Raw genomic sequence first — 276302 nt, forward strand, 5'->3', positions numbered from 1 at the left:
TTGGCCATAACTGAGGAGAGGAGCTAAGATATTTCAAATATAATATATGGGTATATATGAACTAAAATTTCTCTAAATTATGATCGAAAAAAAAAAAAACAAATTGAAGAAAATCCTACCGTTTGCTTCGAGTATGGAATTATATAAAATAATTGCTTATCAAAAATTAACTCAAAATAATCTCAGTTGTATTTAATTTTCTGTCTATGTGGGCAGATATGAATGCACATAAAATAACAATAAATTATAAACCTACACATTGATTGTGGAATTTCTTGGTTTGTGCGTGCAACTTTGGCTAGAACTAAACAAAATACGAAATGCGAATACAGCAACCATTTTTGACGAATTTATATATGTAGTACCAAATCACAGAAACTAAAATACTTCCTATGAAGTTTTTTATTGCGCCTAGAGTATTATTCCAAATCCTGTCAAGCAATTGATATTTTTAGTCAGGTGACTCTCCCTCTTATTGCTTGATTAAGAGTTTATCATACGATTTCTAATGCAGTGCCTGATCCGTAAATTATTTCAATCAGTCAGTGGAATTTCCAGTACGTAAGTGTCGAACGGATTTCAATAATTCAGTGGCTATAATGTAATATTGCAATGGAAATAGAAATTGAGTTGATTAGAATGAGTAATATGATACACATTGCATTAATATTCTTGGCACGATTGAAGAACATGTGCTTTAATCTGTGATAAGAAATATATATACATACATATGTAAATAGTTATGGGTACTTTGGTAGATATATCGATGATAAGATAAAATATTAAAATAATTCATAAAATAATTTTAATTTAATGAATTATTTTAATGTTTTATCTAGTAATTTGTAAGTTTGGCCATAAAATGGTACTTGGAAATCGATTACTACGACGGATAACTGAATAATATTTTCCTTTTTGAATTGAGTAATTGAATAAATCTGAATTATAAAGTGAAGGACTGACATACAAAGAAATTTTTCTAGTCTGCGTATTTAACAAAAAAAAAAAATGGCCGATGGATTATTAAATTTAAAGTTTACTTTAGTTTGGATAATTAAATTAAAAGTTTACTTAAAATTGACATTTTTTAAGATAATTAATAGAATATATTAATTGTATTAGCTATAAAACATGTTTTAAGAAAGGCTGAAAATCATTAAAATATAATTGAAAAAAACTTGTCTCTATTATTATTATTATTATGATTATTATGTTGCATTAGTATAGATTTAATTGAGGAATGACTTGAAAATGTAGGTCATATTTCTAATAATACTTAATAATAGTACTCGTATTTGATTTATACGATACTTTCCCCTACATGTGTTCTATAAAAACCACCAGGAATTTCTTAGGCCTAAATCTTCATCGAGGATTGCAGATAAATTATAGTACACACTATATATAATAATTTCAGAACTTCTCCACTAAACATATCCACACATATAGAATATTATTCTATACTACTATATACACTTTTACCGCACTATAATCCCCCCGTCCCATTGCTTACAGCAGCCGCGCCACCGCCCCTCCAGGAAGTCATTAAGCTTCTGGAGGTTGGAATAAATAAAGTTTCACTGCCACTTTCGGGGGCTGGCAATGGGGCTGGCTGGAACGAAAGCTATAATGGCCATGGGCATACCATGGCAGATGCAACTTTATTGAACGCGACAAAAACAAAATAAATTTACGCGTAAAAACACTCGAAATACAAAAACATCGAAATTGTCGCGTCGCGACGCTGCAAGCGATCCAGCGATCCAGCGATCCAGCGATCTTATAGATGCAGGCTATCTAGAAGATGCAACGATGCTAAAGATTCCAGGCAGCAATGGAGCCAGCACCAAGTTCGCGGCAGGCGGCGGCTAATGTATCTAATAGATACACGACAGCATGTCAGTCGCTTGCAGTGGAGCGAGTAAAGGGAGACGACACCCGCGAGTGGGAAAAGCAGGGGGGAAACTGGGGTGTGCTGTGGCAGGGGAAGGTATGATACGATTCCGTTCCGGATAGCCCTGTAGATCTGTGGGTGAGGTATGTCTCTCCCATTTAGACTTCTGCGTAGGTACCTTGGAATACTCTCGGGCTCCCATCATCTGTGTATCTGTGTACCTTGGCCTGCTTCTGCTTCTGCTTCCCCTTCCCTACTCCCTACTCCCCTTTGGATGGTCTGCTCCTCGTGAGTCTCTAATTAACATTGGGATTGTAGTACACTTTTAATTTATATCTTATTGATGCCGGCGACATTTGTATTTATTTTTACCCGAAACTTAGTGGGCTTGGGGAGGGGGGAGGCTATGGGGCTGGGCGCTATGTACTATCCATAGATTCAAGATTCACTTCCCCGATCCGTGTGTCTGTCTGTCGGTCTGTCTGTCTGTGTGGAATGTTATTTTTATCGAGAGTGTGGAAGGAAAGCTAAAATTTATATGGAATAGGTGTCGCGTCTTGGTATATTTTTGGGGTATAATTATTGTTAATATTTGTTGCTGTTGATGCTGCCCCATGCTCATGCCCCCGCCATCCACCCACCACCTGCCCCCCTTTTCAGCTGTCTCTTCCGTTTGTTGTTGCTATTTTTTATCTATACTCTAATTAAAATATTCGGTTGTTTTGTGCTTTATATTGCTATACGAGTATTCAGTCGAGTATATAGAGACAAATACTAATGCCACGATCTGCTGTCTGGCTAAATGTCTTCTGTACACATCTCAATACTAGTCGAGAGAAATTGCTATGAAAAAAACAAATAAATAAATGAATAAATGAAATGAAATGAAATGAAATGAGAGCAACAACAATTGCCTTCGTGGGTGGTTCACGTTTATTTTTAATATAAAAAAATAAGTATTTTCAGGTTGATTTTAATGTCGCTTCTCGCTATGACATCTGTGCGTGATTATGACATTATTTTGAGTGGTTCGCGCAGTGTTTGACAATTGTGGAAAATGTATTTTGGCATCTAGGTGAATCTTAGATGTTCGATTTTCAGTGAAGATAAAGATTCCAAGCCCTGTTGCCTATTTATTAAATCGAATCATTTTCATTGTTAAAAAAATAGTTTAATAACCAGAACTTGATTATTCAAGGAAATTCAGACCTTCTCTGTTTTATAAAATTCAAAATTGAAAAAGAACTTGTATGCAGAATCTATCAGATTTCATTTCAGTAATCAGATCTAGCCTATTCGATAACCTGTGCAGACTTTAAAATATGTCAAGGTGTCAAGGTAAAATATGTCAAGGTTTTAAACTGTTAGGAGTACTTTACTGAGAGTTAATAAATATATTCTTATTTAATTAAATATGAAATCGAAGAATTTTCTATGCTATAAAAAGAGTTCTCTAACCAGTACTCGATTCTTCTTTGAACTTCATACTTTCTCTGTTTTATTAAATTGAATTAATCACATTTCAGTGATCAGATCTACCCTCAGATATATAAATATGTAGTAGCTATTATGTAGAGGATACGAGTGTAAGCCCTGCGCATATTTCACGTACCTCAGCTAATTGAGCCCTGCACTCAATAATTAGGCAACATCTCAGCCCAACTCTGTGGCCCAACTTTTCCCCAAATGTTTCGATTTTTCCCATTTTCCAATGGAATTTTCTGTTTGTCTTTAATGGAGTCATCTGCGATGGGTACTCGAGGGCCTAATAGGGGGATATATCAGACAAAGATGCGCACAGATGAAGACACCGATCGGTTGCTGGGCGAGTGGCACACGAGGCAAATGACATTTCATTTATCTTGAGGCTCGTGCAGCAATCGGAGGTGGGTTTTGGGGCAAGGTAGTGGAGCTAGGCAGCCTATTGCGTTGGCGACCAGCATTCGATGTCAGCGATGAGTTATGGACACTAGCATTGGGCCATGTTTGGTGCATTGGGCATACTCGTAAAGCTCTCAGTTCCGGTGATCTCCGTCTGCTGAGTTATCAGTGTGAAAAATAGAAACATGATTATGAAATTATCAAAAGAAAATGTCTGTACAATGTGCACACGTGAGCAGTCTGTGGGGGATGGAAAGCACCTGAAAAGTAGAGAGGCAAACTCAGGCACAAAGAGAGAGAAATACATACATATAACGAAAAAAGAGAGATCTATTTTGATGGGTGGCGCTTTCGTTGGCTTGAAAGTACCCCACGGCCTTAGATTGGATGGAATTTATACAGCCAACGGCAGCGCAATTAAGTTCAACAACAACAACAACAACAAAACTACTACAACAACTAATCTACAGCAACAACAACAACAACAACATTCTGTAATGTATGATCCGTCCGATCCGTCTATCCAACATGAACCTGACTGTGGCCACACACGCAACACACACAGACGAATAATGAATCTCTTCTCTCTCTGTGTCTGTCCATGTCTTTCGCTCCAACGAACGTGTGTGGACAATAGAAACGATCGAGGTACATCTGTACATACATGCAGCAGCGGCCATCAAAATAATACTGAAAATATATATTCGGATGAATTTTTAAAATATAAAATGGCCTGGAACTGCCCTACCAAGAATCCAAGGGCTACCACAAACACACAAACTGTACTAAAATATGTCTGTTCATATATAGAAATTACAATGGAAAACTGCATGGATAAATGTAAGATAAACTGAAAGATAAATGTAAGCTGTAAAGGATACAAAATAATAGATCTAAGTAGTCACAATGCCAGTTACTTTCTTTGCAGAGGATAATAAAGAATGGGTGATAATAACCCAGTGAATTCAAGATGTGAATGTTGAAAAATTAAGTTCAATCCAAAAGTGTAAGAAATGTTGTGAGGAATCTACACAAAGTAGTTCAGGATATGCGCACAAAATATTCCCACAAATTCTGAAGACTATAAGGAGCTTCCAGCAGCACTCCTACACCTATGCCCTCAACTGTACATTTGTATAGCTAGCTGCTGGCATGAACGGCTGTATGTATGAGAATGTGTAGATCAACTCACCTTGCGGCTCACGAACTAGCCGAAAAACGAAAGAGAGAAAGAAAGAAAGATAGAAAGAGAGGAGAGTGTCTTTTTTGGTGAAGATGATACACGAACCATGAATTTAATTATGATAAAGAAACAAACAAAAAAAAAACAATTTTATAGCCAACAAAAGCACGCAAAATAAAGACCCGTAAGCGTATTGGTATAAGTATGTATGTACGAGTGTGTGTAGCTGTGTGCTGCTCTGACCAAGCCAAGTCGTTATTATGTAAAATGAGTTGGAAAGCGACGTTGGAAGAGTTAGATCCAAAGGCAAAGAAACGCCAACAAATGAGTACTCGATTGAGTGTGGATGGGTATGGGTATGGCTATGGGTATGAGTGTAGTTTTGAATGTATATTGTATGTATTTCATGTATCTTGTATGTACTCATTCACGTATCTATGTATCTTTCGTTGTGTGCCTGGTTTCGTAGTCAACGAATTAAGTGCCGCTAGCTCTATTACTCGCCTCTTCACAGCAACCCAAAATGGTGTCGATCACATTCATTGCACAAGACAAGACTCTCTCTCTCTCTCTCTCTCTCTCTCTGTCTATGACGAGGGTACAGTTGCGTCCGAGCCTAGAGAGCATAACTTGGATGTAAATACACACAATACGAGTATTACGCAGTCTCCAGATATTCGTTAGACGAACTTTTTTATTCGAGTTTACTGGCTTCATCGGACCAAAGCCAGATGTAAATGAATTTCCATCCAAATTAACGTTGCTATAAATGGCTTTTGGGTTCGGGGACACACTTTAATGAGCGAGTGTGCTCTCCGAGTAAATCTATGTACATGGTTATGGTGAGTTGATGAGTTTCAACGGTATCAAATATTTTATATATGGCAATCAGATTGAAGAAGAATAAGCTTAAAATGTGCTGGAATAATCTTTGCTTGCGTTGTAATTTGAATCAATCACAATCGATAATTATCGGGCATATAATCGAACACATTGTATTCTAACATAATGGCAAGTTGTCTGCGTTTTTCCATATGAAGTACAAAATCTTATCAAGCTTACATAATATATATTAATCATTCATGGATGTAATATTTTTAGTTGATTAAGAGCTTGTCTCAAAAATTAAGGATCATCGATTCCAATGACCCAACTAATTCTCTCTTCGGCTTATCCACTTGATTATAGATTTAACTACTTAATACTAAACGGATCCAATAACAACTTTACATTTTTGATGCCCAATATTAATGCCAAGCATCAGCTTAAACGTTTCCTTTAAGTCCTTGCTTAGATGTTTATGGGATGAAGGTTTGTGGGGACACCTATCAATTTAAGGGTTAGTTAGCTGGATTTATATATCCGACTATAAGTATTTATTCAGTTAAGAAAGTTGACTCGCAGCACTGAACTTACAATTTTCTCCCTAAAGGCACACAGACAATGAATTTCATACAGCTATGAAGCTATGAAGCTGTGAAGTGAAAATTGGTTTTGGCTAATGCTGCGCTACCGTAACACATTAAAATTATCTAGTAATTCCTGCGTGGCTTCAATTAGTGACCGAATGGAGCTGAATGATCGCAGACTGCTACTAGTAGCCGATTGGAGTCGCGTTCAACGGTTGTACTTCACCCATCAGCGCCAGAGTTGAATGAACCAGAGAGAGCGCCCAGAGACAGAGTCGAGCGCCCGACACCCGAGTCAGGTCTGTTAATTAGGCAGAAACGCAGGCGAAACGGGGACCCAGCTATGCTGCCAGAAGAAATAATAATAATGATGCTGGGAGAGGTTAATCAATCATTTTGCATTTGCCCAAAACAGTTTCAAAAAGTGCAAAAAAAATATACTTACACACACCGCAATTAATATGTAAGGAAAGTCTTTTCAACTCAAGGTATACCTTGTACTCATTCGGTGAATAAATTCAATTGTAGCTGCCACATAACACATGAAACCCTGGTATACCCTTGAACCCTACGCTTAGCGGGTATTAAAATTCCATGCTCAAATCCATAAGTGGACGCTGCGCCAAGAGACAAGAGCTATGGCCCTGAGTGCTGGGCTGAACTAATTTTATAGAAATTTTCAAAGCGATTTTTGGCCACCCAGTGCTGACGTTGCAACGCGCTCAGATACAGATACAGATACATTTTGCCTGTGGCAGCATGAGAACAATAACTTGATGCCGCATTAAAATATCTGCAATCATTAAAATTGCGCACGCTGACATTGTTTTGGAAATTTGGTCGGCATTGTTTAGATGTCCTCTAGGCAAACCCCACCCCACCACCCTTGCGTACTCCTCCTCGTGTGACCCCCATTGGCTGGCTGGCGGGCTGGCTTGGTTCTCTTGCTGCATTTTCGCCGATGACATCGCTTTTCCTTTTGTGATGTTCCAACGTATCCAAACGAATTATGATGAGTCCTGCCCGCCGTCCCGTTGGGGCTCAAGTGCCAGTTCCACTGTTTGGCCATGTGGCCTCAGGCACAGAATTTCAAACAAAAAGGCTCAAACAAAATGCGTCAAGACCCCCCCGCACCGATTGCCCTCCCTTGGCCCTGCCATTCATTCGATGATTCACAGCCGCACAATAAAGCAGCCAAGAAAAGCCCCACGGCACACACACTACATATTAGAGGATAATCTTTGAATATGGTTTTCTGGATAGATTTTTGGGCTCATTACTCACTGGAGATAATCAAAAATTGGGCAAAGTGGAACATTTTTTATAAGATTGAGCTGTGCCAACAAATTACGCAGATTTTTCTGCTTATACGAATTTTACCCTAAAGATTTCTTTATATTATTTATTTTATATTATTTAAAATTATTTATTTTAATTATTATTTAAAATTATTTATTTTAATTATTATTTAAAATTATTTATTTGAATTATTATTTAAAATTATTTATAAATAAAAATACAAAATATTAAAATATCTTAATTATATTAAAATTATTTATTTTAATTATTATTTAAAATTATTTATATTTATATTATTTAAAATTATTTCTTTAAATTATTATTTAAAATTATTTCTTTTAATTATTATTTAAAATTATTTATTTTAATTATTATTTAAAATTAAATTGAAGACTTCACGTGCAATTATTTGTTGTACTCACAAGACTAAAAAACTTTTCCATATATCTACAATAAGAGGAGGAATATGTAGTATAAAATTGTGATATTTATTAATGTATCCAAACTATAGCTAATCTTTTGTTGTTGATTTATTCGGAACTCGTTTGATCACCGATTTATTATTTATTGGCGAATGTATAGTTTGATAAATGATTAAATCGTTACTCCACTTATTCGACAGCCACATAATACATTTTTATAATATTTTAAATGTTAAACTATTTGTATTTGTGCACTCCATTCCGATGCCCTTACAATGTTTATTTACTAATTGCACGTTCGAAATGCCTGTTGCAGCTCGCACACCCCGAAAACTAATTAGCTGCGCGTCTTAATTAGAATTAGCATCAACAGAAACTACTTAAATACTTGCTTTCGAATGTTGTTCATCGTGTGGCCCTGCCCTGCCCTGCCCTGCCAGAGATCTGCTGTGACATCCCACAAGTGTCAGCTGCAGCAGCAGGAAGTCAACGACAACGGCGAGGGCAACAGCAACCCTTGCCACAACAAGAGGAGTGCTCGTAAATTTGTAAGTATGTCCGAGGGAGGTCCTGGCTGCATCCACTCGATGGATGTGCATGCGTGTGTATGTGTGTGTGTGTTTGTGCTGGTGTTTGTGTGCTGAGGGCTGACCCAGAAACCTAATTGGAAAGCTAAAGTCAATAAAGAAGGCTTCGGCAGAGGCGGCACGACCCAAAACTGGAGTTGGAGATGCCCCAGGCCCCAGGCCCACCGCCTCCGAGTGCATTCGACCCCAAAATATCAGCAGCCCCAAGCCCCAAGCCCAAGTCACCATCACCATCACCATCTCCATCCCCCCTCCCTGACTCCCTCTGACTGGCTGCGTGCGCCATCAATGGTCAGAAGTCAACCCACAGCTCGGCACTGATTTGAATAGCTGTTGGGGTGGGTTCGGGGCTACGGGGTTATGGGTTACGGTATGGAGGGAGGTGGGAGTGAGGGGTGGACAAGGTGGATTTGGTAACCAACAGCTGGACTGCGGCGTGGCACGTGCTGGCGCCAATCTGACGCAGAGTCAACACTGCGCAGTGGAAGGCGCCCACATGTGGAACGCATCCGAGCCAAGGGAAAGCTTTGGGATAGGTCGTGCTCGGAGCTTGCGACCTCTGCCAGGGAGGTGCCCCTGCGAGAGGGTGTGTTCGTGGCCTACCCTTACTGGCGTCGAGAGCTTTCCCTACCGCGGGGGTTGCGAACCCTGCTAAACTGGAACTGGAAGGCAGTGGAACGCATGTGGGGGCCAAACAAAACAGCAACAAAATGTACGGCACCTCGAGTGCAGCAGCACCAAACGGCTCGAACTCGGACTAGGACTCGGTGTCACAGTCACAGTCACCCGAAATTAGTTGCCAGCGTTTCGCCATTGCGTTTGTGTCTCTCCATATATCACGCGGGTATACATATATGCCATAGATTGCCAGCCAGGATCGGGAGCTCTACATCTTTTCAGCACCAGCGCTCGAGACGGAGCCCAAACAAAAATTTCGGTTCAGTGCTCGTTAATCAAGGCTAAAGCCAAGTGTCTGTCCATTCGCGGTTCCAGGCAGGTTCCGATCTGAGCCCCCCAATCTGAGGTGTGTGTGTCGTGTGTTGTGTGTGTGTGCGTGTGTGCGAGTGTGTTCTGTGAGCCAAGAAAAAAAATAGAAGAGAAAAGTAAAGTAAAGTAAACGAAAAGAAAAGAAAAAGAAAATGCTGATATGGTGATAAGTGAATGTTAAAGAAAGCTCGGGGGAAATCATTGCCGAGTGCCGCTGCTGCCTCCTTGTCCTTGTCCCAAGCAAATGAGAATCCGGAATCGGCCCTTAAAGCTGCTGTGACTTTAAGCCCAGGGAAGCGCGTGCCAGCGCCAGCGTTTAATTATGTAAAAGCCACCAGGACCAAACGCACAGGACACACACGAAAAGCGTCCACACTGCGTGGAATAGTGTCGGGAATTTAATTATCTGTGGCTATAGTCGCTGGCTGTATCTTTGGCCAAATGGAAATGTCGTGCACAAATCGAAAACTTTCAGTCTTAATACAAATTGATTTTTTCCCATTTACCATTGGCCTCCCGCCATCCACTGTCCGCTGCTTTTGTTTGTTTTTGGCGGCCCACATCCACATCTGGCGGCACACAGTGCGTATGATCGATTTTCGGGGCTTCCCCCGTTTATTTGAGCGAGTGCTGCCCTGAAAAGTGTGGCAATTAAAATTAAATTGTTGTCCCTTCTTTTGGGGGGGAGATGGGCGGCTTTGGGGCAGCCGGCTGAGCCCCCATACCCCCATACCTAGTCCCTTGCCCTCCTTCATTTGCTTTTGAGGCACGCGAGACAAATACACGCACACAAAAAGAAACGTAGACGGGAAAAGAGAAATGGGCACCGTGTGTGCCACCGTGCCACATAGCAGCGTTGGTAACTGTGCCACACACAGCAGCTGGGGCAGCTGTGGTGGGTAAGGGGAACCCCTCCTTCGGGGCGGGAGCGGCATAGGCTGCCCCAAGCAGAGAGACAGCCAGCAGAGCAGAGCTTTATGCACATACATCTGTATGTACATATGTACATATATATATATACATATACATATGTAATGTAGAGGCTATCGTATCCTTTGCATGCACGTGCTTGTCGAGACAAGCTCTTTCGAAAGCGATTTCAGCGCAAAGCAGAACAAACAAAAGACACAGCAGAGAGAGAGAGAGAGAGAGGCAGAGGCAGATTCAGAGCAACAAAGGCATGAGGAAAACACAAGACAAAATGGAAGACGAACTGAATGAAACAGGGAACGACGAACGACGAACGAAATGGGACAGGACAGAACAACGAATGACAGAAATGCTGCAAGAATGGCAGATGAAATGACAGAAATGTTGTAAGATCTGAAGTTGGCCAGAAAGCTGAAAGACAGAGTGCGGCAAGGAAAGGTACAGAAGAAGAAGTAATTAGGACAAGTTAGAAAAAGAATAAGAAGGCAGTAGAAGGGAAAAGAATCGAAGAGGAAGAGGAAGAGTAAGAGATAAGAGAAAAAAAAGAAAGAATAAGCGAATGGATGGCAAATGGAATGACAGATTGAGGAAGAGAATGAAACCGGGTAGAGAAATAAAACAAAATAAGATACACCACACAGAAGATACAGAAAGAAGACAAAAAAAAAACACACACACACACACACACAAAAAGAAGCACGAAGGACAGAGGATGGGACAGAGAAAGGAATAAAACAAACAAAGAGGCGCAAACAAAAAGTATGAAAAAAAAAGACGAAAAGCAACTACCATAAAAAACCATTAAAAAGCAAGAAGAAAAATCAATGATGCTGCCAACTTGCTTTCGCATTCCATTCCAGGCCAAATAATGAAAGAAGAAAAAAGCCTGCCCCCCTAGCTGTTTGCGTTTGCCTCTCTTCTTTCTTACTGTCTCTCTCTCTCTCTCTGTCTGTCTCTGTCTCTAGTGCTCTGTGTGTTTATGTTGCAATTAAAATTTAAATAAATAAGTGTTCATTACCCGTTACCCCGCCACCACAACGGAAAACATCTAGCAACCGCATGCGTTGACATTTTGTAAATAAATGTTGATCCAAAATTGTATGGAAATAAAGTTAGACAAGGGCCAAGGGCAGTCGGGAAAAAATGGTGAATGTTACGCATACGACGTGGTTAACCGCTTCAAAATATATTCTCAATGATTCAATCTGGAATTTAAAGCAGGAAACTTCTCTATGCATATATCGGAAATGAAGATTGTGAACCTGTTGTGCTGTTGTTGTATTTCCGGACTTCGGAACGCAACAGAATTGCAGCCCAAAAAAATGATCGTAACAAATGATCTATGACCAAATAACAATAGGATTAATTTTTGCCACTGAAGCTTTGCTTCCCATTTTTGTAGAGAACTTTATGAAGAGGTATATAAAGTATTAGTTTCCCATAGCTTTGCTTGGATTAACAATATCATTAGCTAAAAAAAACGTATACCTTTTGATTTTGCTGAAGGGGAATCAGAATTATTTTCGGGGTTTAATGTTGAGTATAGAAGAGGAGGATTTGCTTAAATTTGTATGGCTCAGTATGCCAGAATTTTATTTAAAAGAATATACAACAACAATTTTTTCCTCAACAGTAATTTCCCAAATATTAAATATTGGATACTAAATCTCTATAATGTTCATCGCATCAGTTAGCCTCTGCAATTTGTCACTGGTACTTTTTATTCTTTATTTTTCTATTTATTCCATGCTAATGTCAAGGCGCAAATGCTCCAAAATCTCATTCCTAATAGCAATATATAACTTTTGTTGTGGCTATATGGGGCATGAACAAGTAAAAGAGAATACGAAAATATGCAAAAAATTGTTTGCATTACGCAAGAGCCATAATCAAAGATGATTCTCGTGGCGGACTTGTCCACTGCCAAATGGGTCAAGTTTCTGGCATCCCACTAGCCTTGACTCTGCGCCGCTTACGCAGCATCAGTGTGCCAAATATTCGCGGTGGAATATACTCGTGCTCGCACGTATTCGATATGGAATTGATTCCGAAATGAAAAGTTTTTGTACGGCAGGGGCTGGGCCTGGGCCTGGGCCTGGCGCCAGAACCCTGCCCCTTCCCTCCCCGCTTCTTAGCTGGGTTAAATCAGGGCAAAGCAAACCACAATTGCAACAATGGGAGCTCGATGCAGGCAGCGACACCTGGTCCGCCTGGAGGGCAGCACACGGGACATGCACTCGACTAAGGGGACTCGCACCCAGCACCCCGCACCCAGCACCCCGCAGCCGACTGCAAATACGGCACTTTGTTTACCGCACAAATTGCATGCGAGCTGGAGCCAAGGCTCCTGCGGTGACTGGCCTCCTGGACTCGACTCGACTCGACTCCTCCTCGACTAGAGTCCTCCTCGGCCCCGCCATGCGCAACTTTATTAACCCCATTCTGAAGAGGTGGCGAAGCCCATGCATTTATGCCCATTGTTTCAACGGGAGGCTTCACCTGCTCCTCGCCACACCACACCACGCCCAGGAAGCTCCTCGCCACACCACACCACGCCCAGGAAGCTTCTCCCAACAGGAGGCCATGTATTTGTACCCTGTACTAATCGAGTGCTGTGTACCAGTGGCAGATGCACACACATGTGCGAGTATGAAAGTTTTTCTTACATTGTCAACTAGGGATGAAGCGTGGCCAGCTTTAAAATTAAAGTAATCAACCTTTGACCCCATAAACTACGAGCACATAGACTCTGACTGACGAATTGAACCCTTGGACACTTGGATCTTAAACATTTTATAAGCTACTTAAGCCAGTTGCTCTCCAAGTGCCATAAAACTATTCCTCTTTGATGGGTTTAACAGACAGAAAATAAGTGAGAGACAGAGATAGAGAGAGAAGGTGAGGGCGTTGAGTGCACTTGGAGAAATGTTGCCCAAAGAGTACATCTAATTATCGGGTATCCCCTAGTCGGAATAGCGACAATAGAACCTCCTGCATTTCTTTTTTTTTCTGCTCGTACCTGCAATGTCCCGGCTTCGCCATCTCCTTTGCCATTCTCGTGACCGGTCGCTGATGTTTGGTCTGGCACCAAGCCTCGAGAGTGGAGTGCCTTCTTCTCCTTCCTCCTTCCACCTGCCACCTTCCTCCTCCTGCACCCGAACAGGTTGGAGCTAGTGCAAAGCAATTACCTAGTCCCCCCCAACCCAACCCAACCTATTCCCCATCCACTGGCTTTGTGTTTGTTTGTCGTCACCCGCGAGACGCGTTGTCGTCGTCGTCGTCGTCGGCGTCGTCATCGTAGCTGTGGTTCTGGCGCTGACGCTGACGCTGGCGCTGGCACTGGTGAAAAGTTTATAATTTTATTAGGCCCTACAGAAATTGGGTTAGTGTCGCTTTTAGTTGCATTTCCCGACGAGTGACATCTTGGCAGCGTTGCTCGCATAGTTGCCACAGAAGTGCTCGGCTGCTGTGTTGCCAGTCATCTTATTTAGCGCTGGATGGATACACACACACACAGAACACTATGCCGAGGCATCGGATAGGTGGCTGCCGACAACAGCTCAGCTCCTCACGGGGGAACATTTGATGGTGTAATGTCTAAGTTTTTGGAACACAGTGCCAGTTGTTGTCTTCCCTTATGCCATTTCCGCTTGCAGGGCGTTGGGTTTTGTTGTACATTGCCGCGGAAATGCCTGTGTATAATGGTGGTTCCTGAATGGCATGTAGAAATGTTAATTACAATCATGGACTGCTCTTCACAACGCCATTCCATAGACATATGTACGTACATACATTTAGAGACACTTGAAAAACAGCTAGCAGCACCTGCAGGCAGTTGCTGTAAGGTTTCAGCGATCAATAACACTTCGAATCGGAGCCTGAATACGTTCAAGAGGTGCCCAGAGAGGGCTTGTGGCTGAGGGCATTGAAGGAGAAATAGTTGGAAATTTAATTAAGACAAATTATAAATCAGTTCAGCGAATGTTCAACAAGGCTGACATAATCAGCTACAAAATCAACTACAGCTTGTTGTAATTAAAAATTGATATTTGTTTTAAACCCTGAACTCATTTGCTTGGACTAGGTGTCTTGGTGTCTCTTCCAGCAGCAAAAAGGAAGTCTCTTCCGCCAATAATTTCGGTCTGCAAAGTGCAATAATATCTGTGTAATGATCGGCCAAAATTGTTGTAAAAGTTACGCGTTGAACCCGACGCCCCCCCAGTGAGTGTGCATTACGTCAGTCTGCCAGAGGGAGAGAGCGAAAACCAAAAGAGGACCAGCAGGTAAGAACGAACTCCCCCATCCACACCACAATCAGTTCACTCTGATTAGTCCATTGAATTTTTTGGGATATTTTATTTGTATGTTTTGCCGCAACGAAGATTTCTATGTAAATATCGATGCCGATCGGATCGATCGATCGATCCGTTTGTATTGTTTTGTAGTTGGTCTTTGGCTTTGTCGGGCTTGGTTTTGGCAATAAATTTCATGAAAGTACGAATTTTAAATAAAAACTTTGCCTATACTTATAGATCGGTATCGGTGGTTACAGTTTGTAACGAAACTGTAAGACTGTTGTAAGCGTACTCCAAAGTAAGTTCCTTTTTTTTAGCTTTATTCCAGCTGTGGATTATTATTATTATTATTTGTTGGAGAGTTTATCTCTTGCGATGAGTGTTTTAATTAAATTAAATGATTCTAAATGCTCATAAATTACAGCCCTGTACCGCACTGTACACACAGTCGACTCCCCTCTATGTATCTCTGCCAGCAGCAACCACAAAATTTATGCATATGAAATCGTATTTTCGCCTCGATTGGTGCTGTGTTTTGGTGTGGCTTTGTTGCCCTGGCTTAATGAAGATGGGACAATAATAATTTTTAATAGGTTTTACTATTTTGGCTTAGATCAGCTCACTCGAAGAGCAGCCAAAGGAGGGGCTAGAGAGACAGCGGCGGCAGACACAGTTCGTGTGCGAACGCGGATGGGGCAGGCAGGCAGGCAGGCAATATTCAAATTGAATCGCTTTTATCTGTGTTTTGTCACTAAATTGGCAACTGAAATCGAACACTAAACCGAAATACAAACTGTAGCTACTTACGGCCATTTGTGTGTGCCGTCGCGTCGATACTATGAATTTGGTAGTGGCAACGGAATCGGAATTGGTAGTGGTATTGGTAGTGGTTTACTGGGCACTGGCTATGCGCAAGTAACTGCCAATGAGATCATGATCTATATATGGTTAGTTGGCTCTCCAAAACTGAACGCCAAATCAACGCCAAGCAGTTTCTGCTGTGGCAGATTTGATTAGCATTTGCTCCGCTTTGCCGACTGTAATTGTTGTTACTCGTCCAGAAGTTGGCTTTGATATACATACCACAGAATGTGGTTAAAGCTGAGAGCTGAACATGCCGAAAGTTGATTGTTATATGTCAAGATATCACAGCATTTGATGGACTCTCCAAGTATTTTGTTTATGTGTATTTTTATGGATCAGTCAGAAGCTTCTATTTGTTTTTAATTTAGCTTAAAAAGCAATATACTCACATTTCGGTGGCTTTACTTAAAAATTCCATGCCACCGAGTATACATTTATGTATTTTATAAATAAATCCGAACTATAAAAGAGAGTTCATTAGCAGAAAAACTTAAAAACGATTCTGTAACAGACTCTTATTAAAAATTTAAAAGCAGCTTCCACATCGATAAATTTCTCTCGATTGCTTCAAATATTAAACATTAAATATTAGAATATTTTAGCGCAAAAGAAAAATTTCGTTTTACATATAAAAATCAGTATAAATAAACAATATTAAGGTATATTAATTACTCCTATTTCTATGTTAATTCCTCTCATATGGCTGTGAATTTTTAGTAATATTCCACAATGTCTGAATATTGAAACCCCTAAAGTAGCCCCTAAGGGCAGCAGCCAACTAGGAAATGCCTGCAAAACAATTGAACTAAATGAATCTGCTCTGCCCCCCTTGGCCCGAAATTGAGTACATAAGTATACCATGCCCCACACAGAGTCGACTGCTGGCTAATGACGTTGACGAAGTGACGATGGCTAAGTGGTCGGATCGAGAACTGGTTCCGCACAAATGACCGATCAACAATTGGCTCGGGGCGGGGCCAGGTGGACACCAGCCTCAGTCCCAGCCCCAGCCTCAGCCTCAACCTCAGCCCCATGCGCGCATCCATATGGGTATAAACACTTCCGCAAATACGCAAAAAACCAGTACACAGACGAGAGACAATCATCTTTCGGGGGGCATTACTTAACAGAGCTCGAGGTGCGAACATCATCTCAGCGATGTGGGCTAAACCAGTTCTCGCAGCTGTCTCTGTGTGCGCAAATGTTATTTAACAATAAATTAAAGATTGACTAAATTTACTCAATTAGATGAGGATTACTTGACTCTATGGGAGAGCGCAGAGCAGGCCAGAGCAGGCGCACATTCCCTATAAATCATGTCAGAGGAGTCAGAGTTCAAAGAACGATCCAATGCACCCTCACGAAGCGATGCTATGGGCCAGATAATAGAAATTTAATACATCTACAAAGGGTGGACCAATGCCGCAGCCAGGCCTCTGAGCCCGTCTGTGTGTGTGTCGCTGCCAATTAAAGTAGAGCCATGAAGCATTGTCACATGGCCGCAGGTACAGGTACAGGTACAGGTGTCTAAGCTACAGATACAGGCACACACACACGCATTGTATCTGTATCTGTATCTGTATCTTTGGGCTAAGACATTGAGTAATCGAATTAATAATAGCCTCAAAAAATTAAATTTCAACTGAATAAATTATCAATTATACTTTTGTATGGCGTTGGAGGGGGCAAATATTTAACCAGCTCAGAGCTCAGCTGTTGCATGGAATTATGCTTTGGTTGGGGTGGGCTGCCATTAGAGCTACTTTCCTAGAAAAGCAAATTGCAATTGCTACCTGAATGGGAATGGGAACTGCCAGAATAAATGAGTTTACAAATGGATTCGTTGAACTGAAGTTTGCCTTCATGACTTCCGTTCGAGTCATGAAAATTGCACATGAGATTTTTAGGTGACCATGAAAATGGTTCAAAATATATATGCGTAGAGCTAGAGCTGGGCTTTGTTCGGCTCGGCTCTCTGCCTGCATTAAAATGTTGGCAATTGAGTGGATCCGTTAATTATAGAGCACGATCAATTATTCATTTGCCGGATTACCTGGGAAGAGCCACACAGCAACGTTGGCAACAAAAAAAAAAAAATGAACTTCATTTAAAATGATTCTGCGAAATTCGTTTTTATTTCGCCGCCTCACTGACGCTGCTTGGCCCGGGTGCCCCTGCTCTGTGAATCTCTGACTCCAGTGCCTGTCTGCAAGTCGCTTCATTTCAATATTTTTATTGTCTGATTGAAGTGTGACGTTTCGTTCTGTGCAGCTGTGTGGATGGATCGGATATCCATGAGGCTGCGGCTGAGCGGGGGATCTCTAGTGCCGCCCTGGGGCCAGTGGCTGTGCAGCTCAGGTCAAGCTCATGGTCGGCTTTTTGTAAAGAGATTAATTGAGGATAGCAGATTTGGAGGATCCCCAAAACGGGAATTGTATGCGCAGCAATTCTCAGCTTAATTGTTTGGTTGCATGGCAAATTACCGAAAGATATATGCATCTCATCTTAACTGCATTTCTTGTGAGGTTTCATCAATCTTGTAACGCGTCTTAGCAAGATAAATCGATAGCAAAGCCAGTCGAAGGACTTCCTTGCAGCCTTTTTTGCACACGCACAGCTCTGCAGGCAGGATGCAAAATTCCTTCCTGCCAAGCTAAGAAATTAAATCACAAAACCAAGAGTTGACTTTGAACATTAAACACTGCAAATTTATTTAATAAAAGAAACAAGAAAAAACTTTGTGACCTAAAAGATTAAGTATTTTGCTAGGAATTTAATTAAAATACAAAAGAGTCCCACAAAAGAACGACTAAAAACATAATCTCCAAGCTGACAAAGTTATTTAAATATTATATAACTTTTCCCAAGCCAAGTTAAAATATGAGCAACATTTTCGCTCTTCTGAAAATGTTTCCTACCAAATTGTCTGCTTACGCCCGCTGTCCGCCCATCTATTAACACTTGCTGGACTTGGGAAAATTGAATTTTCAGTGAAAATTAATTGAGCAGAAATGCAGCAAGACGATGCGACGATGCGAGTACTAGCTAATTGGGCTTCTTACCCCCCCCCAGATAAATGGCCTCAAATTGGACGCTCCGCTGGATGAGTACATTGTCTGTCCTCAAGTGGAACACTAGACCCGACGATAGACGAAACATTCGGACGGAACACGAAGGCCTGGCCTGGTGACGCTTTTCACCTGTTCGCGCGACTTTCAGGTGACCGAATTCGGTGATGACGTTGACGTTGACCACCGGGGCAGGTGGAAATTGAGTGGGCCCCCGTCCACGACCCTCACTCCTCTCAGTCCAGTTTGGTGCCTCCTCCTCTCTAGGGTCCGGGGTGCGTGTGAATGGGACAGTTGTGTTGTCATTTTCGTTGTCCTGGCATTCGCTTTTCCATTGCCCCTTCGTTCGTGTTCGTTTTGTATTCTGTAAATAATTTTTTGTTCAAATTTCAATCGGGAATGGTGTTGGCAGTCACTGACGGTACGGCTGCGAACAGGTAGATAGACCGCAAATGAAATCATCGAGCGGCAGAGTCAGGCCCGTTGAATGTGGTCACGGTCGGGCGGCATAGGCGGGCCGGGCCGGGCCGTACTCTCTCGAGGATAGTCTCCATTGAGCTCAATCGATTTCCCCTTCGTCCTCAGCATCGATAGCCATGTGCGGAAAGGTCAAAGCGTTGTGTGGACAGACAGAACAGAAATTCGATATAGCAACCGAGATCTGACTTATTCGCTGTACCAAAAGACTTGGGCAAACATCCTCCCACTGTCCGTTGACAAGGACGCGACAGGACCTCAGTCAAGGCAGCCAGAGGCCGGTCAACAAATGCCTTCATTCCGCTGTGCCACAGACACTTGCAACGGATGCAAATGTGGACTGAATGGTGGGAGGGAGGGAGGATTGTGATGTGCTGTGGCGGCGCTTCTCCTCTGTGTGTGGGAATTGTAATTAGTGGCACTTTCCCAGTTTTCCTTTGTTTGCACACACTTGACAGCGATGCTGCCTCGGCCGAGGTCCTGTCTACATACATGTCCTGTCCTGCCTGCCTGCCTGCCTGCCTGCCGTATTCTCTTACGACCCCAAGCCCATCTCTGATCTGCAGCCTTGCACATACACATACATGTATATCCACGTCAAATATGCACTGCAAATATGCCAAGGGAAACATTATATTTCACGAAAGCCAGCGTGGAAATCAGTTTCCGCAGTCCATTCTCCATTTCTGCACAGGAGTGGAGTCAGGAGCATCAGGAACATCAGGCGGTGCTCTGGGATCCACTTGCATAAATGTATTCATGCCAAAACACATATGTACATATGTGCATACATCTGCGTGTACATAAGTGCACAAATATGTTAGGCAACCTGTTCAAGCATCTGCTCGAGCATAGAGTGTACATTTGTAGGTAAATATCTGGCATAGAGAATATTGCATGCTCTTATATTAACATAAGCGGAACGCTCTGCAAATTAATTTTACATGAGCTACAATTCCAGGACAATTTTCACAAATTTAGTAAGCGGAAACTCAATGTTTAATGCTTATTTCATAAACATTTATTAGTGTTCAGCTACAGCCTAAAAGATATTGCACAGAATCTCTGAAACTATCAAATTTCCACTTGTTCTATAATAATTTAAAAAATAATATTAGTTGTAGGCCTCGTAGCTATAACTAAATTTAGTTAGATATATTTTTACATTGCAACCGAATCGAATATAAATCAATAAATAAATATACTCTTGACTAAGGTTACTACTCTTCAGAAATGTTACCAGCACAGGCCTTTTGTGGTTGGCTAGAATTGTTCAAACATCCTTGGTTAGTGCCCATCTTCACACATACATACGTATGTATGTTGTATATCTATGAAGAAAAATGTTCAGCTGCTGCTGCTAGGTTTGAAGCTTGAAGGAACGAATATTTTATGTCCCAAAAATGTGTTACTATATTCCGGATAGCGAACATTGGAAGCAAACAAAGTTACACCAAGTAAAAGAATATCATGGGCATGGAAATATGCTAATTTTATATTGATCAATGGGTAGTGTGCAGGGGTCAGTGGCAGATAGTTTCCCACCGATTAAATACAGCAACGCCCTCGTGCGTGTTTTATTTTAATATAATATATTTCCTTAATATTTACTTTCAAAAACTTCAGTTCAGCAGCACTTGGCATTTATCAAAATCATTTCAGAAATATGCAAATTACTGAGCCAGCACTCGGCTCGAAACTCGAACACACTTTCCCCAAAAAGGGAAGAAAACCAAGCGCCTCAATTGACCCTAAATCATCGCTGGACTGCCGGTGGACTGCCGCTGGACTCTGGCCATCTCCGGCTGGGCAGAAAGTCTTTTGGCCGGATAGAGGCAACGCAACACATTTTGTTAAAATTATTTGCCATTGTCTGCTTTGCCTTTCGGCTCTGGCCGCAATTGTTGTCATTGTTTGTTTGCTGTTTCCACCATAATTCTTCTAATTATATGATCTATTACATTAGATCCGAGCATATGCATGGCCAGACAGTCGGACACACTTGTAACACACATTTTAGCATATTTTATTCATTTAAATAATTCACTTGGGTCACTCCGACCGATGCTAGACCAGCGATAAGCCCAGATATAGCAATGGAGATGGGTGCTGTGGTGCCAAGGGGCTGGGGTTGGGGTTGGGGTTGGGAGTTTGTGCAACGATCAGTGACGAACTGCTGTCCCGGGAAGCAACTTTCATCCATGTACAATGCACATACATACATATATATGTATGATATATGTATACCCAAGATGATGGTAAAGTTGAAGAGTTGAGTGAAGTGAAAGAAAACCCAGCGAAGCGTCCAAGCGACCGCATCCACCTCCGTTAATTTGTCGAGGCCGCTAATTAAATTCAGTGGAAAACTGCCGCATTTACAGTCCGATGTGGTCCGGTACGGGAAAGACTCCACCGAATATTCCGAATCCATTTTAAATGAATTATTTTACATTTGGCTACATAACCGTAATTCGTTTATTATTTAACCTGCCCCCGAGGCCGCCTTCGCATCTGCTCGAGTCTTCGTTCAGTTTTGCTCGGTTGAGGGTTGAGCTCTGCTGCTGATGGATTTGTCGGCGCTCTGTCCGCGACGGCACTTGAGTAATGGGTGTATAAGCGACGTCTACGCCCAACGACATTCAAATTCCGGCAACCAGAGTGGTAGAAAGAGTATCAACTTGGTGCACCCAAAAGGGAAGTTCTCTAGCCATATAGCGCTGAAGTTGATTAATGGGATCTTCAATTAGGAGGATCATCTCTGCTAGATTTTCTATAAAAAATATCTCACATATGGGCTAGTATATCGATTAAGTTTTACACCTTAAATAAGCAAAATTAATTTTCAAGCAATGCGGTAAAAAGACAGCGACATTTGATGGGAGTTTAACAGAACAATGTTAAAATATTCTCACACACAGTTTAGGTTATAGCATTCAACTTTCGAAATCGGTGGATTTTTTTATTAAATAAATATTAAATTATATTTTACAAACTTCTATTAAATATCTTCAACTCTGTTTCATTCTGTAGTTTAATTGCTAAAATATGTATTTATGACATATAAATTATAATATCAAGCCAGAGAATATCCACTTTAAAATCGTCCCCACAAATCTTTCATATTTTATTAGCACTTCTTGTGATAAATTCAAATTAAAAACATTTTGGCAATAATGATTATGAGCTTCTTCATCTGCCCCATGTTAGCTATAACATGGAATTTCCCTTCCGCTCTCATTTACTCATCAGTGTCGACTGTCGACTGTCGTCTCATGTCTCATTGTTCCATTTCTCCCGGGAGTGGAGTCGGCAAAGTGCACTGCACACACATAACGCCGGGGACGGACCCACGGGTATTCGGGTGCATTTCTATCAGCGCTTTGTTACGGGTGTCAAAAGTCAACAGCTGCCGTATCGTGGCCTGCATCATAGCCGTAACCGTAACCGTTACCGTTTATCGTAGTATGTTTGCTCACGGCACACAGTGGGAGCAAAAGGAGGGGACTCCCGGAAAAAGATCAATCCGTGTCAGAAGCCATCTCATCATTAGCGCTTATTAAATGGAGCTAATCCTTTGCCGCTGCAGCCGACCCGTGCGTGTCAAGTGGCAGGGCAGAGATTGAAGCTGGGATTGGGTCAGAGATCTCTGAATTATTTGAATAATGGTCCGAGGGCTACCCTACCTTAGATGAATGGGAACGGAACCCAAACCCAAAAGCAAACAATACAACAAGTGGCACGCTGGTACGCTCCACTCCACTCCACTCCCCTAGCCGACTGTGATCCTCACGCGCCATCCGTCACTTGACAGCCATCACCGACAGACAGACAGAGCAGAACAGAACAGAACAGACCAGACCAGACGTCAGGTTGATGTTTTGACATCACAACATCATTATCTACTCGTCTAACTCGTCGTCAGTGGTGCCCTGCCCCCTATTCATCCCCTTCCATGTTCTAGTGGTATTTGCCTCATCATCATCATCAGCCGCATCAGCATTCAGAAGAGGTCGTAGTTGGATCGAGATCCCTTGTAATTTTGGGTCTAACAAAGTGCTCGTCGTCCAGTTTGTTTTTGATTTGCCTAACCACATTGAATTGGGCCAATTAAGCTGCCAGAATGGATACCAGCTTGGTGGGGGTGGAGTCTGGGATGGTTTAGGGCAGACCCACGGTCCATAAAACCAATTAAATGTCACTAGAGTAAAGAGCAGTAAAGATTTAATCATGGCTCGAACTCTCTGCTGTTGATCAAACAAACACTCAGCCAGAGACAGAGAGAGAGAGAGTGAGGGGGCTCGTAAAGCAGAGGACCTCTGCCTCCACCTCCATGCCGACCATCGTGTTTTACAGCCAAAAAGAAAGTGTGAATCAATTAGCCTCGGAGCCCTGGCGCTCTCAATCTCAATTGTTTGCTTTGGCGAAAAAACAATTAGAGAATTTTATAGCCTTCGATTTTACTACGCCCGGACCCGGACCCATCGGCGGACCCATCCCGAGCACAATTGTCTTGTGATGTTGTCTCTGTTTAGACTTGTTTGTTGCCGTTGTTGTCAATGTCGTAAAAAGTGTTTGCAGCTCATTCCGGACCCGGTCGCTGGGTTGCTGGGTCGCTGGGTCGCCGGGTGAAAGGCCAAGCGATAAAACCGTAAGTGCAGACACTTACACTTCAGCGGGCTCGTTGCGGGCGTGGCATGCGATGACGATGACCGACGACCGATGCGATAAGCGTGCCCCAGGCTCGTGCCTCATAGTTGTTCCATTAGTTACATGCTGTACTCCAGTGATGCAAATGTTTGGAAAACTATAGGAATTGAACTATCCAAAATAGGCCCAAAAAGTGACACATTTCTGCACGGAAATATGACACTAAACTCCGGGGACACATGTAGTGAGGCTCTGCGCGGCGATACATCGTTGCCCCGACTTGTTAGACATACCTGAAAAATCACTCAAATCACTCAATTTCAAGTCATTCAAAACGATATTTTGTAACTACACCAACATCGTACTATGTCTATCCAGAACTTAAATACTCGAGACCCCTTTGCGGATGCCAGCAATGGCAGTAAGGATTACAGTCAACACTGGCCCGTACACATAAGAGTTCAGCATAGGAACGGTTTCAGGATAATCACCACTGTCCAAGGCCTGTCCCTGGAGTACGACTTGAAGAAAATAGTCCGTTGCTGTAAAAAGGAATTTGCCTGCAATGGAGCTGTGGTCGAGTATGGCAAAGTTATCCAGCTGCAGGGCGATCAGCGTGAGAATATCTGTCGATGGTTGACTAAGATGGGATTGGCCAAGTTGGATCAGCTGAGGATTCACAGCTTTTAAGCAGATACCAAGGACTAAGTTTTTAATCTAAAACTTAATAAGTTCAACTCACAAAAGAATATAGAAAAATATTATAAAATATGAGTTTTTAAATATTTATTTAATTTTCTTAAATAGAGTTGTGTGTTAGAACTTTCGGTAGTAAATCAAAACAATTAAATGGTCATGGTCACGGTTCCCCTGTCGATAGTTTGACATCTCTAGTGCAGGGGCATAAATTTGTCATAGGAAGTCATGGGCAGCAGGGCAACCGTCAAACAGTGTTGCCTCGTCAAGTGCCTCGTCATCGCCATCGCCATCGCGTAGCCGTCATCGGCGTCATGGTTCGTTCTATGCTGAAAGGGAAACGTGGAACGGAGACGGAGACAGACCACTGCTGAGTGTTTGGCACGCGCTCTCTCGCCGATCTGCCCCATCTGAATGAAAATGATTAGTTTGTGTTGTCTGATTTTGACAAGTGTTGTCATTAAGCCTGTCCAAACATTTTCGCTTGTGGAATTGACAAATTCCCAAATTTGCTTGATGATGTTCAATTTGTACGAAATAAATAACAAAATTGAAATTTCCATTGCACAGGATCATAAATTGATTTGCATAGGTGGCGATTGCAAGAAGTTTTTTTGTGAAAATGGGGAATCGAATTAAGAATCATTTTGTTAGATACAATATTCGGAATTGAATTCATTTTTGAAAATCAGTTATTTTCTAGTCAAACTCCCTTGATATGACTGATAATTTTGATATACCTTAGGTTTTGATTGATGGCCTAAATCAATGCCTCTGAATGTAGCAATCGCAGAAATGTCCAGAACAATCAACATTTCAAGAATAGAAAAGTTAAACAGAACCCAGAACCCAGCTCGATCTCCGCCTGGGGGCAATTAAATTTCTTTTATTCCGAACATTGATTTGTACATTGCCGGGGCCAACAATAACTGAACTTTGATCATAACTGAAGCCATAATTATGGGCGAACCCAATTTGGGAGTCTAGGCTTAGGAGCTCCAAGGGGTGCGGTACACATTTTATGTGTGTGCCTGCAATAAAAATGCTTTATAAGAATATACATATATACTTTTCCCATAGCATAGCTGACCGAGAGATGCACGGAACGAATCTTTATTTATGGCATAATGATCGCCGTCGACCGAGTCGTCCGAGTCGTCTAAGTCAGAGCATGCAGTAGGGAAGGAAAACTGTGTGTTTTTGGGTTCTGTTCCCAATACTTCGTATCCGTCTCATCGCTTTACGATCAATGTTCAATTCGGTTCTTCTGTGTGTTTGTATGTGTGTGCGTACTATGGAGTGGGACAACATCATCTGGCTCTGGCTCGGGCTCTGACTGGGGCTCTGGCCCTGGCCCTGGTCGAGCTCTCGATAATTCTTTATTATTTCTCTAAAACTTCACCTTTAATTAAACACGAAACGAAATTATAAAATTGTACCTGCTTTAGCAGCCGCCGTCCCTATCCAAGTCCAAGTCACAGTCAAAGTCGAAGTCAAAGAGTCGCTCGCTCGCGGTCGCGTCGCTTGTATTTTTTCTATTCCCTGTAGTCGTGATGGAGATGGGTATATACTATATTGGTAGATGTATGTAACAGGCCAGATGGCCGATGGATTTGGTGACCTACATATGTATAGATAACTCTATAATTACTTCATATCAAGTACAGTGTACAAGTATTTGTATCCACCTACCAGAATTCATTCCGATGGGATAATTCTCTATGGTTATATTCCTTTTATTTTTGGTTTTCCTACTCGATCAATAGGGTAATTCCATAGTCGTTGCATTAACTTGATCATTCTTACTTGTTCTCAACTGTTTTCTGTTTCCACAACTGGGGGAATTTCTACCTGGACAGTACACTGCGGCGGCGCATCGCGCAGCGTCTCTTCTGCCGGTGTCTGTTTCCCCCCACTCCTGCCCGCTGCTGCTCATCTGCCTGCCCCGCTTTTGTCTTGTGTGTGTCCCCAAATTCGATCAATTTAGATACAAACACCCATTTATGCATCAGTACCTTTTATTAAACTACTCTCTCTCCCTCTCTCACGCACTCTCTCAATATCTGCCTCTCTGTCGCAGTCGCAGTCGCTGTCTCTGTCTGTCTGTCTTCCTGGGTGCACGCGTATTGGTGTTTGTGTGGGTCGTCCGCAGTCCGATGGCAGCAATACGTGCTGCCTTAATAAGCCCGTTAATGGAATATTAGGCAAAGAGTTTCATTTGTGCGCTCCCTGCGGTGGGGGGTGAGAAGCGAAGATGTCCATACGCATACGCACATGGCGACAGAGACACACTGAGCGCAGAGACAAACACTCCGATTGAGTGGGACAGAAACGCTGAGAGAGAATCGAAGAGTGGGAGTGCAGGAGTGAGGGAGTGAGGGAGAGACAAGATAACAGTCAAAGCTGGAATTATCGGCGGCTGCTGCGCTGCTTTATTTACCTGGCATTCGATGAGTTCCAAGGGTATATGCATTGGTTACATATTAATGTCACATAAGGAACGCTTTCATGCGGATGCAAGTTCCTATTGGAAAATGCTTGTCGACTCTCTGTCGACTCTTAAACGTAGATCACCTTTATATACTAGTAGATATGTTAACCCTGTAATCATATAGAACTTTAGAACCTGTAGTGTTACCCTACCAGGTATCACATTGTCGAGGCGATCCTTCTTTATACTTATTGTAGCTGCTGCTGTGCTGCTTCTTGCTCATCTTCTTATTCCTGTTGCTGTTGTTGTTGTGCTGTGTCGCTCTTTGCACACTTTCCAGTGAGCGAGAGAGATAGACGCTGCTGTCTGAGAGCACACGCACACACACACACACACACAGACACAGCAGCAACGATCGAACGATTTTAGTGCTGGAATGCAATAAAATTTTATTTTTGTTTTGTCCGATTTGATTCAAGTTTTATAGTTTGTCCGCTTATTGTGTGTAGTGTAGGAGACACGATATACCCACATGGGACTAGCAGCGCGTACACGCACACAAGCCATACACGACAACAACAACAAAAAAGCAAGTTGGATACATCCCCATAATACAATGCAATGACAGAAATTCCTAAACTGGTACAGGTATCAATATCAATACCTGAATCCGATTTACAAAACTTGCGCACTGATGGAATTACAAAAATTATCATCTGGAATCCATTGGAAATACTTAAGGGTGTATAGTAGAAATGTTCTATACTAGTTGTGGAAGTGCCAACTATGATATGGAACTAAGAGCGGAAAATCAAAATTTGTAGTACAGTTGCTCTATAAGCTAAGGATCGGTAGCACCTATTCAAAATGCAAGATATCATAAATCTATTAAATGTAAATCTATAATATCTATAATATAAACAATAAATAATATAAAATAATAATAAAATAAAATAATATAAAAAAATATAAAATATAAATAATTAAAAATCTTAATTATAAACTTAATTTTCTCCTTAAAGTTATGGAAAATAGAAATATAAAATCATAGGAATATAGAAGAATAGTCTTTTATTTCACATTAGTTTCAACATTCAATTTAGAGTATAGGTTTCATTTATTCCCTTACGACCTAAAACTCTCTACTAACTATAACCGCCTATGCAGCATCTGATCAGCATATCTAAGAACAAGTTATACCATTTGTATTTACCAGCATTACCATTGGAAGTGACTCTTCATGACTTTCTGTGTCAGTGTGAGTTACCTTTTGTCGTTATTCCGATACTCGCACTAAATTCCAAATTAACATAATTTGATCGAGCGGTACACCAAGGGCGATGCATTTTTTATGATCCCAGTCCCCCCACCCCATCCCATCGCATACCTTTACTGGCTGGGCTGGGAAATTATTACGAGGAAAACGATACCTTTTCCCCCAGATTTCCACAGCGCCCGCTCTTTCAGTTTCTTGGCCACAAATAATGAACAAGATGCTTTCTTTTCCATCTTTACATTTATCTGCAAGGAGGATCTGGCAAGACCATAGCAATGAACCGTCTGTTTCTATACAGGCAGCGACAAGGTGTGGGGACGGACAGACCATCCAACTAGACAAATGTTATTACCAAAAACGAAGACAACGACCGACCCCAAAGATCTGTGACTAAATTTATTCAAAAGAGATTCGAAAAACGTCGCATTTGCTTCATTCTCTCCCCTTTCTTTGTTAATTTGAAACAGTTTGATACTTATACACAGACTCCGGGACATGGGGCATGGGGCATGGGCATCCACAAAAGATATGGATACCTAGGCACCCATACTGGCACTCAGACTAAAGGTAATTCTAATGCGTGTGACTGCCATTAGAGGAAAGTACTTTGGAGAGTCTTCGGATGCCGCCGCCGCCGCCATCGTTTGGTAAGGGACCCAGCCCAGCCCCTGCTCCAGTGTCAGAGTGGCAGCATCCAGCAGCCAGCATCCAGCTAGAGCTCTTGCATTTCACCAATGCCACGTCTTTCTCCCTCTCTTCTTTTCTCTGTGCTGGCTTTCTTTCACCTACAAGATTTATGGCACTGTATTTGTATTATTTTTAGTTGTTTTATGTCAGCCACAGATACAGATACACGCCTGTTCCCAGTCCTCGGGCACCCCTTGACTTTGCCCCGCCGCCTGCACACAATCGTACCTGAACGGCATTCTTGGTTAGCTTTTGATTCAGGAGCTCTTTGGATGACTAACTACAGTATGTAGTAGTGGCAGGGGGCTGTATGCAGGAACAATCGTATGACTCGATGCAAGTCACAAGTCGTTGAGTCATCGTTCGACAGCAGCAACGTAACCACATTTGCAATTACGCTTTTACGAATACTCGCAGTTGCATTTAGTTATTAAGTTAATTGCTAGTGGGCTGCAGCCTTAACACTTGTCTAATCACATTTTGAACTAATAAATTTAATAATTAACCCATTTGTATACACCGATTTGCAATTAAATCCGCACATTATTCATACAAAATCTAATTTGAGAATTACTAACACTAAAAGATGTTTAAGTTCTTCTCTGATTTAATCAATTAAAGCCCATGGCCTACATATCCAACTTACTTAGACCAACACAAAAATATTCAGTCAATTGTAAAATAGCATTGATGGAGAGTTTTCAATTTTTATTTTTATTGACATATTTTGATGGCAAAGGGATACATCAATTTGATATAATTAAATGCTTACTTAGCTGCTCTTCTAAAAAGAACGTATAAATATGTAAATGGAAATTAGCTGAAGGCTATAGCAGCAATTGCTAGTTTATCATCACTTACTATAAGGTTTAAAACTTATAGTAAGTTATTAAATTAAAAAAAAAAAAAATAAATAAATAAATAATAAATGGAAATTAGAATTTGATGATGGAATCACAATGTTTTCATTCAAATAAATTTCCAATTTTCCTATATGTATTCTCAAAGATCTATTTAATTCCCTTTAATTTTTAATCATTATTATATCATTAATAATTAATATTTCCCATATGTATTCTCAAAGATCTATTTCCCTTTAAATATTAATCATTTTGGGTGCAACTGTACTTTAACGGATAGGTTTTCGCTTATTGGGAAAAACTGTACTTTAATTACTAATCAAAAAGTTGTTTTTAGGAACATGTCTGATCATTTCTGGTCATGTCTGAAGCAACCAACAGCTTGCTGACGCTCGTAGGGTTTCGATATTAAAACTTAACTTAATAAATAGTTCTAGTACCATAAACCAAACACCATAAAATATCTCAAAAGCGGTAAAAAAAAAGAGACCAAGTTTTCAAAGGTCGTTAAACTTGAACAGTTCTGGAGTGGAGGCGGCACGAAATCTTTCCAATAAACTTGATGTATGAGCCAGCCACGATTACCAAAAGACTAAATTCAGTCTTTTCTTTCCATTCAGCTGGAAACAAGTGAAGCATACAATAGATCAAAGAACAAAAGGCACAGCTCTACAGTTGGCAATTATTATTAGCAGCCCATGGCACATCCTCGGCCTCTGCTCAACTGCCATTTGTGGCATGCCACGTGAAACAACGAGACGTATAAATAATGTCTTGTCGCTAATTTCATAGAAGTTATTAATTAATGGTATGGTATGGGTACGCAGCAGATTCTATTCTGTCTCTAGTTGGACCCAAAAGCTCTTTTGGCTAGTTTCCTCTGCCTAATCTTCTAAGTATTTGTGGCTGCGGTCATTCCCATTCCATTTGTATTCCAATTCCAATCCCACTTGATGTTATGCTAATCGCAGATGGTCGTCGGACTTGGGCGGTGCGGAGTGACCAGGTCGGAGAGGCTGGGACTGGGACTGGGACTGGGACTGGAGAGGCTTTACGATGGCCGTAGAGACATGTTCTCTGTATAAAATTAAACAACGTTTGATTGCTTTTGTGTGGAGGGATCGCAAAGCATTTTTCTATCTTATTTCCAGTTTTCTTATTTCGCTTATTATTCCTTTTGGAGTCACACACACACATACCCAACTAAATTTAAATAAAAGTTGAAATTTCTTCTTAGTTTCGAAAGTTCATTGCACTGAACAAAGTTTTGGAGTAGAGCGAGCGGGTTTCTATGTAGATGTCGTTACACCGGCCACGATCAATGATCAACGATCAGCGATCAGCGATCAACGATCAACGATCGATGAAGATCTTCCGCTCTCAGCTTGGGCCGGGGAATTCCCAGAAGAAGGATTTACTCAACACGATCTTGATCCTTCTAATGCTGAATCTAATCAGCAGGTGTCGCTTGATCGTCCAGTCCAATTATTGCTAAACATTTCGAAGTACACGAATCCCATTCCCCGTACGTGATTTCGCACTCAAGATAGTTGCATCCCAGGACACGGTCGCTCCTCTCCTCTCCTACCCGTCCTCGTTCTATTCTGAGAACTGCAATTGTTCTCATCCTCCTTTGTTCGCCACGTAGTTTTGCTCGGACGTGCGTCCTGCCCGTCCCTCATAAGTATAAAAAATGTTTCCAAAGATAGCTGAAATTGCCAAATTGTCCTACATATGAGCCACATTCTAATTATGTGTGTGCCACAATTGCTACAGGGAATAACAAAAGAAAAGAGCATCATGCATTTATTTTCGCTGGATTTTCCCTTTTTTTGCATTTGATGAGAGATACGGCCCTGCCCATTCAGCCATTCAGGCACATGTGATGCAAGGATAACAAACAGTTGGTAAAAGGGGTAAAAACGATTGTGTAAAACTGAAAAGTCATACAATAGAAATGAAACCAACAATTGCGATTTCTTGAGAATTATATTGCTTGCAGAAGAAATGCATTTTTTGTATATGTGTAATTTTCGTATAATTTTTTGTGCAACTATTTATATTTACTACAGTGGTGTGTGTGTTAGTGAAATTATTCTACATGCATAATTACTAGAAAAATGCTTGGAAGAAGGATCTACATGCCCGTACCATTTATTTTATTTTTCTAAATACTTCGAATTCTCCTCGTGAATTATTTCTAAAGCCGGAAAGGACAGAGGTGTAATAATAACACCTAAAAGACTGAAGAGAAGCCTAATAACTATGAATTGAATTATGCTAATTATAATTTAGTGCTGCTTGACTCTCAACTTCTCCAAAGATATTTTCTTTTACACCCGACAAATTTTTTGTGAAACTTTTTTTTCATTAGTTTTGAAAAGATATAAAATTTGTCATGCAAATTCCCATTTAATATTATCATTCATTCATTACACGGCAACGTCGCGACGTTCGCCTCTTGCTTTTGCATACTTTCCCATTCTGGAGCCAACAATTTCTCAGCCCATAACTTTTAGTTATTCACTTAATTTTTCCAGTGAAACTGGTGAATAATGCGAAGGGGGAGTTGTCTGATCATTAATGAGAAAACTCGCAGATGCAATCGCAATTTGTTTTGGGCCCCAGCTACTGCAAAAAAGATGGCCAAGAGCAAAGGATGGGACGGATGGCATCCTGCCACTGAATCGGAATTGGCAGGGACGGGAGCGAAAGTCCGGACTGCGGAAAGGCGATGAACATTCAATGGCGGTGAGTCAGCCCCGAGGAGCAGCGTCGGTAAACAGGAAACAGCAGCGACAAGGAGGAGAAAAGTAAAGCAGCAGCAGCCAGAACCCGAGCCAGAGCCAGCCATGCAGCCTGCAGCGCGAAATGTTGCACCATGCAGCAGAGCAGTCGCCTGAGAAAACACACACACACTGAGAGATACTTTTTCGGATTCTGCTGGGAGGCTGCAGATCTCAGGCAATCGTAAAAAATGATTTTTTATTTGTTGCACGGCCCCAGAAGGAGTAAATGTCTGAACAAATTTGGACTGCAATGAGCACACGGCAATGGCATGGGGCCCGAAGATGGTTATACGACCAAGATTACTTGGCACCAGATTACATTAGCTCGGAGACTTGGCTAGTCGTTAGACCCCCATGAGATATGGGCAGCACATTGAGCAAATTCAGCAGAAGAAGAAATCAGCACAGACAGACGGAGAGACGGACAGGCAGATCGACCTTGAAAATGGCAAACTATGCCGGCAGCAGCAGGCGCTACACACACACACACACACACACACACACATGGAGAGCAGGGAGAGCTTTCAGAGAGCAGCCAAGTCCTATCAGCAGTGGCCCAGGGCCCCAGATCTCAGAAAACGAGTTTAGCTACCAGACCGCCAGGGCATCTGTGTGCGAACAAAGTGTATCTAACAGATACGCGGACACACACCAATCCAGATACGAGATACAGATACATGTGTGTTGGTGTGTGGCATGGGAAAAGTCAAAGACGAAGAGGAGGAATCGCAAAGGCGAAACTCGGTCTTTGTGCCAATAGAACTTAGAATGCGGTAGGACGACGCCGCCGCCGATGCCGATGCTGACAGGCAGAGAGTCCCAGAAAGTTGTTGTGTGCAGATACCCTACTGCAGAGGGTAGTACGGATTTGAAGAGAACTAATCCTGAATACATTTTCACAACCTTTTACTCTTCAATCAGGTGATATGGGTGATTTTAAAACCATTCGGATCACTCGATCATGGGAAGGAACACAACTGCAAGGGTACCCAACAATTCGACTACTGCCTGCCGCATTGCTTTCTTGTTGTTGATGATGATTTCGCCTTTGTGGGGCACTGCAGGAAACGATATTGTTGCCAGACCTAAGCCCCCAGCCACCAGCCCCCTAACCCCAGGCCCCCGACATCGCATACCCATTACTGCAACAATTGTGGGAAATGGGAGCAAGTTGCTTCTAAACCCGTTCGCATATGTTTTTTTTTCCTTCTTTATTCTGACTGGGGGGCAGGCAGGGTCTCAGCATTCAGCAACCAGCTCTGTGGTGTGTGAGGGCGGCGGCGATATGCAAGATTTGATTTCAACTTCATCTGCACATGGGATTTGATTTGGTTGTTTGTGTGCCACATTCAGAATTTAATTAACTTCATTTATTTTGCCGCAATTTTGACACATTTGACACAGAGCGACTTCACGTCGTCCCCTTTTGACTGTTGTCCTTCAAGTCACAACAACGAACATGAAAGCGAAGAACAAGCGAACAAAAAAATAACAAAAATTGCAAAAATTAAAATATAATTTGATTTATAGGTGGGGGCCCGACTAATGACATCCTTTTCCGAAAAACAGTGCGTTTCAAAAGTGCGAGACAGTTGAAATTTTAAATCTGTGGGGCATATATTCAAGCCTGTGCGGTACTCCCAGGCTACTCAAAACTGGTTCGAAGTGGACTCTGCGGCATATCTCAGACAGTATAATAGCAAGTCAGCTACTTATCTGTTAATCTCAATTCCCTGGAACAGAACTACACCCGGCTAAGCATTATTGCCTCTGGCGAATCAGGGCTAGGACAGCCCTAAAGTCAACACGTGAAATGGCGATGGCGGTGGCGGTGGCTTGTGGCTTGTGGGGGAATGACAATATGGGGCTTCATAAAGATGAGCGTTTTATGCATCCTTAACTTACACTCTATTTTAATTGCCAAGAGATCCTGAGCGGAGAGGCGCAGTCGCCACACTTGGTCCCAGTACCGGTCCCGATCCCGATCCCGGTCCCACACTCTCTCTCTTGCCACCGATCTCATGTGCAATTAAACAGTCCGGCGCATCCAGTGCCGGGCAGGGCAGGGCAGTGCAGGGCGAGTGCAGAGTGCAGGCAAAAGCAAATTTACGTCCGCTGTCAAAAGGCAGCGACGTAGCGTATTTAATATTTTTCAGCGTGTTTTACCTTTTCATGTTGTGTCATCATCAGCATCCAGGCCTCAGTCTCTCAGTCCTCAGTATCTCAGTCCTCAGTCTCTCAGCCTCTCAGTCTCTCACTCCTCAGCCTCTGAGTGAGCGTCAGCTCGCGTTTTGCACTGAAAAAGATACAGATACAGGCACCAATACAGTCAGTCGCATGGGATACACTTACGATCCTGTTCCTGCCTCACCACCTGAGTGTGCGGCGAGATGAGGTGGATAGAGGTGGATCGGGCACAAATTTGTACGCTCAACTACAAACTAAAAAGTCTTCAAGTCTTAAAAGCATTTGCAGAAAAAGGCGAAGGCACAAAAGTAAACACAATAAAGGCATAAAAATTGCGAGTGAACAAAACAAATAAAAATCGAGAGAAATAACAAGTAGAGGAATGCTGCCTGCAGTCTCCATGTTGCGACTATAAAATGCCCATTAAAACAAGTTTCCAATAGTAATGCTGAGTAGTTAGTAGTCTTTTTTCCATTCTTGTTAGCATTTATATCGAACAATCGAACTAAAATTAAAATTCTACATATTACAGGATGCCATTCAGATTTCTATATATTGGTCAATATTTGTGGATATCACAGGGTTGCCTTTATTATTTATTCAAAATGAATTTAGGTTGGTCAGTTTATAAGTTCCAATATCTATCGGAGTCCAATATCTTAATAATTATGGATATTGCTAAGATTTCTTGAGCGTCCATAAATGTAGGACCAAATCATTACTCTTTATTATTCGAACAGTAACTAGTATGTTATTATAATATTATTATATATTTATCTAATAGTGCCAATAGCTGTAAGGTTATCGGAAATTCGCACACTGATGCTATTCAAGTGTCAGTGCTTAGAGGGCAGAGGTTAAGTGTTCCATCATACCCATCGCACCCTCCCAGTACGGGGTACAAAAAGGAGTCGCGAAACAAAATGCTGAACGCTCGGACTGAGGGGGGTTGATCTTCAGGGGGAAGCGCGGTCTGGCTGGAGTATGTTGTTTTGTATCTGTGCTGCTCATTTGCACTTGGAATACAAAAGATACATTTTCGTAAGACCATTTTGACATGACAAGATAACGACAAGCAATCCGACCGAGCGGACTCACCCAAAGCCCCGAGAGGTACGAAGAGTGGACGTGGACCCAACTGTTGACAGTGGGGGAGGGGTAAGAGTATGTAGAGGGGCATACCCTGTACCCGCTCATTGGCTCCTGGCTCCTCTCCTCTTCTGTCCGCTCCTGTCCTGTCCTCTCCTGTCCTGTTCCACGACCTTTGCCTGAGTGTTTCGTATTTTAATTTTCATTACGGCCACCTTACGGCCGTCCCTGCCCTGCCTCTCCACGCAGCTTCTCTCTGGTCGGTCGGTCCCCCCTCCCTCTGGCGTTCCATTAAAGGTTCTTGAGAAGCTGCGCCAGCGACGACGACGACGTCAACGCAGGCAGCGCAAAAGTGAGTATTTCCAAGAAATTGCAAATTATTTTTGAGCCGAGCGCCTGCGCCTGCTTCTCAGCCACAACCTCAGCCCGGAGCCCGAAGCCGAAGCTGAAGCTGAAGCTCAATCTCAAGCGAACCTGGACTGGACTCTCTCTGCCCGTGCTGCCTCCCCAGTGCTCATCACATGACTATCCTATCCCGACGCAGGAGACGCAGCACAAGCAAAAGCAAAAGCAGAAGCAGTCGATGCCGCAGCCGCCGCCAAAATGAGTTAGCATCCCAATCCCCCGACTGGCTTCGTTGTCTGCCTCGGAGTGCTACCTCGCAATAGTATAGAAGAGGTGTATATTGGGTTCGTGTAGAGTATGCCACAGGCAGCATAAAGTAGATCAGGCATCGGGAATCTATTTGTGGGTTAGAAACCACTTCGAGCACTATGAGAATTAAATGCAGAAGAACTATCATTTATTGAGAAAAATATGTGGTACACATTACCAAGGATATTAAGCTCTTATTCGGTAGAGTCATTTATGCAGCTATTATCTACAAGTATACCCAGAATCAGCAAGATCTGATAAACACCTTTAGTCGAATTAATATACATAAATATCTACCAAAAACGGAACCTGTCATCGAATTTTTACAGGCAAATTTTCATTTATTTCTCTTATTCCCAGAATTACCAATTAAAAAATACATTAGATCACTGGGTATCCCCACTGGGTATCCCAAAAATATCTATAGAGATCACAGTGCCTGTATCTGTACCTCTCTCTGTAGATGTGTGTGTGTGTATGTACTCCGACCGAAACAAATGCCCAGATACTTTTGCCCATTGACACTCTCTGAGCTCCTCTGGCCTCTTTATGCTGCTGTTGCTGCTGCTGCTGCTGCTGCTGCTCTTCAGAGCGTCTGTCTGTCCAGCGTCGCCGGCCATCGGCCATCAAGTGCCCCAACATTGGTACCGGCCCGGGACCACTGCCCGCGTCGCTCCTTCCATAAAGTCGTGTTTATGCCTTCTCATAAACATTTTTATTTTAATGATTTTTATTATTGCGCACATTCGTTACTTTTTATACAGCCACGGCGAAGAGAGGATCACTTCGTAGCACCGCGTATCGAATTTGATTCTGCCGCCGTGTCCCCACAATTGTGTCCTGATCTTTGCCGGTTGCCCCGTGTTGAAGTGCCACTTCTACATAAATATACATATGTATCCTCTACCTGTTGCCGGTTTCTGTATAAAGGTATATACTATATAAATTTATATGTTTACTTATCCCTGAGCACTATATCCCTACAAGTAATGCATGGGAATAATATTTCAAGGATTTCAAAAAAGAAATCTGCCCAAGTATCTTTTAAACAGATAATTCCCAGACATAACTGATATTAAATATTATATTTGATTATATATTGGATTATATGATCCTTGAAGATCTTAGCTTAATACCATGGGTTATTAAAATCAAAGAAAAACTTCCAAGATTTGAGTTCTCGAATTACGAGGTGGTCCATTTCTATCATTATTATCGTAGGTATACATATGTACGTGGGATATTCCAACAAACGAATGAATCAAATATCTCTTTGTACATATGTACCTTAGCTTTATTTACTCGAACCTAATTTGAGATTCGCCAACTCCGAAACTCAATTACAAACCCATGTACAGACATCGCGCTTGGCTTACCTTACCCTTCCTTGCTTCTTGTGGCGACTCAGAATGTGGATAAGGCAGTCGGTTGCCGGCAAAATTTGCAACCAATAAAAATTAATTTACGTTCGATTGCAAAGTTTTCGCCTCGGTCCGAGCGCCGCCACCGACGCGCTGTCGTTGATGACACATAAAATGCCACATTTACGGCCCCTTAAGATCCAACTCTTGTATTTGTTTCTTTGCCTTCACCCCACCCCCCGCCCGCTTCAGTTTCTCAGTCGGTACGAAAATGTTCACTTCGAAAAATGGCCGTCTGCCCGGAGATGGGGGCCAAGCCAGTCACAAACTCTCAAAGTTTGTGCTCATTCTGATCAGTTTGTGTACTTTTTTTTTTTCCTAACCCTAAGACTAACACTAACACTGACAGCCATTGCAGAAATGGCCCTGGAGCACAGTTGGCCAGTTGGCTTAATGCCGCTTATATGTATGCCCCACCGCTTCACCTGGCCACATTCGTTGGCGACTCGTGAAACCTTTCCAGGAATCGGGACCGGCACTGGGACGGGGGACCGCAACACCGCCTGCCGGCTGGCCTGGCGTGGCGTGGCGGCTGATATTGCCTCCAGTCATGCCTGCAGTTCGGCAATTCCACCTTGAACCTCATTGCTTTGAAGTTTTGGTAGTTTGCCTGCCAGAAATTAATATCTCATTTGATACTGATATTCTTGACCGAACCCCAAAAAAGTACTTTAAAAGATAAGCAAAGGTTTTTGAAAGATTGCCTTAACTTTTAGCTAGATTTTAATCTTAAAAATAGTCTCTGAATTACTATATAACTAATAAATAGCCCGATATTCATCTTTCCAAACGAAATAGGTTTAATTTTCTTAATATTTTAATTAATTAAAAAATATGCGAATACGGTTACTCAAGGAAATTACAAGGAAAAGTCCCATAGGCCAAAGCATTCTTAATGAACAATTTAAATTTATAAGATGCCAATATTTCCGTAGGTTAATGCTTTCTAGGCCTTAAAACACTAACCACAACACTTAAATTCTGTATTTGGGAGTGCCCACAATTAATTCTCGAAGTATTCTGTGCTAAGTTTCGAATGTTCCCACCATCCTAACAGGTCATGCCAAATTCGTATCCACAGAAGACCTACATCAACTTCAAAACTCGAAACGGGGCTTTTCGCTTGGGCAAAACGATCTGGAAACATTTTGAAAGGCACCGAAAGGCAAGCTTTCAGCGATACCCAGCCGCAGTCACACAGAAACAAGATTAATATGGGAAAATATAAATTAATTTTGATCGGAATCAGAGTAGCAGGAATACATGCTGAATATGAAGCTCGTTTGGTGCATTATTTGTAGCCTTGATTGGAGAGAAACAGGATTATTCAGACGTAAATTCAATATATTTCCTTATTTTATTGGTGTTTAACATTATTGAAACACTTAATTATTCTAAAGCGTATTTGGTTAGGCTCTAATATCCCCTCCAAACGGGTAGTCAGCGTTGATTCGATGAACTAGCGTCGCGGTGTCTCGTCCAGCAGACCGACAGTGCGACGCAGCTGGTTAACTTCGGCCTGCAGACGGCCAACACTGTTATCGGACGCTTGATGGCTGGCGGCTGCTGCTGCTGCTGGGGCAGGTGCTGTGGGTACTGTTGGTGCGGCGGGCCTGGCTACGGCTCCGGTTCCGGCAAAGGGCACAGCACCCTCAACGCTGGCAATCGAGAAGTCTGGATGAATCTGTGGCGTGGTCACGTGCAGACCTGAGGTGGCTGTCTGAGGGGATTTGCCCGCCATTGTGCCACGGTGGCTGGCAATCATTTTCTTTAGCTTGCTAATAGCCGACTCGCGTTGGGAGTCTATCACCATACGCATGGCTTCCTGGTCGCCCGACATGGCCTTCTCCAGCGAATCGGAGCCCTCGTCGATGAGCACAAAGTTTATCACGTGGGCATGGGTGCCGGGCTTGATGCGATAGATGGGCTTGCCGCCATCGCCGCCACTCGCGTTCGAAATCGATGGAATGTCAACCATTTTGGCCATCTCCCCACCAACCTGAAAGATCGATGTGTGGCCATTGACGAGCACCGGCTTGGGCATCACATACGGCGCCGACACGAATTGCGAGCACTTGCGCTTGGTCTTCTCCACAATGGTGGACACTGTGCATCCCGGTGTATTGCAGCCGCGCGACGCCAAGTCGCCGCCAGAAACGTTCGCCGTGGAGGCTGCACTGTTGCCTGGGGTTCCAGGCAGATTGTTGCTGCTACTTTGCTGCTGCATCTAGGTAAACAAAGGAAATCAATCAGCTATACAGCAGGGCAGCCTTAAACCAGCAACAAACCTTTTTAATTTTATTTTTTTCCAATTTAATTGATTTGCAAAAATTTTAGCGTCGTCCGATATCGATAAAATATACCGAAAATACTCGAAATGGTCTAACGCGTAATGTCAAAACCCCAAAGCGCGTTGTAAAAAATACCAAAAATACTGGCAGCGCAGTGCGCATGTCGATAGACCGATAGGTGACGTTGGCGCGCAAATTGAAAATAGAATTAAAAAATGCAGCCATAGGAAAAAAATAGCAAAACAATACGACTAGTTATAAAATAGTACACGCAAGAAAGGAAATGCTACATTTGTATTCAAGCTCGTAAAAATGTTTTGCCGTGCGTGGGTGCAATGACCACTGATGTGACCTCGAACTGGACGCGTTGAGGCTGAGGAGGCAGCGACACCCGCTTCATTTACATTCCAAGTACTTTAAAAATGGACAGACAACGCGAGTCGTTAAAAGATGCGCTCGCATCCCCAGCGCTCCGACCGCTAAAATGCTGTTTTAGTGCAGCGATTGCGAGTGGAACTGTCCAGCCGCCAGCTTCTTTAATTTCCACTCGTCAATCATCCATCCCAGTCGCTCAAAGCGAAGCTTGGCCCAGCCAGAGCCCCAGCCACAGCCACAGCCAGAGGAGCATCTCGGCCACAATAACCACATCAGAGTTGCAGCCTCATTGTTGGCTCAAATGAAATAATTACTTTAGCATACGGCATACGACTGGCTGGCCGACTGTTTTGCTGTCTGTCTGGATGTCTGGCTGTCTGGCTCTCGACTCTTGACTCTCGCTCTCCGTGTATCTGCGTGCATATGCATCCTTAGTCATGGCCAATATATCGACTCGCATTAACAACGACAACAACAGCATCAGCAGCCGAAGCCGAAGCCGAAGCAGCAGCAGCAGCAGCAGCGGCAGAGGGTAGTGCAATAAAAATCCACCAACACGAGTCCGGGAATAATAAGAAATGAAATGCCATTTATTAAGCATTAATAAGTGCAAGCTTCCACCGGTCCATCCATCCTCCAGATCCTGCATGCACTTGGGACCCATAAGCCCAGGCCCAAGCCCAAGCCCAGGCCCGAGCACACACCCAGCACTCGCATCTGACTCAGCATGCGATGCCCAACGATGCCTGTGGGCCATCCACTCTCCTGCAGCTTCTGCTCCTTCCTGCTCTCTGGCCAGGCCCCTCCTTCAGGCATCCGTCTGCCATCATTTTGGCTATAAACTCTCGTGGGGCAGCAACACACTCGTATGAGGGGAAACAACTTGCATCTGGGGGTGTCAAGATGTTAAAGTAAACTCGCTCCGCTTGATAACATATTCAATTTGTTTGTTCTATCCTGCAGGCCTCGTATGAAGACCTTTTCAAAGGAGGTTTCTTCATTATGGAAGTGCAGCAGCACATCAGATTTTATATAAATATTTCATAATCGTATTCCAGTGCTAGTTTTTCGTATGGCAATCACATCGGAAGTTTGCGTACTTATACTCCGAAATTCTTGATTCCCTTTGATGCCTGTGACTAATCAGAATTCACGACGAGTACCTGAGGCATTCAACAGAAATAAAAAACAATAAAAAGTAGTGAAATTTAAAAGCCGATGGCTTACATACCCTTGCAGATTATTCAAGTTTAAGTAGCTTATGGATTATTTATCTATTCCTTGTGGTTGTCCACTATTCCACAGAAATAAATTTTCAGCGACGGCGTTAAAGTTAAATGACTTTAAATACTTCGCATCTGATGCTCTGCGGGATGCTCTGTTCAAAATGTTATAGTACCCTCTTTAAGGGTATTTAAAAACTGCAAGCGAAAGCAGAGCATCAGCAGCACATGCAGGAGTAAACTTAATTCAGAAATTCGCGCAACATGATGCAATTATGAATTATAAAATTAATATAAAGCTCACTTAACATGCAGGAACGTTGACGGACAGCGGAAATATTTCAGACCCAGACCTGACCACAATATTCTTTTCAATCCCTGCAAATGCCAGCGCTCTTAAGGGCGGTACGGAGTGTGAGTGTGGGCTCAAAATATAATTACAGGGAACGCAACGCAACGCAACGCATGAAGTGCGAGTACGGCGGAGATTGGATTGGAGTGTGTGCAAGAGGCAAATGAATGGCTGCAAAAAGCTCTCAAATCAGCAAAGGGTTTATGTGCATTTCGTGTATTGTTTATTTCAAGGCTGTGCGAGTAGGTTGCTCTTTTCGTATTCAATGCGAGAGAGGTGTAAGTTTTTGATGAACAGTTTTTATTGAATAAACTTTTTATGAGTGCACACAGCACAGCATTATGCATATATCCTGCATAAAACTGTTTGTCATTGAATGACTTATGGCTAAACCTAAAAGACTTATTTATTGATGAAGGAATTTTATGGATTTGAACTACAAGTGGTTAAAAATTAAACTGCTCCATTACCATAGCCTGAAGTATACAATAAAAATGCTGCAACCCAAGATGGGTTGTAGAGTAATTCAATTTCCATTTCCATGCAGTTTATTCTATGTTTGTTTGCTCAATCGTTTGCTCTTGTTCAAAGTGGAATTATAATATAATTAATTAATGTTTTCCACACATTTGTGTGTGCCAGCGGGCGCTGGTAATGATTTCTGTTGTACCTTCACTCGTTTGTACCTGCACTTGGACCTCCTCGACCCTTGTCAATGCTGATCGATTCGGACAGTTGGCAAAGCTCTCTGAGGTTTTGTTTTTGGGCAAGTCATGGACTTTTTACATGGAATTTCGGCGTAATGAGAAAGTATTAGTGGTTGTGCGGGTGGGGCGTGGCCAGTTCAATGAACTTTCGCTTGCCAGACAGCCATGGAGAGTGTGGCACTCTCTCACCTGCAGTTGGCAACCCTTTTTTGCAATTGCGACTACCCTGAGGGGCAGTATGTGGCTCCAATGGGGATGCATCTGCCCATGTCTGGTGCCTGTCTACAACCATAAACGAGTTGTGTCCTCTTACTTTACTTCACTTTATTTTATTTTATTTTTTGTGCTTATTTTGGCAAAAAAAAAATTAAATTCCTCGTCTGCGGCTGCAGCCAACACATGACATTCATTTGGGCAGTAACAGTAGCCCCAGCCACAGGAACAACAACAACAAGCACCAGCAGCAGCAGCAGCAGCAAGATGTGCTTATAATAAAAATGATAAATAAATAAATATGGGACGAAGTTGTAATGCTCTACTGTAACATTAAATGTTTATCATATCAAAATTAAATGCAAAACTAAAGAATTCTATTGTGAAAATTGTATTATACAATTTTGATTAATTTTTGGATAAGGAAAATATTTCTTACAGACATACGATGTGAATCAAACAAACTTTCCTCACTAGAACCTTTTCTTCGACCAATGTACTTGGTGATAGATCTTCCAAAGCTAAGCAAACCCAAGCTAGAGGGCCCATATATAGATTAAGAGTTTGTTGGGCTTAATTGGTGGGCTCCAGGGAGATTTTATCTCCCCCTGAATGCTCAGCATACTCCAGAGCTGGGTAATAGAAATCTCCCAAAACTAAAGTACCCTCTGCAAGGGTATTAAAAGCCTGCAGGCCGGCCCCCCTCGCTGTACTTCAGCTTGATCAAGTGAACAGCAAGGCGAAGACTCCGTTGCGACGGACAGGATAGGACATGCGCGACGTTGTTGTTGTCTGGCAGGTCTGGACGAACACGAACCAAAAGCACAGCGACAACTGCGGCTCCTGCAGCGATGCGCGCATGCGTAGCTGTTAGACACCGACACACACAGCACACACACACACACAAAAGCACTTGCAGAGGGCAGTGGGAACGAAGCGAAAGCGAATGGGCAGCACAAAACGGAGACAAAAGCAGAGAAAAGAGCAAACAAATGTTTCATTTAACCTTGACTTTGAAATTCTCATTGCAAAACTCAAGAATGTACACACTCACACATGCAGTCATACATGTACATATATGTATATATGTACATATTTATGTATATATGTATACTTGTTTTTATTTGCTGCCTTTCCACTTCGCGCCTGACAATTCGTGCTTTTATTTTCGATTTCCTGTTGGAGCTGCAATTTCGGAATTTGGTTACTTATCTCTCTTTCATTTCTCTGCGCCATTCCAGATGAGAGCTAGCCAGGGCACAGCAACAGGTCTTCAAACTGATCTCACAACTTAGAGGAGCGCGCGGCATCACAAGGACCAGGGACAACCACAAGCATCGGGGGTATTGCTCACAGGCCCAGGCAGCTAACTGCAGCACCTCTGTACGCCGTGAGAATTGCGGAACCAACAGGTACGGTGCTACATATTTCAAATAATATTAGTGTGAAAGATTTTCCATATCCAAATAATCTTTACGGGGTTTAAGTTTCTGCCAAAATAAAAAATATTATTATTCAAATATTTAGAAAATCTTTGCTTGGCTTCAGGACATTTTTAACTGAAAGTGCATCGATATATGACTCCTTAATTTATTTCCTAGATAATTGTGTATATTTTATATATTTTGGGCATATATTTCAAAGCATTTGCAATGCAATTCACATCCTTTACAATTAATTCAAAACATATCCAAATCCATTCCACCATCCCACATCTTTTGGTAAGCTTTAACGTGGAATCACTTCAGACATTTAACAAATTTATGCGCTTGTTTATTCAGTAAAGAAGAGCGACTTCTGGTATAAATTTACTGGCTACAATTTCCTGAATTTCCTAGTTGCAAAACGCGAGATTAGTGGCCATGACATCATCATCCATCCTTTAAGCTCAAATGCACTCCTCTATTGTAGCAATGACCCACAAGCAGCGTAGTCCGAGCTCAACTCGCTTTGGCACACCAAAGGCCAGCGCCAAGCCAACCCAACAGCTTCCGTTGCCAGAGCATCCGCTAAATCATTGGCCCCATTAGCAGAGCGCCGGGATACGAGTATACTAAAACGAATCTGGTTCCCCTTTACTCTCCCTGCCATTCCATCCCGTCAGTTCCTCCTACACTAGTTCCTACGCCGGGCCACTCGCGTTGAATGGAATTTGAAAATCGATAAATGGCAATAGCGACGGAAATTGCCGTTGCATGGCAGTTGACACCGTGTTAATGGGCCACTTATAACGGCATTGTTAGCGCTGCTTGCATATGGGTCTCCCTAGTCCCGTCCCCTCCCGTCACTGCTGCTCCCTGCTGCAGCGGTGGAGCAGCAGGAGCAGAAGCAGAAGCAGCTGCCATTCAGGCCAAACGACACGTGCCATGTTCCAAAGGCATGAATTATAAGCTGCTGCTGGCCCCGTTGGATCCCTTCGCAGCCTTAAACGACGCGGCGGTGTTCGTTCGGCTGAGCTGTTGCTAATTAAATTTAATTTAAAACAAAGCTCGGCATTTCGTCAACGCTTTGGCAGTGGGCAACGAACGGCAACCCTAACTCATAATTGACGACTCCTGGTGGCAAGGGAACAATGTCTTAAATTACCACAGAGACTGACCAGCCAAGGGCTCCTCCTGGGCCGCCGCTTAAATTAGATGCAATAAAAAATGTTAGACTGAGCAGAGCAGAGCGGATCGCATCGCAGAGGTGTGGATCGCTGAGATGTGGGCAAGCAAGGATGTGGACGATGCTAAGGATATGTGGACGGTGCCCATGGGGCCAGGAGAGTCAAGAGCGGATACGGCGCCGTAGCGCTAAGTACCGAGACATGTTCTTGGCTTGTATTTTGTTTGCCTTTGGTGTTTTTTTCTGTTTGTGTATCTGTTCGGGCTCCTCCTACTCGGCCACAGGAGCAGGACCCGAGCAAAGAGCAGCTGGGTCTAAGCGCAGGCAGGTGGCTCGAGCCAATTCCGATTAAAAGCCAATGCCAATGCCTAAAAAACAAAGGCAGAGTAAACATTGAGAGCTGTGGAAGGAAGGAGAAGTCAGAGAAGATATTTGAATCTAAGTGGGGAAGATCTCAAGTTCCTTTTTATTCGACTCTGCTAAAGCTTACATTCTGTTTAGTATTGAAAGGGGAATATTCTATCCCTGGCAGAGCTAAACTTCCTGCACAGAAGACATCCTTGAATACCAATTATCCCTGTCCGTTGGAGCCAATATATTATCCATTGATCTCCCCGAGTCGAGTGCATCTTCAATTGGAGTTCCAGTTAAGATGTATATCTTGGGGCCATGTCTGTCTGGCACACAAGGCCCAAGTATTTGTTTACCGTTAGATGTTGTTGGAGCAATCAAAACGGCTCTCTCCCTGACTCTCTCTCTCGCGCGCTGTTCTCTGCTCACTTGTGTGCCCCACTTTGAAGGCCAGCGGCAGGCAGCGGCACCAAACCCTATGATTAAAATTTAGGTCTGATACTGCGCCGTGGCTCCAAAAACAGGGGCAGGCGGACCGGATCATCATGTGCATGCGCGTAATTGCCCATCCCATCCCAATACAGCGATCCTTCTCAAATTAAAGTTTACTCCGCTGCCCAGGGGGGATGAATATAAAAATACCTGCGAGCTGACACACAACTTAGATTCAAAACAATATCAAGTTGATGGAAGGGGGAGACTTTAACGGTTTATATTCATCAATATATACATATATATACAAATTGTTTACTAATGCTTCAATTACGTGCACACAAATATTTTTTAGTGCACTTTGATCTGCAGTTTCTTTCGCTGCTAGTAGTAGTAGATGCTTTAGTAGATGCTTTAAATGGGAGATGATTGATAACCTCTCTATAAAATCATACAGCAAGTGAAATCTATCATTGGCACTTATCAAGTACCATTAATAATTCATTAACTGATTCCCAAGTACAACAAATGTAGGATTAACAAGTGCAAACATTTATAGAGAGTTAAATCCCATCACTCATCAAATATATTAGATTGTCAGAGGTTTAATGCAATCCAGCGTGTGGCGAAAATTCTGGCATTAATAAACATTATTTGTTGAACTTTCACTGATTCCCAGAAATGTGAGTTGCTTGATTGCTATGCCAACCATTGAAATCGAAACCCACTCTGTCTATAGTTCCTTTGTACCATTTCATATTTTCAGTTTGTTCCAGGAAAACTGTAATTGTTGTATTTGCATAGGAGCCATAGGACCCATTTGGAGCACAAAACCATTTGATTGGGATTGGGATTGGAGTTCAATTTATGCACTGCATAACACAATTTACGATTGCCTCAGCGCAGGCTCAATTAGAATTTCCATAATAACTGGAGGCAGGTCAAATCTAAGTTATGACATAGACTCGCAATAAATTCACCAAATATATTCATATTTTGGGGCGCAGCTAAGAATTGCAGTTAACGGAAACCTGCTTAGACGAAGGAACAGGATTTTCGGTCATGTTCCACGGTGGGATTATATATACACATACATATATTTGATGATATACAGAAACTACAAACATATGTACAACATAAACTCTTTTCAACATTTTGGTAGCTTCTTGATCATCGCAATTTAATTTGAATAAATTATTTTGCCGCCTTAGCATATTCTAGTATTTGTTATCTAGTATTTGGAGAGTACGGTAAATACTAAATGTTGCAACGAGCAAATAAATGTTGCGAATTTCGTAAATTCGAAGATGTTGCGCAGCACATTCTTCCTTTGATGTGCGCTAGAGGGCGCGTTGGTGATCGGTTACAAACAAATGTCATCGAACTATCGAATTTTGAATTTAAAATTGCTCCTTTATCTGTATAGAAAACTGAAATTCGTTTTTTCAATATGGAAAACAATAAAAAATTTTGTGCGGATATATATACATATATTCTGTCGAAAGTATTTTTGGGCTAGAGCGGAAATTGCAAAAAAAGGTCACTGAAGACTTAAGAAATAATGGATTAAAAATCAAAATCTCAACAAAAATGTGTATGAATTGTAGGTTACTGACCAATTAACACTTTTCCAATCACCTTCACACAGCAATAAAAAGATTGGCTGGCAACTGTCTAGAATTGAAGTCAACCTCTTCCCCAGTCCCCCCCAAGCCCCAAAATTCCAGCACCATTAAGCACCCACGATCGGACTTTGCTTTGCAGTTTTCTGCGATGCATTTGCAAACTGCTAAAGTGATAAATTGCAGGAAAACTGCAGACTTTCAGTTTGCCCGAAGAACCCAAACCCTATAAAGCGCAGCCCTTGGGCAAAGCCAAGTATCAGTTGAGAGACCAGACCCAATGTACACCATGAAGACCGTCGCTTTCCTCGTTGTCGTGTTCGCGGCCTTCGCCTGCGCCTCCTGCTCGAGCTCCTATGCAGCTCCGGCCGCATCCTCGGTGCCAGCGCCACCGTGCCCCAAGAACTACCTGTTCAGCTGCCAGCCCAACCTGGTGCCCGCACCTTGTGCCCAGCCGGCGGCCGCCTACGGATCGACAGGTGCCTACACGGAGCAGGTGCCCTCCTACATTGGATTCGCGCCCTACCAGCAGATGCAGCAGTACCATCAGCGCATCGGCAATGCGGCGCTGATCGATGAGCTGCGCAGCCTGGGACAGGGCATCCAGGGCCAGCAGTACTAAACGGAGGCGAGGCCCAGACCATTCCTGAAATACGAGTAGCTTACTTTACTAGCTTAGAAAATGCTTACATTAGATCTTCAACAATATACAATATACAATCTCCTGCATCGATAAAAACATTTCCCTTGCATTGATTCTCCCTACACATTCTCAATTGGTTCTCTCTGATCCGATCCCCGATTTGGTGCTGGCTGGGGGGGTGCTCGGGGGCTCGGGCTCTCTCGCATTGGTTTGTTTTGTCAATGGATGCGGTGCGGGTGCCAAAAAATATTGTCAGTCGAAATTGTTGTCTTCTCTGTGGTCGGTCTCGGTCGCTTCGGGTCCGCTCTAAACTGGTCTATATATCCAAGTGGATCCTATACATATATATATGTTCATATAGATCCGCATTCATTACGACTCGCATTTTGTGCATATTTCCAGTATTTGTTGCCATTGCTCGGATGGTGTGTGGCAAGTGCTTCTCAATCGTTGCCATGTGTCCGGCTCTGTCTCTGGCTCCCGGCCCAGCATGACCCAATTCTTGTCGCGTGTGTGTGAGTGTGAGTGTCTTGGGCATTTAACGATTGCCATTAAGGCACTTGGCCATAGCGCCTGAGTGTTTGTTTATATTGCCTCGCGACCGCAGAGCGATTCCAAAAATGATTGCATAATTTATTTGGGGACAATTCGCAATTGGCGCGCGGTACAAGTGAAAAGTGACCCACTCCACTCGGTGGCGTTCTGATTCTGATTGTTATTCGATAGTGATTTTGTGTGAGTGATTCGAGGCAGCCATGAAGAAACTGCACCTGGGGGCCAAACACAAGGCCAAGTCCTACAAGCCTTTTCGGAATAACAAAAATCGTCGGGTAAGAAAATTGCATTGAAACTGATCGTTTGTTGTTGGAAAACCTATTAACTTTTTGGATCCCCATTTATCCATCCCCAACACCACAACACACACACACACCCGTATCTGTGCATGTCAATGAGTCGGCCCTGCCCCCGGGCCCGGGCGGAATTTGTATATTTTTATCCACTCGATCGCTCGCCCAGCTATTCGCTGTTCATGGCGATTCATGCACATGTGTATAAATACAGCGTGCATACAGTGCGTTTCATGACTGGGCAGCCCATAGAAGTCTGAATTTGAAGTATCGAAATATGCAAATATTTTTAAATTGCGATTTTATTGAATTAAAATTTATTTTGCTTTGAATTATTTGTCACATTTGTGTGAAAAAACTCGCTGGGGCGAAGCATTGCTGAAATATTTGTGTCAGGGCTAGTACGCCCTATAGATATTTTTTTTCCACCCAAAGGAATTGTTCAATGTTAGCTATAGTCTTCAGCGATAAGTTCAGTGAGCTAAAGTGCCAGAGATTTTTGAAATTAAGTAGTTTCGTTACTGTATTATGCTTATGACTCGCACTGTATAAATACGTATACGTATGTTCGGACGTCTGCTTTCTTCAGTTCCCATGCCTCACACAGATCATTTAGAGAGGCGATCTCATCTCTCACCTCTTACTCATCGTCGGGGCGGAATCCTCCTGCCCGGCATTGTCGCGATTGTCCGTAATGTTGATACTTTTCTGGCACTTGTAAACAATTCTGCGGAGCTTTTGGTTTTCCCTTGATTTTATTTGTTATTTTTATGCGCTCTCTCGAGATATACAAGAAATATTTTATATTTAATAGCACGCTAATGGGAGGATTAAGATGGCAATCCATCGAAATTAATTTGATTTAAGAGTACTGGCAAAGAATGTCTACTATATTAACTTGGAATATATTATCTACTATATTACCAATGGGTATTAGAGCGAAGAAACTCTTCTCCAAGCACCTGAATTATGTTCATAATGCAAATCCAAATCCAAAGCCCTGAACCACCTTGAAACGCTGTCGTTAAGTGGCGGCAGGTGCGGGCTAATTCGCTGACATCCGCGGTCAACGACAGTAAATTTGCTGACCATGAATATATGTATATGTATATTTCCTGGGGCCGAGCAATAAAATAATTGCACTGGAAGCGCAGCACGGAACGTTGACCCCCACCCGCAACACGAACAACAAGAGAAGGCCCCAAAGAGGCGAAGGAATGTCAAAGAGGGGGTAGGGGGTAGGGTATCGATGGCAACCAAAGTTCATTAGTAATTTTTGGGCACTGTTTCAAACTCTGTGTCGTTCGATGGGACTTTTGGGCAATCAGTAAAAGGTAAACAAAGAATCGACCCAAACACTCCCATCTCCCATCTCACCCAAAAATTCCATGGGGAACTACGAGTGCGGATGGGGGCGGGGGTTCAGAGCATGCCTATGTTTTTGCCTTTGAAAAAGTGTAAAGCAAAATTCACATGCGACCCCCGACCTTCTCTACAATCCTGATGCTTGGCCGAAAGGGAAGAGAATCAGCGAAAGAGTACTCAGATAACAGTAAAAGTCCACGCATGTCATTTCTACTGCGCATGCGCTCTCTCTTCCTCATTAATGTCAAACTCTCTCTCACGCTCTCCGCTCGTCTGGAAATAATTTTATGCTCTCAATTCGTGGAGAGTTTTCAAAATTTGCTCTCTTTTCAGTGGAGAAGAGAGTGTTTTTGTGGAGACTTTCCCCTCATTTTCGTGGTGTGAGCAACATGTTGCTGAAAATTTTTCCCATACAAATCAAATGTATCTTACGGGAACGCGTATGGAATGAAGATTCATTGTTGCGTCTACTGCGCATGCGCTCTCTCTCCCTCATTAACATGTCAAACTCTCTCGCTCTCCGCTCGTCTGGAAATAATTTTATGCTCTCTCCCTCTCTCTTCCTGTCATTTGGCGTGTGGTAATTGGAAAGCGGAATGTTTACGTTATAGTATGGGCACAGTGGGACGGCAATAGTAGTAATTTCGCAGTAATGAGCAATAACTAGAATATTAATTTATCTTAATCTAAATTTTAAATTTAAGTACAAGTCTGAATTGCGTCGGTACAACGTATTCTTAACATTCCCGAAAACAGTTTATGTAGAGCAATGTAAAATTCGATTTTGATGGCTAGAATAATTCAAGAATAATCAGTATTTTAAATTTTTTTAAATTTTGCTAATATTGTTAAGCTTAAAATTGCGAATCTTTCTACGTTGTTCAAAATTATTTTCAAAGTCTGTTCTAAAACTTAACATTAAAATCCGTAGCTTTCCTTACCAGTCTTTCGTTCATTAAAATCCCGTGCATACGTAATAGTATGTGTACCATTTATTCGCGTACAAAGATGTAAATACATACAACTGTACATATGTATGTATGTGTGTAACTGTGTCCAACAGCTGTAACCCTTTTGGGGGTTTGTTGCCCGCGGCTGAATGGCGGCGGGGCGGCTGGCTGCCAACAGGTGGACGACTCCCCCTTGTCAGACTTGCCCCTGCCCCTGGCCCGGACTGTCAGTGCGGGCGCTATTGATTTTCTCGACATGACACGACACTGACCAGCGATGACAGCGCGCGCTCATTTTGTTACAGTTTTGTTGCTGGAATAAGCAGCATAACCCAACACAAATAACTCCATGCGCACAGTGGCACCAAATCGCGGAGAGTGCTCTTGAAAACGAATTTGTTTACATGGCCGTGTGGCAGCGTGGAAGAGGCAGATTTACGCACTGGAAGAGAGCGAGAAAAACTCTACACAAAATTCATTTCCCGTGGCGGAAAAACCATTTTCCACATACAGAAACGTTTCAGTTTGGGGCGAATTTCGAATCGAGATAAATGGATGTGAATGGAGTGGAATTTGATTAAAAAGGAGTGACGAAATCGGCAAAAGGGAACAAGTGAAATAGATCCGAAAGTGTATAGAACCGGGAACCGTTGAGAATCGAAGTTATAAAGAAGAAAAACACGGCCACGCTTAACTGAAATCGTTTTTCGCGACCTCTCCCACCAGTAACCTCTGCCACCCCGACCGACCGCCTAACCAACCGCCCGCCCGTCAGCGTTTTCCAGTCCGTTTTGTGCATATACTAGAAAAAGTGATGTGAGCAGAGAGTCGCGACTCGACTGACATAAATTCCTATTTTTAAACTGGCAGAGAAAAGCGAAAAGCGTCGATACGGAATCAATTTGCCCAGACGCTCCAAAATTGCCCCCAAACAATAAAACCAAACAAAGGGAAAAGCACAAGCAGCAGCAGCAGCCAAAAGGAATTCCTTTCCAGTAAAGATTCAGCATTTACAGTTGGTGTACCCCGTTTACACTCGCCTCCCTCGCTTCCTTCCTCACTATCTTACGCACGCACTCACAGTCGCTGTCAGTGTGTGTGTGTGTGTGTGTGTGTCGGTGTCGGTATCCGTGTCGGTAACGGTGACGTTGTCGGTGTTTTTGTACAAGTGTCAGTGTCAGATTGGGCCGGAGGATCTGATGAATAATATTGTTAATCCATCATTGCCAATGTTAATGCAACAAACCCAAAACCAAACTGTGAAACAATAAGTGGAATTAAAACCTTTTTGCTAGAATACATACATATATGTATATTTACAACCCGAAACTCTGACAATTGCCAGTCGGAGTTTGATTCGGAGTGTGTCGCCTTGGAAACATTTGCCTAATCGTGCTGCCATCCATCATCGTCATCATCATCATTATCATCGGAACATCTGCGGTAAATTGCCAGCTGTGGCATTCGCTGGGGAACGCTGTCGTTTCCGCACCCTGTCGTCGCAAATATCATCAAGATATCTTCGTTCGAAGAAGACTACAGGGCTGACAGGCCCATGGTGCAGCGTGCATCATCCTCGGATGCTCCCTCCGTTCAGGGTGGCCAACATCGAGAATCTCGATTTGGCCTTGGATACACGTCTTACCAAAGTGGATACAACAAACTATTCACACAGGTGACAAAAATACCTTTAATTATATTTTATTGCAAGCATTTTCCATGCTCTTACAAATGTATGTAGATGGAAGTTGTACTGTAAGTAATGCCAGTCAAAGTTCTTGCTTGAATTCGAAGAATAATCATTGACTATTCTATCTAAAATGAAGAATTTAACACACATCAATTCTTTTTAATCGAAACTTATGAGTATGAGGCTTAAAAGAGGGATCCAATGAGTTTTCTGAGAGCCAGTAGAGTGGAACACTAAATTTTAAAAGTTAAAAAAAGTATGGGCTAATCAGTCATAAGCTGGGGAAGAGCATACGCCTTACAATATTATGAATATATGAACAAGAGTTCAGGAAGTAAAGAACATTCCAAAAGTACAGGGATTGTAGAAAGTTTCTCCATAAGTTCAATGATCCATATTTACATCTGTATTTACCGATCCTATATGTAAATTTCATATTGGGAAAGTTTCTCTGAAAGTTTTCAACCGACAAAAAACTAGTTCATGCCAAATGTAATATGACCAATCCAATTATAATTATGCTATTTAATTTATTCAATCGAAATTTGACTCATCTTAAATTCAATTGTTGTTTTTCCATTCAATACAGACATACCAGCAATATCTATGCAGTACGTACACAAACTGTTGATTGTTTTTACAAAGAAAAGACATAAAAACAGCCATTGTTGTTTGCATTCCTTTAGCCCCCTTTTTGCATGAGCTGCTGGCATGGGGCCAATTGAATTTGTTTGGGTTTTCAGATGGCTGAGCAAATGAATCTTCCATCAGTTTTTTCTCCATATGACCCGACTAATTTCTATGCTGACCTGGTTTACTTTTGATTTTTTACAGGGTTCTGCCGACTCGAACTACTCACAACCGTCATCCGATCTGTCGCTAGACGAGGAAAAGGAATCGCTTCGGCGAGAAAAGGAACGTCAGGCCTTAAGCCAGTTGGATAAAGCGAGGGTGAGCAATCGAACCGGTACTCCAAAGAAACATAATGATGCCATAAATTAATTGAACAGAGCAAACCAGTGGCGTTCGCTGTGCGAACCAACGTAGCATACGATGGCGCTATCGACGACGATTCGCCCGTACAGGGTGGCGCCGTTTCATTCGAGATCAGGGAGTTCCTGCACATCAAAGAGAAGTATGACAATAACTGGTGGATCGGACGGCTGGTCCGAGAAGGCAGTGATGTGGGCTTCATACCCAGCCCCGCTAAGCTAGACAACATTCGTATGCAGGTTGGTTTTGGTCACTCCCCACTCCCCCTCCACTGAATCCTGATGGAAAGCTAACCCTTTGAATCTCTTGCAGAACCAAACCAGACCCTCAAGACTGTATGGCACAAAGGGCTCGTCGAGCGGCAATTTGGGTGCGGGAGGCCAAGCAGGTGCGGAGCCATCACGAGGTAGCACACCCCCCACACCTGGTATGACACACATTTCATTCTCCTGATTTCTTTTTTGGCGAGGTTTAATTTCGTATCTCTTTGTCGAATCGAATTAATTTCAATCTAATTTATTTTCGCTGTCTTCTATGTAATGTTTACTTTTGTATATCGTCGTCGTCGTCTTCGTCGTCTTTCCCCAATAACGATATTTCCATACAGAAAAGGTCTCTCTCTCTCTCTCTCACTCTCTGCCGAACTTCTCCTACCAGCTCTCTCTCTCTCTCTCTATCTATCTATGTATCTAAATACGAACTGCATCTGAATAGGTAACCGCAGACGGATGCAGAGCCCCCCCAAGCAACTCGCTCTGACTCAGATTCAGACTCTAAGATGATGACAATGTCCATTGTGATTGGAAAAAACCTTTTTATAATTTTCATTTTGAAGCAAACCAAATCTGAGATCTGAAAACAAAAAATGGGCCATTCAAAATTCCCGTAATTTTCGTACATTTTGTGTTTCATCCGTTATATATCATGCGACATTCATAAAGTGCAATTGCAATCTGTATGCTTATTGAGTTCACCGGCAATCCGCTGCTAAATCGACCCACCCCAACAACCCCCCCCACCCAAAGTAATGCAAATGGTCTGTCCTAGAACCCGCATGCAAAAAAAACCGAAACCTTCTACGGATCGGTCTAGACCGCCACACACACACACTCCAAAGTCCGAACACAATAATTATTGAGCTTTCAATCCGTAGAGACCACCAAAATACGTTCCCCCCCACCCAGTTTGTTGACCCCTTTTTTTTATTAAATGCTCCTTTGTTTCATGGACTTGCTTGTGTATTAGCTATAGCCATAGCCATAGCCAAACAGAACACTATTAAATGCACTTAACTCTCTCTTGTCTAACACAAATTTGAAAAAAATATATAAAAAAAACCAATTAACAACCAAATAACAACCACGTTAACCGTTGACACCAACCCAACAACAACGCGACCAAAGATCCCTACAGTACAACACCGCGAAAGAAAAAAACAGGTTTGTCCTTTGTCTCTCATCAGATATTCAGCAAATCAATCATTTCAAACGCAGAATCTCTTGCTAGACAGCTACCTATTTGTGTACAGTGTGGTTCAGGACTATAAAACAGTGGCAGGAACAAAACTACATAAATTAAGGAGAATGTAGGAAATACTACACAAGAAATATGTTGACAAAAAATTCCGTTTTAATTATAAAAAAACTCTACGATATTTTATAACTGAAATCTGTTGATTACTTTACCAGTTCCATAAGGTTTACCCCGCCAACAACTGGCATTAATTGAAAAACTAATAGTTTCAATAGGAGAATTTAGAGAACAATAACTTTGAAACTCTCATTCAGTAAATATCGCAGCTGGCATGAGTTTTATCATTCACTTTTCACAGATGACTAGCTAATTTTCTGAATCCACCACAAATTTAATTCTTCGCCTGTACTAAATGCAGAAGCACTTTAGCCCATTGTAACCAGAATTTTATAATATTCCACCATATATAGCCCCCCTTAGTTAATTAAAATGTATTGTAACCATTTGTAACAAAGTTAAACCAAATACTTTAATGTTTGATTAGGAACGAAGTGTCTGATTAACACGTCTTATATCACTGAAACACACTGTAGCTCTTCTTGTATCAGTATCAGTCCCACGCTTAATGTAATCTGATTAAACATTAACAACAACAAAAACCAAAATAAATAAAACAAAAATGTATCAAATAGAACCTGTATCTAGAAACTGAATCCAAATTAGATATAGAGTTATAGAAAGATATACAGCACTTCATACTCGTCGTATAGCCTTAAGATATACATGCATATATTTTAGGAAGATATCTCACCCTCGAGTTGACATTACAACAGCATTCAACGGTGCGTAGAACGGTTCCAAAAAAAACAATTCAAATTCAAGTTTCAAAATTCAAATTCCAAAACCCAATCAAATCTGCAATAGTCTGACACAATGCCCTGGCACACAAATCCACCCACCCACAAAACCACAGGACACAAAACCACAAAACTGATCAATCACAAGTCACACACAGAGGAAATTACTCTGATAACAAAACTGAAGCACACGAAAAAGAAAAATGTAAATACTAACCACACCAAACACCAAAAACCAAACACGTGTCTCAAGTACCTACTTGTATTTATGATGATACTATTAATTGGCCTAGCAATTCGTACTGATCGATCGTACTGGCTCATACAAATCACAAGCTCGCTCATTCGTTGCCATTATCTCTTCTCGTCCGACCCCCCTGTTTGCCATGATACTAACGATCAGGTGACGAATCAGATTCTGCGGGACAGGGACGTCACGGGAAGACACCACTGGCAACGCCGCCCAACAAGGAGAAGCGCAAGCCGTTCTTCAAGAAGCAGGAAACCGCCAGCCCGTACGATGTGGTGCCATCGATGCGTCCCGTCGTCCTAGTGGGTCCAAGCCTTAAGGGTTACGAAGTAACCGACATGATGCAGAAGGCGCTCTTCGACTTCCTTAAGCACCGTTTCGAGGGTCGCATCATCATTACGCGCGTGATGGCCGACATTTCACTGGCGAAGCGCTCCATCTTGAACAATCCATCAAAGCGGGCCATTATGGAGCGATCGAGCAGTCGCTCCGATAATCTTGGCAAGGTGCAGGAGGAGATCGAGCGCATCTTCGAGCTGGCCCGCTCGCTCCAGTTAGTCGTACTCGATTGTGATACAATCAATCATCCGTCACAATTAGCAAAAACTTCATTAGCGCCAACAGTAGTGTACTTAAAGATTAGTAGTAGTAAGGTGAGTGCTTGCACATAATAAAATTTAAACCATAATCGATAACTAATCGATAACTCTGTATATTGATAGGTTTTACAGCGTTTGATCAAATCACGCGGCAAATCGCAGGCGAAAAACCTCTCCGTTCAAATGGTTGCCGCCGAAAAGTTATCCCAATGTCCACCGGAAATGTTCGATGTAATTCTAGACGAGAACCAACTGGAAGATGCCTGTGAGCACATAGCCGAGTACTTGGAGGTGACTCTACCCATTCGATATTTATCGAAATTATATATAATTAATCGATTTTTGATCGAATGCAGACCTACTGGAAGGCCACACATCCCGACATACGTGCTGTGGCGCCGATAGCCAGACCACTGCCGCAGGAGGCTTCCCCATCGGCGGATGCGGCACGCCTCGGACCAACACCACCAGGTAAAGCCAGCCACAGCCAGCCTGCAGCTCGGGCTCATTCTACGGTCGCATTGCCATACTCATACGCGTATCCCCTAAAAAAAACAAAAAAACAAAAAAACAAAAAAAACTCCCCCTGCCAACACCAGCCAACACCCAAGCCTGTGAAAGCTGTGAAAATTTTAAAGAAAAATCGTTTCGAAAATCAGAATCAAAGATCACACACATTGTCTCACATTGATGCCGCCCCCCCCCCCCTCGATCACCGTTCGTTCGACAATTCAAACAATGAAGATCGGGCCCATTGCACACACATCCATATATACATACATATATTATGCATATGTATATACATATGTATATCCGTATCCGATTCAGATCAGCAGTAAATACAATTTTCATTTGCTTTTCAAACATACTCAACAACACAAAAATATACAAAAATACAATTCTAAAATTTGTCTTTCTCAAATTCAAATTCCCATGACTGTACCGATAACCAATCGATTCTCATTCTGGCTCTCCCTCTCGCTCTGCGCGGCTGCGAGCAGTAGATGGCGAGGAGTTCATCGATGAGCAGGATCCCCGCGGCATGTCGGGGATGACGAGTGGGGAACGCGAGGGTAGCCGGGAGCGTGATCGGGAACGGGATCATGACAGCAGGGAGAGGGAACGCGATCGGGAGCGGGAACGTGACTACTGGGACAGGGAGTTCAACAGAGATCGCAGCTCAAAGGACAGGGAGAGAGATCTGGAGTGGGAGCGGGAGCGGGCGCGCGAGTGGGAGAGAGAGCGAGAAAGAGATTGGGATAGAGAGTTCGATTGGGACCAAGGTAAATTTCCGTTTATACTGTTTTCCCTTATCATTTTACGTTACGTTACGTTTAAACCAGTAAATAAGTATTATCGTATAGCCCACAACAAGAGCCACTCACTGAGATCTCTCAGTTGATCTCTCCAATAGACACCCGTAAATTGTACCCCCAACTCATAGACTTTGTCCCGATTTAAAGGCGTTTTCTGTAGACAGACAACCCCACCATCACTCAGGTTAATGTAGCTTCGGTTGCCCCCCCTGGGTACGCCCCACACCATACATAATCGTTTCACCCCTTCGATTGTATTGTAGTTACAGATCATGGCATACATATATAGTATTTACTGACCCTTTATATATAGTACACACATGCTACAATACATCATACATCTAAGACTACTACTGAATCCTCAACTTTTTGTTTATTTTCATTCTTTTGTGGCAAAACACTTTACAGCCTTCACAGCACGTGACATACCCGGTCCCTTTACAACAATGCTATAAGTCAAAACAAAATCGAAAACAAAAATATGAATTTTAATCGAAATCGAAACTGAAATCAAACAATTACCAAGACCAACACAATTGCAACATCAACAGTACAAATTAAAAGACAAATCAAAATCGAAAACCAATTCAAATGGAAAATGCACCCCAACGACCGAACATCTCCGACGATCTCTACAAGTACAACTATCTCTCTCTCTCTGAACTTCCAATACTACATACTTACCAGAGGTTCCACTCTACTCAGACTCTTCTGCAACTGAGAGGTGTGCACGCACCCAAAAGAAAAACCAAACCCATTTCGAACCACCCAGATTGCCACTAACCTTAGCCCCTTAAGACTTGTCTTTCTCTTTGCTGTTTTGAGTTCTACTATTAACCACAAGACTAACCCTAACCCACAAGACGCACGCAATACTCGTAGTTCTAGTTCTTAACTCCCATCGAAGAACCTTTCAGCGCTTCTCTAAAGCATCTGACATCAAAGTATCGATATCGATCCACTCGAAAAAACACACCCATAAAATTCTTAATTGTGATTTGTACTCGTTTTTTAGTTACTCCGGGCACTGTGCGCCTCTAAACTGCCACCACTGTCCTTCTACTCGATCCCCACACTCTGTCTGGGTGTACTCTTAGATCAGCTCAACGCAACCAAGCTCAGTTATATTACGTATCTATGTGTACTCCCTTGATATATGTCCTATATCCCAATGTTTTTCGGTTCGTGGCTCACCCATGCAAGTTACAAGAAAAAAACCAAACCAAATCATCCTCCAAGTTGCAATCGTTGTTTAGATCTGGTTTAGTGAGTACCACTGACCCCGAGATGTTTTCTTTTGTTCATTTGGTTTTAGTTGAATGTTACTTCCCCAGCCCCACCCCCAACCTAGTCACCCACTCCGATCCGTTTACCAATCCAGTACTGATGCCAGGGATTAAATTTCCCAAGTTGATTTAGATTCCTTTCATGTACATTGATACATGTACTCGTATACTCATGGAATTCCTATGCCATGTCAGAATTTTAATGCATTCCCTAACCAAATGTTTTGTTTATATTTATCATTAACATGTTGCGCTTAAATTTGTTAAGCTCTTAAACTAACTTTAGAACACCCATAACTGCAGACTGTATAGCTGTAACTGTATTCTATTTGTCAGAAATAATATGGTTTGATTAGACTCACATATTTTACGTCTTAAATCGAAAAAGATCTTTTTTTTTTGTGATTAGTTAAGAGTAGTCTTCGTTTCAAAATTAAACCATGAATATAAAAATAGAGAAACAATCTTTCATGGATCAGTAAATCAATCATAAATCATGTATAATTAGAAGTCGAATATTTCAAGTACTTATTTTCATTTATAGCCAGGCCATAACTAAGTGAAATCTGATCGATATATATCCGAAATTCAACAATGTACAAAAGAATATGCAGAACAGTTACTATAATGAATATCCATAGCTTAGTTCAGTAAAACCCTCAAGTCAAATATAAAATTCCTTTTTTAGTTTTAATTTTGATGCCTTTCTCAACTATCCGAATAGTATAGTAACCCCCATTAGCAAAAATGTTGGCTAAGAAAATTCGCACCCTATTGAGGCCAAAAAGCTGGCACGGAGACTTTGCTAACGGTCTCGGCCACCTGCCCCTCCGCCTATTGAAACGTTTGAATGCTTTAGTTTTGGTTATGTTTTTTTTGGTTTTTCGTTACACTGAAACCTGCAGCCTGCCAAGGAACCTTCTAATCGTATTCTGTGTTGACCATTTTGCAGGAGGAAGCAGCTCGTATCACCACACAAGCCGACGGCAGACCACGGCGGGACGCCACCAGGAGCGGGGCGGTGGCGTCGGAGCCGGCGGCTATGAGCGGGACCGCGAACGGGAGCGCTACGAGCGGCGAGAGCGAGACCTCATGCACTACGATCTGAACAGTGACGAGCTGCTGGACGAGCGAAACTTTGAGTATCCGGCGATGCGCAGTGGGCCGAGCGGCGCCTCACACCACGGCCACCTGTCGCGGGGCGGGCGGCTAATGGACGACCAGGAGTTCGAGCGGGAGGAGCCACAGATCAGGATGACCAGCTCACGCTATGGCCCATCGACGAGGATCGACGATCCGCGCGATCTGCCGCGCGATTTGCCACGCGATCTGCCGCGCGATCTGCCGCGCGATCTGCCGCGCGGGGCCGCCGTTGTCGATCGCGATGAATACAGTCCGCACAGAGGTGGTGGGAGTAGTAGGAGAATGCTGAATGCCATGTAGGAATCGTGGATATAGGGGTGGGATCAGATCGATTCGAGAGCGCCAGGTTTAAAGGAAGCACGCGACAATAGTTTTGATCTTGACATGATACACAAACCACAGCCACAACCACCACAACAACTGCCCCAGCCCCAGCCCAGACCCAAGCCCAGGCCACTGCCCCTGTCACAGGTACCCATGAGACCGTTCATTCCGCCTCTGACCCACACCTCCTCCCATCCCGTGCACCCACAGCCGCACGCCAGCGGCCATAGCGGCCATAGCGGCCAGTGGCTGTCCTCCTCATCCTCCTCCCTCGCCCAGACCTCGTTCAGTCAGCCGAGGTCGCGACGCGAACTCTATCCGCTGCGCCACCAGCCCCAGTCCTATCCCCAGGCCCGGCCCCACAGCCTCAGCCACACCCATTCCTATGGGGGCCATCATGCGCCATCCCAATACCGTTACCCAGTCCAGGAGACCTCCTTCGCCCATCCGCCGAGAGCGGCGTCGGCGGCGGGTGCGAGGGGCGATCCTCCATTCAGCAACCCATCCCTGAGCAATGTCGAGGCTGTCACGCATGCCATCCGCAACAAGATCATCTTGGAAGAGGACGAGGAGGATATCCTGAGCACGGATCGGTTCTATTGAAGAGATTTCAGCGCGCTTGAGTCGTCACCCCTTTTGAGCTTTTTTTGGTTCCTACACTTGGAGAGCTGCACAGATCCGAGGAAGAGCAGTGCCAAATCCAATCAAATCCAATCACACTTGTAAATGTTCCATTCGAAGATCAATTTGTTGACACGGAAACAAACACACACACACACACACGAGGGATACATTTAGACGATTTAAAAAGTGAAGTTTAATGATAGAGTGCAGGTTAAAGTGCAAGTAAAAGTAAAGTTTAAAGTTAAAAGTAAAAAGAGTAAAAGTAAAACGAGCAGCCCAATGCCAAGTGGGGCCTTAATGTGTCTTAAATGCTATAGCTAAGTGTAATCAGATTTTATTTAAATATAATATGAATTTAAATTTAAAAAAAATGATCTTAGGTCTAAGCCTAAGATTTAAGCCAGTGACAGCAGCCCGTTCAAACCAGTAGGTGGAGGAGGAAGGAGCATGGAGCATGGGAGCATGGAGCATCCTGCAAGCATTTGTTGATCCAATGGGGAAGGGGTTCGCGTCTCGTATTCGTTATGCAATCGATTGACTAAGTACATGAATAAGTGTCAGCTTTAATAATTTAGTGAACGTGTATTAAGTCTAAGTCAAGCCACACACACCAAAGACACACACCAAACACACACACTGACTCTCAGTTTGACTTTAAACCGATTGAAATCTCTTTAATAGTATCAAATCGATGTCTTATCCCCCAAATCCTCTATCCAAAAATTTGGTATTTCTTCCTCTACTTCTTCCGCTACCTTGGTAATGCTACAATACTAGCCTTTAACTGTCAGTTAGGTGTACTTCCTTCCTTCCTAAATGGGCTTCTCGAAAGTACTTACGAGTACAGTGCGTTGCAAAAGCTAGCAGACAGATGCAACTCTTCAAAAGTATGGAATGCAAAATGTGCTTAATATCCCAAGACATTTCCTGGGGCATTACAACAGGTAACAGGCTTTCTCTTTCCCCTTTCTAGACATAGGTATGCTGACAACTTCAGCTTTGATGAGCTTTAAAATAAACTTAGAAATTCACTTTTGCAACTGTCTTATAGCTTGGAGGCGCACTGTACTCTCAGCTAGATTTTGATTACCCCTAAGCTATAGCAATATTTTCTTCGAACTAGATACCTTGCCACACACCATATCATGCCACACACACACACACACACCTGCCAATCAATGTACGCACAGTTCGCACCGATTTGCAATCCCAATGTGGATCGCTAGCGAACGAACCTTAGCTGGCCACCATTCAGAATCGATTACAGGGAAGGTGGAGAAGGCGATTCTGGATGATGCAGCCATGGGTATAGCGATTTAAACTACCAGTGCCTTAAAAAAAACCATCAAAACGAGTAACACAAGAGCATTCACCAACACCAACACCAGCACCACCACGTCGATGTTCAATGCAGACTTACTTTCATTCACTCACAGATATCCTTATACCATACACATCCGCATCCCCCCATCAGCCACACATACACACACACATACTCAGTCACGCCGCCTCCCACGCTAAAGTCGTATGCGTCAAAATTATTGTTCAAGTATTGTAAGTTACACGTAAAAATGTTGAAGTAAAATCGCTGATCTGGCCCATTCCGAACGAGCACTCCTTTTACAATTCCAACCACCAAAGACAAAATTTTGTGAACCTAGCGCCAAGCAATGATGAAACGCACTGCATTCAAATCGATCGCCACTTGGATAACTAACTAAGCACACCCACAGAACCCAACCCAAAGTCCCGTGACTAAGCTGAATCCTCACTGGGAACTGAGCTGAACGAGAAAAATGGGACACGCATCAGTGGGGTGTGAGGTGTGGGGAGTACTGGAGGGATAGTGGGTGCACTCCTATATGTAGAAGACAGGCCCATGGCCCAGGGCAGAACAAAGCAAAAATCTAGTACTTTTTTATGTAAGAGACTACACACAAAGGTGATATAAGTAAATTTTTGGAGAGTACATTTGAACAGCTACTAAAAATGGAAATTGTTTGAAGGGGAAATGCAAAAAAAAAAAAAAAACAAAGGGAACAAGACTCCAAGATCAGAGTCCTTATGTGCGAATGTATTTCCTTGAGAGCAGTGCCCGCCAGTCCAAAGTTTGGGATCATATGGGTTTGGTTGGGGGGGAGAATTGGTTGGTCCAGGCACTGGGCAGTCGCATTGAATAGAACAGAAATGAGAGGAAAAAAAAAGGAAAACCGAGATTAAACTACGATACGCAAGCACTTCTTGTATAAAGTGGCAAACAAAATTGATCTATGTATTAGCTAAACTTAAATCAATGAAATATTACTTTTTAATATTAGTATAAAGTTGAGGACAAAACCTAGATACGATACGATATCCTCCTCCTCCTCGGCCAGGGAGGAGCGAAATGGAATACTTAAGATTAAAGATCGACTCCATGGCAGACAGTTGATTGCGAGTGTGTACTTAAGAATATTGCACATAATTCACAGAACTGGTATTTCAATATAAATATATACATACATACATATATATATATATATATATAGTATATATATAAAGAAAGATACACGCCCCTATACATAAAGATGAATATACTGATTGATATACATATACATACATAGCGGTGTATGTATGTATGTTCTTACTATAATTAACAAAATTTAAACGGATACAGATAGAGAAATCAGCCGGCATTTTGTAAGCGAAGCAAACCAAATAAAAAAACTAAAAAATTAATGATTAAAAATAAAAAACATAAAACTATAACAAATTGTACCAGATAATGTTCAGTGACATCTGCGAAGCGAACTTTGATGCTGAAACTTTGTCTGATCTCATGGGAAGTTGACTCCTTAACACAAAAAATCTTCTGAAATATATGTAGCCTATTGGATAATGGATTGAGCTAAGAAATTTCCCACAGATATTCCATTAATATTGTAAATTCTTTTGTCTGATCGATCGGCAAAACAAAGTTCCAAAGATCGCTGCGTTATGAAATTTTTGCAAAAGAAAAAACAAAAAAAACAAACAGGTTTGCTTATTAATAAAGAGCAATTTTTTTTGTAATAATCAAATCTTATTTCCAGTTAATATAACGAAAACAAAAACCAAAACCAAAATTAAATTTGTTGACACTCTCAAACACGAAAAAAAACACACACACTCACACACACACACACTGACACACTCAAACGCAAAATTTTATAGCGAAAATACTGAACTATAAAGAGAAAAATACGCCTATATAATTCTATTTAGCAGTAATAACTTCTCTACTTTTTAAACTCACTTTAATAAAAGAAGCAAAAACAATATAATTTTTTTTTTGTAGCTTAAAAAGAAAATTTAAACTGGAAAAAAGTCATGGAAGATTTAAAGCGGGAAAGGAGAGAAAAGTTTGACTAGAGCACCCCTGAGATTTTCCTATTCAATAATTCTTAGACAAACAAACAAAAATATTATGATTAACCAAGCGAAAAACCCCACTCCAAACACGAACACATAGACACACACACACACACACAAACACACACAGAACACAAACTAATTGTGCAAATATCAATCCAAAAATCGAATCCAAATTTATATAAAATATTTTATACATACAAAAACTATACATATTGTAAAAACAAAACAAAAACAAAAAGAAAAAACAGTAACTAAAACAAATCAACAATTTCCAAAACGTTGTATGTAAATAGTTTATGATATTTAAAAATTTGTTATGAAATTATTTAGTTTATTTATTGTACCACCCTATGGAATATCCTCTAAGTTTCCAGCACGCAAGTGCGCGCCTCAGTTTTGTTGGTTCTGTTTTCATTTACCTCATTCAATTGTTGTTCGGAATATGTTTTTGGAAAATACGTAGTTAAATGAAAGCTAAATTGCAAATAAAAGCAAATACAATAAAAATATTGAAACCATGTGCGGATTGTCTAATCAATGGGTAGGGGAATAAACAATGGATATATTGCCAAAATTAATTGGGATATGTACATATTGGGAGGAAAAGTTCTGGACATGTGATGGAGCACCAAAGGCACCACCGAATAATGTTTCCAAAATGTTTTTTAATATTGGGACTATTATTGATAATCTGAAATCCAGTAGTCTACGAAAAACTGTTCAGAGTTTTAATTAAGTGAAGTTAAGAGACTTGCAGTTATATCTTGATTAAAAATCCGTTTATTTTTCATATAAACTTCCAAGTAGATCTTACGAATTATCAGAATATATGTACATAAGTACATATCTATTCTAAAATGCATATTCAGAATACTAGGAATTTTGTGTTTTTGTCTGGTACGAAAAACTGCTCGTAGTCGTACCTGCCATGATGGTGTCTCCAATGGGTTAATCGATGTTTTGCACGCCAAAACGAATTCCCGGTTCGAAGTACCACACACTCACATTCAGTCATATGGGGAAGCGCACCCATGAGTGTGGGCGTGCAAAAAGAGAGCTCCATCAAAGAGCGTCAATTGGCGCTCGCCAGCGCTCTCTTCTCACCGATCCGTTCCAGTCAGAGTGAGTCCCTAAACGGTTATCAACGACATCGACCGCAGTGCATTCCGAGCGCACAGAGTCAGGTTCGATGGCCGTTGGCTCTCGCTCTGGCAGTCATTTAAAAACCGTTTGTCCTCTCGAGCAGATCGCGTGTTGCGGAAGGTTTACTATATCTCTCATTCTAATACAACAATAGACCGGTTGATCCGATATTCCAGCACTTGTTTAGGAAAGTTTAATATGCCGCTAAAAATTAAAAATGTTTTGGTCTGCGATGCAGTGGACAAGTCGTGTGTGGAGCTGCTCCAAGAGCATGGAATTAATGTAAGTTTTCCATGGAATGCAAAAGCAAAAGCAAACAGTAATATGTAAATGTATTCGCATGCATGTACATATGTATGCATGTGTGCACGAGCAGAGACAATCAGCAAGAAATTGCACTTGATTGATTGCACAATTTAATCAAAGTTGTTTACGCATTTCTTTTCGACAAGGTCACATACAAGCTGAAACTCCCAGTGGATGAGCTGTGCAAGGAAGTTAAGGTGAGTTGTTGCCAAGGGATTTTAATACACACTCTTAATCAGATATTCCATGCATACATTGTATGCATTACATATGTATGTAGTTATACAGTATGTGTAAAAAGTGTTTATACATGGGAGCATTCAAAATGTAAATTGTTGCTACCATGCAAATTGTTAGTTAAGCACAAAAAAAGTGACTGAGACAAAGCTTGAAGTTCGCAGTGAAATCCAAATACTCTTTAATAATCCATTTTTTCGAATATTAAATTCTAATTAGAAATATAAAAATGATCAGCTCTAAGCAGCGCAATTATAGATTTTTAGTTATGGACAGTTTTTGTTAGTATCTTGGATCTTTCTCCATAAGTAAAAAATACCTCACATCTTGTCCATAAATTCAGTTAGTTAATTAGTGTTATAAAAAATGTGTCAAAAAATGTAATACTCCTTGAGAGGGTGTACAAATTTATACAAATTTGTAAAAACACTTTCTTGACCCATTGTACAATGTACATGCGGTTGAGATAAATCTATGTAAGTGAAAGCCTCTTAAAAGATTTGACTGCGGGTTAGAGACATAAACGGTTATGCATTACTTCGAAGTAACATAATACATCTGTATGTATTTATTTCGGTAACATAAAGCTCAGTCAAGAAATGCCTGTTACATAAAATCATGCAAGAATGCCGAGCATTTAAGGCAGCTGGTAAATATACCCTTGCAAGGGGAGATCAGATGGTAATCAGATGGCACTCAACCACAACAACTTGTGTTGCCATGGAAGCTATACTACTCATATACTATTACAGCCATCTGATAATAGTGATGCCGACTCGTAAACAATATTTTGCAGTTATGTATATACTTTGCAATACCCCCTGCAAGGGTATTGTAATGTCAAGAACAACAAATTACAATTCATACATACAACCATGTACTAGCACGAGCTTAAGTTTTACTTGTTATCAGCTATTGGCAGAGCGATTATCTGCTCACTCTCTGAACAAACATTTGCACAGACAAAAGTTTTGCAGCTGCAAATTCATTGAAATCTCATGATACTCGAATATATTGTAGTGCCCTCCAAATAATTGGATTTAGGATCCAGCAGTTTAGTTTAAAACATTTTTTTTATTTTTTTATTAAAAAAGTTATTTAATAAAATAACGTCTGCCAATAGCCGAATTATAGTCACATAAAATTCTACTGGAAAGCTGAATGAGCTTAATCTACTTAATTTTTTCTCATTCCAAAAATATAAATTTTCTCGCACCAAATGAGGCCATTAGCCGATGTTTCTTTCAGAAATCAAGAACTGCATTTTAAATTATCATTCAACTGATTTTTTAATCAAAGGATTAATAAAGGTTTTAAGTGTTTTTTACCCAGCTTTTAATAAAAAACAAAAAAAAAAAATAATTTTCCATATATTTTTTAGCGTTGCTCTTTTTCCGCAAACACAATAAATTCAGTCAAGCGTGAAAGTTTAACACGATTTGCATTTACACAAAAATGAATATGTTTGAGTGCATGTTTATGTATGAGTATGTATGTCACACAATTGATCCAATTTAATGCAGGAATCATGCTGGGAAAAATCATCAATTTGCTTGCGCATTTTTTCAGAATTGCGAAATTAATTAGAGAATTTAATCACTAAAATTTCCAAAGTAGTTACTTTTTTAAAGAGAACGAAGAGAAGAGAGATTTTTTTATATATGTACATGTTGTGCAGTATTAAGGTGTTTGCTCTGGCTGAACTCTATCAATATTTTGATAATGAATATGGCACCTATGACACATACAACTTCGAGCAACGAACCCGCCAATTCACAACATAAGATCACAGCGCTAGACATTATTATCGCCACTTTTGTCGGCCCAATCAAATGGTTCTTATCAAGCAAACTACCGATCAGACGATGTTGCCTTAACACATAACAGCATTATCTCAGAGTCGATGCACACAAACATTTGCAGAGCAAGATAAAACACTCCAAGTGCTGCCAGTTGATACGTACACTTGAAACCACAAAGGGCAATCGGAAAAAAACCGATTGCACTATTACTTGGCTACTATTACATGGCTAACATAAATATTGATGTCGACTTTAATTCTTATAATTCTCACATTACCCGCAGAAATATGATGCAGCCATTGTTCGCTCGGATACGAAAATAACCGCGGAAGTTCTAGCCGCTGGTGCTGGCAGCCTGAAAGTTGTGGGCCGTGCCGGAGCCGGCGTTGACAACATCGATGTGCCTGCAGCGACAGCGCATAATGTCGTTGTCCTTAAGTAAGTGCTCCTTAAGCCGTTAGTGCAAGCCCTTGGAGGGATGGTGGTATGCAGGATGTAGAATGGAGGATGGAGCATGGAGTTTGTCGATAGCCCAAAATTATGCGCATTTTCAATCGGCGGATTGGCTCGCTGTCGCTATTCTATTGCAGCCTCCAGACCGGCACTTGGGTGGGTCAATTGACGCCGTTTGACACGCATAATTAAGGGACCCCGAGTGTCGCGAGAAGTGGGAGTCGATGTCACAAGCCACAGCCACATTGCCAAGGATACGGAGCAAAGCGCGAAAATTTGCCATATTTTTTTTCTCCCTTGATTCTTTTATTTGGAAGAACATTTGCATAATGCTGTCTAGTCACAACAAACGCCACCCTGAACCTCCCACCTCCACCTCCAACTCTGACTCCCCCGTACTCCCGTACTCCGCCACTGTCTGTCAGGGCATTTAGGGAATGTTTAACTAAACTCTGACGCTTTCAGCACTCCGGGTGGCAATTCTATTTCTGCCTGTGAGCTGACGTGCATCCTAATTGGTGCCCTGGCTAGACCCGTCGTCCCCGCTGGCCAAAGCATGAAGGAGGGCCGTTGGGATAGGAAGCTCTACAGCGGCACGGAACTCTATGGCAAGACTTTGGCCGTTCTCGGTCTGGGACGCATCGGACGCGAGGTTGCCATCCGCATGAAGACATGGGGCATGAAGGTGGGATTGAGCAGATTTTTATTACCTTAGATACAGTATTAATTGAACGTGGAATGTTTTTGTAGATAATTGGCTATGATCCCATTACCACGGAGGCCGAGGCCAAGGCTGTGGGTATTCAAAAGCTCACCCTGGAGGAGATCTGGCCACTAGCCGATTACATAACTGTGCACACGCCTCTGATTCCAGCCACCAGAAGTGAGTAATCTTTTGCGCTGTGATATTTGATGTAAGGTGCCATATTCATCGATTTCCCCAGATCTCATCTCAACGGAGACTTTGGCCAAGTGCAAGAAGGGTGTCAAGGTCGTAAACGTGGCTCGTGGCGGCATCATAGATGAACAGGCCATCATCGACGCCCTTGAGAGTGGCCAAGTGGCTGGTGCCGCCTTCGACGTATATCCCGAGGAGCCGCCAAAGTCTGCGGTCACCAAGGCCCTCATCAGTCACCCGAAGGTGGTGGCCACGCCCCATCTGGGTGCCAGCACCGCGGAGGCGCAAGTGCGTGTGGCCGTCGAGGTGGCAGAGCAGTTCATCGCCCTAAATGGCAGCTCCCCGAAGTACACAAGCACCGCGGGCGTTATCAACAAGGAGGCCCTCGCCCATTATCAGTAGAGCGTAGGCACTCAAGAAGAAATTCGAATTAATTCACTCTCACAACTTTCAACATTCTCTGGAGATCCTAGAGGTCCCAGTTTTACGAATAGGATTTTTGTAGCACTCATTGTAAATACAAAACAGAAAAATATGTATGAATAAACATAACTGAACTTTTATTTTACCGCAAAAGAAGACTGTACTTTGAGCGAACAAGTAAAGCGAAAGTTGGAGAGCAAGCGCCTAACACTCTCTCTCTGGCACTCTATGGGTTCTTTCTTGCAAACAGCAAAAAAGCTCAAACTCTCTCTCTCTCTGGATTCTTGGAGAAAGCTAAGCAAGAATGAGAGCCTCTCTGTTATTTGTGCTCAAAATATCTCTCTTTCAACTCAAGCTTCTTGAAGTCTCGAATCGAACTCGTGCATATACTCTTTTAAAACTGTACCTCAGCTTTAAAGCTACTTAGCTAAATGTCAACAATTTTCTGTTGAATTTTGTTTCTGCATAGATCAAAAGCGAGGTGTGTTCAAGTGTATCAAAACCTTCGGGCCCGGAAGATAATTTTCCATTTAATTGTTGTTATTCATGGCTTGTCCACCCAACGAGCTTGTCCTTAATATATCTGAATGTCTGCCTGTTTGCAGATTACATACTGCAGGCAATAAAAAAAAGAGGGTGAGAGTAAAGTTTTCGGGCCCTGTGCATGGGATGTGTGCCTATGCCTTGGGCAAGTGTGAAACCCTCCAACTGTACCCAACATTGACCGGCTTACATACATATCTACATATACTTCTCTCAATCGTAAATGCTCTTTAATGCTGTTTGTCGATTAAAGTTAAAACAGATAATAAATGCGGCATTAAATAGTGACTGTAAATATGTATAAAATGATTGAAAATATATTTTTTTAAACATAAATTAATTTTATTTACAGCTAAAAGCAAAAAGTGGCATTGCCATTTAATTAGTGTATTAGGATTTATGTATAATGCATTGAAATGATGAAAGCTTCTTTAATTTATTTCCGATCTCTCCATTGCACAAGCTGTAAAGGCTCTATAAAAGTTGTTTATAGTTGTGTACATAGTTTGTATGTGTGTACATATGTATGTATGAACATATTTACGTATTTATTTACGTAACCAACTATTGATGAATTTTTCTTTTAAATCTATAATTTATCTACTTTTAAATACTTTATATGGGGGTTAAATATTCTTCGCTCTGCCCAATTTAATGTACCTTCTTAATAAGGGTATAGAAAGTGTCACTACTATGACACAGTGGGACTAGATAAAACACGGTCAAAAGTCAATTAGCGGGTAGTGGTCTCGCGTGGACATCTGTGCTAATCGAAAAAGTTTTTATTTACTACCTCGAACATCTCTCCTCGGAAGGGAACTCCTATTGCCAGACAAATGCAATATCACAACAACAATTAACTTATGTAGCATTGTGTTTCTTATGTGGTACTCGTTGTAGTGTACCTTACAGTACAGTAAAGTAAGTCAAACCCTTGAAATGATTTTAATATTTCTTTCTGACTTTTATAGTCAATGGTGGCCAACGACTGCCAAGAACTTCCCACTTGGATAAAGAAAGCAGTCCCCTGCAAATACTAACGAATACCAATTCATATGTAAAGTGTGGTACTACCCGAATATATTCCCAAGAAACCAAAACAATCTCTCCACAATAGCAATCAAAAATATTTAGGCTAAGCAAAACTCATATGTAGATGTGCGCTCATGGAAATTTTAGCGACAGCCTAACTCAATTCCTGAGTTTGTGACGCTCATATAAAAGTACACAAACTTAAATTAATAACTAAACTAAAACTTTTACTGGTGCATACAATATGGAATATTAATATGCAACGGCAGGAAACGTTTCTGCATGTCCTGTCAAATGAAATCTGCTCCTGTTAAATACATAATTTACAGTTCAGGAAGCTTAAGCGAATGGGCTGTTGGATGTGCACAAATACAAAAACACCTCAATCGGTTATGTGAATGTTTGCTGGGGACATGACTTCATGGCCAACAAAACAAAGTCGCCCAGTTGTCAGGAGTTAAAATTAAAATTTCATTTCAATCAGCTTATGTTGCAGCTCAAATGGAATCAAATTTTAAGTCAGAATTTAAATTGAACTAGGACGTGCACATAAAACGCTCTCAGACATTAGAAAAATGCCTACAGTGCGTTTCAGAACAGTCAGCTTAGGAGAAGTTTAACTGTTGAGTCGCTAAATGGATTACTATTAACCAAAACTTGAATGAGCTTAGATAGAGCTCCACTAAAACCGAATCAACAAATCCTGGAACGATTTTAAACTTGTGCGCCTTAATGAACTCCAAGAAAAACCCATTATGCTCGTATTATGGTTGGAATCTGATGGATTATTATTAGTTACTTGTAGTAAGGAAGGCCTTCCGGTCTGCCTTACACCGCTGGGTAACACTGTACTGCGCTTAGACCGAGTGTGACTCGGAGTATACTCCAAGTATGGAGTATTCAGTTACAAATTAACATTATCGATGAACAATTGCGGCTCTCGCGAGTTAATTTGAAATACAAACCTGAGACAGGCACAAAAGAATTTGAATGTGAAGCGTAATAAGACTTGTGATGCCAATTCAATTAGTTGTCATCTTCCACGTACTTGAGGATATATTTGAACAAATTTAATTAAAAACATTACGCGGCGCGTGAGAGTACTGATGACAATGGGATGGATGTCTGCGCTCTGAATATGTAAATTGTGCCCCAGGAAATCCTATTAACCCACTCATTGCAGCAGAATGTCCAGATTCCCATACCAAGCTTTTGGGTGGAAAGAATGACCATGACCATGGCCCTGAACCCGAACTTTAATTCGGAAAACCCAGCTAACCCACTCATTGCGGCAGAAAGCTCTTACGTAGGAGAAAAGACTGACCATGACAATGATAATGAGCCCACACAATGCAAATGGGCAATGGGGTCACTGCTGAAAAGGGTTCCGTTAATTCCTGCTCCATTTAAATGCAACACATTTTTCCTGTCACGGAAACCATTGATTTATCTCAGCTTCACTAGGATACTGCGCCTTAACTAGATATCCAAAGAGGAGTAGATAAGAATGAGGAGATGAGGATAAGACCCATAGAAACGTAAAAATATTTACAAATTTCTTGCTCCCAACATAAAGCAGGAGCATATGAGGATGAGGAGAGGAGGGTAGCCCGCATAGAATCATAATAATATTTACAAATTTCTTGCTCCAAAGTTAAAGCGCAATTTAGGCTACATTTGTGCCATAACTATGTATCTAAAGAAGATTGGATGAGGATGAGGACCGAGAATCGTAATAATATTTACAAATTTCTTGCCTCAATGTTAGAGCATAATTGAGGCTAAATTTCTTAGAAATATCAAATAAAATCATAACAAAATTTAAACTATTTTTCCATAGCAAATGTCGTATTAAACGCACCAATAAAATGCAAGGCTGCTGAGCAACTCTGAACCTGTTGACCTGCTTGAAAATAAAAGCATAAATAATTGGGTCTTACTTCCTTGCAAAAAAGCGCAACGGAAAATACAAAACAAGTTGCTTTTTCTTTCGCTGCAATGTTGATAATTAAGAGGATGTACAATGTTAAAAACAAATTACTTACGAATAAAATTACGTAAAGAAAAGGATGCCAAATACTTATTCTTCGAGGGTACATAAATGCGTTGCTAGAAAATAAAAGATAAGTAATTTGTATACGGACTGTCGCTGTTTTTATTGTCGAATAAGTCCCCCCACAAATCTATTTTCTCCACACAGCAAGAATGTTGTCAGATTATCTCCATAATTGACGACTAGACTGACTGAAGATGCCATTTGATTGCAGGTGGAAATGTGATTTGCAATTTGCACACAACATGATTTGGATAAACATCAGGAAGGAAATAGGTAATGTGCTCAACAGGACAGAAGCTATTCGACCTGAAGTGACATGAATCCTACGCCTACGCCAACGGCCAGCGGCCAGCGGTGCCGTACACAAATCAGCACTTTGGTCGGTATAAATTCAAAAACGGAAGATTTCGATTCATGTGGGAAGCAAACAAACAAAGTCCTTCACATGCTGACCACTGACTGACCCACCCAACACAACGAGAGAGTCAGTGACAGGGAACCCAAATACACGGCCATGCCACTTCCCTTGATCCCAGGACTCTATGGTTTTTGTCATTCATAGACCACTTAATTTTGGCGCGACCCCTCCGAGCCCTGTCATGCTGCTCGTCCTGCTCGTCCAACCCAAAGCCGGAACCGATACGAATCCGACAAAAGACACGAAGGCTCGTAGGCTATAAAAGGCCAGCCGAATCGGAACGAGCAGCCACAGTCTCCGCCAGACTACGGCCGTGATGAAGTGCCGTGCCGTACATAAACGTAACGGATAGCAGCGCCAGAGACCACCAGCAACTGCAGCCATCACCTGTTGGGATTAGGCATAAGAATAATAAATATATGTGTGGACTCTGGTCGGTTACTTACGGCTGTAGATGGCTTCTCGAGCGCTAGTGCAAGCCATGTGATATGCCTTGGTGACGTAGTGCGTCGCTGTTTACCCGTCCTTGTGCGTGACGATATCAGTTTCGTGAAAAATAAAACTTTATTGCGTCCGTTAAGAATGCCTGCCACTGCCACTGCCTCATCCGCATTCTGTTGCAATCTCGCGTTGCCTGCTGCCATTCTGGTGCTGTTGCTTCTGGGCACTGCAGCAGCAGCAGCCTCGACACGCCGTCTCTCTGACACGATAAATATTGGATTCCTAGCGGAATATTCCCAGATGAGAGTAAGTAAACTGAAGCTCCGCCTAACCCCATTTACGGAGATTTGTTTGCATTGAAAAATCTGAAATAAAATATCACCGAAATTATTAAAATCCCGACGCACATTATTTTAAATTGTATGCCCCACTAATTGTGTATGTGCATGCATAATATATGAACTGATAACATTTACAATTCAAATTCCAATCCATCCGAACGATGGCTCGCTCACAAGTCAACGCATGTCCGCAAAATATCATCAAATTTGTAGCTTCGATATTCGGCGACGACAAAATGACTCAAACACATCATCGCGGTTGTCCCTAGAGACGTTTGACGGGCACAGCCTGCTGCCAATAATTCTTCACTTAAATTTTGACTACATACAGTGCGTTGCATACGCATAAGACAGCTTAAAATGGCAACAGATAACTGGATTTAATTTCGAAATTATAGTAGAACAATTCCGCTTCACGTTCGGCAAATTATTCAGTCGACAAGCAAAAGTGGATCCCCATATCCACGAAAATATTTTTGTAATATTTGTGGAATGATGAACTTTGAAGTTTTTGGAGTTAGCTAAATTGATTGCTTTTCAGATGAATTTCAAATCAAATAAATAATTAAATCCAACATTAAATAGAATGTATAAAATGTCCCTCAGATTTTTGGCAACACTTTGAACATAGTCGCATAGTTCTGAAACGCAGTGTAATACCCAACCAACCCGACAGTTATTAAAATGAAATTTTGCACAAATTATATTTAAACAGTATCGTAGCCTTAGGCAATATTGACAATCGGCGAACGGGCCCCCCCTTTCAGGGTATGTGGGCTTCGATGTAATAAAGTTACACCTTTCCAAAGGATTCCTGTTTTGTTTTGCTTTCAATCTACTACCAGGTGAGGGAGCAAAACAAACGAGTAGCGTAAGAGAGATAAATGAGGATTATGCAGTTCCTATCGATTGGCAGGTAATCCCCATCAGGACACTAAGGCTTTCGGCAGATTGGAATGTGATTTAATTGGAGCCAGCAGATGCTGAACTCCTGTCCATACATATATCTACTATATATGTAAATAGTAAGCCCGAATTCCGAGTATCAATGCCTCTTACCGGACTATAACTGGCCAAGCAAATAAAAGGCACAGGAGCAAATCCATCAAGTGTCAGTTCTGCTTCATAAATTGGCCAAAGCCAGTAGCTTGGACATTCGGCAGCTGGCCCCTTTTTGCAGTTTGGCTTAATATAAATGGGGAATAAATGTTTTATACATCAGGGTGATATGGTCAGAGTTAAGCTGTCCCAAGATGGGAGATTGTGTGTGGTACAAAAATAGAGTGATGATGGGCATGACAAAAGAATCTCATCATTTTGGATAATCTTAAGGATTTGTGACTGTTTGTAGAGATTTTTTAAAACACTACTTTGTGACGCATTGACCTTTTCATATCTATTTTTATCATAACGTATGGGAAGGGAAGAATTTGATTATAATAATAATAATAATCTCCCTGGGGAAAACCTTTTGTATAAATCATATTGATTGACAGATAGTTGCCAGGTTACACGCAGGTAATTAAAGTAAATATTCACTCATCGCATATTTTCTATGCTTCTCCATCCAGTTTTATGATTCCCCATTGTACCATCTCACGATTGTTTTTATTGGCCTTTTGGGCATTCACGCCAGACCGACAAAAACAAAAGAAAGGACTATTATTAATTCATGAAGAACGATACTGACCAGTTTGAATAATTGGTTGGCCCTGAGGGTTTTTCATGCTCTGTGAAAGTTCAGAGAATTGAAAACTAGCCAATATATATTTCATTTAATTTTATTTTCGAGGTGAAAGTCTCCCAATTACTCTGGGACATACATTTTACTTCTGCAGTCCATTCGGGAAAACAGATATAAAGCGGGAAATGGCGCATAAAAACCACACCAACGCTTTTCCTCAGCTCATTAAAGGGACAGGAGCAAGCAAAAGAAAATGAAAGGATACAGTCTCTTCTTTTTTTTTTAATTTAATCACTCGCATTCACTCTTGCCATACATCATGTTGTATCAACAATATCAGTACAAATATAATACATATTTAATTTTAATAAACATCAAGAAGGAATGAAAAGTCCGGTTCTCTGGTCTGAGGCGGCATGGATGTCTTTTTAAAATAGCTTTTAGTATTCTTGGAATTGTTTACCTATGAAATTGAAAACCATTTATATTTTTGCCAGTTAACTTTCACTTTCTCAAAAATATTTTAATCTGAGCGCCTAAGCTGTTTGACACCAGCTCCCCCTGCCCGAAAGCGGTTAGCCCAGCGCGGTTAACGACACCAAAAAGTGTAAACAAAAGCAAATTTATGGAGCATGTTTAATGTTGAGGATATTTCGAAAAGTGTGTAGGTGTTTTGCCATCAGCTGTTATTGTTCTAAATTATTCAAGTCACTCCCCCAGCTGACAGACACATAATAGAATTGATTGAAATTAATGAAAGCCGAATGTATTTGAAACGAACTCTTAATCGGTTTTTGGAAATAGTGTCTTGTTGCCCAGAATATGTAAGGTGTTTATTCCAGTGGTACAAAAATCTTTGGAGCTGATTGACGAAAGCATGGAGCAGGGGGACATTGTCAGCGGACACCGCAGGAACTATAGCGACAAATTCCTTTCGTTTTGGCCCTGCCATTTCTGCGAATTCCTGAGCCGTTGGGAGGGCTTAACGGAATTTGATATTGTAATTTTCTTGTGTGCATTAAGCTGCTTCAAATTGTTTTAAGTCCAAGAAAGGGCATCGCTATTATGGTAACTGCCGTTAAGGGCCTCTCATGTAAGTTTTATTTTTGATATTTTAATGATACTTTTCAAGGGATAAGCCATTGACATATGAAACAGTGGAGTGAAACTTTATTTTTTTGAAAACAATACAGAGCATTATCTATCGAACCATTATTTTTTTAAGCCCCAAGAACATCCATTTGATTTTACATAAACTGTCATAAAATTTACCAATATTCTGCATTGGTTTTCCAACTTTTCTTTTAGCAAACAAGCTCCGTCTACTAGTCCCACTGTGCTAGGTAACTATGGAATTATAGCACATACTGTACGCACATAAGTGGCCTTTCTTTTCCTACCTTTCCGCTGCATATTGCTCATTTCTCTCATTTCCATAAAAGGTTGGGGCACTCTTGGGCGTGCACTTTTATTTGCTTTGCATTTTCTCCCCCCTTCTTACACATCGAGGACTTAAGAAAAGTCAAATGCAGCAATTCTTCATTTTTATGAGAATATGATTAATTAATTACATTCTTTTGAAATGGCAAGAGAGCAAAACTAAATTAAAGCAAAGGAATTACAAGAATTCCGTTCTCTGGGCAGACAAAACTTCTCTAAGTGAAGTATTTTAGTTGCAGGAATGTTGCCTAGTAGGTGTTGGCAATTAAGTTCATCTCACTGTCTGCACTCATTTTAAGGTAATTTAAGTCCTTGTGTCGCTCTGGCAACATAAATTATAATTACACATAATTAAATATTTTCTTTAATTTCTTATAGGGGTCTTCACTTATGATTTAAAAATGTTTAAAGAAATAAATATACAAATTTAAGTAAATACATTAAAGTAAAAGCTCTCGTGAACCAACCAGAGCTTGTTTAACTGCCAAAGACTTTCATCTATCTGCTGTACAGAAAGAATAAAGAGCATATATTACAAATAAATAGTTTTTCCAAGCAACTGTCAGCCCAAAACAATCTCTCACTTTATTCAAATCCAAGTGTTTTAGCTGGAACACTTTCTAAGCCTTTTTTTTTGGTTTCCCCATACTGTTGGCAAGTTGCCATTGTTGCTTTCGTTTCTGGGCAACGGGAAGAACGAGAACGCAACAGACTGAATTGTATCTCTTCATTAGCTTGTTGCTCTCAAATGCCCAAATGATTGCATTCGCGATGGTCAATCTCGGTCTAAAGGCCGTCAGCAACGACATTTTGCCCTGGGAAATTAAGGGTTCTGTGCAGAGACCAGAACCCACGTACATACTGGGTACAATGTGTGCATTTCTGCTGCTATGGCGATTCGCATAATTGCTTCCTCGAACGTGATGGAAATCCTTTTGAAAAAGTCAATACAACTTGCCGATTTATGGGACATTTTCTCTCTTTAAAGCCCTAAAATAGGTCTATTGCCATTGCCAAATATTTCTTCTATAAGTTGGCAAACCAAATTTGGCAAAATTTTGATTGGGAATTACATTTTTAATCACTTAATTAATATTGTTCCGGGGCATACTCACAAATGTATATACTTCCACAAACCAGAATATGCAACAGAATTTCCATAATTGTTGACCAAGTCACCACATCTCACACAGCTCTCATCCCATGCCAAGTGCACAAGGGACGATTCCCAGCAACACGACAGACCACAGCTTGCCATCGACACCGACTGCTTATTTAAAGCTCCTGTATAATTGGATTAAAATGTGAATTAAAACCAGTATGAACAGCCGCATATTCCGTATAACGACTGACCGTTACCCACTACCCAAAGAGCTAAAAACAATATTGGAAAATGGAACTTTGCTTGGCTTTTTGGTACAGGGTAGCTGCAAATATTTAACTATTTGAGCTGAAAATTATACCCAATGCTTCTCATCTAAATCTACCATACATCCATAGTTGACTGCTACAAATCTACGGCTTAGGTATCAGGTACACGGTATGTATGGTATGTTAGAGTATGTTTTTTTTTTGCCTTTTTCGTAGTCCTTTTTTTATCTTGTTATTTCAATAATTTTAATTTGAAAAGGGATTCTGCCTCTCAACACTTAAACCTTGCCGAATATTTTTAATTACGAGTACATACTTCTGAATGGGGCCGTTTATGAGAGATTTTCATCGTTGCCCTCAGTTCAAGCTGTTACTGAAGTTGCGGCCTATCTGGAGGTTTGACGCTCTTCTCGCGCCATTGCACACAACTCAAGGACAACAAGTTAGGGCCGGTCTGGTCAAGAGCCTTCTCCAGTATCAAGTATACTTCTGAAATATGTACAAGCACTTGAGTGCGGTCTTCAGGTCTTAAAGGACTGGAATCATTGTTCAAATCGCTGATGACTACCAAAAAAATCGTAAACAGCCTTGTCGCTCGTAGTTGTTAAAGAGAGAATTTTACTAGCAATCTTCCACTCATGAGACGAATGTCCTGCTACACCTGACCATGACCATGGTCACCAGTTCCATGCATGACAGGGTTAGGCTTAGGCGAGCGGGCTTTCTGAGATTTCAAAGGACACTGAGGCACCAATGCTCTACTTGGGGTCTCCACCAGTACCTTGGTCCAGCTTGGGAGAGCTTTGTCAGTCAAGAACGAAAGCACATCCTGTTTTTTTGTTGCCCCTTTGAAGTGCTAGTATCCCTACCTAATGGATATTAACGGCGTGACAGACAGCCTCTCATCGCTGTAGCCGGATACCGACTAGACGGCGCCTAACTCAGCTACAGAACCACTTCACAATATTTAGACACAATTTTGTGTGTGGTTAAATGCCATCATTTATATTTATATTTATATTTGTATATCGAATATTTGGCCATGGTTGGTTTGTATGTCAATATGCAACAGTGCCTAATTAAATGCATGGTTGGTTAGGTGCAGCCCACCATTTAGTTGTCAACAAATGTTGCACGACTTCCGGAGGCGTTTACAATATTTGATAAAATTTCAATGTACATTGCCCAGCAAAACAAATGCAGATCATAATTTTTCGCGTTTACTTTTTGTTTAATATGTATTTAAATGAGATTTATTTTGACTTATGTTAGTTCAGAGGAAATGCAGCTGCCTAATTATTTTGTTTATAATTTTATAATATAAAATTGGGTTAGTAGCAACAAATAATAGTATTACTGCCACTAATTAAATATTAATTTAAATAAGCTGTATCCATTGCGGGATTTATTGAATCGTGTTGGTGTTACATGTGTTGCACACATCTATGTATAAGACGGAAGTCGAGGACTCCTTATAGTATTTATTTGAAAAAAATTCATAGCTACATACGTGCAAATCGGCATCCGTCCATTCAGCAGTTTATCTCTTTTTCAGTCAAACCGTGTCATCATCTATGGATTTCAGATGCTAGAATAATTAAACAAGTCAAGTCAAGAAATGTTTTATAGTACGAATTAGCACAGAAAGATATAAGCCAGGGGAGAGAACGAGATGGGAAGTTGCGCTGCGCTCTACTGGAGTCCATGAAAACTCACCCTTAACTGCTAAGCCACACTGGAAGTGTGAGAGCGCACAGGAAACTAATTATCTTTATTTGGGAATAAAATATACCCATGTAGTCTATGAGTATCGGTTCTATCGGTTCTGATCAGTGAGCAATTTTTTCGTTCAATCAATCAATCAATTTTTTTCGTTCTGTCAGTTTGTTACAACTTACATTTTTGTATTTTCACAGCTTGATTCCAAATTGTGTGTTTATACTTTTAAAACAATATGGTTAACTTATTGAAGAAGCTGTGCGACAATTGGCGAAACCGGACATTTGTATTCATAATGCTCCAGGTGACGGCTATCATATCGATGATGGATGTAGAATTGAGCGCGCTTGTGATTGAGCGGAAGACTCGCAGTGTCTTTATCCAGAGACCTGAAGCCATATTGATCTTGAATTTTGATACACACGAACTGCTGCTGAGTCCAGTGTATTCTCTCTGCGCACTGAGCTTAATTTACTACGGATATGGTGCGGTATATCTGCGTACAAGAGCCCCTTTCAACGGCTTTCGCCAACGTCTATGCCAAGCCAGTATGCTCCTGTGGCGCAGGTTAAGTCACATAATGATCCTCCCTTGGTTAATGCTGGTGCTTCAAGGCATTCTACCGTATCCCGAACGTATATGGAACTGCCTTTTCACGGAAAACGAACGAGAGATCAGTCACTTTTATGCTATGGCCTCTTTCGCCTGTTTCTTTTGGATCATGTCAATTCTGGTGATAATTTGGACTTTGCTTATGGTCATGAGGTCAAACCGAAAACTGATACAATCCACACAAATCCAAGCGAATGAATTTTCCGAGATACGTGCCTATGCACATGCAATAAACGAATCGCTCGGCTTTCACTTGGTTGATATCAATGCGCTTTAGGCAAAGCGCATGAAAAATATATCATTAAAGATCGGCTAGATTTAATATTAATAATTTATTGGTATTTGGGCGTTCTATCATCTATCATCTATGCGAGGACAAGCTTGTCTTTTATATTGCACGTTCATAAATCAAAATCTAGCAAGTACTTATGCTAATCCAATGTCAGTCAGAGTTTGATTGGATGGTCCGCTGGACTCCGGAAAGGCATTCAGTACAATAATCTCAAAAAGTTTCTTACGAGCGATGGTTCAACGATCAGCAGCAATATCATATGGTGATCCTATACAGTGAAATGTGGAATATATGGGCTTAGCTACTCCACATAAATAAAAATCAAAAATAAAATAAAAGCCATACAAAAACGAGAAGGAACGTGTGAGTCGCTTCTAAAGACGCGACTCTACTTATACCCGTACTCAGTTGGTATATACATTTTTGAGCTGATTTGATGATTTTTTTGAATTTTAGAATAAAAAAAAGAATTTTACATTTTAAATTTTTTTGCTACATCTGCTATCTACATCTACAATGTATATTATACATCTAACATGTAGATTGTACATGTTCCATTTAGATTCTACATCTCCTCCGCTAGGGGTTGCTCGTGCACTGAACGCGGCAGAGTGTGCGAGCGAGATGGAAAATGAGTTGTGTTGTCGTTGGCAGGAGGAGGCAGGGGAAGCAACTGAAAATTAATTTCGTCATTCTAGCTATAATTATGATCCGATCTAATTCAGATTCGGCAGTCTGGTAGATATGGGTTTTCTCTACGATACTGCATTTTTAGTTTTATCGTATCTTTAAAATTGTGCCTGCCACAGATTTTCGTCTTTTGTGGGGGCGGAAGGGGGCGGGGCGAAATTTTGAAATATACTTGTAGCAGTGTGATATCACATGAGTCTGGAAACCAAATTGAGATCTGAGATCTAGGCGCTCATCGAGACAGACAGACAGACAGACAGACAGACGGACAGACAGACATGGCTATATCGACTCGGCTATTGATGCTGATCAAGAATATATATACTTTATGGGGTCGGAAACGTTTCCTTCTCTGCGTTACACACACCCACTTTTACCACAAATCTATTATACCCCTTAACTCTTTTTGAGTACGGGTATAATTATCTTCAGCTTCTTTTGGGGAAGAATCTGTTCACGAAAGCCTCTGAGAGTTCATCCGAAATTCCGAGACCAAGCTCAAATCAGTTTAAATTGTTTCAGATGTTTCCCCATTTCCATTAAGATATAAAATATTAATGGCGTGACTTTGGGCAGATTAAATCCAATGGCTTTAAGCGTCTCTTGCAAGCGCTGATGAAGTCGAGTCACGTGGAATACTTTGGTCGGGTTGTTTGAGTTTCCCACTGCCCTACTAAGCGGCAATTTATGAATAAATTAAGTGTCAAACACACACACACACACAACCACAAACCCTTCCCTATCGCTGCTGCCAGCGGAGTGGAGCGGCTGGTTGGTTTTGATTCGTCTGGCTTTAATGTGATTCAATTTCCCTCAGGTGACACTTGGCGGACTGCCACTTGCTGTGGAAGACGTTAACAAGAACCCACATCTCTTGCCGGGCAAAAAGTTGGCCTTCAAGCCCGTAGACATTGGCAAGCAGAGTACATATCGGATCAAGTCCTTGAGGCAAGTCTTGTCCAGCCACGTGGCCCATTGACATTGACCCTTTCTGATTAACGTTTCCAGGGCAATGACCCAAATGCGAGAGAATGGCATCACCGCCTTCATCGGACCCGACGAGAGCTGTACGACCGAGGCTCTGCTGGCTGCCGCCTGGAATACCCCAATGCTATCGTTTGTGAGTAAGCCGATTACAAAACAAAAAAAACTTTAAAGGGATTCCAGCTATTCCAGCTCGACTTTGTATGGGCTTGATCTGAGTTTTCCATTAAGAGTAGATACATATTTCATTATAGTATTTTCTGTACACCATTTGCCTTCTATCCTATGTAGAAATGCTCTGACTCAATTGTCTCCAACAAAAGCACATTTCCCACCTTTGCACGCACTCTGGCACCAGCCTCAAAGGTAATGCCCCCACCCCCTCACTAAACTAAGAACTTGCTCAAATAAATCTTAAACATTCCCCCGTTAAGGTGTCCAAAAGTGTTATAAGTCTGCTGAGCGCTTTCCACTGGCAAAAGTTTGCCATCGTAGTGAGCTCCAAGCCAATTTGGGGCTCAGATGTAGCACGGGCCATACAGGTGAGTATTCTATATCTATTTTATGGCCGTATGCCCCACTGACTTGAGGCTTGCTTTGTGGATCAGGAACTGGCAGAGGCGAGGAACTTTACCATCTGCCACTTTAAGTATATATCGGATTATATACCAATCACGAAAACACTTTCGCAGATTGATAAAATCATAGAGGAGACCTACACAACGACACGCAGTAAGTAACGAAAGCAAAGAAGTAACCACAAAACTTTTGGGGGAAAACGTTGGGGGAATGGCAGCCAAGACCTTCAACATAATGAGCGTAATGTATCGAATATTCCTGCAGTTTACGTATTTATCGGTGAGCATATAGCAATGGTTGACTTTGTGCGTGGACTGCAGAATCGACGGCTGCTCGAGAGCGGCGACTACATTGTGGTGTCCGTGGATGATGAGATCTACGACTCGAATCGACGGGTGAACATAATGGAACGTAGTAAGTGCGATATATGATTTAGATGGTCCCGGCTAGAGTTCTAATGCATGCACCATCTATTCCAGATTATTTAGATCCTTATATTAGAAAAGAAAAGAGCAAATCACTGGACAAAATCTCATTTCGTTCAGTTATAAAAATAAGCATGACATATCCACAAAACCCCCATATTCGGTAATTTATCTGAATCTTAGTCAAACTAACTGTGCGTATTTTTGTTGCCTCTTTCTAACAATCATTAAGCGATCTTAATCTCAATAGATTTTTAATAGATCGATTTGAGTTTTGCCTAATAACAAAAAAAAAAAAAGTAGTTTGAGTTCTTTTGAGCATGTTTTAACTAAAATTATTAAGATTTTTTTGATATATTTAAACAATTTGAAATATATAAATTAAATTAAAATTAAAATGAAATTTCCCATGGCAATTATTTATTTAAAAACAAAAATCTAAAAAAATTTCGACTTTAATTCCAAGCTAGTTCACCATTTTAATACATATATTTCAAGTTATTCATTTGCATGGATTTTTCAATATATTATGCAAAATTATGTACCCAATTTTGTCCGTCTATTTTTTTTTTGTGTGTTCCATTGTGTTTGCAGCGACATTTGTTCAAAAATCAAGGAATATGCGCGCAAGACTCCATTCCTGGTGCCATACCATCAGCGTGTATTCGACAACATATCGGTGGGTAGAATATTGAATATGACATCATATCAGTTCACATCTGTTTGATCTAGGTACCCATTTACGGACTGCATCTTTATGACAGTGTGATGATATATGTGCGCGCCATATCGGAGGTTCTTAAGCTCGGCGGCGATATATACGACGGAAGTCTAGTAATGAGTCACATTTTCAATAGATCTTATCACTCAATACAAGGATTCGATGTGAGTGCGAATTACTAGAGAGTTATGGGGATACAAAATGTTGTGGTAATTTAGTTAATTTTAATTTAATTGAATTTTTGATCATAAGAAATCACTCATACATTTGCGACGTGATTTTTGTTGTTTGCGATTGGACTAGCAAAGAGGCGAACATTCAGCAAACCTCGTACAATTAAATAAATACACATCACAGCATATGAGTGAATAATTGCATTTTAAATACGAATAAATACGCAGCAAGCCACAGTTCAGTTGCAAATGACCTACTTAATCGGCTCGGCTGGACTGTCAGCCAGTTCACAGTTCACAGTTCATTTGTCAAATGTTCGCACGTGCTAATGGGCTTTCAGATTTCAGCTTTCTGCCGCTCCTCTGAAATGTAGTTATTACAGGACTTACGCTGGGGTCATAAATCTCACACTTCAGGTTCAAGCCCAATGCTGATGATGTGGAGGAAGAACACGACAGACAGACAAGACAGAATGTTCGATTGACGTGTCAGCAATTGAGTCAAAGGGGATATTAAACCAAATCAAGTGCTTAGTTTCATATGACTATCCGCTGATCGAGCTATATACGATATTATAGAATGTACCCACAGCAATTAAATCCCCATATTTATTACCAACAAACCTCCACTTCCCCTCATAGGTTTACATAGATTCCAATGGCGATGCGGAGGGCAATTACACGGTAATCACATTGCAGAACGATTTAAGCAGTGGCTCCGCGGGCGGATCTCTGGCCAAGATGTCTATGCAGCCAGTGGGTTTCTTTGCCTACAACAAGCATTCGCTGATACCAGTGAGAAAAAACTGCTTCGAACACCACGAATCTACTTAATAATTCGAAACATTCCTAGGAGTTTCGATACATAAAGAATGACAGACCCATTCAATGGCTCAACGGTCGCCCACCTTTGGCAGAGCCCCTCTGCGGCTTCCATGGAGAGCTGTGTCCGCGCAAGAAACTGGACTGGCGGTACCTGGCCACAGGTCCATTGTGCGCCCTAGTCGTTGTGGTGGCCATCGCTCTGCTAATCAAGCAAGTTGCCACATTGCCATTAGTTATTCTTTTTCCTAATTATTATGTTTATACTTTAATTCTTTTGCAGGCATTATCGCTATGAGCAGACACTGGCTGGTCTATTGTGGAAGGTGGACATGAAGGAGGTGACGGTCATCAATCTGGGTGAATATAACAATCCCAGCAACAAGAACATAGTGGGTGAAACTTTTCGATATATTTATATGTACTTAATAGTCTGAGCTTTTTATATAATTAATACCCTTATTTATATATATTTTATATATCAACATCTGCTTGCCTCTGACCCTCTTACAGTTTCAAATCTGTCGTCAAAGTATCCTTGTGGTTGGCGAGCCCAACAAGCGGTCCTTTACAAATATTGGTACGTTGCTTTCCATATTAAGCATCATATTCCATGGTCTTATTTGATGCAGCTCTTTTTCGGGGTAACATTGTGGCCATGAAGAAGATTCACAAGAAGAACGTGGACATCACTCGATCGATACGCAAGGAATTGAAAATAATGCGTGAAGTGAGTGCGAAATGAGAATCAGAGAATCCGTCTGTCCAAGACGGAAGTGTCAGAATTTAATCCACACAATCCCAATCCCAATCCCAATTCAAGGTACGTCACGAGAACATCATTAATTTCATTGGCGCCTCCACGGACCATGGATCCGTAATACTGTTTGCCACTTACTGTGCCCGTGGCAGTCTGGAGGATGTGCTGGCCAACGAGGACCTGCATCTGGATCACATGTTCGTGTCGTCGCTGGTCTCGGACATACTGAAGGGCATGATTTACCTGCACGACTCGGAGATCATATCGCATGGCAACCTGCGCTCCAGCAACTGCCTCATCGACTCCCGCTGGGTGTGCCAGATCTCGGACTTTGGCCTGCACGAGCTTAAGGCGGGTCAGGAGGAGCCCAACAAGTAAGGGCTTACTGGTTTCACTTTTTACCGGGAAATCTTTCCACTCCAACTTTGTGGTCTTTGGTGACGTTCTCAGAACTGAGCTGGAATTGAAACGTGCCCTGTGCATGGCGCCGGAGCTTTTGAGGGATGCCTATCGACCGGGTCGTGGCTCACAGAAGGGGGACGTCTACTCCTTCGGCATACTTCTTTACGAAATGATTGGCCGCAAGGGGCCCTGGGGCGACACCGCCTACACGAAGGAGGGTGAGGCCTGCTGAATCCCTGAATCCCTAATTCAAAAAAATAGCCAATAAAATAATTACTTTACTTATGCATATTATTTTTTTGTTCAAAGAGATAATTCAGTTTGTCAAGTGCCCGGAACTGCTGCAGCACGGCGTATTCCGTCCGGCTCTGACGCACACCCACTTGGACATACCGGACTATATACGGCAGTGTCTCTGCCAGTGCTGGGACGAGGATCCAGAAGTCCGGCCCGACATTCGACTTGTGCGCATGCATCTAAAGGAGTTGCAGGCTGGCTTGTATGTACCAAGATTTTGATTACAATGGGAAATTCCAAAAAAAAAAAACTTATAAAAGAGAGTGTAAAGTGAAGAAAGCTTTTTTGGGGAATATCAAAGGGCGTTGACAGTGACGCAGCGCGGTAACAGGCTGTTGCCTGCTTTGAACATGGGATAAAGGGCAGCTGTAATTAGTTTAAAATTATCCAAAACAAAATGCCTCTCTTTAGTAACTCTGAGCTGCATTCACTTCCAGAAAACCCAACATATTCGATAACATGCTCTCGATAATGGAGAAATATGCCTACAATCTGGAGGGCCTCGTGCAGGAACGCACCAATTTGCTCTACGAAGAGAAAAAGAAAACGGACATGCTACTCTACCAGATGCTGCCCAGGTATAGTACATATGTATATACAGATTGATTGACTTTCCGATTGGCTTAAATGAAATCTCTTTTGTTCTTGGCAGAACTGTGGCCGAGTTACTGAAGCGCGGCGAACCCGTGGAGGCGGAGTGTTTCGATTGTGTCACCATACTATTCAGTGACATTGTGGGATTCACGGAACTCTGCACCACCAGCACACCCTTTGAGGTGGTGGAGATGTTGAATGATTTGTACACCTGCTGCGATTCCATCATATCCAACTATGATGTCTACAAGGTGGGTTAATGGTCATGGCTAAGCTTAAAGAAACATTCAAAAATATTGCTCCCATCCAGGTGGAGACGATTGGGGATGCCTATATGGTGGTGTCCGGACTGCCGCTACAGAATGGCAACAGACACGCTGGGGAGATAGCCTCCTTGGCCCTGCACTTGCTGGAGACGGTGGGAAATCTCAAGATACGCCACAAGCCCACGGAAACCGTTCAGTTTCGCATCGGCGTACACTCGGGTCCGTGTGCGGCAGGTGTCGTGGGCCAGAAGGTACGTGAATACCAAGTGGGATTTATGGGTTTTATGTTAATATGTTTCGCGCCATATTAGATGCCCAGATACTGCCTCTTTGGGGACACTGTGAATACAGCGTCGCGCATGGAGAGCACCGGCGAGTCCATGAAGATCCACATCTCAGAGCTGACGTACCAGCTGCTGCAGTCAATTGGCAGCTATGTCTGCATCGAACGGGGTCTGACCAGCATTAAGGTAAGTATTTAATTATGAGTAATATTTTTGTGGATTCTACAAACCAACTAAAATCGCAGGGCAAGGGCGACATGCGAACCTATTGGCTCACGAATCGCCTACAGCCCGAACTGACGCCGGATCTGATCAGCACCGTGGACACTGTGGATGCCTACTGCTCCATGAGCCGCATCAGCATGGATCACCCACTGCTGCAGTACCGCAGCGCCGTGCCCGGTAACATTAGAACGGGTGCCTGCAACTGTGCCACAAAATGCTTATACAGTCGTCGCTCCGATGACAACGTGACCAACTCCCACGAGACGCCAGAGTTCCCAAAGATGAGCGAACCGACGCAGATCCACTGCAATCATTTGTGCGTCTGTCGCTTGAACAGCAGCCAACTGCTCAACAATCGCAGTCCGCGATCGGCGCCGAGCATTACCTTTCGACTATAGGATGCCCATATCTTTGACGGTGGAGCCTACGATGGGATCGGATCTATATCGAGCTATATGTTGAAATATTTCTTGACGTCCATCAATGTTTATGTTTTTGTGAATTAATTATATACGTATACGTAATTACATATTAGTATTTATATATTTTGCGTTTACTTTGGACTATTTCTGAGCTTCGCCAATTTTGAAATTATCCTTCAGGGACTGCCAGCATTCGTAGTAGGCAGCATCCAGTTTCTGGCAGGTTTCCTCGCCCCATTTGGTAACGGCCAGACTCAGCGAGGACTCAAACATAAAGGCCTTTAAGGGAATCAGCTAATGTTGATATCAAATATCTTATGTTAAAACCCGCAACAAACCTGAGTTCCCTCAGCGATGCGTTCCGGCACAAGCTTGGCCTTCGAGGCACCCTCAAAGCACTTGACATCCGGACCATGTGGTGTCATAATCGAGTGTAGCGTGGCTCCACCCGCGGCAAAGCCATCCTCCTTGGCCTCATACCTACCCAAAATCAAGCCCATGAATTCGCTCATGCAGTTTCCTATGCAAACAGAAAAGTACACCATTAATTAAGCTATATATAGATTTGTTGTTGTTGGTAAATCTGTACATACTGTGATAGTAGGGCGGGCGGAATGTGTGCTCCTGAACGGACCACCTTGGTGGAAAGATGACAAAATCGGCAATGGCGGTGCCAGCTCTCAGACTTGGACACGTCAGAACTGTGAAGATGCTGGGATCGCAGTGATCGAAGCTCACCGAATTGATGACCATAAACTTGGATAGATCGTATTTGTAGGGCACATAGTTGCCATGCCAGGCAACCACATCGAAGACGCTGTGACTCTGCTGGGCAACAAAGAGACTGCCCTGGAATTTGGATATAACCAGAAAGTCTAAAGATTTTTATTAGTTTTACCAGCTTCAAGTTGATGGGAAATCTATTCACCTGCGATGTGTTGATCGTTGAACCAAGCGACTGGCGTTTCAAAGTCTCTGGGATTGGCCAGGCCATTGGCACCGATGGGTCCGAGGTCGGGCAACACGAAATGACCATCGTACACCTCCAGAATATAGCCCCTGAAAATGGTTTACCAATTAAAAAATAAAATAAACCTATACTGAGATATTTCCCTACCTGGAGGCACCATTCACACTGACCGCAAATCGAATGCCCTGAGGAATTACGCAAATCTCGTTGGGTGCCACCTTCATGCGACCCATCTCGGTGGTTATATCCAGAACTCCCTGCTGAGGCACTTGAGTGCAGAGTTGGGTATGATCAGATTAAAGTATTCCCCTGAACGGAACCCCCCCCTCTTACCGATCAGGAAATCTCCATCGCTGTTGTAGAAAGCCGAGCTGTCCATGGACCCGTTGCATGAGTAAATGTGGATGGCTAGACCATGGCGAGCTCTGGCATCGCCAGCACCACAGACCGTATGCAAACCATCGACAAAGGTAATCTTTCTGCCCTGCTGAGGCGGCAAATCGAAAGGTTTCCAGCGAAGCTAAACAACGATAGGGACTTAGGTGCAATTTCCATGTGCAATTTCCACCCATAAATAAATATTCACCTGATTTGGGTTTGGTGGCTGCTCATCCCAGTTTTGCTTGAAGTAGGTCGCTCCTTTGAATGGCTGGAAGGGCTGATGCACTGCCGAGGGCAGTCTCCTGTAGAGCCAGGTTCTTGCGTTCTCGGCTCTAGGCGCTGTGAAAGCGCTGCCTGAGAGTTGTTCGGCATAAAGTTTGTAGGGACAGACCTGAGGCGAGTTCTGACCGACCGGCAGCGCGTTGGGATACCGCTCATCCTCGGAGGAAAAGTGCGAGCCAAAGCCCGACAGGTACTAAAATTTACAAGAAACAAATATAATGACTCTGTATAAATTATTTTTATTTGATTTTTTCTTTAAAATGAAACCGGGCACAAGCTGATCAACAAATCTAGTTTCAAACTTGTTTTTTTAGCAGAAACCGAAGAGCAATAGTATGGGGTGTGTCCCCAATAGAAGACGCGAACTATATTCAGATATAGCAACTATAGTTCGACAACACTGTAAGAGGTACTCATTCACTAAAGGTACTCAGTTTACTCATTTTACTCTCACAATCAACTAAACGTTTAATCGAACCACTCCGCTTTATATTTCAGGTACAGTTTTATAGAACGGTAAGACCAACTTCTAAGATTATGTATTATATTCTTAGAGAGAGAGCGAGAGAATTTTTGTGCACCATAGTTGTTGATCAAGAACATCCTCTTAGATTCTCTTCACTTGCAAGCAGCACACAGGTTTTATTTTAGAACAAACTCCACCGTATATCACCGTAATATTCACAAGTCACGAAAATTTGGAGCAAAGTTCACCTTATATTGCGACATAGTATCCTCAAGCGTTCAAGAGTATCAACTGAACTTCGTCGCTCACCAGAGACCTGTATTTATATGCGATCGGATGGGTCTAGGGGCAGGCCACTTGTTTACCAGTTACTAGGTGGCTAGGTGTTTTAAATACCTGCCGGAGAAACTAGTCGCCGGGAAAAAGGCCAGTCCCCTCCTAGAATCTACCGAACGATGGCAGATGCAAGCACCAACCAACACATACGAGCCCCCCCCTGGGTTGTTTAGCAAGCAAGTTTGTTTTGATTTTGCTAATATCTAAATCGAAGCACTGAACCACTGGGGAGGCATATCATGGGCTGACTTAGCATAGCGGATATTCTGGTTATCATACCCCCCAAATACTAGAGCAGAGGTATACCAAATCGGAGACCGGTGGGTGGGCTTGAGAGGTGACCAGCAGCGGAATGCTACAGAATGGCTGTAGTATGCACCGTTCAATAAGTTTGCCGAATGCCACTCCAACTTAAGTAACTAGTAAACCATTTAAGTAGTAAATTAACCAGTAAACTAAGTAACTAGTCGTGTAATTTATTGCGGCAAAGATTCAAAGTTATAGTTATGCGGTAGGCAGATACAATACAGTTTGATGTGTCTTTCAAGTCCGTCCGTCCGTTCTGTTCGGTTCGCTTCGGATCGTTTGTGTGTCGGCTGGTTCTGTATGTGTCTGTATATATTTAAAATACTTAAAGTACTTTTATGCAGTAATTAAGACTAAATTAGTACGAGTACATTAAATTAAACGTTTAAGGACATGCAGCGCTCGTGAGTAAAAGCGGGAGATTCACTCGCAGAACTGGCGAAATCTGCAATATACGACGATGGATGCCGACAAATATGCACGGCATATCTGGGAATGGTATTGGGTATGGGATGAATCGTGGCAGAATCTTTATGAAATCATATTTTTGATTGGGTCATATAATAGGGATATAATAAGGATATACGAATATAAGGAGAGCTTATCTGAGTTTCATATGCTTCGTCTATGAACTTTACACCTAAAAAGAAATGCACTTAATCGAGGTTACAACTTAAGCGAAATATTGTTGAAAAAAACCAATAAATAGAATTAGGATTTAAGGATTTATCCCCCGGAAAGATACTGTGGATGGGACGATTAAAATGACCGACACTGGTACGCTTATGAGTGCTACGTTACGATACGTATGAGGATAGATACTGCTGGGGGAAATACTGCGTCTGCTGCTGCTGCTGCTGCTGCTACTGTTGGCAAGGATCCTAATCGTGCGACAGGTTCAGGATGTCATCGCTCATGCTGCTCTTGGACATCTTGGCTGGCGGCGGTGCGGCCAGATCGGCCACCGAACCAAACTCCATGCGTTTCTTGGGCACCCCGCTGCCGAGGAGTGCGCCCGGTGGCGCCAGCTCGCCGTACAGTCGGCTCAGGTCCGGCGATGGCCGTCGGTGCGAGGAGCCACTGCTGCCATCGGACGGTGCCGGCGACGGTGTGTTCGAGGGCACGCTCGATATGGCCAGATCCACGGCACTAAAGTTGTATTTGCTACCAGAGTTCGAGTTGCTGCTGCCGCCGCCACCGCCACCGCTGCTAGCCGACTTGGTTGGGGTCAGTCGCTCCAGGGCCGGCGAGGCCGAAGACTCTCGTGTGCGCGCCGACGATGGTGTCGTCGATTTCGGTGGCTTCATCATCATGGCCGACAGCGACTCCTGCTGGATCTTGAACAGTGCCGACGGCGACATGAACATATTGTTGGCGGCCAGGGTCGTCTTCGAGAGCGGATCTGGTATGCCATATTTGCCATGCTGCTGCTGGAAGAAGGCCGCATAGTCCTGCATCTTCTCCTGGGCCAATGCATTGTAGTAGGCAGCCGGACTCGATAGAGACGAGGGCGAGGGCACGCCCGTTCCGCCAGCACCGCCCGACGAGCCAGATGACTTCATTGAGTTTGACGAGGAGCCGCCGGCCCCCACCACAGCTCCCGATGGTGCGGCAAACAAAGCATCCAAGTCGGCGGCAGCCTTATTCTGACGATACAACAGCGCCTTGATCTCCGAGTCCTGCTTCTCCAGCTGCAGCAGCTGGTTCAGCATGTCGTTGCCCATGTCCTTCTGCTTTTGCTTGGAGCTGCTGCCGCCGCCGCCGCCACCCCCACTGACGCCTGCTCCAGCGTTGAGCAGCGCAGAGAGTTCGTTGTGGGCCCCGGCCATGTGCTTGTTGGAGGCCATTGCCGCCGCAAACTGATTGTTGGGATCGAACAGCTTGGTGTAGGTCTGCAGCAGCGCCGTGTAGTCAGCCTGGGCCGACTGCTGCTGGAGCTGATGTTGCTGCTGCTGTTGTAGTTGTTGCTGCTGCTGCTGCTGCTGGTGTTGCTGCTGCTGCTGTTGCTGCTTCTTGGAGCTGCTGCTGCTGCTGCTGGCGACTGGAGGCGGAGGAATGGCAGCGGCGGCCAGACCAGCCATCTGTTGCTGCAGGAACGCATTGAGGTCGTTGCTCTGCTTACTCTGCTGCATGTAGGAGTCGTAGCCGAGCAACTTCGAGGCCTGTATCAAGTTATTGTAGTCCGCATTAAGGGCAGCCGCAGCTGCTGCTGCCGAAGCGGAGGCGGACGTCGATGGGGACGACTTCGATGACTTGCCAGACGATGAGTTCGAGGGCTGACTGGCCGAGAGCGCACTGGCCGTGGGCACACCGAGTCCCGCTCCCGTCAGATAGCTGTAGTCGGAGCCAAAACCCAGGGTGCCCAGTGTGGTGGCTCCCAGCGCCTCTGCCTGCTGCAGAAGGAGCGCTGCATACTCCGGGGAGCGGATGAGTTCGCTCATCTTCAGCGGATCGTTCTTCAGCTCGTCCAGCTCCTTCATCAGCTTCGTTTTGTACGAGTTGGAGGTGGAGCTCGAGTTCGAGGAGGACGACGACGATGAGGACTTCGAGGACCTCTCAGACTTGGATTTGCTGTTGCTGTGGCTGTTGTGGTTGTTGCTGCCGCCGCCACCGCTCCCCGAGCCCGTGGGTAGCGGCATATTGAAGCTGTTCGAGTAGGCGGCCACCGCTGCAGCCACATTGGGATCATTGAGACCACCCAGAGCAGCCGCCGCTGCTGCCGCTGCTGATGCGGAAGCAGCATTCGCCACATTGCTGTTGCTCTGCTTGGAGCCTCCAACCTTTGCTGCAGCTGCTGCCAACTGATTGAGCGACGAGTTGCCGTAATCCTTGCGCTGCTGCTGGAAGAGGGCTGCCAGATCCGCCTGCAGGAAGTTTGGCGGAAGCTGGCCGGCCAGCTGGGCCAGACTGGCGGCCATCAGATCGTTGGCCGTGGGCAGACAGGCAGCTGCTGGTGGCACCAGGGCCGCCGCTGCCGCTGCTGCCTCGTACTTGTTGGGCGTAATGCTGGGGCTGTTGCGGGCAATATCGCTGACACTGAACTTGCCCGGACTGGGCGCTGGCGAGTTTCGAGTGCGGGACGTGGACGTGTGGGACGAGGCGTCCGATTTGGCCGGCGATGGGGAGGCACGCACGGGCACCTCGAACTTGGCCGGACTGGCAGAGTTCGATATGGTTATGGGGCTATCGCGCGGCGAGGCGGTCAGCGCAGAAGTCAGGGCTGATGTGGTGACGGCTGAGGGGGCGATTGCAGCAGCACCCACTGCGCCACCGGGCGTCTGTGGGGGCAGCAGCTGGCTGGTGGCCGCCGACGGTGGCATTGCTGGTGCCGCAAGATTTGGCAGAACTGCGGGTAAGCTGCTCGTGGGATTGGGTGTCGCTAGAGGCGACAGCATGCGCACTGGATTCATGTTCAGGCCGGATGGCATACAGAGCTGCTCTTGCAGCGACATCACCTTGAGGTCCCTCGCCTTCTGCTCGGCCTGGGCAGATGATTCCTCCTCCGCTTTGCGGGCACTCTCCTCAATGGCTGTCACACCCTCGACGAGAGGCTCTTCCTTGGCCGATGACAGCTTCACATCGCTAGGGGACTCATTCGCAGCAGTCGCAGCACTTGGCTGTGTCTCCATCTTCACATCCAACTCATCGTTGTCGATAATCTTAATGGTTTTCGGTGGTATAAAATCATCCTCTTGCTCACAGTCCAGCACAGCGCATATCCAGTTCCAGAGCGCCTTGTCGCTCTGCTTCGATGGGAATTTCGGGTACAAGGTGTTCTTCAGCTTCTCGTTGTAGGTCACATCGTTGTTGAAGATGTTGCGGAACTTGACCACTTCGCCGCGATACTGTGAGTAGTAATCGACGCACAGCTGTATCTCTGTGCGCACCTCCTCGGGTATTTCCTTGTCCGGCAGCACCGAGTACTGCATGAGCATGGGACGTCCGTACTCCATGGCCTGCTTGTTCTCGTTGGGCGGCACGATCCAAATGCATTTGACCACCGACTCCAAAGTGGGATTCTCATCATAATAGGGTGCTGCAAGAAAAGATTCAAGAATTAGGCATAAACTCAATGGCTTGGGCGCTTATTTATCCTACAAAGAATGAGGGATACACAGGGCGTGTAGGTAAGATCGCTGGCCCCACGCATTCGTATCTGATAGTCCAGCTGCGAGTCACAGTCACGCAGTGTGGGCTCCGCCTGGAACTTGGGATGCGAGTGATACCATCCAACCAGCAACAGCTGATCCTGGATCATCATTTTCTGTACATCGCGTTCCACTTCGCCGGCTCGCTGTCGATCGAAACGCGTATTGCGGCAAGGATATGTCTTTGTAATCGATAGAGCTGCAAAACGGAGTAAGATTTCAGACGAGGTTAGAGCTAGACTTTAGACTGTGGAGATGTGGAAGCGCGAGCCGGACTCACTGTGTGTGTTCATGTCCCAGGTGCCGCCCAAATAGCCGCAGACCTCGCGCACCGTCAAATGGCTGTGGAAGTCGGCCAGCAGCAAGGCCGACGAATTGATGGTGATCAGAAAGGGCTGCAGTTTACCCACAGATGTGAACGGCACGGACTCAATGAGCATGTTGGCATCGCTGTGAGTGAAATCTCCATAAGAATTACAGACTTTCCAAAGGTTATGGAAAATACTCACTGAACCATATTCCGATTCGATATGCTGTTGTGTGCGAAAACGGTTCTCTTCACGATTATCTCCGGGGAGTCTGTCTTTCGCTCGGCATCTACAACGAAATAATGTATCATAATAGTTAACCATCAGGTAGCAGTCTGCTAAACTTTACCTGGATCACCGTCATCAGGTGTGGACTCCTTTTGCAGGGCACACTTCCGCAGATAGGTGTTCTTGTACGAGTCCAATTTCTTGTTCTTGTACTTGACGGATGCCCAGCCGCAGCCGCTCTTCTTTTCGGGATTGATGATGCGCTTGCAGTGCATGGCCCAGGCACTGGGCGTCAGAAATATCGTTTCAGTCTCTTGCGATTTGATTTTGCCATCGGAGAGCAGGTCGCCGACAAACTTCTGGCCAAGGTACTCGATGGTCATCAGACCCTTGCCGGGCTGCAGCACATTGGCGGCCATCAGCGTTTGCAGCGTTACGTTGCGTCCGACGGTGCCATTGAAGCCCTCGTAGTTCTCCTTGGCCTACAATTGATAGAGTAGATGTATCTACTGTGAGCAGACACGAACAGGTATGCTTTTGTGTGTGTGGGCGTGCTCACCTCATCGTCGTTGTCGTCGTCCGGCGCATCACTGTCCACATCCTTTTCACAGAGACTGTCGTCTAATATGGTCGCGGGTGCTGCTGCAATATCCACAGTCGTTGCTGGCTCTGGATCCGGGTCTGCTTCGGCGGCATTCGACACCGACAATTCACGTTCCCCAACCCCCTCGCAATTATTTGTTGTTTGCGGCAGCGGCAGCGGCGGCGGCTGCTGAACCTCCCCCTCCCCATCACCCTCACCATCAGAGCTGCTTACCACCTGGTTCTCGCCAGACTCGTCTACTTGGTCCCCATCGACCAGTGAGCCATTTTCCACGCCGTTCTCCATGCGTCTTCGTCTCGAATTTGATCAACAAAGCCTTAAAATTAATGCAATTCTCTCAACGCCGCAGAATTTGTGTATGTGGTAGCAATAGAGGTGTCAAACCATCGAGGGCACTATCGATAGTATCGATATTTTACTGCTAGCCTCTACTATCGACAGTTTTGCGACTATCATGATAGTATCGAGCTATAGTCGTTGCGCTTTTGATATGTTTGGATTGGCTGCTATAAAATACGAAGACACATTTGTAAGCAAATCGACAGGTGGCATCTAATTTTTACAATGGACAAGTTCCTAAAAGGTTTCAATGGGTTTTGAATAATTATTTGAGCCCGATACTATTACGATAGTATCGATTGTTTTTTCAAAACATTCAAAACTATCGATGGCTCAACTATCAATCGTTTGACAGCTCAGACCGTCAGACCCTCAGAAATATACCGAAATATACGGTCTTATTTTCAAAATATCGCGGAAATATATCGAGGAAAATCATATTCATCAATTTTGATATTCGATTTAATATTATTATATATATTAGTATACATATATTATTATTATATATACTAGTACATATATTAGTAGTGTTGATTTATTATAGAGCTGCAGAAACATCGATAGCATCAGTGTTACACTCGATGCTTATCGAATTCTGCAAAAAAGCGCGCTTGTCAATAGTCAACAAAACAAATATCAGATTTTGCTATATATTTCGCATGCTTAAATAAAATGGCGCTTTGGGTGGACAAATACCGGCCGCGGGAACTAGCAAAGTTAGATTTTCACAAGGTAAAAAACGCCGCCAACATTCAAATGCATTTAAAAACAATGCATTTTCCTCTACTTTTTTTTTGCCAGGAACAAGCCGAAAACCTGCGTAATCTATGCAAGCAGAGCGATTTCCCTCACCTTATGTTCTACGGGCCATCTGGCGCCGGTAAGAAGACGCGCATCATGTGCCTGCTCCGGGAAATGTATGGAGCCGGCGTGGAGCGACTGAGGAGCGAAACAATGACCTTTACAACGCCATCCAATCGCAAGGTCGAGGTAATGACTGTCAGCAGCAACTACCACTTGGAGGTGAACCCGTCGGATGCGGGCATGTACGACCGGACGGTGGTCATCGATCTGATCAAACAGGTGGCCCAGACCCACCAAATCGAAATCAATGGCCAGCGGGAGTTCAAGGTGATTGTCATCTCGGAGGCCGACGAGCTGACCAAGGATGCGCAGCACGCTCTGCGTCGCACCATGGAAAAGTACGTGGCCACGTGCCGCATCATAATGTCGGTCAATTCGACTTCTCGCATCATTCCAGCCATACGATCGCGTTGCCTGGGCATTCGCGTGGCCGCGCCCTCTGAGGCGGAGATGACAGCCGTTCTGCAGAGCACCTGCAAGCGCGAGGGCCTGGCCCTGCCCGTCGAGCTGGCCAAACGGGTGGTGGACAAATCTGAGCGCAATTTAAGGCGCGCTCTGCTGATGCTCGAGGCCGCCAAGGTGGCCAAGTCACCGTTTACGGCGCAGCAGGAAATCCCCGATCTGGACTGGCAGGTCTTTCTGCGTGAAACTGCCGCACAGATCATCAGCGAGCAGACGCCAGCCAAACTGGAGAAGATTCGCGATCGCCTGTACGAACTGCTGACGCAGGGCGTGCCACCCAATCTGATATTTCGTGGTCTTGTCGAACATCTCGTGAGCAACTGTGATATGTCCATCAAGGCAAGAACTCTGGAGCTGGCCACCGAATACGAGCATCGAATGCAGAACGGCGCCAAGCACATCTTCCACCTGGAGGCCTTTGTGGCCCAATTTATGCACATCTACAAAAAGTTCATGTCCGAGTTGCTGATGACGGATGACTTTTAAGCACATTTAATTCGAAATAAACTTTATAATCTTTTTTAAACTGAATTACTGGCGTATTGTCTGCAGCTGGAGCTCTTCGCGATTCCGTAAAATGGCCATTTTCATTTTATCCGATGTGGTGCGGCTGACTGTCTCAATGTATCTGGCCACATCCTCCTCCAGCTGTACGCAGGCCACTTCATACTCGGAGTGCTCCTTGCCATTCACCTTCAGGGCGTGCAGCAGCAGATCCATTGTGTTAATGGGGAATGCTAGCTGCGGCGTTGTCACATTGATCGACTGCTGGAAATCAAAGTATTCGCTGCCAGCGCCAAGCATGGCACAGATCATCTCGCTGGCCATATCGGCGGCCTCCAGCAAACGATTGTGCCGGACATACAGATGCAACAGCTCGCGGCAATTGTTCAGCTTGTAGGAGTCGTACAGCCACTTGGGCACAAATGCATTCATTGTGAGCAATCGGTTAACGACGCTCTTGCGTATGAGCGTCGAGTCCTTGCGCTCGTTGTCGAGTATCAGCTTCTGCAGCAGGGACCATGCCATATCAGCGGCATTATTACGATGTGGCAGATCTGGAAAGAGCAGAGCAATCAGAGATTAAATCGATTGAATTTTAATGGCTTTGCCAGATTTATGCACCTGCCAGATCGTTGTTCTGCAGCCAGGCCCAGGCATCGGTGTCCTTCTCTTCGGTGGCGCTCACACAGGCTGCGGCCAGACTCTCAAATGTCGGCAGCACAGAGAACGTATGCCCGCGGGACAGTTTCAGGGCAGCCGTATACAGGCCATAGCTGCTCAGCAGATAGGACAGTTCTTCAGCTCCTGCCACCTCATAGGCGGCTATGTCCTTGCGGTAGTGGGAGAGCTCCTTTAGCGCCTCAACGTACACAAGTTCGCGCCGTATGTCGGCCAGCTCCAGGACCAGCACTTCATCGTCGTTTGGCGGCACCTCATCTTCATTATCCACATCCATGGCCAACACTCGCTCGTCGCCAATGATTGGCTTGGCTATCCATCTGTACCGATTGTCGACCAGATTCAGGCAATTCACACAGATCAGCAGCGAGGAGCAACGCTTGTCCAGTGCCTTGGGGGCATTGCTGCTCACCTGCAGCCGCATGGCCTGCTCGTACATGACGGTGGCCGCCTTGCGCATGTTTCCCTTGCTCGTGTGGAAGGCATACAAAAAGTTATAGACTTCATTCTGATCGATGCTCATCGACCGGGCACGCGACTCTACAATATTCTCGAACTCGTTCTGCAGGCCATTGTACGGCAGCTTCATGAGCAGGTCCAGGCTCTTGCATTGGAACAGCGTCACCACCAACTGACGCAGGCAATCCTTGCGCCTAGATATGTCGGCATTGTAAATTAATGCGTGATACGCCTCCTCGTAGTGGCCCAGATGCATATGATTGTTGAAAACGATCGATTGGAACATGGGCAGCTGTGGATCGCGTTCGCCCAGCTTGCTTATGGCCGTAAGGGCCAGCTGTATGATGTAGTCCACGGCCGAATACTGCTCAAAGAGCTGTATGACCTTTAGATAATAATGAACCACCGCCTGTTTCTTGTCCTCCAACGATGGTCCATCATCATTGCCCAGTTCGAGGCTCTCTTTCAGCTGGCCGTGGAGCGGTGTATTCTTCAGCACGTGCTCGATGAGGAATGCATCATCGAGCACCTTTTCAGCGGTATCCTGAAAGAGCAGCACAGCCTTTTGTGTCTCGCCACAATCCAGCAGCGAAACAGCCAGCATAAATGTGCCTGCAATGAAGAGAGAAAATCTCATTAAAGGGAAAATGACAGTCTGCGACGTACTACTCACGACAATGGGCCTTCTTTTCGCACCAGACGGCTAGCAGGCGCACATAGTCCTGCACAATTATCTGGTGGCATGTGCCAAAGAGCCATTCTGGGAATACATAGCTAGGAGATTCGGGCCAACTGAAAGGCAACCAGACATACAATACACATAAATATAGTAAACAAAATTTGGCTGCTGCTAGAGCTTCGCGTCACTTACAGCATCTCATTGGTGTAGGTGACCAGCTGCAGCAGCGTTTGTCGCAACGTCGCTGGCTCCGTCTCCAGTTGCATGCCCGCCTTGGACAGCAGCTTGGCCAGAGCACTGAACAGGCCCTTGGAACGCAGGAATAAACAGAGCAGCGTGGTCTGATCATTGCCATAGCCACGCACATGACTCGAGTACGGTCGGGAATAGCCATCAAAGAGTTGTGCGCGATTCAAGCGCTGTATGGAAGCCTCACTGTAATATACACAAAAACGTTTAGAAATTATTTAATGGTTCAGTTTTTAGGGGGGCGATTTGGCTTACAATCCAGCTGGTGTATTCGAGGAAATGGGCGTCACGGCCATCCAAACGAGCGTATAGTACGATCGCATATAGTTATCAGCCGTCACCAGGCCATTACTGTCTGTTCCATCCTGCTCCTCCATAATGCACAGCAGAATCAGCAGATCGCGGCAGACAGAAAAGCTGCCAAGGGAATGCAATAATTAGATGCGAGGGTAAATGGAGAAGGTATCCCCCTACTCACCGTATCAAAGCCATTTGTTTGAACGTCTCGGCTAGAATGGATATGCCATACTCGCTGCCAAACAACGCGCCAGTTGGCAGCAGGAAACGCGTGGATCTGGCATAGTCTGTACACAAGGAAAACGAAGGATGAAACAATATGCCTCAATCGATCTAAGCTATAAATCTCTACCTTGTGGCGGCGGGGCATCCGGTTCGATCACACACAGAATATTCAGCAGCATATCGACGGCATCCTGCAGATTTGTGACATTCTGCAGCTGTTTCTTCAGCTCCTGAACAGTGTGCATGGGCAGGGTGGGACTAATATCATCATCATCGATGCTGCTGCCCACAAGCTTGGTCACCAGATCAATGGGCGCCTCGCGCTGATAGAGTTTCTTATCCAACTCCATTTTGACATCCTCTGGCAGCGACTTTTCCACCTGAGTGATGATCCTCATTAGCTCAGCGACTGCCTGCGACAATGTGTGATCGTTGCGAAAGCATGGAGCCAGTATTGAGGCCACATCCCTGGTCTGCTCTCCAATGAGCAGTACATGCTCCAGCAGCTCGCACGGCCGTAGCAGGGCAAAGGACTGCCGCCTAATGAGGCATGCCGCATCCATGGGACCCAAAATGGACAAACCAATGGGCTCCGAGTACTTGATGTGGTATTGCTCGCAGCATGAATAGAAACGATCCCACAGCCGTGTGGCAGCTTCCAGATACTCCTCGTCACTGACCACAAACTCTTTGAACTCGTTCTGGATCTCATCCTCGACGGCCTGGCACACCTGCTCCTTGAGCACGGTCATCGACAGCTGCCTAACATCGAACTGCAGGTTGACGCGTCGGAACATCTTTTTTTTGGAGGGGGGAAAAAACAATCAAGATTAACGTGCATTTCAGGCTACAGCTGGGGATACTCACATATAAGGCCTTGGTAATCACCGTACGATCAAATCGACCCGGATGGAAGATGTACGAGCAGTAGGCCTCGCGCGGATCAATACCCTGCTCCATGGTGAGACAATAACGATCTGGTGGCGGCTCCAGTACCGAGGAAACCCATTCGATAGCCTGATCAGAGCCCACATATATCGTCGAGACATTGAAATCCCCCTCGGCATTGCTCCAGAGAGCCCAGATGTGTGTGAGGGTGACATCGAAATCGGCCAGATCCATTTGGGGCGCCACAACCGTGTGCTTCACAATAAACTCGAGGTCTCTGGCACTTCCATCTGGCATCGTAGTCCCATCGAGATGCACGCAAACAAACTCGGCCCCATCGTCGTGTGAGAGGAATACGCAAAAGTTTTGATCGTCTATTTTTCGTATCTGATTGGTTTGCGCTGCGAAAAAATAAACCCAAGATTCAATTACCAGCTGGAAGAGTAGGAGGTTTGCAATTATAATGCTTACGTCCTTGTGCTGACGGTGCACCTTGAGCGCCGCCAGAGCAGTTAATGGTGGAAACTGTCTGCATCGTGTCCACTGCCCAAAGGCGCAGCTCGTTGCTCCTATAGACCACCAGAAGATACGTCTTGCCATCGATTTCACTGAACTCCATCGAATTGGGCGCATCCACAGATTCCGCTCGCCTACTAAAAGATCAGAAGCAAAAGACAACATTAAATCGGGGCGTTGGCATGAGCCAAAATCTGTAACACTCACATTAGAGCGCCCGTGAGGCTGGAGAGAAAGCGAGGCATCAGATGCGGTTCCTTGACCTCGTGCGTCACCGTGGAGCCAGTGACACAGTTCATGACGTGCAGCACCAGCTTGCTCTGGTAGGCCACCGCAAAGTAGGCCACTTGGGCGTGCTCCGACATAAATGAAGCAGCCACAGTGGGCATCGTGCCCAGTCCATCCGTAACATAGAAGGCGCTCGGATCGTCGATCTTTTCGTTCACATCGTAAAAGATTGATTGCGACTGCAGATCGTCTTGTCCGGCGGCGGCAGTGCCCGCGTTTTCACCAACCACCTTAAGTGGGAACACGTAGCGATGGACACTGCTCACGGTGACGACCAGCAGTGTGATGGCTTTGTGGTGCTCCGTAAGGGATACATTGAGCACAGCCGAGTCGGTGAAGCGCAGACGCAAATGGTTTCTCACAAGCGATATATCCAGGCTAATTTCAGCTAGCTCCAGCACCTCCTTGTTCGTCCGCCTTCAAGCAAACATTATTAGTTGCATTTCAAGAGCTGCTCATCGGAAAACTTACCAATATATGAATCGATTCCTGTACTGCACATTATTATTTTTGTAGCAATGTCCGCCAGATATCTCAAATGTTTTGGTATCCTGCAGTGTGTTTAGTGTTTCTGCTGGCAGACCAGACAGAAGTAATGAATGGAAAAGGGTCTGGCAATCTTTATCTGTGTGACCACCCACCTGTATTTATATTAACTTCGGTCCAGTCCGCTGGTTTCAGGTTTTTGGTGGTAACCTCGCGATAGCTCATGTTGACATACATGTTGAAATTCGGAGTTAAATTATAATTAAAACCGGAAAAACAGAAAATATTGGCGGCACAACCGGCAACATAAACACATTCAACAAATTGTGTGTTGGGCAACGAGGAAAAACAAGAAGAATAATTGCTGCAAGCAACAACAGCACGTGTAATCGATACTATCGGTATTCCCTGCACACACATGTGTTCGTTCTGCGGCTTTATTTATATTATTTTGACAACAAATTGCGGCTTGTATTAGAAAAATGAGTTCAGAAGGAGATGAAAATACAATTGTGTGCTTGCCAGGAGAACGCTTGTGCCGCGTTGAAGACAGTGTGGTTTTGGGCATAGGCACGTACGAACAGAACGGCTACGTCTACGCCTCCAAATCGGGGGTCGTGAATATTGAAGAATCTGGAGAGAACGTAAGTTTGCCGGTGGCACCGCTGCCAACAAATTGAAGCAACCGATTTATTTGTCTTTTTTTGCAGTGCCAGGTTGTGAGTGTTCACAAGCCGGGCTTCCACCTGACCATACCGGCTACTGGAGACGTCGTCACTGCCCGCGTGCTGGTCACAACACCAAAGTTCGCCAAATGTGCCATATTCTGTGTGCGAAACGTTTTGCTGGAGAGCAGCTATCGAGGGCTGCTGCGGAAGGAGGATGTGCGGGAAACGGAAAAGGATCGTGTCGACATATACAAGTCGTTCAAGCCCGGCGATGTGATCCTGGCGCGTGTCATCAATCAAATGGAACAATCATTTCTTCTAACCACTGCCGAAACGGAGCTCGGTGTGGTGGTTGCCTATGCCAGCGATGCCCGTAAAACCCGAGTTCCTATGGTCCCGGTGGGCTGGAGCGAGATGCAGTGTCCACTGACTACCATTAAGGAGCCCCGCAAAGTGGCTAAAGTTCTGCCTGAAAGTTCAATAAATGCCAAATAATTCTCAGTAATTTTTGTAAAAGATCTGAAAGAAATATTAATCATTGTCGGTTAGTCGGTAATTAATTCTGTAACGTTGCTTTATATTGGGGCTATACTTTCATTATATTTCCATAGTTACTTGTAATAATTATTGTTTATAGGAACATATTACAATTTGATATATAAGCAGGCGGCAGAAGCATACAAATTGATCAAATCCATTGTATGCGTTTGTTCAATGCGTATTCTGATCTCTTAAGATTAATTCTGCTCCTTGCCATTTCATTATAAAAAGCCATCAAAATTTACCCCTTGGAAAGAAGTGAATGAACTTTAAGTTACCATAGCTACCTCGTTAGTTCTCATAACTAATCTTGGTTGGTTTCCACGGTTCTCATGCCAATTGAAATGTATTATTTGTAGTAAATATTTATTTGATTGGGAAACTAGGGTATTGGGCAGACAATTAGGTGTATCAAGCGAACTCATGATTTGGAATATATTCAACAGGGATGCATTTTGAGATCTATTTTTGCCTCTTTTAAGCTTGAAGCAACTCTTACAGAAATGAAACAATGTTTGTTGGATTGATGGCTTCGTATTGTCCTTTATATTAAGATGATGTCCTGGCAATTTGAGGTTTTTTCTTGCCATCTGCGATTTTCTCTAGCTTGCAGAATCGGTTGGAAACGCTGCCTGAATTTCTTCAGAGGGTATCTTCAGTTTACAATGTCCTGTCAGAAAAGTGAAGTACGTACAAGTATGATACTGGAAACGTAGAATATTATCAGGGATGCCATAAAGAAGAAATGTTGAATATAAATCTGTTGCTCTGCCTGATACTATAGCCTATATGAATACTGCGTTATATTATATTCTTCATAGGGCTCTGTTGATCCACATTCATCACCTGCACATAGACATGTATGCATTGAAAATGCAATCTATCATTGCATTCATCAGCTATAAAACTCTGTTGAAAGGGCGCGCCAACTAAACAAATCAAAACAAAACAAAACATTTGTCGTTCCTTTAATAGCTTCTAATTTACACAGCACAATATCGAGGAAGGAATCAAATAAGTCAAATAAATGGTAATATATGTACGCGTCATAGCATGGGCTCCATAAAACACTAGCCCGTTTGCCAATCAATGTCGAGGGAAACTGTTATTGAGTGGCATGTGCTATGCAAATAGGAATTCGCTTCGCGTGCTGGAGCTGCGACTAATTCAATCAGAGGAGTAGGAGCATAGCAGGCATAGCTGCTCCTAGCTGGCTCCTGGGCCTGGACTGGGCCACGTTATCTTGTCTTGCCAAAAAATGCAAATGCATAAAATGTTACAGGTGTGTGTCTGGCAGTGAAGGCGTAAAGTCCCGGTAGAGTCCCAATCAGGGGGATGGATGTGCATGGCCAATCGTTGTTTGGTCGATAGGCAGGGCGGCCGGCTTGGCTATTCGAAGACTGGTTAATATTCAAATTAAAGTAAATCGAACCAATGTGAACTCCAAAGTGAACAGTTGTGCGGGTAGTATGCCATTGTAGTGTTGGCCCTGTCGCAGTTGTCAGCCTGAACGAACTCTCACAAATTCTGGGCAGCCTATAACATAAGTTTGAGCACCGGGCGATTGCTCAGTCGGAAATAACCTGCGAGGACGACAGCATACCGGCAACGGAAGCGAAGCTCATCATGGTGCAGATATCGCAGACCGAGGAGGACATCAAAATTTCAATTGAACTGAATCGTCTGGTGACACGGAAGCCGGACGTTGTCCTGCTGCCCCAGTACTTGAAGTTCAACAATCCACCCATATTCTTTGAGCGTCATCTGGCCCAAGAGATCGACGAGATGGCCAGGTGAATTTCCATATACATAGTTTCCATTGATTCCTCCGATAATAATTCCTCTGATCTGTTCAGCTTCTGTCGCATCTTCAAGAACGAGGCACGCATCGTGCTGGTTAAGAAGGAGAAGGGCGTTTGGCCAGAGATGTTTCAGAAGCTGGACAAGGAGGCACTCTTGAAGAAGCGCCTGGAAATCGCCGATCTGATTGTGGAGCGCAACAAGCAGCGCGATCAGCAGGCCATGGAACGGTACGAGAACAAGCGTCGCGCCGAAATCTCAAAGGAAATTAAGCGCGAGACAGAAATGAAGGATCGCGTCAAGCAGTTCCAAGATAATGCACGTCGTGAGGCGCTCGTCGTGGATGTGCGAAAGGAGACATCCATGAAATCTGTCAGTCCTTCATTAAACGCCCCCTCCCACCAACAACAACAACCACCCGCAGTGACAGCTGCTTCTCGCCTGTCCACGCCACTCATGCGTCCACCAATGTCCGGCGTCCGTGGCAGTGGACGCATCAGTGTAAGCTTCACCAATGAACACAAGCGGGTCACTCCGAAGCGCGAGTCCCAGACAAACATACAGATGGCCTTTGCCGCGGCTGGCAAGCCCACTGACCCATCCATGAAGTCTCCCATGGATACTCTCGATGAATGAGTATCATTCCACATCATACTATCAGATAGCCCCCCCTTGTGCATGCGTGTGTGTGTTGGCTTGTGCAAAAATACTGTTTCCTATTTTCGTAACTCTACAAATGTATGCTTTAATTAAACTTAAATACAAGTTGGTTGCATTTAATCAGCTTTCAATGTCTAGGAATGTCTTTTGTGGCACTTTGGGATGACGTTTTCTAATTCCTTTATTACCTCCTTAATTTAATTCTTACTTATTACTTACTACTGAATAACATGCTTACTTATTTATTACTTAATCAATTAATTCTTACTTTTACTTTTATCTACACGGCCTAACGGTGTATTCAACGACATAGCGGACGGTGTCGCTAAAATTCTCGAAAAGTTAAAAATGTATAGTGCATCATCACGTGAGAACGGCAGGGCAGATTTGTTTTAAATTTTTATTCAGTTGTTCGTATTTGCCAGAAGAATGTTTTTACGAAAGGAAATTTTGGAAAAACCAATCTTCGATCGCGAAAAAAGAAGATTTTGTATTTGTTATACCCGTACACAAAAAGAGTTAAGGGGTATATTAGATTTGTGGTTAAATGTGGATGTGTGTAACCCCGATAAGGAAACGTTTCCGACCTCATAAAGTATATATATATATTCTTGATCAGCATCGATATAGCATTGTCTATCTGTCCGTCCTGATGAGCGCCTAGATCTCACAGACTATAAGAGCTGGAGAAACCAAATTTTGTTTCCAGACTCATGTCATATCACACTGTTACAAGTGTAGCAGTCCGCCCGCAGACACAATTTAAAAGATATGGTAAAACTAAAAACGAGGATTACTATCTATCATATCTATCAGAGTGCCGAATCTGATTAAGATTTTATAGCCAGAATGAAGAAATTAATTTTCAGTTTCACCTCCTCCAGCAAGAGACCCGCTACTCATTCTCTTTCTCGCTCGCACACTCTGCCTTGTTCAGTGCAGAGTAGATGCAGATGTAGATAACAGATGTAACAAAAAAGTAAAATGTAAAATTTTTTAATAAGCTCAAAAATGTATATACTGACTAAGTACGGTTTCATCCACTTTAGTGTTGGCGAACGAAATTAACCAGCTGATGCAATATATCGATATGTATATATCGATAGGACCAGCTGACAATACAGTTTTCTTGGCTCGACGACGTTGCTTCTTTTTTTCACATTTTGTTTTTGCCGCTATGAAACTTCTGTAAAGAATCGTACTTAATTTGTAAGAAAACACACATACGGAGACTGAAAGCACCAGGCTAAACCCATGAGTACGAGAGACGAAACAACCGAAGGCGCTGCCGGCGACATCGATTCAAACCAAAGGCTCTCCAAAAACGGGGCGACGGCCGGCAACCTGGACGATCTGGTGCAATATGTGACCCTACACGTGCGCATTCCAACGCCACTGAGCGGCGTGGTATTGCCCTTTGTCCCGCTATACCTGACCGCCCTATACCTATGCATCTACGTGTACGGCGGCGGGGATGTGGATGTGGCTACCAGTCAAGAGTTGATCTCGCCGGAAAACCTGACACGAACGGACTCGACCATTGCCTGGAATGACATTGGCTTTATAGCCGTTCTGGCCATAGCATTTCTTCACATTCTCACATTACTCTTCTGCTACTGGAGCGTTCACGTCTTGGCCTTTCTCACCTGCCGCAAAACGAAGCTGCCGGCCCTCAATGTCCTCGCTAAGGTGGTGCCCACAGCGAACAATGGCAACTCAAAGATAGTTCCGATCCGCACCGCCAAGCTGGAGGATGGCTCAACGCAGTATTTTCTGGTCTTTCAGAAGACAAAATATGTGTGGAACGAGGATAGGAAAACGTTCCGAGCCGTTGAATTCCCCGTGAACGGACTGCTCAGAAACTATGCCGCCTCCCGAGGACTGGAGTTGGAGGATTCCGTGAAGCGAGCCACTTCCACGTATGGCAATAACGAGATGGATATGGTGGTGCCAGAGTTTCATGAACTCTTTCTCGAGCGCGCCACGGCCCCGTTCTTTGTGTTCCAAGTGTTCTCCGTGGGACTGTGGTGCATGGACGACTACTGGTACTACTCCCTGTTCACGCTCTTCATGCTGATTGCCTTCGAGTGCACTATTGTGAAGCAGCAGCTGCGGAACATGTCCGAGATTCGTAAAATGGGCAACAAACCGTACCTGATCTATGCCTTCCGTCAGAACAAATGGCGCCACATTGGCTCGGACGAGCTGCTGCCTGGAGATCTGGTGTCCGTGACCCGCTCCCAGAACGATAATATTGTGCCCTGTGACCTGGTTATCCTGCGCGGCACCTGCATTGTGGATGAATCCATGCTGACGGGCGAATCGGTGCCGCTGATGAAGGAATCGTTGGAGTCGCTGGATAACCTGGACACCGAACTGGATGTGGACGGTGATGGCAAGCTGTTTGTGCTCTTTGGTGGCACCAAAGTGGTCCAGCATACGGCACCCACGAAGGAATCGCTGCGTGCACCGGATGGTGGCTGCATTGGCTATGTGATCCGCACGGGATTCAACACATCGCAGGGCAAACTCTTGCGCACGATTCTGTTCGGTGCCAATCGGGCGACGGAGAACAACAAGGAGACCTTTGCGTTCATTGCCTTCCTCATGGTATTCGCGGTGGCCGCCGCCTCCTATGTGTGGGTCAAGGGCAGCGAGGATCCGGAGCGAAATCGCTACAAGCTCTTCCTGGAGTGCACACTAATTCTGACGGCCATCATACCGCCCGATCTGCCCATTGAGCTCACCCTGGCCGTCAATACGTCGCTGATTCAGTTGACCAAATTGTTTGTGTTCTGTACGGAACCCTTCCGCATTCCGTTTGCGGGCAAGGTTCAGATCTGCTGCTTCGACAAGACGGGTACGCTGACCACGGACAACCTCATGGTGGAGGGCATTGCGGGGCTGACACCGAATGGCAGTTGTGTGCCCATTGAGCAGGCAGAGCCGAACACTGTACAGGTGCTGGCCTGCTGCCACTCGCTGGCCTTGCTGGACGATGGACTGGTGGGCGATCCGCTCGAGAAGGCCACCTTGGCAGCCGTTGATTGGAACCTCACAAAGATGGACAGTGTCATACCGAAGCGGGCGCAGCTAAAGCCTTTGAAGATCATCCAACGCTATCACTTCTCGTCGTCCCTGAAGCGCATGTCCGTCCTCGCTGGCTACCTGATGCCCTACTCCAACGAAGTGAGGCATATTGGCGCCGTCAAGGGAGCGCCCGAAATCATTCAGAAAATGTTGCGTGAAGTGCCATCGGACTATGAGAAGGTGAGTGCACATTAAGAGTGAGTCAATTAGAGTAACCAAATTGAATATTTCTCTGCAGACTTATCTCGAGTATGCTCGTCGTGGAGCCCGCGTCCTGGCACTAGGAATCAAGGAGTTCGGCAGCCTGGGAGCTCAGAGAATACGCGAACTGAAGCGCGATGAAGTGGAATGCGATCTCACCTTTGCCGGCTTTGTGATCATCTCGTGCCCCATGAAACCCGACTCCAAGTCTGTGATCAAAGAACTCATTCAATCCTCGCACAAGGTGGTAATGATTACGGGCGACAGCCCCCTGACTGCCTGCCATGTGGCCAAGGAGCTGCGATTCACACGCAAGAAGCTTCTCATTCTGACGCCGCCCGAGCCAGCAAAGCAAAGAGACACCTGGAACTGGATATCCGTCGATGGGGAGCAGTCGTATATGCTGGACGAGCGCAGCCGCAGCAAGAGTATCTCTCTCATGCTGGCCACACACGATCTGTGCATCACCGGCGAGGGACTGCTGCATCTGCAGCATAACCAGCCCCAGTACATGCGTCAGCTGCTGCCCCAGGTGACGGTATGTGCCCGCTTTGCGCCCAAGCAGAAGGAGTTTGTGATCACCACGCTGAAACAGTTGGGCTTCTGCACGCTCATGTGTGGCGACGGCACCAACGATGTGGGCGCCTTGAAGCACGCCAATGTGGGCGTCTCACTGCTCACCAGTGCGCCAGCAAAGCGCAAGCGCACCGAGGAGGAACAGCAGCTGGCCAATGCAGCAGCGGCTGCAGCCACGGCCGCCGCCGCCGCCGCTGCCAACAATGTCAACCAACAGTTGAGTCCTCGAGAGCGTGCCCTGCGCCGGCGGCAGGAGCATCTCAATAATACGCAGGCTCGCCTGCAGAACGCTCTTCGCGACATGGAAGAGCAGTCGATGGTTAAGCTGGGAGATGCCTCCATTGCAGCGCCGTTTACCAGCAAATCGTCATCGATCATGTGCGGTGGGTAACGCTTGAGGGTTTCTCCCATCTTTTAGGGACATTTCTGATAATTATTTATTATTTTTATTGTTTTTTTCGTACCAGTCAATCACATAATCAAGCAGGGACGCTGCACTCTGGTCACCACACTGCAGATGTTCAAGATTCTCGCATTGAATGCCCTCATTCAGGCCTACTGCCAATCCGTGCTGTACATTGATGGCATCAAATTCAGCGACACTCAGGCCACCATGCAGGGCATCTTTATAGCGGCCTGTTTTCTGTTCATCACTCGATCCAAGGTACATAAATTTACATGAAATCCTCCGTTCACTGTACTACAAATTTAATTTTGCAGCCACTGAAAACTCTGTCCAAGGTGGCACCACTGCCAAACATCTTTAATTTCTACACGATTTCCACGATCCTCTCGCAATTTGCTGTGCATTTCGGCACGCTCTATTATTTGACTAGTGAAGCCACCAAATTGGCACCACCAAGGTGCGTGGAAATCAAATAATTCTCTTTCCCATTCCAAGTATTAACTGCTCCCTCTTCTTCTTACAGAGTGGGCAAGGTGAAGCTGTATATTGATATGGATGCCGAGGAGAAGACCAAATACGATCCAAACATTGTGAGCAGCACGGTCTACATTATTTGCATATCACTGCAGGTGGCCACCATTGCAGTCAACTATAAGGTGGGAACTGCAAGGATGCCTGTCCCAAAGGAGCTACATTTATAATATATAATTATTTACTTAACAGGGACATCCATTCATGGAGAGTCTGCGCTCTAATCGCATGCTGGTGTATGCCATTGGCGCCTCAGCCGCATTGGTGCTGCTTTTGTCCACGGGCCTGGTGCCCGATCTGACGGAATTTTTCGAAATTATTGATTTCCCCACAGATGTACGTATTGTGCCGCATTTTTTCCGAGTTTCTCAGCTTATTTTTTTGTACAATTACCTTTATAGTTCCGTCGCGTATTGCTCGCTGTCCTGATGATTGACATCATTGGTGCCTTTCTGTTGGATCGCATTTGCTCATTCCTGTTCGGGGAGACGCGTCGCAAGTCCAAAGTGTTGAACTGTTAGGACCATTTAGATTTTAAGTACTAGACAAAAGGGGGCAGGCAAAAACCTCACAAAAATCTTACGTTCCACAAATCAATAAATAATTTTTCGTTTCATTATAATACTACCCTTAAGGCAAGGCGTCGGTTTCCCAAACTCTAAAAAAAAAAAATCATTTCAATTGTATTAGCGGCCATGTCTTGGTGCATTTTTATTCTTGAGAAAAGAAACTTCTAATTTTATTTAAATTTTTGTATTTCTTTGATTTTCTTTACTTTGCAATTAGTAAAATTGTCGTAAGATATGTATAGAAAGTACATTTGAGAGTGACAAAATATAATTTATATTCAAGTCTGTGGCTGTTCCTGTACGGTGTCCTCCACTTTGGAGTCCTCCAGCTGTTTGAATTGTATCAAAATTACCAAATAAGTGGTCACAGCTGAAAATATCTAAAGTTTTCCAGCGTTTAAACATTTATTCACACACTTATTTATGTACTGAGTAATAATCACCTTGAAGAGCGTGGAATTGTCGATGGCAAAGAAACCATAGGCCGTGAATTGTACTTCCTGTTTGATGCTTTTGGTTAGAAATTTATCAATCTACAAGAGGGAGAGGCAATATAAAATAGTAAGCTGAGTAGGGCCCATAAATTTCTACGGTATACGATTTTTATAGGCTGACTTTGGAGCTCTGTCTACAGGCTCTCTTAAAATGTTCTCGAAAAGCCCGAAGAGGGCGCTCAATAGCCAGCTCGAGTTCGGCCGCTCTCTTCGAATTTCCATAGTTATTTTTTTCTTTTTATAAACTCACAATATTCTGATACTCCTTGCTCTTGGCATAGACTCTAGCCAGTATTTGGGATGTGGCATTGGCCTGCAAATAAACACACCCACCAGACATGATTAGTGTATATGTAGCTTAACCCTGATTGAGATTGGCGCCCCACCTCTCTGGTGGTTAGACCACAACTGCGCGACAACAGGGCCAGCAGGGAGACATGCATGCACAGCCAGGCGAAACACCATTGTAGAATATTCGATGAGACCATTCCCTTGGCGGTGATCTGTACGAAGAGATTGTAGCAGTTCGTGGTGACCGTGTAGAAGGAGTAGCCCAGAAAGGAGACCAGTATCAGGTTGCAGCAATCGTTGATGCCCTTGTAGATGCGCAGCAATTTGTTGTGCATGCGATAGATGAACAGCGAGTCCTCGGGAAAGTGCTCCATGAGCGATGGCCCTGCCGCCTGTCGTCGATTGCCGCCCTTCCGCCGCTGCTGCTGGACATACGTGTACCCATTGAGTAGCTTATTGATGAAGTGGAAACGAATATACACGATGCGCAGCAGAGCGGAGGCAAACACAATGTACGTGGCTGTCAGACCATTCTGCACGGCATAGAAGGCCAGCAGTACGTAGGATGTGGGCGTGATCACGCCCTGCACCGCGTAGATCTTCAGCACAATGATGTATGTCTGACAGGCGGTAATACCCACCAGATATTTAACCGAAAAGCCAAAGTTCTGGCTCAAATTGGCCCCAAACTGACGGCGCACTTCCTCGTCCAGCTGCAGGATCTCGTTCATGATCCGTAGGACGTTCTTGGTGTTGCGCGCACACACGAAAACGGTCAGCGTGTAGGTGAGGATGCAGAGCAGCAGCTCGATCCACTGATTTACATTATCCGTCTCGCGGTACGAGTAGAAAAGCTGCGCCGAGCTGGGCGTGAACAGGCTGTAAATGTTGAAGACGGTCAGGGCGTGGACCACGCCTCGCACAAAGAACGAGTAGAACTCGTTGGTCTTGGTGGGTGGCCCCACCTCGTAGCTGGAGACCTGCTCGTAGATGGGCATTAGCCCGCTGGCCTTCAGCACGGACAGTATCGTTCGAATGTCCTCAAACACAGGATGCACCAGAGTCTTTGGAGGTGGCGACGGTGCTGGTGGTGGCGCCTCATGGCTGAAGGCATTCCGATTCACTGATGGTGTCCGGTACGGGGATACCCGACGCGGATACGGATGCAAGCGCGCTTTCTGTGTCGGCATTTCAATTACCCAAGTGTTCGGTGACATTGCCAACAAGGCACTGACACGACCTGGCCGGAGGATATGGCTAACTGGATTCCACATGCCACATGCCCCCAGTCGGGGTCACACACTTATCTGATTCTGCCAATGACCCGTGCTCAGGGACCTAGTTATCATCGGCGGCCATTAGAGTAATTGCTTTCCATTGTGCAATATATTGAATATTGCCGACAAAATCAATTAATCCATCAGCGAATAATAGATAATGCTTTTGCATTATTGATTGTTCATCGGGTATTCCCCAGCAAATTATGTTGTGAAATCAAATAGGGGGATTTTCAGAATATCTGGGTACGCCCTGTATTCTAAAGCAATAAAGATTTATGTATAAGATTAAATATAAGAATAATGTTTCATTTCAGCATATTGCAGGACATACTCGTATATTTTTTGAATGAAAGGATTTTAATTACTTTTAAAGTATTGCCCGGCGCCCCCCGCCCAAAAAAAACCCCCCCCCCCCCCCGCCCCCCCCCCGGGCCCCGCCCGGCGGCGCGGCGCGCGCGCGGGGGGCCCCCCCGGCAGCCCTCCGGCCTGGTAAACGCGGCCGCCCCCCCGGGGGCGGGGGGCGGGGCACCGGCGTGGGACACGGCGAACCAGGCCCCGCTGCCGCCCCCCCCCCCGCCGCCGGGCGGAACCCCACCCCCCACCCACAACCCCAACTCTTTTTTGAGTACGGGTATAAAAATTGCAGAAAGCGTGAAGTGTTTTTTTAGAAAATGTTCGAAGATGGTTCAGAACTCAATGTTAAAATTAAATTAAAAATGAAAATAGATGCAAGTTTTAATGAAAACCTAATGGAATATCTTATAGTTACAAGAAAATGTGATTGCGATTCGAAATATTATTAAATTAAAATTATTACTTAATTAATTATTATTAGTATTAAAATTACCTACCATCCATTTGTATTATATTCTTCTTAAGTCGTTGTAATTTTCATAAATGACCTAAATATTGAATAAAATTGTGTACTCTAAAATATATAAAATGAAATTAATTTAAGCTCTCCCAAAATTCGACTTAAATACTAATCCCGTTCAAAACCAGACATTCGATTTATGCGGTTGTTTATTTTTGTTGTTTTCTTCCTTAGATCCTTAAAAATTTAAGATAACACCCCCAATTAATTTTCGTTACCAAATCACCCTGATACTCTTATTGTATTTACTTTAATTCCTTTTAATCCCACAAACAAAATCCCATAAATCGGACATTCATTCGTTTGGGGGGGAAACCAACATTTAACATACTCGCACCAGCCGGGGACCAGTTCTACCCTCGGATGTGCTATGTGTTATGAGAATGTTATTGCTATATTATCGCTCAGATGCGTGAAATATTATCTTTGTCACACCTTTCAACTCCCCCAACACAGGCACGCGATGCGGACTCACCACACACACCCAAAGCATATGTACATACATATATATAGCCATACCGACAACCGGCCTCTCACATTTTTCCACCCCTAATGAGGGTTTGCAATTCAGTGGGTCCCCCACTCTCCAGGTTTTTGTGCGACTACTTTTTGCATACTCTAGCAAAAGGTAATACCATATTTTGATGAGGAATTTTACACACATTTATTTGTAAGTCCAATCGAATACAAAAGATACCACTATATCTATAGTTTCCATAGAAATGATCATCAATATGCAATTTGAATTGGAGTTTCCTATGTGTGCTTTTATTCCATTCCTATTCCCATTCAAGAGTATTTTTGTCATCAGACTTAAAGATATTCCTTTTTAAGTTTAAATTTAAGTAAGACTTTATCATAGAGCTGCCGTGGCAAATATGGTTCTGAAACTCTTTCCCTAACACTCATTGAACTCAGATCTGTCATAAAAACGATGCACCTGTAAGTGTATCAACAGCTTCGGCTCACGGTGAAAGCCTCCCCTGCATGTTTTTGTCATTTCGTTTGCCTCACCGTTTGGGGGAGACATCAGGCAGACAAAGGAGAGACATACTTATAGACACAGAGGCATAGAGAGAGAGCGAGAGTGGATAAACTGGCACGCTGTTGCTCCACAGCAGCAGCAGCAGCAGCCTCCTGTGACGTCACGACACGGTGAGGGCTCTAAGCCCTGCCCTGCCTTGCCCTGTGCACGGCCCGACCGATGGTTGAAGGCGGGCAACAGATACAGACACACGACACATCGTGCGAGGGGCGGGCTCTTATCAGCATTCGGCATCGGACAAATCGAAGACAACAAACAAAAGCGGAATTCATCTCGGCGAGAAAGGTCCGCTAATCATTCGAAATGTTGCCATCGCCGATGCTCCTCCTGGTGCTGCTTTACGTGTCCGGACGCTACGTCCACGCCCACTATACCAGCGGTGATGTGGTCTATCATCCGCTGTCGCACTTCTGGACGGGCGTGGGCTTCTGTCCGGCCGGTGACATAGATCATGAGGGGATTAGCGCCGCCCTGGCCGCCCCCGAGCTGCAAATGAATCTCCGGCAGATAGCCGCCCTGCCGGTGGGCGCTGTGACCCACATACGCATCCATTGGCTGCTGGAGCTGGTGCAGTTCCTGCAGTACGACATGAGCGGTGTGCCCATTTACGACTTTGGTAAGTTTGACAATTTCATTGACTTTCTGCACGAGGAATTGCGCCTCTCCCCGGTGCTGGAGTTTATGGGCAATCCGGGGCAGGTCTTTACGGAGAATCCACAGCAGATCTCCTTCTTCTGGGACCACTTTGTGAAGACTACCCTCAATCATCAGATAGGTGAGTGTGTGTGTGGGTCTGGGAAACGCTGAAACCAAAGCCAATTTAATCCTATTCCCCTTTCCTGCTGCAGTGCGACATGGCTCTGCGCGCATGGCCAACTGGCGCTACGAGACCTGGAACGAGCCGGATCTGCATGGCTACAACACGCTCAATCTCACAGTGGACTACTACCTGGACTATGTCCAGGCTGTGCGTCGGGGTCTCAGCAAGGCGGGTGCAGCCCATGCCCATTCGAGCACGAATCTGCCCACGTACCGGGCTCTGCGTGGCCCGGCAGGCCTTTTCAAGTCCCTCGAGAGTCATCCGCGTTGCTGGAAGCTGCTGCAGCTGTGCAATCAGCGTATGGTTCACTGTCCCATCGATGTGCTCAGCTTTCATCGCAAGGGACTCAATGGCAGTGCCGTGGAGATTGTGAATGCTTCGCTCTCTTTGCTGGCAAAGATCTACGAAGAGTATCCGAATCTCAAGCAACTGCCAGTGGCCAATGAGTAAGTAGATCCAGAGAGAGAGAGAGAGAGCAGGAAAACAGCAACCATGATCCATCGTTTTCTTCCCCCAGTGAAGCTGATCCTGTGGCTGGTTGGAGCACGCCTCGCGAATTCCAGGCGGATGTGCGCTATGGCGTCACTTTGATGTCAACAGTGATGCAGCATTGGCATGCCAAGCTATCCGGCGGTCCGCTGAGTCGCCTGGAGTCCATTAGCCATGACAATGCATTCCTCAGCTATCATCCGCACGAGTTCACACAGCGCACCCTGCTGGCCCATTTCCGCATGAATGAAACGCAACCGCCGCACTCGCAGTTCGTACAGAAACCCGTGTACGCGGCCCTGGGCATGCTGGCTAAGTTGGGCAGCCGCGCCGCCGACATGGAGCTGGTCAATATGGACACCAAGCACAGTGTGCAGGTCTGGCGCAGCGTTTCCGGCGGCATGGGCGGGCCAGGGCAGTATATGGCCACCATTTTCCTCAGTCCCGAGGAGGCAGTACCCAAGATTACGCCCTTCCATCACAAGTACACGCTGAACATGTCCATAGCCAATGAGTCGGCCTTCATTACAGAGCTCCTGGTGCCACACAACACAGATCCATATTATCTGTGGACCCAGGCGGGCAGTCCAGCGTATCCCAATGCCACACTGCGCGAGGACATGCGCCGGGCGCAGACACCACGCCTCTACGAAACGGGTCCCATTTGGCAGTACAACAGCGAGCTGGTCATCAATTCGGCCAGCATACCGCTGCCCTGGGCGATGCTGTTGCGCGTGTGCTCTGCCACGTGGCCGAAACTGAAGCGACCGCAGCAGCTGTCCATTGTGGAGGTCACACACCGCGAAGTGTTCATCAGCTGGCGCGAGCATCCCAAGTCCATGCAGTGTCTGAAGAGCTACGAGGTGTGGTTCAAGCAGCGTGGCGGCCAGGGCTTTGCTGCCGACTGGCTGCTGATCTCCCAAGACTGGCACCTGCCCTATCCATCGTTTCAGTATGCATCGAACGGGCCGTTGGGCACAGTGAATGGTGAGTGAGGAGCTCACAAGGGAGGTGGAGATGTAGAGCTGTTTAATCCCTTGTCTTCTTGCAGGTTTCTATAAAGTGCGCGGTGTGGATGTGTTCAATGAGACCAGCCCGTTCTCACAAATAGTCGAATATCTGGAGTTGTAATTTAACAGAAACAAAAACGGTTTATCAGGCACACAATATTTAGACAAAAAGTAAATGGAAACAAAACATAATCAGGCTACGGCCAGGCGCTATCCCTCTGTCTATCTCTTGGAATGGAACTGGAACTGACTTCATTTGGGCACAAATCTTCTGGACATGCGCCTCAGCCTTACAGCCAACCATATATTATATATATATATATCATATACAATATTTAGTATATAGTACATAATCTGTGTTGTGTTCGTAATGCATAAAATGCCTTTATCCGGTGCAGGGAATTGGCCAAAAAGCGTAACCATAAAGCATTCTCTGCCTGGGCGGGGGTATTTACAGAGAGAGAGAGAGAGAGGACCCCCTGGTTTTCCTTTAAACAATATACTTTTTTGTTTGCTTAAAGCAATGAACTAAATAAAGTCTCCAACTGCAGTTCAGCCCTCGGCATCTAGCACCAGCCACTTCTCGTTGATGTGTTCGATTTGCTTCGTCAGTATGGGATTGCGTACACGCACTTTGATCTCCAGTTTGCCGCCCACCTGCTTGCGGCCATCCATTAGCTGTGGGAAACAAAAGAGAATCAGAGTTAGCAGAACTTCGGATGCCGACACATTGTTTTTGGTTTACTCACATCGTACGTATCGTGTATATCACACTTGGTCTCCAGCGGCTGCAGCTTGACATTGACGGTGCCGATCAGTGTGTCGGAACGCAGGAATCCTCTGAAACAACATAGGGGCAGTTTACGACTTAGTCCACAACAATCTATGCTGCAGCTATTATTTGTTGCGATTTATTTACGAGTAACGCGTGTGGCATTGGATGAGTTTATTTTATAGTGGGTGTTGGTGTTGTTGTTGTTGGGAATTGAGGCGTAAACAATTTGGAGAATATTTTATTAAAACCATTCCACATGGGAAATCAAATGAATTCAATGGATATACTTTATAGGAATATAATCATGTACGGTGAGATATACGAGCATGTACATATGTGTGCTGAAGCCGTGACCCAAATGCAGTGATCTACAGAATTTCTACTGAATACGGGGTGGGAATCAAATTATATTGCAAGTAGGCAAAAATATTGTTAAGCAAAATAGGGAATATAAACAAAACAAAAAAGAAAATACCGATTTCAAAAGTCTATGAATGGTTCAATCTTGTGCTATATATCAGAAGTCAGCACGTCCTTGCAAACCTGCCACCGCGATTTATTCTTCGACAGTCAGACGCACAGAATCCAAAAGCAAAATACATGTCCTGTGCATGACGAGGAACATTGATGTTCGACTCGAGTCTGCCCGTTAAAGGATGTTCTATGAAATTCAAAAACCTTGCCCACCGCTCTAGCTTTATTGGGATTTATGCATGAGGAATAAAGATAACTTTACACAGCAATAACTTTAAATTGAAATCCAATGATTCGTTCTATAGACATGGGATGATTGACCATCAGTCAAATCTACTTTCAAAGTAGTGAATAAACTAGCATTAATAGCTAAATGCATAAAGATCTAGCCTTCCAATGCTATACATTAAATTACTAATTACTTAAACCGATATACCACCTCTGTTAGTCGTGATTAAAATGCATGAAAAGCGCCTTAGTACGGATTAAATTATATACATTTACAGCAGGCCAATGGCACACCACACTCACCCTCTGGAATAGATCTCTAACTTGACACCGTGTCGCTTGAAGATGCGCTGAAACTGACGATTGCTGCGCTGAATGTCCACCTTGAAGCGCTCATCATAGTCTGGGCTGTTTGTGTCTTTGATCACATTGGTTTTTGTCTTGAAAGATTCATCCTAAAAGTATAAACAATTTCGTTAGCGAAAGGGATTTCAATTATACTCGTATTTGCTTACATTGAGAAGTGGAAACTCAACGCGCACATAGGTGTCCACCTCCTTGGGATTGGGCACATTGTAGTTGATGCCCCGTGCCACAACGATTTCCAGCTCGTTGTCCGTCAGATCCGTGTTGCAGTGGACAATGTTGAAGTTGCGCTTTTCGTAGTGGAACTTGGGCAGGGGCTGGTTCTTGCGCTTGGAGTAGCGCACCAAATCCAGATCCTTTTGGACAGTTAGGGCCAGATTCTCGAACCGATTCATGCCGGCCACATCGCCCATGGCCTTGTGATGGTCTCGTGTATTCTTGCACATCATCAGCTGCTTGGCCAGCTGCTCTTCCATGCGTACACCAATCTCGCAGATGTCATCGCTGGGATCGCATTCCTCGGCCGAAACAATGGCAAAGGAGGCCTCTAAATTATCACGCTGTGAGGGCGGCACGGGTAGCTGGAAAGGATTGAACATATCAGTGATAACTTAATGACATAAATTCTCGGAAACCAACCGTGCTGAGATCCACGGGCAGACCGCTGCTGGCTGCATTCAGCAGCGAATCGAATCCCTTGTAGATCTTGAGATACTCCTTGGCCTGATCAATTTCACCCGCCTTCTTGGCTTCGATGGCGGCCACCTTGAACTCCTTTTGACGCTCCAGCAGCAGCTTCATTTGCTGCTCGGCCAGGTTGCTCTTCTGGTGATTGCCTGTGACGCGTGTCGTCAGCTCTGTTGGCTGTGGCGGTGATGGTGCCGCCTTTCGTGGGACCGTTGGCGTGGCCGCGCTGCTGTCGGAGGGAGTTCCACCCGCCGAAGTGCTTGCAGTGGCTGGCGGAGATGTGGGTGAAGTGGGCAGTGATGGAGTGGCTGCTGGAGCAGACTCTGACGTGGGCAGGGGCCCGAAACCTGGCGGCACAGGCAGCTCATCGTAGGGCACTGTCCGGCCAGCCTTATACTGTTTGATGGCATCCTCGTACTGCTTGACAATCCGTCCAAAGCGTCGCGCCTTGCCAGTGTTGTCCTCGGCCTTGGCCGCCGCCTCCACAGACTGATACTTTTCCAAGCGCTGCTGCAGTGCCTCTAGCATGGTTGAGGCAGCAGCTGGCGCAGGGGCCGGTGCTGGAGCGGGTGTCGGCTCAGGAGCTGGTGCCGCTTCTGGCGCTGCTCCGTCTTTCATCTTGGCTAGGAACTCCAGAAATTCGGCGGGCGGAGGCGGCATATCGCTGAGATCCACTTCCTGCCCATCCTCACACATCTTGACGACCACATCGAACTGCTTGACCACCTTGAGGAACTGCAGGGCATTGGCTGTGTCGCCGCTGCGCTTGTATTGCAGAGCCGCAGCTTTGTATTCCATCTGACGGCTGCGCATCTGGGCCACAAGGGGATTTGGTGGCGTGGCAGGCGTAGCAGCGGGCGGAGATGGAGTTGTAGGAGTGGGCGGGGCAGGGGCCACACGTGTAGGCTGGGCCACTGGAGTGGATGGAGCCGGAGATTCATCTGCAGCTGGCGAAGGATCAGCAGCAGCTCCTCCAGCTGGCTTCACACTCACTTCCGGAGGAATATCGTCCACATTGATGGTCTTTCCGGCTGCCGCCTGCTTGTGCAGATCTTGTAAGGTCTTAAGACCCCGACCGAAGCGTCGCGCCTTGCCAGAATCCCCGGTCGCCTTGGCATTCGCCTCCGCCTGCTTGTACATCTCCAATCTCTGCTTGATTATGCCCAGCGTGTCCACTGTGGTGGTAGGCAGGAATGTCTGCACAGGCTCCTCCTCGTTAGCAGCCGCCGGTACAGCTGCTGCTTCTTCCGTCTCCGGTTCCTCCTCCGGTTGCTCCATGCCTCCTATGCCACTCAGTTCGCCCAACAGGTCGGCATCATTTTCCAGATTTTCATCATCATCATCGTCGCTGACATCACGCAAGCTGTCGGCAATCATTTTGTCCAAATCACTGGGAGGCATTAGTTTTGGCTTCGGCTTCGCCTTGGGCCTCTGGCCGCCGCCGCTGGCAATGGCGGCCAGCTCTGCCTCCAGGTCACTATCGCCGTCATCGTCATCCCCATAGCCAGAGCTGGGATCAAAGTCATCTGGTATTTCCGTCAGGCCAAACTGTCGCGTGAGCGTGTGGGGGAATGCAAAGAAGCGATGAGTCATAATTAATAAATAAACGCGAATCTAGTTGTTTGCTTAAAACATTTACCTGCGCCAAATTATGCTGTCTGCGCTTGGCAGGCTCTGGCTTCTTCTTGGCAAACATCTTTGACTAGTTAAAAAGCTACAAAATTGTTACAAAGACACTTTTAATGGTTTCAAATCCTTTTTAATTGCGTTGCAGCGCGCTCTCAGACAACAATAACAGAATATCTATGAGGCAAGCAGTGAAGGTGACGCAAGGAAGAAAACAGGAGAGACGTCACTAGGTTGGTGTTACTGGCAGCTATATTGAATTATTCTGCATTAATAATTTAATTTTGAATGAGTACTGTTTACTGACACTTTCTTGTATATTTAATTTGGAAATTTCTGGAAGTGCAGTAATGCAATCTGACAAAGAGCGGTTTTTGCCTTGCGCCACCTTCTCACTTCCTTTATTCCTCGGTACGTTTACGGTATATTTTGAAAATGAGAAGGTATATTTCAATATATTTCTGAGGGTCAGGCGGGTATATTTTATCACAAAAAATCCGCGGTCACACTGGCGCACACACAGTGCGAAACAGTTTGCGAAAAAATTTGACCAAAAAGTTATATTGATTGGAAAATTGGGCAGCTTAAGCTAGCTGGAGTTGAACCTTAGCAAGTGCCAAGGCATGCTTTAATCGCCGCCAGCTCAAACCCGGCTGTGGTGGCTCTGTGAAGCTAGCAAAACCATCGCAATAGGAGCTGTCGTGGTCTTATTTGCCTTCTTTTTTTTTGCCCACCTCCTCCCAAGTCCGTCGCTGTGTGGGCCATCAGCAGTAGCAGCAGCAGCAGCAGCAACAGCAACAGCAGCAGCATCGTGTGAGTGAAGAGACGTTGCGACGAAGGGGGACACGGTGCCGCAGAACATCGACAGTCTGTTTGGTTTAGGAGTGAAAATAAACAAATAGATCAAAGGCACAGTACCCCCCCAGGAACGGAACGGGGCGTGGCTAGCTTAACACTCGGCTTGGCAACAACAGCAACAAGTAGGCGGCATGGACGTAACGCTCACCGAGCCCGAGACACGTTTCTACAGTGAACTCTTTCAATGCTGTGATGTGGAAAAGACGGGCAAGGTGCCAATGCTCAAGGCAACGGAGCTCTTTCGTTCGGCGGACATTGCCAACGAGGCGGTGATTGAGGTAGGTCCAATTCGCGCCCCTTTGCGATCGTGATCCAACTAATTACTTAATCTCTATCTATCGCAGATCACCGGTCTGGCTGGTATACCCTCGACAGCGTTGCACATTTCACGTGCCCAGTTCTATTCATGCCTCAAGCTGATTGCCGCCCATCAGGCAGCAATGCCGCTGCGTCAGGAGCTGATAGCCGCCACGGTGCCATTGCCATTGCCACATTTCAGCTGGAAGGATGCTGCAACAGCGCCAGTGGCCACGGAGAATGGTTTGGGGGCACTGCCACCGCCACCGCCGACAGATCGGCGGAACTCGTTGCGTCGCAATTCGCAGCAGGAGCAGCTGCAGGACACCTCGGATGTGCCCAGCACCGACTCTGAGGTGGAGCAGAACGAATCGATTGACGAGGCGGCGGGACAGCGCACAGATGGCAGTGGCGTTGTCAGCAGCAGCAGTCGAGAGAATGTCGTGGTGCGTATCTTATCATGGCATATTCGTATATGCAAATAGGCTTAGCATTGACCCCTCTCCCTTATCTATGCGCAGCGTCGACGTGGCGGCTCTCCAGAGGCCTGGAGCACAAACAGCGATAGCCCCACGCCCACCAATAGCGTGGCGGAGCGTCCCTGGGCACAGGATCCCCTGTGGCAGGGCCTGCTGGGCGACGAGCACCGCCAGCTGCTGGGCACAGAGGAGGAATCCTCCGATCGCCACAGCAGCGATGACGATGACAACGAGAACGAGCTGGTGGCCGTCTATCAGATCACGCCAGAGCAGCGGGAATACTACAATAAGCAGTTCAAAACAGTCCAACGTGATCCACATGGCTTGCTCTCCGGCCAGGCAGCGCGGTGAGTCTTCAGCTTTGCCCTTTCTGGCTAGAGTTCACACATAATTGATTCTTCCTTAGGGTTTTCTTTGAGAAGAGTCGCATACCGGTGGAGGAGCTGCGTCACATTTGGCAACTGTGCGACGTGACACGCGATGGAGCGCTGAGTCTGTCCGAATTCACGGCTGCCATGCATCTGGTGGTGCTGCGACGCAACAATATACCGCTGCCCACCAGTCTGCCCCACTGTCTGCATCCGAATGTGCTGCAGACTGCGGCGGCTGGGGGTAGCGGTGGTGTGACCTCCTCCTCGTCGTCCTCGCTACCTCAAGAGCCGCCCGAGGCTGATCTCCTGCATTTGAATGACGACGATGAGGACGAGCAGACGGACAATACAATCATTGCTGGCAATCTCAGCGGTGGCAGCAGCTCGACGGCGAGCACCAGCAAGCCACGTCCCACTGTGCCGCCGAACGACAAGAATATCATGAATCTGAGCAGCATCTCGACGTCGTCGCAGGCCAGCAACAGTTCGAGACGCGAGGCGACACCACCCAACACGTCGCTGAGTAAGAATCGCAGCATTTCGAATTCCCCCAATAACGAAAGGGCCGTGGGCGGTGCCGTCTCGTCCACGGCAAATGCGCCCGATTCGAGCAACGCCTCCAGTCAGTGGACAAAGTTCAGTGAATCTCCCACAACGAGTGCGGCGCCAGCTCAATCAACTACGGGCGGAGCTGCTGCATCGACATCAGCCGCTGCTGCTGGTGGTGCGGCTGCTGCAGCTGCTGTTCCAGCGGTCTCTAGTCCCGGCCTGAAGCCAGCTTTGTTTGACATGAAGCGCACCGCCCAGGATGTGGGCTCCAATCCGCAAATATTGCATCCCGTGCCGTTGCGTGTAACGCCCATAGGTTCGAGCATGTGGAAACATACAAAAGGCAGAGCTCTAATGACCAAAATCTCTCTCCCTTTAGGCACTGCCATAGCCTCTTCCTCCGGTGAGCAGTCGTCCGACATGGATGGTGTCGTTGTTTTACGCGAGGAGAGTCCCAAGACCATCACATCCAGCACCACCACAGTCAACAATCAATCAACAGCAGCAGCAGCAGCTGGAGCAGCCCCAGCCGGAGCACCAACAACAGCAGCAGCGACAGTAGCCACTGCCACACATCGTGAGAGCAGTGATCTGCGTGCCATTCAGCGACCCCAGGCCAAGAAGCTGCCAGCCAAGAACAGTGTGCTGCCACCGCCACCACAACGCGAGCCAAGCATTGGCTCCACTGGCCCCAGTGAGACCTCCGATTCGCTGCCAACGACAGTCTTTGCCACAACAGTGGCCGTGTCCAAGAAGGAGCCGCCGCCATTGCCGCCACCAAGGCCACATCGTCATACGCGTAGCAGCAGTCTGGACTTGAACAAGTTCAAAATGGGCACAACGGGGGGTGCACAGCAGGCGGAGGTGAGTGAAAAGTGGAATTGTGTCCCTTAGTTCTTGGTGTTCTTTAATCTGTGCTATGTGTGATTACCTAAAGCCGCTGCTTCGGATAACCGATGATTTTCGTCTGTACCTGTTCCTGTCCTGTCCAAACTTTCTAATCCAACGGATAGTCCTTTCATACCCTTGCAATATACAGCCGGTACGATGCCAGTCCGTTTCTCTGGCTTCCATCCAACTAGTCTGTACCTTTTGCTTTTGTTAGACTAAAGTTTCGAGAATTTAGTTATGTATTTCTGTCTGTCCAAGACAATGTACGAGTCAGTGCAAGACTATGTCAGTTTGAAGCCTACCAACCAGCCCACGGGTCTGGAATGTGCAGTATGCAGACTATGCCTGTGGGATTTTCATGCGAGTATTAATAGAGAATTACTTTAGGCTGCTCAATTACTATTAATATTAGATTTAATAGCCAATATAGGGTAAGTTGTTATCAAGTTATCAAATGACTTACCATAAATATTTGCAAGGGTATTCGAGGCCTCGGTTTGCCGGGGGGATAACCAGCTGTTGTTCTATTTTTGCTAACTTTATTCCTCAACGCTATTACTACCTTTAATATGTTTTGTGTATATAAATATGAACCAAACCCAATCCCCCCCTACTCTTTGTTAAGATTACTGCGCAAGCCAGCTTCGATATGCAAACCTCAGCGGGTTTTGCCGATTTCACGCACTTTGCCGACGAAGGTGGCGCCGCGAATGTTGTAAGTCCATAAAACAAAGTCAATAATTAAATGTTTGAAAATCGCAAAAGCATTCCACACCAATTGGCTGTAGCTTCCACTAGTGTCATGTGTCCAAATTCAGTAGCTTCTAAAAACATTCGAAAAAATACCAATCAAAAACCATTGCCTCCTATTTGAATCGTACTAATCTTTGGCCAACTTCTAGCTGGAGAGTGGATCTGTGGCCGAGCAGCAGCTGCACTCGCTGCCACCGGCCCCGCCACCGCCAGGCGGTGTGCCCCCCACGAGGATTACGCTGCAGCAGACCCAAACACAGCAGCGAGTCTCAGCCTTTGAGGTCTATCGCAAGCCGCAGACGCCACGGAACTCACAATCGCCGCCACAACAGCCGCCGCCGCCGGCACCGGCCCTGGTCTCTCAACTGCCAAGCGCCGAAAACTTTGAGAAGCGAGTGACGGCCATCAGTGACTCGCTGCGTCATGTGTCCTTCAAGCAGAACCAGACGAGCACCACCGAGCTGCTGCAGCGATTGCGCGAACAGAACAGCTCCCTGCTGCACCTGTGCAATGATCTCAGCGACGAGCTGCTGAGCGTCCAGACGCGCAAGGAGGAGATGCGTCTCAGGCTGGAGAGCATGAACGGCGGCACCGAGGGTGGTGCCACTGGGCGCACAAGCTCGTCGATATCATCGGCTCCAGTGACGGCGAATGTGACCGGTGGCTCCTCTGGCTCAGCCGGTTACACAAATGTCTAAACAGCGTGGGATATAATCATTATTTCATCATCATTTGTCCTTAAACTTTTACGTGTTGTTTCTGCACAATTTATTTAACGCGCGTTACGCCCACTGAAACAGAACGAAGCTAACATTCAAAAGGTTCTCTTTTCGCTTGTGCAATATCTAAAAAGATTTGCAGACAGACGTGGCATGAATGCTGGATTGCTTTCACTGTTAGTTGACGTTGCCAGCGGGATGTATCGATGGAAGAGAAGGATGTACTCCAAATAGTACTCCCAAGTTTGTGTTTTGCCACATAAAAGTCGCTAATTTAATTTGTAGGCTAGTTAAATCTCCACAAATCATGCGAAAAACAAACAAAAACAATAATGCCGCCTCTATAGATATTTATGCAGATCGATTTATATATACATATATATATATATATTGATACATACGAGTATGTTCTCCTAATTGTTACAAGTAAAATGATGACACACACCCACACACACACAGATCCTTCGACCGAACCTGTATCTCACCCCCCCTCTTAGTGTATAATGAAACTGCCACAAAGTGGTGCAACGCCCCAGCTGTAATATTTCGCTGCTATAAAACAATTTGCATTTTTATTTTGCCAATTTGCTATTTATTAACGCCTCAAAATTCCAATGCCTCGATCCCTACCTACATTTCTTATTCATTCCGGCAATGAAAACTAACAAAAACAAGAAACCGAAACAAAACAAAACAAAAAAAAACGAACCTAAATTTAATCTTAAAAATCCTATCTATCAAAAAAGAAAGGAAAAGGAAAGCCAGGCTTAATGTTTAAGTATTAGAAAAGTGAAACAGAAACCGAAACTGAAACAATTTGTCATTTCCTTTGAAAGCGTAGCTCCCCCCCACACACAAGAAGTATATACGTATTATATATATTTTCTATATGTATAGTGTACACCACAAAAACAAAACAAAATCTTGATATTATGTACATTTAAACAAATTTCTTTATACGATAAATGGGGAAACCGCGAAGAGAGATTTAATTTAAACCGGACCACTAAATATGTCGAATTTATCAGATATATAACAGCATACATATATCATTTCGTTTGCATACTTAAACCACTAGATGTATGAGTTTTCTTCAACCCCCTCCCACACACACACACACACACAAAACATAAAACATTAAGAATGAAAAAAGTATAATGAAGAGGTAAAAAAAGTGATATTGAAACACTATGAAAACATATTATTACGTTTCAGCGCGTGATCAATGTGTATTGTTTTGATGGATATACATCTGTATGAGTAAAGATAAATGTATTAAGTTGATGTTAAAAAAAAGCTACAAAAAATGCAATAAAAGCAAAAGTGCGAGAAGAGCAAACAAACTTCTTTAAGTTTTCATTTGAAATTCGATATTTCATCGCTCGCAGTCCTGGCCGCCCCTCTTTGTAGGGCTTTTAGGTTTAACCTATATATCAAAATCAATATATTGCTAACATATAAAAAATCCTATTATAGTTTTCGCAGAATCTATTAAATTTTAATGTTACGGGTAAAATAAAAATTCTAGGGTATAGAAACTTCCATACGCAGGTTTTTTTGTTTAAATTTTCGCTCTCGCAAGTATGTAGTTGATATGTAGAAAATGTGTACTCAGGATGTAGTTACGGCGTAAGAAATTAGGGCTCTTTTATTTAAACTTTTTTTAAAATATTTGACGTCGCATAGCATAGCAGAAACTTGTTTGACCAGCAACAATGACGTCACATTCCGTGCCGTTTTGGTTTGAACCTTATTATGTAAATAATCCAATGAAAAGGAGTACTGAAACCTAGCAAATCTATTGAGCCCAGGAATATCAACGCATCTTGTCGTGTCGGTCAGTTTATTTACGGTATATTTTGAAAATGAGATGGTATATTAGGTCTATTTCTGGGGGATCGCACGGGTATTTTTTATTGGTAAATCGGTCACACTGCTTGCGGCATTTTATGCAAAAAATAAAGTTACCGAAATTTGTTTTGTTGTCCAAATGGTTTAGTTAAAACGAGGCTGCAAGCAAAAACGAATTAGCTCCACTTCAGGTTTCCGCACAACTTACACGCTGGGGGGGCTTTGAATGCCCAGTGGCTCAAGAGTGCATTTGGATATAGAGCAGGTTAGTGTGAAAAAAGTATAATGCTCTACCTGCTCCGCATATACACATGTACATTTTGATTTTCCCCTCCTTCGAAATTTTTGCAGTAAGTTAATGTGTCAATGTTAGTCGCGCTTTTTGCGCTCGCACAGTTGCCAATATTTCGTAAGCCGCCGCCACCTCCATCTTCATCGTCGTCGCGTCCCCAATTGTCAAGGTGTGGCAAAGCAACAAAAGCAAACGCAACCGCATCTCCATCTGCCTATTTAACATCATCCCCAACGATCTGCACAATATCCAAGATGAGCATCAACGCTGACCAGGAGCAGGGCCATGCCATAGCCGCCAATGGGAATGCAGCAGATGCCAATGATATTGAAATTATGTTCGTATTATAATTGTATAGTATATGAATCATCATCAACTCTACTAACTAATGCTGAATGGACACTTTTTTCAGCCACTTTAATCCGCACGAGAAGCAAATCTGTCGCATCATCAAAACGAATCATACGAAAATATTGGCATCCGCCTCTGTGCATACGCGTGGTTCGTCCAAGGTCAAGCTAAAGAACATTGTCGACTACAAATGGGAGCGCAAATACTATTATCCTGGCCATTTGGTGGCCGTGCATCGCGATGGCAAACATCTGGCCTATGCCATAAATGGTATGAGATTATTTCCAATTGAATTCCCATTTTGATTTAAGAGAACTTCCTCTTCTTGCAGTCAACAATAAAGCCACTGGTATGGAGGGCATGGTGCGTGTCTGCAATATCAGCACCAGCATGCGTGCCCTTATCAAGGGCATGAGCGGCGAGGTCTTGGATCTGCAGTTCGCCCACACAGATCGGGAACGCATACTGGCTGTGATCGACATGAGCTCCCTTTTCGTATACAAAATCGATCTAATCGAAAGCAATCTGTTGTGCAATCTGGTGCTGAAAGTCGAGGATCCCATTGCCAACTATCAGCCCGAGTACGATATGGTATCCTGGTGTCCATATGTCTGCAATAGCTCGAATGCCGGTGCACCCAGCGAGGATGATGATGAGAATCAGCTATTGATTTGGTCGCGCAGTCGACAGTTTCAGGTTTTTCATGTCAAAATGATCATCAATGAGCATGGGGTGAGTGTGGTGGTGGTGTATGGTGGTGCCCTTAAACCATTGCTCGATATTTATAAATGTTTGTTCATAGCGTGGCAAAATCAATCCGGATGTTCTGGATGCTGGTTATCTGAAGATTGAGGAGGATTCGTTGATCACCTGCGCCGCTCTGTCGCCCGATGGCACCACAGTGGCCGCTGCCTGTGCCGATGGCTTGGTGCGTTTCTATCAAATTTACTTCTTTGATGTACGCAATCCACGCTGCCTGCACGAATGGAAGCCGCACGATGGCAAGAAGGTCAATTCGTTGTTTTTCCTGGACAACATTAACAAGCCAGTGGAGGAGTAAGTCGTTGATTGCTTACGTTTAAATGACTCACTTACTGATACTCTCACTGATTCTACTGCAGATCCTATTGGCAGCATGTGATCACCACCAGCGACAACAACACGGAAATCAAACTGTGGAACTGCTCGCTGTGGGAGTGCCTGCAGACCATCAATATAGTGGCCGCACTGGCCATCCAGCCGGCACAATTCATTGCGGGCATTGATCGCAGTGCCAACTATTTGGTGGTGTCCTGCCTGGAGAGCCTGGCTGTGTACGTCATGCAGATTGGCAGCATCAGTGGCAGTGAGGCAAGCGATGCTGGCTCAGATATCAGTGATGGCGAGGGCAACGATCAGCGAATCCAGAACGTGGCCGAGTTCAAGCTGAGCTCGGGCATACTCTCCTTTTCGATTGTGAACGCGGCCATGCGACGCCTGAAGAGCTCTGTGGAGAGCTACTATCCCGTGGAGGAGCCGGATGACTTTGATGACGAAAACAATTCCACATACGCGCTGGTGGTGCACATGTTTGTGGTGCAGGCCAAGAGCCTGCAGGAGTGCCACATCATCTACCAGCCGTGCGTGCCCGAGAAGACTGAACGCAAGAGTCTGATCAGCAGCAGCAGCATTCCGAGCAAGCAGCAACGTTCCGTGACCCCAGAGGATAATCTGTTGATCCTCAAACAGGATACGACTGTCGTCTCGCCAAACAGTGTGGCAGGAGCAGGTGTCGGTTCAGGCAGTGTTCCCCTCGACGCGCTGTTTGCCAAATCCGCCAAGAGAGCAGCGCCTACGGTCGGCAGTAGCTCTTCCGCTGTCGTGGCCATGGCTGTGGCCGCTGCCGCAGCTCCTTCGGCCATTCTACAGCAGGCCATTGAGGCAGCAACGACCATCAAATCGAGTTCCGCTTCGCCACAGTTTGGCAGCGCCTATCCGCCGGTGAATCTCATGACACCAGATGCTTTTAGTGCGAGTGGAACACAGTCGAGCAGCACAGCGACCACCGCTGTGGTGGTGGCCACCAGCACCGCAACCAGCACAGGAACGGATGCTGCGGCCGTCGCTGCCGGCACTGCTGTGACTGCGGCTACCGATGCCATCGATTCTCAGGTCTTGAATACTCTACGCATGCTGGCCACCGTGACGGCGGGCAAAGCCGGCGAAAATTCCAATGCGAATATCCTCAATTTGATGAACAATACTTTGATCGAAGACCGGGAACAGCAGAAGATCAAGGACAAGTTTGAGGCGCGCAAAAAGTTCATAGCCATCGATCGGAATCCCGAGCGAAATCTAGCCGAGAATTTGGCCAGCGGCGGCTCGAGCCCAAGTCGTGAGGTGCAGGAGATTATGTCCACACAGGATAATGCCGATGATGCCTACGAGGCGGAGCTGGAGAACCTAGACGACGACGATGATGACGATGACGAGGAGGAGGAGCTGGCCAACTCATCGCCCCTGCTGGATGCCGTGGATGCCAAATGGCTGGCCGAGGCGGCCAAGGTGAAGCCCGTCAAGAAATCCGCAGAGCTGCAGAATGCAGCACAGATCATGTCGCAGGCGGTCCAGCACAAGAACAATGGCAATGTGCCGCCCACACTCGGGGGCGGTGGCAACATCAATAGCACCAGCGTGGGCAGCAACAGCAACAACAATACTGGCACCACTTTGAATACGAGCAACAGCAGCAGCCACAATGCCGGCGAGGGAGACAGCACGGCCGGCGGAAATGCTGAGCTAAATGATAAAATTGATCTATTGTTGGGTGAGTACTGTGGGGGTTTCTATACTGAAAGGAGATGCCGCAGAGTTGCAACAATCCATAATCTAGCACTTATGCTCAAGAACTGCGTCCGCAATCTTTGGAGCTATTCAACAAAGTCGATCACTAAAGCCATTCTTTATTTGCCTTTTAGATTTGGTCAAGGCCCAATCCAAGCAGCTGAACAAACTGGAGAACGAAGTGTCCAAGCTACAGCAGCAACAGCAACAGACAGCAGCGGTGGCAGCAGCGGCGGTACAGCCTGTCAAAAGCGATGCCTCCCTGGAGCCCAAGAATGTCAATCAATTGGCCTACAAAATCGAAATGCAGCTGTCCAAACTAATGGAACAGTATCTGAAGCGATACGAGAACGAGCACTCAAAGAAGTTATCCGAATTTCTGCTGGCGCGGTGAGTATTCAAACGGAAATTAAATCTTAAATGTGGTGCATAATTTTGATATTTTTTTTTCGCAATAGCGAGAACCAGAATCGTGAGCTACGGGAATCTGTGGTGGCCGTACTCAATCAGTATGTGCTCACTCACTTTACGGACATTATTGGCAACGTACTGAACATGGAACTGCAACGTCAATTGGTGCCCAGGGTGAATGCCAAAATGGATCAACTGACGGCACAGATTCAAGTGGAGTTGGTTCAAAAGTTGGGCGTCTTTGAGAAGGCTGTCAAGGAAAATATTGCACAAGTATGCAAGAGCAAGGTATACCCGCGGCTTTCGCACTTTTGTCTCTCCATGTTAAACGTAATTTCTTTATCCGCTGTTAGCAATTTATGGATTCCTTTGGCAAGTCTGTGCTGATAGGTGTGCAGACTAGCCTGCAGACAGCATTCATAGATTCAATGGGCAACACTTTGATACCAGCGTATGAGAAGTCCTCGCAGAATATGTTCCAGCAGCTGCACGATGCCTTCACTGTGGGAATCAAGGATTGTAAGAGCTAGATTACTTTGGATGAAATGGTCTTCTAATTGCGTGTCTCTCTTCCTTTGCAGTCATGGTCCAATTCAATGCCTACCTGCAGCAGATGCCGCAGCAACAAGCCGCTAGTGCTGGCAATTCCGAAGAGCTCAACAATAAGCTCGGCCTCTTGAAGCAATTGGTCGAAAGTAATCTGCTCAAGCATCGCACCGAGCTCACGGACGCCATGCTGGAGACACAGCGTGAGGTGAAGAGCCTGGAGATTCTATTGGCCCGCCAGGTGCAGGAGACCATACGAGCGGAGCTGCGTAAGTTTCTGGAGACCCAGAACCTGGCCATACGCTCGCAGGCGGCTACTCCAGCGCAACCGTACGATTTGAGGGACAACATTAAGCAGCTGCTGCATGCGGGGCAGATAAACAAGGCCTTCCACCAGGCGCTGCTGGCCAACGATTTGAATCTGGTGGAATACACACTAAGGCACACGGACAGCAATCTGGCCTTTGCCCCAGAGGGATGCAGGCTAGAGCAGAAGGTTCTGCTGTCGCTCATACAGCAAATCTCCGCTGATATGACCAATCACAATGAGCTTAAACAGAGGTATGAAATTGTATTTCTTATCTATCTGAAGGCGTACTTATACGTTCCATTTCCATTTACAGATACCTCAATGAGGCGCTGCTGGCCATCAATATGGTGGATCCCATAACCCGTGAGCATGCCCCCAAGGTGCTCTCCGAACTGTACCGCAATTGTCAGCTGTTCATCAAGAATTGTCCCAAGAGCACGCAGTGCAGCAATGTGCGACTGCTCATGAAGGCCATCATGACGTATCGGGATCAGCTGAAATGATATCACGAGAATTACAACATGGCCAGTGGCTGGTATTGATAGTGTGCCCCCCGTTTCCCCCCACTCCATCACCCCGATCCCTCTTTCAATATACACACACACACACAAACACACTCGCTTGTAGGAAGGAGGAGTTCCAAAAACAACTACAGCTAAAAATGTTGAAATTTCCATCGGGCTTTAAATTTAATTTGTTTATTTTCTTTTGTCTTTGTGCGCGTGTCCTTTTCGTTTTTTAGTTTAAGGGATTTATATAAGTTTTTTGTTCTCTCGTTTAGGATCCCTGCAATAATTTTCTCTTCTTTAGAATTTACTTATCTTTTGTGCACGCGAGCTGCGAGCAGTTCCCGATGCGTGTTTTAATTTTATATTTTCGTTCCTTGAGGTTTTTTCTATTTTAATTTTTATGACGCTTATAAAAGAAGGGAGAACAAACAAAAAATAACAAGAGCTGTAGAAATTAATTTTAAAAATTATTTCCAACACAAAAAAAAAAGCAAAAATTACTTTCAATATACACACACACACACACAAACAAAATTATAATTGCAAATGCAAAAAAACTACAAGTAAAGTCGTAAATCATAAGCTAAAAGTAAAAAAAAGAACAAGAAAAGATAAACTAAAAATTATAATTATAAAAGTAAAGAATAAATGTATGAATGTATGTACTTGAAAGACACGTGAAATATTTTTAATTTTTTATAAAATTTAATGCCAAATTATTGTTTGAGCATCTTCACGTCTCATGGCGACACTTTGGTCAGCTTCCAAGCAGCTCCGTTTTAGGATCAACAATCATCCTGCTCATATGGGGATAGGTATATTATATATATTTCTCAAATAGTACAAAACATCTTTTCGCTTAGAGCCTGCAAAAAAAACGCCAATCTATGGGGCTAGGAATTTTAAAGCTTTGTTGTCAGTTTCAAGATCAGCTGAGCAGTGCCAGCAGCTCGGAGGTGCGCTCCAAACAGCTGCATCCACAGGTGGCACAGACAGTGTGTTTCTGAAAAAATAAATAAATATTAAAGCCTCAGTAAATAGAATAGACTATAAAATATCAAGATATTGCACTAGGAACCAGAAACCATTTAAATTTAAGGTTTTTGCCTCACGCTATGGTCGCGAAGAGGTACCGTTACTTCAATTCGAGGCCAATTCCTTTTTGTCACGCACAAGCAATGTAAATTGTTTTGGGTTTCTGTGTATTTTTTTGTTATTGTATTCAGGGGGCCGACTCAGCTGCCCAAGGCATTCTCGTGCCTCCATATCTTTGCTAGAACTCACCTCAAACCACTGCATCATGTGATCCATGTGTCCGCCATGGCCACAGGCCAGACAGGCATTTGCTGCTCCCCTGACAGGCAGACGACAGAGCACACAGTAGAGCGCCGGCCGCATGCAGTACGCACATTTTGAAGTCCGCTTCGGCATGCTGCACGTACCACACTCGGTGACAAACTCGACGCCTTGAATGGGAGGCGGTGTGTTCTGTGTGTGCTTGAGGATGAGGGCCCGCTTGGAGAGGAGCTGCCAGCCAAAGAGAATCTCGGCATAGGCACGCTTGAACTGATCGAACAGAGGCATTTTGGTGCGTCTGATCAGGGAACAGGAATAGGCATCGGCCTGGAACTGTTTGACGTCCAGCCAGTCCAGGGAATCCGACCAGGAATTGCTGCGCATCTGCTTCATCTGCTGCCAATGGCTGGAAGAGCTGGACTTTACGTCCAACGGGAGCACCGTGTGGTAGGGCGATAGCTGAGAGTTCAGTTGCGGTGGAAAGCGACTGGGCACGGCCACATCCATAATGCCACCCGTGGGACACTTGTCGAACAGGCAGGCCAACAGCACGGCCGTCTGTATATCCCCCGAGCTGGCATAGTGCATGATCAGGGATTCCAGCAGGGATTTCTTGAACGGGTCCTTGTAGAACAGCAGCTCATTCATCGACTCGTGCGGCACATGCGGAGTGGCTATCAATTCGGCCAGCAGCCAGACGGGCAACAGGTCCATGCGTCCATGCTTGCGACATATCTCGCCATTGCGCCGACACGTCTCCGCTATGTTGTGCTTGTCCAGAGAGAATTCCTTGGCCATGTTGCGGCTGACATGAAGCAGACTGCTGGCATCGTACACATGCACCACCGGACTGCCATTCATCTGTCGAATGGCCCGCTGTTTGCCAGCCTGTTTGCCTGCAATCATCCGCTCCTGCAGATAAAATGAGGCGTTCGCATCCCTTTGGGTTGTGCCCATTACATTACCCAGCAGCCCGCTGCCGTTGATGGCCGACAGAGTCCGTGGTGTCATCGACTGATGCTGTCGCAGGGTCAGCCGCTTGTTGTTCACCGGCTGGGCAAATGTGGTCAGCATGCCAATGGCATTGAAATGGACGCCCGAAGTGCGTGGAAAGGGAATGCAAGCATCGTGCAGGGCACTCGACAGTGCGCCCTCCAATCTTGGGCTCTGCAGCAGCAGTTGACTTCGATCCTCGCCCACGCCGCCGACAGCAGCCACCTTCTTTTTCATGGCCGCCACCAGGGCACGCAGACATTGCTCCAGGCAAGTGCGCGATTTCTTCACTCTCTGCAGGGCATTGCAGCGCAGAATTTTGAGGAGTATCGCACTAACCTCGCTGGACAGCGTGGTGCCCTGGCACAGCTGAAACACTGGCGGCACACTGGGACTGGGATAGGATGTGGCGAAGGTCACCTGCAGGATGACCGTGTGCCCACCCGCACAGATCTTGAAGCAAGCGTACCGCTTGATGGCATCCAACATATCCACCTCCACATGCGGCATGTTCGTGTTCAGCAGCGAGAACTCATGATGCAGCGAGCAAGTGGGTTGATCTGTCAGCGATCGGGCTATATGCGGCTCCTCACGGCGACAGTAGCCACCCCCAAAGCTGGGCGAGCGTGCCATGGGCAGCGTATTGCATGCCCCATCGCCCGTTGAAATGGGCAGCGAGCCGGCGGCCATCACCGAACGTGGATGCAAAAACTCTGGCGGTGTGGGCACCCGCAGTTCACTCAGATCGGGCTCATAGCGTGGCTCCTCTTCGTCGGCGGATGGCTCGCAGAGCTTCAACATATTGTCATCGATTTTCCACACTCTCAATGTGCGATCTCTGGACCAGGTAACCAGCTCCTAAAAAGGGTAGAGGAGTTTTAAGCCAGAGAAAACCTCAGCAGGTGAGGAGCATGCTCACAATTTCGGTGAAATTCTCGCGATTGGGACGCCAGGCAAAGTCCAGAATGACATCCGTGTGACCCACAAACGAGCAAATGGGATCCGTTTGCTTGCTGTTGCTCCACAGCAATAGGCTGTTCTCACCGCGACCCAAATGTGGCACCACAATGCTAACCAGACCATTGCCAATGGGCTGCAGATAGAGAGAGTTTTAGAATGGATTTTAGAGCAATAAGGCAGGGGGCTGGCTCTACCGTATAGCGTGCTCTCCACACCGGCGACATGGTGGTAATGATCTTCTCGGCTCTGCGGGGATTGCAGACATCAAAATACTTGACTGTGCCGTCCTGGCTGGCAGTGGCCAAGCACGTCTCTCGGCGATGACTCCAGTTGATGCCGTGCACACGATTCAAATGCGCTGTAATGTAATGCGTGGGACAGCTACCCTTGCGTATGTCCCAAATCCGTAGATCTCCATCGTGGGCGGCAGCCAGCAGATTGCCCGACACACGATTGAAGCCCACCTGGGTGGCACCAGCTAAAAAAGAGAGAGCACAAATGAGTGGGGGAAGCCATGCGGATACGGTGACCATTTAGTTACACATGCAGACGGCATTCAGGGACAGTGCGGGCTTCCGGCTCTCACGCAGATCCCAAATGTGTGAGAAGGTGTCAATGGAGCAGCTGACCAGCAAATTGGGATCCTTGCCATGCCAATCAATGTCGGTCACCGTGCGTGTGTGTCCACGCAGCGAACTCTCATAGTAGGGCTCCGCAGGACCCCAGCGCACAATGTCAATATGTTGGCTCGTCTGCAATCAAAAAAGAAAATTTATGAAAAATCGCAGCCTGCTGCAGGATAAACACAATCTCTTACGGCTATTGCGCAGTACTCTTTACGGCTGGGGCATATGGCAAACTCCGCCACAGATACCTCGTACTTGGACTGACGCTCGTGACGTCGCAGGGTGCCATCGTCTTGGCCGAGGCGCTGCAAGGCCAGATGGCCACGCCCCGCCAGCAGCACCCACTGGCCGGAATAGTCCACGGACATGGCCGTGGCTTGAGAATCGCGATGCTCATAGTATTTGTTGCTCTGCTTTATGATGTATGTCTGTTCGGAGGCGGCACTGCCTGCGCCACCAATTCCTGTGCCTCCACCACCAGCACCAGCACCGCCTGCACGCTCGCCCGAGCGCAAAGTCTCCGTTGGTGGCATCTTTACCGTGGGATGTAGGTGGGGATGTGTAACCAAGAACAGGATTGACAAAAATTAGTCCATTTGAGCAACAAACAAATAAAAATAAAACGAAACGGAACTGATAAGGTTTATCGATAAACTATACCACCATTAACCCACTTAACCCCCCTCTATTTAACCAGGGCAGTACCTTGCGTTAAAATTCTTCAAGTCCTATCATTTTAATTTTCAAAGAGGAAAGTTACGTGCTTCTGTATTCTCAAAATTCGAAATTTTTCGATAGCATGAGAGACAAAATGCAAAATTAGTGTTCGTAGCCAACTGGACGCATACAGTTCTCTCGCTCTGACTGCTGGCATTACCCATAAAGCCATCTCTTTTCCAGCCTGTCAGTTAGCAAAGTCTAGTGTCTTAGCATCATAAGTGCGTTAGAGGACGGACGCTTGGCAACACTGCACAACCAGCTTTTATATTTAAAAAGCAATTTTCAATTTAAATAAACTGATATTCACCGATGCGATAGCAAAGAAAATGAAATTTCCATTTCCATTCGAGACAATCTGCTCTGCACACCCAAAACTGGACAAGTATCTCGGAAAACTGGGAACCTACAAGGTAGAACAGGTCCAGCCATCGTCTGCCCAGCCTCCGCTTCCAACAAAAAGTTCTGGTTGTACTTAATCTTCACATATTTCATAATATTGTTTATCGGGAGTAGTAGGTGGTTTTATTGGTAGTACGTTCTTAAAGTTAAGATTAAATCTTATGCGTATACATATGTATATAAAAGAAATCTTTGTTGGGGAAAATTCCCCAAATGGGAACATCTAATGCATATTCCCGAGTGTATCGGCACCGCAAGCCTGCATTTATGTATGTTTTTACATTTTATATGGATGAGAATTTTGTTCAATTAAAGAGCCACTCTTTGAATGATCGCTTTATAAAAGAAATAATTAGAACGCCAACCGTCTTCCTCGCTGTATTCATCGCTGTCTGCCTCGCTTTCGCTCTCGGTTAGATCCACCGAATAGGTGACAAGCAAATATGTTTTTTCGATGGCAGTCATCTGAAAGATCAGAAAGTTCGAAAGCACAAATTGAGACCTTGCTGATGTCTATTCTTTCGTTTCGTTTCGCTTACCTTGTCCCTCGCTAACCTGTGGGAATCCGCCTCCAACGGAACTTGGTGGGGTCTTCTGTTTCAGTATGTCAGTGACAGTCTCCCAGGTGGTCATTTTAGTCGAACCATAGCTTCAGTTTTCCACATCCTCGGAAGATGTTAAAGAGATGTTGAAAAATATCTTCATATAAATGTCGCGAAGTGATTTCCAGAATCTCGAGTTTTTTCATGTTAGCCAAGAGGGAAACGCTTTTTTCGTATATGAAGCCATACGTTAGGCGATATCTCGCCGAACATTTCATCCGCCATTAGGTGGACCTTTTCGAGTTCGGTTAGTTGAGACAGAAGCTGAATGTCCAGAGGATCAGCGAACTTACATTTCACATCTTGTAAAGATTTTATGCGGGCCAGTTCCCATGCCTCCACGCGATTGAGGTTTGAGTCCAAATCCAATTCAGTTAATGTCTGCGACTCCCTCGAAGCTAGAGCAGCCAGGAGGCCTTGGAGGGATCCTTTAGATGATGGCACAGCTGTAATAGTCAAATTTTCGAGGACGGGTAGCTGCGCTAAAAGCTCAGCGTTTTTTGTTTCGGCAATTCCACACATCAATGCCTTGAGGGATGAGATTTCTGATACTGCTGCGATTTCCTCTGCCTTTACAATTTCCAACATCAAGAAATCCAAAGTGGGTGCGTTCCTGAGTCCATTGAGAATCGTCTTAGGTGATCACCCTTGGAACGATTTGGTATTGTCTGGAGCCACGGTATTGCGCATTGGCGAATACCGGAGCGCCTGATAACGAAAAGGAAGCGTTTCGGTTGAAAACGTAAAACGAAACAGTAAGTGGAACGGACACCCCAAATAAGAGGGAACGATTAACAAAAAAAAAAACTTTCGAAACACATTACGTTACCGTTACATTTTATGCTGCTTGCTCACACTGAAATGCAGAGTTGCCCACTAATCTTTAAGAAAAGATATTTAAAATTAAAATTGCTGCAAGTAAAATTTTCTTTTATTCATATATATATATGTACATATATATTTCACAACATCTTCTGACACAAAACTGTTCACATGCACACCACACACATTAAGGGGTGAATCCAGCTGTAAGTTTGCTATCCATTCTGCTACAATTCTCATTGATTATTTATACAAAAATAAATGGGGGAGGGAACAAATTGTTCAATGTTACGATTAAATAGTTATTGTATTGTATTGTCCGCTAGATTAAGGAAAACTAAACCATTTCTACAACACCTACACCTACCACACAACTACAAATGCATATTATATGCACACGATAATGGAAACTCTTTCCTTACAATTAAAAGAGCTTTGAAAGTGGATTACGCAATAATATCTATTTCATAGAAATAAACTTAGTTTGGTATGGCTAAGGCTACGTATTGGGTGCTCAAGTCTTTGACAAATTACCCCTCTCTAAGCCCACCCCTGCTCCACCTTATCTATGGCAGTAGCAAAACATTTTGAGTGCCGGATCGTTCATGCAGTAGCTCTGACTGCCATACAGATTGATGCGACTTATGGTGCCGGTCAGGACACTCGTATATCCCGACATTCTCACTGTCGCCTCGAAGACAGCCATGCCGGGCTTTGTCTGCATACGCAACGTAATATCCACGGCATAGTCCGTGGATATATTCTTTACGATCTTGTGATGCGGTGCCGCAATGAACGCCTGCAGTATCGAGTTCAGATAGAGTGTGCGGCACTGCGAATTGTTCTTCAGTCGATCGTTGATGAGACGCACCACATAGCGAGCGGCACGCTGTACCCTGCCATCGTTCGTCTGAATCTCCTGGCGCTGGTGGCACGTGCACCAATGTGAGGCAATGCCAGCCTGCTCGCAGGTCCTGCCCGCCGGTATGGGCAGAAACAGGCTGATGCCACGCGGCAGTACGCTATCGGTCTCATCGAACTCTTCCGCCTTCTTCTGCACTTTGTCCGCCTCCAGGTTGCCCATATCCAGCAGATGCAGCATTGTGGCATGCACATCGAAGGGCGTGGCCAAGCGTCGCGAGTTCGTGCGCAGATTGGCAATGGCCTCCGGGTAGCGTTCGTTCATCCACGGCGGATAGAGCATGGTCATCAGTGGCTGTCGCTCCTCCATCATGCCCTGGTAGGTGCGTCGAAACGAGCCCCAGCGCAGCCCATGATCGGACAGCAGCATCACAACAGTCCGATTGAGCACACCCGAGTCCTGTAGCTGTCTGAGCCGCGTCACCATCGCCTCATCCAAGAGTGCCGGAAAATTGAAGTAGTCGTGTGTGAGGGTCACAGTCCACAGGAACGAGAAGAACAGATCTTTGCCCATTTTCGGCACCATTTTCGTTAGATATTCCAGCAGCACATCCGGCGTGCGCCTGCCGCCCATGCAGAGGTTCACATTGACATCCTTTTTGTAGGCCATGGTACGCTCCATTTCCAAAAGGATGGGCCGCAAATAGTAGTCTGTGGGTTGCCTATGGAAGCCATTCTGATTGAAGTTGAACGCCGATATACGTGCCACATCCTCGGCAAATAATGTCTTGTAGCCCGCATGCTGGTAACGCTTCCAAATGAACGAGCAGCCATCGTATGTGTGCTTGGCCTTGGGTGCACAGGCCATGTTCAGCTCCTGATCATCCAGACCACTCAGCATGGGCACTATATTCGGAAAGGTGTTGTCGCCCACCTTGTTGTAGCCCCACAAATCGACATGCGACAGATTCTTCTTGATGTAAGCGGCCGTCTTGCGCATTTGCCGCAAAAAGTTCAAGTGCGAAAGGCTGTCAATGCCCAGTATCATCACGGACAGACGCTCCTGGGCGGCCTCCTTGCTCTGATTGAAGCTAACCCTCTCCACACCCAATCTGGCAGTGATCTTCTGCGCTGGCTTGTCCACCGCAAAGAAGTGGCAGTCCTTGTAGATGCAACGGTCGGACGCGTCGTAGCACCAGAGGCAAACGAATTCCATTTCCGGCGGCAGTTGCATGACCTGCTGCAGCTTGAAGCTGACACCCGGCGAATATGTGTTGTTCCAGTCATTCTTACGCTTCACCTCCGTATAGTTGCAGCTTATGGCGGACAGATTGCTGATGTTATAGAGCAACAGCAGCTCGTTGGGACTCAAGTTCAGCTGCAGTTCGCCGGGCACACTGTCACTCGTACGCGTCAGCGGTTTGTTGCACTTGTAGGCACTGGGCTTGAAAATAAATTGCGCAATATTGTCATCGACCACCTCAAAGTGGGGCATGCGGCAGCCAGTGGTTTCCACAAAGTACGCACGATTCAGTTTGCCACCATACGCATCCTCGATCCTGGCCACAAAGTCAAAGCCATCGCGAAAGCGCAGCAACTTTGTCCTCAGATTATAGTCCACGCACAGATACGAGAAGACGCACAGGCAGAAGATGACAATCACAATCTTCTTGAACTGGCCGCGATTCTTGTTCATGTTGTAGTAGCGATAGTAATGCTGCAGATCCCTCTTTGTCATAAACTTTGGATCCAGCAGGTATTTGCTTCTGCAGGAGACATATACATAGAGAGAGAGATTCAATTAGTGGGTATCATTTTCTAGGTGTTGGGGTTAAAAGTAATGCCAGCCCGTTGGAAAAGAATATTTTAAATACGCGTAAACAATTGCAATATTTGCCAGCTTGCGAGCTTCAACTGGCGAGCTGTGGCACCTACGATAGAAACCATTATCGGGGGTGCCACAGATTTCCATTACAACGCAGCTGGTATTCGGTCTGTGGCAGCCCGCAATACACTATTTTTTTTTTAAATTTTTTGTTGTGGGTTTTATATTACCTTGCGCTGCCCTTAGGAAGAATCCGACTTTATTTGTACGGCAAAGGTATGTGAGAATATTATCAGTGCTGTCTGACATAAAAATAAAACGTATATTGATGTCGAATAAACGACTTACAAAACGAAACTTTTAAAATCCCAGGAACTGCCTCACAATCTGTCAATTTGTTCATTTGGCTCTATTATGTCCAGATACATATATGTCTGTACATATTTACATTTTAATGTACAAAAACTTTTTATTACCTCTTGCAAAAATGTAATGGCAGTAAAGTAAAATTGCAGAAAAAATCTGCTAAACAACGCAAAAATCGGACCATTTTTATAGCCGGTTTGTAGGGGCAGAAGCCTGCCTGGTTGTATCCTTTTGGTAGATGGTTTGTGGTTTGTGGGGGTTGTGTAGCGTCGCGTCGGCGTAGGAGCAACACAATCGGATCACTTGAAATCAATTTTATTACTACTTATTACAGCTTACGGCTTGCGCACTACTCGTACTCGTACAGCTGCAGTGAAATGGAGCCGAACACTCGGAGTGTGTTGAGTTGTTGGCGGATTGAGTGAAATGAAGTGTGGGGTGGGTGGCAGCATAAGAGAGGAGCCGGGCCCTGGCCCTTATGAGCGGAAAATAAAAAAAAGCTTAAAAGTATTGTAGTTTTTTTTTTTTTTTACCAGAAATTCATTTGCTAAACAAACTTTTCATGCTGTTTTTTTTTAGCTGAAGAATAGCCCATTTTAGGCCGGAGAATAACCCATTTTAGGCCGGAGCATCTTAAGCTGCAGAATACCTCCATCTTAAGCTTCTTTTTGGTTCATTGGCTTTATAATTCACTTAAGCGCCTTTCAGCCTACACTGACCCTTCCATGGGCACTGCCACCGCCTCCTTTTGGGTTCATTGTCTTCGTTAGCATTTTTTTTTTGTAAGCTGACAAACCATTAATTGAGGCAAGAAAACAATATAATGAATGGCCACAGCAAGAGAGAGAAGCAACACGAGTGGCCACTCAGCCGAAAGCCCTTAATCCGCTGCCCACCCAACTCCATTTCCCCCGCTCTGCTCTGCTCTGCTCTTCCTTGAAGCTGAGAATTATTTAAGCTCGCACTAAACTCATAAATATTCAGACGTGGAATGAAATGCCCAAGGAAGTAGGCAACTCTGGCGGCACTCTACAGTTGCAGTGTTCGACGAGATTTACCGTTAACCCACTTCGAGCAGGTGCAATCCATTCAACATAAATTTCTTTACCCATCCATCCGATTTTGTACAAAAACAAATTCTCAATTGACACTTTGGATTGCTTTTTACTCGAGCAAACACACAGACACACACACGCAAAAATAGGAAAGAACGCTAGCCTGCTGTAGTCGAAGCAAGAGATACCCTATATGAGTCATGGCTGCTGACAAAGTGTCTGATTTGGATCTAATTTGTCTTTTGATTTGTATGTCAGTTCTGAACTACATGTAGTATGTATGTGAAACAGACTGACGGACATGGTCTTAGCGATTAAGATGTACCTTTCCTTCCTTGCGTTACAAACATCTCATGAGAATCAAAATACCCTGCTCAAGCCTAAATTAACACAGAAATAGAATGGGCTGAAAAGAAGGGAGAACGAGTGCGATAGTGACGTAGGAGAGAAGTACGTATGCATTGAACATTGAAATGGCATTCGATGCTGGGTGCTTAAAGCAAACCAGCGATGACATACAATGACACACCTGTCTCTCCTCTCTCCTCTCTCACAGCTATGCGTCTCCTTCTCTCTTTTGGTAGCTTAAATGTCCCCTCCTTTACACTCTCTCTCCCCATCCCTCCCGCACGGTACTTACTCATAGCTCAAATCGCCGTATTTTCGCATATCCTTTGCACTGTAGTAGGTACGCATCTTTCCAAACAAATCCTGACGCGCTCTAAGTTCTGCTTTGCTCTTCTAACCCCGCTCTCTGCTTCACACACTCAAGTCCTTGACATGTTGTTTGCTTTCTGTTTAGCTGCTTTTGTCTCTGTCTCTTGTTTTGGCTCTTCGCGGGTGCCGTTATGCTCACTTTGCTTGGGCACCACTAATTGTTTGTGTGGCACATTTTATGCACTTTCAATACAAAAATTTTCACACGACTGCACTCGCTGCTGCTGCTTCCCCTTCTTTCGCTGCTGCTACCGCTGCTTGCTTGCTGCTACCGTTCCAAATGTGTAAATTTTGTTGTTGCTGCTTTCGTTTTTGATTGCTTCTGCGGGAGAAATTACTGCAGTTTATTTCCGTTGATGCCTGCTCATCAATGAAAGGCTAAATTGAGCATTGCCAAAGTTTGGAAGCTGTGCCAGGTCCAGGCTCCAGGCTGGCTGGATTACTGCCTCTCTCTTACTTGCCGTTTGCGTGAGTTGTGCGCATCCGCGTGAATTTAACAGCTGTTCCCAGGGATGCTGCGGCACAGAAATTACACGGCGGGAAATATTTGTAGCTGTTGTGGGGGGATATTTTGTTGGGTTTCTTGTATTGGGGAATTGATTGACTTTGATTTTAAATTTAAGTGAATCAATATCGAAACAATTATTTTAATGCACACACTCAAAATTAGTTTTAATTCTTCAAAAATAATGTAGTAGTTAGGGAATTGATTGACTTTGATTTTAAATTTAAGTAAAATGTTACCAATAGTTTTTGGTATCATTTCAGAAAAATATTAGTCTTTAAATGGCTACAAGGCGATGTGTATTGGAAGGTATCGAAACAATTATTTTTATGCACACACTCAAAATGAATTTTAATTCTTCAAAAATAATGTAGTAATTATATTGAGGAAACTCGGAAACTCCTAAAGAATGAACTTCATGTTTTACCAAGGCTACGATTTGTCCCAGTAGCATCTGACTTAGTTTATAAGCCGTAAAAAGATTTGTACATGTTTATTCTGTGCTAATAATATGCATATGAGTGTGCAAATGTTCATACATATGTACATATAAGAAATACTTTTTGTGAACTTGTTTTCCAAATGTTTATGGCATAATTCGGAGCATTGATTGCGATTTACATGTCGCAAATATCGCACACTGGGTAATTAACCGTAGGATTCTTTTTGACAGCCAATGTTTTATGGCCACTGCCCTTTGGTTTGCAGAGCTCCCGCTGTTCTTCGAGAAAAACTTCATCTCGATTAGATTACCCAATTTTGTGTGCGAGTGGGAGGTAAACGCGCAACTACACAAAATTTTCATAAATTTGATTAAAAACTAATGGAATGGAGGGATTAACTTTTTGTTAGTATAAATACTCTGTAAAAGATCTAAGTATTTGTGTTTAATTTTAATAAATTAATGATTATGGCTTGAATAAAATTCAGTTTAGACTCTGAGACTGACCTTAACCTTTGCGAGAGGGCCACAGAAGCAGCTGCTAACCAAATTTGGAGGATTTACAAAAAGACTTTCCCTGGGTAGGGATTAAACAGCTCCAAGAATGATAAAGTTGTGCATTAAAAATCGTTGACATTCAGCACGCGCCACAGATTATTGTATGTTGCATTGAAATAAATATTCAAAAAATATTGCAAAAATTAATGAGCCTTAATCCCAGCACCTATTCAGCCTTCGAGTGCTCTTTGTGCACTGCAATTTCGGAATTTCTTACATGCAAAATACTTAAGTATCCATACACACAGAGAGTGAGAGAGAGAGAGGGAGAGAGAATGTATGGCAAAAGGACACATGCAGCGAGGAGTCAACAGAGTTCGTCCATGCCACAACCTTTCTACCATTCCTCCAACTCAGGGCTGAGGCAGGCAACAAGTGGGCAGAGCCAAGGCAGCGAAATCCTGCAAAAGGACTTTCGCATATCGCTCATTAAACGGACCCACCAAAAAAGCGCAACAGGCTGCAACAAGCCAACACAAACACACATGTGCACTGACCAAAAGTGGAATAATTTATGACCAAACAATTCATTTAATTTAAAATTTTCTTTTAAAGATTGTGAATACAATGGAAACTATTATTAATATCAATTAAATAACCAAACATCAATACTTTTTTTATTTACGAATTTATTAACAAATATTGTATTGAAAATTACCAAAACTACCATTCGCCAAGGCCATGTAAGAAATATAATATTTTCCACTAAAAATCTCCATTTGAATAACCAAATATAGGTAAAGAACTATGAAAAAACTTAAGGGGTATCCCAGTTTAAAATCGATGGAATTGTATGGAACAATTAACTATCGATGCAACTAGACATTTTAGCTGGCTGTATTCATTGATTGTACCAAATATATAAATTTTCTTTGCATTTTAAGTGGGTTCTTGAGACAGTTACCCCCGCGAGTGATATACAGCGTCTATATTTGTTTTTTTTTTCTGTGTACACCCAGTACGTGTACGTACATACATGTGTATATCACCCACATAGAGTCGTATGTGTGAGTTAATAACTTGGCTGCAGGCAGGACATGGATTTTGATGTTCAATAATTACAGCAACAACAGCCACAAGGAGCCACAGCGAGAGGGTGGGCGAAGAAGCAGCGTAAATCAAAGTATGAAAAAAGCATTTCACTGTTGATCAGGCGCCCGCCCCCCATCTTTGAAGCTGTTCCTTGGCGATTAACAAGCATTTATAATGTTTCATTATTGTAAAAAAGGACGAGGGAAAAAAAGAGCCAACTTCGGTTGGGGACTCTGAGGCTGCTATAAAAGCGTCAGACGCATAAAGCCAACGCTTCAGTTGAAATTTCAAAAGTGTCGAACGCAGAATTCCGAGCATACGAACAGCATCATCCCAGTGGAAGGCAGGATTGACATTAATTAGTTTCCTGCAGCTAAAACGCAATGCAGCAACAACGTTGGCAGAGTCCACTGCATACTTCGAGGCGCAGGTGGAACAGGACCAGATGCAGTGGCAGGAGTGGCGTGAGCGGAAACGAGGGCGGCGGTGGTGGCAGGAGCCTCAGCAGCAGAACCTATCACCTGCCAGCCTTGTTGATTATCCTGCTCGTCCTCATCCAGAACTTTGAGCTTCACATGTGCCGGCAATTGATGAGGCAGCCAAATGACAAACGCTCCAAGGACAAGCTCTCCTTCCTGGGCAGCGCTGCAGCCTCTGCACAGGAGGCCCTGCCCGAGGCTGTGGCAGCAGATGATAAGCGAACTGCAGGAAGGTCATCTCCCAGCCAGCCCGAGGAGATATTCAGTGCCCCAACCGACGATAGCTACGACGAGTACCCGGTAAGTGGACCTCACACAGGACACGCAGGACACCCACGAAAAATTGCGAACCGATATGCTGCGTGGGCCGTGTCGGGGTCACCTTTTTTTTGCTCACTTACATTTTTGGTTTTTTTTTTTTGGAAACCTATCATATTACACACAATTTGTAATCGTATATTTTTCATTTGATTGCTTTCGCTTTGACCCAAAGGTAAATTTCTGCCAAAAGAATCTGACGTCATGTCGCTTTGATTATGGAAGGTTCTAGCACAAGTATTAGGTGAAGATTATGCTGGTGCGCATAATGAGGGTTGGGTTTGGTCTAGGGGCATTTTTGATACAACACTTTAGAGAATTTAAGGTGCCAATGTTGGTGCGTGGGAAGTTAATTAGATGTGCAAATCATAGAGCATATTAGAATACGTAAAGGTATTTTACAAAATAGCTGGGGTATCCGAAATATATGCAATTTATTCAATTTTGAGTACTAAATGTTCCATGAACATATAGATGGTAGCTCTAAGATACAATGGTTGGACTTTAAATTTACAAGATAATTTACAAGAAAAGAATATTCTTGTGGGGAAGACTACGGGGATACCCAAGTTCCACTAGAGCCCATTTAAATTCGAATTTTCGAATGACGTTGCTTCGCTGTTGATTTAATTAACAAATCCGAATGAACCGATTCCATTGCTCCCTCCACAGATGGTTGTCCCAAAGCGAGCTGCTCTGCTCCTGGATCGTCTGATGGTCGCACTGCACCATGCCCTCGAACAAGAACGCGTTGGACATCGCATCGGCGACTTTTATGCGGACAAGAACAATCTGAATGCCAAGTTGAGTGAATACAAAAATGGATTTGAGGAGCACCAGCCAGGCGATGATGGTGAGTACTGCAATAAAGTGCCACCACTTAAACTGACAATGGAGTTTTGTTACAGGGATCAATCTGCATATGTATAGCGATGATGATCCGGGCGTAATGTTGGATTATGATTTCAAAGATTTGAATCAAATCAATCGCGCCACCGGCGAAACAGTAAGTTGGAACATAAAACCTAAATTGCAATATAAGACATAAAATTAGCAGCGCGATGTGTAAGAAAATTTCAGTTAATGGCAAAGAGCTTTCAGAGAAGAGCCGGTGCGGAGTCGGAGCGAACTGGATCGCCCGCCGCTGCTGGTTCCGCCCCCACTGGTTCCCGTCGCATCCATCCATCCAACACCCATGGCTCTGGCGGTGGTCGCATGTACTGGCGTTGCTATTTCAATGCCGTCAGCTGCTTCTAAAATACCCAAACCAACCCAGTCCATGCCTATCTGGAGTGTAACGAACGCTACGATCCATCCCAATTGATCTCCAGAGATGTGTTGTGTTTTAGAGACAGTTTCCGTTTCCCGGTTTGGTGGCTGCTGTGAGAGTTTTTCGCGCAATTAACTGAAAGAAAAAACAAAAAAAAAAAAAACAAAATACATCCCAACACTCAATCCAAGTTCTGTAATTTGTATCTAGTGGTATCTGTATCTTGTATCTGTATCTGTAACTGTATATCGGTGTATCTGTAGCTCTGTCTATCAATGGAACTCACTGTGAAACTGCGTTATAAATAAACCACAAATGATAAATCCAATCGCATTCATAAATAAATTAATTTATATTCTCTTTTCCATGCACCCGTACACCCAATATACCCCCCTAAATTCCCATAAATAGTTGTATATCTTTTTGGGGAAAATTACGGCACAGACAGGACAGTATCGTAATCCCAGCCATGCTTAATGCTGATTGACATGACCATAAAACTTCATTCCCAACCAAATCCATCGCATGCCCTCAACTCGTGTCTCCCATTGCGTTTTATTCTCGGGTGCAAAGAGGGGGCCACATGTACTAGCAGGCGGAAGTGCTACTTACCCATATCGGTTAGTATCTGGATATATATATCATTATCGTAGCTGCACTGCTGTTGTCGGAGTTATAGGGGCTATAAGGCATAATTCAAACTTTGACTTAAGTGTTAGGTGGCTGTCGGCGCCATAGACAACTGAAATAGGTATAAATTGTATAGTATATTTAAACAATAAATTGGAAAGCAAAGGATTGAAATTAGAATCTAAATAAAGCTTGATTTTTTTAGGTTTTATTTTCCTAAAAATGATTTTTAGGTCCAAAACTATTAAAAACTCAGCTTTATTTTAATTTTGAGCTTGAAACTAATTTCAAATTAGATTAATTACCTTCTCTTGTAATTGTTTTTCTATAATTTTTTTGTCTCCATTACCATATCGGCCCTCAACTCCCATCTCGAATTTTAATGAATTTGACTCCCCTCGAGCTCCTAGCACTCCATCTGCCCTGCGCTCCCATCTCTAGCATCCCACCTTCAATCAGATACAATTTCAGTCACCTCCCCTTTACACCACACCCTTTTCCATCAATATTGTGCATCTCCTTTGCTGCCCTTTTTAATGCAAATTAGCCACTTAAACTTCTGGCAAACTATCCAGCGCACTTTACCCACTCAATGCATAGCATTACCTCCCATAGGACATCCTTGCCTCTCTTTTCAGACCAACTGAACGATCGGTTTAAGTGTGCGATGCACGTTTCATTCCTTTGCTTTATTTTTGCATTTGAAAGTTTTTTTCTTGTGGTGGGTGGCCAATGGCGAAGTTTTATTGGCCAATAGAGCGCATTAATGAGCGTGTTGGAATGGACATTAATGGACTTTTATGTGCATCTAATTGCCTACGTTAATTGATGGTTGCCAGCTACCAGCAGCAAAGAAATCCGCCTCACAACAGACCACAACTACTATGTGAGAGTGTCCATTCCATTCCACTGCATAATCTCTTCCTGCCACATGTCCCGATTTCCTTATCAATGGGCCGTAAATCAATGGCAAAGCCGGAGCCACAATTGTCTGTGTGCATTTTGGACTCTTTTTTTGTATGTAACCTCTACGTCATAGATCCCGGCGTCGAAACGTATGCAACAAGTATTGCCCCGCCGCGGCCAAATCGTCAACAGGTGCCGCTTTCCTCTGTCCTGTGATACTCACCACGCTGTGCGGATTGAGTGGTGGAGCGTGGCTGGCTGGCGAGGGTGGGTTGGTGGTGGCTGTTCGTGTGGTGAATTAATAAGTCGCACATTGTTCATACGCACCATTGTACGAGCGTGAACAAGAGCAGCTAGCCGGCTAGGTTGGCGCCTATAGGATACCCTACATGTTGGCAAGGTGTCAAAATTTGTCACCTTTGGCGTGGTATAGCGCTAAGAATAATTTGGGTTGATTAGGCATATGATTTCAATAATTAAATCTGGCTTAAAATATAAATTTCAAATGTATGATGACATAAATGAAAGGGAAAATGTACAGATATTAAGATCAATCCGATCGAATTGGTTGGGGATTTATTTATACGTAATATAAAATGATGGACGTTAGTATATATATATTTATAACATATATATATAATATATGTTTAGTATGCAAACAATTTCAGTGAAAATAAAATCTGTTTTGCTCACATTTTCGGTTTTGGATGTAGTGGGACTCCAATTGCAGATCTTGGTTAAAAATACCCAAGTTAAAAAAGGAAAGGGCGTTCAAAGGAGAGTTCCCTACATTATAATTAGCTTTAAATCATATCACAGATTAATAATATAATTTTAAAAGCTTCCAATCCACTTGCAGAATATTTGCATAATCACACAATTTCTTTTGACATTTAAAACCTCTATTACCGTTCGTGCAGTATCTCTTTGCTCCATGTACCCTATTCCATAGACAAAATATAACAACAAGTGTTACTTGTTGCAGTATCGCTTGACATGAGGCACAAAGCTTTGTATAAGCAGACGCACCCCCCACCTAGCATCTAGTCCCTGCCTTCCTTCCTTCCTTCTTTCCTTTCTTCCTTCCCCAATTGCTCGTGCTTCCTGCTGTTGCTGCTGCTGGCTCTGTTGCTGCTGCTGCTGCTGCTGCTGCTTCTGCTGCTGCTGATGGCTTCGTCGTTTGCGTTGTCGTTGCTGGCTGGCGTCGTCAGCCAACGGCAGCAGAATGTTGGCTATTTTGTATATAAAGCCCTGTGTCAGACATGGCCAACATCGAGTTAACCATTTCCCTTCTTGGCGTTCACATCGAGAGTGACAGCAGCAACAAGTAAAACCAAAGTCCAAGGATCACAACAGAGTTCGGTTTTTGGCCAAATACCAAGAGCAAATAGTTCCACACAATTAACAGCAGAAATCGTCTACAGTTCGACGCATTTCTGTTCAACGCCTGGCGCCAGATTTGTCTAATTTCCCGACGCCATTTAAATTGCCGGCCATTTCCAGCCCATCCTCAACGCAAAGAATCGGTGAGTACCGGTGTTGTTTGAGCCATTCAAATTATGTGCTTACCTTCGGGCCCCTTTGGGGGACCACTAAAGCGGCCGGCCGGCCGGCGATTAATTGAAATGGGCATTTGTGTGTCAACGCAAATGAATTTGTGGGCGCGGAAATTGTGCGACAAGTGAATTATCTGCGGGAGAGTGAGTTATGGCCAGTGATATCATATCATATGGGCAGATATCCACAGGGATTATTGAGTGTGCAGACTATTTTCATACGGGTAGTGCAGTGAGCTGTTATGGATGATAGGGAAATGGAATAGATCACATGAAAATATCGAAAATCAATGGAATGTTAAGAATGATTTGTGTAAAGTTGCTTTCAGATCGAAATATCTATGATAATTATTATAAATGAGTAAAAAACAATATACAGTTTGCAATTTTCCAATAAAACTTGGAAATTCAAAAATTAATTGTAATTTTTCTCCCAAATTAGATATTTATTAAGAGCCTTCATTTCCTTTTACTACTTTCTATATTTCTTCTCAGAAAAATGTAGGAAACATTTAGTTGTTTTTGTAAATGAATCTTATCTTCTCATGACATTTTCTACTTCTGTTACATGCAGTTTTTCATTTCTATAACTTTTTACCAAAGTAGAAATACGAGTTAAAGGGAGAGAGAGAGACGTAAATGTGATTTTAATAACACTTGATTTAATTAGTTTTTTTTTTCAAACTAAATTTATGGTGAAAATAAATGAAAAGGATTGTCGTGAGTAATAGGTTTCTCGGAAAAAAGGAAGCAATAAGCTGCGTCAAAGGAAAAAACGGAAAATTCTGAGAACTGCATAAAGAATATTACAAATAAAATGGTTATGATAATGAGCATGAGCATGAACATGGCAGGACAATTATAATTATAGCATTCAAGGCTAGATTTCAAACTAAAAAAGTTCTGGAATCAAATTAATTATTTCCTGTTTTAAAAGATTAAATTCATGAACCAACGAACTACCTTTATATATGTTCATATTTTTTTGGTATTCTTTTATGAAATATTTACGTTAATTCCTCCAGTATAGCACATGAGAATCATGTTGTTATTTAATTTAAAAATAGCCTGAAAATATGGTCTTTCAGCATTTCCCACAATTTTTTGTAAGCTTGCCTTTCTGTTAGCAAAATGACGTACATATGTATGTACTAAAATTATTATGCATATATGTATGGATTCTAAAACTGAATGAAACACCTTAACAATGCAAAAAATATTTATAAATGTTTTTAAAATATTTTTTCTACTTAAAAAATAATGGCAGTTCATTTCTGTTTTTCTCCTTTAAAGTGACTCAGAAATGTTCACCCAAAGTAGAGCTTTGAGCAGAGTTCCAGCAAATTGATTGACATTTTACAACAATGACGGTGTGCTAAAGGTGCCGGGTCTTTGTTGTAACCCAGAAACTCCCACAGGTTGACAAATATAGGCCATTCGCCGTCAATACATCATCTGCATTTAGCCCTTGCCCCCATGATGTATTCAAATGTAATTTTTGTTTTGAATTTATGAATGTACATGCGTCACTTTGGGGACCATGGCTGGAGACCCCCGTAATGACAGACAACATTTGAGTGGAAGAGGAAACCTCCTCCTACGCTGCTGGCTCAGTGAAAATGTTTTGAATTATTTATGAAGTGTAAAAAAATCTGGCCAATTCAAAGTTAGCTCTGTTCTTTGCTTGATTTGAACTTCAATCCCCATTCAAGACCCTGATGATAAATAACTCGACTTCACTTGGCTCTGGACTGGGTTCGACTCTCGACCGATTCGTACTGAAACCGCAATCAAATTGCATTTAATATTTATTAGAATTTCCCTTTCCCTTTCGTGGCTCTTTTTTTTTTTGACTGTGGTTTCAGGGCATCAATGAGGCAGATAATTTTAGCCAGAATGTATGGGTGGAAAAACGGCAAAGGCTGTACGTTCTTTGGCTGTGAAAGTGGGCTTGTAAAATCATGTTGGGGGTAAAACAAAAATAGCACTCGTTTAAATATTTAAATTAAATATGAAGTTGGTCATTCGGCATAATTTATTCAACTTTGATGAATCTGTTGGGCTGAGAGGAAGAGAGAATTGTTTTCGACAATTAATTTATATTTGCCAGTATTTTGTACACATCAAAAGATCTTAAAAAGGGTACAGCTTTTTTTGGTAAAATTTAAGATTTCAATTTGGATTTGATTTCTGTAAAAATTCATTCAATCTTCACATATCCAAACTTCCCAGAAATTGTCACAAGAATTTCCTGTGCAATATTATTTTTAGCACATTTATTCCTAACAAATATTTATTTTCTAGATTTATTTTCATTTCCCCAGCTTCCGTCTACCGTTGAGTGGCAACAATATTGACAAATCTTCCATTTCCCCAACACATTTTACCCGGAAACCGTAATTTTCCACCTCCAACTGGCAATTGATCTGTCTCCCATCCTCGAGGCAGTAGCTCCAAAAAGAGCGCTGCAATAATTGAGCAAAGAATTTTCAGCTTGTCAAAGTTTTAAAATCTAATGGCGGCGACAACTCTTTCGCTTAGAATGTTTGCTTTGAGCCGAAGTTGCCACAAATCAAAGCGAAACCGCAGGCGCCGCGCGTTCCCCGACGAAACTCGATACAACTTCAAGTGCCCCTCCACAAAGCGCTCCTGGCCCAAGCAGGAAAATGGAAAGCAATTTTTTTTCTGCTTCCAGTGTTTATTTGAAGATGTCTGATGTTTCCAAGTTTTGGGTGACGTGACTGACGTAATTTTAATTTGCTACAAGTGGAAATGGTCCCTTAAAAATATCATATGACCAGATAAATCACATGGCCAAGGACATGGCGCTGGCAGGTTCTGCCAGACACACGCACACACATTAATGATGCCCACGGCAGGTTCTTGACGCAAATATTTGGCCAACGATATTTGGACTTTAGCTAATTATACTCTGTAATTGTGGATTGGAAGGGCATGCTGTATATGTGGAGTTGTGCAGTCATGGATTTCTATCGGAAATGGAGAAAAAATTTTTCTTACAGCAATAATAATATTTTTAGAATATTTGCATTTTTCGAGTAATTCCCATGCTTTTGGACTCATTCTAACCATACTAGAGGGTATTCTATAGTCCCCTATACAAGTAGTGGCACTCTCCTGTTTGAAAGTTCCATTTAGCCCGCAGCCAAAAAACAACGGAAACAAAATCAACGAAATCTCAAACTGAAAACGGAACTAAGCTGCTTGTGGCACAGACACAGCTCCGGCATCCTGGTCCATGGATTAGCCGTTAGTGGGGGGGGACACCAATGTGAAAATTGCATTTTTCTTTTCCTCCTTTTCACTCCTTTTGTTTCCGTTTTGCTCTTGCATTGTCGCGGTGGCGGTGGTTTGCTCGACTCTGATATTAAATTTCCAATTAACATTGGAGCATTATTTATCGGTGGCAATAAAAGTGTCCTGATTATGTTTGGCTCCGGGACCGGCTTTAGGGTCTGGTGCGGGGGTTCGGATTGGGCCTTTTAATATTCCATTTGATCTGGCTAAAGTTCGCCAGAGAGCCAGAACGAGGGAGCGGCAATTGGCCATCCATCCATCCCACAGCCTTGTTATTAGTTTTTATTTATCACTCACTCACTAGCTGCTTAATCTATCAAATATTTTATGAGCTAAAAGCCTTTTGCAGGCACGGAAAATAGTGCTGCTGGTAGGCACTATAATTATCTCTGTTTGGTTGTAATACATTTGTAAAGTGTTTTAGAGGTTGCCCAGCAGCATGGAAAATATATCCATATGCAGAATGGGTTGTTGCCATTACAAAGGCTTTTATGACAGGGCTTAGAGCCATTAATAGATAAAAATTGTAGTAGAAATCGTTGGGTAGGGAAAATGAAAGATTCAAAATGGTTTTTTGATATTTTGTTTGCTTGATTAAGTTTATAAAGTATAAAATTTAATTGTTAATATTATAATATAATATATAATATTATAATATAATAATTTAAATTTAACGGATTATCAAAAGTAATATTATTTTCTTTAAAATTAGAAAACTAAAATCAACGATTGTTCTTTAAATCTTTAAATTCCCTACGAATTTCCTTAGCCAGAAGCAAAATCAGGAAAATGCAAAAATGACAAGCCATAAAACACTATAAAAAATTCTAGGCAGCTGCTTAAGGCTTCTCCATTTTCCTCCAAGAACAGCAACATTTTATGAGCTGCAGCAGCCAGATGAGACAAGTCATTAACATTTACGGCCGACATCATTGAGAAGATCCTTCATGGATGTAAGTAAGGGCCTCGTCTCGGGTTCGTTTTTTATGTGCGGCGCTTACCTGTTGCATGCTGATGACACTGAAAGTCATTTGATGACCTCATTCCGCAAGGCTAAGCGAGTGTACACCAGGGATTTATCTACCCTGATTTGCCTTGTAGCTTTGGCTGCTTACATATTCATGCTTTGTGTATGGGGGTTTGCTTTTGATTTTCCGCCCACTTTATTGCCAGCAAATTAGTAATTAGGTGTGGACTGTAACTGTCTGAAGGACTGCTGCATGTGTAAGAGGAATTACTCTTGCCTTTACATGTGGGCAAACAATTTGTGGATTGACTTGGTCTGCATACTGTATATGTTTAATTTATGAGACAGTTCCATGCATATAAAAATGGCCTTTTCCTGTGATGCTAAGCATAGTTTGACCATCATTGAAGCATCGACACCATTAAGGGGAAGAGTGAAATTATCCCAAACGTTGTAATTGGGAATAAAGCAATTAATATGTTAATACGAATTTTACCTACGGAAATGTAAGCTGTTACATGTTTTATTTATTTGTCAGAAAGAGAGTCTTCCAAATGGATGATAGAGAGATGATCAAGCAGATAGAGAATATCCCTCTAATTATAATTATTATTATAATTACTTAAATAAATAGCCTAATCTTCCAGCTTTATTTTCACCTATGCAAACGTATTATATATGATATATTTGCATACAAATTACATAATCTAGTTCAAGGTTCAGTTATGCAATCGTTGGTAATCCTACGAACTTAACCTGAAATCTCATGGCAAACTGTCAAAGACTATTCTGATTGATTCCCCAGTCTCAGCCGCTCTTACATAAGCCCTCAGTCGCATGGGGGAAGGGCTTTCTCTATAAATTCACACATCTGTGGATTGCGGATGTTGATGTGGATGTGGATGTGGATGCAGAGAACCCATATCAACTCGAATCACGTTTCGGCTCAGCCTCGGTGCAAAATCAATTAAAGTTTGCTGCCCACTCTGGCCTGACCGTTTGAAGGCCAATGTCCAGGATTTATTGTGTGGCTGCCACACGTTGCACAATTGCCATTGTACTTGCATATTATGGATGCAGTGCGCGTGGGTGCCCGGCAGTTGCAATGTTTCGGTTGCAAGTTCATATCCGCATTTAATTGCGGAAATGCACTTAAGCCGGAGTAAGGTGAAAAGCAGGAGAAGGCGCCACTCGACCTGTCCGTCCCGTCCCACACTTTTACTCCCAACTTTCTGCCCCACCGACTCAAAGGCTATGCGGGTCACGTTTGTGGAAACAAGTGTTCTGGGTTCACTCCAATCTGCTTTGTTATGAGCTCTTGTTGAGCGCGATACTCGTACAGCAGGGCCATAAAGAGAAAAAACTGCAACTGGAATCTGTGACCTTTAATTAAAAATATTGCCAGCAACCTTTTTTACAGACTGCGTTGCATGCAACAGCTTTGAGCTTCAAAGGATTAGCCCGGTAACAAAATGGTGCCATGGTGGCTCAAATTCTGTGATGCTGGCAATGCCTTTTCCATGCAGATCCGCGTTGTGCAATATTAGTTACAGATTAAATGGCGCTTCAAGCTTCTAGGAAAATAAACAAAACAAAATAAAACAAAGCAATGGACGGAAACGGTTTGGGGCACAAGATTCTCAATAATTACAGCTAAGCTACACTGTGAGAGTGGAGAGTACCTATAACTATAACTAAAAATTCCCTATTTATTCTGCACCACTTTCAGCACCAAACCGCCTAAAAATGATGAAATTCGTACAGATTCTGTTGTGCTATGGCCTGCTCCTGGCTCTGCTCTTCGCCGTCAGCGAGGCCCGACCATCCACAGCCGAAACAGGACCCGTAAGTACAACCCGTGGGTGAACACTGTGCTTGACCTTAGCTCTAATGAACTCTATGATTTATTTTGGATGTGGATGTAGGATGCCGATGGACTGGAGGGACAGGAGGGTGAGGATGCTCGTGGCGCCTATGGTGGAGGCTATGACATGCCAGCCCAGGCCATCTATCCCAACATACCCATGGACCGCCTGCAGATGCTCTTCGCCCAGTACAGACCCACGTAAGAGGATGGGGAGGGGAGTGGGGAGTGGCTCTGAGCTCTGTGCATAATTAATCTATATCCCAGTTACAGCGCCTACTTGAGGACCCCCTCCTATGGCAATATGAATGAGCTCTATAGGCTGCCCGAGAGCAAGCGTCAAGTGAGGTATCGGCAGTGCTACTTCAATCCCATCTCCTGCTTTAGGAAGTAAATTCCTAACGCAACCGGAACTGTATCCGTGTACCCGAAAGCCCTTGGATAACACATTAACATTTCAAGCATTTCAAATGAAACAAAAAACAACCAAAAACCAAATCAAACCCAAGCATGGAATTTAGCATAAAACCTCAGACAAAATATAACGCAAATATTTAGTGCAATTAAACTAAAGCTAAGACTCAAACTTATAACCCCCCACCCCCTTATATATGTATATCGCAAATATAAATGTCTAAACAAATTACTACAAAAAATGCTTCATTGTAGTTACCAAAAAAAAATAAGAAACAAAACAAAGAAATCGAACTTATAAATTAAATATTTATTGAAATATATTTGCAAGACAAATGAAAATTTCTAATCCCCTTTTGGTTGTTCTCACAATTATTTATTTACGCTTGGCATATGGTGTGGTAAAATAATATAAAATTACAAATATATAAATATATATATGTATGAAAATACAATTGAATTAATTTTGAATTGCAATTCAAATTTGCTTTTGTACATTTAAATGTTTCTTTTAAAGCTCTCTTGTATAATACGAACTCAACAATTTATGAAATGACAAAATTCCGAATGCAGAAATTAGAGCCAAATATAAATATCAATATACAAATCCATACATGTAATATACATATATACAACAATATATTAAATAAAGTTATACTGTGTATGCATACGAGTACGTACAAGATAGATGCGAATGTTGAAGTTTTATTTATTACTAGCAGACCCGCGCGCTTCGCTGCCTACTAAATGCATTTAATGTTTAGGAAGCAAACAATTTTTAATACAAAAAGGTATAAAAACAAAATCTATCATAAAATCTTCTGTTCTACAGAATGACAAAACATGAAATGAAATAGGCGTTCAAACTCACATATTTAGACCTAATTTGAGATTTTTTGTTGATTAATTTTTAATTTTCGAGGAGTCTATTTATAGAAAAGTAAAAAGTAAAAACAATGCCACATACTCTGGCTATTATTTAAAAAATGATATGCATGCAATTTGGTGCACGCGTTGCGGAGATAGACAGATTTTTTTCTGTAAATTTATAGTATAGTATTTATAGATAGCGCCTTGATCACAAATGTCTGATGTGTTTAAATACTTTCTTCATGATAAATATGTAGATAATTCAAATCCAAATCGGTAAATCATTTCCTGTATCTAACAAACAAACTGTACAAAATTAGTTTGTTTCTGTTGATCTTCCAACCGAAACACAACAATTGCATTATATATGTACTCGTATCATGAGTACATATTGCCATAATTGAAACGCAAATTCGTTTCTTTATTTTTGGTTTCAAATATTTAATTTTATTTCGTTTTCTATGTTTATAAACATTATTTTAAATTATTTTGAGATATTTTGTTTTTGGAATTCATAGTTTTACATGAATAAAATGAAATGATATTTTTGTTGTATATTTATAATGTTTATATTAACATTTTTTAAGATTTGCAAGAAATTATTTAGAGTATCTCAGTTTTTAATTCTTATATCTAATATTTTTGTAGAAATCACTTTCTGTGCGATTTGCTTAAGGATTTGGTTTGCCTCTTAGGCCGTATAACCTTTAGTTTTCCGCTGAACTTCGATAGATCTTGAAGAACTCTCCTCATTTATCACTCCATTGGATCGAATATAATTGATTATAATTATAATTAATGATCCGCTTTCGGATCTCCACATCCTTATCACATTTATCTGTCTCGTATATTGTCAGATATTCAGGCGTCTCGACTCCAAGTTCTTGGACTGATACTTTCCAATGGATTGTCGCTGCTGCATCTGGAGAACGAGTCGATCCGGGGTGGAGATCTTGAAGCCGGTGCCTCTGCGGTGGCGCTCTTCGATCTTCAGCGAGGTGGCCATCATGAAGATGGAGAAGACGAGGGCAATTAGATAGCGAACGATTAGCATATTGTGACAAACGCTGTCCGAAACCAAGACTGGACAGTCCAGCGTTACCAGTTCGCTCTTTTATAGCCCAAGTGCACAGAACTATGTATATCCGTTACCTGTCCCAGGCGCGATCCCTTCCCTCTGCCATTTGTAAGCCCGGGGGATTAGCGATTGGCTAGAGTTTTTATAGCCACTACTCCTCAATAAACAATTTTTGCGTTAATCCATTTGGCAATTTCCACTTCCTCTGCAAGAAATCTGCACTCTCTTGAGATCCCCAGCTGAACCTCAGACCAGATGCAAAAGGGAAAACTAATTGCCATGCCCTGATGAGTGGAAGTTCCAAGAAGGAGAGACAATATCGACCTACCTGATGCTGCTGCACCCTGGACCCTGTTTTGTGATCTTCGCTGCTATACTCTGCTCTCTCTCTCTTTCTGTTTCTTTTTGCCATTAGACATTTTAATTGTTAATTTTTGCAAAAGCGATGCTGGCCAGCAAGGAGGCAGCAGCAGGAAAATTTAAATAATGGCCAAGCTGCAGGCAGAATCCGAGAGAGGAATCCAATGGCTACCTGCATTTATTATCTGTTGCTGCTGCTGCTGCTCCTCCTGCTGCTGCTGCCACAGAATGCTCCTCTTCTGCCGCCGCTGATCTACTCGACTCGAGTGCCATCAACGTGAAAACAAGTGGCAACAATTTTCTATAAATTGCATTTGTGCAAAATTAAGTTCAATCTTGGCCAAGTCGCGAACCAGTAGCTGTATCTCTTCGGCTTGCATCCGCTCGTCTGGGTCTGCGCCCAGTCCCCCTGCTCCACCCTCTCCCTCTCTCTCTCTCTCTGTCTCCGTCTCCATCTCTCTCACTCTGATCTTTCACTGCTGGAGTAGCCAAACTCCATTAACTTTGCAATTGGCCACCATAACTCGTCCGTCGGTCGCCCGTTGCCGCCGTCACCTCGTCGCCCATTTGGCCGCCGCATCCACATCCACCTCTACATCTCTACATCCACATCCCACAGAGCACCAGGCCGGTGCCGGTGCCGGTGCCGGTGCCGGGGCCAGGTCCAGGTCCAGTCCAGGCGAGGCCTGGCCCCATCGCTTGTTAGTTTTTGCGCCAGATCGTTTATAATAATTCGTATGCGAGTCATGTCATGGCCCCTAAAGTGTATCTGCAGCCGCGCAGTCGCAGCCGCAGTCGTCGCGGTCGTTGCGCATATCTGTATCTAGTCAAAGCGCAACTGCAGATGGTCTCGTGACACGATCCACGGAATTGCTTGTGGGCTAGAAAGTATGTCTAAGTAAGCTCAAAAGGAATAACACTGAGCTGAAGACAAAACTATTATGTGTGCTCGGATTAATTGCAGATGAATATTAATTTAATTTATTTTATGAAAATCACATAGAGGAAATCTTAGGAATCAGTCTGTGCTTCCGCACACATGGTCCTACATATGGTAGTTAAGTCAATACTGGGAGTGCGGAAATGCGGAAAAATGTATCAAGTTCCATTTAACAATTTGTAATATCCTATATTTTAGGAGAACTTTTAGGAGGTATTATTTTAAGACCCTAAAACTACATCTTTATAAGACCTTTCTTACTCTACATACGAGTAAAATATGATACTTTAAAGATCAAGCAAGCCTTGCAGCGAATCATTTAGGAATGTTTTTATCACAATGTATTTTTTTAAGAAATTTGTGGAGCTTTGATATCTCCCATTTAAAATGGGATATATACTTCCATTAAATTCATTAGACTTCAATTATTAATCTTATAAGAAGGTGGTGTAAAATTAAACATCCCATAGCTAAAATAAACATCAGAAACCTTTCCTTTCCATAACTCTCTAATCAACGAATAGCTCTCACGACTCACGGCCATCTCTGTGTAATGGAGTGGCAAGTCTTGGGATCGCCTGCTCTCGCTTGGCCTGATCTGGTCAACTATGCAACCGGCAGCAGTCGGAGTCGCCACAGCCCCAGCTCCAGCTTCAGCCCCCAGTCGGGTGACTCGAACTTGACTTCACTTGGCTTGATCTTGCGCCCGTTTTCTTCTGCGCATAGCTTTGGGTCGCCACTGGCTGCATCTTTCTCCGCATCTCACGGCCAACTCCTTTCCCCCCCTGGCACCCAGCCAGCCCGCCTGCCTGCCTGCCTGCCTGGCCCCGTGGGCCGTTGTCATACCACTTTATCCGCGGCGCTTTGTGCTGGTTTTGTTCTATTGGTAAAAGGAAGTTAGAAAAATGCTCTGAATTCAGGCGGCCACTGTTGGGGCCAACCAAGGCGGTGGCCTTAAGTGAATTGTGCCCGAGACAAGCTTCCAGCTGGGCCTCGGCCCTCGGATCAGGCAAAGCAAAGGGAATTTCTATTGCAGGAATCTGTTTGGGTTGAATGGCTTCGAAGTTCGAACTAAATGTGCCACCAGCCAGAAGTTGAAGAGTTGAGATTAATGGATTGAGTTGAAAGTTTCAGCATAGGCAGAAAGAATTTAGTTGTATAAAATTTGACTTTCGCATAGAGATCAATCGATTAAAGTAAACCCAATTCGCATTGCCCTTTTGTATCGAATATTCTATGCATTGATTTAATTTGAGTTTTGTGTCATTATTGGGCTGCACTCGCATGCCCCCATCCCATGCTGCACCTTCAGCTGCCGCAAAAGGGCAAAGACAAGAGAAGAAATATGAAATTCCAAACAACTGCGGGGCACTTAAGTCGCGGCTGCTGGTCAAGTCGGATCTCGAACCGAACTCGAACTCCCCAACGTAACCGGTAGTCAGTGTCGGTGTGGTGGCTATTGGCTCTTGGCTCTCCGCATTCACTGGCCACAGAAACAAGACCATAGCCGTGGCCATAGCTTGGACCATCGTCGTCGTCGTCGTCGCCGTCACCATGTCGTCGCGACTCCTTGGACAATGTTGCAATGTTGCTCTTATTTCAGAACATGACCATCGTCCAATGGGAGGCCAGGGAGGAATGCCTTAATTCAGGAATTTAATGAAAAATGCTCTATGAAGCGCTGCAGCAGCAAATTAAAACAAAAAGTAAGAAATACAACAACAAAAATCAAGCGAGGAAAAGTCTTGAGCGCACAGAAGCCATCGGTGGAAGGAGTGGAGGGAACAGAACGGAACGGAGTTGAGAACAAAAAGGTTAAAATTAAAATCTTCGCTGGCTCTTGTTCTCCTTAGTTGAGCGGTTTGTTTTTCAATATACCACATACCCTATAGAAATCTAATAAAAAATGGGGTATATACTATCAGATTGAGTACAGGATTGAGTACAAAACTGTACCACCAATCAGGCAAAAAAAAGGTTTCTGGTAATACTTAACACTTTGATTTAAATCCAATTAATATGAAAATTCTTTTAAAACAAATCTTGAGCTGCAGGCTGACAGGCAAAAGTTGAATTTCGAACTTTATTCTTGTGTCGGCTAAACAATTTTATGAGCACACTATTTTCGCTTTAATCAAAAGTGTTCCAAAGTATCCACACCACAGTAACTCTTCACTGTTAACCAGTTTTAATTAGAATCCGTTTAATGTTTCCTTAGTCTTCCAAATATATATTACCGCCATGATCTGTACTCCAAGGAAAATCTTTGATACTTTTCGCACTTACATTTCCTTGAAAATATCTGGTTCCCTTTATGTTTTCAATGCAATTATTGAATTATGGTGGCTTAGTGCTTATATTTGAGTCCTTCTAGTAGTTCCACTTGAAAAATATTATCATTATTGTAGTTTTCTAAAACTATGTATATGGTTCAACTTTAGTTATAAAATGCATACCTAAAGTATCTGCTTATTAAAAAGATTTCGCTGATCTCTGCATGTCCATTTAAATATTCAATATTTTAATCTACTAAAAAGACTTTGCCTTAAATTTCTTACATTAAATTTAAATTATTTCAATAATAATATAGGAGGGATAATGTATGGGGGAACCACACTCTAACTCCCTTCAATGATTTAATTCCATATAAACTCCCTTTCGTTCCCTTTAGTTTCCTCACCTAATGAGCTTTTCCAGAGGGTATACCCAAATCGATCACCTAAATCCTGACTGCTACTGCTCTTTATTTTGTTGTTGTTGTTGTTGTTGTTGTTGCTGCTTTTCAATCCAAGCGAACTGCAAACTGCGCGCTTCAAGCAGTGTGTGAGATCGGTGGCAGGTGATGCCGTTCAACTTTGAGGTTGAGTAGCTTGATGCGACCGACCAAAGTTGACCAGTTCCCCCTCCTCAAGCCACACTCCACTCCACTCCACTCCACACCTCCTACTCCTCCTTCCTCTCTCTCTCCCTGTCCCTCTCTGGTTGTGAGTGCGTCTGCAGCTCCTGTTGCTCTGCGTTGAGCGTTGTAAATTACATTTTCCAAATGCTTTTGCCATGTCGAACCAAAAAGCCATGTACATATGTGGCATAAAGGAGCTGCTTCTGCTGCTGCTGCTAGCTGTTGGCCATGGCCAGTAGCTGGGCAGCAAACTTGTGGCAACATCTCTCGCTCTCTCTCTCTCTCTTTCGCTCTGTCTCTGTGGCCTCTGGTCGTGGATGCCGCCTTTGCTTCCGTTTTGATTTGGAACACTTGTTGCAGTGTGGCAGCGGCAGTGGCAGCCCCATCCTCTCTCTGCTGGCTGCCTCTCTGCCTTATAGATTTGTCCTCCAACAACAAGAAACATTCATTCCTTGGGGGATATGTACATACACCCATATATATACACCATATATACGCGTACGTTGTTCCTACATGGATTCCAACATGGCATTTGGGATGCTCCTTCTTTCAATGCTCTGTTCGGGTTTTTTATTCTCCTCTCCCTTTCTGCGTATTTAAGCATTTTGTTGTTGCTTTCGGTTTTGGGCGATTGTGGGATCTCCTGTTGATTATGTTGTTGTAGTTTGTTCAGATCGTTGTTGATTGTTGTTGAGTGTTGATTGTTGCAAGCGGCCGGCAGGTAGCTGCCTGCTCTTGGGCCCTTCGAGCTGTTCGCTTTGATTAACAGAGTGAGAGATTTTTGCCAGAGATCGCCATTGGCTGAGAGATTACTGGGGCTTTCAGGGGGATAATGTAGGTAGTTGGGTTATTGTATTCGATTTTGAAACCTTATTTCCCCCATAAAGCCAAGTGATAGCTGATCCGCGAAACCTCTGGCGCGCGAAAGTATATTGCAAACGCATCCATTCGAAATTTTATTTCATTTAACATAACTTAAAGTGTCTTAAAAAGTACTAGGGGGAATGGGTGTAACCATAATCTAACTTCTAAATTTTATTATAATTTCTTTTCTTTCCTTTCCTTTCTGTCTTTGTCTCCGTCATTTTTCGTCATCTTTATGTAATGATTTTATCTGCATCATCTTTACCTTCTTCATTCGTATTTTGTGCTTTGCCAGGACAAAAATGAAGGCGAAGAGGATAAAGATGAGGAAAATGAACGCACTGAAGAGGATGCCGATAGATCGGACGGAGGTAAATACTTTAATTAAACTTGTGGCTCAACCAACAGTTGATCATTAGTTAATGCTCCATTTCTCGTCGGATATTTCTTGAATACTTAGTTGTTCCATTCCGGGTATATCATCCCATAGATTGGCATGGCCTTGGGGTGGATCACAATCCAAATTGCTGCCCTCGTCGCCAGCATACCAGCTGCAGTCTGTTGGTGGGTGGGTTGGAGCTGAATATAGACTGCTTATGGGCTTTCGATCGCGATATACTTACCCGATACACAATCATAAAATATTTCTTCGGGCTCCCCCAAAGTGATGTTGTAACTGGGCTCTGTCACTGCCGGAATGTGCTTGCCCGGCTTCAGTTGAATGTCCAAATCTCCGCAAATAAAATCGCTGAAGATGTAGCACCAACGGATGACCATGTTCCTGGTGCAATACTTGGTCGAGTCGATTTCCTCATGGTAGTCACACGCAATGCCAGCGGTGTAGTCAAAATAGTCGCCTTGAAAACTTGTGCTGGTCACCTGCAAGGTGATGTCATCGCTCGGCCTTCCCGTGATGCTCAAGGCAGCCTTTTTCAATGCGTAAAATAGGTACTGAATGTCGTAGACCAGTAGCTGACGATTTAATTTGTTTAGGGATTCATTTTCATCGGCCTCACAGGCCAAATAGGCGTAGCAAGCCTTTACCATTGATATTTGCTCGGTGGCTGTGTAGACAATAATCGGATCATCTCCTTGGCATCCCTCGGATAAATCATCAATGAATTTCTTATATAGTTTTTCCATTGTTCTGCCGAAGGCCATCGGGGGCAAGGGCAACCTGTGGGTGGTACGCGAATGTTCGGTTGCCTCTTCCGTCTGCCCAAAGATGAGATGCTTCGGACCAATAAGCGTACTGTACACGCCGCCGATGCCTTCCTTCAGCGAGTAACGGCAAGTGGCGTACTCCGCGGGCACGTACACATTTCCCTTCTTGGCGAAGTAGTTGAACGCAACAATATTGTACCCGGCCCCCCCCCCCCGGCCCCGGGCACGCGGGCGGCATAGGCCCGCTGCCCCCCCCCCGGCCGCCCCCGGCTTTGCGGGGGGCCAACACAAGAATTTATTTTACCTTTAAGCAGACTGAAGACTGCAAATAGAACGGGGAACACAAAGACGAAGCTCTCAATCACAAAATTAGAGACACAAAATAGCAATCGATTCGGTATAAACTTAGCCAAATAAATTTTAGTTGAGAGATTAAGCAAAATTGGCGAAACTTTTGTCAAGCCAGCTGACACCAGGTTGCAATAAATACTTATATCGATAGTTTTGTTCACTGCATCGATGTTCGAAATGTAAACTTGGTAAAAAGTTAGTGTCTATATTCCATTTATAAAATGTGGTTATAAACGAACTGAACGTGCAGTTATTGCAACTCAATAACACAACTTTGTGCCAGTGTAAACACCAGTTCTGAGGCATGTACCAACTATCGATAGGCGACAGTGTAAAGAGCTTAGTGCTTAGTTAGTGCTAAAAGTGATAAATATATTTTAAGCCGGCATTGCTTGAGGGTTTTACAATTTCTACGCTTTCTCTAGTGGTAAGTGAAGCTTAATTTGGTGAGGAATATTGGCATAATGCAGTAGCCGATTAAAATGGCAAACTCTCGCGCCAGCACACCGCCACATTGCCACATTGCACGTGGGTGATGGAGGAATTTTCGAAAAGAAGCCGTTCCAACTCTCCGGCGTATTGTAGATCTCGGGCAGGCAACATCGGCCAAGCTCTGGCTGAAGATCAAAAGCTAGGCGAAAATGCTGGCTGAGTGGCCGGGTACACGTTCCTTCTCGTTTCTTTTTGCATTCGTGGGACCGAGCCCAGGTCGATGCAGTAGCCAAGGCTGTAAAGATTTCTCCATAGACAACGGTATCTTCATTTTAAAATCAATTTATTAAATATGGCAAATTTTAAATTCTTTTGTTGCAAATTTCAATACAATATTGTATTACAAGATTTGTTTGTATTTCTTTAAAAGAAAGAAATATCCTATCACTATTTGAATTGCATTAAATTAAATTTACTTCACACAAAATTCCAAAAAAATATCTTTAAGCTTATATATTAAATCCTTGAGGGAGCTTCCTCTAGAACATGGATTCTGGTTCCATGATCTCGTAGGTGGACAGCGGCACCACCTCGTTACCAAAGTAGTTGGCACCGCCGGGAGCAATGTCCGGCTCTGGCACATCGTAGAAACTCTGGAGGAAGGGACTGCGCGAGAGCATCATCTTGGGATTGATGTAGGAGTGCCGCTTCATGTAGAAGTCCTTTTTGGCCTGTCGCCGCCATGGGCTGATCTGTTCCTCCAGCAGCTCGTTGCTCAGTCTATCGCGCTCCACCGGCAGGGAAGTGACCTCGTTATAGATCGGAGATCGTGACCTGGGCCGAGCTGCGACCAGCAGAAGCAGCGTGACCACGATGAGAATGAGGAATACAAGTTTAACGTTGGACATCTTGACTGCTTGGCAGCTGGGATTGGAATGTGCTGGATGAGACATGGCCGCGGGGCATTTAAAGGATGTTTAGGTAGTTGGCAACCGATTTACCGTAAGTGTTTTCTAATGATGCAAGAGGCAAGGTTGGCCGGCTACCTGCAAGCTACCTGACGATTACCTCTGTAGTTTATGACCAGTGATTGCATTCTCCTTTGGTTATCCCACTCGGGGCGCACTCACTACTTTGCCCATCCACCACCACATCAATCTGGGTCTGGGCAGGCATCCTGCGGCAATCGGGAGAGTCACTTAAAGTCGGCGACTCCACTCAAGGCATCAAGATCGCTGCGACTGGGGGACGGGACGGGACAGGACTGACTGACTGCGATGCCATTTCATGTTAATCAAACAACGAAATCCATCAACAGGTGACACACCGCAGTGCGGGGCAGCAGCCGGCCAAGTGGGCGGCGCAACTGTGGGGCAGAGGCAGGGAGTGTGGGGATCATGGCTATAGGGGGGAGCCACGACATCTACCAGACATGTCAGTGCGATAATGGTGCTCTTTCTGCCTCTGTATCTGCGAGTGTGTGCGAGTGTGTGCAGTGTGTGAGAGTATCTAAAACAACTTCATTCACAAAAATCAGACCAACCAACCAACAAACAAACAAAAAAAGGAGAAGCTAAAAAGCCAAAGAACGATGCCAAAGCATCTGTAAAAAGGAAGCTGGGCCATTAAAAATATCTTGTGTATGCCAAAAGCGAGGCAGATAGCAGCAGCAGCGGCAGCCACAAGACACATCCCAACCCGAGTTGAGGCAGGCACACAGGCAGGGGCAGTGGCTGCATCAGGCACAGAGGCTACTTGGTAGCATCATCATCAGAAGCTGCTGCACTTGCGGGGGCGCTGATCGGAGGGGGCGGGACTGGGACCGGGACCGGGACAGGGACAGGTCGCCGGCTAGTGGGCAGCCAGGGGGCAGCAGGCAGCACAGAAATAGCCAAGAAACATACGCCTAATGCCACAGTCATCGACATCCGCCATTTAGCTTGTTAACCCATTCTTTGCCCAGGGGTTTGCTAGGAGATAGATTATAGATAAAGGTTCTGGGATTAAACTATGCTTATATTTTCAGGTATAACGTATATACATATATGTATTATATCATTAAGACCCTTTTTTTGTTAGTAAAAATGTTGTAAAAAAATTAAGTTCTATAGATTTTCTTTTAAGCATGGTAAATCATCCTATTCCTGATTTTAGTATGCGTTAAAGTACATACATACATATATGTATGCATGTAAATATTTTGTATATCCCTAGAATATATCTTACAATTTTGAAATTCTTCTGAATTACGAGTATTGTGCCGCCGAGTCGTTTGTGAATTGTAAAAAATATGTATGCATAAATTAAACAGTAGTTTGTATTTCCCAAGAAAGAGCTATAGAGAATCTATATCAATTAAAATCTATATTACATACTGGTGCAAATGGGCGTATGGAGGGGGTTTTAGCCCTCGTTGAAACAGAGTTGGTTCGAAGAATCCAGACAGCCAATCGCTCAGCAACAGCTGTGTTTTGACAACAGTTAAGTGTCAAGGGATTAAATCGTTATTAAATACATGCAAAACTTGGTTAACATATGCTAGCAGTGGATTTTTAAACGGAATGCAACTTAATATAGGAGGCTTGATTTTAAGCAAATTAAAGCGAAGAACGTTCTCCATTTATTTCTGCAATCAGGTAATCGTTACATTCACCTTTAGTGGGTTAATCCATCTCCTAGTAGTAAGCTCTCCTTGTGCTCCTCCTGTACCCTCTCTCTCTCTCTTTCCTTTGGCTTCTGATGCTGCTGCTGGTTGCTGCGCAGTCGCAACTGTCTACATTTGTCGGCCTGCCTACAGCCGCCGTCGCTCTTCACTGTTCTTCTCCACTCCTGTGTCTTTTGCTGCCTTGTCTGTCCAGCCGTCCTGCCGTCTCCGGCTACCATCTCCATCTTCCGTCTCCCATCTGTGTCTTGTTCTTCTTCAGTCGATTGGATGTCCAGCTTTCAATTTGCAACATAAAGCATCTTCATCGTGGGCCGCATGAATGGGCAAATGACTGGGAGAGTGAGTGAGAGAGTGGAGGAGGGGGTAGGTATGCTTGGGTGTGGGCTGGGAGCTGGTGGCTGGTTGCTGTCTCCTCCTGCTCCACCTCCTCTTCATCCTACCATTTTCCCTGTTCCACTGGCATTGACGGTAGGCACTCAGGCGTGCCTTGGCGGTAGTCGCTGACCTTTATTGATTGCTGTTTGACCTCGCCTCGCTATTGTTGTTGCAGTTGTTGCAGTTGCATCTCCTAACCATTTGTACTTAGCCGATCGCTGGCATAGATTGCACCCAGTAAAGGTGTGTGGTGCGGGCAGGGCGGGAGGGCGGGGGCCATGCGGTATACGCCCACTAAGCATCGCTGCTCTTGCGTTGTGTTTTGTCGTTTTGCTTTCTGCCTTTTTGTGCAGCCTTCATTGTTACCTTCGCCTCTCTGGCGCGAGCTCTCTCTTCGTCTCACACTCTCTCACACCCTGCTGCTGCTGCTCTGCTTCTTCTTCTTCTGCTGCTGCTGCTGCTGCTGTTGTTGTGGTTGTGTTGCTCCATTACTCCGTTTCATGGCAGTTAATTTATATTCGATGGATGCCACTCTCGCCCTCTTTGTCCTGCTCTTTTGTTAGTGCTGTCTATACCCTTTCAGAAGGTATCAATATTCGTATATATAATCGTACAGCCAAGCATCTCCGAATCCATGGAGCAATTGTCTCTTAAGGTAATCCAATCAAATAATCCTAGTTCTGCAAGGGTATTAAACGCTTCGCCTACCAAAATTCCCTTCAATCTCTTTGTTTTGCGTGTTTTGTTTTTGCTTCTTACTTCCTTTTTGATGTGTCCCTGTTTTTGTTGCTTTTGTTGTCGGGGGCTGGCTGGCTGTCGTTGTCTATGTTCGAGGGTAAGGTCGCGTCGCCCGTCGGTCGGCTTCGTCGGTCGTCATTGACGCCTTTCCTTGTACTTAGTCTTCCATTTGCTATGCAAAAACAAAAGACTGAAGAAACGACCAGCAAGAAGGCCATCGAAGGGGCTTAGACTAAAGAATACCCACTAATACATCACTAATGTGATGTATCTTTTAAATCATTTATCCACGTACCAAGCAGTGGCATCTTCCACCTTAAATTGTTTCTTTAGTTTCTGAAATTTTGTAGATTATACGCACAGATTTGGTTATATCGACACTGGCTTGAATGCTCAGATTCAGTCTGAAGAGCTTCCTTCTCGCTGTGTCATACACCCACACGATAACAAATATACCCTTTGCACCCTAAAAGGTAGCAACAAGACAAGACCAGGCAGGCCTCAGCACACTTTGGGAGCCTTCGTTTTGTTTGGCTTCTATCTTGTAGTTTGTTTTGTTTGACAGTTTCTATCTGGAGGGCTATCAGAGTCGTATTCGTAGTGGGAATCGGAACCGGAGTCGGGTTGGGGCTGGCACAGGGAGTCCGTTGCAGCCTCAAAGACGAGACGGCTGGGCTGTCGTTTTGTTTGCTTAATTGTTTGGTTTCTGCTATTGAACGACGGTGCAGCACCATCCACATCCACATCCCCATTCCCCACACCCACCAGAGGCAGGGAAAACTGTTCGGTTTTCGTATAGGTGGGGGCGATATTTTCCATGGAAATAAATTAGCTGATTGAGGATAACCGTAGTTAGTGGGATGGCGAATGCAAATGTGAGAGGGTGCTGTACAAGTGAATTATCACCTCGTTTTTGCAGGCGGCCCTGTCCTGTCCTGTCCTGTCCCGGTGATATCTCCATCTTGTTTTGCGGCTAATGGGTATCTGTGGATAATGATCCTACCTACTACCATATTGATTTGGTTTTAATCATGCACTATATTATTATTTTTAGCTTCTTTTAAGCTTCTCACGAATCTCGTACCATCTATAATTATTGACCGGGACCGTGCTTTAATATCGCCAGCAAATCAGATCACTTCATAATGATAATAATCACTCAACCTGCTTACACGTTAAAGAGCATCAGCTCCACAGATCAAAGAGCAGAGAATAATCTCTCTTAGCTTGTGGCGCTCTCTTAAAGCAGAGCGTGCCAAAGCAAATTCATTCATACCGCCACACTCAAAGGTGTATTTAATCAAAGGTAAGGTCTTCCCGCTCTTCGTGTCACATGGCCAGTTGATCTCTCGCTCTCGCAAAGAGGCGACTCTCGTGGCGCCGATCTCTCAACCTCACCCTTTCTTCTATACACTCTGATCGCACTCACCCGACCAGTTGTTGTTGTTGGGGGCTAAAAGAATCGCCACTTGTCGTTCGGCTGCCACTGCACTATGAGGGAGAGCGCAAGCAAGAGAGCATGAGATGGGGAAGAGAAAGAGAGCACGAGCCCGTACGATGGGCTCCATCGGCGCGGACGATTGATCAGTTTTCTGCTGCATTATTCAGCTTTCAGCCGGTTAGGTTAGTGATTTTTGCAACGCTCCTGAGTGCGGTTCGGTGTAACGGAAACGAAAGAAGCCTTTTGTGGAGCCCGTGTGCAGCTTTTTTCGTCCGATGCGAGCGAATACGAAGACGAAGACAAACAAATAAACAATAATCGTAATAATAAACGTAATTCAAACAATTAATCAAAACGCGGCGATCAATGAAACATACATACATACACACACACACACAACGAAGAAATGTTTATTTAATTGTTATACGGCTATAAAAAAAAACTTACAACAACCAAACAACATAGAAAAAAGTGCCAGTGAATGAGATTGTACTTAATTTATACGTACAAAATAGCTGTAAATGTATGGCATGCCTGCGAGTGTGTGTGTAACAGTGCCAGTGAGTGTGTGCGTGCCTGTGCGTGTGTTATATGTGTGTGGCGGCTTTATCAATTGCTCCACATAAAAGTTTTCATTGAAGTGTTTGACGACAACCCCAAATAGCCAGCGAGCGAGCGAGCAAGCGAGAGAGAGAGTACGCGAAGGAGGAGAATCAGCTTAAAACGGTAATTAAGACAAACAACATACTACTGCCCGTTCGTACTCTTCTTGATTTGGCCATAAACAAATGATTCAGCAAATTGTTCGGTGAACAACTGTAAATTTTGATTGAACTACAACTACAATTACAATTAGTAAAACTAAAACTACAACTACAACTACACTCGTACAACTTGCGGGTGACGAAAGCTGCGTCAACGCATGCTTGCAATTAGTGTAACTGTTTATGGGGTGGCTGTTTGCCGTTTGCCTGTTTGCTGTCGCTGTCGACGTTAACGTTGACGCCGACGCATTCCGTCCGCCTGCCAAAGTAGCACGCGCAGGAGGGGACGGACGCTTCTCTTTCTACCTCTCTTTGAGTACAGTGAAAGCCAGCTTGAAGGTTAAGCCAAGTAAATCTAAAAATGATAGCTACCAGATCGGATCATCGTGGATATCTTAATAGATATCTTTCCTTCCCCTTGAACATTTCTCAAAGTAAGTTTGTGCATACAGGGAGGCCCCACTGTAGTTTGACAAAGTATTATTTGCCATTTTGTCGCTTTCATTAATTGGCTACCTGTCTGCCTGCTATGCTCTCTGTTGTTTTTGCTGCTTTTGTTGGCTCTCTTTAAAACGGTAAGTGCAAATCGGACACTCTCTTTGCGCTTACACCTTCCTTTCTCGCTCACTCAGTCTTTGCAGATAGCCCTGTCTCTGTTTGTCACACACACACACAAACACACTTGTTGCCTGCTCATTGTTTTTACAGTTTTTAAGTGGCGCTCATATCCGGCGTTTGCTTTTGCTTTTGGGCCTGATAAGCGCACTTACCTTCGCCGCACACACTCTGCAGCTCACCCGCGCTCACTCCTCTTCACATCTTCTCGCTCCACTCTTTGTTGTTGCGGTTACGTCTCCTCTTGCCGTTATTGTTACAGTTGCTGCATGGGTGCGACAGAGTGAGTGACATGTGTGTGTGTGTGTGTGTGCACTCTACCTGCATTTTATTTGCATTTCGCATTTTTGATTGAAACCTTGTTTTATTTTGTTTGTGACTTTTTTCCCCTCTATATCCCTCTTCCTCTTCTCATCATTCTTGCTGGCCTTGCCATTTTCTTTGTCGTGCCTTCTAAACGTACATTTTGTGATTCAGGGTTCTATAATGTCCAACTGTTTTCGGATCATGGCTCATTGCGTTATTTGGGGATTTGGCCTAATTGGAAAAGTAAACTTTCTTGCACCCCTTTTACGGGCAATTTTTGGGAAGTTTTTCCTTTAATTGGAAAAGGGGGATACATCTCTGGTTGGGTGTTGACGGTTTTCCATGGGTGTAATACAAATTAAAACAAAATTTTAAGATTTTAGAAATAGGTTTTGTGGTGAAGGAGACTGGGATTCCTATGAAGTGTACTTTAAATCGGAATAGTCCTAATCAAAATTTCGAACGTGGAAAAGAACCCAAATTGCCGTAATCACGCTTCAAATAAATCCACGTGTTGGTGATGGATTTTCATAGTAAATTGTAGTAGATTTAATATATGTAAATAAGTAAAATATAGTAACGAATTACGAAGAAAATTGTTCCAGTAAATTAATTGAGGCTTAACCAGAAAAATGGGATTTTATTATCAGTCGAAAACTTTGTACTATTTTCCCACACCTTTCATGCTAAATAACCCCACTAAATATTAAAAAAGCACAACACAAAATTTGTTATACAATTCCTCACTGATCTCAGTCAATATTCGAAGGTTCTCACTCGTTATGCGATTGGATGTTAGCTCATAGAACCCATATATAGTACAGGGGCCAGAGCGTACCGGAGCCATTTGTTAATCAGCGAATCTCAGTGCATCAGACATCACAGACATAGTTGCAATGCATTTTTCCCCCTTCTGCTGTTGTTGCCTGCTGCCAGTTGCCAGTTGCATTGTGATGTATCAAAGTTCAGAATGTGAGCAAAAAACACATTTCGGTTTTGCGTTTAATTAAAGTTCAGCACCTCGCCGCCTCAACTCAACCCACTCTCAACTAAAATCACGACATTTGCGATCATTAACACACAAACACACACACACACACACACATGCGAGAGATCAACTGTGTGGGCGCCCAGATCGGCACTCAATCATCTATGGGGGGGAGCGAAGAGCTGCTGTGGCTGTGGCAGACAAAGTGGATGCTACGAGTACGAATATACTCGTATGATTTCACGAGGCGGCTCAAATCAAACAGAAACGGTTCGAGGCTGCGGTCAGTGATTAACCTTAAGGTTCAGTCGATCTTTGATCTGTCAAAAGATCAAATTATAAGCAAAAAAAAGAAATACACAAAAAAATCAGACACAGACAGAGAGAGAGAGAGAGACCATAACAAAATGCGATCGATCGTTTCAATTATGATCCAGTGAACAGTGAGATCTCCCATGACAAAAAAAAACAAAACAAAAAACGCTGACAAAATATGAGGGCAGGCACAGCGAGTACATAAAATAAACTTCTTTGCCTTTTTTGAGGATCCACTGGGATCGGTTCAGTCGGCGCAAGTTCATGTGACAAAAATGTGTCACAGTCAGCAAACAAAAAGCCCCAAGAAAAGCAGAAGAAACGGGGGATAAAACAGAGTCGGCGGCGATCGGTTTACTCAATTCTCAAACTCATCTCCAAAAAGGGGAAACGTCAGTGGAGTGATCTTTAGAACAGGGAATGAAAAGCAGCAGCCAGTCTCGAATATTCAATACTCTTTGCAGTGAAATATAAGAAATGAAAAAATATATTTTGAAAAAGTTCGTAGTCTTTTCCTGTCTCGATTGAGAAGAAGTCATCTCATAAAATCATTTTTAAGTCGTACATTTAACCTCTTTCTTTGATAATAACACTTCTATAGACCGAAGAACGCCCTCAAAGTGATCGTCACTTGATTTTTATTATTATTATTATTATTTTTCTTCTCCTCTTTGGCTGTTGGGGAAGAACGGGTTATGGATGGAGTTACTGTGGAGCTCTGTGGGTTCGTTTGTCTTCGTCAAATATTTACTTTAGAGTCCGCTAATGACATGAAACGGGCAGGGCACAAGAAGGAACGGCATGGCGCGAGACATACACCAGAATTATGATGTGAGTTGCAGGAAATTGTTGAATTTGTTATTATTAGCATTTATATTCTTTATTTTTTTTTTTTCTTATTTTGTACGATGCTCGTCGTACGATGGTGCTCTATCAAGTGACAAGAGAGCGTCCGTCCGTTTGTGAGGTAAGCATTTATATGCCGCCTGATTATATGATGATATCGGATAGCTGCAGACCAGCCATGGCTGGCTCCCCTGTCATCTGCTTGTTTGCGAAATTTTTCAATGAACTTGCAAATTCCATTCACAAAAAAAAAGCCGTTGGAAGTTTGGCCCAAAACGGAAGTCGAAACTGGGACTGGGACTGGCCGAAAGGTCAGAAAGATGTAACAGAAATTCTGATTTTATACTACAATAAATATAACATAGAATATATCGTGGAATATTGTCTGTAAATTCAACGAATGACCCTTTGATGTACCCTAAACGAACGGCTTTCAGTAGTTTCAAAATCACTTAAGAGATGGATATAGTCTGGAATATTCTGTTCTCTCTCTCTTTCTCTTTCCCACAATCTGGTTCAACTTTGACGTCTTTCTGGGGTGTCTACTCGCATAAATTAACTGGCGATTAGTCGTTTAGATATGCCCTAGAATTAAGAACCGTACTAGATTTAATGCTTATCATATTTTTTTTTATAAATATTTTGGTTTTCGCTTTTGTTGTTTATATATAGTTTGAATCGTTTAATGGTTTATAGCCAAAACGTGTTAATTCCTGCATACATATTGTTTTTTAAATTTTGTTTTCGTTTCAGTTTCAGTGTGTTTGTTTCTTTTGTTAATACAAATATTTATATGCAATGAATGGATCAAGCTTTAGGCTTAATGGGTTACAGACCAGGTTTCTTGTTGTGACTTTAATCCACTTTTGGGTTTCGTTTTAAAATTTATGCTAAAGCGTGCGGTCGTATAGGTGGGTCAAGAGGTTGAAGATCAATAAAGATAACGAGGCGGAGGGACTTTTAAAATATACAGACATCTTCGAGCGTAGTTTGAAAAGGTTAAAAGATCATTAGGGAATTTTTGTAGAAACTGGAAAAACATACATTTAACGTATACTTTATGTGAATATTATCTCAAGAGTATGATAGAAGATGATGATTAAATTAAGTATTTATTAAGTACTTAGTTTCTTATTTGCTTATCTTAAAGATCTTTTTTGAATAAAATAAATAGATAAACCATAGAAGTTCTCTGTTCAATATAAGTTTCAATATACTCTTATTCTATTGAATGAGGATCGAAGGTGTGAAATATAGATACAGAGATACATATCTTCTAACTTAATAATTGATCAAACTGTGGATAACGATTAATAGGAACCAGTTTGCTGTTTGGTCTATGAATTACTTATACAAAGATGTTAATGTTGTTGCGATTTTCTAGAAAACTGAATTAACTCTTAACCGTAGATCCAAAAGATCCCCCAGTACGAGGAACAAGGAATAAGTTTAAGTGAAATTTCTTTAATAAATGTAGAGTCGAATAAGCCCTTTTGTTAAGCATCTTTTTATTGATTTTTAATGAATGAAAACGAAATAAATTAAGTCATTTATGAGCATAAAATGTTGCCCACGAAGTTCGCTTTAAATAATAGAGTGCCTATAAAACAGTTTGAATTCAGAAGCAATTCTGACGTCTTTTCTAGCCTAGTAAAATTTACAAGAATATACATATTCAGATCTTCAGATTATCTTAAACTTTACATCTATGCATAAAATCCAACTTTTACTCATCTGCTGCCCACAATTATTTTGAGAGTATTTCCTTTACATTTGAAAGCTGATTATTGCGTACAAGGATATTCAAAATACTTGTTCTGCCCTCTTCACTCTGCAACACGCAAAGCTGTCAGTCATGACCATAACCACTCTAGTCATCTGCTTCCGCCTCGTTCGCTTTTGACCTGCATTTGCAGGTGTCACTTTTCGAGTACAGTTGCCACACGACCTGACCCCTCAAGCCGGCCCCAAAACGATCTTTGTCGTCTTGTCGGCCAGCACTTCTTGGCTTAAAGTATTTTTTGTTTTTTTCTGTCGTTATCCCCAGCGACAGGCTTCACTGAAACTGGTGCAAAACGAGAAGAAAACATAAAAAAGACTGAACTCAACACGCGCGTTGGCTATTGGGACTGAGGCTGAGGCTGAGACTGCTGCTGAAGCTGGGGGCTGCCCACACGCCTCGACATCGACTTGACTCCAGCTTTGGGTCGGGTCTCAGCCTCAGTCCGGGTCCCTGTTCTCCCTCTATCCAAAAAGAGTCTGCAGTCAGTCTGTCGTCTGACAGAGAGTTGAGTTGTAGTTTGGTTAAAAAAAAAGTAAGCAAAAAAAAAAAAGATAAATACATATTTGCAGGCCTATGGTCTTACAGTGCGTCGCACAGCTATAAATCAGAAAATTGATTCAAAGCAAATTTTGTAACTCTGAAAATATAGTTGTTATATTTAGAATTTATTTCAAAAGTTGAAAATAAGTTTTATAATAATAGTTCGGTTATTTTTTACAATTAAAAAAATTTTTTTTTCAATTCTGATTTTATTTATTTTTTATCTCTGATAAGAACGAAACTTCCTCGTCTCGAATGTTTTCACCCCTCATATCATTTGAAATTAAAATTAAAGCTTTAAGCTTTGTCATTTGCATGAACAGATAAACTTCAATAGCTGTCCAGCCTTACAGCTGCGAAACGCGCTGCCTGTGTGTACGAATATGTCCTAGCAATTGGCAGACTCCTAAGCAAAGACTCGTGTGAGCAGCGTGTGCCGTCGCCGTCCATCTACTAGGTATATAGAGTACGAGTATCTATATCCACATACTTGTATATTCACATGAGAGATACCCCCACACACACAGAGACAGTGCCTACTAAAAGTATATTCAGATCAGTTCAAACTCTCGACTGAAGTGAACTCTCGAGGCGCACAATATGTCGCTGTCATTTTGGGGACATGTTTGCATGTGGATGTGGATGTGGATGTATCTTTGTATCTGTGTCTGTGTATCTGGGGGAAGTGCGAGTACGGGTATCTGTGTGAGGGCAAACGGGCGTTCTGTTTTTGAGGTCTGGGCATCGGTCGATGTCGGTGTCGATCGGTCGCTTGGTCGCTTGGTCGTACGGGCGCTTGGCATTAGCATTTTCAGTGTTGTTTTATTTTTAGATGCGCGCGCGCAAAAAAAAAACCAAATCCAACAAATATCCAACAAAAGCAACAAAAAAATTGCAAGTGTATTTGAATGTGTCTGCGTTGATGTTGCTGTTGGAGGTGACTGACGAACAGAGACAGACAGACAGACTAACGGACAGACGATCTGACGTTATTTTTGACAGTGTGACAAACGGCTCTGAGAGAGTGCCCCAACGACAGTTTGCAGCACATTTATTATGTGGAATATTGGAGGGATAGAAAAGAAATGGAGATAGCCACAGGGAATGTGGCACTGCAGATCACTGGAAATTCTAATTATAGATAATAAGAGGGAGCTTGAAAAATCACAACCATCCTTGTGATAAGATACAACCCTTGAGCTGACAAAAGTTTAACTCGTTTAATTTTGAGAATTTGAATCACATGGAAAAAGATTTAATGGAAGATCATTTTGATATTCAACTCAAGAGTAAAAGAAATTTAAAAGTTGTAAGAATTTGGTATACCTTAAAGCAAAAAATTAATTTAATGAATAAAAAATGATTAGGAAGTTCTTTTAATCAAATATAAATCTGTATGTTTATTTATAGAAATTTATGAAGATGCAGCTATGGTTTCCCGGATTCTTGACAAAATTATACTGAAATATGAACAATAATCTCAGCAACCTTAGTGATAACTGAAGATTATACATATGTATATCAGCTTTTCTTTTTTTTTCTGCTTAGCAAATCCTCTGATCTCCATTTCCCCTAAGTAGAAGATAAGATTAGAGAAGTCTTCCTAGAACCCATTAACATTACCCCCACATTATGGATCAATTTGTCAGCGATGTCAAAAGCCAAAAAAAAAAACCATAAGAACATTTAAGTACAAATCTTTTCATCGGAATAAGGCCATATAAATTTAGTTTAAAAAATATATTTTCTAAAGGACTTGAACCCAGACATTTGCGAAAATTAAAAAATACTTTTATTAAGCATTTGCCAAACTCCACACACAGATCATATAATAATCTCCTTCTACCTCTTTGGTTGTGTCCTTCAAGTTGAACAACTCGTTAATTAACACCTTAATCAAATGAATGCAACAAAGCATAAATGCTAAGCCACACTGTGAAAGGTTTAGAGCGTGTTATCCGCTGATATGCAGTGCAAGTCTTGTTTGCGGGATGTTGAATCTTTTGGATCTTTTGGATTGTTGGATCGTTGTTGTTGACGCGTGTTTGGCAAACGATTCAATTGGTATGAACTGTCGAACTGTCTTTCGTTTTGCAGGCGGCACAAAAGCGGCATCTCTTGCCATCTCTTTCAAGCCTTTTCTTCGGTTTTCTTGCGATTTTGCAAACATTGAGGATCGACCCACACACAGACCCAAACACTGGAGGAGACATGGGCCCATACTTCAACACACCTTGACTTGCCCCTCCGTCAGCCAGCCTGGCGGCATTCTGTGGCATATACTCCGCATACGTAGTATCTCGTTGTCAACTTTTGTCGTTGTTGGTTTTGTTTTTTGCTTTTTCTTGTGGCATATACTGCTGCGCCTCTCACCTCTCACCTTGCCACGGGGTCTGTGCTCCTCAACGATCTGTCGCCTGCTCTTGGGTTATTTTTTTGTTTGATTCATTGATGTACTGCGTGGATGTCGTACGTTTTAGGTAAAGATATTCATGCATATATGTATGGTATGGGATCTGAGAATATATAGCCTACACCCCTGACAAAATATTCATTTCAAGTGGAGATGAATTGCGGTTGAATATCTTGTGTGTGGGGTTCCAAAAAAAAAGAAATAAAATATACATAATATGAAATTAATTTAATGCGATTTAATGCAATGGGAAACCCTTAAATTGGTGTTTTATTAATGGTTATTAATGCTTAAAATCAATAAGGATAAAAGGCAAAGATTTTCAGTGTACTATGTTTTCCCACAAACGGAATAGCATTTCTCTGCGTGTAGTATCTGTTGGATAACTAGATACATATCTCTTCAGTTTTTACCTATTTATCTAACCAAAAGATTGCTGTCATTTGACTTTTTGCCCGGCCAACAGACACACACACACACACACACTGACTCACATATAGATATTCTTATAGATATATCTATATATGAACAGCAAAAATGTATCTCACAGATACCCCACACACACACACACACACACTCGTACGCTTGCCAGGCTGCCTTTTGTTCTTCTCTGCAGTTCGGAGAATTGTTTTTGTTTTTTTTTTTTTTTTGCAAAAGATCACAGACCTTCTGACCTCTCTCTCTCTCGCTGAGCGCCCTGCAACAACAACAAAACGGCAGACAGACCTGAGGTTGGGGCTCTGCCTGAGATACAGATACCGAAGTACTACAATATATGCATGTCCCCTTTGCCCCTGGCATCCCTCCCCGCCCCGGTCCATCCTGCCGGCATCGGTCGCAAGAGTTCTAAAAATATTTCGCCGCCAACCCAGGTCGCCGTCGACGTTGCCGTCGCATCGGTCGTCGGTCGTCGTCGTCGTCGCCGCCGATCCCGTCATGGCCCGGTCGCCTCTGTTTCGCCTTTTTGGTCTCGTTTTGGGTTAAGTGTGCGGATCTCTCATCTGTGGCTGTAGCCTGTAGACTCTATATATATGTATACTGTATATTGCATATAAAACAAGTAAGAGCGATTAAATCTGGGGCATTACGACTTGGGGTGTACTTGATAATCGGATTTATCTATGGGAGATTTAGAAAGTGATCTTCGTATATTAATTCCAAAGTAAGAAATATTTAAAAATCCATCTGATAATATTTTTCGATATATTTGCAAAGTTTTCCTTATTCTGATTGTAAATTTTTAACCCATTTTAATGATTTAGTATTTACTATTATCCACCTAGTAAAAAATATTCCAGCTGTTTCCATGCTGCACCGTCTGGTATATGACTCTATTGTCTTTGATGCAATCCATAAAATGTACATACATGTAAGTATGTATATATGGCAATCTTTGTGCTGTGCACCTTTTACATAACTCTTCCAGTGTCTAATATACCCATTATATTCCACGATTAAGGGGTATCCAATATATATACACATTTATTTTTCTTATATTTTTTATTTGACGTCTGCTGTCTGTGGCCCGTTGCTGTTTTCTGAGTTCTGTTGATCTTAAGGTTGTTCAGGTCGTCCACATCCACTTGGAGCCACACATCGATTTCGATTTTCACTGTAAATACATACATATGTACATACATATGTCATGCGATAGGGACAATGGACAGATTTCTTCATTGGAATATAATGGTATTATATGGGGTAATGAATATGCATATGGTTTACTCTACCCGATCTATCGATGGGGGGGTTCGGTTCTATCGAATAACAACTGGACAAACACCTAGAAAAATATGGGGGAAAGTGCAATGCAACACTGGACAAATAACGGAACACAACTGCAAAACTGCAATATGTCTGCTGCTGGCACCGCTGCTGCCACTCTGCCACTGGTTCTGCCACTGTGCCACTGGCTCCTTCCTCCTACCCCGCTCCCAGCTCCTCTACTCAGTTGTTTCTGTTGATTGACGAGTGACGAGGCCAAAGTATCAAATGGCCAGGCGACGGACGCAGCGACGGCACAGATATGCGTCTGTCTGCGTCTCTCTCTCCCCACAAATACAAATACAGTTACAGTTACGCCTACACTTTGTTATCCGTCAGACGGCGGCCTCTCCTCACCTCACCCGAACTAACCCCCTCTACCCCACTCCACTCATATTCTAATACTCTACCTCTATCTGTCCTCCTCTCTATTTGCTCCTCTTTCTAAAGTTGTAAAGCTGTTGCTGTTGCTGTTATTGCTGCTGCTGCTGCTGCTGCTGTTACCGTTTTTATCGCCGCTGCGTTTCTCTCTCTCATTCTCGTCACATTCCGTCATGGCCGCTCATTCTCATTGCCACTTGAACTCTGACCAGCTGACCTTCAGTGAACCCTTTTTTTGCGCTGAGCATATGGAGTGCAGTTCACATAAAGCAAAGAGAGAAATGAAATGCAGCAAAAGAATTAAAAAAGAGATTGCAGTACAGTGGTCAATCTGTGGAGGGAGATTTATAATTGGAAATCCACCTGTCTCACTTGTCAGCTTTTACTGTACTGATAAAACACTGATTGCTCTCTTGCGTACGCTCTCTTAAGCTTTTCTGCAAAACTTCCGCTGTTGCCGTACTGATAACTGCGACTCTCTTAAGTTCAGAACATTCATTCAAAAACATTGTTCACGTGAGAGCATTTACTGTACTGATAAAGTGCCGCTGGTTCTCTCTTAAGCGCTGCCAAAAAGCTACGATCTTTTAAGACCAATTCTGAAGCTCCAAAGTCAGTGGATAACTGAAGTAATTAAAATCCGAAATTAAATGAAGAAAAAAGCTAACAAAAATATAAGCCACCTGTCTCTTATGTGAGCATTTACTGATCACCTAAACGCGCTCTTAAGCTTTGCTCTCTTTCACATCAAACACAGCTGACTGGCTCTCTGTCTTACTTGCTCTCTTTGGCCTGCACGTGTGTGCTGCTGCTCCTCTTCCTCTTGCTCGTTTTGTTGTTTTCCTATTGGACGAGGGCTCGTTCTTATTGGGACTCCGCTCGTTCAGTACGGTTTTGTTCGTGCTCGCGTCGTCGTGTGCTTTGTGGAAAGTGTGGAAGGTGTGCGAAAAAAGAACAGCCCGCTTTATCAGTGATCGATTCGCGCGCGCGTAAATACAGCCAGAATATAAAAAATAAATATAAATAAAATTGCGTGGGAGTTTTGTACGGAATTATAAGCTTAAAAGTGATAACAAAAAAAAATAAAACAGGAAAACGCGAGAGCGCATCCGTCACATAACCGTAACTGTAACAGCCTCTAGTGCAGAGGGGGAGCACAACTAATCCCCAAACTAAAAATAAATCGCAAAGAGATAAAACAAAAAGTTCATTCTAAAGCTGTTTTTTTTCGTATCTGTCTACTGGCGGATATTTTTACACACAGAAATCTCACGTGTCCCCAACCGACGACGGATACAAATCGGTTTACGCGGGTAGGAGAATAGCTCAGTGCACGTGACCAACAATTAATGAATGAGACACACCGAAAGAAAGCAAAGAGAAAAAGGGTGCAATAGTCTAAAGAGATAGCGAGATAGTGCGTTTGAGAGAGAGAGTGAGAGGGGGCAATAAGTGATAATTTTGTGAGAAAAGAAAGAAATCCCGAACATATGCAAATTTGAGAGCACCAAAAAAGTGAAACGCAAAATAATCAAGTTTAAAAGCCAAAAGTCATACGACAAAAGTAAAAAAGAAAAAACGAAGATACATATTCCAAAACCGGGACCCAAAAAACAATATTTTGAAAGTTCAAAGCTACAAAACACACACAAATGTTGATTGTCCGAATAGTATATGATTCTTATTAGATCCATAAAAAGTCAAACAGCAAACTAATTAAAAGAAATCAATTTTAATAATAAATAAAACCGCAACAAAAAAATTGCAGAGTGGAAAAATTTAATTATATTTAAATTGGTATTAAAGTGCAATCAGTCGGGAATATAAAGGGGAGTACAAAAGGTAATACCATACAATAATATTAATTATTTAATATATAACAAAAAAGAAACAACGTGAACTCATTTTTGAAAAAAAAGAGCCCAAAAACTTGTATAAACTAAAAAATATAATTATCCCAATATTTTTAAATAGATAAAACAATAGTTTAAACTAAATAAAATAGAATTTTGTCTAAAAATAAACACAGCAAAATGTAAAATATTTGCCATAACAATAAGATACATATGTACAAGTGAAATAATTTAGATACATTAGATATTGAAACTACTACGGCCGATACTATGTCTAGCCTAAATGACATCTTGACAGCAGTTCAATCAGTCAATCTGTCAATCAGTCTGGCAGTGTAGCAGCCACTGCTATTAGTTAGCAATAAAAACAAATACAACAGAATATGCAACAATAGACACTTGTTGAGGGCAATCAACGTTTAAACAATCAAAAAGGTAAATTCAAATTTCAATTTGAGTTGGAAAAATACAAACCGAAACAAAGCAAAACAGAGACAGAGACAGAAGCTGCCAATCGAGAGAGCGAGAGAGAGAGAGAGAGACGGATAGAGAGAGAGGAGAGCAACAAATGCATAATATAAATGCAAAAAGCTGTTTAAATATTTGATAGCCGCCAACGCGACCTTAAACTTTTTCCTTTGTTTCATCGACTAAAACAGAAAAGGTTAAAGTTCCGAACCAATTTCAACGATGTTTCAAGACATGTTTTAATGTCATATTTGATTCGGGGCTGTAGCTCTATATTTAAGGTATTTGCATAGTGGATGGTGAATCATTTTTAAAATCAGAAAGCTCTTGATTAAGTTTTGAACTTCCAAATGTAGTTTTAGTCGTGAATTAGAGTAAATAAAACATAATATTAAAAATACAATATTACTATGGAGTGAAAATATATTCAGGATATATGTGTTGTTTATTGCTAGTTAAGATCTGCGTAGATGCAAACAAGTTTAGGTAGAGCAAACAGTTATAGGTTCCCCTTGTCGCTAATTTGTACAATAAATATTAATGAAACTCTATCCATAATCAAATAATAACCAAAATGCATACATTAACCCAAGAAATGCATTAATTCTGACAGCATTTAATAGCATTTAATTACCCAAAAACCAAGCGTAAAGAGAATAACAATCGTAGATACATTTGACAGGCGGTAAATTAATTAAACAAACACCTGACGACTAGACAAAACTGCACACTTGCAGACACAAAGATACGCGTACACACACAGATACTTACAACCAGTATTATATGATGATGATGATGATGATGACTACTGAACCATCGCGAGGGACAGGCGGACAAACGGACGGACGGATAAAACGAACAAAGATAAATTAGCAACATAAATGGCCAAAAACACAACTGAAAATTGCTAACAAAAGCTGTGGCTCTGGCAACTTAATTGAAGAAGTGGTCGAGCGTAAAAGTGTTAAAATAACTTTATAAGACTCATGATTTGTCCATGCTCTCCTCACTAATTCCTACTACTACTTATTTCCTGCCTTCACTTCTCTCACTTACAGAGGCCACTTGCAACCCACGAAAGAGACACAACCGCCTGGAAAGTGCAAAAGAGATAGAAAGCTTGAAAAGTGCGACAGAGAGATAGAGAGAGAGAAGAGCAGCGGTGGCGGCAGCAGCAGCAGCAGCAGCAGCGGTGGTTTGACAATATGTTGAGCCCCCATAATGAAGGAAATTGATACGGAGACAACAGTAGTATGGCCAGCCTGGTGTTATTCCGGTAAGTAATGCTTTGTGCCCCCTAGCCACTTTTTGTTTTTTCCAACTCCCCCCAAACTTCACTACACTTTCAATAGATGCCCCGGGGAGGCGAATGAAAAAGGTGTTGAAAGTTCAACTATCGCTTTACGCTCTTGTTTTTGAGTCGTCTTTGTATCGTCTTGTACCCTGTACCCCAAGGAGTGTGTGAGGAGTTGATTGGGACTCAAGGGAACTTGGGTACCTGAACTGAAAAGCTAGTAGCATATCTGTAAGATATTAACAAATTTAATGGCAAATATAATACAGAAAAAAATCAGGATTTTGTAATGATTTTGTAGTTATGGTGGAGCTATGGAATCAAATACTTTCAGTGATGTTTTTAATGATGTATTTTATATCATTTGTAAGAAGTATTCTTATTATTTTAGTCTTTTACCTTTAACAACTCCTGATATTAGACGTGCTCCTATAATTAACATACAAATACACAGCTAAGCATAAAGTTTTAAACGTTTGTAAATTGCTCAACAAAGCTGTTTCTTAATGACTGTTCTTTTGAGTACCCTAATGAATCATAATAATAATACCCAAGATGAATCATTCCATTCTCTTGAGCTTGCAATACATTGATCATTTTCTCTAAAGGGTGTCTCCATAGTCCAAACATTAACTGAATTTCTATTTGTTTTCCTTTTGCTTTATTTGTTATTGTATTCTTTATGTTTTTCGATTCGTTTCGGGGTTTATATTTCTTGCGGATCGATGGTCAAAAGGCCGTCAACGGCTGGCCTGGCCTGGCCCCCTCGTTGCAGTTTATGATCATTGTTTTTGTTTCTGTTTTTGTTTGTTTTCTTGTTGCTTTTTTTTTATTACGATTTTTTTCCGTTTGTTGCTGCCGTAAATTTGTCTCACCTTTGGCTCTCTCACCGGGAGGGGAGGAGGGGTTGATCTGTGGGTTCTGTTTTCACATTTTATTTATGGGCGTGTGACATTTTTTTTTATTTTGTTGTTTGTATTTTTGTTGTTGTGGATAGTTTAATTAGATTGAATGGTGCTCTGAGTTTTTGTAGCTTTTTATTTTCTGTTGAGAGATCTTTCAACGTTTCACTTGCTGCCACTGGAGGGAGTCAAGTACAAGTCTCTCCTACAGAGCCATGATGTCATGGGGCCTCACCTTTGACTTTTGCTTTGGCTTTGGCTTCAACTTGTGCTTTTGCTTTTGCTTTGGTCACTCCGAGACAACAGCAGTCAGCAGCCAGCAGTCAGCATGCAAAAACGAGAATTTCTGTTCGACATGCACATTGTGAAACACACACAAAAAGTTATAAGCCAAACACAAAATAAATACATATACAATACATATGTACATATATAAATCGGTTAATCAGTACAGGCAAAAAAAAAGTAAAAGGCAGATCGGAGATCACAAACAAAAAACGATCGAACCGAGTCACCGAACTACAGAGAATTGGGGTTTTTATATGACGTCAAGAAAGGTGGCTGCCATAGCTATAATGATTCCAACTGTCCGATTAGGGCTTAAATATTGATAGATTACTTTTTTTTTGTACTGACTGAAACTATCATATTATATCAAATTCCTTATCGCACGTGCTTACTCGAGAGCTTGCCCGTCTTGCGCTTATTCTTTCGCTCTCTCTCTTTTTCAGTGGAGCTCAGCAGTTCTTTTTAACATAATAATGGTAATAAATAAGTAAAACGGCACGTTTGCCAAATTAGCAATATAATAATTATATTAATGAAATTAATTGATGAATGAAATGAAGGTACATACACATATCGCAAAAATTTAAACTTCGAAGAAAATAAATGCCTCCTGCTAAACAAAATTTCGCTATTTTTAACTAAAAGATTAAAGTTTATTTGATGTAAACTTAGAAATTTAATGCATTTTTTAACATTATCGGAAAAGATATGTTATCAATGATTTATGTCTTCCATTCAAGATATTTAGATAGGGCAGAAAGTTTAATGTAATACGGAAAATAAGAAATATAAATAAATAAATAAATAGAAAATATAATACCAATAAATGTTAAAATTCCCTTTGTCAGATATAAAAGATTAAATTCCCTAAAGCTGCCCACCTAAGAGAAAGGACATAAGTTGTATGCTAAGAATAGGATACAAGTCAGCAGCCGTCTCAGCTCTGTAATTTCTGGGGCCTACTAGGTTTCAAAATCAAAATGGCAAATGGTTGAAGAAAAACTATTCTGAGTATGATATCCCTATGTAGCTATCGATTGTATTTGCATCCAGGACAAACATACGCACGTAAAGCTTCAAAAGCTCACGTACCTAGCTTTCATTTCACTTTGTATGCTTTTGTAAACTGTACCTGGAAACTTGTACAGTATTCGCACGCCCTGCCCTGCCTGTTGTGACAACCTTTTGACCATACAAAAAATATTTCTGCTGCCCAAAACCGCTCCCCGGAATCCGTAAGTTTACTTCGAGAGCATTGCTGGGGCATTGCGGCAAAAATTAAGCATTCAACATGCAAATTTTTCATTAAATAAAAGTTAAAAAAAATATAAGGAACGAACGCAATTTCGATGCCTCTCGCGATTTGACTTGACTTTGACCGGGGCTCCAGCCCGAGCTTCGGGTCCCCAAAAAAAAAAATAAAGAGGTACAGAGGAAGCGGGGTTAGAGGGAGACACAAATGAACGCCCAAATGGCCGACAAGTGGCGATAAAAAACAAAAGTAACAAAAAATATCGGACTGCAAGGAGCTTTAAAATGAAAATAATCAAAAATAAAAATAAACAAGCCAAGCCAAACGACGACGCGACGATGCGACGACGACGACGACGATGATGATAATGATGAAAAAGATCGCTCGTCGTTGGGTAAAAATTAAAATGCAAAACGAGTCGGATCCAGCGATGAAGTCAACCGACAAGGAAGTGCGGAAAGGGCAAGATTCCTCCAATACAGAAGCGACCCGTTCAGATCTTGCGTGGAGGCCCAGACCAAGACACGAAGACCAGAGCAGGCTAATATAAAAGCCAAGAAGAAGGTTAAATGAGGCTTCAGGCAAAGTTTAAGATACCCTTGTGGGTGGATAATCTAATTGATTGGGATAATTAAGAAACATTGGCTGTATTTATAGCACAAGAGGTCAAGAGTTTCCTTCGAAAAATATTCTTCGAACCAATTTTTGTCCAAATTTTAACTGACTTGAATAAATATTTCCTGACTATTTTATGGACTTGTTAATATTAAGTTTTCTATGTTTTACTCTGCAAGGTTTTGTTCTACGACCGATCGTTCCCATGCCAGTTACAAATATGTATGATAAGTAATATATTCTGGCGAAAATTGCTGCTGTTAAAAATTAGTTGTTCTTTCACCCCCTAAAAGTGCTTCCTGTATCGCGTTACACACCTCTCAATAATGTTCGTAATGCCCTCCTTTTAGAGAGTATGACGACAAATACTTGTACAATATCAATATGAAAAGGGGGGGATCGCTGCAGCATCGTCAGCTTTAGCGTCAGCGTCAGGCAAAGGTTATAATGCATCCCGGCTGCTGCTGCTGCTGCTGATGCTTCTCCGCTTTTGTTCTTGTGTTTGCCTTTTGTGCTTTTCACTCTCATCTTCTCTTTCCTTCTCTGCACTCTTCTCCCAGCCATTCCTCTGCTCACTGATTTTGTTGTTTTTTTTTTTTTTGCTTGACTTGACTTGACTCCGAAACCTTTGACGCGAACTTATGCCCTGCGAGTGGCCATGGAATGTTGGCTTCTTGCTGTCTGTCTGTATGTCTTTCGGGTCTCGGGTCTTTGCCGGGACTGGAACTCTGTTGGATCTGTTCGGCCTGGCGGGACTGGTGCTCAAGAATGGAATATAACGCAGAGAGGCAAATATTGTATGTGAAGAATAAGAAGCGCGGGTAATAGGATGTTTTTACTTGAATGATGCCAAAAAAAGAAAGAATTTATAATGCTCTTTTAAGGCCTCTTTTTTGTGGGTTATCGTGATTAATCTGTGATGTTGCTGCCATATAGCCATTATCTATTAAACATCTATTAAAAAAAACCAATTTGTTTTTCTAAATATTTAAGATGTTTTCCTGCCATTACACGTGGATCTCCCATTTCATTCCTGAGAGAACCAATATAATATGCTCAATAACTGTTTTCATGTGCGAAAATCTTTCGCCTAAGAGCATTATAGTGTTCCCATATGAGATATACCCCCTCGCATAGGCAGAGTGCACATTTTTCATGAAATATTTTAAAATATATTCGTTTGTGTGTGCCATTAAATTCCATTCCTGGAAAGGGCATCTGTCATTTTGTATAGGGAAAAGCTTTTAAGCTCTGCTCTGCTCTCCTCTCTGCACTCTCTGCGCATGCTTTATATGCCGATGGCGTGCAGCAGTCAGTCGCGTCGCCAATGACTTTGGAAGCCAGGCGACTGCGCAGCAGCTTCTCTCTCTCTCTCCCTCTCTTCTTCCTCCCTCTATCTCTCAGTCATTTGCAGTCGGTTTTTTATGTCTGGCTCTCAACTTTGCACTCGTAGCGCTCGGCAGTGGAAACGACTTGGGACACGCACACTTGTTGCTCTTTGGCATGGGGGGGCATGGCATGGCCTTACGTGGTGGTGGTGCCCCCACGTTGCACGTTGCGCGCGCGCGCACTGCAGTTGCAGTTGCAGTTCTCTTCTGTGCGCTGCACTTATTTATTGTTTGTTGTTGCTGCAGTTATGATTTGCGATTTTTCTTACTCCCGTGTATATCGATGGCCACTTGGGTGCTGCTGCTGCTGCTGTTGCTGCTGGTGCCAGCCTCTTCCCTCCTCTCTGGTATACCATCCCTCTTGTGGCACGGTAGCCGCCGCAGGGCGCAATTATGCCACTTGTCGGAATTTCACTCAGTCTGAAGAGGGCATGGAGAAGGAAGAGGGAAAGAGTAACGTAACCCTCTTGCCGAAGTTGCGCAGCCGCCGAAGCTCTCACTCTCTCTCTCTCTCCCTCTCTCTTTGTCTCTTTGGCTGGGTATCGAGTACGGATTTTAATTCATTTCTTCGTTGTTGTTGTTGTTTCTGTTTCGAGCCTAGAATCGCAAATGAGCAAAACGTGTAAATTATACGCGTCGCGGTCACAGCCAAAAGCAAATAACGAAAAAAGAATAAAAAAAAAAAAAAAAAAAAAAAACAGTACATAACGAAAAATTCCGCCTGGGCCGAAGGCGACCCAACATCGGGCTAAGGACCGAGGGTTGACACTCGTATTGTACAATTTTGTTCATAATTATAGCACTGCGAATTGGTTTTTTCCACACATTAATAATAAAAAAAAAAATACAATTTACACGTGCAAATTTCTACAATTAAAATTTATACTGGAATTTTTTGTGGGTGGATTAAATTGCCTAAATTAATGGTAACGGTACAGGCTTATGGGTTTCAGCTGATTTTTGGGCAAAGTCTTCAGTACTATTCTTTTTACCACAGCTGTACGTACACACAGATTTGTATACAGAATATACATATGTATGTATGTATGTGTGTATATCTGTACATAAGTATGCACATACTCGTACAGTGATTATTGGCTGCCACTCAAGTTGGAGCTCTCAGTTCAGAGCTCGGTTATTGTCACCCAATGTGTCGTTGTCGTGTGTTGTCGACACACCCGCGCACCAACCTTCGCGGTGACGTCTGTTCATCAAATGGAATGCTAGAGATGGTACATACCGTGATGCAGATAGCATCCCACAACGATGAAAAGAACGTTTATCGCAAGTAATCGGTGCAGAAATCGATCCTTTTATTCAAATGATGTCATCCTTCATGGAAAAGTGGGGAGGATCCCCAAGAGTTCCTTCAATTCCTATGCCTACCCATTTTGACCTCTCATCCCACTCGCAGACTTCACATCTCTATCTAAGCCATGCCGATCCCCACATCAATAATGAGTCTTGACTTGACTTTTGCACCGTCTCTTGAGTTATGCTTATTGTTTGGCTTGGAATTCTTTGGCGGAGCAAACCACTGTATTTGCTTTTTGTGGCCAATGGTACTCTGTAATCTATGGGCATTACAGAACGGCTTTGAATAGTTGGCTTCAAGTCTTTTCCCAGCGTCAGCCTGCTGTCATTAGGGTCAGGCTTTCAATTGCCAATGAATCTTGGCTCTCTAGGTGTACAAAATGACAACAAAAATGTTGGTTTGGAAAGTGAAGTTGAGCCTTGGGCCAGCGGATTTCCTAGCTTCTACTTTAAGCTTGCTCTTAAGTTGAATTTAAATACGGGGGAAATTTATGCACTGGCTATAAAGCTGATATTGATATTTTTACATGAGGGAAAGGAAATGTAACTCAATTTTAATGGATTTCTGATAATTTATTACATGCGACTGTGAGGTGAGGCAAGGCCGTGTAAACGTGCTAACGTGGGAGGTCCCACGATGATAGACAGTTTTTAAAATATTAAATATTACTCTTACTCTTTGATTTGCCTACAAGAGTTTTCTTTACATAAAAAATGTATACGTTCCAACGGCTCCGCCCAAACAATGTTCTCTCTCCCGACATTTCGCCAAAGATTTCTCCCCATTATTCGCTGATCTCTGAGCGCGCCTCACCTTTTATGGGCAGAGAGAGCGAGAGAGAGCGGGAGAGAAAGCCAAAAGTTCATTAATTCCCAGTGACCTTTTATACCAGCGGCTCCGCTTAGCTTAGCAATCACTAATTGAATAGTAATTGATATTAATTAAGCGCTTTCGGTCAGCCAGCAATACATAAGTAACTGCAAAAGGTCTCTCTATGAGATCCATAGATCGTGGGATGGTGCCAGCAGCAGCAGCAGCAGCACCTGCCCTCTGGGCCACATTCTGGTCAAGCGAAAATTGCAAATAATTAAAAATGAATACAACAGAAAAACAGATAAGAAGGAGAAACATTTAAGGTCTTGTTGTTGCAGCATTTTTACATTAACAATTGAACTTGAACTGTGTGGCTGCCGTATGAGCAAAAACGGCAACAACAACAACAAAAAAAAAAAAATAAACATCGTTAAAAAAAAACGTTAGGCGCCCATAAATTTCACGAGTGTACGAGTAGCTCTTCATTTGAGTGTGTGTATGTGTAGGTATCTGTTGGTGGATTTGTATCTGTGCGTGTGTGTGTGTGTGTATCTGTGTTAACCATGACTGTAACAAATTTAACGAACGTCATTGAAATGCCATGAAAAAAAGTCCATGTAATTGTCAAGTCCAAGAGCGCGAGCGAATAAAAAAATAAAACTTCAACACAACAAAAAAAAAATACCAACAATTACTGGAAGCAGAACAACCACCACAACAACAACAACAAAAAATGCTCAATAAAATCATCAACAAACAAAAGCAACAACAACAACAACAACAATCAATGCAAAGTTGCGTCTTGTCCATTAAAAAAGCTTCGAGAGCTCCAAAAGACTCAAAGTTGTATCCAAAGTTAAAAAAAAAGAAGCAAACACAGGCCAACACAGAAGCAAGTCACATTCCAAAATGCATGGAATTTCGGTTTTATTTTGCAACGAATTTGGTATACTCTTTGGGATTGGAGAGCCTCAGTATTCCATACCATTTACGGAAAGTCCATTAATTAATTAATTGATTAAAAGAAGCTACTCATCACAATATTAAGTTTATGTCAATTTTATTTCCTCAAATTTCGCAATCTTTTATTATACTAAATTCCAGGAATTTAGTACTTTTTCACACTCATAAAATCGTGGCCAAAATTGCCTTGATTGACTGATATTTCCATCTAAAAAAAAATACATTTTTACACAAAAATTCATTCAGAAAGATTTCAAATTTAATTAGATGTCAAACAGACCCATAACAGCCATGGCTTCCGCCTTTGTGTTACAAACCGACGAATATAATCGAAATATCCGCTCTCCCAGGGCATAACAAGGTTGATTCTCTCTTCATATGTACAAACATACATACATACATATGTACATTTGTATATGAACTCACACAGACACATACAAACAGATGCCAAAGCGTAGCTCCCCCCAGAACTGAAAACGCTTTTAGAATTCAATTAAAAAATCATTGAAACGACTCTCGCGCGCCCTGCCTGCTCCCAAAGCGTAATGAAGGAACGTGGCGAAGGAGAAGGAGAAGGAGGAGAAACAACAGTAGCACAAGAACGAGAAGGTGGAAGAGGGCTGGATATAGCGGGGGTGTATGGAGAAAAAGAGAGAGGTACTGCTACAGGCTGTGAAGGGAGGAGGGGGGGGCAGGGGTCCAGACCAAACGGCGACGATCATTGGCGCAGATATTGACAAAATGTCGCAACGTGAGCAAAATATTGATGAAATGGCAAAAAAACAAAACACAAAATAAAGATAAAGTAAGGGAGAAGAAGAGGTAAGACAAGAAGAGGGAGAGAGAGAGAGAAATCGGTAGAATCTATATACATATTGGAATGGGCTGGAATGGGTATGGGTTGGGTTCGGAGATGGCATGGGATGTACTGAGTTTGCTGTGTGTGTATCCCAAAATGTCAGAGTTTATTAACATTTTTAACCAATTTAATGCTTGGTCGGCAAAGGGAAGCGTGGAGCGAGTGTCAGGGTCGTAAATGATCTACAAAAAGGAAATCTTTTAACAGAAGCTTCTTGGAAGCTTCTTGGATACAGTACTCTGTTATCTGAAAGTCTCTTAGGGGGTACACTTTTAAAAGTAAACCCTTTAAATAGAGAAGTTTCCTTGGAAAATATTCAGTTATCTACTCTCAACTAATTTTGAGATTATCATCCAATCAACTGAGGTGTAATTTTGTGGATCATCTACATACAACAAATTCGATTCGATTCCATAGATACATCTCTGCATTCCACTCAACTTCTGCCCCCATAGAACAGTTACGCTCCCCCACATGGGAATGAGATTGACGCCCCAAGAGAAGAAAAAAAAAGCACAGTAAAGATCTTGTCAAAGTCTTAACAGCTTTTTTGGGAATGCTTTGGTTGGGTGTTGGTGTTGTTTTCTTTTTCATTTCTGTTTCGGTTTCTGTTTGCCTCTCTGCCTCCTTCACGATGCGCGTGACCCCAAGACATCAGCGAACGGCGAACGACACTCGGGCAAACAGTCTTGGCCAGGTTTTTACGCTCGGCCTCGACTTGGCTTTATGACACCCAACAGACACACACACGGACACACACACACATACACACACACACACACACACACACGGACATACGTCTCGACGCGTCTGTTTGATTATTCAATTTGAAAGTTATTCATTATGCGATCACGTACCAACCAAATTGTGAGTACAGCAACAGCATATCCCCCCCACCACCCCTCGGGACCGACTGTGCCTGTTCCATCTGGAGGAGAGAGGTCAATGTTCGGAGTCAGAGTTGTCAATCAGTCAGTCAGTCCACTCTCTTGGCCAACCAAAAAACAAAAAAACAAAAAAACTTTTAAACAAATTGAATTTCTAGCACTTTATTTATTTATTATTTTGTTTTTATGTTGCTTCTAATGAAGTTTTCACTTTGCCTTCTTTTATTTTTTTACGACTGTTTTGTTGCGTCTGTAACTCCAAATTAGTGGTGGCCAGAGTTGCCGCAGCATCGTTAAAAACGACTTCCTGTTTTGTCCTTGCAGAAACCAACCGCAGAAATGACACAAAATTTAAGATCTGCAATCATTTTTAGCTTTGACTTTTGCCTAGAGAGTACGCAGTACGAGTGCGAGTACGAGTTTACCTTTGCCTTTACCTTCTCATCTAATCTTCATTATCGCAGCAGCGGGACAGCGTGGCAGGGGCTGCTGGGTTGCACTCGAAGCTGGTAGATAGAAGGCTGTAAAATTGCCATTAAATTGTTGCCCGGTTCTGTTGATTTTTACGTGAGGGCTTTAGGTTCGTTTCGTTTCGTTCCTTCTGCAACTTCAACTTCCTCTGGCGCTTTATGCGCTATTTACACTTTTGCCCCATGATGCAGCTTCAGTTAAAGTTGTTAGGTATTTTTGTATACCCTACGAAAGGGCAAAGCCACTGAAACAAAGGAACGAAAATTAAATCAATTAGTGATGTCTTGTCTATGTTTCTGTTTGGATTTATTTCCTGTGTTTAATCTCAATCAAAGTTGGATGTTTTCTATTAAATATGATCAAAACAAGGTGGCCATAAATCGGTTATAGCCATGATCATGAACCTTTTTCCAGAGCCCGATCTATAGACTCCCATCTGTTATAATCTCTACGTTTCTGCTGGTAAAAGAGTATATAAAATTCCTTAAAAACAAACAACGATTTCTTAGACTTTTTTTTAATGTTTACTTAGCCTCCTTCTTGCATCAGCTCCTCCCTTCACTCCCGGGCACCTCTTGCGCCCACTGTCTGATGATGTCTCAATTAGCTGGTCTCTTGTGGATTTTTGTGTGGCTGCATTCAAAGATTGCCTCAAGAGAGAAAGAGAGAGAGAAAGAGGGAAAAACTATTAAAAAAAATTTGCCATTTCACGGGGATCGTTATCTGCTAGCCCCGGATATTGCCGGGGAATAGTGATTTACTCGCATCTCACAGATAATAATGATGCCAGTACGAGTCTCTGTGTATCTTCTTGGCGCTCTCCCTTTCTCTCTCTCTATCTCTCTCTCTTTCTATCTCGCTGTTGTGTTTCACCTTTTAAAGTTCAGGTTTCAGGGCCCTTATCTGGCTGATTGTCAAAAGCATGTAAATGATCTTTGGGTTCTCTTATCTAAGAAATTCACTAGAGAGCGAGAGATAAATAGATGTTTCTGGGTTAGTTTTTCATTTACTTTGGTGGTTTTGATGGAATGCATGGATGATATATTTATAGTGTAAATATTGGCCAGAGATTACTAAAGATCCGCTGTTTATCCTTGGTTTTCTTTATCAGTTTATTCTTAATTAGATCATAGGATGATGACTCAATCATTTTTGCTATTTTTGCTATTTTTACTATTTTTGAATTGCATTTGTTTCCGATTTATTTAGAGGGGAGATCATCCTGAGAGGACCTCGTAACGTTTAAAGGTTATTCCATTCAATAAATTTATGCCAAAGTTCAGTTGCAACCAAGGGATCATACCATAAATTCTACTTTCTCATGGCATCAACTTGCATTCCGTTTCCGTATGCCCCAACTTCCATTTAAAGAACCGCCTCAACTCTCCGCCACTCCTTTTGGGGGGCTAATAGTTCACACAACACGCAGAAAAAGCTGTCACCCCGGGGATCCACTCCACTCCAAATTCATTGGGGAGTGGGTGGGGTGAGGGAATTATGCAAAACTCTGGTAACAGTACAATATGCATATGAGGTGCAAGGCACAGTACCTGAGCGAGCGTTTATTATCCTCCAGTGAGTCGCTGTGAGCCACCAATCCTATTTAGGCCTTCAGCATAATAGTTCAATCACTTGTCGCCTCAAAAGAGCATTCATCTCTGTGCCTCTGCGTCGCGTCGCGTTGCTTCTTTGGATAGATACTTGGATACTTGGATACTCCTTTCTCTATTTGTCACAAACACCAATTTCGTGTGACAAATTTGTATGTGTGGCTCTGTGGCCCAAACGACGATCTTTTTCGTCGTTTTCGTTTCTTGTTTTGTTTTTGTTTTGTTTTGGGTCGGGTCTCTTCAATGCCAAATATGGTGACTCCTTCTACGAATATAGACAGAGAGAGAGAGAGACTTGCAATGGGGAGTACTTTATGCCTAGATATGTGACTTGAGGAGTTGAGTATTCAAATGGGTAGCCATAGCCCCCACCAGATATAGAGATGCATGTCCCCCTCCCCACCCCAACCCATGCCCAAGACGTGCCGAGTATCTGGTGGTGCCCCTTTTGTTGCCTGTGTCTTGTGGCAGTTTGTCGCGCATTTAAAATGCAAATTATCATCATTATGATGGCCCATCATCATCCCCATCATCATCATCATCATCATGAGGAGGCAGGCAGCCTCCTGCTGCTGCTGCTGCTGCAGTCAGTCAGTCCCCCAGAAATGGTTTTGTTGGCAAATTATTACCTTGGCCAAAGTCATAAACATTTGGCATGTCTTCACGTGCCACAATCATCATGATCATTATGATGATCATCATCCATTGGACTCCTCTCTCTCTCTGTCTCTCTCTCTCTCTCTATAGGGAAGAAGACAAAGTCAGTCATAAATTTGTCACAAAAATATATATACTTACATAAAGTCTTCTCAGTCTTTGGTGCCTCTCCTCTCTGTGCTCTACGTTTCTGTTTGTTTGTTTGTGTGTTGTCTTGGGGTTTGGATTTGTGTGATTTGTCAATCCGTCATTGAAGCGCCGTTGTTTAGTCTCGTAATTTATGAGGAGTCTTCCTCTATATGTCTTTCTCTCTCTTGGGGATATCTCTGAGGATAATTCGTTGGCAATGAGTATACCCTTTGGTTCAGAGGATCTATATATAATGAAGAGATATAAGGAGTAAGGAATGATCTGCGAACTTTGATTTGCCATATTGGTAGAGGAATAATCGCAAATCCTTTACGATTTTTCAATTAAATTAAAATAATTTCTGCGATAGATTTTCCTATTTAATAGTAAATATTTTTCAATAATCTCTCACTTTTTCCTTGCAATATCTATCATGTAACATTCGAGCAGAGTATCCCTGCTTCGTTACAATCATTCTCCTCAGCTCCAACTCCTCTTGATGCACCTTCATCTCCCAGCAATCGACTTACGTCAATTGCATATTTTTTGTGATATTCTTTTCCCTTTTCTTCGCATTGTGAGTGGGGCCCTACATTCCCCATTATGCTTGATCTTTTGTCTGAACCCTCTGACTGTACCACACCACCCTCCACCACCGCTGCCTGAATGACTCTTCCCGCGCCTGTTGTTGGTGTCACGCGCTGCTATTATGCAAATATTGAGCTGTTAAATTGTATGGTGCACGCGTTATTTATTCTTTAGGTCTTTATTCTCTTCGATCGTCAAGAAAGGGGAAGGGAGCAAGAAACGAATGAACCAACGAACGAACGAATAAAAATTAAAGCCACAAAACAAATCGTTGACTGCTTATGTGGTTGGATTGGGTGGGGGGTGTCATTACTGGCCATTTATGTTGCATAAATTACGGCGATTAAACTCTTTGTCATTTGCAGAAATTGCAAATCAATTGATGGTTGATTTTTATACGTATAAGGAATAGGGGAAGTTATCATAATGATGGAGCAATAAGACCATAACTTTGAAAACTATTTTCAAGCACTTAAAAACTTTAAAAACGTACCATTAACCCAGTACTTATGTACATACATGAAGTATGGAATATAATGAATATTCTTGTATCATACAAATTTCAAGTGTTCCAAAATTTCATTTTATTTACCCAAAATGAATGAATTATACGAAAAGTTTCCTATTATAAAACCCTGAGTCATATCCCCTTCTCCGAGCTGACGATCTTCTATAAACTCTTATCTGACTCAGAGCTGATATCGCACCAACACCACCCACACACTGCCCCTTGCCCTCCCCTCACCGCAGCCACCTTTTCCACCCAGTGTGTTGACCTATTTTGTGGTTAACCCTAAATTGTCAACGATTCCTGCACCTCAGTGTCGCTCTCCCCTGTGCCTGTCCCTGTGCCTGTCCCTGTCACTGCAATGGCCAGCTCATGTCGCATTGCAGCACGTAGATCGAATAAATCTCCTCTCTTCTCTCTCTCACCCATTCTTGCACCCACACATACGCTCACGCACTCACACACTGAGAGTGAACTCTGGTGAACTGGCGACTGAAGGCAAAAATGAAATGGCGACAAAGGCAAATGGCAATATCAATCAATTCGAGTCGGCGCATATGTATGCCAGGAGACAGACAGACAGACAGTGGGAGAGATAGACATGGTATACAGGGAGAGAGAGAGAGAGAGAGAGAGTAATCGCCAAAAGAGAGCAGCAAGCAAGCAAGCAACCGTTTGACTCGCGCAGTCAACGGTCGTCGTGTCGCGGACATTCATTGCTTGCTGTTGTTGTTGCTGTTGCTGTTGCTGCTGCTGCTTCTGCGCGTCGCTCGTCTATATTTACACTTGTGGCCTCTTATCAAATGGCAGCGGCGCAGTTGACTTTTTTGACGTTTGTGTGTGCTCTTGTGCTGCTGCTGCTGCTGCTCTGCTGCTGCCTGCCTGCTGGCTGATCTGGTGTGCTCTACAGTAGGTGGAAAAAGTCTACATGCGACACTCCTATTTACATTTTAAAGCTACTATTCAATGTATCAGTTCCTGTATCTGTATGCAATTCCATCTACATTATTGACGGCAATCAATTGCTGTACGTAAACCTAATTGATAGACTGTGTGTATTTATGCGACATATTCCTCCTGTTCTTACGCTGCTGCTGTTGTTGTTGTTGCTGTTTTTTTTTCTGTTGAATTTTGAACGCGTCGACCGCTGGCTTTTTGCTGCTTTGACTTTTTGCTCGGTCGGTCGGTCGGTCGCTGTTTTAAATATAATATATACAGTGCGCGTGAGTGCGAACAACAACAACTCGGGGGCAAAACGGGAACAGAACAGTCAATGGGCGACAACGCAAAAACCCAGCAAGAACAAGAACAAGAACCAAATGAAACATACACGAAACAAACACGAAAAGAATATTTAAAAGTTCGAGGGACATGTAATTTTTATGGGGCAAAAGGTAGTGTTGGGCGGGGGAAACTACTAAAGATTCAAGATTCAAGAAAAGCTTGTGGAATGATTAATGATAAAATTCTTTTCTATTTACATCCATTACAAAAAGAGATCTACTAAAAATTATTGAAAAATTGTTAAATAAAATTGTTGCATTTATAATTGTTAAATTTCGGTATAAAATATAACCCTCAATCCTTAAACATTTCCATTTTGTTTGTCTATCAACATTTCAGTGCTTTTGTTTTTTGTTCCACCCCAACCAGACAGACAGACAGGCAGAGGAGAGAGAGGGAGAGACAGCCAGAGAGGTAGCGGGACAGTGGAATAAACTCAGTCAGAGGAATAGAGAGAGAGAGAGAGAGAGAGAGTCAGAGAGTCGCTCTGCCTTTTGCGATAAGTTCGCGTGCAAAGGTTTTGAACTACTTGAACTTGTTGGTACACCCAACACACTCGCTGGCTGCCAGCTAAACGGCAGCGACAGCGACAGCGACAGAGCCCCCGAAGCGAACGTGTCTGTTTCTATATATAAAAAAAATATATAACCCATATGCAAGTACATACATACATACACTGGTTCGTACATAGAGCAGGAAATTATATTATTGACTGCCTTCTGGGTGATCGTGTTTAAGATTTATAATTGCATATTAAGTATACGACAAGGTACACAGATATATGGCAGTGGGTGGGTGGGTGGATATTCCAAATGCCTTCTGGGAATGAGGTGAGGGAGGTAAAGGTTGATTGATAAAGGCAATACCAAATGCTTATAAAACTAAGTCAAAACACTCCACGAAAGACCTCAACAATTGATACATTACGTATACGCAACGTTATCTGGGCTGGGGGTTTTAATAACGAAAAAACCAAAGCCATCTGGAGTCGCATTCTTATCAAAGACATTTAGTGGCAGGCACTAAAGCAGGAAGAACGTCACCCATAACGAATGTGGGGATCGATTTCCGGATTTCCTATTGGAACTATTACAGTTGCGTTGTATTGCAAAACCTTTGGGTTTTATGTGCGCCACAACCTTGCACCATCAATCTCTGGCCATAACTGGCTTTCGACGAGCGGCCTCCAAGATGCGGCCCCCAAAATGCACATTAAACAAGATGCGGCTGCTGATGTTGATGCTGCTGCTGCTGCAACACTCACAACTTGTTAACAGGACAGAGCACAAGGCAAACACGCCCCACAAAACCATCAACATCCACACGAATGGCAGAGCGACCCACAGACAAAACCAAAACCAAAGCTATAGCCACAGCCACAGCCACAGCCAAGATCAAGTCCAAGTCCATGTCCACAAAATCCCAGTCGTCTCCTCATTCGCTCTGGCCATAAATTTGTGGCGAACTGAGGCTTGAACTCGTATGAAATTTATGTGCAACATGCACCGATTTTGCCAGCTATACATTACAACTGCTACACATGTTATATGGAGATAGAGAGAAACACACACACACATAGAGAAGAGAGAGAGAGAGAGAGACTCCTCGGAGTCTGTTGTCGGCTCTTTGGCTATTTCTTTATCGCCAAATATCAATCAAGTCCATAGAAATTCGTTGCACATTTGAGGTTGAGTTGAGGCTTCTCTATAAAGTCCAGTCCATAAAGTTCAGGAGTTTGTGGCTTTTATCGACTCAAAAATCCATAGAAGAGCGCACAAGAAATGCACACGGGTCGATTCATTTTTTGTGTCTCTTTGACGGAAGTCAAAGTATATATAGACATGTCTTGTGTGCTCAATATACGTACTTTACCCTTTAAAAGGCTTTTATTTCTGTTTGTTTTTGAGCTGGTAATTTTTCTCTTATTAACAGTAGGGAATATGTGTAGAGAATATTTTATGAGCCTTTTCTTTTAACCAAAATTGAAACAAAAAAGAAGTACAATTCTTTTTAAAGGTCTTTCGCATGTCTTAAATGATCGTAGGTTGAACTTTTGTACTATTTAATGGGAACATATGTAGAACAAATCTCTCAAAGTCATTTCTTTTGATCAAAATAACATTTGACAGAATTCAAATTCAATTTAGGGATGCAATAAATGAATGATTAAACTTAAAGTCAGTACATGACCCTCTGCGATACTTCCTTACAGTGTCGAAATCTATGTGCAGTGTAGAATTAATCTATCTACCTCTTTGATGCTATTTACCCAAGGATTTCCTGAAAAAGACCCCGACTTTTTCCTCAAATATTTCCCAGTGCTGCTCTGTACAGTTGGGTTGCTGTAAAAAGGTGATGCTGCTGCTGCTGATGCTCAGCCATTCACAGGTACAGGCGAGTGGCTCGTTTAATTGCTGACAAATTTATAGAGCGATGCACATTAATTTGCTGCGCCTAAAATCACAGAAATGCATTAGCCAAAGACGGGACGGAACGGGGTCCTCCGGTCGGTCGGTCTTTCGGTCGGTCGTCGTCATCACCCGTCGCGAGAAGAGACAGAGACAGAGAGAGAGAGAGAGAGACTCCAACCTCAATCCTAAATGTGCAGCCAATGTGCAAATGTTTCTTTTTTTTTTATGATTATACCGCTGCCTCTGCCACTACTGCTGCTGCTGCGACTGCTGTGGCTATGCCCCGTGTATCTGTGGCTGCTTTCATCTAAAACCAACAGCAAAACTTCGAAGCTAGAGGCAGACACGATCTGCCAGAGCTCCCAGAGAGCTTCAGGTCCGTTCATTTAATTATCGAATTTAATTAATCTGCACTTGATTTCCTCGCCTTAGCCCCTAGTCGCAGTCGCAGTCTCTGTCTCAGTTGCTGCCCCTGCCCCTGCCACCGATCCGGGCATGTCTGGTCGTGGCAGGTGCCTTTGAGGCATGCGCGCACATCTGGTTTTCCCTCCCTCTCTCTCTCTCTCTCTCTTCATCTCATACAAATGCCGTCTCTTTGGTTTTCAGTTACCCCACTCTAACTGTCATATCAGCATCAATTGGTAAATTGTTTTTTGTTTTTGTTTTAAATTTACTTAGACCTTAAAAAAGTCTATGAAGTTTTTTTTGTATATTTTTTTTTTCCTTATTTGTCTTCATTCAGGAAGTATTTTAATTTATGGTTTTACATTTTATTGGCATTAAAAAAAGAGTGCAAAATACAATTTGCATAATTTTATGAGTGTATTTGATTGAAAAAAAGTACTTTGATGTCTTCAATTATAATGGAATATTATTGAGAATCAATTTGTAAATGATTTACAGGAAGCGGTGCTATATACTTTAAAGGCTTCAAATATTGAAAAATTCTTGAAAGTTCTGGCCATAGAAAAGGCATCAAGGAGCATGTGGAGCTTCAGCTTGTGCTATGATTTAATTTGCTTAGCTCTGGGAAAAGAATATTGGAAAGAATTTCTCATAAGAACCTGTCAAGTAATTATATAGCAACCCGACAAATACCTTTTGACTAAAACGCATTTCCAAACACATAAAAATCATATGTTGACGTGATTAAAAAACTAGAGCACCCCACAGGCACAGCCACTGCCCATTAAGTGCAGAACGGAGCATTCATAATCCGAAAGGTAAAGCCATGCCAGGGGGAAAACAATTATGTGCCAAGGGAGGAGAGGGCGGAGGAGATGATCGAATGAGGAAGGAGAATGGGGCTGGCTGGCTGGCTCAGTAGGGTAGCATGTAGCACCACCGACACCACCCAACAGATGCAACAGGGAGGAGCACTGAAACTGCAACTGCAGCTACAACATTGTAGAGGCTGTAGAGTGTGAGAGGCGGTGGCGGTGGCGGCCCACAGAGGCATAGCGCACACGCGAATATGCAGCGAAGCATCAACATTAAACATGCAACAGAGAGAGGCAAGAAATCGGGCGAACATCTAGTAAATTTATGAACCTGAACCTGGGCCACAAGATGCACAGAGACAGCCTTCGGAGTGGCGGAGTGGACTGGTGGAGTGTCGGAGTGTGGCGGCGGGGGAAATCAAGTAAAAATCAAATTAAAACCAGAGCAGGCAAGCACGAAATTTCTAAGGAAATTTCACCCCGTATGTGGCATGCAACAAGATGTGTATGTGTATTTCTTTTTTCCTTCGTTTTTTGTTTTGTTTTTTGTTTTTGGTTTTGCGGTGCGCCTGTTGCGCCTGTTGAATGACCAAAACCGAAGCCACAGCCACACAAAAGCGCACCAAGGCGAGGCGAAGCAGAAGCAGAGCCAGTGCCAGTGCCAGTGCCCCCAAAGCCCCCACCGAAGAGCCAGATACCGAATGAGCTGAAGCTGAAGCTCAGGCTAAAGAAGAAGTAAAAAAAAAAAAACCTGTGCTAATTATTATTTAGAGCTGGCCTGCCAGCAATCTGCACCAATTTAACCAAATAAGGCGCTTTTAGCGGCCAAATGCATTGCACTGCACTGCCATCGGTTGCATGCAACCATGTGGATGGGATGGGGATGGAGATGGGGATGGGATCGTATGGTGTGTGCATATGGGTATGGGGTATGGCAGCAGAGGTGGAGAAATCTCTAGCTACAAGTTGAAAGGCCTGGCCCCACTGTGTAGTCATGTGTGTGCCTGCTCCTCTGTGCTGTGCTCTGCTCTGCTGTGCTGTGGTGTGGTGTGGTGCACCTGTTTTACAGGAATCCAGAACCAGCGTCGTTGTCGATAATAAACTTTAATGCTAATAGTAGTTGTACATCATCTGCAATGGACCAAAAAACGACAAGGTGGAGTCCACAGATGACACCGTGACACGATGTGGGTACGAGTGTGGATGTGTGGATTAACTAGAGAGCAAGGAACTATGCAAGAATTATTAGTTGGAATTGTGGAGAGATTTGGATGGGGTGTGTGTGGTAATTGATGGAAGGGAAGAGCTGGTTTCAGCAAGTAAATGGAATACTTTAGGATAGCCATCGATTCATGGGATGTTAAAGAAATATTATTTCATTAGAAGATAAACGAAGGGGAAGAACAAGAACTATTACAATGCAAGATATTCATTAGTTCACATTTACATTTAAAAATGAGCTCAAAATAATTCATGGAATATACAAAACAGTCTCAGCCTTCAATTGCTTTGCCAATGGATAACCTTTGAGGAACTCCTTCTTCTTTTATATAGACACATATATGTAATTCGTGACTCACGCAGTCATCTCTTTCTGTCTAGCTTGAGCCTTTCCACCTTCTCTGCCGCTCTGTCTGACACTTTGTCTCTGGTCTCTCTAGTCGCTGGCCGTTGAGCGTGTTGAGAGGTTGGGTAAAAATCAAATTCCATTAAAGCAATTATGCAGTACGAAGACATGGGCCAGGCGATCCGACAGCCCGAACGACAGCACCTCAGCTTACCTCAATGAGAAGCGCAAAGAGAGGCGCGACGACACACACACACAGATGCACAGCCATAGCCACAGATACAGATACAGATAGACTCGCGGAACGGTTTCCAGTTTGTCCAGTTCAAATGGCAGAGGTGTTAATAATTTATGAAATTTTTCCTTCGGTTCTTGGCCATTTTTTTTGTTTTTTTTTCACTACGATTTTTGCCGCAGCCGTTATATAGAGTTGCAGAATGTTGAACGAAAAAAAAAAAAGAAAAGAAAAGAAAAAACTATTGCCATTTCCGTCTTGTGGCGCGCTCTGATTTGATTTGAAATTTCAATTTACTGCTGGACCTCTGTGGGGAGCAGCGCAGTGTCATGAACCGTTAGTGCAACGCTTTTTGCGGTTGTCCAATGGAGGCTTCACTTTGAGGCGGCAGCAGCAATGGAGGCTGTGCCACTTTTCAGATCTTACTCTGGTTTAGCTTTTCCTTGCGGAATTCCCATTTCCCATCGCTTGACGGCAATTTGGTGTTGGCTTTTTAATCAAATAATTGTGGTATGGTTTTTGCAGCAATCGAACTTCAGCTTAGATTATGGGTTTGGGAAAATTAATTAAGAAGAAAACGATTGAGGGAACAAAATCTTCAAAAATGTTTTTTTATCTCTTAATCAATATTCCATAAGTACAATTTAAATATTCTATTAACAAACAAAAAATCATTAACCTCTTCCACATGCTATTGAACTTCTGTGGATTACAAATTCCCCTGAGATTTCTGTTTTGTTTTCGGGTAATTTCCACATTGCGTTGTTGAACCAAATGTCATGCCCCCTGGGCATTGCTATGCCATAAAGATAAGGCGGGGCCACTTCCCACAGAAATATATGATACTCAAATACGATTATATGGCAGCCAAAAACTCTGTGTAAATTGTGTGGCCAAGTCGCGAGGTAAATGAAAAGTCAACAGTTAGACGCGAGAGATCTCTAATGAACTTTGAATTACTTTCCACACACACAACAATTGAACTGGAGCTCTCCAGTTCCAGCTACAGCTACAGCTACGGCTGCGGCTACGGCTAAGGCAACGCACACACAAAAGGCCAGGCAGGGCCAAAATATTATCAGTGAAACGGGGCACAATCTTTAACACCTTTTGATGATCTAATAAATGCGACATGATTTTCGAAAACCCCAAAAAGAATTGAGAGCAACGAAAAAGAGTGGAACACAAAGGGGGGAAAAGACAACCACACACACACACACACACAAACAGAAAAAAACATGATGAACCATGAGAAGGCCATATATGAGAGTGTACTAAGCCCCCTCACAATATGGCAATATACACATCATCATCATCATCATAATACACACATACATACGAGTAGAGTATATAGTTCAACTGGCACTTGGACAAACAAGGCAGAGTGCGATAAGAGCCAACGGCCAGAGAGCACAACACTTGAGATACAAGAAATCACGTAAAAAAGGAAACTGAAACCCAACTCGAACTCGAACTCAAAACTGAGGAACGATGCAGATAGATAGATAGATAGATACTGATAGATAGACCTCTATAAATGTTTATCTATTAGAATGCGACAACAGGGAGTAAAGGAGAGTCAAGGGAAAAACCAGAACAAGAAACCACTGCAGTATTCAGTGGGAAAATATCGCGAAGCTCAACGTCCAAGAGGCCAAAATCGGCGAATCCCCACCATTCTCCCCCTGTTATGAATGCTGGCCAGCGAGACCAGGCCGCCCCTATTTACGAGTATCAGCTCTGCTCAATATTACCTTCTCTATATACGAGAATATACATACATATGTTTGTTATGGAACGAGTTGAACCCTGTGTCCACCCCGTTCCGTTACAGGGGCGATAACAAAGGCAGAGTTTGCATAAAGGGTAAGGGGGATTTGCTCTTGGCTGCGTATTGCTGGGGCTATTTGGTTTTTAAATGAGGTCAACAAAACAACAAATAAAACAAAAACAAAAACAAAACAAAAAAGAAAAGAAAGAGAATCAGCTGATAAGCCTGGAACTGAACTCTCCATTGGACTCGCCATCGTTGGACTCTCTCCACTGATTCATGCAAGTCAAATAGGGCGACCGACGACGACTGCCGGCCGACTCTGGGTTCAGACGGGAGGCCACGGGGCCACCGAGAGAGCAAATAGTAGCAAACAACTATCGATGATTGGCTGCTCAAGGGTTTTTCCACAAGGTCTTTCGTCGTGTCTAGACTTGGGAGTGTGTGACCCATCAAAGACAGCTGCTGCCTGCCGCTCGATGCCAATCCATCTATCTATCAAAATTCGTACAAAATTACACGTTATTATTATTATTATTATTATTGTGAGTGCAGATATATATTTTCAATGTGCTTTCTTTCGACGGCATGAAAAATGGTCACATGACAGGTCGATCCGACCCGGACAGCTGTGTTTGCCATCTCGAGCCAAATGGCAATGAACTTTACCGTTTTTAGAACTCAATGCGCTTCTACCTTATGTCTCTCTCTCTCCCGTGTTCTCTCACTCTCTTTCTCTATGTGTGAACGTGCTCGGTCCTAAGTTTCGATGGCGGCGTCGTCTATTAGTACTATTGACACTTGTCGACCCAGCGTCGCGTCGCGATCGAAATGCGGCCTGTCACTGTGCGGATCATTCACAGATACGCACACACACACACACACACACACACAATCCCACGCTCAGGTATGGGCACGACAAGAACAACAACAAATAAAAAACAAGAAGAATTTATCTTGAGACTAGAGGATACCCTGCCATGAGGATTGCAACAATCCGAAACGTGTCAAAGTAAATTTAAATTTAAATTAATTTAAATGGGAATAAATCATTCAAAGCAAAATTTAGTTGCACTTTTAGCAAACAAATTTATTTATTTCTTTATTTTTGCTGCTTGTATTTACTGATTGTAATGATTTTTAGTATTTCGGTAGTTAAAAGCTTAATATATAAGTGTATAAATAATTATCCCTGTATCCCTAAAATTGTGGTAACCACAGACGGATATCGAAAATCTATAGAAAATATATTCCTGATCGTGTCGAAAACTCTTTCATCCAGCTTTTACCTTGCATGGAGTACCCTCTTGAATAATCCAACATACCCCTTGTGATCCACGTGTGACGACGGGTATAAACATAACACACACAACTTGGAAAAAGTCAACAGTGTCGCGCATGGCACATGTTGGGTCTCGGTCGCAGCCCCCTGGCTGTCTCTGCATCCCTCTTTCGCGCTCTCACTGTATAGCTCCGTGCCCTCACCTTCCTCATCGTTCTGGGGTCCGTTGCGGTCGCTGTTGGCCCTCCCTCCACATCATCATCATCATCGGCTTTCGACATTCGGCATTCGGCACTTAGCACCATTGGCACCAAGCGATGCCAATCAGCCACAGCCAGGCTGGCCCCGGCCATTGATGGGGTCTATGGGGAGTGCTGGGTGAGCGAGCGATCTACGACAAAAATATCCAATCCCAAATGCCAGAGCACCGTGGAGCAAGAGTATGCGAATGAGAGAGAATGCTTTTTGCAGAAAGTTTTAAGTGGAAATTTAGTGTTAAAAAAGAAAATATATTTGCAGAGTGAAATCAGAATTAATCTCATAACAAATCTGCAATAAACTTTGCCAAAAAGGGATAACAATTTACAGAATTGAAGGATATACCTACCATTCGGGGAATATTTTGAATTGCAAAGGATAAATAATAGCACTTTGATTTTGGACTTGTTTGGTAATTAGTTTGAATATACCATTGACTGCTAAGCTACTCTGTGAACAAGTGGAAGAAAAAGAGAGAGAGTGCGTGGGGCATGAAGTTTTAAATTTTTTTATTTTTCTTGTAAAAATATATTTGAAATAGAATGAAAATAAAATTTAAATATATTTGCGAACAAATTTTGATAATTAAATAATTACCATTGGCCCATTCCATTTAAAAAACTTTACATTCTTCCTCATGAGAATAGTTATTATGAAACATGTCATTTCTTAGAGTTTCAACTAATTTTCAGTAATATTCTTTCATTACCTTTCCACTGTTCAACCACCTTGGTGCGGTCTTTTTTTTGGTTTTGTTTTTCCCCTTTCTCTCTTCGTTGTTTTTGTTTGTATGGCCCCACAGCTTAATTTCTATGCTAACCAATGATAAACTTAATTTTATGATAACGCACGACCAACTTATTAAACAGCATACTATATATACGCACACGCATATTCCAGTCGCCAATCGAATCGGATCTAAATCCGAGAATAGTGAAATTTGATATGAAACCCATCCGCAGGGGATCTGCTGTGCAACTGCCGAACTTTTGATTCTGTTTCTGTTGTCTGGCTTTGATTGTTCTGTTCGATACCGATTGGGGATCGTAACGAGCTTAAAACTACAAATTGTTGCTAATTTCGCTTGTAAATATTTCATTTAATTATTTATGCTGTGTGCTTTGGTTGCTGAACATGCGAGAGAAGCGGAAAAAAAGGAAGGTCTGGAGCTTTGGGGAGCTCCAGGTTTGTGTTTGGATTTGGGTCTCTACCCGGTGTGGCTTGCATTAATTTACACCTGCTGGGTATTGGGATTTCTCTCTCTCTCTTCCTTATTCCCGCTGCCTGCCACTGAGCCACTGCCAGCGGACAGCGGACAGCTAAAGGTCAATGCTTGTGTGCACGCATCGATACATGTATTTGCTTTTTAATTTTTGCCATTTAAATTACAATTAAATTATTTATATGCTGCTACCAAAAGTAAATAACTGAAATGTAAAGAGACACAAAAAAACGCATGTATACACACAATAAATAAACAATTTATGCGCCCTGCCAGTGCGCCACTCCCCGGGCCAGGGGCTGGCTGTCTGCGACGGAAGTTTCAACCGCACCATAAAAGATCAATGTATGCGAATGTGACATTGTTTCTACGAGTATATAATATATGGTTACATGTACATATGTACATATATCTGTAGTGGTGTTTGCGTTTGTACTCTTTTTCTTATTGAGCATAGGGATTATTGGTAGCAGCTTAAACATACATTGATTGGAATTATGTTTAAAACGCTTTCTTATTTAAATATAATTTATGTGGCCAGGCAGAAGAAAATCCCATTTGGTAGCATTACTTAAATAAATAAATAAATATATATTCACAAACGTGTACTAGAATACCCCTAATAAATAATTAAGTAAGGGTCAAAATTACGAACCCTTCTGAAATGTGCTTAAAGCTCTTACAACATCTCTTATCAGCATTTTTTATGTTTATTTTGCGCCTCTTCTATTGCTGCTCCACTGGCAATATTCCCCCCCATAGAATACCCTACCGCGCTGTACGATTACTGCATATACTGTTGTGTTCTCTACTGTATGTACTACGAGTAGTGTGCGGATATGATGTGTGCACTTTCGCACTCTCACTCTCACTTGGCAGCAGCAGAACCAGTGGCACCCAGTCACCCCGATAATTAGCTTAGGGGTTCAACATTGCAGGTCAATGGTTTTGTTAACATATTATAAGTTATTTTAACCTTTGGCCGATTTGCATGTGACTCGACTCGACTCGACACTTCCCCGAGCAGAAACGTTTTTCGTTTTGTTTTGTTTGGTTTGTCAGTAAGCTTTCGCTGGGGTAGAAGCACGCACTGGTGGCTGGTGTGCCTCTGCCTCTGGGGTATGAGAATAAGAAGCAGTTGAAGCAGTTGAATGTGTGTGTGAACAGAGTCTAAGAGTCTCTTTTTGGTATCGTTACAGGTAACGCACCCACCGACATACTGCAGCAGAAGCCAGCCAAGGCCACAACAGCGATTGTGGGTGGTCGCAGTGCAACGCAACCGGCGACCCACGACGAGCATCATTTTGGCTCCTCGGCGGCGGCCACCACCAGCGCCACCACCTCCACCTCCAGCTCCAGCACCAGCTGCAACAAGCGGAAACATCTGGAGCGTCTGGCCAGCGATTTGCGCTCCCAGCTACTCTCCGAACCGTTCTCCTCCATCCCCTCAGCAGCGAAAATGCTCAGCGAACGATCGCTGCTATTGAGCGGTTATGGGGCGGCCATCGAGAGCACCGCCAAGAAGCTGAGCGAAGCAGCCACCGGGGGTGGCAACACGGTTGGTGGTGGCAGCTCCAATCAGGCCCAAACACCCAGCCACAGCACTGCCACAGCCACCTCCTCAGCATCGTCGACGTCCTCCAGTCCGGCGGCGACCACAGCAGCAGCAGCTGCGGCGGCCTATGCCGCCCTCTATCTGGAGAAGGTCAAGAACGAGAAGCTGTCGCCCCTGTCGCATATGGATGGCCACAAGGATGGTGGCATCCACATGGATGCCACGCCCATGGTAACCATTCACAATAACAACAACAACAACACCATCAACAACAACAACAGTAGCAACAGCATGAACTGTGGCAGCATCAGCGGAACCGGAAGCGGAAGCGGAAGCAGCAGCCTGGGCAACCATCAATCGAGTCAGCAGCAGAATCAGCAGCAGCAGCACCTGAGCCACGGCGTGAAGAGAGAGCGCCTCAGTCCCGGCAGCAATAGCAGCCACAATGGCGACATAACCGTCGGAGCATTTGCCAGGTGAGTGGAGGGAAGAGATTTCCTTCTCTTTCTCCATAAAATATCGCCAGAAAGGAGAGACTAAGCTACGCTGTGAGAGAGAAAGAGAGTGCGCGAAATTTGTTGCTTCGCTTTTGATATAAAAACCAGAGAAACAAATCGCAGTGTACCTCTCCCTTTGGCGGAACTTTATTGGGTAGAGATTCTAATAGGTTCTAATGTGTTTCTAATAGCAGCTTTTATTGTGGGTTAACGAAGCCATGAGCCAGGATATGCTCTCTTAATCATCAGTACTGTCGCTCGCTGTCACTATTTGGACTTATCCTTCTCCTCTGGCTTTTCCTTCTTCTTCTCAACATCCCCCTCATTCTCGTTGTCATTCTCGATTTCGGCGGCTAGTTCTGGACTCAGACACTGCGACCCACGAACAATGCTGCCATTGTCGTAGTACATTCGATTGTAATGATCGCGACGCAACTCGTCGAATCGCCTCCTGCGCTGCCGCAGTTGCTTGATCGATTCGGTGTCCGAGGGCCGCTCCTCGATGTCGATCTCGATGCCGTCAGTGTGCACATCTATGGATATCGATGCACCTGGATGCTGGTGTCCTATCTCCGGATTGATGGCTGTGCGCAGGATGGTGCGTTCGGGAACGGATGTGCTGGGTTCGGGCGTGTGCACCGGCGTATGAGGAGACTCCTCGTCCTGTGGCTTATTCTCCTTCCCCTTGCCAGCCATATTTTCCGCTGAGATGTTTATTGTATTTTTATTCCAAATCACATAAATTTCATAGATAGTTTTTGTTTGGAGAGGGAAAGAATAGTCGCTCCGAACCCGAGACTATTTATCAAGTAATTTGTGGCCGTCTCGACGGCTGTCAGCGCCTGACAAATTAATTAACATTTTCATAAATTAATACCTCGAAAAAGAAACCAAATCGATGCTGTGTTGCTTCTGTTCGCAGCCCGAAAGTAAATTAATCAAAGCAACCAACAAAAAAAAAACACACACACAAAAACAAAAAGCAAACACAAGACAGAGCACGCTTATGCTGTCAAAAACAGAAAGGCAAAAAGCAAACAGGCAACGACAGAAGGCACAATCCAAAAGGCACCAACAAAGAATCCACCACAATCGAAGAAGCAAAGAAAACGAAAGAAAAACGTCTTGTAAAACTTGAAATGTAAATGCAAATACAAAACAAAAGCAAAAAGCAAAACATAGATCGGTCTGCACAGATCAGCAGCAATTAATACGCACAACTAAATTAATGGCGTCAAAGATTATATTTTAACTAATATAAATAAAAGCAATTTATCACCACACACAAGAGACACACAGAGAAACTATGGCAACAACGAAGTTTTGATACCCTTTGATACCCTCTAAACTTTAGAATCTAAAGAGAGCTAGTTAACACGAATTATCAAGTCTGAAACTCTGCTTTTTCTGCTAAACTACTATGTTCAAGATTAGACTTCATGTTTGCCAGTTCAGTATTCCATATTCCAGATCATGGTTGAATTTTCTAAGTGATGCTGCGGCTTTATTAAAAAGGAATCGCTGCAAAATCCCCATTTCCGGGGATATTTTCTATGTACTAAGTCTAAATTTCTTTATTATTACGCGCCTACAGCTGTAAAAGTTATAGTTTAGGCTTAACCGCTTATTTTGGACCATATTTTTATCCTATAATCGATGCTGTATTAATGCATTCAAAAATATAAATATTGCAACTTTTGCAAATATCCTGATGGATCCTTGTATTCCTATCTATGGCTTAAAAATGAAACCTTCTGCACCAAATGGTAATACCCGGCCAAAGATAATGTATACCAAAAAAAAACAAAAAAAACAGAAACATAAACAAGCCTTTGGCCACGGCATAGATGGAAACAGACGAAGTAACGACACAAAAGATACATAGATACTTCTTTGGCGATACATTTTGGGCAGGTCGCCGTTCGTCGCCGGCTGGGCCTTATTAATATTAATGGGACATGCTAGTCTATCGCCACCTGAGGTGTGGACTTGAGTGGCTCAAGCAGGCACAAAGAGTCACGATAGCCTGTCATTTAGATTTAGCATTCGATTCGATACGATACGATTAGGTATCTTGCATCTGGCATCTGGTATCTGGCAGCTGTGGAGCACCCCAGCTGTGGCGCTGCTGTTATCGCTCAGGGTGGTCGCTCATTGGGATAATTCGAATAATATTCATAATTTATAATTGTTTATCCACAAATTAGTGAGGCCTATTAGGGCAACTAGCCGATGATGGTTTTCGTATGATAAATGAAGGTTTTTTGAGGGGCGTATGATATCTGGAATTGATTTCGTATAATATTTGGGAATCTCTTTATATATATTTTTTTTTTGTGAAATAAATGCAAATTTTACTTTGACGCAAGAATATGTATTTCTGCTTAATATTTATAGTTCAGGTTCATTCACAAAATTCAGTCTCCAAACAGCTTTTGGGTCTCCATTCATTTTTTATACGATCTTTAACCTTTTGAGGATTGAGATTGAGTTTGAGATCGTATCATCTGTTTTGACCTGCCTAATGTTGTTGATCTTTATTCAGTTTAAAATTTGGAAAAATGTTTCATTGTATTTTTATTTTATTTTTCTTGGTTTTTATAAGGAAAAATCGATCGAATGCCTTATTTATGGTCTAAGCTCATTCATAATATTTACCTGTGCTCTAAATATTCTATTGAACCATTGAAATATTTTGGAAAAAAGTTGTCTAGACTACAAGTCATTAAATTGCAAATTATTCGCAAAATGTTAAACACATTTGAATATTGAATTCTTCGGCTGCTTCTACCCTTAAGTTGGACTGCTCTTCTGTCCAGTTGCCTTTCCCTTTTAGATCAGTTCAAACAGCAGCTTGAATATCTATCAAGTACTCCTCTATATCAGATGACAGCAAGGGCATTCGAGGCATCGGATCACCAAATCCACAAGCCTTCCATTCTTTGTGTCTGCTTTGGTGAGCTAGTTTCTGACAACTGATTCTGACACAGGCATTCTTTTTTGGTATCGTAAACACACGAGTATACATACATGTGATACTTCTTAAATATATTTAAATATATACATATTTGCGGGCAGTGTGACTCAAAACTATAAGGCAGTTGCAACCAATATCTTACGAGTATGTTATGCAATAATTACAGTAGTGAATAAAAGGTAATACGAAAACCTGCCTAGAGTAAAGACTTATAAAATTTCAATGTTACAGTTCGTTGGATAAATCGATAAGCCAAAATATTACACGATTACAGTTTCGATTCGATAAGTAAACGAAAATTTATAAATGATCACCACACATTCCATATGTTAAATATCAGTATCGTATCTCCCCGTAGTTCGTTGGCATGGAATTTTGTTGTACCTAATTTCATCCTGTTGTGCCGCTCTACACTTTTGAAACGCACTGTACTCCCTGACATTTGTCTGTATATTTATTTGATTTTATTAGGGACTTATCGGTCAGGGCAGGGGCAGCGCCCTGTGTAGGCGTAACAATAGACACCATTTGCATACCGAGACAAGGCACATGTTGCCTGCCGCTCGTAAAAACCAATTAGGCATGCCACCGATCTGTAGATCTATCTGTGCGACAGCATACAAAACCGTTACCCTACCCACCTGTGATGGCGGTGGGGGCTGTTGGAGTTGGTTGGTAGCATTAAGCAGTAGCCAACATAATCGCCACCATAAAGCATTTTTTTTTTGTTGTTCCTATGGATTTTCCTCTGTTTTCCGCCCCCCGTGTGCTGCTGCTGCTGCTGCTGTTGCTGTTCAAACAATTGCCAAGAACAGGCTGGAAAACACAACTAAGTAGCTGCTACCAATCGCCAAAGCAATTTGCAATAATCAACATTTTTAACGAAAACGAAAAAAAATTACTAAAAAAAAATAAAAACAGAAAAAAAAAGGAGAACAAACAAAAACAAAGTTGTAAGCAGCAGCAGCGGAGGGGCAAGCAGCGAATGATCGAAAAAAAAAACAACAACGAGAATACAAGTAAGAAAAAAAATCGACAACCAACAGATCACGATAAATCAATGGCAACAACAACAACAACAGCAGAAACAGCATGAGGAACAAGAGAGCAACTAGATGAGGGGTGGCGGCCAGGCAGAACGGTGCAGATGAGGTGGGGCAGCAGTGGCAGGTGGGTCTGTGGCAAGGGGCAGTGGCAGTGGCAGCACCACCACCAATAGCTGCTATATATAAATTTGTGCTGCAGCCTCCGTAAGCGACACGACATGACCAACGACCAACCGACGACGACGACGACGACGACGTGCAGCACGAGTTACTCTTTTTTTTTTCTGTGGCATGCAACCGAACCCATAGAGAGTGCTGCAACTCTAAGCCAGGCACTTGCCACAGCTGCCACCGGCACCGCGCTCAGTTTAGGAGGTGACCGGCGGCGGCCCGCTGCCGATCTAGGCAGAAATCTATGCTGATTATTTTTGGTTTCTTTTTGTTGTTGTTGTTGTTGTTTTTCGGGGAGGCTGTGGCTCGTGTTGGAAAGCCACAGGTCCAGGCTGCAGCTCTAGGAATGGATAATGGGTGGGTAGAGCAGAGTAGAGTAGAGTAGAGTAGAGACCATGCACCATGCAGCATGCACCATGTTGGTGGCATGTTGGTCTCTCTGGCCTAACCTGGCGGTTAGTTGCATATGAGTTATGGCCATGCTTGGCAGATTGTTTGCCACAAATGCTCGACATTGGTTAACATGGATTTGGCTTTGATTCTGATTCTGATTCTTCGTTCTCCGAGAGCATCCAAAATGAAATTGTTTTTCGGGACAAATGTTCCATGTTCGAGGCACAAAAACAAGATTGAAAAATTCAAACTATTTAAAGATGTTCTTCAAACAGAAACACAAAACAACAGAAACTATTACATATATTTAGCTTTAAAAGTTTAAAGGAGATATGTCCATAGAGTAGGGGTTTTCTGTTCAAGAGATGTGCGAAATATTTATCAAAATGCAACCCTGCACTAAAATAAAATAATTATTATTATTTTTTTGGATTAAATTTTACTAAGTACAGAAAGTAATAAAAATAATTCCTTTGTTCTGTTAGAGTTCGAATTTTGAGAATTAAATTGATTTTCTGTACAAACTTCCCATAAGTGAACGGACACATTCGCTTCAAATGACATCACAAGAGATTAATAAAGATAAATACATAATATGTGCATCGGAATATTTTACTGATTAAAAACGATTTGTTTTCTTTTTAAAACTGAACGGAAAATTTTATTGTTTTCCAAATGGAACTGTGGTATAATTCCAATGAACCGATTGGTTCATTAACTAGTTCATTTTGCGCATGAAACTGGTTCCACGGAGCCATTCAACGGCAGCAGCAAACAGCTGTTTTGATTCTCAAGCACTAAAAGTGAATTAAACTGTAATTAAACTTATTTCAAGAGCGACTTAAACCGGACAGAACTCCCATCGTGTAAACTCTCCCAGCCTTTGCTTTCCTTAGCAGCTGCCAACCAGCAGCACTCCTTTTCCTCGTGGGACTCCTCGTTCCCATGTCAACTGGACGGCCCGGCACATAATCGCATTATGGCCAATGCCGCATGGAAATGGAAATTAACTAAATATCAAACGTCAACAAGACTTAGATCGTAGTTCGCAGACACCTGTGCCAAGGGGTTCGCTTGGGTTCGGTTCTTACTGGAGTGCTTCTCACGGAAGCCACTCATTAGCATGTCAAATAAGCGAACAGAGAGAGAGAACTCTCGGATCGGTTCGGATGGGATCTTTGATCGGTTGTTGGAGGGGGAGAATGACAAATAATCCAATTGTTTGCGACACCTGGCCACCAGGGGGAGTGGGTTGAACTGAAGATAATTAAATATTAATGCAAATTTAGCAACATATGGGAGCAGTATTTCTATGCTGTAATATTTATGTACGCTGATGTCACACAGCTTGCTGCCTGCTGCCTTCGACTTATGCAAAGCCTCGCTAAATGTTCTCTTTAACATAACTAATCCAGATGTTTATTTTGCTCATTTTGGGCATATTTATTTTGTGTTGTAGATCTCGCAGCGCCACGCCCTCATCATCATCGTTTCGCGGTGGCGGTGGCAACGGTGGTGTCTCACCCAACCAGCAGCAGCAGCAACAGCAACAACAACAGCAACAAAGATTGAGTCCACCGAGTGCTCAAGCCACGACACACATGCCGCTTCACAATTTGTCTACAAATTTGTTGAATACCATTCAACAGCATCAGCAGCATCGCAACAACAACATCAGCAGTGGCAGTGGCAGTGGCAACATCAACAACAACAACAACAGCAGCAGCGGCACAAGCAACAGCAACAATGTGAACCAAGGTAGTGGTGCAGGCAGTTCGGGCAGCAATGCCCCAGCGAGCTCCAATACAAATGCCACGGATTTCTCCACCCGCAACTATTCGGACATTATGCGATGTCTGGCGGCCAAATACAATAACACCAATCCCAATGAGTAAGCGCAAATCCTTGAGCATCCATCCACCCAAATACTCATTCTCGTGTTGAAACTTTCCAGCAGCCATGCAACGCGACGCAATTCCTATTACGAGAGCAGCAGCAGCACAGGCAACTCGGCAGCGGCAGCAGCAACCACTGCCACACAGCAGAACAGCAGCAGTGGCAGCAACAGCAGCTCCGCCACAAAGTCGGGCAATGCCAATAGCAGCAGCAGCGGCAACAGCAACAGCAACAACAACAACAGCAGCAGCAACTGCACCACCAATGCCAGCAATGCGGCCAAGAAGCTCTCGCCCTCGGCGGCTGCTGCGTCGGCGGCTGCTGTCAGTCTGCCCAAGGAGACCAAAGTGAGTGTGGCCGAAGGAAGAGGCGGTGGGGGCGGAGGAGCAGGAGCCGGAAACTCTGGAGCAGGCGTGGGCTCTGTGGCCAGTGTTGGTACGTTGCCACCGCCAGCCGCTGCACAGTCGCCCACGGAGCAGGCCAAGAGCCAAATGGCCGCTGTGGTGGCAGCGGCCAGTGTTTCGCCGTTCATGTCCAGCTTTTTGCCCTTCTCGTCGGGCATTTTTCCGCCACTGATAGACATGAGCAGCACCCAGGCTCTGATGACGCTGGTGAGTACTGTGTAGCCATAAAAAAAAAACCAAGCAACAACTCTGTGATTGGGCCACCCAAAAAGGTTATTTATACCCCGTAATTGTGCAAGGGCTTGGGGGTTTATTGTACTGCTATTGATTTTTGTAACAGAAGGAAATGATTTTAACTTGAAAATATCTATAAGTGGTGGGCATAAGTATATAACAATACATAGATTTGACTTATAAGCACTTCAGAGCATTCGTAGATTTCGGAGCTCTCCACATCCCAAGCGATTATTATGGTAGCCATAATATTCAAGACTTAAGCCCTCATATATAGCTTCAGCATGTTCATATCTTTAAAACTTATTTACTAATTTAATATATTTAAAAAAGATTACACCAATAGCTGAATTAATTTAGGGGATAGCCCGCAACATTTTATGGTGTAACGGACTACATATTCTATAGATAATCTTAGGAGTCTCACTAGGATAGAGTAGCAGTGAAGAGAGAGCCAGAGAGAGAGAGGCCATGTACTCGTTAGAATTCACTGCTAAGCTACTCTGTGAAAAATAGTGCGCCAGGCAGGAAGCTTTCAACAGTCGAAATTGCAAAAAAGTAGACCAAATAAAGGGTATCCTTACTATCTATCATTACTGAAAATTCATTCTAAATTAATGCTCACCTCCCGTTCTTTTCCCATTTCTTGTCCCCGCTGTAGGTGCGTGCTGTCAAAGATGCCCAAATCCAGGAAATTCTGCGCGGCAAGCCACAGCATCCGCAGCACTCACAGCATCCACGTTCCAGTTCCAATGCCTCGTCGCCCAGTGCCAGTGCAGCGGGCACGCCACGTTCCACTCTGAATGCAGCGCTCCAGCAGGCGGCTCAATTTGTTACACCCGCTTTCATCTACTCGGCCCAGCTGCAACAGCAGCAGCAGCAACAGCAGCAACAACAACAACAGCAGCAGCAGCATCACGCTTCGCGGCAGTCTAGTCCACGTTCCACAACAGAGACTTCGACTTCGGTGGCGCCCGTCGGTGGTGGTAGTGGTGGTGGTGCTGCTGCTGGTGGCTCATCGATTGCGTCGGCGGCGCCATTAGACTTGAGCTCCCAACCGCCAGCCGCAAAGCGCTTTAAGCCCGAGCCCGAGGGCCTGCTAGGGACGACGCGTCGTGCCAGCTCAACGGCCACCACGGCCACGACAGCGACAACAGCCTCATCCACACCATCCCCGCCACTTCTGGACCAGTCCGAGGAGCTCCAACCAGGCACCAGTAATGCCCATGCCAACGCCAACGCAGCAACTGGCACAGGCACAGGCCCAGGCACAGGAGCCTCTGGTGGTGGACCGCGTCAGTGTCAGGCGCAGAGCGAGGAGGTGAACTCCTGGTCCGTGGACGATGTGTGCGGCTTTGTGGGTGGAATTGATATATGCGCCGAATATGTTCAGGTGAGCAAAACAGAACATTCTCCGCTCCCTTCAGCCCCATTTGTAGTTGATTAAGCATTGAGATTTCGCTGGAGAAAGGAAGATTTCCCTCCCCTCAAACTGGCTGTAACTAATTGATGTTTATGGAGCAGCTGACGGGGATGGGGGGGAGGGGACACACATAAATATCTCCCGCTAGAAAGTAAAGTTTAATTCGGGGAAAATCTCTTTCAGAGGGAGGTTGATTGAACGTCCCGAAGGAAATAATTTATAAAAATTTCTCCTTAGGTAGTTGAGAGCTGAGGGAAGTATTTCCGTACCAAAAAGAAATTGAATCCCTAATCTCTCACAGAGAAATCTATGCATGGATTGCATGGATCATTCCCACAATACTCAGGTATTTTTAGTTGGGTACAAATCTGTCATAAATTTCATTTAAAATCTGTCGAGAACCAAAATCCAACCTTGAAAAATGTTTGCAAAATACAAAACCGAATTAAAGCAATCCCCGAGATCCCAAGACTCAAAAGATCAGCAAATCCCAAATGCCAGGCAGCATTCAGCATTTACCTGAGCCTGGCCCCAGAGGGAGACAGCGAGAGAGACCTTCGCGAGTGACTTGGACATGGGTGCGAGTGGCATTCTTGAACCCCATCAGCGGGCAGCAGTCAAAGTTCATTTACCCAAGAGGCAAATCGACAGCACATAAACGCGTTCGTTTTACGTTTATTTTTGTTGCTGTTTTTTTTTTTCGGACGTTTTGTTCAAGGGGGTTTCCTGCCAACAAAACAAAAAACAAACCAACCAACAAAAACCGCATGGCAAAAACCGTGTGTAGGGAGGCTGCTCGGTGCTCCGCTCCTCAACGGCAGCAGAAGAGACAAGATTAACTATGTTTTTGGGTTTTGAACTCCACTCCGCAATGGCATGGCCGGACCTGAACTCTCTGGCGGCCATTAATATTGTGCCACGCGAGCTACAGCCTCAGCGTCAGCCTCAGCTACGACTTGGAGCTTGGAGTTTGGAGTTGGCGTTTTGCGAGTCCAAGAAGAAAATGCTCCACATAGGCAAAGAGTAGTAGACATTGGAATGGGAGTTTGGAGCTGGAGCTGAAGCTGAAGCTGAAGCTAGAGCTGGCATTGGAATGGTGGCCAGGTGATCTTTTACGACCAGTTCCGGCAAGTTGAACGACTTTTGATCGGTCAGGCCAGGCCAGGCTAGGGGCTGTGGCTGGGGCTGGGGCCGGGGCCGGGGCCGGGGCCAGGTTTTACTTTGGCTTTGCGGTCGACGATCGGTCAACGTCAGGCATCATTACCAGACCCAGTTCAGGCGGCTGCCAGAGCAACAGCTTCAGCAGGATCCTGCTCTCCACTTCATCGCGTTAATGGAGTGAAAACATGGTCGGATAGGTCCGCTCCAACTAGTGCAATCACCGCCAGATAGCAGTATGTGTGTACGTTCGAAGTTAACAATTAAGCCGCACTCCTCTTGCCTAGAGCTCCAGAGCTCTAGGTGTTGACACATTTTGATGCATATTAGCCAGCCGCCAATGGATGAAGTCGCCTTGAAAGTCGCCTAATTAGCAGCCCCCAAAGCGGCTTAGCGTGCATTCAAAGATGAACTAAAATCTGCTTATAGTACGCAGAGTATCTACCAAGCCAACATATATGATGCTGCTGTTGCTGTTGATGATGATGATGATGATGATGGAACCAGTTTACCCCACCAGACGAGCTTGAGGATTGTGCGACTGGGGATGCTGATGACTCCTCCCCGAAGGTTGTTGTTGTTTTTTTTTTTGCAATAGACAAAAAGGCAATTGGCGTAATATTCAATTGAATTTATGGCCACAACGACACTTGGCTAGCTTTTTGGTCTTGCTCTTGGGCTGGTCTTGGGCTGGTCTTGGTCGCCTGAACACCTTTTGTGGTGCAGTTGCATGAACTTGTTCCGCCAGGCTAACGATAGAAAGACGAGGCAGACCTCTTTTTTTTTTCTTTTTTTTTTGTGTGTTTGCTGTAGTTGTCGGTCGTTGAGATATTGTGGAGGTTGTAAATATTTAGTGCAGAGGTTGACTCTCCTCTCAGTCTGTGGCTGTGGCTGAGGCTGTGGCTGAGGCTGTGTGCCTCGCTGGAAATCTATATGAAGACATTGAGAACTGGTTCAGTGACATTGTCCGAGCTCTCAACGACAGCAACAGCGACGTTGTCGCATCATGTTGCAGTCACAGACAGAGTTGCAAGTGTTATTGATATTGCCTCAAAGAAGCAGCCAGCTAGCCAGCCAGTCAGCCAGCCAGCAGCCTAGACTCTCCACCCAGGGTCCCTGGCTGGCTGTGGGGGGGTAGGTAAGAGACCACGCATGGGTGGCGTTTCGGGTACGGCTCTCGATCTCGATGGCCAGGCCCAGTCCCAGTCCCAGGCCAGGCCAGGGTTTATTATCGCCAGAGCATTCGCATTCGCCATAAAAATGCAGATGAAGTCATAAGTGGGGGGGGGGGCCAATCCCAATCCCAATCGCAAGTCCCATTCTGGTTCGACTCTCGCAGCAGGATGCGATATTTTCTGCATTTTAAATGTACAGATTTATGGCTATATTAAAGCACAATAATAATTTCTATGCGTGATCAGCGACACGAGCTACAGGAGGGACTCCCTCTCTCTCTCTTTCTATCTTCTTCCTCGTTGCTGCTCTTTTCTGCATGCCAGAATTTGTGTCATGAATTATTCGCTGATTAAGTGGACCGAAGGTAGCAGGTGGGTTGACTTGGACTTTGCCACAGAGTAGGGGGCACTGGCACTGCGTGGCATGTGCGTGGAATGTGCGGTAACCCAAGTGGAGGTTAGAAATTGGATAGATGGCAGAGATGGCTGCCCAAGATCTTTTGCACTAGTTGGGCGAGGATAATTGGACTCGTACGGGGAGATCTCCGTATGGATAGTTGGCTAGCCAGGAAGATTTCTGTGGCATTTAAGGAGGGGGGCTGCACATAAAAAAGAGATGGGAATCAATGTATTGGATCAGCTAAGGGAATAAACAAATATATGCTATGCATATTAAGTAAATATCGGATATAATATCACCAGAAAGTTGCCCCTTACCCAATAAAGTTTATTCTTTTCCATCTCTGGGTCTCTTTCTCGTTCTGGTATCAACTGCCAGCGGGTTTTCCAATGTTCTATGGCCCATCCTCAAATATTTACACGGAATATCTAAGCCCTGTCTCTCCCTTTCGCCCGTTCTCTCTCTCACATAGTAGCTTAGCTAAGTATTAATTTTTATTTCTGGGTTTTCTTTCTTCCCTTTAAGATGTTTGTTGAAAATCTTCCTCCATTCTCTAATCTACATTTAATTTAAATCGCGTACAGATATTTCTACCCTTTAGAGTTGCAAATACTCAACCCTCAATCATATTTTAACCCTTTGGTCTCCATCCAGTTTCTTGTCTTTTTGTGGTTAATGTTGGTTTTGCCCTGTCAATCTATCAGCAATTGCCGTGAACTTATTTGGAGCGAATTAGTTTCTGTCAGCTAATGACAAGCCAAGGAATGTCTCCCCCTAGCAACGCTATTCAGATTCAGAGCCACGAAACGAAGCTGTCAAACACAACAAACAATGTCTTGAACCCCAGAGAGACGAGACTCAAATTGGAACTGGAACCCAACCGTTTTGGGTGCTCCATCTCCATCTCCATCTTCGGTGTGGCATGGGTCTGATGTACATGGGATGTACACTCACTGCCACTCGCCGCCTGTGCCCGGAGTCAGTCCCTCGATCGGCGGTCGTAGTCGTCGTCGTCGCCGCTGTACTTATTGTATTTGACATGCCAAATGCCAAAAGTACACGTAGGCGTCATAAGATTCATGACTCGGAAAGAGTTGACTTTGCCTTTTTGCCCACGATCGCTTTTGACTCTCAGTCGTAGTCCCCCATTCGCGTCTCCATCTCTGAGTCTGGGTCTGGGTCTTGGACTGGGACTGGCTTGGTGTCGTGTCGCGGGCTCTGAACGAACGTTCTGTCTGGGCACTCCACTCGACTCCACTCATCTGAACTGGAGGTCTCCTCTGCGTCTCTGATACACTCTGTGCCGAGGGTACACCAACGTGTTATTGTTGGCTTGGGTTCACATAAATGTCAAGCATGGGCAACAGCAATACAGCCAAACAGCCAAACAGGCGAACAGGCGAACAGGCCAAACAGCCAACAGAAGATGGAGATCAACTTTAGCTCTAGATTTTGCACCATGGCTAACGCCCCCGACAATCGCATGGCACTCCATCCATTTTGAGCTCTCAGGCTCAGGCTCTGCTCTCGCGTATGCATTTCAAAGGCGACCCTATTATTAGGCATAGGGTTTCATCGGGGCACGGGGCACGGGGCAGCAGCATTATGAAACCAAAAACATAAACAACCAATGCAAATCCCCCTTAAGTCAGCAGAGTCATCGTCATCATCGTCATCATCGTCATCATCGTGATGATGATCATGATGATCATTTGTAGATCGTATTCAAGAAATGTCAAAAGCCCCAGACCTAGGCGCGCACTTGTCACTTGAGCTTGGGCACCCCAGAGGTCTCCATTGCCATGCAGATACTCCAAACAGATACAGATACAGATACGGAGATGCAGACGCAGATGCAGACGCAGAGGGACCAGTTCCCCCTTGCGATCTTGCCGTATCTATGTCTCATTATTTGTTTATCTTAATTCGTATTAAAGTTAGATTTTTTATCGCACAAGCAGCTCGTTATTTTTGGGATCCAGAGAGTAGAGGACTCGAACTCCAGGGTCCCCGGACCCTGTGTGCACAGCACACAGCCCTCTCATCCATAACTGTCACATGGCTGACTTAAGTTTTATTTATCTTTATATTGGCCTTTTGGCCAGGCCAACGCTTGCTTGCCCGCGCACCTCCACTCCTCCGCTGCTGCCGCTGCTTGTTTAAGGGAAATGCTTGGCCCCCCGCCCCCTCTCTCGCTGACGCTGTCTCCGTTTGGTTTTGAAAATTGATTTGGAAAGTTGCATTAAAATGCAATTTGTTGCTTGTGTAGAGAGAGACAGACAGGGGGTCAGAGAGAGAGAGAGAGAGAGAGGGGCGAGCGAAGTGTGTTATGTGGCAAGTTTCCCCACCCGTTTCTTCTGCTTCTTCTGCCACAGGAAGTATGACGCTGCAACATACGAATGCATCCACAAAAACGAAACAACAACCACAAAAACACACAAAATTCAAATTAATTTTTCGGCTCAGAGGAGTGACAGAAAAGTGAGAGATTGAGGGGAAAACCTCCAATGGAAGAGTCAAAGTTGAGCTCTGATGTAACTTCAGGGCTGTGATTGGGCCTTGTATGGTTTAGAGGGTATCGAAATAGTTAGACAACTTGAGTTATAGATTTTTAATGTTTAAGGCTTCGCACAGGAAATTAAAATATTTTTCTTGCAGTTTTTTTATTGCTATGTGAGGCAGGAACTGTACCTATATCTATTAGAAACATAATTAACTTGGACTTTGTTTCTGTTTCTGTTTAAGTTGCATTAAATAAACACTGCAGTTAAAGCCCTTGAGCTATAGATTTACACATTTTTGCCAGTGTGGAATAGCAGTGATACGTAAAGGTATAATATGTATTTGTTATATATAAATATGTATTTATATCTCTGGTACTCAGAGAGACCGATCTGAATTTCGAGCTAAGCCCGCCATTAGCTTTATGTATAAATATTTTAGAACTTATTACCATTGCCTGTGTCAATGTCTCTGATCTTTTGTCTAAAATCAATAAAAATGATGCTAACTTTTAGCTATAGCACCAATGTATACTGATATGCTGATCAATTCTGTTCATAGTTTGTCTCGAAAATATTTTACCAAGAATTTGTAGTTCCTTTTGCCTTCCTTTGCCATAAAGGTATACCAATTAATTTGCATCTGGTTTACTTCTCTGGGAGGCGGAGGGAGCACCCCTCGAGCTCAGCTGACCAACTCCTTCGCTTCACAGCATCCACAAATGCGGCTCAAAAAATGTGCCAGAAAAAACACTGAGTGTAGTTGGCCGCGAGTTCCGTTTCCAGCGGCACACAAGAACCCATATTAACGGTGCTTTTGTGGTAAGAAACCAGCAAGCAACTTTCATAGCCCAAAGAATCAATGTGAGCCCAGCGAACAGCCAAGTGGAGCGGAGTGGAGTGGGGTGGAGTGGGCCCAAAAAGGAAAACAAATCACCGACTTGCCTAATGATTATAAACGTAACAATCTAGTTTGCGGCGTTGGCGGTCAACGCATTATCAGCAACAGCAACGGGCAACAGCAACGGGCAACAGCAACAGGAACAGGAACACGGAGGCAACTACCGCACACGAGACTACAACTACAATTACAACTACTGCTGCAGCAAAAAGCAACAGCAAACAGCAACAGCAACAATCGAGTGTGCAACAAGAGGAACTGGAGGCACGTGCTAAACATGCAACTCCTACTCTTACCACGGCCAAGGCCCCAGCAGACAGGCAGCAGCAGCAACAGCAGCAGCAGCAGACTGACAGACAGACAGACAGGCAGACCAGCGGCACAGACACGACCATTCACTCAAGAGACAGCACAGCGTTCAGCGTTCAGCGTTGCAAGAGCGCTCCTTTCGGTCTTTGCCACAAGACCAATATGCTACCATTAATCCATGAATTACTTAAAACCACATTCCGTGTAGCAGCACCCAGCAGCACCCAGCAGCAGCGGGTGGACCTGCGCGGTGGCGTTAAAGGGGAACATTTAAATTGCCCGCTTACCGCCATATTTCAATATATTGGATATCTGTGGTGGGGGGGTATCCGACCAAATTTCTCCCTACCTTGGTGTATTTTTGTGTTTTTTTTTTTTGCTTCCACTTTTGGCCGCCTACGAATGGACAAAAAATTGGCCAACGACAAGCAATTTCTTGCCTCGCGTTGGCTTGGCTTTTTGTTGCTGTTGTTGCTGTTTGTTTCGTTGCTGCTTGGTTTGGTCTTTGATAATGTTGCACGATAATGATGTCGTCTGTTTGATGATGTTGCTGCTGGGTCTTGCAGCTGGACTGCTGACTGCCTGCTGCACAGCGACCTGCTGTGGCGGTCCGAACGATCCGAACAATCACCTACATTGAGAGAGAAGGAAAAAGTTCTCTGTTCTTTATGGAGAGTTTTGGGGGCAGGAATCACAGCACGAAAGCAAATGATTGCAATCGAGTGGGGGGTGGGTAGAGACCTGCAAGGTCCCCGTCTACTATTCACTCTTAACTTCTCTCTCTCTCCCTCACTGTCTCACTCTGTGGCACAGTGGGGATTAATAGACAAATTGTGAGCACAGTTTCACGGAGGTTAAATGATAGCTTTACCCAGGCAGAGGGTTTTTACATGTGTAAGAGGGAATTAATCGCGCAATGTGTGTATTTCCCAGAGAACTTTCATTGACTTCCCCTGCTGCATATTGTCAGTACAGTTGTTTTGGGCATGCAGCGTCCCACTGTGGCTGCCGGACTGGAGCAGAGGTTAGATGAAATGTGCACCAGACGGAGGTTATAAGGTGGCCACGGCAACAGAGCTGCCATTTAACTGACAGTCACAGAGGCAGGAAGGCAGACAGGAAGGCAGGCAGGCAGTCAGGCAGGCAGGCAGTCAGGCAGGCAGGCAGCAGGGAGCAACTCGGATCAGCGGCAAAGTCAGGCAGCAGCCCCCATTGAGACCCCAAAGACCTCAGAGAGTCGGAACCAAAGCAAAGTCAGCGCATGACTGGAAGCACACACACACACAGCCAAAAGAGTCTCAGCAGAAGCAAAAAAAAAGAAAAAAAAAGTCAGACCGAAAGTCAAATGCCAAGCAGCAGATCATGCCGGGGTCTGGGGTCTTTTGGGGTGCTCTCTGGGTGCTGCTGCTGCTGCTGCTGCTCGGACCCAGTCAGGTCGTTGCAGCAACGTCGCTCGTGGTGTGTTATCAAAGCTGATGATGATTATACCCACTTGCACGCCTTTTTTCTGTGCCCCTACAGGAAGCCAGAGCCCAAGCCCCAGCCGAAGCCGAAGCCCGATCCCCGAACCAGAGTCTTGGCTTGGGCTTTAGCTGCAATTGGCTACTCGTCGCCCATCGCCATCGCCATCGTCGTTGTCCGACGTCGTCCGCGGGTCGTCTTGTTGCATGCATTATTATTATGCGCATGCGCGCAGTTGGCCATATAATCTAAAATTGTATCTTTGGCGTGTAACCCGGGGCACTTCTTCTTCTTCTTCATCTTCTACTTGCAGCTCCTGCAGCAGCTCCTCCTTGCCTGCTGCTGCTGCTGCTGTTTCTGTGTCTGTTGTTTGAGGGTAGGTGGTGGGGGGGTAGCCCAACACAAAACTACAAAATAAACTGATTATGTGCCTACCGCACTCTCGAGCCGCATCCACAGCGAAATTAACAGCACCATCTCTTCGCGGCAGCCTCGGCTGCAGGGGTCCTCATACTCATCTGTGTGTGTGTGTGGTGTGGTGTGTGTGTGTGGATGGAGGCCTGTAGTCCGAGTCGAGTAGAGCTCGACTGGCCTTCGTTTGTTTCTATGGCGGACGGGCGATCGGGTCACATAAAATTTGCTAATATTTTGACCTTACGATATAATATCTTTGCTGCCACACAGCCATTGTGCACAGTGGGTAAAGAGCGGTGTATAAATGGGCAAATATTGGAGAAGACAAAATTAATATTTGGTATAAGTTTTAGTTGGGTAAAAAATAGATAATAATTTCAGCAAATAAAAATAAAAAATAAAATAAATACTTGTACATTTTTATTTTTATTTCAATGTTTCTTCTTATATTTAAATATTATATTTCCATTTGCTACATATATCTGCTGATTTTTCGATGCATTTATCAGCGATTGTGTCCCACTGTCACCCGATATATCTCCCTCTCTCTCTCTAGCCAGCGGCAGTAGCTGTGAAATAAAAATAAAACTTATTTATTACATTTGTCTAGAGCGAGAGACAGCAGGACAGAGCCGTGGCTCAACTTCATTGCACGGCTCCAGGCGGACTTTTCAATAATTTATTAAATTATTTAAATAATAAGCGGGCAATTTTTATCCGTTGCCGTTGAAACAGTCGAGTGATTGATATAGAATACAGTTTGCTCTACAATGGATAGAAGGGAGGTTAAGAAAATCAATGAAAAGATCGCCACAGACTGGCAATTTCCAACACTTTCGATGGATCATTGGAGAAGGACGCTGCTGCTGCTGCTGCTGCTGCTCTGCTGATCCACGGATGTTGCCCTTCTAACTATCTTCTAAGACAGATGAGATAGTCGAGAGGAGAGAGAGAGAGGCTGGCTTGCTGCATGCCAATCAAATGCTACCTCAGATTGCAAGCAGATTCCAGATGCCAGAATACAGATTCCAGAATACAAAATCAAGAATCCAGAATGCAGAATCCAGCCCTCAACGGGGCGAGGCCACCTAGTAGTAGTAGTAGTAGTAGTAGTAGTAGTAGTGTAGTTGTTGAGAGTATTTCTTGTGGAGAGCATCGAATGCGTAACAAGATCAAACCACAGCCACCGCACTCGGGGGGATACGATGGGACCCCGCTGGACAGCCGGACAGTTGGACAGTCGGACGTCAGAGGATGTTTGGCATTAAGCGTAATTGTTGGGTTGAATGCTGGGGCCTGAATAAAAACGAGAAGAGAAATATCATTAAATACTCGTACCAAAATCAAAGCCAAAGACACAAGTGAAGTGTAGCCCCGCAATGGCGATGGGCAAACAAGTCAACTTTTCCATACCCCTTTGTACAGGGCCAACAGACAGACAGAGTAGCTTAGGCTGGGACTGAACATGTGTTCTTTAAATTGCTACGAAATATTATGGCAACGTTTTTATCCCTAGAAAGCGAAGATAATCCTATTCAGTAATATTTTTCGAATTTTACAATATTTTATATTAATATTTTGAACATATTTTTGGGCCCATTTTATAGAGCCCATTCCTTGAGACTTGAGACTTGAGAATTGTATATTTATGCTGCTTACATGAAACATCTGCAGATGCATCGCAGCTTTAATTTAAATTAATTCTGAATTAAATTTATTTGAGTACAAAATTGTGTGTTGTTCGTGCAACGTTATGCTGTTCTCTTTTGCCACTCAATACAGGTCATGCCACAGTCGACTATTTCCTACTTTTGCGATTCTTTTGTTGTTGTTGTTGGTGTTATTTTAGGTGGGCAGCCACCGATACGAGCAAACCGAGCCAAAGGTTGTTGATGGGGCAACTGGAACTTGGTACTTGCCACTGCCACTGCCGGCAATCAGGTCGAAGTCAGTCTCTTTCTTTGAGCTTGCTCTTGGCCAGTCCCGGCTGGAGCTGAAGCTGAAGCTGGGGCCAGAGCCAGAGTCGAGCCAGAGCCAGAGCCGAGCCAGACCCGACCATGCCATGCCATGCCAGACATGAAGAATTACAATGAGTAGGTAGTTGGGCGCAATTGACGGTGGCTCAGCTTCAGCCCCGGTCTCTGTCTCTGTCTCAGTCTCAGCTTTAGCTCCGAGAACAGCTTCAACCTCTGCAAAGTTGGCAGCAGGTCGGCCCACGTTCTACGCTCGGGCTCCCGGGCATAGGTAGCACAAAAAGCTGTTCAATTTAGAATTCAAATTGTTGTCTTCGCCACTCGTCTGCCAGCCAGCCAGCCAGCTGTCCCTCCCCTGGTCTGTGTGTTGGCTGTGTTGGCTGACTGGCGGGGCTGTAGGGTTAAGCAGGTCAAAATCCGTACAACTAAATTGAGCCCAGAAATACAATTGGGAGAGGAGCCGCCGCCGCAGCAGCAGCAGCAGCAGCCGCAGCAGGCAAAGCAAAGACGTGGTCCCCTCTCGCCACTTGGTAGAATTCATTTTTCAGTTTTTCAGAGTCGAACAAGGGGTCTTCGGTCTTCAAATTAAAATGTATTTCGGGGGAGAACGAAGATCGGAGTCCATCCGCAGAGAGCAGGCGAGTGACCAGAAGCAGCCAGAAGCACTTTCGTAGCTGCTTATTAGTGTGATGTGTCTTTTGGGTTAAGATTCGGAGTTTCGGGTCTCGTACCGAGGAGGATGAGAGGCGGCTGAGAGGACCTGGCACGTTTCACATTTGACGCGCCATAAGGCTGACCCTGCTATTAATTTATTTTGCGCAAAACCAAAAAAAACAGAACACATTCCACAACTTTGAGATTATCCCCCAAATGGTTTTTCTTTTCTTTCAATTTGAATCCAATCCACTTATATGCATATTAGAGATGGCAGCGTGATATATCGTTTGAGGGAGTTCTTTTGTCATAATTTTGCAATAGTTTAAGCACAATTATCGCCATCTGTTGCTGCATATTAGTGAGGGAATATATGATGGGAATATCGTATAATCCAATCAAAAGTTAAAGATTTTGAAGCTTTTAAATCTGAGCTTGCGATAGTTTATCTCTAGCATCTATCGCATCTTTAAGATCGGTTTTTTTTTTGTTCCTGGTATATGTTAAGCCAAACGAGTATCAATTTTATATGGCCATTTTATTATTGAAATCCACTTGAATTCTATGTAAATATTGCGCAACAAAATAACTTTATTGGGCCTAAATTTTATAGCTCTATTAAAGCCACCACCAAATGAAAAGAAAGACAGACTCGGCCGGAGTTTAAAAGTCGTATAAAAAAAGAGCAACAAATATTTACGAGTTCTTTGGCTCTACATATGTGGACGTGGAGACGCTAACAAACCTTTGACGAATCTTTTGCTTGGCGGTATGCAAATCGAATTCAAAGAGTTCCTCCCCTCATTGATATTTAGCCAACGGATCTGTCCCATGGTCAACTCAGGTCACCGCCCATAAAAACTAGAACTATAAAGTTTAATTAGATTGAAAGTCTGGGGCGTAGCCAGCGGGGAAAGATACGCATCTCACGTGTCCGCACCAAAAGGCCAGCCAAACCAATTTGATTGAAAATATTTTGGCAGTCGCTACGATTGCAGATTCCAGAAGTGTTGCTAGTGGTGGTGGCTGGTGGACGAGGCCTATTCTTGGACTTATGCTAATTTTCAATCAACCAGAAAATGTGTGTGTCTTTTTGTGTGTGCCAAATAAATATTAGCTGCGAAACCATCTGAGCAACATAAATTCCAGTCTCCTTTCCATTAATTAATATTTATTTTTTTGGGCTAAGAAACTGCCACAACGATCATCAGATGCTCCTCTAATGCTCGATGCTGGCCCCGTTTCATTCTGCGAGTCTTTTGTTTGATGCAACAAAATGATTTGCATATTTCCATATTTTTTTCTACTGCGGCATGGCCTTTCCGTTGCTGTTGTTTTTTTTTTTCTGTTTGTTTGTGCCGTCTTAAATTGCCTGCGTTGCCAGGGACCGGCACCGGGACCGGGACCTGAGACTGCAGTCCAATTACATTGCGTGTAGACCTCTCGCTCGTAGACAACGCTGGCCGGGCCAGCTCTTTGCGAAAGGAGTTCAAAGTCAAGAGCCGAGCAGCCTAAGAGACTCACAATTCAAATCTGTTTTTGGCCCGTATTGTTATGGCCAAGCATTTGCCTTTATTTTGTTCCCCCTTTTTTTTTGTTTCTTTACTAGTTAATGCAAAGTTCTTGTTGCTGCTGCTGGTCAGTTGTTGCTATTGTTGGCTCTGTCAATTATTGGCACAGAATTTAGAATGCAATGCTCAGCCGGCCCAATGCACTTGGCCTTAGCCATGGCCATAACCACAGAGGCACCCAAATCAAAGCCTGCTCTTTTCCCCCGTCTGCACAACAGAATTATGACAGAGCCAAAGAGAGCTAGCTCGCTGGCCTGGCCATTGGAGTAAAAGCCACCAATTTCCGGTTAGAAGTTGGTTTTTTTTTGTTGTTTGTTGTCTGCTTAGGTTTTTTTATCTAGCTGGAGTTTTTTTTTCTACTGTGCGGCTGTTTTTCTTTTTTGTTTTGTGGGAATGTTGTGGTGATAGCAAGGAAATAAATTCATAATTAAACTACCAGAGAAATGTGAGGCTTGGCTTTCTTGGCTAAAAGCTTCCACTGGAACTTAGTTTAAGTTCTTCAAATCGAAGATCTGTTTCGCGATCGTAGCATATCAAATTACATTTATATTAAAATTCTATTTCATTCATTGACAAATAGATATCACATTCTTTCTGAAAAAACCCAACGCCTCTGGCTGTAACAAATTGCTTTGACAAAAGAGATCGTAAAATCGTTGATTTTCTGCATATTTAAATATTTAAAATGCTGACAACGTGAAAAGACCATAGAAAAATGTCATCGTATATTTATTGAGTATTTGATTGATATGCCTAATTAATCTTGGGGATTTCTCTGAGTACCAGCCCTCGTCCTTAAGCCTAGGATCTGGTTGTGGTGCTACACCTTGCCCAATGGCTGTTCTGTTTCCATGATGCGAGCCTTTTCCAAGTCTTTGTAGATGTCCGCACGACGACCCAGCTCAGCCAAAACTGTCATTTTGTTCGTCGTGAATTCTTCACCTTTGAGCTTGCGATACTTCATTTGGTTACCCCCGGCCTGCTCCATGAGCCTGGTATCGACGGTGCTCGCCCAGGGACGTCGTGTGGTGATAACATTTTCATACATGGCCGTATTGTTGACGGCAAACGGACTGGGCTTGATGAAGATGGCCATGTAGCCAGGTCGCTGGACGTCCCTGTCCACGGGAAAGACACTGAAAATCAAGGGAAATCATAGAAAATCCTAACGAAACAATTTTGGGTTGCAATGATTTGCGCTTACCAAAAATACTGGGATGTGGGGCGCCACAAATTGAAGCCCCACCAGCCACCGATGACGCGGAAGGGACACGAGCGATTACGACCCGAAAAAGTGGTTATCACATCGCCCACAGAGACGAACAGGAGATCTGTGGTATTGGCCGCCACCAGCTGAGCCTTGCGCAGCATAAAGAGATCGTTGAAGCCCGAGATGACCACATCGTCGTACAAGTTGTACACCAACTGATCGTTGTTGTCCTGTCCGATGATCAGCATGGCTATTCGCATGGAGTTCATTATGTGGGCCAGCGCCAAGAAGTTGATATTCATGTCCTTGTAGTCCTCGGTGATGTAGCCGAAGAACCAGTGCCGCATATGCACCCTACTGGGCAGCTCGATGCGAGTCATCAGGTGCCAGGGACCGCCCCAGCTGTTGTTGAACTCACAGAGCACCTTGCTGGGTATGCCGCGATCTCTCTCCAGACTAATGCCGAACAGCTCGTGTAGATCCATTTCCTCGTGACATTTGGCGCCGGGATACTGAAAGAATTCCGGCGGATGGGGTGTGACGGTTTTCCATTTTGTATCCTCCTTTGAACTGCCATCCGTTATAGGCGTGGTACCGCCCTCTGGTGTAGTCTCATTTTTGTCTGTTCCTTCGCCAGAGTCTTCGATGATATCCATTAGCATATTTGCTTCTGTGGTCACTTCTTGGGCTTTTTCTGTAGGGTCTACTTGGCGTATTGGTTGCAATTCCTTCCCGATACCTGCTGTGGTGTGTTTCGTTGTGGTGTGCCCCACTGTGGTGGTGGTGTGCTTTTTTTTTGTGGTGTGTCTCTCTGTGTTATGTTCCTTGGGCACTTTTTCGTGGGTCACTACTTGTGGGGGCTCTTCTGTGGCATCGAAATTGTATCCTGTTGTTCTCTCAACTTTGGTGCTGGTGGTTGTGGTTATTTTCCTAATCTTAGTTGTCTCCCGACTCGGCATATCGTTGTGGCTAATCACAATCACCTGAGTTACCTCATCCGTGTTTGAGGCAGAATCATGGCTCTCCTTTGATGCCCAGCCATTATAGTCAGTCATCGAACTGATCTCCAGGGTCTCCTCGTCAATATCCACCCAATTTGAATTTTTCTTTTCATCGCGAACCGTTTCATATTGTTCCCGCTTCATATATCCATTGTTATTGAAGACAAAGTTCATGTAGTAGGTCTGGCTAAGGACAATCCACGGCAGCGTTGTGGTCCACAGGCATCGTTTTAGCATCGCGACGACCTTCACGTGGGTCACACCCAGGGCGAAAGTCACTGGAATCCATGTGGGTTCTCTTTATAACCTCGCCCGGTTGGCATGTGACGGATCCCATTATCTATTGCCAATTGTGTTATCAACATTCAGTTGACTTTTAATGAAGCGTCAATTAATTGTCATGCGATTCGTTAGAGACAAGCTCTGGACTTGTAATACTCGTGTTTTACTGGAGTTCATAGTTCATTTGGCAGTTGGCAAGTGGTGGGGGGGGGCTTTGTTGCAATATATTGTTGTGTTTGGACACACAATGCAAACATAATTCGGTTGGTTAGTGGTGCAAAACTTTTATTGAAATTGCAATATTATAAAAATATTGTAAAATAAATCATTGCATTTTATTATGTATATTTTTTTACCACTTCTTTATCCAGAAGAAAATAAAAAACACACACAATTTACGAGTAGGATCGTATTATTTTTATTATTTTGATTTTTTTTTGCAATTCACGCGTATTCTCTTTGGCAGCATTCGCTTGTGCGTCTTGAGTCTTCACCGCTTGTATTTTGTACCTCATACGCGTACATGCTACCTTTGCCAAGTACTTTAACGCTTCTAAAAGAAACATCCTAGCCCACAATCGAACGAACGTAGCTACGAAATTCGCTTTTCTATATTTAAAATTTTATTGACATATAGTTAATGTATTCATGTGAAGAGGCTTCAACCTCCGAAACTCCACGGCCGCCGGGTTATACTGCCGAAAAAGAATAGGAAACGAAACGAAAACAGATACTTCAATAGACGAATTTATGAATATATGGACTGGTAAGGGACGACCTACGCTCAGTTATCCCCGTTGTATTCCTCGTAGTCACTCTCCCCGTACGTTCTTTTTTTGACGCCTAATGGCCCCACTGGAGGGTGGCCATTCACTAAGGTGTCTTCTCCACCCTGACTGGCAGAACTGTCCTTGCCAACGCCACCACTGCCGGAGCCGCCCTTGCTGCCGGAGTGGCCGTGGCTTTCGCTGCTCTCGTAGATGGAGCGTATGTAGCGTCCGCCGAAGCTGTCGTCGATGCTGATCTCGTAGCTGCTGTGGTGGCTGTGTTCTCCAGCCGCTTTGGCGGCGCCTTCGTTGGCGTTCATTTCGGCCATCCTTTTGCGACGATCGCCTTCGTCTTTGCTGTCGCTGTCGTCGTCGTCACCCACATCGCCGGGAACACCCATATCATCGCCGCCGTCATGATTGCCATCTCCACCGTCACCGTCGCCGTCTCCATCACCTCCATGATCGCCTCCACCATCCGCTCCATCATGGCCTCCATCATCTCCTCCATAATCGCCTCCCCCGTCGCCACCGTCATCCCCGTCGCCCCCATCGCCCCCATCGCCGTCGTGATCGCCGCCATGATCACCTTGGGCTTCTTCGTTATGATCTCCGTTATTATCGTCTCCATCAGCGTTATTATCGTTATGATAGCTGAGGTTATCGTTGTCATGGTCACCTTCATCCCCGGTCCCATGATCGCCGAAATTTTGTGGGGCCTGTTTCTCAGCGCCTCCGCCAATGCCCTCGCCGCTGAGGGCCCCATCGGGATTGTTGTTGTTGAAGGCAAAGTTCATGTAGTACTTCTGCCCGAGGACGCTGCCGCGCCCCTGCAGCTGGACGAGGGTCAGCAGGACCAGTGTGAGTAGCCGTATCCTCCACATCGCTGCTACGATCCTACGAGCTTTGGAGCAGCGCCCTTGATGGCCTCTCTTATATATAGATGATGAGGTCCGTTTAGTGCGGCGAATCGTTCGAATCGCAGCAATCGATTTGGATGTGGAGCAGCCCATAAAGAGCTCGTCCGATAAAGGCGTGTCCAACATGGAGTACGGGCAGTGGCAGTGGCACTGGCACTGGCACTGCCATCGGACGGCAGTCACAGCACACAGCCACAGCACACAGCTCGATGGCCAAACAGTGGCAGTTTGTAGTTGCCGGCCAGCAGAAGAAGTTGCAAGCAAGCAGTAGCTGGAGCTGGAGTTGGAGCTGGAGTACGAGCAGGAACTGCAACCAACATCAGCAGCAGCTGGCTCTGAAACAGGTTGCCCCCGTCGAAAGAGCGCATGGAAGCGGCATGGAATTCAATCAGGGCCAATCTATAATAGAAATCTCATGTGGCGCGAGCTTCGTTTTGCCCCAAAGGGGAGTTTGGTTAGAGCATAGCTGTGGGGGGGCGTGGCAGTCGCAGTCGCAGTCGCAGTGGCAGTGGCAGTGGAGAAGAGGGGTGGTGCCTTCACTGGCTGCCGCTCTCTGCGCCCACTTTCAATCGATCGTGCGTTGCAAATATGAAAATGCTACTGCAGTGCAAGCCGAACAGCGTACAGCATACAGCGGAGCAGAAGCAGGGACAGGAGCCGGAGTCAAGTTGGGCTAAAATCGTTTTTCATTAACAATTTTAAAAGCGGCGCATTAATCAGAGGCAGACAGAGATACGCAGATCGTAGGATGCCCTGTGCCTACGAGGCTTCCTGGCTGCAAATGCCACTGTGGTACTGGCTCTAGCAAAAGGTTGGGTAAATATATACGGATATATAATGGATGGATTACTGTTAGTTGTACTTTCCCACAAACAATTTTACTTGGGCGGGAAATCCTTCTAAAAATTTACTCTTAAATGTCTCTTAAATATTTTAAATTATAAAATGTAGATCCAGTACCACTGTGCAGTCGCTACATATATAAATCTACTCTTACACACACACTAATAAACGTCACTCTCTCGCTCTCTTTGCAGTCGTTCCGTGATCAGTCGATCGACGGCACCGGCCTGCCGCTCTTAACCGAAGATCATTTGGTTAACTCGCTGGGCATGAAGCTGGGGCCGGCACTCAAGCTGCGCTCCATATTGGCGAGGAAATTGGGCGGGCCGTGTCCGTGTGTTGCATGCGTTGCGCAGGCGCAACAAATGTTGGCCTTGCAAACGGGTGGAACACCGCCAGCAGGGGCGGGCGCAACAGGCACAGCCACTGCCCCCCCAACTAGTTGCAGCATCATCAAAACGGAGATCTTTAATGGGAGCAGCAGCAGTAGCAGCAGCAACAGCAACAGCAGTAGCCACAGCAATGCCACATGTTGCATGAACGATGCCAGCTAGTTATCTGGCATCTATCCCTATAAATATTTATGCTAACTAATTGCATTTCAACTGCAAACATTGTTGTACCAAATGAGCTTTCAAAAAAAAATAACAAAAAGCAAAACAAAAAACAAAACAAAACAAAAAATGGCGAAGAAAAAACCCTACTGTATAACTGTATAAATTAAACGTGTAATCTAATTGCTAGTAGCTAAAGTTGTGAACTTTAAGTGACAACAACTGAAACAACAACGATCGCAAAAGTCTTCCATTTGCACACATACACACACACACACACTGACAGACAGACAGACAGGCAGACAGGCAGACACAAATCATATTTGTATAGAGTTAATCAATTAATTAGTCAATTTAATGAGAAGAGTTTTCGTTTACGTACTTAAGTGCAGAGCGCGCTTCTGCTTTGCATTGAATTTTATTTATTTTCTATGACTTTTATATTTTAACTGCTAGTCAGTAATGCATATACAATTAAATACGTAGAATTTCGCGTAATGAGAAACTTAAAAACTTAAAAAAGAATTCAATATTATTGTTTAGCACAAACGAAAGTAAAAGGCTATTTATTTTAATTATTTTAATTGCAATACGGCATCAATTGTTACACACCCCCCAAATCTTTTACTTTCAAATAACTTTATATATTTTATATACATTTTATATTTTCTGCGGCCATGCACAGAGGAATTCAAAATTCAAACTTTAAGAACTGTACATCATTTTTTTAAGAGCTCCAAGACTTGAAGACACACACACTCACACACACACACACACACACACACACACACAACAACAACAACTACAACAAAACAAACAAGAAAGAAGCAAAAACAAATACCTATTTTATAGTTTCTTTGTAAATATTGTTTATTTAATTATTTATAAGTTAACTAGAGAGAGACATTTTCTAACACTTAGGCCGTATGCAACGAACTTAAACAAATACAAAACAAAACAAAAACAGAACAGAAAACAAAATGCATACCTTCTGCAACATAGGAAAGAGAATAAATTTGATTTATTATTTACATTTAATGAAATATACATAGCTATTTTTCACAAGCTAAAGCAAATAAATTATACCAGTTATCATACAAAACAAATCAAAAGCATAGTACGACAATTTAATACCCTTTCAGAAACTGTCGATTATACGTACAGTATCTCTGTGGGATAGACAGGCATGTGGAAGACCCACACGGCACATTCTGATGGGCTGATGTCCCCGAGATCTACATAGGTGTTCATTCGGATGGAATGTCGGCCATTGCTGCGGCAAGCACTTATATACTTGATGAGGTTCCTGCTGAACCTACTTTGAAATTTATGCAGTATGTACCCATATACCCTTTGGGGTAGTGCACTTCTGAATGCAGTCTCTGAGGCGTTATGGGCACGCGGCTGACCTCCGGACCGCTCTCTGCGCCGCGGGTCGAGCGTAACCGTTGCGCCAAAAGGCAACCAAGGATGGCTGCAAAACAATTAAAAGCACGCAGCGCACCTCCAGCGTCTAATTACAAATTGGAGTCATTGAATTTATTAAAATCGGCCCCGCGTAAATTGCGCAGCAATGCACTTGAGACACGCGAACTGATATTGTGGGCCATCGGATCGCCGCGGCGCTCCTTGGTTCTCATTACTCGGTCATAATTCACTGCGCCAGCCCGGTTCAAGTATCCCTAACAGCCCATCAGCTCTTCAAGCCCATCCAGGTTACTGTGGACCCGCTACTGCCCCTGCCTCGGCCATAATTGTTTTCTTAGGTTTTATTAAAACAAAAAAAAAAAGAAGTAAAACTTTATGGAAGATTATTTGAGGGGTGGTTTTAGGCCGCCAATTTTGGACAGTGTACATTTTGTCTTTCGAATTTCCTCATAATTATGATATCAGCTTAAGTCAAATTATCTAATATCATACGAATATTACACAGCTGCAATATGTGTTAGAGGAAAACAAAACATTTTGTTCGATCTGCAGCTACGACAAATAAAAGTCACAACTTACACGTAGGTACTGCAGCAGCATTATACAAATAATGCAAATAGTCTGCAATTTTAATTAATATAATTCTTAAAGTGCGGCTTAATTCGTTGAAACCATTGGGTGTGCATACACCCTGCCTGAACTTCTCATATGCAGTTAGCCTATAAGTATATTTTGGTTGTGTAACTCTCTCTGATCTGCTGATCAGCCTAAAAGTATGTTTTGACCATTAATATTATTTATTTTAATTATTGGCATAGCCAACAGTTTGGGCCGCTATATCTCGGTCAAATAGGGCTAGATCAGATAACAATCCAGACTGTCGATCGGCATAATCTAGATTACTCTCGAAAATAACTTAAATTTTTGGCAAATTTTCGAAAATCGTCAAAAAATGTATGTCATTTCTTTAGGTACCAATTGATGTGCTGTAAATCTTTCGATAACATTTAAATGGGAACAATTGGGTGAGGGGATTCCGATTGGAAAATGTTGTGCAGCTGGAAGAGTAAGTACATATAAATCCATAGCATTAATGTTAGTTAGTTAAAAAGCTTAAAAGTTGTGTGGTCCTAGAAACGATTGGCGATTGGTGACAAGCAAATACGTTTTATCGTTGGCAGTCATCTGAAAGATAACGCAAAAACACAAATTGAGACTTTGCGAATGCCCATCAGAGTACAGTATGTATATATGTGGCTTACCTCGTCTTCAAATGAAACAGATGACAGAGAAATCCGTACTATCAATGGTCCTTGAGCTGAGGGATCTCTCACTGATTTCAATATATTCACGGAATTTTTCAGAAAGGTTTGGTCTATGCGGACGTTTGATCTGCCCAAATTAATATACTTTAGTTTTCGACATGCTCGGAAGATGTCAAGGAGATGTCCGGAAATATTTGCAAATGCATGTCGCGAAGTGATATCTATGCTCTCAAGATTGGTCATGTTAGCCAAGAGGGAGAAGCTTTCTTCGTCTTTGAAGCCACACTTTAGGCTTGTGATTGAATCAAGTTGCACGAGGTGGCGCGCCTCTTCATGGCCTATGGAAGTGTGCTCTAAAACCAAATTCTTTAATTTTGTTGAAGCCTTGAGTGAAAGTGCGCCGAAGAGACCTTCTAGAGAACCTCGTTCGGGCGTAGAGGAGATTGTCAACTCTTCGAGGTGCACAGACTCGGCCAATCGCTCCATACTCCGGTATCTTCTATTGGGAGCTTCAAGGACTTCAGTTTCGGAATTTGAGAAACAATGTCCAATGCGGCAGCTGGTTTGTTATCGACTGCCGGACCTTTAATATTCAGATTCTGGTTCTTTGATTCGCCAGGAGATGAAAAAGCAGTGATCTACCAGAAAGGTTTCACCTTTCCTAGTTTTTATGGCCAGATCCTCGATGCAGGATCGCTGTGACAATACATCGAGAGCCTCTGTGCTGCAGAACGCGCACTCAAGTCGCTTCAAGGATCTTATGGCCGACACTTCGGTCACCTCTTGGGGCGTAAGACTTCCGTCCCTTACATCCAGATGTTCTAGTGTGTGGCACTCCCTGGCGGCAAGAATCCCAAGAAGGTTCTTAAGGGAGCCCGTTTGATGGGATTCAATAATCAGCACTGCCAGCTGGGGAAGTTTAGCCAGCTGTTCTACGTCCTTCACACAGTTTAAGCCGCACTCCAGTTTTATCGTCATTTTATGCAGCACGGGATAAAATAATGTTCGTTGGCGACGGCTACAAATACAGGTTGGGGCTTTGGCATAACTATTTTTACAGGCGCCTCCATTAAATATTCTTGTATTGTATATAATATTCAATTCATTTATTATATATTTACTTTAAGTGTTGGTAAGCGGGTCAAAATTGCCAACACCGCCTCCATTTTTACAAACGACCGGCGTGAAACTTAATTCCAGCTTCGAAGCGCGCGTTTGTCTATTGCAAAATGCAAATACTTGATTATTTTAATATCATATTAAAATGACAATCGATGGTAAGTGAAGGGCGAAAGTGTGTGTAACCATTGACTAATATTTATATCTAATTAGAATATGGATTGGGATTTAATCCCTTTGTCCCCGCTAGCCAGTTCAATGCTACGCCTAGCGAGTCCACAGATTCTACCCACAGTGTCGACACCGATATCCAACTAAGCCCCACATTCAGCGAGTTTCTTGAAATTGAAATGGAAAATTCTGGAAACACGAAGAGCGTTCCAGAAGACAAGATAAAATTACTGATTCAGCATAGGAAGACACTTTTAGAACTCCTGTATCTCATACAAATAAAACAGAAGGTACTGGATGCGTTCATTAAGCAACAGAAGCCAAACAACGAGAAGAAGACCAAATGACCAAAATGTGACAACAATAATTGGAATTGCTGCTGTGCAGCTTATAAATAAATAAATACTCTTGGTACATATATAAGAACAATTACATGGAATCACATTTCTGTCTGGCTTCTGGTGCGCTAATTTTATAGCCTAACATCAATCGTGCTCTGCTCTCTCGCTTCTCTGATAAGTACCCTATACCCTCTGACCTAAAGTTTTTAGTACATTGCAGTTTAGATGCTTCTGGGAAACGCGCTCGACATCTCAGTGTGGTAGGATTAGAATTAGAAAATCGTGATGTGCCATTGCGTATCTACCTCTAATTAATAAAGCTACAAATTTTTCCGAAGAAATTGACATTGGCTTCGATACGCAAGTTACTCCTTAAAATAAACTTGTTTCAACATATTTTCATAATATTTAATGGCATTTTTAGAACATATTACTTATCGAAATTGAATGAATGTTCAACGCAATGGACCGGTAATGACAAATGTGTTAGTGTTTCGCTTAGAATTACAAATGTATTAAAGCGCACGGGACAATCTTTAGGTGGCAATTGGGGTGGGTTTGGCCTCTGGCTCGGCTGGCGGTGCCTTCTCTCCGTTGCTGTTTTTTGCAGCTGGCAAATCCTTGACACCTGTCGAGCCGAAACCGGCCACCCCGCGTTCAGTGTCATCCAGCTTGTCGACCAGCTCCAGTTCTGGGTAGAAGATGCGCTCGCAAATAAACTGAGCAATGCGATCTCCATGCTTCACCTCGAAGTCCGTTTCAGAGTGGTTGAATAGAACGACGCCCAGATTGCCGCGGTAGTCTTCATCCACAACGCCGGCGCCCACATCAATAAAGTTCTTCACGGCCAGGCCAGAGCGCGGAGCGACGCGACCATAGGAGCCCTCCGGAACTTGCACCTGCAGGTCGGTCTTGACGATGGCCTTCCCGCGGGCCGGGACCACCACATCGTAAGCACTGCGAAGGTCCACGCCGGCTGCCTTGGCAGAGCCGCGGACCGGCTCCAGGGCGTGCTCCGTTAGTTTGGCGAAACGCAACACACACTTCTCGATTTTCATCTTTTTGGCTGCTTGAATGTCGTCGGTAATGGGTGAAGGCATCTGCAATGATTGTTGCTGTTCAATATCCACACCTTTTTCGCAAACTACACTTGCAATTTTTTGGCGGCGAAATAGCGTCTATCAAATAGGTAAAATTAGAGGTGTCAAACAATCGAGGGCACTATCGATAGTATCGATTTTTTGCTGCTATCCGCTACTATCGAAGGTTTTGCGACTATCATGATAGTATTGAGCTACAGTTGTTGCGCTTTTGATATGTTTAAATTGGCTGCTCTTAAATACGAAGACAAATTTATAAACAAATCGACAGGTGGCATCTAATTTTTACAATGGACAAGTTCCTAAAAGGTTTCAATGGTTTTTTAATAATTATTTGAGCCCGATAATATTACGATAAAATCGACTGTTTTTTAAAAACTATCAACGGCTCAACTATCCATGGTTTGACAGCTCTAGTTTCCGAAGGACAGACAGACCCACAGATTTATCAATAAAATACACCGCCTGACCCACAGAAATATGCCCAAATATAGCGGAAATATACCGACCCCCCCTCAAATATGTGATCAAACTATCGATGAACACATAAATATCGGTACTTTTGTGCGATATTCCGACTTACATTTTTACACTTTATCTACCACCACTAGTAGCAGTGTGACCAGACTGCCAGAAATCTCTGCAATTGGACAATTTCTTTGTAAAATTATAACTTTGAAAGTGTTTTCGTCACTTTACTTCAATTTAGACAACAATTGAAGTCAGATTATAGGGTTTGCCAGCTACATCATCCATGTGGAGATCGAATACCCAGCAGTAAACGCGCTAGAAATTCAATTCCCGAGGTGAAAGCAGCAGAAACATCATCGTCGAGCAGCGAAACCACCTCAAAAGGGGGAGGCGCCTTTCTGCTGCTGCTGCTACTGCTTGTCCACTTGGGCCACATATCAATGCAAAACAATGGAAATCAATTGAGGCAACACATTAATCACAGGCAGTAGTGCGGTCGTGGAGCGAAGGGGGGTGCTCAAGCGGATTCGTATACAGAAAACAAATGTGAATTTCCAGACCACCAGCCACCCAGGCGAAGTGTATTGCGAGCGAGCGCAGGCAGTGTGTGTGTAAATGCGTGCTACGGTCGGTCTTATGCTGTCTCATGGTAGCGTGGAGCCAGTTATGTCACGACCCGACTACGAACAGAATGCCCTGCATCACAGCTCTCTGCTGGTGCTGCTGCGTGGTGTGGGACCCTCGCGGGCACGCATCCTCCAGCGGGCCTTTGAGAAAGTGCGACGTGTCAACAGCATCAAAGTGAATGGTAAAGTACTTGAGGTCACCTCAGGTCACCATTGAGATACATCTAAATGCTTCTTCTCTTGCAGATTCCAGTGGCAATACACGCACAATTTGGGTGCGCTTCATCCATGATCATCCCGTGGAGCATAATGATTGGGGCGACTTTCAGACACATCGCCGCCTGCTGGGCCTCGTCACCATTGGCAAGTTTGACAATCAACCAGAGCTGAATGAGCTATGTCGCCAGCACGAGTCCCTGAAGGTGCGCTATGGCAGCACTCTCTACGAATCCCGTGCCATATTCTTTGGTCCCGACGAACCCAATGGCCTGGAGACCATTGGCGAGGAGAAATCGACAACACCGCGTCGCCTGCAGGATGACTATACGACGCCCTCGAACTTCAAGTCGCAGGCGTTCTTCTATCGCGAACAGGACTCCTGTGCGGATCTCGAGTCACGCATTGGAGACTTTGTCAGCGCTCTGTTTTGGGTGCTCGAGTCGCGGCGCCTGGAGCGTTCGCGGGAGAAGGCGGACAAGGTGAGCCTGCTGCTGGCGCCCTTCGAGAAGCGCGACTTTGTCGGCCTGGACATGGAGTCGCGAAACAATCGGAAACGTTGCGTGGGCCGTGTAATGAAGAATCTGGCTGACTTGTCGCTGCAAGCGGGCCTCGTCGATGATGCACTCAGTCTCTATCATAATGCCAACGAAACGTTGAGATCTGTGGGCGATTCCCTGTGGGTGGGGGCCACCGAGGAGGGTCTGTGTGCGGCATCGGCCATGCTGTTGTATCCGCAAATGCGAGAGATTGAGACGCTGCATAGAAACTCGTCGCTGCAGGAGGCGGGTAAGTGGAAGAACAGTTTGGGAGTGGCAGAAATGTAACCTTTTCTCTGGTCATTTGCAGGCACCTCCCCGCTGAGGCATACTCCCGAGAAATGGCGCGCCAGCGATGCCACCAAAAAGGTCACCACTGCACCCGACACGACGAATGGGGAGGCAACAGCCCAGCAGCAGCAGCAACAGCAGCAGAGGCTCACCTCGAATTCATCTTCCTGCTCATCGGTATCTTCCTTGGTGACGACGGCCAACAATTCCTCGGCCTCGGACACGCCAACCACTTCATCCACGACCACCTCTTCCACATCCACAATATCGGCAGCGCCGCTGGGCGGCAACCAACGCAACGGAGAGCTGCCCGGCAACATACTCAAGGCGGAGGAGATCACCAACTACTATCGCAAGGCCATCATCAACTACAGCAAGTACCGGCATGCGGCCACCATTGAAACGGAGGCGGCACTGAAGGCCTCTCGCATCTGCATCGAACAGAATCGACCGCTGGACGTGGCCATGTTCCTGCAGAACATTCTCTACATCAATCTGAGCATGAGCGAGCCGGAGCGCGTCAAGCGATTCGAGATCATTACGGATCTGTATCAGCAGATTGGATACCAGCGGAAGGCGGCCTTCTTTCAACGGCTGGCGGCGCTGAAGCATGTCCAGCAGGGCAGCCAGGCGCCGGATTGGAATCAAAGCTATCGCTTGATGCTGGGCAGCTTTACGGGCTATTTGCTGTGCCTGGATCCGCTGGAAGTGGTGGAGAATGCTGCCGGCTGGCCGGCACTGCAGATTGATTTGGTTCAGAGTCTGATCACGGCTGCCCGACGATTGGGACACTCGGCCCTGGCCACGCGCCATATGACGTTCCTGCTGCAGACCCAATGGGACAATATGTCGCCTACAGAACAAAGCGAAATGGCTATACAATTGCAGGTGGGGTCTCCATTAAATACATTTAATTAAATGATTATAATCGAAGTTTGTTGCAGAATCTAAGCGCCCAGTGTGAGGGCTCGCCTGTGCCGCTGGTGCTGGAGAATGGCACTGTGATACCGCCCGCCAATTTGACAGATTTGCCGTACTGCCTGGACTTTCAGGTCAAGGATCTGCCGCCCCATTTGCGGCCGCAGCGTATCAAGGTAGCCAAGGCGGACAGCGGACCGTTTCTGTTCACGCCCATACACTTTAATTCCGTGGATAGAAGGGACAAGAAGAAGGATAAGAATAAAATAGGTGAGCCTGAGTGGGTCTTAGATGTGTTTAAAATTGATCTCTAGCATTGCTCTTTCCCTTGCTGCAGCTTTCTCGTGGGTTCAGAACGATCTGAGCGAGGTCTGTGTGCGTTTGAGGAATCCCCTGCCATTCGAGCTGACCGTCACCGATATGCGACTGCTGACGAATGGCGTTGTGTTCGAGTCGCTGCCCCAGACCATTGTCCTGCAGCCGCATGTGCCCACCTATGTGCCGTTGCATGGCACGCCCATTGAGACGGGGCAGCTGGATCTTCAGGGTTACAGTACGCACACGCTGGGCGTCAAGTCCAATTGCCGCCTGAAGCATATGCGCGGGCGCAGCTTTCCGCCCAACTATCTGGTGGAGGTGATACCGGCCCTGCCGCGAATAGCTGTGAAAACTTCGCTGCCACAGACGGCCACATTTAGCAACATGAATAGTGCGGATATTGTCGTCACCTCGGCCAGCCTCACGCTGTACAATGGGGAATCCTCCAGCTGCACCATTACCATTACCAATGAGAGCGCCACCCTGCCGCTGGAACATCTGGAGGTGAACATTAATTCCAATGTAGAGCAGGAGCTGCAAAAGAAGATCTTTCGCATAGATGAAGAGGCTTTGCTGGTGAGTTTCAAGTGGTGGCCGTGGCCAAGGCGAGAGATGATCGATTCTTAATGCCATTTTCCTTTGGCAGGCCAAGCTGCCTGTTCCGCCACAGGGTACCATTGATTTTGTGGTGGAAGTGTATGCCGAAGCGGATTTCGTTTGCCCACAGCCACCTCCGTCATCGGTGGGGGGGCATTTCAGTGCACCAGCGGCTGGTGATTACTCCCTGATGTCCGCCTCGGGGCACGCCAGTCTGCCCTCGAGAGTGGGCTCACCGCAGCATCGCCGCCACGAGCCGCAAACCTCCAGCTTCCGCTCAACCATGTCCGGTGGGCAGCCCTCGCTGGCGGCATTGAGCCTGCAGCCAGGTCCCTCCAGCCTTGGTTCGCAGTATTCGCAGCACATTGAGGCGCAGGTACGCTTGAAATACTCCGGAGGAGAGGCACTGACGGCTGGGTATTGCCGCCAATGTGCGGTGTCCTTTAATCTGGAGCTGCTGCCCAGTGCACAAATTACCAGCTGGGATGTCCTGCCAGCCGAAATGTAAGTGAAGCGATTGCTCCCTTGAGTTCCCTTGAACTTTTATTCATTTTCTGTTTCGTTTTTCAGAGCTTCCCAGTTCTATCTGGTGCTGGACATTTCCAATCTAACCGCTCAGGAGATGTCGCTCAATTACACAGACAACAAGAATATACTCATCGAGGCCAAAGAGAGCTGCCGTGTGCCCATACCAGTGGATCGTTGCTCCCTGGAGCAAGTGTGTGCGGCACGGGCAGCCGAGGTTGCGGAGAATCTAGAGAGAGGTTTGACCTAGTTTGCTGCAGATATCGTCAAATATTGTAACCAAATTGAAACCCTTTGCAGAACTCTGTTTTCGCACGCAGCTGCTGTCGTTTAATGATGCTCTGAGCAAACTCTGCTCGGAGCATATAGCCGAGCGGGTGAAAATCAATTGGCTGCTGACTGGAACCGATATCCAGGGCATTGCCTCCCTGCGTGGCATAGTCCTAACGCAGTCCATGGTGGATCTCACTGCTGTATCGCCCCTGCTGTGGTGTAAGTTATACTGCAACTCGTATTGCTCTCTAAAACTGTTTTCATTTGTGCCCTTTTGCTCGTAGCTATTAGCTTTCAGGATACGCCTGTGCAGCCGCACAGCGAACTTGTGTGTACGGTGGGTCAGCGTGCGCTGCTTAGCATACAGCTGACCAATGATTCGATGCAGCCGCTCAAGAATCTGGTGTTGAGCATCAAGTTCTATCAGGATTATTTAAATGGAATGGAGAATTACAATCTGGAGACACGCGTGGCCTTCTCGGGGCCAAATCGGTAAGAGTCGAAGCTGATGGTTGTATATATAGATGTTAGCATATATAATCAATCATAAAATGTCTTTAGAATTGCCATTCCCATTCTGGAGAAACAGGAGCAGAGGCAGCACACTTGCTCTGTGATATTCTTTACGCCTGGACGCTTCAAGGCGGGCATTGAGTGCACCACCAATCCGCAACAGCAACAGCCGACGTCAGCACGTTCCTGTCCGAGTGCCACAAATATTGTTGGAGGTCAATTAGATATGTTCTCGTCCAGCTATGATGAGCAGCAGGCGCATGTTTGGAAATTTATACCGCCCATTGAGGTGACCGTTGTTGAGCAGTGAAAATCGGACTTGTTAATGTCTCTAGTTTAATTTCGTTATTACATACACATGTGTATTTATGTGCGTGTGTCTCTTGTGTGTATATGTAATGGCTATATACCCCCACATATAGTTGGATTCGCGCTCTGTTATACCCCTAGGCTTGTGGTAATATCAAAAGCAATTAAATCGAGTAATAAATACGCATAAATTGTATATAATTAAGCTCAAAACATACAAAAACAAAACAAAAAAACAAAAAACGTATATATACCACAACTAAATGCTTGATAGAGAAAATGGCCATAATATAAAATCATATAGTCCATATATCCTATATATATATCCAGAGTTATACAGCTTTAGGCTTGTAAAGTGGTGTATTTATATATATATAGATAGCAAATGTTTCGCGCACTAAAAACAAAAAGCCACTCCAAGCATTATACATTTTGATAACAAATTCGTATTTACAAATATTTTTATACAAAAAAAGCAAATGCAAATGCAAGGGAAAAAAACTACTGCAAAAATCAATTGACACGGGGGGCAATACAGACATGGAAATAAGATTAAGAATTGTTGCTACCTTCTCGAAGGATCTAAGATAATTTATGCCAATGAATGTGTGAATAATTTGTAGTGTGTAAAGTAAATGCAATAAAACTGTATTTGACAAAACATAGTACAACAAAAATAAAAACAAATACGAGTATATAAACCCCTATCCTATCCCAGTCGTCGTATATCATCCATGGTGTAGCCGCGACGATGCAACATAACGCAGGATAGCACATACATATAGTAGCCGCCGGGTATAATGGTCAATGCACCAATAATGGACAAAGCCCACACACGATCCACTCGCTCCCGCTTGACATCCGCCATCCAATCTATGGTGGCAAAGACAATACATATCTGAAAATAAAACAAAGCAAAGAGTTATCGTAAGGATGAGTCATCAAGGGGCCCCTGGAGACGAATATTGAACGTACTGAGCCGCCTATGAACAGGATGAGGATTATGACTATCGTTTTCCATGGCGTTGGCTCAAGCAAGTTCGGTTCCATCCATTGCTCGTTCACAAATCCATCCGTTTCGCACTGGCCATCGATCACCTTGATGTAGTCGCCAGACGGCGGGCTGGAGCCCCCCACGTTGAGACGTCGACGGGAGTCCGTTTTGGTGGGCAGCATATTTGGATGGTCAACTGGTTGGTCTTGATCGGGGTCGGTCAAGTGAAATTGAACGAGCACAATTTTAGCGGCGATTTTCTCTCTCTGCCTTATCAGAGCTGTTGCCAACAGATGGCGCCAAGGCTGCCAATCTGTTGGGAATGAAAAACAGCTGTTCGTTGCGACGAGTTGGCAGCACCCAAATTACAGCCCGCGTTCCGATTGAGAACCAAAAAAAATTAAAACTAAACTTTTAATTTTGCACGAAATATATTTGTGTATGCCGAATAGCATCTGAAAGGGAAATTGTAGTACATCAAACTGTAATCGGAGCTGTAATCGTTACAAACATCGGATGATCCCAATCTCACCTCTGCGTCCTGAGATAATCTGTAATATAAGTAAAAATGAGTTTATTCTAATACTGTAATTTCAACTGTAATTGTGACTAGAGAGAAACAAATATTCAGAATGTAAAAAACATGATAGATCAGTCATAGACATCAGATGTCCCTATCAAAGTTATCATCATAAAGAATTAGGTATCATTATTTAATATTATAATAAACTTACAGAGTAGATTATGTCCGGCCGTTCAGCGGATATGTCCAGGCACAGGAGCTCTGTAAAAAAAGGATATATGGATGAGTAAGAATTGCTAATGACGGGGATATGCCAAGAGAAAGCGATATGCAATCAGTTCTACTATCAAGATAAATCAATCATGAAGGTCAGATGTCCCTATCAAAGTTATCATCAGAAAGTTGCAGAAAATATTTTGTAACTAAGCAAATACTTACAAGGCAAGATACGTAAGAGACAGGTATTATATTCTTTTGTTTTTTCCACTGAAAATCCAACTTTCCTCTGTAAAGAAATAGGAAATTTGAGTGAAATTTGCTCATGACAGGGCTCATACCAAAAGAAAAAAATGTTGCAATCAGTTCTACTATCAAGATAAATCAATCATGAAGGTCAGATGTCCCTATCAAAGTTATCATCAGAAAGATGCAGAAAATATTTTCTGACTAGAGAAGTACTCACCATGAAGATTTAGCCCACGTAGTCTTTTAATGTGTCCATGCAGAATAACACTGCCCTCTGTAAGCAAATAATAATGTGGATTAGAATGTGTCTATAAAATTGAATACAGTATTAAAAGCATTGAGTAATCAGTTCTACTATCAAGATAAATCAATCATGAAGATCAGATGTCCCTATCTTAAGATATCATCAGAATAAGAGTGGAATAAATTGTACATCTAAGGCAGTACTTACCAAGAAGATGCAGCCACCTATTCTATGGATGTGCCATGGAGAAGAGAGGGTTCCTCTGTAACGAAGAGAAGTATTTGGATTAGAATGTCTTCATCAAAAGGAATACGTATAAAAAGTCTTGAGTAATCAGTTCTACTATCAAGATAAATCAATCATGAAGGTCAGATGTCCCTATCAAAGTTATCATCACAAAGAGGTACATTGGATCGGTATTTTTTTATACTTACAAAGCAAATGAAGTCGGACTTTTCTGCGAATATGTCCATTGACGGGACAGCCATCTATAAAAACAAAATAGATATTTTGATAAACATTTTTTACGTCAGAGATTTTTAAAGGGAGGATAATGGTGCAATCAGTTCTACTATCAAGATAAATCAATCATGGAGATCAGATGTCCCTATCATAGTTTATCATCAAATAAAAACGTGATGTGGTGCGGTTATAATAAATTGCACTTACAAATGGCTGCAGCACGTCCTTTAATTGTTCATCCATCTGTAAAACAAAATTAATGTATGATTAGTTGTGGTTAAAGAGAATTGTCCACATGGTAAAGTATTTGGAGTATTCTGAGTTAAGAAAACATGATTAATCAGTCATTTACATCAGATGTTCACATTGCAAGATAGAGCTTACCTTTTCCTTATTTCACGAAGGTCTTCAGCCAAGTATATAAAATGAAACATTACTTTTTTTAAATCTAATTTTGTGGTCCAACACGTGGTGCGCAGTGTGACCCCTGGAAGTATACGGAAATATACCTTCTCATTTTCAACATATCTTGAATCGCAAACGGTCTCCCTGAAAACCATCGATGACACTATCGTTACAGAGAAAACGTATGATATCAAGGCCTAAACAGTAAATAAAGCGCACTTAAAAAGGATGTTTGAAGCATCTAATACTCATAGCACAGATACAACATAATATTTTGCACAATTCTTTTGATTTTATATATTTTATTAAGTCATCGAACATCGATGGATTTGCATACATCGATTCCGTTGTTTGCGATGTTATATTGGCGCCGCGAACTTAAATTTTGATTTCAATTTCTAAAAATAGAAAATTACATTATGTTGGAAGATAAATATTTTGAAAAACACCGCCCACGCGTCGCAGATATAAGTGCCCTTGAATTTCGGAAGATTCCTTGCAGAGAAACTTGGTTAATATATATATATTTTTTTTATGTATTTTATATTTTAATTTATTTCAAGACCATTTAAATTTGTAAATGAATTCCTGTATGCTTCACGACTTCCATCAGCAATAGAAAAAATGGATCGCAAAATCCGGACTACTTTTTCCATTTTATTTGTTTAGATCGCAAAAAAAATCGATTCACTGAAAATAGATTCGCTTGCAGCTCTATCAGTCGTCGCTATATATCATAAAACTGTGCCGCTATTTACAGTTAAAAATGTTGCTTTTATTATATAAATAGATAATGCGAATTGGACACTCGGCACTTGATATACAACATTATAAACATTTAGTTATCGCGTCCTAATTAGCCAACAAATTACATTGCTTATTTACTTATTATTACATGGCAGTCGACGAGACATTGCATGTGACTAATTAAAACCAACAAAACTAATATTGAAATCTTATTGCTTTTCATTGATGATCAATGGCGGGAGGATTCTCCGCCGTTGACTGGCTGACTTCTAAGGCCTCTTCTTCTGGTTCTTGCTGCTGCTGCTGCTGCGGCTGCGGCTCCTGTTGTTGCTCCTGCTGCTGCTGGAGTTTTAGGCGTTTCTTGGCCTGTATATCGGCCAGGGTTTGTTCGATGGAGCGCACGTCCTTCTTGTTCTTACTGGGCACAAAGCCATAGCTTTGGTTTGTTTCTGTTTTGCCTGCCGCCTGCAGGCCCGCCGATTCCCCTATCAGATGGGCATACTTTGCTTTGTAATTGGTCGTGGGCTTCACCTCGCCCGTTGTATTGTCTGGGTCTGTGGAGCAGCCCGCCTCTGCCGCTGCTGTGGAAGCCTTTTTGTCGCTCTGCTCTTGAGCCAGGCGCTCTTTTCTTTGTTCCGCGTATTCTTTGGCAATCTCCTTGTTCCAGCCATCGCCATTGCGACGCGCCGTCACCTCATCCTCGCCGGGTGCATGCTCCTTCTTGTATACCACCGAATGGCGATCGACATCCTCCTGGCCGAAGCTCATCGCTATGAAGCCACCGTTCTCCGCAATCTCGTGAATGACCGATCGGTGCACTTTGTCCAGGGGCTGGAACTCGATGGACACACGATCATCCTTGGCAAATCGGGCCATCCGCTCGTCCACATACTTGCGGAATCTCGACAGTTCCTCCTTCTGTTTCTTTTGCATCTTTTCCATCATTTCCCGCTGCTTCTTGATAAGCGTTTTCTGCTGCTCACTGGCCGATGGCGGGGCATCCATGGCGTTCAGTATGGAGTCGAGGAGATCCATTTTGCCCCTAATTGTGTGTTGTACTTTGAGGGTTCGCTCGTTTGATTAATTTACTGCCTGACGCCGCCAACAAAAAGAGGGAAATTTGTGTTGATTAAGCAAGCTCTGCCAGTCGGAATGTTACTCCATTACTTACCACTCTCTGGCGAAGATTAGGAGTGTATCAAACTGTTCAATTATAGCTTATTTTGCTGTTTTTTTTTGTGTAAAAATAATTATAAATGTTTTGCAACCGGTGCTTGTGCACCACCAAATAATAAATGAAGCTGCCAACTCTTTGACTATTATGAAATTTAGTATTTTTTTGTAACAGCTGTTTAGATTCTGCAGAATTATTTTAATGTTTTTTACAACAGACTTGTAAGGAATCACGTCGTACCTTAGCTACGTATTTAAATGCTTAATTTTTCATGACAGCTTAAGTGCAACTTCCCAGTTTCAAAGCCTGCTTGGGTTTTTTAAATATAAATAACTGAAATTCGGTTAGGTTGGCAGCTCTCTCCTCACAGCTGGCGCGTGCAGTGAGTTTGAATTTGCGGAATAAATCGTCATAACATTATTTTTAAGGCTAATTTGGGGCTCATGATGGATGCCAAGCATGCCACACTCGTCCACTGGTTCCGCAAAGGTCTCCGCGTCCACGACAACCCCGCATTGACACAAATCTTTGCGGCGGCCAACGCTGCGCCTGAAAACATCCATGTGCGACCGATTTTCATTCTAGATCCAGGGATTCTCGATTGGATGCAGGTGGGCGCCAACCGCTGGCGTTTCCTGCAACAGACGCTCCACGACCTGGACCAGCAGCTAAGGCAGCTCAACTCACGTTTGTTTGTGGTGCGTGGCAAGCCCGTGGATGTTTTTCCCCGCATCTTTAAAAGCTGGCGTGTGGAACTGCTGACATTCGAGACAGACATCGAGCCCTATGCACTGCAACGCGATGCAGCTGTACAGAAATTGGCCAAAGACGCGGGAATCAAGGTGGACACACATTGTTCCCATACAATTTATAATCCAGAGCTGGTCATTGCCAAGAATATGGGCAAGGCGCCCATAACATATCAAAAGTTTTTGAGTGTGGTGGATCAGCTGAAGGCTCCCAAGGTGCTGCAGTTACCAGGGAAATTGTCAAAGAAAGCGCTGCCGCCCAAGGATGAAGTGGAGCAGCAGGATGGAGCAGCATACGATTGTCCTACTTTGCAGCAGTTGGTGAAGAAACCAGAAGATCTGGGACCCAATAAATTTCCTGGCGGTAAGAAATTCATTTCAATTTCACGTAGATAAACTTAATCTTTGATATTAATTATCCCAGGTGAAACCGAGGGTCTGAGACGTATGAAAGAGTCGCTACAGGATGAGCTTTGGGTGGCTCGCTTCGAGAAGCCAAACACCGCACCCAACTCCCTGGAGCCCAGCACCACGGTGCTCAGTCCGTATCTGAAGTTTGGATGCCTCAGTGCAAGGCTCTTCCATCAGCAGTTAAAGGAGATTCTTAAGCGGCAGTCCAAGCACTCACAGCCGCCCGTCTCCCTCATTGGACAACTTTTGTGGCGTGAATTCTACTACACGGTGGCCGCAGCCGAACCCAACTTCGATCGCATGCTGGGGAATGTGTACTGCCTGCAGATACCCTGGCAGGAGCAGGCCGACCATCTGGAAGCCTGGACCCATGCACGCACGGGCTATCCGTTCATCGATGCCATTATGCGGCAGTTGCGGCAGGAGGGCTGGATACACCACCTGGCACGACACGCCGTTGCTTGCTTTCTGACGCGCGGCGATCTCTGGATCAGTTGGGAGGAGGGGCAGCGTGTGTTTGAGCAATTGCTGTTGGATCAGGACTGGGCTCTAAATGCCGGCAACTGGATGTGGCTCTCGGCATCGGCGTTCTTTCATCAATACTTTCGTGTCTACAGCCCCGTTGCATTTGGCAAGAAAACCGATCCCCAAGGCCACTACATACGCAAGTATGTGCCAGAGCTGGCCAAGTATCCGAATGGCTGCATCTACGAACCCTGGAAGGCGACACTGGCCGACCAACGGGCATACGGCTGCGTTCTGGGCGTTGACTATCCGCATCGCATCGTTAAGCACGAGCTGGTGCACAAGGAGAACATCAAGCGGATGAGTGCTGCCTACAAAGTGAATCGGGAAGTGCGCACCGGCAAAGAGGAGGATTCTCCTGAGGCGGATCGCTCGGCCACAGGCAAGCGAAAGGTGGCAAAGACCACAGCAAATGCCGCAAAACGCAAACGCTAAAAGACATTATTATATTACCCCTAGTAGGGGTAGATATTGTTTTATATTAATTTAAAAAACAAATTTATAATGTGATTGCAGAATCTCTGTGAATGGAATTGAACTATAAATTGTGTATATATTGAAGCTTAGTTTTAATTTGCTGCGAGTAATCTATACCTTCTCATCAATAGCCAGCATCCCCAATGGTCAGCCAGTCAATGGGAATGGCTTCAAAGGCTGCTTTTGTGGCTCATGCTCTGCAAGAATAATTGCGGTAGTGCGCCAAATAATTATTGTCCTCTTTTATCATTAAGTGCCCAGTTTAATATGAATGACGATGAGCATTGGAGTTAGCTTTGCCCTCTGTAACTAATTATTATTTCATTTATATTGATGTAAAAACCAATGGCAAACATAGTGTCAGCTCAGATGTCAATGAATACTCTTTCCCAGTTGGCTTAGCTTTTTCTCGCCTGCCAAATTTGCTTGCATTTTGTTGGTTTTTCAATTTTTGTTAAATTTCCCAAACTACTTAGCCTTGAAATCGACTTTTCCCTGGATTTGTGTAGGAAAACGTTCGGATTACACCAGAAAATCTCAGTCTAAACCCACTTTTCGGCAAGTCAAGACCAGTTCCAATATTTGTTTGAAAAAAAAACGAAAAAAACAGACCCAGTAAATTTTATATTCCCTTTCCTTTTGTGTCTTGGAGAACGGTCTAAAATATAAACGCTAAAAATGATTCGTAATTTCGGTAATTTGAGGTCCAAGATGCTCATGCACCGGGCCTTTGCGTATCGCATGAACTCTCGCTGCAGCATGCCCGGCAGCCTGCTGTGCCGCAAGAAGCTGGAGTCACCGGCCGATAATGTTACCGTCACAGACATTAACATACACGATCTAGCCAAGGGGGATCTGGAGTTTCGACGCAACTTTCTGACAACGGGGAAGTTGCTCGAGCATTATCGCTATCCGGGGGCGGACAAGCCGAAGACCAAGGAGGATTCAACACCCAAGACCAAGGACAAACCTTCACCGAAAATCACTGGAGATACTGCTGGGAAACAGGCACCCACAGCTAGCGATGGCGACGGTGCCGCAGCCGACTCAACTACTGATTCTACTTTTAAATTCAGCACTCATCTGGACTTGGAGGGCAAACTATTGAATTTAAGGAACAAGATACTCGTGCACCGGGCCACCATGTCCCGCTTGGCCACTAGTCTGTTGTGCCGCAAGCAATCCGATCTTGAAATCAACATTCACGATCTTGCCAATGGCGATCTGGAGTTTCGACGCAGTTTTCTGACATCGGTGAAGAGGTGCGAGCATTACCGCTATCCGGAGGTGGATAAGCCGAAGACCAAGAAGGACAAAACACCACAGACCAAGGAGAAGTCTTCGCCAAAGACCACTGGAGATGCTTCTGGAAAGCAGGCTCCTACAGCCAGCGATGGTGATAGTGCCTCTGACGATTCAACTGCCAAGTTTAGTTCTGTGTTGGATTTGGAGGGCGCACTCTTGAATTTGAGGAACAAGATACTCATGCACCGCGCCACCATGGCCCGCATGGCCACTAGTATTCTGTGCCGCACATCGCTGAAAATGCAGTCCGCAGATGACGCCAACGTATACGACTGTGCCAAGGGGCATTTGGAGTTTCGACGCAACTTTCTGACATCGGGGAAGATGCTCGAGCATTATCGCTATCCGGGGGCGGACAAGCCGAAGCCCAAGGAGGACAAAACACCCCAGACCAAGGAGGAATCATCGCCAAAGACCACTGGAGATGCCTCTGGAACAAAGGCACCCGCAGCTAGCGATGGCGACGGTTCCGCTACCGACTCAACTGTTAAAACGAGCTCTGTACTGGATATGAATGGTAATCAGATTTTGCCCATTGAGATCGATGGCTGGCAACAGGACGGTGAAGCCGATCCCACTGTCCAGAACAGCACCGATATCGACATTGGCAACGACGACGAGTACAATGCCGAGATGTCACTCAACGTGCCGGAAAAACGTGAAGCCGAATTCTCATACAAGGGCATTACGATTAAGCTGCCAGAGTCCGCTTCCCAGGACATTGGCACCTATCGCTTCCGTCGCGATGCTGAGGATCTGGAGACACTCGCCGATGACATGCGCATCGTCAAGTTCGACAAAAAGTAGCGGGATGCATAATTTCCCTGCTACACCAATTGGTTTGGATCCCACAACTTGATCCTACACACTTTTGTTTAATATTTGGCCAAATATTAAACCCTTAATGCAAGTCTCACACACATCACATTGGAATTGCCGGCCGGCTCAAGCATAACCACATAAATAAAGAATCAGTTAATCAGCGTAATATATTTCTGATATTTTATTAATGGATATTCTTTAGATATGAGGAGAGATCTATTTCTCATACATAGATTTTACAATGTAATCTTTTTTTGAAAATTAAAAAAACAGCGTTTTGGTGACTGCGCACTTTAATGATTTTCACACGGTATCTATAGCGCCAATATCCAAAACAATTGATGGTTTTAAAGAACAATTGTAACTCCGCTCATAGGATTTTTTATTTGATTCCATACAATGGCTGTTAAAGTTAAAGTTTTCTACCATTTGAGGATCTCTAAAACTTCAGAAAGGCTTCGTATTTGCGGAAATTTATAGATTTTTTTTTCATCATATCATTTACAAGTAAAAATGCATCATTGTTTAATTTCTTAAATGGATAAGATGAATCTTAAGAAAACCTTTTCATTATCAAAGGAGTTTACATACTCGTACAAAATTGGCTATCCCTTCTTCTCGTATGCCACAATGCTAGGCACGGCACTTACAATATTAATTAAATCGGATACGAGTTCCACGTGTATAGACAATGGCCAAAACTGCAAAACTGCAAAATTGTTTGCCGTTTGGCAACGATGATTATCTGGCCAACTGTGACACGGACATGGCCGAGGGCGGACTGACAGCTGGCGCCAGGCCTGGTCATGTTTAAATGAACACCAAACTAGAGTCCAATTTCAGTACTGCCCTCGCGGCTATACATACGGAGTGTACCAGCCCACTCGGCCCACTTTATGCAAGTATATCACAAAAGATCGTTTTGTGGTCAATGGCAACCGGAGCCGGGGCCAAAAACACTTCACATAAATTGCATTAAAACGCGCGTAGGATGGTGCACGGGTTTGGGGTGGTCCCGGGAAACAAACTAACAATGAAACGGACGCACGGACATACGGACATAAACATGCTGCAAAATGTTTGTCGGCTCTAAACCAAAATTGAATTTGCGGTTGCAGCTCCCACGCCCCCGGCTGTGGGTGGGTGCCGCGTGCAGGTGGGTCAATGCAAATAACTGTAAATGAAGCTAAAATGCGGTCAGAAAATGTGGGGGAAGGCAATAAAAATGATAGGGGGAAGTGATTACTGGGTAGGCCGTAGTCAATGGTATTGGTAAACTGAAAACAAAAGTCGGTCAGATTGATAATGAACAGTGCACGGGGGAGAATTACCACTCTTTCGTCCTAATTGAACTCCTTTTTACCACACAGAGAAAAAGTTAATGTGATTTGATATGATGAACAATAGCATATTTCTTTGAGCTGTGCCACAATATAATTCGATTCTGAGTAATGTAATAAAAAATAAAAATAATAAACAATAATAATATAAATATGATAAGTACATGGCATAAGCAATTTTACCACTTAATGTGGGTCCCTGAGTGTGATGCTATGAACATAAACCAAACAAAAATGCAAACCAAACTGATCAAAAGTGAAATAGAAATAATTTTGTTTTTGAGCCTAGATAGGCCTCGGGTCTTTATAGGTCGAATCTTTTGGTTAGAGTTGCTGCTAAAATATACCCATCTCCATAGCCGCTCAGGCTCAAATTGATCAACAAAAGAGCAGGAACTGTTAAGGAAATGATATATCTTTTAGCCATGGCTGTAGGATAATTTTCTTTAAAAGTTTAAAGACTTTAAATGATCAGAAATTTTTGTTTTGTTTATACGGATAGGAAATTGTCTAGAAATTATGTTTTGCTGCTGAAAATTATAATAAAATGGCTTTTGAAGGGTCATTTATATGTTGAAATTAATATCCACAAGGCTAATGCGTGAGGGGGGGATATATTTATAAAAACCTGTAGGTCCAAATACCATCATAGATATTTCAAATCACTGTTCCTTCTTCTACTGGTAGCATAGCTTTTTTTGTGTGTTCAGATACCCTTTTGATGGCACTTCCTAAGATGGAAATCGAAATCCTCACACCCTGAAATAGAGTTGCGTTAATATCCGATAGAATGGGCAAAGAAAGAGTCGAAAGAGAGAGACAGCTGGAGAGCCAGAACCAGACAGATACAAAGCAGTATACATATCAAAGTCATCAACAGCAATATCCTACGCCGCACATCTCCGATACGGACAGAGGAACATGGACAGGGACATGGCTCTCGGTGGCAGTTTGCGCCTGGAAATGATGTGGTTAGCTGTGGCTCCTGCGGTGTGCTATACTGATGCATCAGTTGTTATTTTTGTTGTACTTTTAGTTGTTGTTGCTGTGGTTCCTGATGACGACTGTCGGTCTGACGGGCCAGAAACTTTTTCGGGCCATGGGCAAACGAGAACGGTAACTGAAAACGGTTGGAAAAGTTGCCCGCCAGGAGTAGGTCAGACAACAGACCATGTGCTTTTGGGCTTAAATGAAACGTATGTACGAGTATTTGGAAAAACTCAAGGCCTTTATGCACACAGAAATCCGATATTAACATCACGCAGCCTATAGGGAATTCAGTTTTGGTTTACTGGACTTAAAAAACGTGTTGGAGGCTGCATTTTTAAAGCCTTTTTAAAGCAATTAAAAGGGAATAATTTTTTTATAAAATACTGAAACATATATTGCTCTTAGAATAGAATTCTTCAGCATATGGTTTTGAGATGACACAAATTTAAATATTCTGATTTTTTTTCTTGCTGTTAGAGTTAAAGTTTTAAGCAATTTGGTGTAAGGATATCAAAAAAAAGAAGGCTTTCAGGTGAACATATAATTCAAGACAATTAACGTTGATATTTATGATTTATGCATAAATCATGTGTATTTATGTTTGGATTGCAAAACGAAAAATCAATAGAATGCAATCACAGCAATCAGCATTAAATGGGCCGCTACCGCTCGCTGCTCCTCCCTGCGGGAGGATAAGGCCCATCAACATCATCATTATCATTATCATCATGGGTTGGCCGGAATTTCCGTTGGGCAGGAGTTGGCCAAGGGCCATTACAGAGCTTCGCTCCGGTCTCCGGTCCGGTCTGGTTTGGTCCAGTCCAGGGTCCGTGTGCGGGAAGTTGACCAACTTTTAATACCCGCAGCGGCCATGTTGCGCATGTGTAATCCCATTAAAATCCAATAAGTTAAATTATTTCCATTATTATTATGTGAACGCACTTTGTCGCTGTCCGTCCATCAGTTCATCCTGTCCGGCCCGGCCCTGCCCGGCTGGAGTCCCATCCGGATAGCTGTACATGTGGGCGTTTATCTCTCTACGGCATCGACTCTCTGGCTGTGGCTTTTGTTGTCCCACCTCTGGCCACCACTTCCCCCCTGCCCAGATTCGCTTCCATTTGCAGTTCAATGTCCGGCACAGTATTGGCGGTACTTTTGACCAATATCTGCAACACTTCAGACCTCCGTCCGAATGTGGTTACGCCCATCAGTGGGCACTACTGTCCTCGCCTCCATTGTTGGTCATTAAATTGCATTACGTTCATGCAATCATTATGATTGCCGTTTGCCGTTGCTGTTGTTGTTGTTCTTGTTTTTGTGTTCTCATTGTGCCCTGTAATTTGGGTATATTTTTTAATTACTTGCCAGCTTCCTGTGCGATGAGAGATGAGGCTGCACATGGCACCCAAAAGAAGGGGAGAGAAACAATATTCGGTTTTTACATTAATGAGCAACCATGTTATAGGAGAACACTTGAAAAATCAGGGAATTTCAGGGAGTCAAGGGCTTAAAGATGACGGGTATCATTCTCATTCTTCGAGCTGACCGATATTGAATTATAAAACGGTACTGCAGCATTTTTGAATAAAATATTGAAGACAAAGGAACAGCAGGATATGCCTAGGTTGGACCTTATACTTATTCTAATAGATACTTTAAGGCACAGCTGGCCTTTATTTGCTTTTATTGCTATCTGCGCAAGAGTCTATATGAAATTCACACCATGAGAGAAGATAAAAGACACAGGCACAAAAGGAACACAAAAGGAAACTTGTAACCTTTCGATGCTGATATTTTTGATGTAGTCTTTGTATATTTGTTTTACCTTTGCTCTGAAGAAACAGATATTCCCATCTGTTATTTATGATATTCAATTAAAAACCATCAAATTTCATTACGTCAATTTCGCTTCCAATTAATATAAAACGCATGTTGCCAAAAAATAAATTGAATTATTATAAAAAATATGAACAAAAGTTCTTAAATTGTGGGAAAAAACCTCCAGAAATACATACGAATTTAACTAGGAGTTTATCATGCATAAAAAAAAAAAATACAGAAAGAGACAGCATTATGTGAAAGTGAAAGAGAGAGCTAATGGCAACGACAATGTGCCGCAATTACGGCAAAATAGTTTGCAAAACTGTGCGAACGAATGGCAACGGAAAAAACAGGAACATAACCAACCGAGAATAGCGGTAAAACTATAGTAAATATTTTTCACAGAAAAAATAAAAAGTAAAGGAAAAGCATAAAAGGCACAAATGTATATGTGTGTGTGGTGTGTGTGTGTGTGTGTTGAAACGCGCTCTGGCATCGTTAATATTTTTCCTGCCAACTGTCAGACAACAAAAAACCCAGAAAATTCAACAACAATGACAACAACAAGCACCAAAACACCAACAACCATAACAACAACAAATTTCAGCAACATGAAAGAAAGTCAGCTTCATGATCCAAAGCTTTAGATACCCTGGCAGATTTATCATTCCATTTATCAATAAAAAGTAAGGATTTTGCAGGGATTTAACCAGAAATAGTAGAATTAAAACAAGACGACTAAATGGAATAGAAACAGACAGACACAATTGGCTATATCGACACGTAATACGCCCTGGTACAGGTTGTACGCGAAATAACTAAGAGTTGGCTAACACGCATACGCCGCGTACGCCAAAACCGGGAATGGCTCCAGAGAGTGGGACAGGAAGTACACATCTGACTGTAGCATGGGGGGAGGGGAGGCATGGCAATGGGAGCAACAGCAATTTTTTGGTTCATGAACATGCGGCAAAAATTAGTAGCGAAGCGAGCAAAACACAAAGCACACGACTGACAACGGAAATTGTGCGAATGCTGTATGGAAAAATCGACGCCAGGAACAACCACACAAAAAAAAAGAGCAGAAAAAAGGGTAATATGGTAGGAGAGAAAAATATTCGTTGGGTGGATTGCACATTTTGGGGAGACGACTAATAAGTATCTGTTGCAAGAAAATATTAAAAAAAAATAAAATAATAATAGCAGAAACACTTCAACTTCAGTAATAAATAAACCCATATCGCTGACCATACCTATTTTTTGCTTATTTTGCTGTCAGCTGCAACCGGATATACCCCTTAACCCTGTCAATAAAAGAGCATAGACAGCAGAAGCAGCCGCAGATACAACAAATATAACAACAATGGCGACTGTAGTTGCAGCGATAGCGGCAGCAAATATTGAAAAACAACAACTGCCAAAAACTTGTCTACTAAAATTGCCCAACAACAAAAGGCATCAGCAACAACAAGAAAGTAGAGTTACATAGATAAGCTTTAGATGCTCTTACGTATGCATTGTGGCTAATGTTTTACGATTTGTAAACAAATACGAATGAAATTGGTATGGAAAACCTAACCTAACCTAACCTATGTCCTGTCTGTCAGTTCCAATTAATTCACCGCAGGGAGCTAAAATAATGATCTGTCCAAACTCTGAAGTCAGATAATTCCAAAGCTGAGAGGCGAGTTCAATTAAAAGAAGCTGGCAGATGGATATGCCTATACCGAGTACACTTTTCAGACTGATCAATAATGTTTATGCTTTCATTTCCGCATGACAAATAGCTGTGTAAAATCGTTATACCTTTTGGTTGGGTATTATATAGTATAATGTGGAGCACAGGCGCAGTCAAAAATGGCCAAATGTTTTGTATGTTTTACAAGAAAATGACTTGGTTGTTGTTATTCCTGTTGTTCCAGTTGGTAAAATGTGGTTGCTGTTGTTGTAGTTGTTGGTGTTGCGGTTTCAGTTGCCGCTGTGGGGCCACAGGATAAACATTGGCAGGATCCATCCACTCTTCCACACAACAACAAAATAGATGCCAGACAGCATTTCAATTTCTAGCCAACTTTAATGATGTGGCAAGCAAAACTTTAAATAATTTTCCACCAACAGGCAAAGCAAATAAAAGAAAAACGAGTAAAGAAAAGGAGACTGGCTGATAATTTTCAGTGCACTACACTTTTATTACACTAAAAAACTTTAAATTATGAACGACTGCTATACAAAATAGTAAGTTAGGTTTTTGCGTACTAAATTAAGTTAAGAGCATGGCTTTAAATATTTTAAAATACTTTTCCAGTCTCTAAGTTCTAAAACAGCACAAATAAAAGATTTTAAAGACGAGTATTCTTCTTATTCTACTTACCAACCTACGCAAATGAATTCCAGAATTTCTGTCAAAATCACAGTCAGGGCATCAAGCCAGAAGGCTCGAGAAATCAATGCAAATCGTTAAGGAAAACTCATACCCCCGCACTCCCTTACTTTCAAATTTCCCAGTCATTTTTGGCAGCCGCAAGAAAATGTTCGACCTTTACCGCCTGATTATGAGTCCAAGTTTTCCGTTTGGCTTATTGCTAAAGTTTCTGTTGGCCCCGTTGGCTGGGGTTTGCATTGGTTTTTCGGTTTTGCTCTGGCTCTGGTTTTTGGCCTTTTGATTTTATTATTTTTCCATTTGCAGCAGATTGGCTTAGGCCCAGTCAGAGGACCCAGGAGAGTGCTCTCCGCACTCCACTCACTGGATCTTTCCTGCTTAACTGCAATCCCCGTGGGCAATTTGGTTGCCATTTGTGTTGTTGTCCCTTTTACCTTTTCCTTTTTCCGATTTTTTTTTGTTCTGTATGCTGAACCTTTGGCTAAAAAAAAAATTGAAATATATTTGATGGACACATTATTTAAGAAGCGCAGAAATTTTTTCATATTTTTCTGTTTCTTAGTGTGATGTTTAAAGTGAATAAAGGAAAAAATTTAATGAAAAAGAACAGAAGAGAATCTTTGAAAATAAACGTAGAGATATTTAATAGTTTACCATTGAATTATTGATTTTTCTGAATAATTTACGAGCATGTCAAATTTCTCACAAACTATTTTTTCACACAATTCTCACACAGAAATATTAAAACGGAAAATTCTTGCGAAAGAAAGTGAAAAAAAAACCGCACAAAAAATCCACCAATATAATCCATTATTTTTACATATGTTCGCAACTTTTGATGGCCAACCATTTTGGCATGGGCTTAACAATATCACTTTCAGCATTGCCACAATTGTGTAAATATTTTATACTTTTTTTTTCGCCAAATCCGTTTGCTTAGGGGACCCCAAACTTTCTGTAGGTTTTTAATTACTATAGTTTTATTTGGCCAAAAATGCCAAATGCAAAATACAAACAAATTCCAATTGCAAGTTGGCCAGAGGCACACAGATGAATAGAGAAAGCCCCAAAAAATAATATGGGGACGAACACGACGCAAAATGTTAAGCTGCTTGTAAGCCGCAATGCAAATGCGGCTTTAATCAATTAAAAAATTTTCCACATGCAAAAAGTTTCCATCTGTGTGTGAAAAACAAAGCAAATCAACACACAGAAATAGTGAGAAGTAGAGTGGAAAGTGGTCGTGGGGGGGAGCAGGGAGCAAAAGAATTGCCAGAGGCAGAGGAAAGCCAGCACACGGGGCGTATGAGAAACTTTTGCGGCTCTGTGTCTGTCTCTGCCTCAGTCTAAGGCCCTTCTTCCTTGGCTGTCATGGTAGCAAGGCTTTTGCCAAAAATTTCGACTTGTTCTGCCCTGTAATCTAAGCATAAAAGGTATATACTTTTTTTTAAATTTATTATGGCATATCTTTCTCAAGTTATATGCAAATATTTCGTGGGACATCATTGGAGAACTTTTTTTGCTTTCTTTCTATGCATGTTTTACGTTAAATATATCTGACAGAGGGGTATCATATAACCCATTTAGTCGCTGGTATATCGGCTATAGCTCTTTTACATGTATTTTATTGTTTCTGTTTGCTGTTATTGTGGCCCTGGCCCTTCTGCGAGTATGGTTGTTGTTTCTGTTCTGCGGTCTGTTGGCCTGACTTGACTTTTGGTTTTTGTCTGAGCCTCGTTGAAGCCTGCTCTGGCTTTTGTTTGTCCTTGCCTAATGTTGCTCATCATCTCATTGTTGCTGTTGGTGTTCCGGACTCTGTACTGAGTCTTATTTATGCGACATTGTTGCTGTTGTTGCAAAGATAATAAGATAAATGTTCTCCAAGGACCGGCCGACATCGTCGTTGCTTATGCGAGAAGGACATTTGCACAAATGTTTTGTGATAATAAATATTACTCTATGCCCCATCAGTGGGACCGCACTCTCTTTCTGGATGGCTTCTGGGGTTCTGGGGGCCCGATGTTTAGGGACTGGTCTGGCGGTGCCACAAAAGTACACAACAGCCAAATGGTGTGGAGAGTAAAAAAGATATTCTAAAAATGTTGCATTTACGAGTATTTTTGTATCATGTCTGCCTGCAGTGCTGTGTGGCTTGGCTCATATTTTATTTTTTGTGGTAATTGAAATTTATTTTAAATTTAATTCATTATTTGTGTGCATACTGATGGCGTTTAACTAATTGAAATTCAAATTTCGTTATGTGTTTGGTGTGGAATGGGATGCTTCCTTATTTCTATTACCATTAAAGGTGCAAAAATTGACCAGATATTACGTTCATATATTGACTGGTTCGGCTTGAAGAATGAGGTTGGGACACTTTAAGGGTAGGCCTTTACGTCTGCAAGTTGGCTCAAAAATTCTATTCTATCTATTTATGCTATTTAATACTTTCTATATTTTTTATAATCATATTATATATTTTTTTATATTTACATCGCTCCATCTTTTAAGCTTTTCTTCTGTCTGCTTTATTAAATTTTAACATATCTTTAAATCTGTCTACATACGAGTATGTGTCTCTCCTAAAAACACATACTTCTTCCGCCTAATCAAACTAAACTTTCAACTTATTATTTTGTAGTTTACCCCACTGCAACTCTCTTTTCTCCTTGTTCTTTTTTTTTTGTTCTTGTTGTTAAGAAGAAAATCAAATTAGGCAAACATTTTTGTGACCGAACGGGGAAAGCTCCAGAGAGTGAGAGAGAGAGAGATGAAGTGGAGGACTAGTTTTCTAATGAATTTATAAAAACATTTTGGGAACATTTCGTGGTGGCCATAAAAGCGAAAAACGAATTTGCATAATTGACATGTGCAGAGGCTGGGGCTAGTCGAAGCCGCATACTCAAATTATTTTTACATAAGCTACATTTTTGTCTAACCATTCATAGATATGTATATATGTACATATATACTCGTATGTATGTGTGTATATATGTATGTTGGTTAGATGTATTCAATTTGCGGCAAGCTAATTTCAGTGGGAAAATGAAAAACTATTCAACTATTTTGCATGCATAAAACAGTTTCCCCACCACCATAAAAGTTTTGGCTTAAACATAGTTAAACTTATTAAACTCTTGAGAGGGGCAGCACACCTAACAAAGAGTTATACGACTTTGAGTTTAGCGCTCTTCCTCTTCGTCATAAATAAGCACATTTCCTCAAACTGTGGCTGAGTTTGTTTTTGTTGAATACAAGAGATGTCTAATTTGGGGAAAATAATGATTAAACATACATTAAAATGTATGCACAAATTAGAGTTTGTTTGTTAAATGTTGTTGCAGAAGGAATTAAATAAATAAATATATAATTTAAAAACATAATGTTAGGGCAACAAAATATAATTTAAATTGGAGTTAACTTTGGAGGGAAAGTTCCATCATTATTTTAGATTTTATTTTATGAATGAATTTTAGTTCTCCTATAAATCACAGGCTCATATTTTAATACAAAAAATTCAGAAATTAGATAGCTCTGCACAGCTTCTAGCTGTAATAATTATAATTTTTTATTTTAATATTAATATTAATACAGTTCTATTGTCTCTTATGGAGAATAATTCTTTTTAACTATGAGTTTGAGTTTGTCTATCTACCAAATTAGCTCACAGCTGAGTTATCCTCTTGGGGCATAAACTCTGCCTTTTTGCCCCTTTCATTTGATGAAAGGCGAATGTTGTTTTGGTCAGCCTCTCTTTCAGTGCGCACAGACACCAACACACAAATTGATTAACAAAATGAAGTGGAATGAAAAGGCTCGTAAAAGAAAATTTGCCAACATAAACAGGAGGCATAAAGTGTGGAAGATGGTGTACCATAAAACCAATTGGTCATCCCAGAGACCTCGACAGCCAATGGAGTGCAAAATATACCCAAAAGACGAGCCGAGCGCCTGTTCGGGGGGCCCGGGCACAATGAAAAATTTATGCCTCACGTGATGGTCGCCAGGCGGACGCAAAAACAAAAAAAGAAACACACACAGAGAAAATAAATGGGGAAAAGGGAAAATGAAAAAAACCGTAATCATTTAAATGAAATGCAGAACCAAAAGCACAAGGATCTGAGGGGCAGAAAGGAACTTCTGATTATCTGCGGTGCCGCGGAAAGCAACTGATGAGGAAGTGGCCAGGACTGTAGCCGGGGGTGGGGGATGGGGGGTGGCAGCATCAGTTTCCCTCAAACAATGAAATCAAGCGAGTGAAAAATTACAATTGTCACAACAGCAAATCGGTTTTTCATTGCTCGTCGCGCGACTTTTCACGGAGCATTCAAGTTGATATGGAAATAATTGCATGGAAATTTGCACCCAACCCAGACAGATCTCTCTGTCCAGCTGTCCATCCCCCGCCTTTTGAGAATCATTAATCTTTGGACGAGATCTCATTCCTGCTGGCAGTTATCCCACTGAAAAAATACGTATACGCCGCTTTGCCTGGCCCTGGCCGCTTCCCAGTTTAATGACTTAATTTTCAATTCCATTGACGGCAGCCAAGGCAAATTGGAATAACTATGGGAACGGTATGGGAGCTTTTGAATACGTAAAGAAGATAGGTAGAAAGGTGACAGAGTATCGGCTTTTAACGGAAAGAATTTACTTAAATTGAATAAAAATTAATGGAAAAGAAATCTTAATAAAACGCATTTTAATAGATAGCAATGACACTTATTTTGGGTTATATTACTGCCATAATGTTGGGAAAATAATCCTATGTCTTTGTTACATACCTCTGCTGGAGCAATATACCCTCTCACACTCTTTCGGGTACATGGCATAAAAATGCAAATTCCTCAGCTTGGCATCTCTCATTCCTTCTACCATTTCTCCTGCCAGCCATTTCATTACCCTTCTGGCTCCCTCATTAGCCATTAGGGCGCCATTATGCGTTGCATGTTTAATTATGGCCAAGC

General features: G+C 43.5%; 37 protein-coding genes, 2 long non-coding RNA genes and 6 other non-coding genes across 75 annotated transcripts; 20 read left to right on the forward strand and 25 right to left on the reverse strand.

The window, feature by feature from the left end:
• The first annotated feature begins 24228 nt into the window (after positions 1 to 24228).
• Positions 24229 to 24702, forward strand: LOC111069194 (eukaryotic translation initiation factor eIF1-like). Its single transcript, XM_022359137.1, has one exon. The coding sequence runs from the start codon at positions 24310 to 24312 to the stop codon at positions 24631 to 24633; it is 324 nt and encodes a 107-aa protein (XP_022214829.1). The 5' UTR covers positions 24229 to 24309; the 3' UTR covers positions 24634 to 24702.
• A 14689-nt stretch (positions 24703 to 39391) lies between these two features.
• LOC111069191 lies at positions 39392 to 40276 on the reverse strand. Its single transcript, XM_041593980.1, has one exon. The coding sequence runs from the start codon at positions 40258 to 40260 to the stop codon at positions 39493 to 39495; it is 768 nt and encodes a 255-aa protein (XP_041449914.1). The 5' UTR covers positions 40261 to 40276; the 3' UTR covers positions 39392 to 39492.
• An 8164-nt stretch (positions 40277 to 48440) lies between these two features.
• Positions 48441 to 48959, forward strand: LOC111069193 (vitelline membrane protein Vm32E). Its single transcript, XM_022359136.2, has one exon. The coding sequence runs from the start codon at positions 48487 to 48489 to the stop codon at positions 48826 to 48828; it is 342 nt and encodes a 113-aa protein (XP_022214828.2). The 5' UTR covers positions 48441 to 48486; the 3' UTR covers positions 48829 to 48959.
• Positions 48960 to 49151: 192 nt separating this feature from the next.
• On the forward strand, positions 49152 to 62005 carry LOC111069189 (voltage-dependent L-type calcium channel subunit beta-2). Of its 20 annotated transcripts, none has more exons than XM_041593969.1 (10): positions 49152 to 49679; positions 54537 to 54653; positions 54713 to 54934; positions 55008 to 55122; positions 56099 to 56134; positions 57441 to 57928; positions 57998 to 58165; positions 58231 to 58345; positions 58876 to 59157; positions 61429 to 62005. In XM_041593969.1, the coding sequence occupies exons 1-10, from the start codon at positions 49605 to 49607 to the stop codon at positions 61917 to 61919; spliced, it is 2109 nt and encodes a 702-aa protein (XP_041449903.1). In that variant the 5' UTR covers positions 49152 to 49604; the 3' UTR covers positions 61920 to 62005. The 20 variants fall into 20 exon arrangements, 17 of the variants coding, with proteins under 17 accessions (XP_041449903.1, XP_041449908.1, XP_041449909.1 ...); XR_005968011.1 differs by lacking the exons at positions 49152 to 49679; positions 58876 to 59157 and adding exons at positions 53406 to 53687; positions 60206 to 60456 and having other exon boundaries at positions 61429 to 61514; XM_041593963.1 differs by lacking the exon at positions 49152 to 49679 and adding an exon at positions 53406 to 53687.
• Positions 61919 to 65358, forward strand: LOC111069192 (protein TonB-like). The gene has a single exon (XM_022359135.2). The coding sequence runs from the start codon at positions 62004 to 62006 to the stop codon at positions 62544 to 62546; it is 543 nt and encodes a 180-aa protein (XP_022214827.2). The 5' UTR covers positions 61919 to 62003; the 3' UTR covers positions 62547 to 65358.
• Positions 65359 to 67170: 1812 nt separating this feature from the next.
• On the forward strand, positions 67171 to 71375 carry LOC111069164 (D-3-phosphoglycerate dehydrogenase). Its single transcript, XM_022359073.2, has 6 exons — positions 67171 to 67385; positions 67556 to 67606; positions 69732 to 69886; positions 70367 to 70586; positions 70652 to 70784; positions 70846 to 71375. The coding sequence occupies exons 1-6, from the start codon at positions 67302 to 67304 to the stop codon at positions 71199 to 71201; spliced, it is 999 nt and encodes a 332-aa protein (XP_022214765.1). The 5' UTR covers positions 67171 to 67301; the 3' UTR covers positions 71202 to 71375.
• Positions 71376 to 75745: 4370 nt separating this feature from the next.
• LOC111069161 (guanylate cyclase 32E) lies at positions 75746 to 90902 on the forward strand. 2 transcript variants are annotated; one of them, XM_022359071.2, is made up of 23 exons: positions 75746 to 76018; positions 84679 to 84809; positions 84870 to 84981; positions 85137 to 85211; positions 85280 to 85387; positions 85454 to 85577; positions 85689 to 85838; positions 85904 to 86012; positions 86444 to 86528; positions 86582 to 86734; positions 87386 to 87538; positions 87597 to 87778; positions 87849 to 87957; positions 88079 to 88145; positions 88198 to 88295; positions 88389 to 88699; positions 88776 to 88945; positions 89037 to 89226; positions 89462 to 89602; positions 89677 to 89869; positions 89929 to 90135; positions 90196 to 90354; positions 90414 to 90902. In XM_022359071.2, exons 1-23 carry the CDS (start codon positions 75854 to 75856, stop codon positions 90789 to 90791), a joined length of 3570 nt encoding a protein of 1189 aa, XP_022214763.2. In that variant the 5' UTR covers positions 75746 to 75853; the 3' UTR covers positions 90792 to 90902. The 2 variants fall into 2 exon arrangements, with proteins under 2 accessions (XP_022214763.2, XP_041449821.1); XM_041593887.1 differs by lacking the exons at positions 75746 to 76018; positions 84679 to 84809; positions 84870 to 84981; ... (5 more) ...; positions 86444 to 86528; positions 86582 to 86734 and adding an exon at positions 86744 to 86779.
• On the reverse strand, positions 75944 to 82732 carry LOC121404433. Of its 3 annotated transcripts, none has more exons than XR_005967982.1 (3): positions 82265 to 82732; positions 82059 to 82120; positions 75944 to 76077 (listed from the first exon to the last, which is right to left on the reverse strand). It is a non-coding gene; the product is annotated as an uncharacterized LOC121404433 (long non-coding RNA). The 3 variants fall into 3 exon arrangements; XR_005967983.1 differs by lacking the exon at positions 75944 to 76077 and adding an exon at positions 81876 to 81991; XR_005967984.1 differs by lacking the exon at positions 75944 to 76077 and adding an exon at positions 81876 to 81991 and having other exon boundaries at positions 82059 to 82136.
• Positions 90876 to 93265, reverse strand: LOC111069160 (homogentisate 1,2-dioxygenase). Its single transcript, XM_022359070.2, has 8 exons — positions 93163 to 93265; positions 92372 to 92641; positions 92119 to 92305; positions 91933 to 92053; positions 91744 to 91874; positions 91409 to 91690; positions 91154 to 91335; positions 90876 to 91094 (listed from the first exon to the last, which is right to left on the reverse strand). The coding sequence occupies exons 1-8, from the start codon at positions 93175 to 93177 to the stop codon at positions 90957 to 90959; spliced, it is 1326 nt and encodes a 441-aa protein (XP_022214762.2). The 5' UTR covers positions 93178 to 93265; the 3' UTR covers positions 90876 to 90956.
• Positions 93266 to 93709: 444 nt separating this feature from the next.
• On the reverse strand, positions 93710 to 99234 carry LOC111069149 (MPN domain-containing protein CG4751). The gene is made up of 6 exons (XM_022359052.2): positions 98800 to 99234; positions 98362 to 98722; positions 98214 to 98301; positions 97985 to 98154; positions 97655 to 97903; positions 93710 to 97592 (listed from the first exon to the last, which is right to left on the reverse strand). Exons 1-6 carry the CDS (start codon positions 99127 to 99129, stop codon positions 94438 to 94440), a joined length of 4353 nt encoding a protein of 1450 aa, XP_022214744.2. The 5' UTR covers positions 99130 to 99234; the 3' UTR covers positions 93710 to 94437.
• Positions 99235 to 99758: 524 nt separating this feature from the next.
• LOC111069111 (replication factor C subunit 3) lies at positions 99759 to 101040 on the forward strand. Its single transcript, XM_022359006.2, has 2 exons — positions 99759 to 99915; positions 99985 to 101040. Exons 1-2 carry the CDS (start codon positions 99856 to 99858, stop codon positions 100993 to 100995), a joined length of 1071 nt encoding a protein of 356 aa, XP_022214698.2. The 5' UTR covers positions 99759 to 99855; the 3' UTR covers positions 100996 to 101040.
• LOC111069109 (nuclear pore complex protein Nup160 homolog) lies at positions 100986 to 106118 on the reverse strand. The gene is made up of 12 exons (XM_041593800.1): positions 105934 to 106118; positions 105764 to 105863; positions 105212 to 105709; positions 104960 to 105141; positions 104468 to 104889; positions 103728 to 104397; positions 103557 to 103662; positions 103334 to 103495; positions 103022 to 103264; positions 102824 to 102942; positions 101635 to 102762; positions 100986 to 101567 (listed from the first exon to the last, which is right to left on the reverse strand). The coding sequence occupies exons 1-12, from the start codon at positions 106013 to 106015 to the stop codon at positions 101041 to 101043; spliced, it is 4239 nt and encodes a 1412-aa protein (XP_041449734.1). The 5' UTR covers positions 106016 to 106118; the 3' UTR covers positions 100986 to 101040.
• A 45-nt stretch (positions 106119 to 106163) lies between these two features.
• Positions 106164 to 106964, forward strand: LOC111069112 (exosome complex component CSL4). Its single transcript, XM_022359007.2, has 2 exons — positions 106164 to 106422; positions 106489 to 106964. Exons 1-2 carry the CDS (start codon positions 106261 to 106263, stop codon positions 106939 to 106941), a joined length of 615 nt encoding a protein of 204 aa, XP_022214699.2. The 5' UTR covers positions 106164 to 106260; the 3' UTR covers positions 106942 to 106964.
• Positions 106965 to 108468: 1504 nt separating this feature from the next.
• On the forward strand, positions 108469 to 109554 carry LOC111069151. The gene is made up of 2 exons (XM_022359054.2): positions 108469 to 108779; positions 108843 to 109554. The coding sequence occupies exons 1-2, from the start codon at positions 108613 to 108615 to the stop codon at positions 109420 to 109422; spliced, it is 747 nt and encodes a 248-aa protein (XP_022214746.2). The 5' UTR covers positions 108469 to 108612; the 3' UTR covers positions 109423 to 109554.
• Positions 109555 to 110558: 1004 nt separating this feature from the next.
• LOC111069132 (endoplasmic reticulum transmembrane helix translocase) lies at positions 110559 to 114992 on the forward strand. Its single transcript, XM_022359031.2, has 7 exons — positions 110559 to 112716; positions 112775 to 113696; positions 113781 to 113977; positions 114034 to 114176; positions 114243 to 114375; positions 114443 to 114586; positions 114652 to 114992. The coding sequence occupies exons 1-7, from the start codon at positions 110701 to 110703 to the stop codon at positions 114769 to 114771; spliced, it is 3675 nt and encodes a 1224-aa protein (XP_022214723.2). The 5' UTR covers positions 110559 to 110700; the 3' UTR covers positions 114772 to 114992.
• Positions 114993 to 115055: 63 nt separating this feature from the next.
• LOC111069133 (gustatory and pheromone receptor 32a) lies at positions 115056 to 117122 on the reverse strand. The gene is made up of 4 exons (XM_022359032.2): positions 115700 to 117122; positions 115564 to 115626; positions 115263 to 115352; positions 115056 to 115199 (listed from the first exon to the last, which is right to left on the reverse strand). Exons 1-4 carry the CDS (start codon positions 116876 to 116878, stop codon positions 115098 to 115100), a joined length of 1434 nt encoding a protein of 477 aa, XP_022214724.2. The 5' UTR covers positions 116879 to 117122; the 3' UTR covers positions 115056 to 115097.
• Positions 117123 to 118682: 1560 nt separating this feature from the next.
• LOC111069118 (alpha-L-iduronidase) lies at positions 118683 to 121528 on the forward strand. The gene is made up of 4 exons (XM_022359017.2): positions 118683 to 119578; positions 119652 to 120069; positions 120141 to 121099; positions 121164 to 121528. Exons 1-4 carry the CDS (start codon positions 119107 to 119109, stop codon positions 121241 to 121243), a joined length of 1929 nt encoding a protein of 642 aa, XP_022214709.2. The 5' UTR covers positions 118683 to 119106; the 3' UTR covers positions 121244 to 121528.
• On the reverse strand, positions 121241 to 125621 carry LOC111069117 (coiled-coil and C2 domain-containing protein 1-like). 2 transcript variants are annotated; one of them, XM_041593806.1, is made up of 6 exons: positions 125292 to 125621; positions 123605 to 125200; positions 123115 to 123546; positions 122903 to 123054; positions 121872 to 122016; positions 121241 to 121800 (listed from the first exon to the last, which is right to left on the reverse strand). In XM_041593806.1, exons 1-6 carry the CDS (start codon positions 125346 to 125348, stop codon positions 121675 to 121677), a joined length of 2508 nt encoding a protein of 835 aa, XP_041449740.1. In that variant the 5' UTR covers positions 125349 to 125621; the 3' UTR covers positions 121241 to 121674. The 2 variants fall into 2 exon arrangements, with proteins under 2 accessions (XP_041449740.1, XP_041449741.1); XM_041593807.1 differs by having other exon boundaries at positions 121243 to 121800; positions 121872 to 121962; positions 125292 to 125619.
• Positions 125622 to 125782: 161 nt separating this feature from the next.
• LOC111069146 (ralBP1-associated Eps domain-containing protein 2) lies at positions 125783 to 131003 on the forward strand. 2 transcript variants are annotated; one of them, XM_022359049.2, is made up of 7 exons: positions 125783 to 126414; positions 126481 to 126879; positions 126955 to 127259; positions 127319 to 128148; positions 128212 to 128696; positions 129349 to 129438; positions 129626 to 131003. In XM_022359049.2, the coding sequence occupies exons 1-7, from the start codon at positions 126268 to 126270 to the stop codon at positions 130172 to 130174; spliced, it is 2805 nt and encodes a 934-aa protein (XP_022214741.2). In that variant the 5' UTR covers positions 125783 to 126267; the 3' UTR covers positions 130175 to 131003. The 2 variants fall into 2 exon arrangements, with proteins under 2 accessions (XP_022214741.2, XP_022214742.2); XM_022359050.2 differs by lacking the exon at positions 129349 to 129438.
• Positions 131004 to 132116: 1113 nt separating this feature from the next.
• LOC111069145 (enhancer of mRNA-decapping protein 4 homolog) lies at positions 132117 to 137712 on the forward strand. The gene is made up of 11 exons (XM_022359048.2): positions 132117 to 132311; positions 132398 to 132675; positions 132751 to 132959; positions 133021 to 133421; positions 133492 to 133745; positions 133811 to 135495; positions 135647 to 135902; positions 135971 to 136211; positions 136277 to 136442; positions 136505 to 137030; positions 137093 to 137712. Exons 2-11 carry the CDS (start codon positions 132413 to 132415, stop codon positions 137280 to 137282), a joined length of 4191 nt encoding a protein of 1396 aa, XP_022214740.2. The 5' UTR covers positions 132117 to 132311; positions 132398 to 132412; the 3' UTR covers positions 137283 to 137712.
• Positions 137713 to 137955: 243 nt separating this feature from the next.
• Positions 137956 to 141816, reverse strand: LOC111069087 (GATOR complex protein Wdr59). The gene is made up of 6 exons (XM_022358978.2): positions 141355 to 141816; positions 141079 to 141289; positions 140732 to 141015; positions 140497 to 140670; positions 138573 to 140435; positions 137956 to 138291 (listed from the first exon to the last, which is right to left on the reverse strand). The coding sequence occupies exons 1-6, from the start codon at positions 141694 to 141696 to the stop codon at positions 138217 to 138219; spliced, it is 2949 nt and encodes a 982-aa protein (XP_022214670.2). The 5' UTR covers positions 141697 to 141816; the 3' UTR covers positions 137956 to 138216.
• Positions 141817 to 143816: 2000 nt separating this feature from the next.
• On the reverse strand, positions 143817 to 148925 carry LOC111069166. 2 transcript variants are annotated; one of them, XM_022359074.2, is made up of 2 exons: positions 148454 to 148925; positions 143817 to 146333 (listed from the first exon to the last, which is right to left on the reverse strand). In XM_022359074.2, the coding sequence occupies exons 1-2, from the start codon at positions 148507 to 148509 to the stop codon at positions 144269 to 144271; spliced, it is 2121 nt and encodes a 706-aa protein (XP_022214766.2). In that variant the 5' UTR covers positions 148510 to 148925; the 3' UTR covers positions 143817 to 144268. The 2 variants fall into 2 exon arrangements, with proteins under 2 accessions (XP_022214766.2, XP_022214767.2); XM_022359075.2 differs by lacking the exon at positions 148454 to 148925 and adding an exon at positions 146623 to 146730.
• Positions 148926 to 151359: 2434 nt separating this feature from the next.
• On the forward strand, positions 151360 to 153456 carry LOC111069167. 3 transcript variants are annotated; one of them, XM_022359076.2, is made up of 4 exons: positions 151360 to 151846; positions 152537 to 152717; positions 152773 to 152870; positions 152945 to 153456. In XM_022359076.2, exons 1-4 carry the CDS (start codon positions 151451 to 151453, stop codon positions 153119 to 153121), a joined length of 852 nt encoding a protein of 283 aa, XP_022214768.2. In that variant the 5' UTR covers positions 151360 to 151450; the 3' UTR covers positions 153122 to 153456. The 3 variants fall into 3 exon arrangements, with proteins under 3 accessions (XP_022214768.2, XP_022214769.2, XP_022214771.2); XM_022359077.2 differs by having other exon boundaries at positions 152966 to 153456; XM_022359079.2 differs by having other exon boundaries at positions 152922 to 153028.
• A 2499-nt stretch (positions 153457 to 155955) lies between these two features.
• Positions 155956 to 163182, forward strand: LOC111069135. 2 transcript variants are annotated; one of them, XM_022359035.2, is made up of 4 exons: positions 155956 to 156196; positions 162241 to 162356; positions 162437 to 162576; positions 162643 to 163182. In XM_022359035.2, the coding sequence occupies exons 2-4, from the start codon at positions 162258 to 162260 to the stop codon at positions 162767 to 162769; spliced, it is 366 nt and encodes a 121-aa protein (XP_022214727.1). In that variant the 5' UTR covers positions 155956 to 156196; positions 162241 to 162257; the 3' UTR covers positions 162770 to 163182. The 2 variants fall into 2 exon arrangements, with proteins under 2 accessions (XP_022214727.1, XP_022214728.1); XM_022359036.2 differs by having other exon boundaries at positions 162649 to 163182.
• A 1133-nt stretch (positions 163183 to 164315) lies between these two features.
• LOC111069168 lies at positions 164316 to 164936 on the reverse strand. Its single transcript, XM_022359080.2, has one exon. It carries the CDS (start codon positions 164711 to 164713, stop codon positions 164513 to 164515), a length of 201 nt encoding a protein of 66 aa, XP_022214772.1. The 5' UTR covers positions 164714 to 164936; the 3' UTR covers positions 164316 to 164512.
• Positions 164937 to 169911: 4975 nt separating this feature from the next.
• On the reverse strand, positions 169912 to 171157 carry LOC111069147 (protein maelstrom-like). The gene is made up of 2 exons (XM_022359051.2): positions 170424 to 171157; positions 169912 to 170358 (listed from the first exon to the last, which is right to left on the reverse strand). Exons 1-2 carry the CDS (start codon positions 170959 to 170961, stop codon positions 170216 to 170218), a joined length of 681 nt encoding a protein of 226 aa, XP_022214743.2. The 5' UTR covers positions 170962 to 171157; the 3' UTR covers positions 169912 to 170215.
• Positions 171158 to 172105: 948 nt separating this feature from the next.
• LOC111069126 lies at positions 172106 to 172970 on the reverse strand. The gene has a single exon (XM_022359026.2). The coding sequence runs from the start codon at positions 172698 to 172700 to the stop codon at positions 172287 to 172289; it is 414 nt and encodes a 137-aa protein (XP_022214718.2). The 5' UTR covers positions 172701 to 172970; the 3' UTR covers positions 172106 to 172286.
• Positions 172971 to 177165: 4195 nt separating this feature from the next.
• LOC111069121 (mucin-19) lies at positions 177166 to 245293 on the forward strand. Of its 3 annotated transcripts, none has more exons than XM_022359020.2 (7): positions 177166 to 177692; positions 191061 to 191278; positions 216991 to 217822; positions 223890 to 224321; positions 224385 to 224937; positions 225626 to 226357; positions 244122 to 245293. In XM_022359020.2, exons 2-7 carry the CDS (start codon positions 191224 to 191226, stop codon positions 244479 to 244481), a joined length of 2964 nt encoding a protein of 987 aa, XP_022214712.2. In that variant the 5' UTR covers positions 177166 to 177692; positions 191061 to 191223; the 3' UTR covers positions 244482 to 245293. The 3 variants fall into 3 exon arrangements, with proteins under 3 accessions (XP_022214712.2, XP_022214711.2, XP_022214713.2); XM_022359019.2 differs by lacking the exon at positions 177166 to 177692 and adding an exon at positions 188561 to 189523; XM_022359021.2 differs by lacking the exon at positions 177166 to 177692 and adding an exon at positions 188561 to 189523 and having other exon boundaries at positions 224388 to 224937.
• LOC111069174 lies at positions 239522 to 241922 on the reverse strand. Its single transcript, XM_041593985.1, has 3 exons — positions 241892 to 241922; positions 240109 to 241393; positions 239522 to 240040 (listed from the first exon to the last, which is right to left on the reverse strand). Exons 1-3 carry the CDS (start codon positions 241920 to 241922, stop codon positions 239725 to 239727), a joined length of 1632 nt encoding a protein of 543 aa, XP_041449919.1. The 3' UTR covers positions 239522 to 239724.
• LOC111069122 (accessory gland protein Acp32CD) lies at positions 241998 to 243075 on the reverse strand. Its single transcript, XM_022359023.2, has 2 exons — positions 242180 to 243075; positions 241998 to 242092 (listed from the first exon to the last, which is right to left on the reverse strand). The coding sequence occupies exon 1, from the start codon at positions 243046 to 243048 to the stop codon at positions 242182 to 242184; it is 867 nt and encodes a 288-aa protein (XP_022214715.1). The 5' UTR covers positions 243049 to 243075; the 3' UTR covers positions 241998 to 242092; positions 242180 to 242181.
• Positions 245294 to 246891: 1598 nt separating the features above from the next.
• LOC111069124 lies at positions 246892 to 247685 on the reverse strand. The gene is made up of 2 exons (XM_022359025.2): positions 247172 to 247685; positions 246892 to 247094 (listed from the first exon to the last, which is right to left on the reverse strand). The coding sequence occupies exons 1-2, from the start codon at positions 247658 to 247660 to the stop codon at positions 247023 to 247025; spliced, it is 561 nt and encodes a 186-aa protein (XP_022214717.1). The 5' UTR covers positions 247661 to 247685; the 3' UTR covers positions 246892 to 247022.
• A 458-nt stretch (positions 247686 to 248143) lies between these two features.
• LOC111069128 lies at positions 248144 to 249184 on the forward strand. The gene is made up of 3 exons (XM_022359028.2): positions 248144 to 248204; positions 248302 to 248451; positions 248507 to 249184. The coding sequence occupies exons 2-3, from the start codon at positions 248439 to 248441 to the stop codon at positions 248809 to 248811; spliced, it is 318 nt and encodes a 105-aa protein (XP_022214720.1). The 5' UTR covers positions 248144 to 248204; positions 248302 to 248438; the 3' UTR covers positions 248812 to 249184.
• Positions 249185 to 249323: 139 nt separating this feature from the next.
• LOC111069123 (deoxyuridine 5'-triphosphate nucleotidohydrolase, mitochondrial) lies at positions 249324 to 250010 on the reverse strand. The gene has a single exon (XM_022359024.2). It carries the CDS (start codon positions 249903 to 249905, stop codon positions 249342 to 249344), a length of 564 nt encoding a protein of 187 aa, XP_022214716.2. The 5' UTR covers positions 249906 to 250010; the 3' UTR covers positions 249324 to 249341.
• A 506-nt stretch (positions 250011 to 250516) lies between these two features.
• LOC111069120 (protein brunelleschi) lies at positions 250517 to 256211 on the forward strand. Its single transcript, XM_022359018.2, has 10 exons — positions 250517 to 251184; positions 251249 to 252007; positions 252068 to 252936; positions 252993 to 253236; positions 253304 to 253860; positions 253931 to 254385; positions 254452 to 254645; positions 254707 to 254898; positions 254964 to 255171; positions 255241 to 256211. The coding sequence occupies exons 1-10, from the start codon at positions 250992 to 250994 to the stop codon at positions 255500 to 255502; spliced, it is 3933 nt and encodes a 1310-aa protein (XP_022214710.2). The 5' UTR covers positions 250517 to 250991; the 3' UTR covers positions 255503 to 256211.
• Positions 256129 to 257108, reverse strand: LOC111069127 (transmembrane protein 230). Its single transcript, XM_041593799.1, has 3 exons — positions 257028 to 257108; positions 256477 to 256950; positions 256129 to 256399 (listed from the first exon to the last, which is right to left on the reverse strand). The coding sequence occupies exons 2-3, from the start codon at positions 256675 to 256677 to the stop codon at positions 256211 to 256213; spliced, it is 390 nt and encodes a 129-aa protein (XP_041449733.1). The 5' UTR covers positions 256678 to 256950; positions 257028 to 257108; the 3' UTR covers positions 256129 to 256210.
• A 10-nt stretch (positions 257109 to 257118) lies between these two features.
• On the reverse strand, positions 257119 to 257194 carry LOC121404451. The gene has a single exon (XR_005968015.1). It is a non-coding gene; the product is annotated as a small nucleolar RNA Me28S-Cm2645 (small nucleolar RNA).
• Positions 257184 to 258701, reverse strand: LOC111069141. The gene is made up of 7 exons (XR_002607253.2): positions 258574 to 258701; positions 258397 to 258432; positions 258162 to 258215; positions 257935 to 257989; positions 257701 to 257757; positions 257457 to 257523; positions 257184 to 257279 (listed from the first exon to the last, which is right to left on the reverse strand). It is a non-coding gene; the product is annotated as an uncharacterized LOC111069141 (long non-coding RNA).
• Positions 257351 to 257422, reverse strand: LOC121404458. Its single transcript, XR_005968022.1, has one exon. It is a non-coding gene; the product is annotated as a small nucleolar RNA Me28S-Cm2645 (small nucleolar RNA).
• Positions 257595 to 257666, reverse strand: LOC121404456. Its single transcript, XR_005968020.1, has one exon. It is a non-coding gene; the product is annotated as a small nucleolar RNA Me28S-Cm2645 (small nucleolar RNA).
• On the reverse strand, positions 257825 to 257899 carry LOC121404455. Its single transcript, XR_005968019.1, has one exon. It is a non-coding gene; the product is annotated as a small nucleolar RNA Me28S-Cm2645 (small nucleolar RNA).
• LOC121404457 lies at positions 258058 to 258130 on the reverse strand. The gene has a single exon (XR_005968021.1). It is a non-coding gene; the product is annotated as a small nucleolar RNA Me28S-Cm2645 (small nucleolar RNA).
• LOC121404450 lies at positions 258287 to 258360 on the reverse strand. Its single transcript, XR_005968014.1, has one exon. It is a non-coding gene; the product is annotated as a small nucleolar RNA Me28S-Cm2645 (small nucleolar RNA).
• Positions 258702 to 259350: 649 nt separating the features above from the next.
• On the reverse strand, positions 259351 to 260753 carry LOC111069138 (sperm-associated antigen 7). Its single transcript, XM_022359039.2, has 2 exons — positions 260513 to 260753; positions 259351 to 260433 (listed from the first exon to the last, which is right to left on the reverse strand). The coding sequence occupies exon 2, from the start codon at positions 260374 to 260376 to the stop codon at positions 259561 to 259563; it is 816 nt and encodes a 271-aa protein (XP_022214731.2). The 5' UTR covers positions 260377 to 260433; positions 260513 to 260753; the 3' UTR covers positions 259351 to 259560.
• A 123-nt stretch (positions 260754 to 260876) lies between these two features.
• LOC111069139 (cryptochrome-2) lies at positions 260877 to 263312 on the forward strand. The gene is made up of 2 exons (XM_022359040.2): positions 260877 to 261628; positions 261689 to 263312. Exons 1-2 carry the CDS (start codon positions 260959 to 260961, stop codon positions 262633 to 262635), a joined length of 1617 nt encoding a protein of 538 aa, XP_022214732.2. The 5' UTR covers positions 260877 to 260958; the 3' UTR covers positions 262636 to 263312.
• On the forward strand, positions 263224 to 264970 carry LOC111069137. The gene has a single exon (XM_022359038.2). The coding sequence runs from the start codon at positions 263356 to 263358 to the stop codon at positions 264787 to 264789; it is 1434 nt and encodes a 477-aa protein (XP_022214730.2). The 5' UTR covers positions 263224 to 263355; the 3' UTR covers positions 264790 to 264970.
• Positions 264971 to 276302: the final 11332 nt, after the last annotated feature.

Source organism: Drosophila obscura, unplaced genomic scaffold, assembly GCF_018151105.1.
Source record: "Drosophila obscura isolate BZ-5 IFL unplaced genomic scaffold, ASM1815110v1 contig_200, whole genome shotgun sequence".
Classification (NCBI taxonomy): domain Eukaryota; kingdom Metazoa; phylum Arthropoda; class Insecta; order Diptera; family Drosophilidae; genus Drosophila; species Drosophila obscura.

What these genes read in the sequence shown, in the direction of transcription:
- LOC111069189 (XM_041593963.1), top strand. Translation starts at nt 53,568, where the DNA reads ATGGTGCAGCGTGCATCATCCTCGGATGCTCCCTCCGTTCAGGGTGGC. An exon ending in TAGCACACCCCCCACACCTG is followed by an intron (nt 55,123 to 56,098) that starts GTATGACACACA and finishes ACGCGACCAAAG; the next exon opens with ATCCCTACAGTACAACACCG. An exon ending in CCTCGGACCAACACCACCAG is followed by an intron (nt 58,346 to 58,875) that starts GTAAAGCCAGCC and finishes GGCTGCGAGCAG; the next exon opens with TAGATGGCGAGGAGTTCATC.
- LOC111069118 (XM_022359017.2), top strand. Translation starts at nt 119,107, where the DNA reads ATGTTGCCATCGCCGATGCTCCTCCTGGTGCTGCTTTACGTGTCCGGA. An exon ending in CAACTGCCAGTGGCCAATGA is followed by an intron (nt 120,070 to 120,140) that starts GTAAGTAGATCC and finishes TTCTTCCCCCAG; the next exon opens with TGAAGCTGATCCTGTGGCTG. An exon ending in GCCGTTGGGCACAGTGAATG is followed by an intron (nt 121,100 to 121,163) that starts GTGAGTGAGGAG and finishes GTCTTCTTGCAG; the next exon opens with GTTTCTATAAAGTGCGCGGT.
- LOC111069123 (XM_022359024.2), bottom strand. Translation starts at nt 249,905, where the DNA reads ATGCCTTCACCCATTACCGACGACATTCAAGCAGCCAAAAAGATGAAA.
- LOC111069151 (XM_022359054.2), top strand. Translation starts at nt 108,613, where the DNA reads ATGGTGCAGATATCGCAGACCGAGGAGGACATCAAAATTTCAATTGAA. An exon ending in GAGATCGACGAGATGGCCAG is followed by an intron (nt 108,780 to 108,842) that starts GTGAATTTCCAT and finishes TGATCTGTTCAG; the next exon opens with CTTCTGTCGCATCTTCAAGA.
- LOC111069137 (XM_022359038.2), top strand. Translation starts at nt 263,356, where the DNA reads ATGATTCGTAATTTCGGTAATTTGAGGTCCAAGATGCTCATGCACCGG.
- LOC111069122 (XM_022359023.2), bottom strand. Translation starts at nt 243,048, where the DNA reads ATGTGGAGGATACGGCTACTCACACTGGTCCTGCTGACCCTCGTCCAG.
- LOC111069145 (XM_022359048.2), top strand. Translation starts at nt 132,413, where the DNA reads ATGTTAGTCGCGCTTTTTGCGCTCGCACAGTTGCCAATATTTCGTAAG. An exon ending in TGATCATCAATGAGCATGGG is followed by an intron (nt 133,422 to 133,491) that starts GTGAGTGTGGTG and finishes GTTTGTTCATAG; the next exon opens with CGTGGCAAAATCAATCCGGA. An exon ending in TAAAATTGATCTATTGTTGG is followed by an intron (nt 135,496 to 135,646) that starts GTGAGTACTGTG and finishes TTTGCCTTTTAG; the next exon opens with ATTTGGTCAAGGCCCAATCC.
- LOC111069135 (XM_022359035.2), top strand. Translation starts at nt 162,258, where the DNA reads ATGATGAAATTCGTACAGATTCTGTTGTGCTATGGCCTGCTCCTGGCT. An exon ending in CCACAGCCGAAACAGGACCC is followed by an intron (nt 162,357 to 162,436) that starts GTAAGTACAACC and finishes ATGTGGATGTAG; the next exon opens with GATGCCGATGGACTGGAGGG. An exon ending in TTCGCCCAGTACAGACCCAC is followed by an intron (nt 162,577 to 162,642) that starts GTAAGAGGATGG and finishes TCTATATCCCAG; the next exon opens with TTACAGCGCCTACTTGAGGA.
- LOC111069133 (XM_022359032.2), bottom strand. Translation starts at nt 116,878, where the DNA reads ATGTGGAATCCAGTTAGCCATATCCTCCGGCCAGGTCGTGTCAGTGCC. An exon ending in GTGGTCTAACCACCAGAGAG is followed by an intron (nt 115,627 to 115,699) that starts GTGGGGCGCCAA and finishes GTTTATTTGCAG; the next exon opens with GCCAATGCCACATCCCAAAT. An exon ending in GCAAGGAGTATCAGAATATT is followed by an intron (nt 115,353 to 115,563) that starts GTGAGTTTATAA and finishes TCCCTCTTGTAG; the next exon opens with ATTGATAAATTTCTAACCAA.
- LOC111069167 (XM_022359076.2), top strand. Translation starts at nt 151,451, where the DNA reads ATGCAGCAACAACGTTGGCAGAGTCCACTGCATACTTCGAGGCGCAGG. An exon ending in GCACCAGCCAGGCGATGATG is followed by an intron (nt 152,718 to 152,772) that starts GTGAGTACTGCA and finishes GTTTTGTTACAG; the next exon opens with GGATCAATCTGCATATGTAT. An exon ending in ATCGCGCCACCGGCGAAACA is followed by an intron (nt 152,871 to 152,944) that starts GTAAGTTGGAAC and finishes AGAAAATTTCAG; the next exon opens with TTAATGGCAAAGAGCTTTCA.
- LOC111069147 (XM_022359051.2), bottom strand. Translation starts at nt 170,961, where the DNA reads ATGGCCTTCGGCAGAACAATGGAAAAACTATATAAGAAATTCATTGAT. An exon ending in ATTTTATGATTGTGTATCGG is followed by an intron (nt 170,359 to 170,423) that starts GTAAGTATATCG and finishes ACCCACCAACAG; the next exon opens with ACTGCAGCTGGTATGCTGGC.
- LOC111069168 (XM_022359080.2), bottom strand. Translation starts at nt 164,713, where the DNA reads ATGCTAATCGTTCGCTATCTAATTGCCCTCGTCTTCTCCATCTTCATG.
- LOC111069192 (XM_022359135.2), top strand. Translation starts at nt 62,004, where the DNA reads ATGATACACAAACCACAGCCACAACCACCACAACAACTGCCCCAGCCC.
- LOC111069166 (XM_022359074.2), bottom strand. Translation starts at nt 148,509, where the DNA reads ATGCGTACCTACTACAGTGCAAAGGATATGCGAAAATACGGCGATTTG. An exon ending in TACGGCGATTTGAGCTATGA is followed by an intron (nt 146,334 to 148,453) that starts GTAAGTACCGTG and finishes TGTCTCCTGCAG; the next exon opens with AAGCAAATACCTGCTGGATC.
- LOC111069121 (XM_022359020.2), top strand. Translation starts at nt 191,224, where the DNA reads ATGAAGGAAATTGATACGGAGACAACAGTAGTATGGCCAGCCTGGTGT. An exon ending in ACCGTCGGAGCATTTGCCAG is followed by an intron (nt 217,823 to 223,889) that starts GTGAGTGGAGGG and finishes TTTGTGTTGTAG; the next exon opens with ATCTCGCAGCGCCACGCCCT. An exon ending in CCCAGGCTCTGATGACGCTG is followed by an intron (nt 224,938 to 225,625) that starts GTGAGTACTGTG and finishes TCCCCGCTGTAG; the next exon opens with GTGCGTGCTGTCAAAGATGC.
- LOC111069194 (XM_022359137.1), top strand. Translation starts at nt 24,310, where the DNA reads ATGTCTATCCAGAACTTAAATACTCGAGACCCCTTTGCGGATGCCAGC.
- LOC111069112 (XM_022359007.2), top strand. Translation starts at nt 106,261, where the DNA reads ATGAGTTCAGAAGGAGATGAAAATACAATTGTGTGCTTGCCAGGAGAA. An exon ending in TTGAAGAATCTGGAGAGAAC is followed by an intron (nt 106,423 to 106,488) that starts GTAAGTTTGCCG and finishes CTTTTTTTGCAG; the next exon opens with TGCCAGGTTGTGAGTGTTCA.
- LOC111069164 (XM_022359073.2), top strand. Translation starts at nt 67,302, where the DNA reads ATGCCGCTAAAAATTAAAAATGTTTTGGTCTGCGATGCAGTGGACAAG. An exon ending in AGCTGTGCAAGGAAGTTAAG is followed by an intron (nt 67,607 to 69,731) that starts GTGAGTTGTTGC and finishes CATTACCCGCAG; the next exon opens with AAATATGATGCAGCCATTGT. An exon ending in TGAAGACATGGGGCATGAAG is followed by an intron (nt 70,587 to 70,651) that starts GTGGGATTGAGC and finishes ATGTTTTTGTAG; the next exon opens with ATAATTGGCTATGATCCCAT.
- LOC111069138 (XM_022359039.2), bottom strand. Translation starts at nt 260,376, where the DNA reads ATGGATCTCCTCGACTCCATACTGAACGCCATGGATGCCCCGCCATCG.
- LOC111069161 (XM_022359071.2), top strand. Translation starts at nt 75,854, where the DNA reads ATGCCTGCCACTGCCACTGCCTCATCCGCATTCTGTTGCAATCTCGCG. An exon ending in GGTCAGGAGGAGCCCAACAA is followed by an intron (nt 88,700 to 88,775) that starts GTAAGGGCTTAC and finishes TGACGTTCTCAG; the next exon opens with AACTGAGCTGGAATTGAAAC. An exon ending in GGGGTCTGACCAGCATTAAG is followed by an intron (nt 90,355 to 90,413) that starts GTAAGTATTTAA and finishes CTAAAATCGCAG; the next exon opens with GGCAAGGGCGACATGCGAAC.
- LOC111069191 (XM_041593980.1), bottom strand. Translation starts at nt 40,260, where the DNA reads ATGCAGCAGCAAAGTAGCAGCAACAATCTGCCTGGAACCCCAGGCAAC.
- LOC111069109 (XM_041593800.1), bottom strand. Translation starts at nt 106,015, where the DNA reads ATGTATGTCAACATGAGCTATCGCGAGGTTACCACCAAAAACCTGAAA. An exon ending in AGCCTCACGGGCGCTCTAAT is followed by an intron (nt 105,142 to 105,211) that starts GTGAGTGTTACA and finishes CTGATCTTTTAG; the next exon opens with TAGGCGAGCGGAATCTGTGG. An exon ending in GCAGAACAACGATCTGGCAG is followed by an intron (nt 101,568 to 101,634) that starts GTGCATAAATCT and finishes TGCTCTTTCCAG; the next exon opens with ATCTGCCACATCGTAATAAT.
- LOC111069111 (XM_022359006.2), top strand. Translation starts at nt 99,856, where the DNA reads ATGGCGCTTTGGGTGGACAAATACCGGCCGCGGGAACTAGCAAAGTTA. An exon ending in CAAAGTTAGATTTTCACAAG is followed by an intron (nt 99,916 to 99,984) that starts GTAAAAAACGCC and finishes TTTTTTTGCCAG; the next exon opens with GAACAAGCCGAAAACCTGCG.
- LOC111069132 (XM_022359031.2), top strand. Translation starts at nt 110,701, where the DNA reads ATGAGTACGAGAGACGAAACAACCGAAGGCGCTGCCGGCGACATCGAT. An exon ending in TGTTCATCACTCGATCCAAG is followed by an intron (nt 113,978 to 114,033) that starts GTACATAAATTT and finishes TTAATTTTGCAG; the next exon opens with CCACTGAAAACTCTGTCCAA. An exon ending in ACCAAATTGGCACCACCAAG is followed by an intron (nt 114,177 to 114,242) that starts GTGCGTGGAAAT and finishes TTCTTCTTACAG; the next exon opens with AGTGGGCAAGGTGAAGCTGT.
- LOC111069174 (XM_041593985.1), bottom strand. Translation starts at nt 241,922, where the DNA reads ATGTACGCGTATGAGGTACAAAATACAAGCG. An exon ending in TGAGGTACAAAATACAAGCG is followed by an intron (nt 241,394 to 241,891) that starts GTGAAGACTCAA and finishes CATGGATTCCAG; the next exon opens with TGACTTTCGCCCTGGGTGTG. An exon ending in CCCACATCCCAGTATTTTTG is followed by an intron (nt 240,041 to 240,108) that starts GTAAGCGCAAAT and finishes CTTGATTTTCAG; the next exon opens with TGTCTTTCCCGTGGACAGGG.
- LOC111069149 (XM_022359052.2), bottom strand. Translation starts at nt 99,129, where the DNA reads ATGGAGAACGGCGTGGAAAATGGCTCACTGGTCGATGGGGACCAAGTA. An exon ending in ACGACGACAACGACGATGAG is followed by an intron (nt 98,723 to 98,799) that starts GTGAGCACGCCC and finishes TATCAATTGTAG; the next exon opens with GCCAAGGAGAACTACGAGGG. An exon ending in CTGGGACATGAACACACACA is followed by an intron (nt 97,904 to 97,984) that starts GTGAGTCCGGCT and finishes TCCGTTTTGCAG; the next exon opens with CTCTATCGATTACAAAGACA.
- LOC111069126 (XM_022359026.2), bottom strand. Translation starts at nt 172,700, where the DNA reads ATGTCTCATCCAGCACATTCCAATCCCAGCTGCCAAGCAGTCAAGATG.
- LOC111069124 (XM_022359025.2), bottom strand. Translation starts at nt 247,660, where the DNA reads ATGGAGCGATTGGCCGAGTCTGTGCACCTCGAAGAGTTGACAATCTCC. An exon ending in CTGTTTCATTTGAAGACGAG is followed by an intron (nt 247,095 to 247,171) that starts GTAAGCCACATA and finishes GTTATCTTTCAG; the next exon opens with ATGACTGCCAACGATAAAAC.
- LOC111069160 (XM_022359070.2), bottom strand. An exon ending in CCGCCCGCCCTACTATCACA is followed by an intron (nt 91,336 to 91,408) that starts GTATGTACAGAT and finishes CTGTTTGCATAG; the next exon opens with GAAACTGCATGAGCGAATTC. An exon ending in GCATCGCTGAGGGAACTCAG is followed by an intron (nt 91,095 to 91,153) that starts GTTTGTTGCGGG and finishes ATTCCCTTAAAG; the next exon opens with GCCTTTATGTTTGAGTCCTC.
- LOC111069139 (XM_022359040.2), top strand. Translation starts at nt 260,959, where the DNA reads ATGATGGATGCCAAGCATGCCACACTCGTCCACTGGTTCCGCAAAGGT. An exon ending in ACCCAATAAATTTCCTGGCG is followed by an intron (nt 261,629 to 261,688) that starts GTAAGAAATTCA and finishes TAATTATCCCAG; the next exon opens with GTGAAACCGAGGGTCTGAGA.
- LOC111069120 (XM_022359018.2), top strand. Translation starts at nt 250,992, where the DNA reads ATGCGTGCTACGGTCGGTCTTATGCTGTCTCATGGTAGCGTGGAGCCA. An exon ending in AAATGGCTATACAATTGCAG is followed by an intron (nt 252,937 to 252,992) that starts GTGGGGTCTCCA and finishes AGTTTGTTGCAG; the next exon opens with AATCTAAGCGCCCAGTGTGA. An exon ending in GCCTTCTCGGGGCCAAATCG is followed by an intron (nt 255,172 to 255,240) that starts GTAAGAGTCGAA and finishes AAATGTCTTTAG; the next exon opens with AATTGCCATTCCCATTCTGG.
- LOC111069193 (XM_022359136.2), top strand. Translation starts at nt 48,487, where the DNA reads ATGTACACCATGAAGACCGTCGCTTTCCTCGTTGTCGTGTTCGCGGCC.
- LOC111069087 (XM_022358978.2), bottom strand. Translation starts at nt 141,696, where the DNA reads ATGCCACCAACGGAGACTTTGCGCTCGGGCGAGCGTGCAGGCGGTGCT. An exon ending in GCGAGAATTTCACCGAAATT is followed by an intron (nt 140,436 to 140,496) that starts GTGAGCATGCTC and finishes TACCCTTTTTAG; the next exon opens with GAGCTGGTTACCTGGTCCAG. An exon ending in ACATGATGCAGTGGTTTGAG is followed by an intron (nt 138,292 to 138,572) that starts GTGAGTTCTAGC and finishes TTATTTTTTCAG; the next exon opens with AAACACACTGTCTGTGCCAC.
- LOC111069146 (XM_022359049.2), top strand. Translation starts at nt 126,268, where the DNA reads ATGGACGTAACGCTCACCGAGCCCGAGACACGTTTCTACAGTGAACTC. An exon ending in CCAACGAGGCGGTGATTGAG is followed by an intron (nt 126,415 to 126,480) that starts GTAGGTCCAATT and finishes TATCTATCGCAG; the next exon opens with ATCACCGGTCTGGCTGGTAT. An exon ending in GGGGTGCACAGCAGGCGGAG is followed by an intron (nt 128,697 to 129,348) that starts GTGAGTGAAAAG and finishes CTCTTTGTTAAG; the next exon opens with ATTACTGCGCAAGCCAGCTT.
- LOC111069117 (XM_041593806.1), bottom strand. Translation starts at nt 125,348, where the DNA reads ATGTTTGCCAAGAAGAAGCCAGAGCCTGCCAAGCGCAGACAGCATAAT. An exon ending in GACAGCATAATTTGGCGCAG is followed by an intron (nt 125,201 to 125,291) that starts GTAAATGTTTTA and finishes CTCACGCGACAG; the next exon opens with TTTGGCCTGACGGAAATACC. An exon ending in TTGAGTTTCCACTTCTCAAT is followed by an intron (nt 123,055 to 123,114) that starts GTAAGCAAATAC and finishes TTATACTTTTAG; the next exon opens with GATGAATCTTTCAAGACAAA.
- LOC111069127 (XM_041593799.1), bottom strand. Translation starts at nt 256,677, where the DNA reads ATGCTGCCCACCAAAACGGACTCCCGTCGACGTCTCAACGTGGGGGGC. An exon ending in TCCTGTTCATAGGCGGCTCA is followed by an intron (nt 256,400 to 256,476) that starts GTACGTTCAATA and finishes TTTTATTTTCAG; the next exon opens with ATATGTATTGTCTTTGCCAC.